At 48.1% G+C, this 282,111-nt stretch overlaps 13 protein-coding genes across 22 annotated transcripts in view; 8 read left to right on the forward strand and 5 right to left on the reverse strand.

Annotated features, from left to right (window-relative positions):
* Window positions 1–9,399: 9,399 nt before the first annotated feature.
* Window positions 9,400–26,437, reverse strand: LOC144152393 (toll-like receptor Tollo). Of its 2 annotated transcripts, none has more exons than XM_077683659.1 (3): window positions 26,285–26,437; window positions 23,122–23,209; window positions 9,400–15,813 (listed from the first exon to the last, which is right to left on the reverse strand). In XM_077683659.1, exon 3 carries the CDS (start codon window positions 15,748–15,750, stop codon window positions 12,193–12,195), a length of 3,558 nt encoding a protein of 1,185 aa, XP_077539785.1. In that variant the 5' UTR covers window positions 15,751–15,813; window positions 23,122–23,209; window positions 26,285–26,437; the 3' UTR covers window positions 9,400–12,192. The 2 variants fall into 2 exon arrangements, with proteins under 2 accessions (XP_077539785.1, XP_077539786.1); XM_077683660.1 differs by lacking the exon at window positions 26,285–26,437 and adding an exon at window positions 26,070–26,267.
* Window positions 26,438–46,665: 20,228 nt separating this feature from the next.
* Por (Protein-serine O-palmitoleoyltransferase por) lies at window positions 46,666–64,574 on the forward strand. Of its 2 annotated transcripts, XR_013319329.1 has the most exons (12): window positions 46,666–47,067; window positions 47,965–48,166; window positions 48,956–48,999; window positions 49,061–49,361; window positions 50,300–50,410; window positions 51,971–52,071; window positions 52,134–52,213; window positions 52,813–52,876; window positions 52,937–53,022; window positions 58,708–58,815; window positions 63,387–63,537; window positions 63,646–64,574. XR_013319329.1 is itself a non-coding variant. In XM_077685229.1 (11 exons), exons 1-11 carry the CDS (start codon window positions 46,884–46,886, stop codon window positions 63,483–63,485), a joined length of 1,380 nt encoding a protein of 459 aa, XP_077541355.1. In that variant the 5' UTR covers window positions 46,666–46,883; the 3' UTR covers window positions 63,486–64,574. The 2 variants fall into 2 exon arrangements, 1 of the variants encoding a protein (XP_077541355.1); XM_077685229.1 differs by having other exon boundaries at window positions 63,387–64,574.
* A 6,348-nt stretch (window positions 64,575–70,922) lies between these two features.
* LOC144151618 (uncharacterized) lies at window positions 70,923–98,485 on the forward strand. 2 transcript variants are annotated; one of them, XM_077682729.1, is made up of 9 exons: window positions 70,926–71,190; window positions 71,253–71,367; window positions 71,434–73,838; window positions 73,922–74,130; window positions 88,616–88,956; window positions 93,048–93,346; window positions 95,197–95,249; window positions 95,743–95,848; window positions 96,635–98,485. In XM_077682729.1, exons 1-9 carry the CDS (start codon window positions 71,012–71,014, stop codon window positions 96,729–96,731), a joined length of 3,804 nt encoding a protein of 1,267 aa, XP_077538855.1. In that variant the 5' UTR covers window positions 70,926–71,011; the 3' UTR covers window positions 96,732–98,485. The 2 variants fall into 2 exon arrangements, 1 of the variants encoding a protein (XP_077538855.1); XR_013318917.1 differs by lacking the exons at window positions 88,616–88,956; window positions 96,635–98,485 and having other exon boundaries at window positions 70,923–71,190; window positions 95,743–95,826.
* On the reverse strand, window positions 96,236–117,048 carry LOC144151620 (protein phosphatase 1H). Of its 2 annotated transcripts, XM_077682734.1 has the most exons (10): window positions 116,906–117,048; window positions 115,688–116,411; window positions 115,444–115,627; window positions 115,118–115,380; window positions 111,860–111,944; window positions 110,175–110,293; window positions 109,431–109,494; window positions 108,797–108,904; window positions 105,217–105,380; window positions 96,236–97,094 (listed from the first exon to the last, which is right to left on the reverse strand). In XM_077682734.1, the coding sequence occupies exons 2-10, from the start codon at window positions 115,930–115,932 to the stop codon at window positions 96,845–96,847; spliced, it is 1,482 nt and encodes a 493-aa protein (XP_077538860.1). In that variant the 5' UTR covers window positions 115,933–116,411; window positions 116,906–117,048; the 3' UTR covers window positions 96,236–96,844. The 2 variants fall into 2 exon arrangements, with proteins under 2 accessions (XP_077538860.1, XP_077538858.1); XM_077682732.1 differs by lacking the exon at window positions 116,906–117,048 and having other exon boundaries at window positions 115,688–116,733.
* LOC144151617 (uncharacterized) lies at window positions 100,358–104,272 on the forward strand. Its single transcript, XM_077682728.1, has one exon. It carries the CDS (start codon window positions 100,590–100,592, stop codon window positions 103,818–103,820), a length of 3,231 nt encoding a protein of 1,076 aa, XP_077538854.1. The 5' UTR covers window positions 100,358–100,589; the 3' UTR covers window positions 103,821–104,272.
* Window positions 117,049–117,705: 657 nt separating the features above from the next.
* Window positions 117,706–134,937, forward strand: LOC144151619 (importin subunit alpha-1-like). 2 transcript variants are annotated; one of them, XM_077682730.1, is made up of 9 exons: window positions 117,706–117,873; window positions 118,135–118,195; window positions 118,258–118,386; window positions 123,759–123,940; window positions 125,622–125,877; window positions 127,286–127,409; window positions 127,808–128,253; window positions 131,136–131,396; window positions 134,732–134,937. In XM_077682730.1, exons 2-9 carry the CDS (start codon window positions 118,142–118,144, stop codon window positions 134,816–134,818), a joined length of 1,539 nt encoding a protein of 512 aa, XP_077538856.1. In that variant the 5' UTR covers window positions 117,706–117,873; window positions 118,135–118,141; the 3' UTR covers window positions 134,819–134,937. The 2 variants fall into 2 exon arrangements, with proteins under 2 accessions (XP_077538856.1, XP_077538857.1); XM_077682731.1 differs by lacking the exon at window positions 117,706–117,873 and adding an exon at window positions 117,946–118,062.
* Window positions 134,938–139,874: 4,937 nt separating this feature from the next.
* Window positions 139,875–147,366, reverse strand: LOC144152578 (vesicle transport protein SFT2A). Its single transcript, XM_077683886.1, has 5 exons — window positions 147,112–147,366; window positions 146,775–147,026; window positions 146,510–146,545; window positions 144,736–144,824; window positions 139,875–140,682 (listed from the first exon to the last, which is right to left on the reverse strand). The coding sequence occupies exons 1-5, from the start codon at window positions 147,181–147,183 to the stop codon at window positions 140,643–140,645; spliced, it is 489 nt and encodes a 162-aa protein (XP_077540012.1). The 5' UTR covers window positions 147,184–147,366; the 3' UTR covers window positions 139,875–140,642.
* A 132-nt stretch (window positions 147,367–147,498) lies between these two features.
* On the forward strand, window positions 147,499–157,577 carry LOC144152577 (transmembrane protein 39A-B). The gene is made up of 5 exons (XM_077683885.1): window positions 147,499–147,936; window positions 150,097–150,525; window positions 152,039–152,201; window positions 153,568–153,803; window positions 155,446–157,577. The coding sequence occupies exons 1-5, from the start codon at window positions 147,860–147,862 to the stop codon at window positions 155,801–155,803; spliced, it is 1,263 nt and encodes a 420-aa protein (XP_077540011.1). The 5' UTR covers window positions 147,499–147,859; the 3' UTR covers window positions 155,804–157,577.
* A 7,538-nt stretch (window positions 157,578–165,115) lies between these two features.
* LOC144152784 (putative arginine--tRNA ligase, mitochondrial) lies at window positions 165,116–190,294 on the forward strand. The gene is made up of 17 exons (XM_077684246.1): window positions 165,116–165,362; window positions 165,414–165,505; window positions 165,578–165,683; window positions 166,603–166,671; window positions 169,589–169,799; window positions 170,513–170,589; window positions 171,251–171,335; window positions 171,407–171,480; window positions 171,885–171,991; window positions 173,680–173,757; window positions 174,806–174,866; window positions 178,350–178,557; window positions 180,247–180,430; window positions 182,061–182,156; window positions 186,379–186,453; window positions 188,447–188,510; window positions 190,166–190,294. The coding sequence occupies exons 1-17, from the start codon at window positions 165,198–165,200 to the stop codon at window positions 190,250–190,252; spliced, it is 1,839 nt and encodes a 612-aa protein (XP_077540372.1). The 5' UTR covers window positions 165,116–165,197; the 3' UTR covers window positions 190,253–190,294.
* Window positions 190,295–192,318: 2,024 nt separating this feature from the next.
* LOC144152782 (phosphatidylinositol-binding clathrin assembly protein LAP-like) lies at window positions 192,319–225,113 on the forward strand. Of its 3 annotated transcripts, XM_077684240.1 has the most exons (19): window positions 192,319–192,617; window positions 195,493–195,635; window positions 195,712–195,787; window positions 199,747–199,852; window positions 201,863–201,902; window positions 202,635–202,691; window positions 202,918–203,029; window positions 204,212–204,318; window positions 204,772–204,813; window positions 205,141–205,229; window positions 205,882–206,044; window positions 208,547–208,567; window positions 208,667–208,934; window positions 212,578–212,676; window positions 214,001–214,528; window positions 214,715–214,946; window positions 215,793–215,922; window positions 222,060–222,317; window positions 224,771–225,113. In XM_077684240.1, exons 1-18 carry the CDS (start codon window positions 192,476–192,478, stop codon window positions 222,303–222,305), a joined length of 2,601 nt encoding a protein of 866 aa, XP_077540366.1. In that variant the 5' UTR covers window positions 192,319–192,475; the 3' UTR covers window positions 222,306–222,317; window positions 224,771–225,113. The 3 variants fall into 3 exon arrangements, with proteins under 3 accessions (XP_077540366.1, XP_077540367.1, XP_077540368.1); XM_077684241.1 differs by lacking the exon at window positions 208,547–208,567 and having other exon boundaries at window positions 192,321–192,617; XM_077684242.1 differs by lacking the exon at window positions 214,001–214,528 and having other exon boundaries at window positions 192,328–192,617.
* A 9,509-nt stretch (window positions 225,114–234,622) lies between these two features.
* LOC144152783 (uncharacterized) lies at window positions 234,623–259,017 on the reverse strand. 3 transcript variants are annotated; one of them, XM_077684244.1, is made up of 19 exons: window positions 258,728–259,017; window positions 258,585–258,650; window positions 256,239–256,490; window positions 254,314–254,391; window positions 253,662–253,719; window positions 253,521–253,582; window positions 253,406–253,456; window positions 252,492–252,517; window positions 252,174–252,213; window positions 249,611–249,808; window positions 248,605–248,670; window positions 247,974–248,060; window positions 247,342–247,407; window positions 247,072–247,230; window positions 243,967–244,395; window positions 241,762–241,891; window positions 238,532–238,707; window positions 236,276–236,374; window positions 234,623–236,131 (listed from the first exon to the last, which is right to left on the reverse strand). In XM_077684244.1, the coding sequence occupies exons 1-19, from the start codon at window positions 258,770–258,772 to the stop codon at window positions 236,009–236,011; spliced, it is 2,211 nt and encodes a 736-aa protein (XP_077540370.1). In that variant the 5' UTR covers window positions 258,773–259,017; the 3' UTR covers window positions 234,623–236,008. The 3 variants fall into 3 exon arrangements, with proteins under 3 accessions (XP_077540370.1, XP_077540369.1, XP_077540371.1); XM_077684243.1 differs by having other exon boundaries at window positions 249,611–249,811; XM_077684245.1 differs by lacking the exon at window positions 248,605–248,670 and having other exon boundaries at window positions 249,611–249,811.
* A 469-nt stretch (window positions 259,018–259,486) lies between these two features.
* LOC144152785 (uncharacterized) lies at window positions 259,487–265,665 on the forward strand. The gene is made up of 5 exons (XM_077684248.1): window positions 259,487–259,626; window positions 261,881–262,012; window positions 262,100–262,271; window positions 264,448–264,611; window positions 265,388–265,665. The coding sequence occupies exons 2-5, from the start codon at window positions 261,944–261,946 to the stop codon at window positions 265,517–265,519; spliced, it is 537 nt and encodes a 178-aa protein (XP_077540374.1). The 5' UTR covers window positions 259,487–259,626; window positions 261,881–261,943; the 3' UTR covers window positions 265,520–265,665.
* A 6,468-nt stretch (window positions 265,666–272,133) lies between these two features.
* Window positions 272,134–282,111, reverse strand: part of LOC144152786 (endothelin-converting enzyme 1-like) — a 12,294-nt gene continuing 2,316 nt past the window's right edge. Inside the window, exons 2-4 of the mRNA XM_077684249.1 lie at window positions 275,536–275,648; window positions 274,133–274,454; window positions 272,134–272,556 (exon numbers count right to left, since the gene is read on the reverse strand). Of these exons, the coding sequence (XP_077540375.1) occupies window positions 272,212–272,556; window positions 274,133–274,454; window positions 275,536–275,648 (780 nt within the window). The 3' untranslated portion in view covers window positions 272,134–272,211. The remainder of the gene's footprint in view (window positions 272,557–274,132; window positions 274,455–275,535; window positions 275,649–282,111) is intronic.

Raw genomic sequence — 282,111 nt, forward strand, 5'->3', positions numbered from 1 at the left:
GCTACAATTCCTTTCATTCTGCTCCCCTCACCCCTCCTTTTTTTTTTTTTTTTAACAGTGGAACCAAGTTCTGACCAGAACTGCGTGCGTCGACAAAGCGTGCAGAAGAAAAAAAAAATCGCGTCGACAAAATTTAATATTGCGGAAAAGCCAACTTCCTGGTTAATGCCCCGTAGCTCTCAATCTAATACAAGTGTCCTGAAAAAAAAAAAAAAACATCATACTGAAATTGGCCGCTAGGGCGACTCTATTACTACTCCGAGTTACATTTACTTTTCACGATTATTTAGTTGACAGTGAAGCAGTAAACGTTACAGAATTCCCGCCTGCTGGCAATACATGACCGCCTACGGATGGAGTATGGTTACAGAAAATGGCTATAAATCTTGTTTTATTGAAACTATCCCGAAAAAAAAATTAAATTAGAACTAGCTGCTGAGACGACTATAACATTACGCGCGTTTCATCTGCTTTTTGTAATTAGTTAGTCCACAGTGCCCGTCTGCTGCCAATACGTGGGTTTCCACGAAAGGGAAACTTTCAGCGCCATCTTTGTTTGCTAGAATGAAAGTCTAGACCTTCCAAGTTTCATTCAGCTAATAAACTAGAAAGTGCGCTCAATCGCAAATTAAAAACAAGTGTATTTCGTTTCGTCCACTATTTGGACTTCGTCCAGCTTCGCCGGTCATCCCTCTTCACAGAGTAGAAGGACACTGATTTTTTTTTTTTCTCTAGCAGCGCGGCCCTCTATTGCTGTCTACTAGGGTGGTAAGTGTATTTATTATCCGCGTATTATGTTCCCTACGAAATAACCTCCCAATTATACTCTGCCTATACATTATACACAGGTGCCTTCGAAAGTAATGGGAACACAATCTCGTAAATATACAGGAAGTTCTACTTCCGGAAACTGCCTAGCTGAATTGGTGTGCGTTCAAAGGAGTCCTCCTTAATAGAAAAAAGCTTCCTATAAACCGGTAGAGCTGTCATAACGCAAGTAAGAGAAATATTTTGTTATATTCACAAATCCTTGTTCCAATTACTTATGACGGCACCTGTACATTTCGTACAACTATATTTCCTATTCCTCGCATTGCTTACGCTCTCTATTTCGAACTTTCTGAGAACCGGTCCATTCGTAGGCCGGTACCTCTTTAATGCGCGTAACTGAACTACGGGCATCCCGCCATCCAAGGGAAAAACTCTTTTCTACTTCGCAGCCAAAACTGGACCCTGGGAACTTACATCAGAGGTGCGACGTATGGCGCACACAATGCGGTCCAAACGGTAACTCAATTCAGCAGAGGTCGTTTATCCGGCGTGGGAATGGAGCCGCATGCTTCGGACTGAGCGTGCGTGCCTTGGCTTTCGTGCTCTGACATGAACTTCCTGGATAAGACAGGTTTGCGTTTGTCATCCCCGTCATGGCTGCAAAATCATACGCCCGTTTAGCGGCTCCAAAAAGAGTACGCAGCCGTCTCGGAAGGGGTGCAGTGAATCGTTCACGACAACGCAGGCAGGGGGCCCCGCGGTTATTCGACAGATTTTCGCTCATTTTGTCACAAATAAATGGCATTTTGCCCAGTCTAGGCTCATTACCGGCTCAACATATATACAGGCCATACAAGAGAATACCGTAGCCATTGTTATGCACGTTCGACGTTCCACGATACGATTGCGAACAGTGATCTAACAACATGGCTGCAGGCAATCGACGTATACATCGATATTCGATTGTCTCGAGCAATGTTGGCCGCGTGGTAACGATCGACCATTTGAAACTCGATTGATCGATTGATTGATTGATTGATTGATTGATTGATTGATTGATTGATTGATTGATTGATTGATTGATTGATTGATTGTAGGGTTTAACGCGCCGACGCAACGCAGGCGATGAGGCGCGCCGTAGTGGAGGGCTCCGGATTAATTTTGACCGCCTGGGGATCTTTAACGTGCGCCGAAATCTCGTACACACGGGCGTTTTTGCTTTTCGCTTCCATCAGAAAAGCGGCCGCCGCGGCTGGGAATCGAACCCGCGACCACCGCGGCGGGTGACCATTTGAAACTCACTGGCCATGTAGTTACGACTGGGACTTAAAAATAGGAAAATGTCATAAGAAGTCACAAAATGAGGACAACCGATATGAAGTACACAGCTGCTTGTCACTTCCGCAAGGGCAATAATTGCCTGGTAATTTGTTGGTGCTACGCTGTGCAAAAGCGTGAAGATGTATTGATAGGTACTCGAAATCGAGTGTATCATATTTTCTCGGTTTTAACCCCTTTCTCTCTCTCTCTTTATTTGGCCCCCATACAGCTTCGAGCCGGAAGCGATGTTAAACTGTGCTTTATCATGGTCATCGTCTTTGTGGGTGCGCGATTGACCAGAAACCTACATCATCATTGTCGTGTGACTAGAGGAGGAGAAAACGCCATGTTTAAGGGTAACGTGAAGAAAACAGGTGAGTGTGTGTACCAGCTGTGGCAAGCTATGTAATCGGTGTAATCAATTTTGTGAACGGCCTGTGTAATCGGATTAATCGGTCTGTGTAACCGGTTTTGTTTTGATACGAGACATTGTTACGAGATATTGACCTGATACGAGATATTGTTATTGTCTTCCAATGTTACAGTATAAACGTGTGCCCTAACGCAGTTCACCACCCAGGTTTAATGTATACCCCGCAATGTTGGTAGTCAACGATTTATGGCCACTCCACCCCATTTTCAATTTTCCCCGCTGTCATCTTTCAGCGGAAGGGGTCCCCATACCCTTTGTGGACACACACCGATTCCTGGGCGTAACACTTGACAGGTCGATGACGTGGTCCCCACACGTTCGTCTCCTGAAGGACAAGCTGGGATCCTTTGCTCAGGTGTTACGCATGCTGACCAGCCGCTCAGGAAGCTGTTCTATTGGGCCCCTCCCACTTCTCTGCTCAGCACTCTGCGAAGGACTGCTCCGATACAGCTTCCCAACACTCGGCCCCCTTTCCAAGACCCACACAAGGCTGCTAGAAAGTATGCAAGTCCGAGCTCCGCGGTTCTGTCTTGGTCTTCCGAAGACTACTTCTACGCTGGGGACCTTCCGAAAGTCTACATGCACTTCTAACCCAGTGTACTTGTTCAAGAGGATCAGCTCCGAACACATCTACGGCTGGCGACTAGGGCTCATGGAGGAGGAGGAGGAGGAGGAGGAGGAGGAGGAGGAGGAGGAGGAGGAAAACTTCACGAAGAGTGAAGTCGAGCTGGTTTGTGGGCGGGGTCCCAGGACTCTGTTGGTGCAGCCTGCCGTCTTGGCCCTTACAGCGAGCCAGAGCTGCTTACTCAGGTCTGAGGTGGCAATCTCGCTCTCCCACTGCTCGGGAGTAGGATTAGGGATCGGATCTAAGTCTGGGTCTGATTGGCATTCCCAAACCATACGGTAGAGTGTAGCTGGGCTGTCGCAGTGTCGGCACATGTGGTAAGTATATATTGTGGGGTGAATGGTGTATAGCCGCGTGGGGTGCGGAAATTTGTTCGTCTGAAGTTGTCTAAGGGTGACTTCTTGTTCTTTAGTTAGCTGGTCGCCCGGTGGCGGGAAGCTGCGTCGTGTGACCATGTAGTGTTGGGTGATGTCGTTGTATGTGATGAGTTGGTGCCTGGCCCTCTCATCCTCCTCTTGCGGGGCCCGGTGTGCGCCGCTTGACTGCCGCGAAGGGATGGGGCAGGCGTCCAGATGATCTTGATTACTCTTTGAGGAAGGGGGGGGGGGGTAGTTGGTTTATGGTTACACCTGTTGAGTTCAAGCTTCGCTTTAGAGGCACAAAACATTCTTCCACCCTTGTGCCAGAGGTACCCTGCACCGCTTCATCTCCCGCCCTGGATGTACTCCCCCTGGCGAATTGTCACCACAGTACCGGCAATCAGCAATATAATATGACAGTTGCGCTTCATTGCGTAAATCCAGGTTTCCGATTCCAGCCCTAAAGTAATTTACGCTGGAAAATATCTGGAACTGCTACCCAAACCACAAGGCTTAAGCATATTTACACCGATGCATCTGTGACGGATATATCATCTACGGTGGGTGTTTGGGTCCCTATCGACGCGGTCCACAATTGCGGCCAGGTTAAAGGAGCCATGCAAAGAAAATACAAGTTTGTTTTATTCTAAAGATTTGATGTCTTGTAGAGCTCCCAGCGCTTGTGCGGCAGCAAACGATACTTTGTTCACTGAGAATTAAGCAACTTAAGCCGAAATTTTTATTCTCCCACTAAATCGTGTGTTTCGTGACGTCTGCGATGACGTATCCAGAGCAGGTGTTCAAGCGAACTTGAGGCGAACTGCAAAAGCCTTGGTAATCGTCAGTCCTCCTAGATGGCACCAGCATACCGCTCAAGATTGCTGTCCACGCCAACGTAACTCGATTTGGTCCGCACTTGCCTTGCTTCTGACCTTATTTGCACCTGGCTTGTTTTTGTTACCGTAGGTAGTAATCGTTTTGTGAAACATGTGGTATGCTTGACAAACCGGGTGACGTAAGACAATGACGCTTGCGCCAATCAGCCAGTGTCGTGTGAGACAACCCCGAAGTGCCGCGGTGGCTCAGTGGCTAAGGCGTTGTGCTGCTGAGCACGAGGTCGCGGGTTCGATTCCCGGCCGCGGCGGCCGCTTTTCTATTGAAAGCGAAAAGCAAGAACGCCCGTATGTACGAGATTTCGGCGCACGTTACAGATCCCCAGGTAGTAAAAATTAATCCGGAGTCCTCCACTACGGCGCGCCTCATCGCCTGCGTTGCGTCGGCGCGCTAAACCGTATACAATCAATCAATCAGATAACGAGCATCGTGCGCGCAGTACCAACAGCAGTTACCCCACGATTCTTACTGCCATAAAATGAATATCATAGCTCGTTCTGCAAGAGGCCCTGCCGAACTTGCGTTTACTTTTGCCGGCCTCAGCCAATCGCACGGCTGTGCATACGACGTCGTATGTTCTGCGGGAAATGAGCTAGTGAGTCGCTGGCCGTTCCCTTTTTTCCTACTTATATAGCTTATTTGAGCGAAGTTCACGTTAAAAGTGGTGGCCGTATGATCCTAACGAGGCAATCTTTCGTTTGAACAAAACTTGTCTTTTGTCTGCATGGCCGCTCTAAACCCCAAAACAGCGTCGACGACCTCGTAACTTGCTGCTTTGCACTCTGCTTTGGGGCAAGAAGCTTGTGAATGCGTGATTTTCACAGATTTACGGGCGGCGCTTCATCATGTAGCCTCATTTCTGCGGGAACAACTGGCCCAGGAAACACACACTCTGCATGAACAGGTTACCAGCTTGATCAACGACGTAGTGTTACAGTGGCTACCTGGACATTGTGGGGTGATTGGAAATGTGGTGGCCGACCACTACCTGGACATTGTGGGGTGACTGTAAATATGGTGGCCGACCAAACAGCTTGCGCAGCCCACAGCCAGTCTATAACGTCATCATCCCCTTTCCAATTACTCGACATGATGCCGCGACGCGTGTATACTCTGTGGCGCGGCAGTTCAACAATAGATATGAACGGACAGATGAATAAATTACCAGCCACTGCATAGAATTGATTCCACCTGCTCTCTCTGAACGCCGTATGGCCTGGGAAAACGTGACGAAGGAATTGTTCGCCGAATTCGCCTCAACGTCGCTTTCACCAACCACTACAGTCAAAACTCGATCTAACGAACCCCAATTATACGAATTTCTCGATCTAACGAACAAATTCGTATTTCCCCGCAGGTGCTTCTACGGCTTAATGCTTTTACAAAATCGAACATACGAACTAGATTGAGCGCTATTCCCGATTTAACGAAGTATTTCAAGAAAACAGCACATTTAAAAATGAGCAATGTCGAATGTATTTCGTCAGAACTCTACAAACAATATTGGGCAACGTCAGAGAAAAAAATGAGGCGTATGATTTCGTTTTTACGGAGCTCTACGAGATAAACTCAGCAGTCCTGGTATTAAATCGGTGATAATAGGTAGCGCCAGCAGCGGTGGCGCCGCCTGATTCACGTCTCGTGTTACAGGTGGCATTGAAGGTCTCCACAGAGTCCTGCGTTGACAGCCTTTGCACAGCTAATAAATGGAGCCTTAAAAAAAAGGAAAGTCCTACATCGCGATGAAAACGCGGAAATAATCCACGCCGTCTCGAGCAGGCGTAAAAGGCGCGACGTTGCTGCAGACCAAGGCATCCCGGCCACCGCGCTTTCCAACAATATTTCAGGGGAATGACGTCATCCTTCATTCCACTTTGTCTGGAATCGTGTCATGGTAGGTGCTGGTGTACGCCTCTCTTTAGACATCAAATTAAGTGCATGTAAAATGACAGTCCCGATCTTACGAAGTTCTCGATTTAACGAAATAATTCGCGGTTCCCGGCGACTTCGTTAGATTGGGTTTTAACTATTTGCAAAAGACGCGCAGATCGACTTGCCTCCCCCGACTACAGTCACGCTTGCAGTGTTCGTGAGGACATTGAACATGTAGTGTGTGTGTCCCCGTTTTAATACTTCACGGCTAATCATGAAGAGAACTTTGGGACTGCGTGTGGATTCACCCCAGAAACTTAGCGACGTCGTCGGTCCACGGCACTCGACTGCCGTGGCGACACGGTCTACAAGGGCCTTGGGGTCATTTTTCCGTGACTCTGGCCTGAATAAAACTCTGCGAACGTTTGCCTTCATTTTATTCTTGTGCGTGTGCTGGGTGTGCGTTCATGAGTCTGACAGTTTCTGTTTGATTATCTTCGTTTTTAGTGTTTGTGTGCGGTTTTTGTGTCTTCGCTTCCTTCGCTCATTTTCGTCCCTCTCATGAACATATGGAGGACCAAGCCAGGCTCGTTGCCAGGCTGACTTCTGATCATTAAAGGCATCACTCCTCATAAAACACCCCAAGGAAACAGGTTTCTGGAGCTCCTTCACTTTCTCCCATGGAGGAAAGAAAAGGTTTCTTTCCTCCATGACTTTCTCCTAAACAGCACGGTATTGAACAAATAAAATAAGTTTCGGAGAAATTGTTCCTTTAATTTAAGGAAGCAGTGACGAAACCTCTTCTGCTTGATATATGATTAACTGCGAGTCGCATGTTGTTCTGGAGGGATTCTTAGCTTTCTTTGCTGGGAACATGGAGGAAGAAAAGAGTACAGACGTCTGTACTCTGTGAGCAAAGTAGCGGGGGTCACGGTACCGTGACCCCCGCTACTTTGCTTACGCTCAACACCTCATCTGCTTTTACTCTCCTGCCGCAAGCTCTTGTCAACCATTGCTTCAGTCAACCGGGGGCGGTCACCGAGCCACAATTCCGTCAGCGTAATGTCGCTTCACAAACACCATAAGTACTTACATTCGCTCCGGGGTTTAATATTTTTAAGCGGTCATTCAAATCTCTATATTTTAAACAGGATCCCTCGCGTATTATCTTGAGATGAGAACGTAAAATCGCATAAGCGATTTAACTTTGGACGATGAAGACTCCATCGCACCCCTCTATCATACGATGCGTTACCCTAGGTTCAAACTACGGGCCTTAGGGCAGATTGCGCCATCTAGTGAACTTCCCTTCAGGCAGCGTCCAATCTTTTTGGAACTCGAGGCGCCGGAGGACCAGCAACGCCTGATCAACCGGGCCACCCGGGCGACGGAAGGGTGCGCCTTCCTAACTGAGGACGGCGCCCATATAATTTTTATTTTTTGGTCAATAAAACGTTTCGACTCCTTCTCATTCGAGGCACGTGCTATGGAGCCACGAGCGGTCAGGTGCGCTCCTTTCAATTTCTCCTTATTGCGTCTTTTAGTTCATATTGTCACGCGGCGGCAAGAAAGATTAACCGACCCGTGGAAAATGATGAGCAACGTCTTTACAATATTTACAAGGCGGCCATGAGAGAGCCCGCGCACAGCGGCACAGCTTCTTCAACGCTGGTTTGGTCCACACCTCTCCTCCTTATGTTCCCGTGACAATATTTAAAGTTCTACAATGTGTTGCGCGTGGCGTTGGCGAGGTGTAGTGGAGAAGTCACTAGCCTGTCCCTCGGTCCGATTTCCGTCCTTGCCAAGTTTTTTTTTTTTTTTTTGTGTGTGCGTGTGCTCGCCATTTGCGGACGCCAACTAATCCTAGATGCAGCCTTTCCAGCGAAAAACATTCAACAAGGTTGCCAGGCACAATCGTAACAAGTCCTTACACTGGTTAATGTTCATGCACTTTTGGCGATTTTCGTCATAATTTAGCTTCTGCTGCCAGATACCGATGGGGGGAAATTTTTCAGCCAGCTCGACAACCGGAGACTCGCCACACAAAATGCCGCATTTGATGACTACAGGCATCCAAAGGGACCCTAAAAGGTGAACAATTTTGTTTTAACCAGAGGTGGACATGCTTCCTAGCTCCCTCAGATTCTGTTCAACAGCCAACTACACATTGTTCGCCAAGACATAATCAAAGCCGTGGCATTTCAATCTGTACTTCCTCTCCGTTCAAAGCACAAATGACCAAGCGGGCCTACCCAGACATTCCTTGACCATCGCCATCTTCCTGAAAGCCTGTTTTATCTGGATTTAATTCTAGTCGCAATGATTAGAAGCCGGTAGTGCCACCTGGAAGCAGGTGTTGGAAATAAACGTAGTTGACCTCAACATCTCAAGTTGATTGCACTCATACTATCTGCATTTGCCACTGGCCATTTCATATATGTACAAGTGGTAAGTAGGTACAAAAACGTCTTGCATGAACACATGCAGGCTATCTGCTATCTGCAAAGCATAACATTTTAATGAGCGACACTAACAATCCCCACCACCTGGGCCATGGAATCATACTTCATGCCTGGTAGCAGAGGCTTGTTGCTTTTAAAAGTGCATGAGCAATACTTCCCGCATACATATAGTTAACACTTCATGCTCCTGCCAGTGTGCGTCAGAAAAATGCTTGGGCAAGCTCCACCAATGCCTTTTCATCATGCATTCATGATTTCAAATGTCACGTCACAAACTGTAGTGCAGGAAAGTGTAAGGGGAGTCAACACTTATTTTCACACTTTGGGCATTTCCCGCTGCTTCAGTGCGTGGTATAATTGTATTCACGACACCCTAATCTACCAATATAGGTCAACTTGCTTTCAAACCTAGATGTACCTTGAACATGCATTTCACCACGGACCAAACCTTGCTCGATGCCCTGATGACAGAACACATCCACAGATATGTTGCCTGGAACCATGTACTGCCAGCAGCTATCAATATATCAGACCACTGTCAAGCTACAGCAACGCCGCATCTTGTGTCAACGACTTTTTCCGGGTGGTAGGTTTCGGACTTTAGGTACCCGTGCCACTTACAGATGTCCGGCATGCGTTGATGGTGGACAAAGAGCCAAGAGGTACACTGGCGACACATCTTTTATTAATATATCACAGACTCAATGCTAGCAGGACGTCCGGTGACCCACCAAAGCATACCTCCTAGACAGAAGGCGACTACTTTGTACTCTACACCACTACGGCATACTGACGTCGATCCACGCGGGGACCTGCTACCGACAAAAAAACAAGAAAAAGGCTTCTGTACAAAAGTAGATCCGCAGCGGCTCTATATACATTCGGTCTTAAGCCACTTTGGTGCGCGTTCGGTGGCTCAGCCACACCTCGCCCTCCCACCCCCCCAAAAAGGCCGCGGCACTGAACAGTGGTGGAGAAGATTAGGTACACGGAGGAAGGCAAACGGGCGGGCCGACTCGGCTCTCTGCGGCGCCGTTCCCTCATCGCTCGCTCGCAGAGCGCAGCATCCATGGCGCTTTAAATGGGCATTTTTAGCCACCATTACCCGTGTTTACGCCACTGGACAGGTTTGCAGTCCTGCACTTTTTTCTATCTGCTTCAGCAACTGTTCCTTTGGTGCACACAGCCTCAGAGACAATAAGCGCACCAGGACGCTAAACATCAAGGCCTAGTGTAATATAACAGCTGCGCTTTACATCATTTCTCACCTAGTAAAATGGCAAGCTTTGCCATCCCCACACTGCACAGCATTCATTTATGGCATTTAAATAAGCATGCAGAGCCTTTAGTATATCATTGTGGCATGCAGGCACAGAAAATAGGGCATCGAGTTTCATTCTGATACATAATGCAGAGAAAGCTGCCGCTCTAGCGCCGTGCTGCCATGCGGGCCACCACACATTCCACTATTACTTGGCCTGGCTTTCAACACGGCTTTTCACCTCTGATGCTACACCAACAAGGGCAACATTTTTCTTTTCTTGTCTGTCTTCCATGAAGTTTTCAAAAAATACTGGACAAATAAATATTTCAACAGCTATGCTTTTGTACTGATCAAAGAACTCTTTTTTAACAATACTGCGATTTTTGCTGCCACAGACAACTTTTGAGCTGGTTCCTGAGCCGTGTCAAGAAAACATGGAATGCGCCTCTTCAGTACATGATGAAGCACGGCTCGCACAGACAGTAACAGCAGGTTTCCTTCTGGTATACACTAGTATGAAACTCTATGCAATAGGGGGCCTTCATAAGCACTGCTCTGCCATTGTTAGCTGCCTTCGTACGACTGCACCCTCGAGCTGCACGGTTACGTCGATGGTTACTGAACACGCTCTGGCAGTGAATAGGCGAGCCAAGCGTACGTGGCGGCACACGAGGACTTGCGCAAGCATCGTGGTGCGGCGGCAATAACAGTGCATGAATTTCGTGCACAACTGTGCATCTCAAGATTGCACACACAGTTTGGCATACAGCTAAACCTGGATGCAGCGAACCTCTATGCAAAGAATTCCTGCATATAACGAAGTTTTTCAAATCCCCATTGCCAACCCCATTGAAGACTGTGTTTGCGACCTCTACGTAATAACGGCGTAACGGCGGTTAACCTTGGTGTAATGAAGCCGGTAAGCTTTTCAAATGCATCAAGGCACTGAAAAGTGTCAAAAGGCAAAAGATACACTTAAGTTGCGTTTGTGCTCTGCTTATTTGGAGCGCCGTGTAGTGCCTAACCTACGGCAAAAGCAGCAGGAGCAACTCACGCAATTTTTCACTATGAAATAAATCCTTTAACCCTTTGAGGGTCACGGCCGTACATGTACGGCATCGGCAAACACTTTCAAAATGGTCAATGATGTACATGTACCGCACTGCTTGTATCTTTAAAAAGCGCGCCTTTTTCGCCAACTTCTCTGGCTTCGCGTGTGCTGCCACACTTCGGAAATACGTAAAATTTTTTTTCTTGCACCGATGGCTGTTCTTTTTATTTTTTATGATTTACTTCAGTGGCGCGCCGGCTATCGCTTGCGCATCCGCTAACGATGGGGCGTGCTGGGTATCGCCCACAGGGCGCCCGGGTGCCTCTCGCTCCTTGCGCCTGCCACAGACCAAGGTCGCCTGCGAAACTGATGAGGCTCTTCTCCCCTTTTTTTGTATTTTATGGGCGGTGCGTAGTCTATCACTCCCGCATCTGGCCGCGCACGCGCAGTGGCTGGTTTCGGTATCGTCCTCCGGGTGCTTCCCGCTTTTTCCACCCGCGAAACTGATGTCTATCTGATTTTCATTCACTCAAAAGGTGCCGGCTTGTTACTCTCTCGTTTCTATTTAGAATTTTTCTTGTGCTACTCATGAATAAACCATATATATGTAACAGCACAAACGATTTTTTTGTAACTTTATGGTCACCCTAAAAAAATTACGATAATTTTTTCTCGAAATAAATTCATCCAAAGAATTTGAATCAGCAATAAAAATAATCGACCCTAAGGGGTCACATTTGGTGAAAAAATTCGACCCTCAAAGGGTTAAGGGCGGGTTCACCTTCCCTGATGTGGAGCCTTTCTGCTTCATTCCTGCGAAGCTTAACTCAAAACCTGCGTGTAACAAAAAATTGTGAACCTTTGTCAACTTCGTTGCATCCAGGTTTAACTGTATTTTAGGATAGATGTTGCAGCCAAAGAGAGTAAGCCACTATGAAGAGCACAGAAGAGAGAGCCACGTACGCAGGCACAATTACAAAAGAGGGTGCAGCCAACCGCAGCGCCATCGGGGCATTATCGTAATGCGCAAATGGTTTTGTGGGGGGCCACAGCCGGTGTTCCGGTTTACCTTCCTCCGTGTTTAGGAACGTAGAAATCGACCCTAAGGCAAGACTACAGTGCACACCCCCGCCGCCCCAGCTCAGACCAGCTTGACGGCGTTGGCGCGCGCCGCCGGCTCGGCGCCACGCTGGGGCGGTCGCCTGTGCGGGTCCGGCAGTGCGTAGCGCAGCTTCTGCCAGAACCTGCGCTCGCCCCAGCGCAGGATGAGCGCGGCACGAAGGCACTGGCGCGCCTCGAGGTCCCACTGCTCCTGGCCGCCGTCGTCCAGCAGGACGGCGATGAGCCTGCGCGCGCTGCTCGCCTGTGCCGCCTTCAGCTCAAAGCGGCACCACTCGTTGCGCAGGAACTGTTCCGAGACCACCACCACAGTCCGGTGGCTGCACTGCACCGCTTCCACCACGGCCGCCTCGGCCACGCAGCCCGGCACGGCCAGGTCCCGGTGGCGCAGGCAGAGGCGCAGCGGCAGCCGCCGCTTGCCGCCGCCGTTGCACGCCTCCAGCTCGGCGGCCAACACCTGAGCCACGAAGGGCTCGTCCTTGGGGCAGTAGGCGACGAAGGCGTCGAACAGCCGCTCGGGCGACTCCGCGGCCGCCCGGTCGAACGGCCGCAGGCCGCACCGGCTGTGCAGCCACAGCTTCACCTGGCGCCGGTAGCACGCGGCCAGCACGGCACCCAGCAGCAGCAGCACCAGCACCGAAGGGGCCGCAATCAGCAGCGGCACGAGCGCGAGCTGCGCCTGGGGCGGCACCGGGGCCGCCGGCGCCTCGGCCCAGCCCGTGCCATTGGCGCCGCATGACGAGGCGTCGAACTCGAGCAGGAAGGGCCCACGGCGGCCACAGCGGACCGCGGCTGCGTCCCTGAGCGGGCTGCCGCGCGCCCACGCCTGGAAGCGGCTCAGGAACTGGCAGCCGCAGGACCACGGGTTGTGGCCCAGCTGCACATGGCGCAGCAAGGCGTTGGACCGCAGCAGCCACACGGGGAACTCAAGCAGGTAGTTGTTGTCGAGCCGCAGCAGCTCGAGTGAGCGGAGCGCCCTGAACGTCCGGTTGCTCAGGCTGGAGAGCCGGTTGTGCGACAGGTGCAGCTCGCGCAGGCTCGTCAGGTTCTCGAACTCGAAGCCCTGCAGCGCGGTGATCTTGTTGTGGTCGAGGTGCAGCGTCTGCAGTCCCACGAGCCCATTGAAGGTGCGGTTGTGCAGGCTCTGGATGTTGCTGTTGTTGAGGTACAGGGCGCGCAGGTTCTTGCGGCCGATGAAGCTGTGACTCGACAGGTGGGTCATGTCGTTGCCGTCCAGGTACAGCTCGGTCACGTCCATGGGGATGCGCCCAGGGACGTTGCCGTGGCCGGTGAAGCTGCAGTCCACGATGTTGCTGTTCCACGTCTGGTCCGAGTAGCAGGTGCAGTTCTCGGGACAGACCATCTCACAGTCACAGGCGTCAAACTCACAACAGTGGCACAAAGCAAAGCAGTGGCTCTTGTACTTGCAGAGGAAGTCGGACGAATTGGCTTCGGCCAGCAGCAAGCGCGGCCGCCGTCGGCCAAACGGCATCTGGCACACCACTTTGGCGAGGTCCACCACCTGCGGATACTGGCCGTCAAGGCTGTTGATTCTCTGCAGCCACTCCATGGAGCAATCACAGAAGTATATGTTGTCGGCGATCCAGAACTCTGGCAGGGCCGACTTTGTGGGCTTAAGGCGGAATGCATTGATATCCAGGTTTTGTAGACGATTATGGGTAAGGTTCACCTTAGTCAGGTTGTGCTTTATCATGAAGGTGAAAGGGTGAATGATGCTGATACGATTGCTGCTCAGGTTGATCATCTCAACTTGGTTTGGAAAAGACCCCGCATTGATTTCGCGAATGTGATTATTGGAGGCGTCGATTATCTTGAGGTGCATCTTGTCCTCCAGCTCGTAGTAGTTACCCAGCACCTCAATGGCATTGTGGTGAATGTCCAGGTGCTTCAGTTGTCGAGGCACAAGAGCGTAGTCAAACCAAGTGATGCTGTTGCAAGAGACATTGAGCAGCCTCAAGTGTGCCAAGTTCATAAAGAGCCCGTTGATGTCTTCCAGCAGATTGTCATTAAGTAAGATCACATTCAGTGCAGCGGCATCGTCAAATATGCCGTGCTCCAGGCTTCCTATCTGGTTGTTGGATAGGTCGAGTCTTCTGAGAGAGTGAAGCGACTGAAAGGTGCCCTTCGTCATGTTGCCGATACGGTTCCCGGCCAAACGTAGGATGTGCAGGTTGGGCATTCCGGACAGGGTGGCGTTGGAGACGCTCGTAATGTGGTTGTCCGACAGGTCAAGGCTGATGAGGAAATGCAAGTACTGCAGTGCGTCGGGGATAGCTGCCAATTTGTTGGCCGACAACTGGAGGTCTTGCAAGCTGCTGCAATTACGAAAGCCGTCCAGGTGTATGTTCTCCAGATGGTTGTGGTCCAGAGCCAGGTTAATGAGCATAAACAGGCCGTTGAGGGTGAACACACTGAGGTGCTTCAGTCGGTTATCGCTCAGCATAAGCGTGTGCAGGTTGTACAGCGCGGAGAAAGCGTTGTCGTCCAGGCTCTCGATCAGGTTGTGCTCCAAGTGCAGGATCTGGAGGGTGTACTGGGACTGGAAGGTGCTGCCGTTGACCTGCCTCAGCTGATTGTGGCTCAGGTCCAGAATGACCAGCCGGATGAGGTCGGCAAACGTTTCATGCGTGATGCTGTCGCTCGAGAGGTGATTCCGGCTCAAGTTCAGGATGACGAGCTGCTGCAGGTCGGCGAACGTGTGCGGTGAGAGGAGGCTGAGTGTGTTGTTCTGGAGGTAGAGCTCGCGGAGGTCGGTGCCAGAGAGCAGACCGGGAGGCAGGCCTCCGGCGAGCCGATTGTGCGACAGGTCAAGCAACTGCAACTGAGCCAAGCCAGCCAGGGCGGCCGGCGCCACCCGGTCCAGCCGGTTGTGGCGCAAGTGGAGCCAGCGCAGGTTCCCCAGCGCGTCCAGAGCCCCATCGTCCAGCTGGCGCAGCCGGTTGTGCGACACATCTAGCTCGGCCAGGGCACTCAGGCAGCCCAGGCCGGCCACAGTTTCGAGCACGTTGTGTGTCAAGTTCAGCGAGCGCAGCTGCCGCAGGCTGCACAGTCCGTGGGGCGGCAGCGCCAGCATGTTGTTGTGGCCCAGGTCGAGCCGCTGGAGCAGGTCGAGCCCTTCGAGGGCATGCGGCGCGAGCGAGAGGGAGAGGGCGCCCCAGTCGCCATTGTAGGTGCGAACGGTGAGGTTCCGCAGCTCGGAGAGCCCGGCGAAGGCGCGCGGGGGCAGCAGGGCGAGCTTACACTGCTCGAGGTGCAGGGCGCGCAGGAAGCGCAGGTTGGCGAAGGTGGCGTTGCCCAGGTGGCTCTCGGTGAAGAGCGCACTGCAGAGCACCGCCAGGCTGGTCGTGTGGTCGGGCTGGATGAGGCTGAAGTTGGTGCCCTCGGGACCCGTGCGCAGGGCCTGCAGCCGGCACCGCAGGGCCACCTCTGACGAGGAGGGAGACGATGGCTGCCCCGCCGCCCCCGCCCCCGTGCGCCAGTCACAGTCATCGGCCGAAACAAAGTGCGCCGCCCAGGCCTGGCCCACCAGCACGCCCAGGAGCAGCACACCCCACACCATCGTCACAGCCGGCCGACACCCATCGGGCCCTCACCGCCTACGGCCATCGGGCTGCTGCTGTTGCTGCACGCACACAGGAGGGGGAAGCAAGGGGAGGGCTCAGCAAGTCTCACAATGGCATCAGTCGGCCGTGCTTTTCGAGGCACAAACACGCGAGTGGTTGCGCTTCTGCGTATTTTTGACCCATGAGAACGGCACCCAAAAACAAAATGAGACAGTACAACACAATGCTGTGGCACTACAACACAACTGTGCAACACAACTGTGCCATTTCTGGCAACAGACCTCGTTGTCTGCACTCAACCTTCAGATAACCCAATAAATATTACATCCAACTCCCAAGACACATGCCAAAATTTATGCGCAAAGACTTACCTCCCCGACCGCCCATCCCATCCTGCACCAAAACCAACACATTCCTTCAGTTCGTGTGACCTGGACACCTGGGCATGCGTCTCTCCCTGGCAATGAGTGCATTCATGTGATAGCCCGAGGCCTCACCATCTAGGCTGGAGCAGAAGACCAACCCAAGCCAGAAAGCATCCCACTCACATACTCTCCCTTTGCCACACACGCAACTTACTTGTGCCAGCTGGGCGTTGGCACAATGCACCCAGACAGATCACCCAAACCTTCACCACTCCACATGGGAATGCCCCAAACCCCCATACCTAAACCTTCCCCCTCCAGATGGGAAGCCGCTCTTTTCAGCCCAGCCCTGTATGACCAGACAAGACAGATTGCAGCAGCAAATGGGGCCTTCGACTAAGGTCACCACCCTCTGAGAACTGAATACCCAGACTCAATAAAGTTTGCTACTACTACCACCCCACTCACCACTTCCTAGGAGCTGTAGTAGTAGTTGTGGTTCAAGGAAAAGGAAAACGAAAGGAAGTGCACTGGGGATGTTGTTGAGCTCGACAAGGAGCTCACCTGCATACAACCCAGTGCGGGGAAAATGAGCAGTTCAGTTAAACCGCCCTCCTTACTTGAGGGGAAGTGGTGGACCAGCTGCTTGGAGTGAAACAAGATGACTGGGCATGTGCATTAGTATTTGTATCAGTACACCCGTCACCAGGGTTCTCCCCAGAAATTTATGAGCAATGGACATTCTAAGAACAGGTGGGATGGATTGATGTTAAATTAAAAAATTTCAAATTTTAATCACAAAGATTCAACAACTCTGGTCAAATACTGCTGGCCAAATACCGCACATAGCTGGCAATTTTTCCAGCTTAAAAACAACATGCAGGCAGCAAGCCATGCCGCCCGCTGCCACTGGGGTTGCTCTCGCACAGTGGCCGTTTTTAGTTCCTCAGGTGCACATTTCAAAGGGGTCAGTTGGAGCGGTGGGGCCTACCGAACTTAATTTAAGCGGTGGGCGGTGAACCAGAGAGATGGGCGGTGAAGAGCAGCAGTAGGCAGCATTTCCACCGCCGCCCACCGTGGGGGCGGCGGTGTCTCACCACTTATCATATTCTATACACTTGCAGATATTTCCAAAAGAGGGAAAAACCATTATTTTTTTATCCAAGATTTTTGCTACTAATAAAAGGAAGGTCATACGCTACAATCTAGAGCTTGGGGTACGTTGTCATCTGTTTGCACTTTTTTTCAGTTCAATAACTTTCATTTTTTCGCAGCCCCACTTAGTTGACTTCTTTTTTTTCTTTCTCTTGTAATATGTTTACGGTGAAAACTACCTAAACTGGCATCAGACATTACAGCTACCTGCAGATAATTAGGCCAAGCAAGATAGAACAAAAAACTTAAAAAGCAAGATTAATGGCAGCTATATGTTCACACCTAGACACGCAGAGTGGGAAAAGAAAAAAAAAAGCTCAAGCTACCCAACTCAAAACTAAACTGCCCCAGACTGGCAATAAAAATCCTGAGTCTGAATGCATAAATCTGCATCCACCCCACTTCACCCCAGGGAATGACCACTCAAGACTGTGCAGTGAGGCCCACGTCACAAACAATTCAAGCGTCAAGTGTAGTTCATCGCAATAAATGCTATCCTCAAAGGCACTGCTTCCTTGCCCAGGCTTTTTTATTTCTTACATGCAAACTGACTGACGGCAGCTTGTGAAGCGTTGTGTAGACAATGTGCCGGGTTAAACCTTGTCACATACCGAGTCTCTGCAGTAGCCAATGTGCCGGGTTAAACCTTGTCACATACCGAGTATCTGCAGCCAATTTGCATGCATTCTTTAAAGAGTACCATTTGCCTTTCCCTGTCTCCCTACCTGCTTTGGTGACATCAGCTGTGTCAACAAACTTCCAATACTGCAGACACAACACTTAAAGGGGCCTTGAAGACAAAATGCAAGTTTAGTTCATTCGAAAGGTTGTCTCAATAGAATCACCTTTTAAAGCAAGCTTCACTAAAATAAGCTGTATTATGAGAAAAACAAAGATTTAACACTCGACATCCTAGCTACTTTTTCTAACTGAACGTATGACAAATTATGGGCAGCTCGTTACAATTGGCTGAGGCTGACGAAATTCAGCGCCAATTAAACTAAACAGAGATTATAAGCTTGCAGAACAGGCTATTTGCGCTCAAATTTAGTGCACATTCTTTTTATAGCAGTATGAATGGAGGAGTAAACAATGCAAGTTACGAATGAACATGTGAGCATAGAAGCTGCACGCTGCTGGGCACGTTGGACTTGTCTGATACTCCACTGGCCAACTGGCATAAAGCTGCATCACAACTTTGTCACCCTGTTTGTCGAGCATATGCAATCTTTCACGAACGATTACTATCAACCATAACAAATGTAAGTCAGGTACAAAATTGGTCAGAAACAAAGCAAGTGCGGTAAATTGTTTAGTATCTTGAATAGTCTCTTCGTGTCACCTATGAAGGTGAACGGTAAACAAGGCAACAAAAGACAGTTTCACTACTCTCAGCAGCCACCACAGTCAACATACCATCTTTTGCGCTAGGTACTTTCCCCGAATACATCATCGCTGACGCCACGAAACGCAAAATTTGGCAGGAGAGTTAAGATTCTGGTTTAAAATGATTAATTTCTCAGTGAATAAAGCCCTGCGTGCTCCCGGACAAGCACTGGGAGCACTATGAAACACCAAATCTTTCAAATAAAACACAAACTTGCATTTTTTGTCTGGCACGTCACTTTCCTGTTCTCCAAGCTAAATAGTGAGATGAAACGTTATACGAGTTGAACCACCTACCCAGCGCAGTCACAGAAGAACCCAAAAGGTAGTGTTAAGATGAACTCCCCAACACTGCCACCGCCACACCCCTCTTCAGAAGACACAGATTCCGTTCTAGCAAGCAGCACCTTCTAGAGCCCTGCAACGACCCCCTAGCCAGCTGCTGCAGTGCCAGATCTGTGGGACGAGTTACGAGCCCCGTCTGTCGGGCCAGTAATGATTCGGTCATTTGGCCATCCATCTAGCCAGAGGGGGGAAACCCAGATTCAGGCAACCCAAATGGACTGCCAGCTAAGCCTTCCTAGTAGCAATATGCACTTTGCACTGCTTGTTTTTCATGCGCCTTAGCACTGCGTGTGTAACCACCAGTACATAGTCTGCACAAGGCACATAAGTAATACGTCTCTTGATCTCCCATCTTTCCTCTTGCTTTTTTTTTTCTCTCCACTGATTTTTCCTCCCTTTGCACATTCCTCTAGTACTCTCACTAATTTTTTTCTTTCATATTTTCCTTTAGTCTCTGCATCCCAGTTCAACTATTTTTTGAAGTAGACTTTTTCGTAACGCTATTCCTTGCTAGTGCCGTGCAAAAGAACAAATAGCAGCAGACCCAGAGATCGAACCTCGCTTCAGAACACACGGCACCACTGCTGAGCTAACCCGGCGCTGCCACCAAGTGCCCCTCCCAGCAAGCCATCGCTTGTCTCTACAAGAGCCAATAAAGATAAACGCCCCTTCCGATAAAGCTGCCCACACAAACTCGTGCACTTCTCCCATCCGGCTAAGTTTGACACAGCATGCCTTCCACTATGCCCGCGCCTCTGCAAAAGATTTATTGCATGCCTGGTGAACAGCGCACACTATATTACTTGGTCTTTGTCTAGTGAGTGACCAGCAAAATTACACTGCTAGCTAAGGAAAAGACAAATACAACCTAATCTCCTAATGCTGTTGTAGCCACAGATGCTTGCACCGCAAACCCGACCACACCCAGCTCAGTGAAGGATTTCCGGCTCACGGCAGCAAGCTGCAAGCTGGCGAGGTCGGTGCCCCGAACATTCCAAGTGACTCAGCTCGGAGGAGACGGCATTGTGAGCGAACAGCTGGTGATTCTTGTCTTGTTCTACCCACATTTTTACTTGTTTCTCATTTCCAACCAAGTTGAACAGCCTGGGTCCCAACGCAACAAGATGACGACATTTCTTGCTCCAATAAATGCTTTGTTCGGTGTTGCTTGGCATTGCAGCCTGTGCCTGGTGCTATGGATCATAGATGCGAGTTTCTCCAACACTGAAAGTCCCTAATGGTGCCCCGTGGAAAATCCACTGCCATCATGAGTTCTGAATTGTTACTTCTGGCACGAAAAAGGCACCAGTGCCGTTACTGGTTCAAGTTCCTCATAACCTGAAGCATTTTTTTTTTACAGTGAATTTTGCATGTACTTAACCAAAGCTTCAAATACGCCATAACTGCGCCCTAACGCCGGCTCATGCCCGAAGCTATATAAATAGCTTTCAGATGGCTATTTCTAATCACCCTTCACCAAAGCAAGCTGTGCTTTGAGCTAACATTGCTTCATATGTCAGCAAAGTGATAGGACTGCAGCAGTCTACCAACACAGAGCTTCAGTTCCTGTGCGCCTTGCAGTTTACACTGTTGACTTTCAGTTCAATTGCACCACTAAAAAAGTTTAGAGCCCCAGCCAGGCCAAAAAGCTACAGCAGATACTGACTTCAGTTCTCACTTTCTGCTCAATTTGAACAGGTCTAGCAGTTCCACCAGGTTTAAATTACTCAGTAACAACTGGACAACAAATATAGGGCACAGCCTAAAAGGGGAAAAAAAATTAAAATAATAAAACATGGCTATCAACATGTGCTGCACTAACATTATCACACTAACACTAAAAAAAAGATACTGGGGGAATGCCACAAATACCTTGGTATGATTTTTCACACTGTTTTCTTACTTGCAAAACATTTAATTTCAGCCTATCACTGTACACTGCCATAATTCCCAGTTCCTTGAGGAGCACAAATCACTTAAAATATGCTCTCCCTATTGCAATAAGCATTTCATGCTAAACAAGAATAATGCAACATGCAAAAGCAACTCTGGCATTTTCAAAAAAAAAAATTTAAGCTACCCCAAATCATCACACAGTACTACACAGTACTACACAGTTAGCCAAGCTAACGAATGCAAGTGACCTTTTATGAGTAGTCTACTCAACTTCCCATTCTTTGGATATTCCTTCAGTCTTTTTTAAATCTGTTGTGGCAGATGACAATGCCTCTAAAAATAAAAATTGACCCGCACAACCGAGCGAAAATTTAGGCACAACCTTTCGCAGTAAACTAAAGCAGCAACTTTTGCAACACTTGTAGCTGCAATTGTAGCCAACCTTTTCACATTCGCCAACAGCTGTGACACCTAGCAGTAATGCAGAATGCACTGTGCAGTGCCCAGAAGAAAAACCCTTAAAATAGATGCCATTAGTCTATGTCTACATATACATCTGTATACTCCCTAAGTACAAAAAGAAAAAGGGGAGGGGGGATAAAAGCACCTGGAATGAGACTGCGATCAGGGTGTGCGCCGCCTTGTAAACACTGCGCTGACAAACTTGCATACGCGTTCGAAATGTGCACCGCACCTGTTTTTCCCCCCACTTCTTTACCTGCTCGCATGTATTCGTTACCACTCAGCCTCTCTCTGCCAAGCCCACAGCAAAGCATGCGGCTTGTCAAAAAAACTTCTGATTTACTGTTTTCCCATCATTCTAGCTGAATTTACGCTTCAGGAAAATGCAAATTTATGGAAAGCTATTGCATGTCGCAAGTGCTTTGTAGTCGCCAGGATGGCGACACGCGAGTGTGCTGTCAGCGCTTTTGTATGAATATGAGATCCTTCCTGATGTTCTACTGCTTCAACAGATGCGCATTTAGGGCACTTCCAAGCAATAAAACGTACAGTTCTTAGTAAGCAATGCCAGCCATCATTCTAGGTCTCATCTTTAATGCTATTTTCTTTTCAGTTTTTTGAAATATCTTTAGTCTAGCTGTCTGAGATTGTGTGTTCATAAAATGTAAAGACTAAGGAAAATGAAGCATGGAGAGGGGGTTAGCAGGTGAGGAGGAAAACGTGGTGCAGATTAGCTGACAGTTGTGAGAGAGAGGAGATTCCCATGCAAATATGAGAAAGATGACAAGCGAAGAGGGAAAAAAAAAAACTTTTTCGTGCAAGAGAGCAGCTAAAATGGCTTCTAAAACCCAGTGACTACAAAGCGTTCCTTAATAAACAACAAAAAATTCCATGCTGCTAAGTAATGGCTGGGCATGTGCCAAGCAACGTGGGAAGTGTAGGGTGCATCAGTGGCTACGGCCGCCATACAGCAGCTGCGACTCGCCATCAAGCACATTCTGCACTGACCTAACCCAGTGACGCAGCAGTCACTTGCGAGCCAGGCCGCGATGTGTGGCTGTGCAATTCTCAGAAATATATTTCAAATGTTTCTGGTCTACAGCCAACATGCTGCTAACGTAAAAACTCTTAACAATAACCCATAGCAATTTATTGACAAAACTCTACACCATAGCCCACAGCAAAACCCCAAAACATTACTTGCAGTGCAAAACTTGAGGAAGCCGTCAGCAGCGTGCGTTCATATGGACATTAATGCTTTCGCATTCACAACAGAAAAGGAGTGGTTAGGTGTTCTCGATTTCTTGGAAGAACATGTTAGCTTGGGGAAGTAAGTAATTTTGAATAGTTAACCGGGGACACAAAAGGCTCCGGAAGGATGTCGGAGTTTATAAACCAATTACCAGTAGTATCGCCTCATATTAAAACTATTCTGTAAATGGTAGAAGTTAAGCTACCCATGGCATGAGCAACATTGGCAGCAACAACTGGCTGGCCAAATATTACGGACAAAAAGAGGTTTCTTCATGTATGCAACATCATTGCCAGTGGTTTGCAATACAGTTTGTCATAATGTACCAACCCTTTTTGTTTTGAGACATGATTTAAAGGGGCACGCATGCTGTGCTTAAGAGACACCCTTTTTTTTTCTTTAGCTTCAAACAATGGCCCCTTATGAATGATGAAAACAAGATTGTTGTAAGCTAGTGTTAGTCCTCACCACTGCCTAAAAAGAGCAGTTCTACATGACACACATACCGGGTAGCCGCCAACGTCAGCAGTCACACACATCCACGGATCCGTAGTGCGCCAGCTGCAGTCAGCTGCCCTAGCTGGGTCCTTCCTCCTGCGTTATCAGGACACATCCAAATGCACCACACTGCGTAGTACCATATCTTCTGCTCTATAAGTCGCACCCCCCTCAATACGTGGCCATGTGATGGTAAAAGCTAGCAGACGATTACACACGGAACATTGTCTTTTTAACCCCTTAGGTGTTTTCTTTTCTTGAAAATTTCCTTACTAAAAGTGCCTGTTTTTTTTTTATTGCTGATTTTGATTCACATTGTGCTGAAAAGAAACCACTCATAGTTCAGAAAGATTTTACTTTTTCTCTCCCCCACCAGATATGTCAACACAATACAGTTTGTACAATACATGGGAAAGTAGCTGCCTCTGCTAATAAAAATACAAACCAAGATAAAGAAAAGACTCATATATGCCTCATTATTCTTCACTGGATTAGGCTTAATCAACCTCTGGCTATTTCAATTTCAGAGCTTTCGGATTGTGTTGTAAAGCCCTCGCAATGCTTGCTTCAGAGATGCCTATCATCAGCAGAGCTGTTCAATTCAGCGTCATCACAGAATTCTTTGCTTCCAGACACAGAAAAACATCGGTATCCGAATCACTTTCATTTGAAGGCTATGACAAAGACGGAAAAAAGAAGTATTTCAGCTGACAGGCCAGCTATGTACGAGTCATCGTCGCCACCGGACACCCTGTTTTCAGTCCAAAACTGCACTCCTGCCAGAGAAGAAAATGAAATTGACCAGTATGTGCTTCCATCTGGTCGGCAACATCCGTAGATGAGTAGATGAGCAGAGTCTCTCACCCTGGACACTCAAGAGGAGCGCTGGGCAGCCATCCTGTTAGGACAAGCTGTGCTCGTCCAACACACGTACGGGGTTAATGGTTTGCACGATTAACTGTGCAGCACGGCATGCACTAGTTGAAATTTCATTAAGAGACCATGCCTGAAAAAGAAATACCGCAACTGGCATGCCCCATTTAGTGATGATTTGCGGCCGTGATTTTGAACCATAGGTATTTTTAAGAGAATTTTCTCGCTTTTGATGGGAACCTATCCTAATCATTACCCCATCGCAGCAAGTGTAACACATGCTCCTGGCAGCTAAGCCTCTTTGTGGGAGCTCAACATTACACTACAATGATGAGGACACCAGGCGCAAAATTCTGTGTTGCGTTAACTCGAAAACCGTTCGAATAGCATCCATTATGCATAGTGCCGTAGTTCCGGGTGGCAGGGCCCCTTGATGTGTGCGAGCCATATCTTTGTGTGCGAGCCATGATGTTTTGAGCCATATCTGTGTTGTCCACCGTCAGCCAATCAGGGCTTACTTGAAGTGGACACTCTTAAAACAGATGACTCAGAATTCCGCCCCTGGTTATCTAAACAGTGCAAACATGGCATAAAATAACGGCTGATGTTGCTACTCTGTTTTATTAAAAAAGAATTAAAGGTAAGAATATTTTTATCAAGAACAGAAGCTTCAGAGCGTGTGGTAAGGCCCTCAAAACAAAAGCAACACGGACTTCTGAACCTCTCCTCTCCTTCCAGAAGTGAAAGTATGTTAAACAAGTATTGTCTTTCTCGGACAGTGTATATGGCCCGAATGACGCAGTAGCAGTTACAATACAGAATTCTTTCGCATTTCGACCTCCACGATTACGTCTGTTTCATTCGGTGCCCGGGCACCGACTTTGCTCCTGGTTGTCCATTGTTGCGCAATCCAATAGTAGCGTTGCAAACACTTTAACGTGCATAGAAGAATGAAAGACAAATAAAATGCAATACAGTGGGACCCAAAAAATATGAAAGCCAACGGGGAACACAGAAGTCCGAAAGAATCAATATATCGACAAAACAAACGCAAAATCTAAACAACAAAATTTCTAGGGGATGCTCGAACCACTCGACATAAACAATAACTCGCTTCCGCGTGCGATGAATTCGGGTTCTATTGTAGCAGATAAAGCGACATACATTACGAACCCTCTCACGCACGATCTGTATTGCGAAAGCGACCGTTGTCCAGAGCGAGATCGCGAGCTATGCGTTACGAAACACGGAACCGGACCAGTAGCCCTGACCGTGCGCGCATTGCCATGTATACATTGGTTTCCAAACGGCACGGATCAACACATATTTCTCGCTAGAACGCAAACCGCTGGCCCACTAAACGACGGGGGAAGGGCGGTGTTGCGCAAGAGGAGCCATGTGCAGGCAGGCAGCTTAACAAGCACCTTAACGAGGTGTTGCCCCCGCGCGCGGTCGCGTGGCTTCAACGCGTGTTTCAACCGCACGAGGCGCCGGGTGATGGAACGGCCCCTTAGAGACTAATTGAGGCCCGCGTGGAGAGCGCTAACGACCGAGTCGGGAAGGGCCCGGAACCGCCGGGCTCGGCACGGACATGCCTTCCGAACTAGTCAGCTGTCTTTGTTAGGCGTTGCCGACCTTTGTTCGCTTCGAGAAACCGAAACACCGATCTCGAAGAGCGACGAGGGCTGTTTTTCTTCAACTTGGCAATTTTTTCTTTGGAATTAACATCTGCGTTAGTCAGTGCTCTGGTGATACACAAACAAAGGCGAAAACTCTCCGCGATCGGGGCAGGCTTTCGTTCCGCTGTATCGCAATCCCATGGGGAAACCCACCTCGCACTACCGAGCTCGCTTGTTTTTCGCTCTTTCAATTCATTACTCTATTTCGTGGCGACAAAACGTTCTGCAAGGCGCAACAGTGCTGGAGAAAAGCAACTTTTCGTTTGGATCTTCAAGACAGGGCAAGGAGTTTTCCTTTAGCGAGTCAGGCCAACGGAACCAACGCCTCGCATTGACAGATGCAATCGCCGCCGGACGCTTTCCTCGGCGTCGCTCATCACACGGCATGCGGTAAACGAACTCACGGTTAGGCACCGATCGGGTAGTTTGAGCCGCAGAAACACGCGACAAGCAACGCGCGCATGCTGCGTCCACCACTGTCTCTGGTCTGCACGCCTCGGCCAACAAGAAAGGCCGCCATTGTGACGGGGTCGCCGAAGAAGCGACCACCTTGGAGTCGCACTGCGGCCGCGTTTAGCCGGCGTCAGGCACGCCGAGTAGCGCTCGAAATTGTACTCACCATTGAGCTCTGCGTGTATCCGCTATCGCTGCACACTTACGACACAACGGCTGACGTTAACAGTCACACCCGACAACAACACACACAGACGCCGCCGGCGGAGATTGACCCGCGCGCAAGTCGCCCAACTGCGCATGCGCAGCAGCGCATTCCGCACAGCCGCGGGTCCGCTATGCCGCCGCCGCGGCGCGCGTTATGGCATGCAGCGGAAACCATACGCACGTTCGGCCGGCCAGCCGGAAATATGCTTCGGACATGGAGACCGTGCAGCTATTCCGGCGCACAATTGCGGCTGTGATAAAGCCCCGGGGCCTCCGCTTTTCCAGCCGTGGCCTGAAGTGGCCGGTCCCTCGGTTGGTCACCTTGGTGACCTCATGATAGGATTTGGGAGAGGCCACGGGGTCGGCGGGCTGGAATGCATAAGCCACGTCCGTTTATTCCGGCTCGCACAGACCAGTACGGGCGGCCGCAGACTGCGCCTTGGCCGTTCTTGGCCTTCTTTCGTGCGCGCTGTTCTGTTCGGCTTTTTGTTCGCGTCTTTTTTAAACGCGCCTATTATCGCCTGCCGATCATGTACGCCCTTCGAAGGTAACGACTCCGCGATGATGGAATGGAGGCGTTTGGTAGCTTCCAATGGTTCAGCGTGTGATGCGGGCAACCTTATTAAATAATAACTATTACAGGTGCCAGTAAAAAAATGAAAATGTGAAATAATTATTGCAGGATCAATAATAACAGGAGCAATTCATTACAAAGTAATTATAAAATGTTAACTAATAATTCCGGTGGACCAAATTTACACTCGGGAGAGCGAACAAAACATCCCGACGGAAGTATACAATTACTTGCTTAAATAATCAAGCTAACTTTTCTTTTCTTTTCCGCAGTTAATTTTGCTTAGAGAATCCCCATAAATGTATTTTGAAGCTGGTGCTGCGTTCAACTTTACAAAAATTGATATATGAAACCCGGGTACCTGGTCCAGAGCGTTATTCAAGCTTTTCCGTCTAGCCCAGAGGCTATTTTGAACCAGTAAATACACATGCATGCACAGTGGCCGGAAAAGGCACCTGACCAAATAACAGCCAAGCAGTATATAACGTTCACATTTTTTTCTTGCGAGTTTCAGAAGTGAAGAGAAGGCCCACGCTCGGTCGTAATCGATACTCGAAGCCCCGCGCGCGTTCCGGCGCGAGTCGTGTCACGTCGCATTCGCCGTTTATTGCTACGCTACGGGCTGTTTCATAATTCATAAAATCCACTTTTCCCGTTTATTTATTTTTTGAGCATGAATTCTCGATGTTTATCCGCGACAGTTATGCGCATAATTCTGGAAATTTAGCTACGCCTGTGTAACCTATTTGTTCGTTTGTTTTATTTGTTTATTTATTTGTACAAAAATGCAGGTAATGGATGGCCCAAGCAGAAGTGGTGTGTTCATACACCATTGTGAAAAAAAGCGAAAGCAAATAAAACTGAAGCAACGAGCGATCGAAGGAAATAAAAGAGAACACGCGTATATAGCCCACGCAGGGGTTTCCCCAGGCATCGAATCAAGGGGGGGTGTCTCAATGGCTCTGGGGGGGGGGGGGGGTCATAAACTAGAAAAGCTGCTTTTTTGTCCCACTAGTTAAGTAATTAAGTTAATTAATTAAGTTAAATGATTAGGTTACGATTAGTTAAATAATTAGGTTAGGTTAACTAGTTACATAATTAAGTTAAGTTAAATAACTAGTTAAGTAAACTTCCCTCGACTGTGGGACTGTCCTGCATACTCGCGTTTCCGCTGCCTCCATTGGACCATTTTTCCCCGGGCACCCGACGTCACTCCCAAAATCACTTCAAGCGAGTGGGGAATTGCTGCGTCCCCCGCGTGGTATTCCACTTCGGCGTATTAAAAATGGCAGCAAGGCACACCCCCGACAATATCTGGGTTTCAGAGAACTCGTGCACAAAATGTTCTCGTCCTGCAGTTGCTCCCGCACCCACCCATCACCCGTACCATTCGTATGAATGTCACGGTAGCAGGCGAAAGTTCCCCGCACGGGGCACCTTGAGCAATCTTGGTGACGGTACTGGCGATACCGCGGACCCCGAGCCCCCATACTCACGCTGTATCCTACCGTGGCTAGGAGTTTTAAGGTGAAGGGTAGAAACCACAAACGGTGGCTGTCGGAGCCGTGGTCAAGCTCCGGCGGATGGGCTCCCTGTCTGTTTACCAGGCAGGGAGCTCCGGGACCTCTCTCGGCATCAGGGTAAACCGAGCGAAGGAAGTACCCCCGTTCCCTGCTTTTTTTCCATGCTGCATGGTTCTTTCAAAATTTTCTAAACCCACTGATCGGCCCCCCAAAAGGGGCCGCACCGAAGCGAACTTTCCCCCATTGCCTGCCCTATCATTCCAAATACCTGACAACTTTCCCCGGTTCTTGATCATTGCATCCGAAGACAATACAAAGCCAGTGACATCTACATCGGTTTTCTTAATAGCTAAGTGCATTGAACGTGTTGTGGGAAAACACTACAAAGCCAAGAAACTGACCTCTGGAGAGATCCTTGTAGAAGTAAACAACCCGGCACAATCAAAAAAGCTTCTTGAACAAACCCTCATTGGCGACCTGAAAGTCAAAGTCACTCCCCACCGAACGCTAAATACATCCCAAGGTGTGATATCCGAATCTGATCTCTGCAATGAAACTGACTCTGACATCCTCGAGGGCCTGCGCGACCAGGGCGTCATTGCAGTAAGGAGGATCACTATGCGTCGAGAAAATCAGGAAATCAAAACCAAACATGTTGTCCTCACCTTTGACCGCAGTACCTTACCCGAATTTGTGAATGCAGGCTTTCTTCGATGTACCGTCCGACCATATATCCCCAACCCGCGTCGGTGCTTTAAGTGCCAACGTTATGGGCACAGTACTAACAACTGCCGTGGGCGTTTAACGTGTGCAAAGTGCTCAGAGCACGACCACGCCAAAGAGAATTGCAACAGCACTTTGATTAAGTGTCCGAACTGCAGTGGGCCGCACACAGCTTACTCAAGGACGTGTGAAACATTCAAACTTGAGAAGAAAATACTCAATCTTAAAGTCAGCGAGAACATCTCTTACTTAGAAGCGCGGAAAAGGCTCAGCGCCTTTGCTTCTGCGAAGTATGCCGACGCAGCTCGCCGGGGGGCGGAGCGGCGTCTTGTCACTGCGGCCACCCAGTACTGCGAAGCAGACTTGGTGCCGCCCCAGCCCCCCAAGGTGCTGCCTAAGGCAGCCCAACCAGCTGACGCAACACCTGTGGCACCCGCAAGTGTTGCGTCGGCCACGAACGCCAGGAGTGACGGCTCTGCCGTTGGTCCCCTTCTTCCGGCTACCAGACCTCAGGTGGCCATGGATGTAGATGTGGCGGGTCCTTCGACCGCCTCTGCGTCCAACACGCAACAAACGATGGTGGGAGGAAATCCTTCCACCACTTCGAACATATTCCGTGTCGGAGGCCGCAAGGACTCCATCTCGTCGCTGTCTCAGCACTCAGACGAGGACATGGACATGACACCGTCTCGGCCAGCACCAAAGGCGGTGAAAGAACAGCGCTCCATGGCGGGGCGGGGAAAAAAGCCAGCAGCCCCCCGTGTCACTGGCCCAGATCATACCTGAGTGTGGTAGGTGATACATCCATCCCTAGTCTTCACCAGCCAAAATCTTCTTTAAACATTTATGGTATCACAAATAGTTACGCAGTGGAACTGTAGAGGATTAATTAAAAACCTAGATGATATCTATGAAATCCTACACAAAACTCAAACAACTGTCCTGTGTTTACAAGAGACTCACTTGAACTCTAAGCATACCAACTTCCTAAACCAATACTCAGTATTTAGAAAAGACAGAGACAGCTGCTCGCACTGCTCTGGTGGTGTGGCAATAGTTATACAAAAAGCTGTCCCTTGTCAATCTATCCATTTGCGCACCGGCCTAGAAGCGGTTGCTGTTCGGGCAATTATATTCAATAAGTTAACAACAATTTGCTCACTGTACATTCCCCCTGAATATCGTCTGTCCAGTTACGAATTTGAGTCCCTTATAGATCAACTGCCAGAACCGTTTTTACTAGTTGGTGACCTTAATGCGCACAGCCCACTATGGGGATCGGAACGCACAGATTCCCGGGGCCGGTTGATAGAAAACTTTCTCTTGTCATCCGGAGCTTGTCTCTTTAACAAAAAGCAGCCGACATACTACAATATAGCACACCACACATATTCACACATTGATCTTGCTATAGGCTCCCCCGTTCTTTTTCCATCCATCGAATGGGAAGTGGGTACGAATCTCTACGGGAGCGACCACTTCCCAGTCACCCTCAGATATTTAGAAAAATGCCCCTACAGTTACACTTCACATGAAAAGTTCAAAGAAGCTGGTGCCGACTGGGCAACGTTTAAAGAGATGTCGAAACTTACTTATACCCCTGTCAAACGTGCCTATTTAAGTGCACTTACACGGAGTGCACTTGGATAAAATGTCATTCGGGAGCAGCTAAACGGCAAACGCGAATGACACTTTACAAGGAACGCACTTTAAGCTGAGTGTGGTCCCCAAACACACTTTACCGGGGCCAGCTCGCCGAGTGAGTAATCTCGTGAACAGAAGTCCGAAAATCGGAAAAATTAACGTAAAACCGCGAGCGTTTAGATGATAATAAGTAACGTTAAAAGTTAATTATAGATATATTGCTTATTTACCTTTACAAAAATTGAAGCAGCGACGAAAAATAAGAAAATAACCTCTCTCTCAACAACGTGCCAGCGCCGCCTGGTGGGTGTTTTGCTCCATGGCAGCCGTTCTCTGCGGCGTTCTCGTAGGTGGTTTCTTGTGGCCCTGTGATTGTGTTCGTGTTTCAGCCTATTTCCGTTGTATTCAACGCTTTCAGATAATTTCCCCCGAACAATAATGCAGCTGTACGTCATTCACTGCGCAGTGAATAACAGTGAAAATAAAAGCGCCGGTGTTCAGTCGCCGTCCCGACTCTGTTTTTGTGGTCTTGTGCGATGCGCCGATTGCGATTTTAAACAATTCAAACACAACGAATTGTTTACAATATTCCTCACGTGATAAAGAGGGGGGATTTCAAGTAATTTTGCGTAATATTTACGCCGGCTATCGTCACTGACATCACGGCCAAGGGCACTTTATTTCGTCGTTTAGCAGCGCGCAGCCTAAGTGTCACTTGGGAAGCCCGAGTGCACTCGGCGGAAGTGCACTTAAATAGGCACGTTTGACAGGGGTATGACACATCAATAACACACTTAGGTATTGATGAAGCGTGCTTCTTTATCACAGCACATATACTTGATGCTGCTAGCGTTTCTATTCCCCAGACCTCCGGTACCACACGTAATCTTCAGAGGCCCTGGTGGAATGACGATTGCAAGAAGGCCAGAAATGCTCAGAATAAGGCCTGGGGGGTCCTCCGCAGGTATCCTACTACAGAAAACCTAATTTCCTTCAAGCGCGCAAAAGCCATGGGATGGCGAATCCGACGTCAGGCAAAAACAGATAGTTGGAGGTCTTTTCTATCATCAAGAAATTCCTATACAGATGCGCGCAAAGTTTGGAACAGGATACGGAAACTGCAGGGGCAGAAAACATATGTCACACCTCTTGTCAGCACCACTGGCGATACACTTGAAGACCAAGCAAACACCCTGGGACAGCACTTTGAACATATTTCCAGCTCCTCCCACTACACTGAGACATTCCTGCGATACAAAGAATCTATTGAAAGAAAGCGTAATCGTGACCACAAGAAATCTAATGATGGGTATAACTCTCCTTTTTCGCTGCAGGAACTTATGGTAGCCCTCAACACATGCCGTGCTTCGGCGCCAGGAGCTGATAAAATAACATACACAATGATTCAGCACCTGCACATAGATACCCTCAATACTCTTCTCTTCTTGTACAACAAGATATGGTGTGCTGGGTACTTTCCTCATGCTTGGAAAGAGGCAATTGTGTTGGCTATATTGAAAGAGGGGAAAGATGCCTCTTCTGTGACAAGCTATCGCCCTATTGCTTTGACAAGCTGCTTGAGCAAGCTCTTTGAAAAGATGATCAATAGACGGCTTATCTATTTCTTGGAATATCATGGTGTCCTTGATAGCTGCCAGGCAGGCTTTCGCTTGGGCAGGTCAACAACTGACAATCTTATAGCTGTTGAATCTTATGTTAAAGAAGCTTTTGCCCATAAGCAGCACTGTATATCTGTATTTTTTGACATCGAAAAGGCCTATGACACCACTTGGCGGTATGGCATCCTGCATGACCTTAAATCTTTCGGCATTTGTGGAAACATGTTGAACACACTGGAAAGCTACTTATCAGATAGAACATTCCGGGTACGAGTTGGTGCAGCATTATCCAGGACGTATACACAAGAAAATGGCGTTCCCCAGGGTGGAGTACTTAGCTGCACACTTTTCATTGTAAAAATGAATACGTTAGGGAGAGCACTGCCACCCACCATTTTTTATTCAATCTATGTAGACGATGTTCACATCAGCTTCAGGTCATGCAACTCCTCTATCTGTGAACGGCAGATCCAAGTTGCTGTGAACAGACTAGCCAAGTGGGCAGACAAAAATGGTTTTATCCTAAATCCGCAGAAAAGCACTTGTGTTCTCTTTTCCAGGAAGCGTGGGATCCATCTGCAACCAACCATACAACTTAAGGGAGTTGACATACCCGTAAAAAGAGAACACAAGTTTCTTGGAGTAGTTTTAGATGATAAACTTACATTCATCCCACACATTAAACAACTTAAAATGAAATGCATGAAGACTATGAACATCTTAAAAGTCCTTTCCCGCCAGTCATACGGTGCAGATACAACATGCCTTTTACGTGTTTTTAACAGTCTTGTCAGGTCCCGTATAGACTATGGAAGTGTAGTGTATGGGTCTGCTTCAAAAACAGCTCTAAAAATGCTGGACGCAGTGCTGCACTTGGGGCTCCGCCTGGCGTCCGGGGCTTTCCGGACGAGTCCTATTGAAAGCCTCTATGCAGAAACGGATCAGTGGTGCTTAGAGCACCAGCGTACATACATGGCACTTTTGTACTGCGTAAGGGCAACATCCTTAAATAGTCATCCGCTAAATGCTATTCTTGAAAACAAAGCGTCCGAAAGGCTGTTTTTGAGCCGTCCGTCGCTTCCTCTGCCTTTCTCTATCCGAGTGAAGGTGGATGCGGAGGAATTTGGGGTTATTTTATCAGAATCTTACAAAGCTGACTTCGTTGAGTTCATGCCGCCTTGGCAACTGCGCCCTGTCACCTGTGACATGTCGTTCAAGGAAATTTACAAAAAACATTCACCCGCACAACTCATCCGACAACACTTCCTGCACTTGCAAAACAAATTCCCGTACACTGCCTTTTACACAGATGCCTCCAAAACTGCCACTGCTGTGGCATGTGCTGCACACGGTCCCAACTTTGCCAGCACAAGGACACTAAACAGAAACACAAGTATATTTACGGCTGAGGCACATGCTATATTAATTACGCTAGAACACATAATACAAACAAAGACACAACAATACATTATATACACAGACTCATTGAGTGTTGTGACAGCACTGCATTATGGAAAACCAAGTAGGAACATTGTGCTGAACAGGTTAGTTAAAGAGATAATGGCAGCCTACGCTTTAAAACAGGTCATAGTCGTGTGTTGGGTGCCTGGACACAGTGGCATTCCTGGTAATGAACTCGCAGACCAGAGCGCCGCTGCGGCAGCACTTCGCTGCAGCGTCGACGTTCAGCAGCTTCCCTATCTTGACTGGAAACCATTCATTCGAAAGGCAATCCGACAACGCTGGCAGCAACACTAAGACACTCAGACAGATAACAAACTCCACACTATAAAACCCCAATTAGGCAGCTACTACACAGAAAAACACAACAGAACAACGGAAGTATACATGTGCAGATTACGAATAGGTCATACATACGCTACTCACTCGCACCTTCTGCAGGGCAAACCACCGCCACAATGCGACAGGTGCGGACATCGCCTATCCGTCAGCCATGTCTTAGTTGAGTGTGGGTACTTCCACAAGGCAAGGAAAAAGCACTTCCGGGAACTCTACACTCACATGATTCCTCTTCATCCCTCGATGTTTTTAGCTGATCAACCCTTAATTCCAAGTAAACGCCTTTTTGCTTACCTGGGAGACATTGGCTTTTTAAACCGCATATCATACCATGTGTAACCTCGGGGCCCCTCAGAGTGGGAGGACGCTATGAGTGTCTATTTATTTTTTACATTCTTACCCTGCCATTCCCATTTCCCCAATTTTATTGCTGTTTTAAATGAGGGGCTGTATACACCCCCCACACTAACCTCTCTTAAAATCGTCACATTTACAGCACCATTTTATTAAAACATCATTCAAAATGATCAACCATTGCATTGGCGCTCTTTGGCCATCGTTGCCCTTGCGCCATAAAACAAACAGATACTACTAGCAGGCGAAAGTTTCCGTGACTAATCTGCGGCCGTTGAAGCTCCCCTTTTCCTTTACTTTTTTTTTTTCATTTTCGCTACTCCCTGGCTGGTAGCAATTAATGTGCTCGCAGCGTGGTCAGCCTTAAACCACTTTGCCCCTTTCCTTTGAAAGCCTTTTTTGTGTGCACACACGAACTTGCCACGAGCTGTCGAAAAAAAGGAAATAAATACGTGCAACGCTAACAGCAAGCTCGGGGGGCGCACTTTTGTTTATTTTGCCCGAGGCTACTGCCAAGAATAGCAGACGGGCAGCCCGCGCATGCGCAGATCGATACTGAAAAAGGTCCACACAAGGACTGACAAGAGTGAAATTTGGGGATTCAAGGGGGGGTGTCCAGAAAAACTAAGGGGGGTCTACACCCCCTAGGGAAATCACTGAGGTCTCGTTTCAGTAATTATTATTATTTTAATTCTTTATTCGGGTGGGAGACTCAAGGTCTAGTCAGGGATGGGGAAGGCGGTAAAAAAGTAGAGAGCGTCTACATTCCCTTGTGTATCCCCGTGGTACAAGCGAAAGTCCTCAGGGGACATAACAGTCTCTCTTGGGTGAGCCCGGCCCAGAGGAGGCGATGCCCACTCCTGGAGGGTCTTGATGTACGGCGGAAGATGGGCTCTACTCTCCGCCGCGAGCCCCGAGCACTTCCACATCATGTGCTGCATTGTTGGCCATGTTGGCGCGTGACACGAGGAGCAGGTCACGATGGTAGTCTCCCTGGAGTTCTCGGGGGGTTCTCTCAGCCAGGTGTCTTGAGCGTCGGGGAACGTATGCCCGCCACTTCGCGAGCACGTCCTCCGTAAGAGCAGCCCCTGCTCTTATTTTGTGTAGCAGGACTTGGGGCCCCCCCTGGGAAGACCTCCTGGCAGTGGTCGGGGGTCATGGGGTGTAGCGGCACGGAGCTTCGCCCTGCTCTCTTTCTTGGCAGAGGTTCTGTCGTCCGCAGGGTCTGGGTCGTGCCGTGCTGGGGGAACAGGGTGTAATGGGTCGGAGCGGATACTTGCTTCGTCGCTCGCCCACGCGTGGGCGGCCTCGTTCCCGACGCCACCCGCGTGTCCCGCACCCAGTCCGGGCCAGTGATTTCCCTACACCCCCCCTAGGGGGTGTGTAGACCCCCCCCTAGTTTTTCTGGACACCCCCCCCCCCCCTTGAATCCCCAAATTTCACTCTTGTCAGTCCTTGAATAGACCTTTTTCAGTATCGATCTGCGCATGCGCGGGCTGCCCGTCTGCTATTCTTGGCAGTAGCCTCGGGCAAAATAAACAAAAGTGCGCCCCCCGAGCTTGCTGTTAGCGTTGCACGTATTTATTTCCTTTTTTTCGACAGCTCGTGGCAAGTTCGTATGTGCACACAAAAAAGGCTTTCAAAGGAAAGCCTTTGTACAGTACACACTGTACAGTACAGTACACACGGACGTACAGTGCACACTGTCCGTAGTGCCGGCTTGCTCCGAGCTCTCTGCTCCCACATGCGAGTCTCAGCCGCGCACACCCGCTCACGCAGTGCCTTCGGTCCCAAGCTCGTTCCCTTGAGGTCGTTCAGGGTTGGCAGCGGCACTTCATACTTAGTGGCCAGGGCCCTCGTTCGCCGGTTCCACCGGGACGTCACCCCAGTGTACAGCATGCACATCTGCACCCGGTGTACCCATCGGTCCCCTCTGAGGGCCCAAGACCTGATCTCAAATCCCAGCCTCGCCACTGCCTCCTGAGCCTCGAACGATGACCACCCAAGGTCGCCCTGAACGGCCTGATTTGTCGTCGCTCTGTGTGCCCCCAGGGCCATCCGACCTACCCCCCGCTGTCTGCGCTCCATGTACTCCCGTGTTGCATTTGACAGGCAGATCACTGAGTTCGCGAATGTCAGCCCCGGAACCGTCACCGCCTTCCAGAGGCTACGTACCACTTCCATTCGGTTGAAGGCCCATAGTGCCCTGCATCTGAGCACACTCTGTCCCCGCAGTGCTTTCTTCTTCAGCTTTCGTTCGTGCTCCTCCATATAGCCAGCCGCCGTTCCGATGGTCACTCCCAGGTACTGGTACGATGTCGCGTACGGGATCACCTGTCGCTGAATGGTCAGTGGATCATTCTGGTTCGGCACACCCGTGACGCCCCACCGCAGCACCGCACATTTCCGCGCACTGAACCGGAGTCCGAGGCCATCCGCATGCCTGGAGCATACGTCCATTAAGCTCTGCAGCTCCGATTTGGTTCCGGCTGTCAACACGACGTCGTCCGCATACATCAGGCCGGGTAACGTCTGGCGCACCGATTTCCCTCCATCCATGTACGACACGTCAAAGCCGAGGCCGCAGGTTTCCAGGTCCGTCTCAAGGTCACACAGGAGCAACATGAACAGCAATGGGGACAGCGGGCAGCCCTGACGAAGGCCTCGCTCAAGGGGCACTGGACTCGACCGCCTGCCCTGCCATTCCACCATCACCTCCGCTCCAGAGTACAGCCCCTGGAGTCGCTCAACAACCTCTTTTGGCAGGCCCTTGTGTCGCAGCTAATTCCACAGCGTGGAGTGGCCGACGCAGTCGTACGCTTTTTCGATGTCCAGGAACGCCATCCATAGTTCTCTGCCCTGCGTGCGTGCCATCTCTATACACTGGGTGATGACAAACAGGTTGTCATCTAGGCGCCTTCCCCTACGGAACCCGTTCTGTAGCTCTCCCAGGATGCCACTCCTTTCCGCCCAGGCCTGTATACGACCGCGGAGCACCTGAGCGAAAACCCGATACAGCACCGGGGTCACCGTAATGGGCCTGTACGAAGTCCAGCTGCACCGGTCTCCCGCCCCCTTGTACAGGAACACCATCTTTCCTTGCCTCCACTTCTTGGGTACTGTCCCAGTCCTCAATATGGTACTCAATATTTCTTGCAGTGCCCGTCGTTGTTGAGAGCCTATTTTCTTCAGCAGCGCTGCTGGGAACTCGTCCAATCCTGTCGCAGTCCCTGCCTGGATGTGCCTTATGATGTTCTTAAGTTCCAATTCTCCGACAGGGCCCAGCCACTCTTCAAGCTCTGTACTCTCTTCTGCTTCTTCACTGGTACAGGGCAAATCAGCTGTGTCTCTGCGCCGGAAAGCTTTTCTGATCTGCTCTGCCATCAAATCACATCCCTCGTCCTCTGATAGCAGTTGATCGGACTCAGGGTGACGCAGGTCTTGTTTAGGTGGTGCATGTTGGTATGCCCGCTGCAGATGCCGCCAGAATTTTCTAGGCGCGTCCCGGCCACTCCTCTTTAGCTCATCCAGGAACTGGCGGTCAACTGCCCTGATCTTCTCCTGGATTACGGCTGCTGCCCGATGTTTCTTCGCCATGTACCCTTTCCAGCAGTGCTCCAGGACAGCCTCCGGCTGCCGCATCCTGACCGCCTGTCGATGCGCCCGGCAAGCCTCTTTTCTTTCACTCACCGCGCGTTGGACCTCCTTATCCCACCACCTTTTCAATCTGTACTTCTGCCGTCGGCCTTTCCGTCTTGGCTTTTTTTCCAGCTCTTCACGTACCATTTCGACGAGGCGTGTGCATTCATCTACCGGTGACGCTTCCAGGCGTTCCGCCATACGCTCAACTTCGCTGTCCGATAGGCGGCGGCCATTCTTTGCCCCCACGTCCTCCGCGGATCTCCCTCGGCGCCCACCGAATTCTAGTAAAAGCCTGTTGTGGTCGCTCCCTATGCTGTGATCCCCCTGCTCATCAATGATCATTCTGGTGAGCCTGTCCCGCAGTACAGGAGACATCACTGCGTAGTCGATGGTGGAGCTTCGTCCTGCTGTGGACCATGTGGTCTGTCCCACACATTTGGGCTCAAGGTTACCTAGAACGAGTCCCAGGTTCTCTCCCATGTCCATCAGCTTTTGGCCATTGAAATCCGTGGTACCGTCCAGGCAGTCCACGTGTGCATTAAAATCTCCCACGACGAGAATGCGATGATCCCTCCAGAACGATTTAATGTCCTCCTGTAAACACCTCCAGAGGTCTTCGTTCTTCTTTCTTGCCCCTTCTTTCTTACCCCGGCATTGGTGGTTGCTCGTCTCGTTGTGTGCCCTTTGTACCGCTCCTCTATGATGTGGCGTAGCGGAGGAAGCCTCGCAAACGGGTAGAGCTCCTCGGTTCTGGTGTGCTTGGGCAGACCCGTGATAGTTCGCAGGCACTCGCAGTGCAGCGTTTCTAGTTGCGCGTGTTGCGCTTGGGTGAGCTCGAAGCAAACCGCGCCGTAGCTATATAGCATGCCTTCGGTGTAAGCGCCGCCTGCGCCGCACCGCCGAAGCGGTTGCCCATCCGCAAGATGATATGAAGCTGTTGCCGTCACGTAACCTTCAGCTGTCGGAAATAGAACTGATAAGATAGGAACAAGAAAATAAAATATATCGTGGTGATTAAAAACAAATTTTGAACGAAAAAAGGAAATTTTACCCAACCGAGCAGTCTGAAAACTGATGCAGTAAACGAGCCGTGAAGTGCACAAGGCAATTTAGGTGGTTCTGGCTCCCTGGCTTTTGCTCGGCCTCTGCTGCACCCAGTGCCACCGATCTAAACTTGGTGGGGGAAGGGCAAGGGGTGGGGGAACTTAGATCTAATAGCTGAAAAAGGCGGGGGGCTCAAAGGGGACGAGACAGCTCGTTAGAAAGGCTAGAAAGGAGGGAGACCCACCCGAACGTCTGCCTCGCGACGCGCACTCCCCACAACCTGCTCGTCGGCTCCTTGCCTCCTCGCCACTTTTCCTCGCACTTCTTGGCCCAGAATTTTCCTCCTCTCCAATTATCGGTAGTCATTATCCGCCTGTATGCAGTTAACAACCTCGTCTGTGCCTCCTTCCCCACAGATGCAGTCGGTAAGAGGGTCGAGTTTATTCGAGGCGGAGTCGGATCTGAACCTCTCCGAGCTTTGGTTGGTTGGTAGAACGTTTATTGTGGTAACAGGGAAGTGGTAGAGGGGCGTGGACAGCCTCCTAATTCCAGGAGGCCCCTTGTCCGGGCTGCTTCCAGTGCGCGGCGCACCAGGGCGACCTGGCGCTCCGGTGCGTAGCTGGTCAGCTCGGACTCCCACTGCTCAGGGGAAGGGGAGGGGTGGGGGTGTTGGGGCCAGGAGAAGACGAGATGGTAGGTGTTGAGAGGGATTGGGACAATGATGTGGGCAGTCGTGTGGGAAGAGAGAAGGGGAAATGTGGGATAGGATGATGTGGTTGTAGTAGGATGTATTTTTTTTTGTGCATATCGGAATTATACGTCTGGGTGCCCGAATAAACGGATCGATTTTAAAAAAAAGAGATGACAGTTTAAAATTTATAGTCGACATCTGCATTACCGCGTCAGGGATCATATTTTAATTGCGATAGCAATTGACAGCGCACACCTCTTCAGATACAAGAAATGAGAGTGCCTTAAAGGGTAAGCAAACCAATGGTCACTATAACAGCTTGAAATGCTCAAAAATACTAAGAACAGAAGCATTCGTAAACAGAAACAAAAGCATCTTCATCAACTAGCACTGCGCATACATACCCTGGCCTGCTAAAAAAACGTGCAGAACAAGATTACTTGTCACCTAGGCGGTTCGAAGTAGTAGTTTCCAGCAAATTCTTGAAATGTCCACATGCCGTAACACCTGTAATAAATCACTACAAGTTCGTTTAAAGCACACGGATTACTAATTAAGATACTCATCAACGTCATCAACGCGCTTATAAGAAATTTATTCTATGATAGTAAGTTGCGACGATCCAAGCGAGTTCATCGCGAGGGCGACCTATAAGGCATTTTTAATCACCACGTATATACTCTAGTGTTTCCTGCATAAGGTACCTCCTGAAAACGGCGAACTTCATGTTCGTGCTGGCTGGAAACTTCAATGGTGATCCGATAGAGTCGCTTTTTGGGACGCTGCGAATAACTCACAAACATCTTGCGAAAAAAAAATATGCTGGGTGGTGAAATGCAGGCCCAGAATTGTTTACAAGATCCCGCTGTCATGTCAGGACGTTGCATTGACCATCGCCTGCGTGAACAACCCAATTTGCTCAAAGTGTCGGCAGGTCGTTAGCTTGCTGTGCATTGCTAAGCACGTGGCGGCTGCCCGACGTTAAAAAAACTGTGGTTGATTCCTCTGTCATAGGAATCGGTAAAACACTGAAGTGAAATGTGCAGCGAAATTCCTCTGCAGCTGAGTATGATTTCCGGGTTAAGGGTGTATATCCAATCTGGGGCATATCCAGAACAGGTGGTGCAAATCAGCCGTGACGGCTTGCTGACAGTATGGACATTCTGGGTTGATGTGGGGGTAGTACCATTTGCGAATTGTTTCCGGTGAAAATGATGCATTTGTATAGAATTTGTTAATAAATATTTCTTGGGTTCTTGTAAGGGAAGGTCTGTTGGAAACGTGATCCTTCGGCGTAAGTTGCTTGAGTCGGAGTTTCTTTTCGTGTTTGTGCCGGTGTATGTTCCAGTGAAATGGCGCGTACCCACTCATGGGGATTGGCCAGGAAATGGGCGCCTTACAGAAAGAAATTAGGTAATTTTTGTAGGGAAAGAAAAATATTTAAATATTAGGATGGATTAGCAGTAGATGAGTAGAGAAATAAAAGTAAGGAGATTAGAGAAAAAAAGAAAAAAAGAGGTAAAAACGAACACCATTTAATGAAAATTGGAAGTAAGAAACACGAAGAAAGTGGTACAGACGAAGCAGTGAGCTGGGCGCGCATATTCTTGACAAGGGAATCCAGTAGGGCTAAATGATGTCTAGCACGGCAGACGGCCTGATTCCAGGATGAATGAGTGCAACTCACTGCAAAGATCCCCGTGGCAGAATCCCAGTTCCTTCGCCCCGAATGACAAAATAACTGTAGTAGACAGCGGGAGGTTTATCCGGCTGCATGTACTTTATCTTCGTCTTATCGAGGAGAACCGTCGGCAGGAGAAGAAGAAATGGTCGATTGTTTCTGGTTCTTTGCAAAAGGCGCATAACGGCGACAAGGCCAGATTAGAGCTTTGCAAGTAATAATTTAAATTTGGCACGCGACAGCGAAAGCTAGTGAGGGTGACTTCACAAGCTCGCGACTGGCTTATGCTGCACTTCCATGAGTACCGGAGGTGCTCGAGCTCCGAGTCTTCGCGAGCAGAATCAGGCAGACTTTGAAGTAAGCACAGCCTACGGAAGCGAGCCGAAGTTATGAGGGAAATGGGCGGCAGAACCTCCCTGGACCGCCCAATGATGCATTCCCGCCAGAGCATCCGCCGATTCGTTAAGCCAGATACCTGCATGTCCAGGTACCCAGACCAAACGAAGTTCACGAATGGAGGAAGGTGATAAAAAAGCAAGGACTCGACGTAGGGGGGATGAAGTTGAAGAAGAAAGGGCAGAACAAACAGAAAATGAATCCGTGAGAATTATTGCCTGTCGTTTCGAGGAACCAAGCTTACGAAGGGCCAAGACTATTGCGAGAAATTCTGCGTGGAAAGATGTAGTAAAGTTAGGCAGCCGGAGGGAAAAGGCCCAATCTATACCGGGAGAAACAATATATCTACGCCTGCCTTCTCCTTCCGGACAGAAGCATCGGTTGCAACAATGGCGTGGAATGGGAAACCGTTCAGATGATCCTGTAGGAGGCCTGTTAAAAGGTTCAGAGGGAGTAATTTTGCGTTAGAGGGAAAGATTTCACCAAAAGAAATATCTAAGGGCGACACTCTGTCAAGTACTGGAGCCGACAAGAGGGCCACATTTAATAGGCCAAGCAGAGCTTGTACAAAGACCGCCTGCGGATGTTTGAACCGCAGCCATGAACTACCGAAGGCCATGTAACGAAGGCAGTTTGCGGCCTGGATATGGGCGATTCCATGACTCGTAAAAATGCATCTACGGTGAGGGCATGCATGCGTGAGACTAATTGAAGAATACGGGCTTCCATGTATAAAATTTTAATTGGTACATAACGGGGAAGACCCAGACATAAACGAAGAGCTTGTCTTTAGAGAATTATCAACGGGCGACGTTTGTAGTGGGGACTCCCGGAGAATAGCACACATTCAAATTCTATAGAATTGGCCGGACGTACATTTTGTAAATCATTAGTAGGGTGTTACGACGCATGCCCAATCTTTTGTGACTTAGCCCTCTCAAGAATGACACAGCCCGAGCCCCTTGTAAGTCATCGTCGTATCCATCTATATCGTCGTCTTCCTCCTCATGCATGACCGGCGGGCCCGGACCGTTTCGTCAGCAGGCTTTCACATTTCTCCCAAAGCGGAATGCAGGAGCATACGCTATCGAACCGGCGCCAACCGGCTTTGTGAACTTGGTGTCTGTACTGGCGTGCTGTTTGGTGCTCCATCCTTGAGGCGCGGACGCACGTGAAATGTTTTCTCTGTAATACTAGTCGCTTTCCTTTTGCGAGCGCCACGCGTAAGCCTGGAGGGCACCAGGCGTTCCTCGTAAAGTGCCTGCCTACGTGCGCGCTAAACTGCGGGAGTAAGCTGATGCCAAGCATCTTTTGTGGACGTGCGTGGGAACAAGGACAGCTCGAGACGACGCCCCCAGAAATGTAGGTCTCCGTTGGGATAAACCGGATGACTACAACCGCTGGGTGCAGGAAGATAGATAGATAAATGGACGGACGGATGGACGGACGGACGGATGGATGGATGGATGGATGGATGGATGGATGGATGGATGGATGGATGGATGGATGGATGGATGGATGGATGGATGGATGGATGGATGGATGGATGGATGGATGGATGGATGGATGGATGGATGGATGGATGGATGGATAGTACGCTGATGGACTTTCTGCACGTAACTGGACTTCATGCATAACTGGTAGACTCGACACCTTATCGGTTTCGTGACTATCTGTGCTTTTTGAGGCCTTTCTCTCTTGCTTTCCTAGTTTCCTCTCTTTCTCTTGCTCTCCTATATATACTTTCTTCTCTTTGTTTCTGTAAACCTCCTAAGCTTATATGCCGCGAGGCCAAAAACATGAAGCGAGAAAAAAAAAACTATAACTCGAAGTTTTCTGATGTCGCCACACACATTACGGCCAGCAACAACGGCTCCGCTGTTAAAAATCGTGCACCCCTCTGTCCAACGACTACGATGGTTGAACGTGAAAATATGAGGGCCCTTCCTTGGTTGTCATCTAAGTTAGGCTTTGACTCCCAGACGGATGGAACTTGTTTAACCGATGGCGGGTACTAGTGCAGCTTTGACTTTAACTCTCATGCAGTTCGGACTATCGATTGCAGCGGCTTTGATTTTGACCCTTGGCTATCGATCTGATCTGATTTCGCACGAAGAAGACTTCGCGTTCAGTCAGCGTCGTCGTTAGGCAGAAGGGTGCATGGGACGTTAAAGACGAACATAACATCTATACCAAACGAACTATCCCACGTATTTGTAGTAGGATTGCCACAAGGGAAAATTTGCATCTGAACGTACGGAAAGAGTGCGTTTTTGCAAAATTTAGAATTTATTTTTTTCAGAAACGGCTTCACTTGACTGCTCAGAAAATATTTTTAAACCAATGTACATCAATAGGTCTCACTTCGAAAAAATTGTCGGTTCGCTCCACGCTGCGGAAAATATTGTTGAAAAAGCACCATTTTAGCTTCATTCTGCCACCAAAAACGAAGGTGAAATACCGTACCTGCTAATGATATTCAATTTGAATTGACTGAAGAGACAAAGAAACACACCTGGTATAGCCACAGTTTCACCTTTCCGTCTTCTCCAGAATATTTTTTTTATTTAAAAATTGGCGCAGTTTTCAAAGGCACCGCATCTTTAAAGGGGCCATGCAGACAAAACGCAAGTTTAGTTCATTGGAAAGATTGCCTCGTTAGAATCATACTGACACCACTTTTAACCCACACCTCGTTCAAGTAAGCTATATGATTAGTCAAAAAGGGAATGGCCATGCGACCCACTCGCTCATTTCCAGCAAGAGAACCTATGATGTCATACCAGCTAGCTCTGCGATTGGCTGATGCCGGAAAAAGCAAACACAAATTAGGTAGGGCTTATCAGCTTGCCGAACGAGCTATTGGCGTTTAAATTTAGGGCACATTCTTTTTATAACACTGGTCGATTGGCGTAAGCGACGGTGTCTTACGTGACCATATTTGTCGAGCGAATGGCCATGTTTCCCGAAACGATTACTTCCTTCCGTAACAAAAACCAGCCAGCCATGTGCAAATACGGTCAAAAACAAAGCAACGACGCACAACGGTCCGCGGCTCAGCACTGGAAGTTCGTTTGACTACCCGCCCTTGTGACTTCATTGCGGATGTGACGGAAACACACGATTTGGCGGGAGAATCAAAATTTTAATCTTAATTGAATTAATTCTTAGTGAAGACGGCATCGTTTGCTGCCGGACGAGGGCTGGGGGCACTATAAAACACGAAATTTTTCGAATAAAAAAAACTTGTATTTTATCTGCATGGGCACTTTAAAGGAGTACTGACACGAAATTTCAAAGCTGAGATAACTATGTAAAACGCTTCCTTTTTATCAGGAGATATCTCCCAGCAAGTTTCAACAGCAGCCGTTCAGCGAAACATATTTAAAATCCATTTTAATCTTCGCCCGCACGAGAAAGCCCAGAGCGGGCCGTCGTGACATCATCTGCTACGTGCCCCAAACTGCCGACGTCGGGGCTCCCGTGACGAAGCCGACGCGCTGGCTGTGGTTGGCGCGCGCTGCTCGGGCGTGTGTACACGTCATGGTTTTGGGACTGACGTCATGCTGCCCGGGCCTGTGGGGACGGCGAAAACCTCGGCCGGTCTGGGCGAGCAGCGCGCACCGAGCAGCGCGCACCAACCACAGCCAGCGCGTCGGCTTCGTCACGAGAGCCCCGACGTCGGCAGTTTGTGGCACGTAGCAGATGATGTCACGTCGGCCCGCTCTGGGTGGCTCTGGGCTTTCTCGTGCGGGCGAAGATTAAAATTGATTTTAAATATGTTTCGCTGAACGGTTGCTGTTGAAACGTGCTGGGAGATATGTCCTGATAAAAAGGAAGCGTTTTACATAGTTATCTCAGCTTTGAAATTTCGTGTCAGTACTCTTTTAACAGAGCTGTTTAATTCGCAAAAAAAAAGCAAAGAAAAACTACCGAGCGCACGTGAGCGTACTCCTGGTGAGGACCGCCTGGCGTGACTCGCGCCACGTGAGGAGCTAGCAAAAAAATACTCGGAAAAAATACTTGGCGCACGTGAGCGCGCGCCTCGTGAGGAGTGCCCGGCGTCGTCCAGCTTGACCATCGAGAACACTCCTCCCAGCGTTCGTGAAGTGATATATCGCGTGCTCTTCTCCTCGCCGGTTCACGTGCACCTGAAGTGGGGAGCGCAGAACAGCTCGCTACAGCTGACGCCGAGTTCGCGCAGACGGATGCCGTGGGTCCTGGCGCGTGCTAACGCGGTCCACTTTGGGAGAGGTGTGAAAAGCTGCGGCCGAAACGATCCCAGGCTGCCAGTCATTGAGAACTTTCAGCGGCAAGTTCGGAAACCTATGTGAGGTGCAACAGCCGGGTCTCCGACGGAGGGAGAGGGACCGCCAGCTCTGCTGTTTTTCGAGCCTTGTACCACTAGTACAAGCTGCGCTATGTTTTGTTTGAATCCAAAATGTCTTGTGCTTGCTTTCTCTCGGTTTAAATAAACCGCCCTTAACGTGACCTTGAACTGGCGAAACAAAAAAAGATACAAAGTTCACCAAGTGGTTGAAAGTGTGAGTGCGAGGACAAGATTACCGCCCCCGCATTTTTAACTTCGTCAAAGATAACGAAAAAGCAAAATTCCTCCACACTTTGATGGCCCCGACTAAGCCAACTAAGCTCCTAACTTAGCAACCCTGGCGGGCGGGATGGCTCCCCTGCATTCGCATGACTCAAGACGAAAATTTTGCGCTGATGAGTGAGCCGGAGTCGGACCGCTGTCTTTCTGGTCGCGTACAGCGCCAGCAAGTCACAACCTGTCAGTACTTGCACTGCTGCAAGCAAAGGTTGTATATTTCCCCACGGCGATGACCGTTTGTCAACACGAAAGCGGCAGATGGATTTCGACTACGAAGACGACTACCTCCCCGACGAGGAGTACTTTCCGGACGACAACACCGGAGAACTCTCTCTAACCGACTTGTGCACATTCTGCGTGGTACCAACTCTACGCGACGGGCTGCACGCGGCAGCTGTTCTACTACCGGCATGCCTGTTTCTCAGGGCTGTCGTCTGCGCGAGTAAGTGGAAACAGTCGATTACTCGTGACGTTTCATAAACTGGAAGATGTCCAGGTTTGGAACCAATAGCTCGCGTCGTCAGAATGTCGCCTCGACAGCGAGTTGAATTTCCCTTTTAGTTCTGTAAAAGCACTGACTAAAAATGGCTCAGTGCTACCTCATCTCATAAAGGGATGCTAGCTTTTCACGGATACGTGCAACAAAGCGCAGTTTACTTTTATGTTGCTGCTGTAAAAATTCTTGTTGTAGGACATGCCCTTTTTAGAAAACAAATGTCCAGAAAACACTTGTACTCTTACTCTCACTCAAAAAGCTAAACTGTGTAAGGTCATTGTGGCACATTGCACAGGGCGCTTACCTAGGTTTGGCAGTTGAAACTACACTTAGCTGTGGACCGAAGCATTATGTTCATGCTGTAGGTATTGTAGGTATGTTTGTGCTGAAACTAAGAGGGCATGTAATGGAAGGAATTATCTAGAAGCGCATTGAATTAAACCCTAAACCCACGAAGCACCTCTTTGTTGAGGGGTGTTTCCTAATGCTGCAGGCCCCCTTTAAGCTGCTTTGGCATCTCTTAATGTACACCAATATGCCAAAAGTTTGGTTTGTTTCCTCTTAATCATTTCCCCGAGTTTCTTTTCGATAGTTTGAGCATTGCGGTACACTCGGAAACATACCACGATGCTTCAGCTTTAAAACGGCACAGCTTCCCCAAGGCATTTTCTATGCCAGAAAATGAAATAGTTACTCCATCACTGGAGAGAGCTAGGCACCCACAGATTAGAATTGCTGGTCTACTTACTGTTGCCATTTCTTGAGACAGTTGGACGTTACATTTTTCAGCAGCCTTTGGAAGTTTGCCTACACTACTGAGTTGCCTACACAATTGCTTTACAGGGCTGCTGCCATCAGCAACAGGAAACACATGGGCGCACCTGTTGTCCGCCCTCCTGGGCCTTTGCAGCCTCTATGGCCTGGTCGGCTCACTGGCAGCGTATGTGGCTGGTCTGGCACTCCTGGGGGCCGGCCTATTGATGGCTCTGGACCGGCATCGCGGCTTGGCATGTGCTGTGCTGGTCGCAAGCTTTGTGATTGCCTGGTGAGTGCCTGGAGCACATGCTATTTCCCACCACAAAGAAAGAATCAGCCTTGACCTGAGACCTTTTTTTTTTATACTTCAGGAAAGCTAGTTCAGGTGGCACTCATCTCTTCTGTTTATCACCACGTCACACAGTGGCTGCACCTCTTTTTGTTTACATGTCTTTTATGTATGCGTGAGACTAAGTGTAGACCATGTGCCAGTTGTGCTAATGAGAAAAAGAACTTCTGCACAATGGCAGCAATTTCAAAAGCGTTGCTTCTGTGCACTGGCATGGTTGCCAAGTGCCAGACTGAGAGTTCCACTTGCATTGCATGACAGCCAACCCTTGACTAACTGTAATGACATTGGGCCATTCTAATGAAGTCAGCAGGGGTAAAGTTGACAAAAGTTTGCAGCCGTTACACCAGAGTGTAGGGCCGGTGATGGCTTGTGGTGCAGGAACTTAGCACGTTATTATGCACTTTGAATGAAAGCTTAGGCCTACCCAACAAGTCATGGAAAGGATGATAGGAGTAGTGCTTAGGGACACGAAATGAGCGGCTTGGATCAGGGAACAAATTGGGAGGAAGACATCATAACTCAAAGGAAGAAAACTAAGTGGGCTTAGGCTGGGCATACAATGCGGAAAATTGACAACTGGTGGATTATCAGGGTGAAGGAGTGACTACCATGAGGCAGGATTACAAGTAGAGTGATACCGTTAACTTGATAAAGGGATGAAATAATAAAAATTTGTGGGGTGAGGAATAAACTCGGGCTGATGTGGCAGTGCCTGTCTCATTTCAGTGAGCTGTGGCTGGTTGAGCCTACATCTTGGCACCAGGTCAGAGGTAAGATGGCAAAACCATGGTCAGTTGTGGCAGTCAAGGCCGCAGCCGCTTGTGCCTGCAGGCTGCCAGCTGGTACTCTGCATGAAGCTGGTATCGCTGGCCGTCGACTTGGACAAGTCTCGGCTACTGCCACCAGGCGTAGTGGCTACACTTGGTTATTTGCTGCACGTCGGCTCGGCGCCCCTGGGGCCCTGGATTGGATTTGACTCGTACGCTCGGAGTCTCGACCCAGCTGCCATGGGGACCCTTGGGTTTGTGCCCTGGGTGCGGGCTCTCGCCCGGAGCATGGGATTGGCCTATGTCTGCCTGACGGTGTCCACTTGCTGGTCCAGCTGGCTCCTGTCCAATACTTTGGGCCTCAGGCAAGAACATTACACTATGCTTTTGCAATTTGATTGAAAATTGGTAACTTTACATCGTCTCAGAGTCATTGGCTGGTTTATAAAAAAATTTATAGAACGCAGACTAATTGGGGGGTGCTTTTCCTTTCAGGATTTGGTCAAGAAATTTGTAGGGCTTGGAGATGCTTTGTAGTTGCAAAAAAGGTTCTGGTGGGCATTGTTTTTTCGCAGGGTGAGCCCAGCAATAGCTTTATGGTAAGCACTCAGCAGTGTAGCAGTGGGGCATAAGAGGTTACTCAAGTGGTGCAATATGGCAGCTCGCTTTCGGTGAGTGAACAGTGATAGTGGGCCTGCTTTCCATAGACAGGCAAAGCCAGTGGTGGAAGAAATAGGTGAGAAGGAACAAGTTAGCAGTATTGACATGCTTGAGAATGCGTGAAGGGAGGTTGCCTGGGGAGGTTGCAGGCACCATGGAGAAAACATGCCAGGGAAACTGCGCCGTAAGATATAATGTGACTTGATCCTGGGATGTGCTAGTAATGGTGACTCTGTCACTTAGCAAGAATAAAGTTGCACGATATTGTGCAAGTAGTTTGTTACATGCCTGTTTGAGGTGGCTGTGCTTGAGCAGCCTGTATGTTGAGCTGAGCAAGTAACTTTGCTACTGATTAAATGACTTGAAGAGAGAAAACCCCACCTCACACCACTTCGCTTGGGTACCTTTTTCCACATTCCAAACTTTACTCTGGTAAAGAAACTGTCTTGTCAGATTTCCAACTCTCTAAGGTGCGCAGTTAACCTGCTTGTCCCTACTCTGGTGTGCACGTCGATAATGCATAGTTTGAAAGCCAAACTCTTTTTCATTCATCTGTGCCTGTTTTGTGGGTCGTGCCCCCTTCGTTTTCCTTGGTGTCCTCAGTCAGGAAATTCAGTCCACTTAATAATCGCTCGCTGTGCAGGTGGCTGGCTGCATACAGGGATGCCCTGTCATTCCGCTTCAGCCACTACTTTGTCACCTTCCTGTCGGAGGCCACTGCTGTTGCAGCAGGCATCAGTCACGATGGATCCTGGTAAGTTGCTGGAGTCTGCCAGCCCTTAGTCCACTTTGCGGGAAGTGGTAGTTATGAGCACAACACTTCTGCACATTTGGCATCTGTTTGTACTCGGTCCTGTCTGCATACTCTGAACAAACTTCTTTTTGCAACCAGCGGTGACTGTCGGCATTTGATTCTTTGTAATCCTTCGAGCACCGAGTGGTTGCGCGCTGTGCACCATTCTGACTTTGGTGTTGCTTGCGAAAGTGGCACAATCAGAGAAACACAGGGTGGTGCACCGGTAAGTGAACGTCTTTAAAAAATTTTCCTGAGCGAGCCACTGCTCCGTTCATGTTCAAACTTTACACGAAGGTCGCATTTTGTGGTTTGTTTTGTTTAACGAGCAGGTAAACGCCGTGCTTAGCTTACCCTCTCATTTAGAAAACAATCAAACATGACTTTCGTGGATTGAAAACCTGGGCACCATCTTGGCAATTTTGACCACATTTGTAGTGTGGTGCCACCCTGTGTATCCAGCACAAAACACCCGATGCTCTGCGAACCTGTCGTGAACCGGCATCGGGTGTTTTGTGCTGGATATGCGAGGTGGCGCCACACTACAAGTGTGGTCAAAATTGCCAACATGGTGCCCAGGTTTTCCATCGGCGAAAATCGTTTTTATTTGTTTTCTAAATAAGCAGGTAAGTGCCGCTCTTGTTCTTGGTGTTAAACAAAATAGACCACAAAATGTGGTCATTGTGTAAAGTTTGAACTCGAACGGAGTAGCGATTCGCCCAGGAAAATCTTTTATAAAGATGTCCATTTATTGATGCACCATTGTGCATCAATACCAAAACCTGCACCGTGCACTGTGCAGGTTTTTGGTGTTCCAATGTACCTAATTATTATCCTACCCTATATGCCCAAAAGAGGGGTGTGTCGTTCTACTGCTTGTGCTTCCCAATGGAGTCCGTTTTTCTGCAGTGCAGTATGTATAGACAGTATTGCATGATAGTATAGACCTACGTCCCATCACTATACAATGAATGACAAAATGGAACAGCATTGGTAGTGGGTGCACTGCGGGAAGCTTTCAAACATTTAGGAGAAGGCAATGGGAAAACATGTCTTTAGAAACAATGATGGAAAACAAATCTGTTTAGCCACAACATTGGCACAGAAGAAAACAGGCTCTCACGCCGACATAGGTACTGCACTAGTACTTCCGAGTTAGACATTCGTGAGGCGCCAAACAAAAACAAAAACAATGCAGGGCTCATTATTCTCTTGTTGAAAGGGGAAAAAAATCTAAGTTGATTGTTATCATTGTAGTGTGTAGATGCTGTACATTGTGACAAGGTTAAGACTGCTGGCGCCACAATTACCGGACACCCAAGTTTTCTTTTGCAAAATCCTCGGCTGTCGTTGTCCAGATTTGTACTAGTCTGGCCAGGTTGTTCACAGACATCTTCTATCTGCTTTGCTCCCAGTCACTCGCATGTAATGGTAGTGCCTGTACCACTGCACCTGCTTGCTTGAAGCAAAAGCCGAAATTGCCATTATAGTCGGTGTGCGATTCTCACTCCTCCTCCCCAGGGCACTGCAGCTGTGCTCACCGCTGGAAGTGGAGCTGCCCCGTTCCCTGGTGCAGGTGGTGGTGCACTGGAACCGCTCCATGCACACCTGGCTGAAGCACTGTGAGTCGGGGTAAAAAGTGGGGGTCGACATGATTGGGGTGGAGGAGACGAGCCCCATGCAGATGTCTTCCAGGGGACCCGGCAACACTTGGGCAATCTGGGGGCCTTGCTGCTCACCTATGCTGCTAGTGCGCTCCTGCATGTGAGTGGCCGGAACGATTTTTTCTTCATCCTATTGTCACGATACTATATATCACAGTTTTGTTGAGTGCAAGCCTAGAAAGTCATGTTCTGGGCTTCTTTTTTGTTTTTCTGGCCGATTTAGACGCATTTTCTTGAGAGAAAACATTCAAAAGTGCTGTTTTTCTTGCACAATATCCTTTCTTTTTGCTGTGCTTCACCCTATCAGTCCTCGTACTCCCTGTCCATCGTACAATCCTCGTCACACAGCACTCTTCTACATTTAAAAAAGATTTTATTCATTCATTCAGTCATCCATAATTCTCGTCAAATCGATTACATTGGCTGTACAAGAGGGATACACGCATCCTTGTGACCATTAAGAGGGAAGTATTTCAAAATGTTCTGTGCATAGGTAATCGAAATCGCACATCTGTTTGCTTTACCATACTGTGAAATGGTGCATGCTACTGTACAAGGTATGGGGCCATTCATAAGATTCAGCTTTTCAAAACAGGGCGGTGTTAGAGGTGGAAGTTTCATGCCCTTGAAGAGAGATGGAACCACAGCGATGCCTTGCGGCACGCCTGTGCCCACCCCTACTCTTACCCCTTTTGCCAGGGCCTCAACTTCCAGCTGGCTGCTGTGCTCCTGTCCTTGGCCCTTTACAGCTACTCTGAGCACGGTGGGTGTGCTTGTGTACAGTTTGACAGAACTGGCTAATAAAGTGCCTGTCGGTGTGCAGTGCTGCGGCAGAAGCTGAGCCAGGCGTATGACGCATGCCTTGGAGCCCGTCCCTGCCATCCCGGCTGTGAGAAGCACAAGCTGCGGGTAAGGCCCATACAGTTGCATGCAGGCAGTGCTCATATTACTAGATGTGCACCAGGGTCCTGGCAAAGGACAGCATTGCCTAACAGCATTTGTCTGGAATGGGAAAGTTTTCATGTTCTTTGCCGTTCAAAATGGAGTTGCTATGACACTTGATTGAAACTTGGCCTTGGTACTGGTTGCAATGGAATGCAGCCCTGGCCGTCATTTTCTGCAACTTTTCCTCATTTTATGGTGATTCATACGTTCACCAACCAACCACGTATGGGTAGCAACTACAGTTAAACCTCGATATAACGAAGTGGTACTTGGGGCCGCAAATTTCGTTAAATCGAGAATTTCGTAAAATCGAGGTTTCGATTTTACGGTTCATTTAACCAGTTATTGGGGTTTTAACACTTTGGCCCTCGCCAGGCAACAACTGCTATGTTGTTACCTCTCCAATTAAAGCGAAATTTGTACTAAAACTGGCCGCGAAAATTGTGTGAATTAAGAGTTTCAACACTTGGGCAATGGAATTCGGATAGCCGACGGTAGTTCATGTAAAACCGGTGCTTTTTCCGCAACGCCTCATTAAATATGATAGCAGACTAGGTTTCCACTTTTTGTTTTTTCATTTCGGTCACTACTAAATGCCGCTGTTATAGTCAATTGAACCCGCGCCCGCGTCCATGTCCCGTGAACCTCACCCCGCCGAGGTGCTCGTTCGAAGTTACGCCTCTTTTCGTCTATTCATTGGTAGGCTTAGGGGCCTAGGCGCGGCGGGCCAACAGCGGAAGGCTGCTATGAAACTTTCGAAAGACTTTTTTCATGTACAAAGGCTCTGCAGTATAGGCGCGTGATGCAACCACAACACTCGAGATAAAGCCATGATTGCGAGTTCAGCGGAGTACACGCGGACCGCTTCACTGTGTGGAGCAGCGCTTACGTGCTCCGGAAAGCGGAAAGCTTACATTAAATAAAATTCTTCCGGCCAAATTCGATTAAGCAATTACTTTTATGCCCACTGAGCCCTTACGAAACTGATTTCTCCGCACCGCAGCTGTCTAATGAACGCTGGTGAAACGAAGATGACCACGTTCAAAGAGAGCAATTTATTGCCACCAGCACTCGATGTTCAAGCCGTAGTGAAGAAGTCCGTAAGCAGTGCTTGGCGTTTCTTGACCAGGGCGGGCTTTACGTGACGGTCGTATGCTGACAGCGCTAACAAGGTCTTAACATTCGTGTGCACCTGCGTGCCTCCGCAGAACATCGATGGCATCCATCACACTTCGGTGGCTGTCAGTTTCACCGAACTTCCTCAGGCTCTTGTTCGGAACACTTTTCTTTCTCTTGGAGTGCTCATGCTGCTTACAAAACTCACCTAACGATGCACGAACAAAATATTAATTTGGTTATCAGCGAGCACAACCTAGCGCAGCAGCACCGTGAGCAATGACGCGTAGAAAAAAAAAAAAGCTTGAAGTAGGCTTCGGTAGCCTAAGCATAGAGGGCGCTGGCGTAGGCAACGATGGAGACGTCAAAATAGTGGCCGCACTATTAAACCGTCTATGACCGCTAGCGGTTTGTGCAGCTTCGTTCTTCGCTTCTAATTGTTGTTAACCGTAGATTTCACCGCTTTTCTTTCATTTGAGCCTTCAAGAGTCAATTTGAGCACTGAATTTTTTCAATGTAGGGCCTGAGAGGCAAAATAAAACGTGCCTCGACCGGAATTTCGTTCTTCCTTTCTTGCCGTGACTTCGTTAAATCGAAAGCGCCGCACAAAATTACTTCGTAAAATCGAGACAAAAATACATGCATTTAGCAAAATTTTGTTAGAAAACTTGAAAAAATTCGTTATATCGCGAATTTCGTTAAATCGAGGTTCGTTATATCGAGGTTCAACTGTATCTTATCTTACCCTGTGCTCTTCCTTCTCATGACTCACCTGCCTTTTTGTATTGTGTGGTCAGACTTGTAGCAAAAAAATACAAGAAAAAGGTAAAAACTGGAATGATCTTTGGCACACACAGGCCAATACTTACTTACCACCTGTAAGCATGCTAGTGTTGCTTATGCTTGCAAACAGGTGTGGGCAACAGGATTTATGCAGCATGTGTGCATTCGAAGGGTAAAAGCTAACTCTAGGTTGCAGGCTATTTCGGTGGTGAGGCCCAAATAGGGATTCTGGCGCACACCCGATTCTCCTGGTGAAAGGTCCTGTTCACGAGCCTTGTAGGTTCAAAGGGCATTTGAGAGCACCCTCATATTACTTTTACGTTCTGCCTTCTGCTGCTTTGTGAGTAACAACTGCATGCCATTGCGCCGTATTGGTAGTAATATGGGCTCAGTTGGCATTGGCACGTCTTTAACCATGGGATGGCAATAGACAATGTTGCCGCATAGACCATTTGTTCCTCGTCTTTTTCATCTTTTTGTGCCTTTTTTCGTCCATGAGCTGTGTACTTCTAATTCAGTCATTCGTGGCCTTTTCTCAGTGCCAGTGTTCTGCATCGACCCCACAGTGGTCCTACTGCAAACGTTGTCACTCTTGGACACCTGGCAAGGGATTAGAACTTGACCCACATGTGGGCTTAATTTGTGAGCCTGTGTCCTCTTCCCCCCTTGGTGCCATTCTACGTACTTTGAAGTGCAAGCAGTATCCACCTTTGTTGTGCTGCTCAGGACCAAGCTTTGTTCTGGCTGCCTTGGTTGCCTGTAATACTGTTACCTACATGATTGATTCCAGGGTTGTGTGCTCTCCTAGTGATATTATGTGCATACAACCTCGATGCAACCCATTTGTTTTTATGACTGGACACAATTTCTCAAAAGGGCAGAGTTCGTTCTTGTTTGCCCCTTACAACCATGGCACCTGGCAACTACTGGCTGACCACCCTGCAAATGCTTTCACCTGCTGGAGCTGTGATATGATTTCAGCAATGTTCAAAGTGGCAGTTCAGCAGCTATAATGATGCCATGAATATAGCTGTAAAGTGCAGCTGCCCATCATGTGATCACATACCTTGTACCAAACCTTTTTAAATACTTCAGTATTGAGAAGCCTTGAAAAAGGCTTCTTGGTAGACCTGTGTTAGACCTTTGTCAATGTTAAAAAAGACACTTTTAACAATGACCTGTTCAGAGCTGTCGGATGATGCCCTTCAACACATCATCCCACTGAACCGTTACCCCACAGTTCTCCCCCAATGCATTGCCCCACACTGGGTGCCCATTGCCCCCATTGCTATGATGGTTGTGTAGCAGTCTCGCCAACAGTTAGTCCCATTGCGTAGTAAGGGCATGGGGCAGTAAGGAAGCTGAGCTACATGGGCAGTAGATAACTTCATGAAAAAAGTGGCCACATGCATAAGAAGTGCTTGAAACATTTGCATTGGCCAGCAACATATCGTATTAACTCGTCTAAGGGCCGCTTTTTTCACAATTCCGGTAGTGATTTTTGGGGGTGCGGCCCATACACGAATAATTTTTCTCCTTTTTAAAAATGAGTCAGATTGTGGTTACATGCACGGCATTTAATTCAGTTGCACTTTACGTGTCGTCATCATCACTGTCGGTGTGTTTGTTCTGGAGGTCCGACTTCTCCATTCCTTTGGGAGCAGCCTCTTCAAGCACGAAGTCATCCTCAGTGCTGCCAAGGTTATTGGAAATCCCGGTCACCTGGAAGCTTTTTCAATGCCACATTAAAAGACACCGAGTCCCATGCACTTACATCCATTGGGCAACAGTTGCCAGGGATGCTCTCCTCAGCCTTCTGGTTGGAGTTTTTTCGTGGGTCGCACAAAGCCATGTACTGGTGACAGAATGCAACTTTGAATGACCGGTCAACACTTCTGCCCAGGGGCTGTAACGTACCAGTAAGCCTTTCCTGAATCACTGCCTCACACACTTGTCATCAACGTCGGAAGTGGTGGCCTGCTGCGCCCTTGCCATGTTCCATCCAGGGCATACATTCTGCGACTTTCAGCTTAAAGGTTGCCGTATAGCTGTTCATGAGAGCTTGTTTCTGGGCTAGTTGGTACATTACTAGTTATAAAACACTGCGCTAAGTTGACACTGACGAAGACAAAAAACGGGGAGACACGAGATGCACACATACGAAAGAGCTTTCGTAGGTGTGCACCTTGTGTCTTGCTCCCCTTCGTCTTTGTCAATGCCAACTTAGCGCAGTGTTTCATAAATCGGCAGAGCAAGTGGAAGAGCAGCAGCACTCAACACACACAGGAGAGGGAAGCTGCGCCAGAGGGAAGCTGCGCCAGAGTGCTGTTGGTACATTTGTGACTTGCTGCTACAAGATGCACCAAAACCACAAAATTGCCCAAAATCGCACCCGCGCTGCGCCAAAGCGAAAAATTCGACAACCTTTTTTGAGCTTACACTAGTTTCAGCGGAAAGTTACAGCTATGTAAACAACCTGTGATTTGGAAGTTTTGTGTTTAGCATGTCAGTAGGCGCGGTGGTCGTATAATGTCGCTCCCACCCATTCCCAATGAAATTACGCACCAAGGTTGCCCCTGGTGGCTTCTTTTTGCCAAATTGGCGAAGTTGAGAGGCCCGTGGCAACCTAGAATCATGAATGGTGATATGGCAAATTTCTGGAGATTTTTGTCTAAGGCCTCTCTCGATCGAGTTATGGGTTCCAGTCGCTGTTGTGATCCTCGTACGCTTCTCCCACCCGTTTCTCTTTCTCCGTTCATCCTGACAGCAGTGCAAAGCTCTGTGCGTGATGTGGTGGGAGGTTGTTTGTCTCATTTCGTTCGAGGCGCGCATGTGTCTAGGCGGGGGCGTGGGGGTAGGCATCGGGGGTGGAAGGTCAGACGCAACTGGCATGGCTCGTGTGAAATCGTCCGTCGCAGTGGCTTGGGAACAGCGCAGCTAGCTGACTTTTGGGTACTTATGCAGAACTGTCTTCTTTTTTTTTCTTTGCAAGATAATGAACGAAGACATGCTGCATCACCTGCAGCGAGAACAAATTTGCTGGTTTGCAGCCTAGCAGGCGCCCCAATTACCCAGAAATGCAGTTACAGGGAGGGCGGAAGGCATACAACTGAAAACTTCCTGCTTAAAGGCAAAGGGTCTGTTGTGCCCTTTCAGTCAACGATGAGCTGACACGGGGGAACACTTAGACAGGCGATTTACTCCGGCAAAAGAAACAAGCATTGCTTTTGTTGAGGCGGCGTTGGTGAGGGAAAGTGCATGCCCTCGTAGGAAACACTAATTGACAGAGGTCATGGGTCTTGAACGCCCCCTCGCAAGTTCCATGTTTTGCATTGCATCGACACAACATGCCCCCCACCCTCTTAGAAGATCGCCTTGTCAGGAGTACATGCGTCAGGACCCAGAATTTGCCGCCAGAGAAGCCGAGTGCGACAACCCCGCCGAGACAGCGAGAAACGTTTTATACCCTCCCCCATCAACATGTGTGGTGCTTTACAACAGCTGCGCTGGAAATCCACTTTCGCAGGGCGGGATGGCGTCCATTCTTTTTCCTTTTTCAAAATTATTGGTTCGAAAAGGGAGGTTGCGGCTCATACACGGGTGCGCGGCTCTTGCTCGAGATTATACAGTAACTGGTGAACTTCAAGAGTGTCAGGCTGCCTGGTGAAGCTTGTTGACTGTGACAGTGATAGCCCACTCTTCCAGCCTCTAGCTTCTTCTTGCCTGTAGCGTATTCTGCCCGTCTTGCAGGCTGACCACTGGGGTGTGCGAGCCGCAAACCTTGGCCTGGGGCTGCTGGCGGCTTTCCACCTGGCCTACCTGGGACTCATGTTTGACAGCGAACCCCTGCAGGAGCAGGTCAGTCTGTGCGGCTCTCGCTGACCTTAAAGGCCAACTGCGCTCAAATTTTTCTTTGTCCAAATTTGATCCAAATAAGCAGTCTAGGTTGTTAAAATCACTATGGCGAAATCCTAAGCTTCGTAAGCACACAGCACACTAGGTGCCGTCGTTCAAAGTAGCTCCGTGCAGACGACGTTTGCACCTGGCGGAGAGTCGCCGAAGCAAGTTGCGAGCGGCGTGTGACGGAGGTTGGGGAACCTGTCCCGTGGAGCTCGCGCTTCTCCGGGCGACTTGCACGGCACTCCGCCGGGCGCAGGGACGCGTTCGCTCGGGGTTTCTCTGCTACACCACCGCGCTGTACTGCCATCGCCATCACATCTTTCAAACTAACTGCATAGGTAGCAATATCCGCCTTTTTTTTTCAGTGCAATAAAATATGTTAGAAGCCTAAAAAATATACGCGCGCTTGCGAACGTTCTGGAGCTAGCAAAACTCTTCTTATAATACCTGGAAATAATATTTCTACTAAAAAAGAAATACCGCGACACGCACATTTGCCTTACATTTCGCATTCCTATTGCATCTATCACAGAAAAAAGGATCTTTTATAAAGTCTTGACCACTTGACCTTCCGTGTCCGATATTTGCAATATTTGGGCTGGGCCAACGCCACCTCCTTCCCTTAGACCTGTCCAAAGTTTTGCGACCGAACTAGGGTTGTTGTACACGCGGGTATAAACATTTATACGACTTTTGCCTCACTCTCTAAGTGAACCTTGCTCGTGGAAACAAATATATCCGCACAAATATCAGCCGTCGTTTTTGCGAAGTGCGAAAGCTAACGAAACTGCTCCTCTCATAAACAATAAACTTTTTTTTTTTTTTTTCAATTATCTAATGAAGTATTTACTTTTGTAGAGCACTAGAATTACTTGAAAGTCAAATGTTTACAACAGCACATATATGTCTCTGATGAAAGTAGAAGACAGCGGAAGATAGGTAATTTTTTTCGTGTTTTAGCGCATTAGCTGTCGAAGCTGGATTATAGTTTTAGATCCCTTTTATAATTTGATTCTCGATGTGCAGCAAGGCGAAAAATACTAGGCTGATATATATATGCACGAAGCTGTTTGCGCGTAATGTAGAGTAAAAATAGTGGTTTATCTGCGCCCGCGTGCGGTTTATTCCCTTCAAAGAGGAGCGATGTCACAGCGGAGGCGCCGGCTAACCAAAGCTGCTTTTCGATATCGTACAAGCACCTGGCTTTGTAAATCAGGGCCCGCTTTTTTACTCACGATTCCCACGATTGCTACAACGGCAATTATTCTGATGGAAAAATAACTGTTGTATGATTGATAGCAACGCTATGTCGGAATCGCGCCTAACTCCATTAGGCAGTTTTAGCATATCGTTACCGTGTTTGTGTTACCGTTTACCGTGTTACCGGAAGCCGCTTGGCGACGGTGAAGCCTGCGCCGGTAAGTTACCGTTCGCGGTAACTCTTGCACTGCGCAGTCGACTCCCGCAAACATGGTAAACGGCAACGTAAACACGGTAACGATATGCTAAAACTCTCTATTATCCTGGGCAAACGTTAGTGGGAGTTCTTCTGTGGAAATCACAGCGCGAAACGCGACGCTACCACGCGCATTTGAAGGCGAATCCGAGCGGCCGCCGGTTTTAGCGGGGCCGCTTCCATTCCGTCACGTACGTCACGTCCGGCCACCGGTAATGGCCGCCTTTTCTATTCAGTTTCGGTTCCGAAAACGCGAATGTCGCGAGCCGTTTGCGTCGCTCGGGTTCATATTTGAAACATAGTATTTTGCATTTCGCACTCTTTTTATGTGTACTATTAGGTGACATCATTTTTACGTTGTCGAAAATTTGAGTGCAGTTGGCCTTTAAAGAAAGCCACTAATGAAGAAGAACCGAGGGGAAGAACTGAGAAATTGTTAGGCCTCTACCTTTCTTTTAGCAATGTAGCAGTGCAATATTGAAAGGAAGGAATGATGGTCAAAGAATGATGGTGGAGGAATGATGGAAGGAAGGAATGATGGATGGAAGAAGGAATGATGGAAGGAAGGAATGATGGTCAAGGAAGGAATGATTTCATTTGATGAGTAAAGCTGTGACATTTGATCCTTAGGAACTCCTCGTGTCATAAGATGTGCAATCAACATTCTGGCACTTCTGGCTTGTGCAGAAGAAACCAGTTCCTATAGTGCATTATTTGCCTCCTCATGGTGGGTGCCAATGATGGAAGGCATGGACTTCGTGGGGAGACATTGTTGTTTTTGTGCATCTGCTTTGCCTGTAGGCTGATGCTGGCCATAACCTCTCCTGTGTTGTTCAGAGTTTGTGAAATGGGCTAAAGTACGGCTTCTAAAATTAAAAGAAAAAGGTGGGAATGAAATGAAGAAAACATCATAACATGCCAAGATGGTGCTCATCTTGAGAAACTGATGCATAAATATTGTGGACTCCGGTGCCAACAGAAAAGCTCATACCTTTTGTGTATGGCAACTTTGACTTTATTCCGGTTATGTTCCCGCCTGTATTAGTCCCTTAGTTTGAAGTGCTGCATTGTTGGGCGACTTCATTGGTGACTCTCTTAGTAGTTCATGATAAGCTAAACTGAGCTCACCAAACACAATTTCCGCTTCTGTTATTTGTTCAAATGGGGTCTGAGAAGCAGTGCCTTGGTGTGACTGCTGGCACAAAAAGGTGGTCATCAGTAGCAAGGTTATGTGAATCGCAACGCTTGACTTGCCTGGCAACTATGAGTGCAATCAAAAGCTGCCTAGTTCTTGTACCCATTCTGCGCACGTTTCTGTTTCATCGCCACGCCAATGGGTCTTTGCAGGAATATTTCGAAGAAATGAGTCCACCACTACCAAAAGGAATGTTAACTATACAGTGTGTTGCGACGATAACTGGAACACTTTAAAAAATTTTCCTGAGCGATCCGCTGCTCTGTTCACGCTCGAACTTCACACAAAGGTCGCATTTTGTGGTCTATTTTGTTTGACACCGGGAACAACAACGGTAGTTACCTGTTTATTCTGAAAATAAATAAAAACGATTTTCGCCTATGGGAAAATGGCGGCGATTTGGACGTGCGAGCCCGAAAACCGGGATTTCTGATCGTCTGTTAGCTCATTTCTAGGTGCATTTTCTGATCGTCTGCTGCACCATTTGGCTCCGTACGTGAATCCCAAACATGCGTTTCACTCTGCAGGTGGTTGCGCCGTTCCAACATCAACTTGCGCTGGCTCGCACGTCCAAATCAGCGGCCATTTTCCCATAGGCGAAAATCGTTTTTATTTATTTTCAGAATAAACAGGTAAGTACCGTTGTTGTTCCCGGTGTCAAACAAAATAGACCACAAAATGCGACCTTTGTGTGACGTTTGAGCGCGAAAAGAGCGGCGGATCACTCAGGAAAAAATTTTAAAGTGTTCCAGTTATCGTCGCAACACCCTGTATTTTACAGTGAACTGACTCATAATGAGGGGGAGATACACGGCGTCCAATGATTCTCGTCTTCCTTCCCTCATTTCTTTGGTCGACCCAAGGCCAAGGTCTGGCCTCTTCTTCATCTGGCCTGCTTCTGCGTATCCAACACAATAAAATGCGACGGCATGATGCAATGCTCATGCTATCACAACTGCTGTCAAGTGCAGAACACTTTAGGGGCTAGCATTGTCGTCGTAGCTTGCTGTAACGTGTAATGCATTACGCTCGACTGCCGGAATCAGGCAGCGCAGTGAGATAACGGACCCAAGTAGAGCTCCACAGTGTGCCATCGTTGCGGCGTAACCCAGAGTCTTCAAAAACCACGCGGTTTAAATAGTCATAACCGTTCAAGCCTCGTGAACCGCTAACCCTCGTCATACATCTCCCCGTTGTTTAGCGCAAAGAAAACTGCAGGTACATTTGAGGCAAAATATATATAATTAACAGGCAGCACCCGCATTCATTTAGTTAGGAACGCTTGTTGGGTTGGTTTTTACGATAGCAAGCGAAAAAAAAAAGTGGCAGTGCAACGCCAGCTTGTGCGGGAGGAAAAGCAAGCACTGCGAATGCGGGAAATTCGAATTGCATTGGACAAACCTCCGTTCCATTCATCAAGAGTGAAACAGGATGGCGAAGAGCGTGATGGGTGGCAGCAGTGAGTGGATAACGGCGCTGCAGCCTATTATAGCGAATCACTGCTCTGCACTTCCGACAGCTTCACACTGAGTGGAACGGCTTCAATTTTTTTGGAAACTTTTCTCACAAAGTAGCATACTCAAAAGCCACGAACCACAAGTATGCACATGAACTGGGTACTCAATGCCTTTTTAAACCCGAAAGCAGGCACTACCTTGGCCACAAGACAACTGTGAAAAGCTGTTCTCATCACAAGTTTGTGTTAACAGCCCCTCTTCTTTTTCTTCTTTGTTTCATTGCATTTAGGGCAAATCAACAAATCTCTTTGCTGAAGTTTCCCGTGAACGAAGTTTGATTCAACGTCTGACCGACATGGGCCGCCTTCAGCCCACCAGTAGCGCTGCACCAGCTGATGTGTCTGCGTATATTACCTTGCAGGGCTACAGCATGCAGCACACCCTGGCCAAATGGTCCGAGCTGCAGTTTGCCAGCCACTGGGTTGCCCTGGCCACCTTTGTCATCCAGCTGCTCATCTGACGACCGCCTGCCACCCCCACGACACCCGTGGTGCGTCCTGTGCCAACACCTGGTAACCATGTCTCCTGTTGACCGCCTTGCGACAAGTTTTTACCAACGCCCAACAATTCTCAGTTACCATTCTCTCTATCATGTACTCGATTTTTTTATTCTTTTTTAGATGGTCGTATTTACTGTGGAATTAAGAGCCCCCCCTTCCTTTGAGTGCATGGATCTGCCATCGACTCAAGCAAAGCTTTGTTGTGTTGAGAGAAAAAGAAGCCAGAGTGCCGTAGGGTGGCCATTATAAGGACGCAGTGGTTGTGAGAAGCTTGGTGTGCTGCACAACGCATACATCTCTGACTGCAGATGAAACTCGAGAAAGATAATAGCAGCAGTAATCAAGCCTTTGTTCTTTTGTGTATTTGTTTGTTTTGTGCCCCTGTTAACTGTCATGCCGAGTTCCTTTTATAAGAATGCAAGACAAAGAAAAATTGTTTACGGTTGCCAGATGGAGAGACATCTGTGTGGAAGACACTTCTGAACTTGGCCTTTACCCTTCATAAGGAGAGAAAGAAATATAATGGTAGCCACGGCTAGAACCACTAAATTAGAAAGCTCTTATATTGTTCTTGCTAAGGCTAAGTTGGGGATTCCTGCTACAAAAATGCTAAACTGCATTGAAAGAACGGCTGGTTGTGACACTTTATACATTTCGTCCGGGCAGGGTAATCTCTTAATTAAGAAACTACATTTCCTTAGGGCAAATTCCAGGCTGCTGAACTTCACGTGGTGTCAATGTAAACGAGCGATACTATAAAAAAAAAAGTGTAAAATTGGGTTAGGAATTGGGTAACGATGAATGCCTTTCAACCACTACTACCTCTCCTTAAAATTATTTTTCTGCCGTAAGTAATAAAAGCGAGCTTAGCAGCATCGACAGGGCAATAATTAAAGTTGAAATACTGAGAAGGTAAAAAATAAAGTAACGAGTGAGAAAATTTTTTCTACTGCATGAATGAGAGCCTCTGGCTATTTATTGAGATGTCTGTGCAAGTGTCTGTGTTTTTGTAAACACAAATTTGGCAATAAAGCTTTTTTTGCTATTGCTTTCACTTTATCTGTCCTTTAATTAAGTGACCTGTGGACCAACTAAAAAGGTTTCCTGCAGTGTTGCTTCACAATCTTGCTGTAAAAGGTATTTTGTGTGTGAGTGTGTGCATATGTGTGTAGGGGTTTTGGGGGAGGGGTATGCCAGGTGCTACATTTATGTGTTCTTGCTTTTAGATTTAATCTGAAAGCAGTATCATGCAATGGCTCTTGCTAGTGTCTTTGACCAAGCACACTTTGGTTTGCATTTCTTGTTGATTAAACAGGGAACTGAGCATTCCTTCACAGGCTGGACAGTGGATTCATAGCTGCAACCTATTTGCATATGTGCTGCCAAGAACAAGGATGCGGGTTCGATTCGCAGCCGCAGCGGCCGCTGTTCTGATGGAGGCGAAAGGCAAAAGTGCCCGTGTGTACGAGATTTCGGCGCAACGTTAAAGATCCCCAGGGGGTCAAAATTAATCCGGAGCCCTCCACAACGGCGCGCCTCATCGCCTGCGTTGCGTCGGGGCGTTAAACCTTACAATCATTCAATAAATCAAATCAATCAATCAATCAACCTAAATGCAAAAAAGTATAGTAACAAACAGAGTGAGTTGTGCCAAAAAATGCTCTAAGGTCGTGTGTAGCTACTCCCGTTATGGCTTAAGCTGCAGCCATAAGGGAGTCAAGTTAAAAGTATGAAACAACATGACACAACTTTGGCATAAGTTGAAGGGACAACATGGTTCATATTGCTGGTGGTTGAGCAAACACATCCAGGAGAGCATCCTTGATTTATTGATTGATTGTGGGGCTTAATGCACCGAAGGTACACCTCGGCCACGAGGCGGGCTGTAGGGGAGGACTCCGGATTAACTAGGCCACCTGGGGATCTTTAACGTGTGCTAAAATATTGACACGGACATTTTCGCTTTTTGCCTTTACCTGGAAAGCGGCCACCGCAAGGAAAACATGCTACCTGACCACAAATGGTAGGCACGACAGCATGGCAAGCGCTTCAGTATAGCCTTCCTTGTCGCCTCTGTGCATTTGCCCCATTTCTTCCTCTTTTCAGCAATATACTGCTGCCACAGGTCGGTTGTCTCAAATTCTGTTTTCTTGAAATCTACTGAGCATCTATGCCTTAGTAACATGCTCCTTCGAAAGTTGCTGTATTATGGCATTGTAAGTCTGTTATTTTTAAGATTGGCTCCATTTCGTTACCTATGACAGCCTCTGTGCCACAAAACGTCAACACAAGTAAAGACGAATTTTTAATTAATGCAAAATGAATGGCGAGGCTGAAGGGGAGGGGTGGGGGAGGTTGATGCTGCAGTGACAACGCAGGAAACATTCATGTCGCCTTTAGTCTAACCTTCTATTTACAGTGCGTGCTAATGACTGGATAAAAGGTAGTTTAAAAATTATTATAGTACGCATATTGTTCACGATGCTCGAAAACTCGAATAATCAATAAAGTGGCGAACATAAATATGAACGAAATGGCTACCAAGGGACAGGGTGCAGTGGGGGACAGAAAATGGGGCAGAGGGATGGGATAAAAACATTGGGGGCAAATAATGATTTCAGGTTGCACGAGATAACAGAGGTGGGGGATGGTGGGACAGGGCTTCGACCTGCAGTGTACAACAGTCTCGTGATGACGACGATGATGAGGTGAGTGGAACAATAACAGCTAAACTATGCTGCCGACTTGATGCCCATCCGCAATCTGCGTGGGCCTGCAACAAGGAGTGAGCCCAGTTGAATTCATTATCGCTGTAGAAGACTGCAATAGTCCAATAGGAACGTGAACTCGTAATGTCTTCTGATTGCACAGTACAATAGGTGATATATCCAAGGAGAACACATTTATCGGTCCTCATTTCTGCACTGTCGTCCGGCTCATAGGGCCAAGGGGATGAAGCGATTAGGGAGGGCTTTCCTGCTTCATCAGTTAGGACCCGGAGCTGGTGAAAGGCCGAGCTGACGATCGAGACTCCCGTAGCCTGGGTCGTGGAGGAATGCATGCAGGCACAGGCACTCAGTCTGCGCACAAAACCTTGCTTCTCTTGGGAGTTCCAGCCAAATCTCGTACTGCTCGCTATGCTCCCGTAGTGGTTCTGTGACGCAATCACAGCGTACCAAAAGAGGGAAGACCTCAGATGAAAATTTTGAATGTCAGCTAATCATCATCATCAACAGCCTACTAAAGTCCACTGCAGGACTAGGGCCTCCCCCATTGACGTCCACCAATTCCTGTCCTTCACTACTCGAGTCCACAGTTTACCCCCGAAGTTACGTAATTCATTCCTCCATCGTGTGATTGGTCTTTTCCTTCTTCTAGACCCATCTCTTGGTATCCACTCTGTTACCCTAATTGTCCACCGGTTGTCGGTTCGTCTCACTACATGGCCAGCCCAAGTTCATGTTTTTTTCTTTATTTGTATTATGATATCGTCAACTCTAGTTTGTTCTCTGATCCAGGCAGCTCATTTCCTGCCCCTAAGTGTTACTCCAACCATTATTCGTTCGGTGGTTCGTTAAGCTGACCTAAGTTTGCTTTCTAGTTGTTTAGTAAGGCGCCAAGTTTCAGCTCCACACGTCATAACTGGCAGTATGCACTGGTTCTAGATTTTTCTTTTGAGTGAGAGAGGTAGCTTACTTTTCATTATTTGGGAGAGCTTGCCGAGTGCTCCCCAGCTCATACCTATTCTGCGCCGGATTTCTCTCGTGGTTGGGGTCAGCACTAACCATTTTTTCGAGGTAGTTGTATTATTCTACTTGTTTACACGTTTTGTTACATATGCTGAACAGGGCGCTTTCGGCATGCTTATTCCTCATTACTTTAGATTTATTCATAATTATTTTTAGCCCCACAGCCGTGCTTTCTGATTGGGGTTCCTCAAGCATTTTTTACAGGTAATTTCACTCAGCGAGGCTATGTCGTCCACAAACCTCAAATGGCTCAAGTATTCTTAGTTTATCCTTAATCCCGTGTTTTCACAGTCAAGCTTTCTGAATACCCCCTCCAGACATGACAGCTAATGTTGAGTGACAAGTTTTTCAGCTAAATCCCTCAGCACAGAGGGAAAACAAAATGAGGCACATAGAAGCTGTATAAAATTATTTGTGAATTCGAATTTGTGCGCACTTGCTGAGCATATTAACATTTATTCAAAAGGCTACATCGTTCAGGTTAAATATCTGTTTCAGATTTTTACAGGAACCGAAGCAAAGCCCTTTTATTAAGAGAAAGATGGTTAATAAGCGAAGCTTTCTTCATGCAAACTAGGTTAAAATAAAGTCCACAATCCACCCTCCTAAAGTTCAAAATTCAAACTGCCAAAATCCGAAGCCAAAGTCCACTTCAACTCAGCCAAAGTCCAAAGCAAACGCCCGCGCTACGAACCCAAGGAAAATGCTGTGCGCCCCGAATGTGATGGTACCGCAATCGGGTCCGATTGCGGCTCCATGCTAGTTCCACTGCGAGGTACCCAGGTTCGATTCCTACCACGGGAAATGTTTTTTTTTTTTTCTTGAGGCGCGCACTTCCCACACGTGCTCGTCGGCTCCTTTCCTCCTCGCCACTTTCCTTCAAACTTCTTGGCCTAGCATTTTCCTCCTCTCCACTTTGCTAGGTACGGATGAAACTCGAGCTTAATGAACATCCCCGCTGTTAAAAGTACTGCTGATACTTTTTTCTCAGTAACTATAACTGTGAAGAGTTATTGAAATGTCTAGCTGCAGCTGTGCCTATGACTGGCACGTACTACTGAATGATAAGTGCAACCAGTCTTCACCCTGGTATTTTGAGTCCTTCTCCCACTCGATCCTCCAGTGAAGGAGGTCCTTGAAATCGGTGTCCCCATGCATAAGCATTGTGGACCCCCCCCCTCAGCCGAGTGGAGGGAGCAAATGGAGTGGAGCAGGGATCCAGAATACGGCCCAGTGTTGTGCTTCCTATTAGAGGGCGCACTGACTGCTATGAAGGCACAAATTGTTCCTATGTGAAGAAAACAAATGAAATGTTAACCTAAGTGAGGACGTTGTCGGTACTGCAATAGTCTAAAAATTTTCATCTGCACGAATACAAGAAAATGTGGTGACCCGCCCACCGCATGGCGGCAGTGCAGTCTAGGTGAATAACATGTGCATATCTGTGATGTGCCTCACTGTACAATGCAATGACTATTCAGCCAAAGAACACACATTATCCTCGCTCTTTACCCACCGCGGTGGCTCAGTAGCTATGTCGTTGTGCTCAGTGATTTCCCTACACCCCCCCTAGGGGGTGTGTAGACCCCCCCCCCTAGTTTTTCTGGACACCCCCCCTTGAATCCCCAAATTTCACTCTGGTCAGTCCTTGTATGGACCTTTTTCAGTATCGATCTGCGCATGCGCGGGCTGCCCGTCCGCTATTCTTGGCAGTAGCCTCGGGCAAAATAAACAAAAGTGCGGCCCCCGAGCTTGCTGTTAGCGTTGCACGTATTTATTTCCTTTTTTTCGACAGCTCGTGGCAAGTTCGTATGTGCACACAAAAAAGGCTTTCAAAGGAAAGGGGCAAAGTGGTTTGAGACTGACCACGCTGCGAGCACATTGCTACCAGCCAGGGAGTAGCGAAAAGCGCTACGGAAGCTAATCCTGGCGTTTTAATAAATCGGGAGCGTACAATCGGTGCCTGATTTATAAGTGCTGCATAATTCGTGTACTACCTAAACATTGTTTCAAGAACTCAAATTTCGTCACTGGCCCTGGTAACAAGTTCGAAAATGTCCTTATACGTTGAAAAATGGCGAGAAATAAAAAAAAACTGAATACAGACCTTTCATGGTAAAAAATAAATTTCTCTAAATTTGTTTTTTTCTTAGATTGAATAGAAAGCACCGCCTCTCAGGTGTATATATATAGAGAGAAAATGAAAAACGTACGTCACGGGGATGAGCGTTTGGTTAACAGACGTCTATTATTTAACTAGTGGGATAAAAAAACAGCTCTTCTAGTTTATGACCCCCCCAGAGCCATTGAGACACCCCCCCTTGATTCGATGCCTGGGGAAACCCTTGGTTGTGCTGCTGAGCACGAGGACGCGGGTTCGATTCCCGGCCGCTGCGGCCGCTTTTCTGATGGAGGCGAAAATCGAAAACGACCGTGGGTACGAGGTTTCGGCGCACGTTAAAGATCCTCAGGTGGTCAAAATTAATCCGGAGCCCTCCACTACGGCGCGCCTCATCGCCTGCGTTGCGTCGGTGCGTTAAAACCAACAACCAATCAATCCTCGGTCTTTACTGTCGTTGAATATCGACCATTTTTCCGGTATAATTATTAAAAACGGCTTCGGTGTGTTCTCCATTTTTCTTATTGTTTCAGCCGAAAGGTCCGAACCCTACCTCTTTAAAATTATGTATGTATGTATGTATTTATTGCACAAAAACAAGAAAGGAAGGTCCACCAACCCATTACTCCTTTCTCTACAGCTTGCCTAAAGTTGGCTTCGCCACTTACTACGCCTATTTGTTGAGAAGCCAGCTTTGACAAACGCCGCACTTACTCCAGCTTATGTAATTTTCGTTCCTCCATTTTAACTTTTTAAACTCAGAAAATTACACTTTGGTGGACTCTCAACATGCCTGAATGGTTTCCTAAAGACGGCTCTGCCGCTTTACGAACCTTTACGCTAAAAAAAGTCAAATTTAACAAACTCAACACGCCGGAGTTGTTGCCTAAAGTTGGCTTTGCCACCATAACACTCATTATGCGAAAAAGCCAGCTTTAACGAGCGCTTGCTGACGTGCGAGGTACGAACGTAAGTAACTTTTAACGAACCTAAAAAAACACTCATTTGTGCAGTTTCGGCTGCTAAAGGTAGAGCGGACAGTTCGTTAACGAATAGCATGAGCAGCGCACTGCGTTAAAACGAAATATGAACGTGATATCGATGCTAGCTCGAAACTGTCAAACGCCCATCACCACCCTCTACTTCTAGGGAAAAGGGCGACTCTAATGCCACTTCGCTTCCAAAAAAAGTTTATTTGCCCACGTTGTACTACAATTTACTCTTACGCGCATACCATGCTCTTATCCGCGCAGTTTTCTCCAACGCCCGTGCTTAAATTTGCCTCACGCTAGAAGCCCCCTAGCTGACGGAATCGTCATGGCGAAAATTGATAAATGAACCACTATTTCAAGCTTTCCCGAAAAACCGCATTTCATTACTCCTATTTATTCGCGCTCAACCTTTTCAACTGCACTCATCTCTGATACCCAACAAACTGTTCGGGGAAAAACCGGCCCGCTCCTGCCTTGTCACGGCGGCGGCACACCAGGCGGCCGCGCATCGCCGCGGCATCCGCACGAAACGAGCGCCGCGTCGCCGGACCAGCGCAGCGCCCTTTCGACCGGCGCCTGCGCTCTGCGTCCGCGGCGGCCGCAGGCCTCGCGGCGGCCATCTTTGCATGGGAAACGAGGCGAGCGCCGAGCTGCCGCCGGGCCGGGCGGCAGCGGCGGCGGGGCCGCGGGGCCCCGCGGCCCCGCCGGACCTCGACCTCAGCAGCCTGTCCGAGGCGGAGCGCGCCAAGATCCTGTCCGTCATGGCCCGCGCCCAGGACATGGACGAGGCCGCACCGCCGCCGCGGTAAGCACGCCCGTCCCGCGCCGTCCGCGGCTGCAACTGCAACCGCTGCCTATGCTCCGCAGGGAGCGATGCCCGCTCTGCGGGGCCTCCGACGTGGAGATGGCCGGCCGCTGCGTGGACTGCGGGCGCGCCGCCTGCGCACGCTGCGGCTCGGCGCTGACCCAGCCCGACGGCAAGGTAAGCGCGCGCTTGCGCTCCGCCGGCGGCCGCCGCTCAGCCGCGCTGCCCCTCCCCCCCGCGCAGAGGCCCTGGGTGTGTGCCGAGTGCCAGTCCAAGTTCCGCCAGTCGCACGAGGCCCGGCGTGCTGACGGCTTCCGCCAACCTGCGGCCGTCTCCATGCCGCCGGCCCCGCACGCGCCGGTCGCGCAGCCGGTCCAACGGGCCGCCCAACTCCAGCCCGCCGCCACGCAACCCGTGCAGCGTGCCGCGGCCGTGCAACGTGGCGGCGCCATGCAGTCCGCAGCGTCCGCGCAGTCCGCAGCTATGCAACCTTCCGCGATGCAACCTGTGGCTGCACAGTCTGCCGCACCGCAATTTGCGGCGCCCCAATACACTGCGTCGCAGTTCACCCCGCCGCAGTCTACCACGCCGCAGTTTGCCGCGACACAGTCGAACAGCACGCAGCGCACCATGGCGCAGCATGCGGAGGCACAACCTACGTCCGTGCTACAACGGGCCGCCGCGCAGACGGCTGCCGTACAGCAGCGCATGGCAGCGCAGTCTGCTGCAGCTCAACATCAGCAGCAGTACCAGCAACAGCAGCACCAGCAGCAACAACAACAGCACCTACAGCAACAGCAACAACACCTACAGCAACAGCAACACCTACAGCAGCAGCAACACCAACAGCACCTACAGCAGCAGCAACACCAACAGCAGCAACAGCAGCAGCAGCAGCGTGCTGCCTTGCAGCACGCCGATGTGCAGTCTGCGAGCGCTGCTCAGACAGCAGTTCCGGCAGCCGCCACAGCTCAGCCGCTAGCGGACGAGCAGCAGGCGGCCGCCGTGGTGGACGAGGAGGAGGCCGAGAGGAGGCGGCTGCAACGAGAAGAACTTGAGAGGCACCGGCGCGAGCAAGAAGAGCAGCGCCAGGCCGAGATAAGTCAGGCGGACCAAGAGCGCCGTCTCGAGCGCATGCAACAAGAGCAGCAGCGAAGACTGCAGGCCCTCGCCGCGAAGCCCCAGTCCCAACAAAAGCCCCAGTCCCCACAGTCTCAGGTCCCGTCGTTCCAGTTCCAACTCCAGCAGTTCCAGTCCCAGTCCCAGCAGTCGCAACCGCAGCAGCTCCAGTCCCAGCAGCTTCAATCCCAGCAGCTCCAGTCCCAGCAACTCCAATCCCACCAAGTCCCATCCCAACAGCTTCAGTCCCAGCAGCTCCAGTCCCAACAGCTTCAGTCCCAGCAGCTTCATTCTCAGCAGCTCCAGTCTCAACAGCTTCAGTCCCAGCAGCTTCATTCTCAGCAGCTCCAGTCCCAACAGCTTCATTCGCAGCAGTCCCAGCAGTTCCAGTCACAGCAGTACCAGCCTGTTCAGTTCCAGCCGCAACAGGCAGTAGAGTACGAAGAGAGCGACGACGACGAACTGCCCTCTGTCGCCAACAGTGACGCGTGTGTCGAGTCCGCAGAATCAGAGGCAGCGGAGGACAAGCTTGCCAGCGGGGGCAGTGGCGGCATTCCTCGCACGGTGCCGCTTCCAGGCCGCGCCGACTGGTCCCCCGTGAGCGACCTGTCGCCCATCCTGGACGTGTCGCCATCGCTGGAGGCCGCCGAGCAGGAGCTGATGGAACAGTTCCACGAGGAGCGACGCATGCCGCGGGCGACGAGCGGCACCATCTCGGGCATGCTGGCCGACTTCAACAAAGCGCTCAGCCTCGCCTCACCACCGCGCACGCCGCGTAGGCTGCCCGAGCCGTCACCGCCCGTGCCAGCGCCGAGGTGTTTGTCTGCTGCCGCCGCTCCGTGCAGTCCGTCTGTGACCCCCGAGCCGGTCGAATCTCCGGCCAGCGAGCCGGACGCCAAAGTACGGCGCCGGCTCCCGCCGCTCCCGCGTGATCAGGAGCCCGTGCCTGCGCGGAGGGCCAAGGACCGCGCTCGCGTGTTGTCTGCTCCGGAGAGGCCCTCGAGGCCCCAGCCTCCGCCCCGGGCCTGTTCAGTGGACGGAGGCTTGGCAGCCTCCTCCGGTACTCTCGGCACCTTGAACCCAATCGGCACGGTAGGGACGGTCGGCCTGGTCAGCACGGCCAGCACTGCAAGCACCATTGGCTCCGCTGGAAATTTGGGTTCCTCAGGGGCTGCAGTCTCGATAGGAAACGTCGGCTCAATGGGCAATATAGGCTCGATGGGCAATATGGGCTCAATGGGCAACGTGGTCAGCTCGATGGCCACTGTCGGCCCCATGGGCCCCGTGGGAACAGTAGGCACCGTGGGAAGCCGGCTTCCTTCGTACATGAACTCCCTGAAGCAGCAGCTGCGTGAGGAGCTTCGCAGCGTGACGGACGAGCGGAGGCGTCTGCTGGAGTTACGGGACCGCGACATGCGCTCGGAGGGCGACCTGGCCGCACTACTCGGGTGGTCGGGAGGGCGGCGGCGGCCCGCCGACCAGCCCTGGGCCGCCACCACCGAGCCGCTTCGACGCTCGGCTGCCTCTGGGTGAGTCGTCGCTACCGCACACGTGGCCTCCGTATGGAAGGCACTTGGAGTGCGCCCACGCTAAGCGCCCTTCTTGCACGCAGGCAAGACCCGTGGCGGACGAGGCGGCGTGGTGACAAGGCCCGCAAGCCCCGTTCGTGGCACCCTTCACCGTACGGCTCCGATGACGAAGACGACAGCTGTGAGCGGCGCAAGGCCTCCATCAAGGCCGAGATCGCCAAGCGCCGCCAGCAGATCGAGGAGAACGCGCGTCTGCACGCCGAACTCTTCAAGCTGGCACGGCTGCGCCAAGGTGAGCTCCTCTCCGCCGGCACGAATGATGGTGAGCTGCGGAGAATGGCAAAACGTGCTCTTCTACTCAGCTCTAAGTTGTGTATCCTTGAGGTTTACCCAAGCTTTCCAAGAGCCCGAGAAAGTTGCGAGTACGACTGTGCTCTTACACACTACGCAAAGGGAGTCTTATAATTTGAAGACACGGTGTATAACCTTCACAGAATGATGCACGTACATGCATGCTGCTGCCACGTCTATATTACGCGTAAAATTTTGTGGGCTGCGTTCAAATGATACTGAGTACCCGTGTTAGAGGGTATTTGGTATCATTTGAAGGTTTCTCTGTGTCCATGTGTGTGCTGCATTCTATGAATTCTACCAGTTCAGTATGAGAGGGAGAGGGAGAGAGAGTAATCATGTTTATTGCGAAAGGCAATGCGGAGGAGTTTTCAGTCCAAGACCCCTCGAGCTCTTCTAGCCTCAACAGTCCTCAACACCAGCAGGTGCTGATCAGAGCTCTCTCCCAAAGCTCGCAAGCTCGTATGCATAACAACAAAATATTCAGATCACACCGTTTAGCGACTCAAGCTTCACTTTTTTTAAGCTCAGTTCTCTGCGCAAAGCAACATGTGTTTTGTTGTTTCAGTGACCTGACCTTCTGTTCACCATCACGCGTGCATACTTCAAGGCTAATTCTGCTGTCATTGGGCAGTGGCTCAAATTCCTGACGAAATTCCAAAATGGGAATGCCTCTCTATGCATACTAAGATTTTTGTAGTATACATTTATTGACCTCAGCGGTTACGAGTTCATCAAGCTTTCAGCCAAATTAAACTTCCACTTAGATTAAGCGCTGTTGCGGGTTGTCGCCGAACGGCCGCGAGATGGTTCGCGATGGTCGACCTCCAACGGCTGGCAGCGGGGACTGGTGATCCTTGAAATACCTTAATTCTAGTGTCCGTCGAAGCACGACTGGTTGCTGTCCTCATTCAATGCCTCTTACGAATCAAGCTCTGGTCGCCGGACACTTGCATTCAGTTGCTGGCGAGAGGTGGCGAAAGAATGAAAAAAAAAAATCGTTTTGCCAGGTAATGGCGAATGGTAGCTTTCGAGAAGGGGAGCGCCGCTTGGTTATTCTTGGTCATCTTGTTTATTTTTATTTTTAGTTATTTTGCCACCACTTCAGTGTCAAAGGACGCATGCTGAGCTTGGCGTCGCTTACGTTGTTTTTCGGATAAAAGTACGTCTATTGTCCACTCTCTGACGCTAGCGTGAGGCAGTACTTGCGACAGAGACGACGCCTTGCAAAAACACGAAGCGAAAAAGCCACGTAAGCTGGAACCCGACTTCATACACCCTAACCTCTTCTCCAAATTTTCGTCCTCTGTGCATCCTGTACAGCTACTGCGCTGTCATTATCGCATGCAAAAGCCGCTGTCTAGCACGGTCGCTAATTCAGCCACTTTTTGCTCCGCTGATTTTTTTTATTGCCCCTGGGGAAGCGGTGGCAGTAGCGATAAAATCCCTTTGTGATTTCTGCGACCAGCATTTAACGCATACAACCACACGTTGAAAATCGAGGAGAACGGTAAGGTGGCTCTGCAATACTTCCGATAAACGCTTTCACTCTTTCCTTCGCGTCTGGAAGCACTGCGAAAGCTATAGTTATCGGCAGCCCGGAGCGACACCGTGATTTGCTCGTTGCAGCAGATGTGCCTCCCGTTCCTGCTTTGCTTTTGTGGCTTTCTTTCTAAAGTAGCTATCGAATGCATTCATTGATACAACTTAAGAAAAGCCAGTAAATAGCCGCTAAACCGCTGCAATGACTTAATTCCAGCGGTCGAAGAACGCCAAGACCGGGAAAAAGAACAAAATCTTTCGAGCAAGTTTCTAAGCTATCTGATGGGCATAGAGCAGTTATTCTTGGCTGAAGTACTGTGCGACACCCAAATCTAAGTACTTGATGCGTTAATTGACTACGTTCTGCAAGCATTTAAGATTTCGAAGAAAAGTTAAAAAAGGTGTTTCAGAGTCCCTTAAAGTTGAAGATTGAGGAAACAGGAAGTGCACAGTAAAGGATACGCTGAGCGCCACACGGAAATACACCGACTGCATGGCCCTCACGTGAGTTGGCCAAAGCCAAACAGATGGAGCTTATCTGAGTTCAGAGAAAAGCCAAAGTGGCGTAGTCGTCTAAAACTGAAGGCATTAAAAAATTATTCAGAATTATGGCAACCTGCTGCAGTAAATCGAGGATAGCGACGCTTGTGCGGCCGCCCCCTGGAAAGACTATCCGAGCCACCTGGATGTCTTGAAATAACCCGTTACGTCACCCCCCGAACACCTGTTGCAAGGCCTGTTGCGTTGGTTTCCCAAACCTATTTCGAGGGCCGTGCGAACAGTTTGTGACTGATTGCAGGGTTTAACGCGCTGACGCATCGCAGGCGATGAGGCGCGCCGTAGTGAAGGGCTTCGGATTAATTTTGATCACCTGGGGGATGTTTAACGTGCGCCTAAATCTCGTACACACGGGCGTTTTTGCTTTGCGCCTCCATCAGAAAAGCGGCCACCGCGGCAGGGAGTCGAACCCGCGTTCTCGTGCTCAGCAGCACAATGCCTTAGCCACTGAGCCACCGCGGCGGGTGCGAATCGTTTGTAGCTACTCTTTGCGTTACTTTCTGGGAACCGGTTGCGGAGCGTTTTAATGACCCGTTGAGCTGTCCTGCGAAAACCCGTCGCGAAATAGTCGCGCTGTGTGTAGCTACAGCGGCCGGAGCACTTTTTTTTAAAGCAAAGGTTCCTTTGCCTTACTGATGGCGGACGTACGCAAAAACGCACTGCAGGAAGGCCGCCTTTACACAATGAAAAGCCACATGATGATAATGGGTTTCCACAAAGGCACATCAAGCGCCTGAAAAAGAAAAAAAAAACACCCTTTCTTAACAGAAAGATGGTTAAAACGCGAAACGTTCTCCCATGCAACAACCCCAATCACGGTCCAAAATCTAAACTACTTGGACCGTGTCCCCTTGGAAAGACGACGTGGTCCAGAGGGCTGTGTTGGATGCTGTGCAGAGACGTGTCGCGCACTAAGCTTCCTTCAGGAGACGGAACTGGGAATCTCGTGGTGAAAGGACACTACCATTTACTAATTAGGAGGAGCTTGGGCGGAGCAATTGCCGGCATACCCAGCCAGACCAACCCCACCTGATCCCACACAACAACCACCACCACCACATCGGAATGGTGCAAGCGAATAGACGCCGGCGTTATAACGCGAGGGACCCCACGTTTTATACCGACCAAGGGAAGCGTTGTTCTGTCTCGAGGCGCTTGATGTGCCTTCGCTTGTCGATATCACCGTTTTGTGAAATCCAATTGTGTAATAAAGTTGGCTTTCCTGCAGTGCGCAATGACGCGACATCGAACGCCATCCGTGAGGCATTGAAAGCTTCGCTTAAAAAAAAACGCTTACCGTGGTTGGAATAGAACCTACGTCCCTCGCGTTATCAAGCAGACGTCTAACCGCTTGTTTTGATTTGGATTTTGGACTTTGACCTTGGCTCAGCTTGTACGGGAGAAAGCTTCGCGTTTTAACTATCTTTCCCTTGAGAAAGGGGCTTTGATTTTTTTTTTTTTTTTAGGCATCGAGAAGCGGGAAAAAAGCTTTCGTTAAGATGTGGCACTATATATACTAGAAGGAGTGTTCCGCACACAAAACACAATCAAACAATATATGGACGAACGAACACACGTTGATTAGAATGAAAAAGAGAGAAGCCCCCTTGACATGACCCGAGGTCTCGGTCATGAGTCGGAAATGGGATAGGAAGTAAGAAGTTGGGAGAGCAGTGAAAGAAAGGCAGCTAGAAGCAGTCCTCAATGCCGGCTTCTCTGATGAAAATCAGCAGTGTCCAGCAAGCGCTTCCTGTGAGATGAGGCTCCAAGTGGAGTGATCCAAAGTTTGTAGTCTGCCAGTCGCAGCGGGTCAAGTGCCTTCAGGCAGCGTTCTCCATAAACACTGAGTGCCAAACATTCCCACAGGAGGTGTCGCGCACTGCACAGGGCCCCGGTACCACATTTCTGGCAGTTAAGAGTGCTGTACGGGTTGTCGCGCCCGAAAATTTTCTAGCTCTCTGTAAAGGGTGCACCTTCGCAAGCACGAGGCTACTGCGGGAAAGCGTCAGTAAGAATGGCAGGGACACATCTCAATGCGTAAAAACGTCAATGGGATCTGCGTGCGCCAGTTCTCGCCTTCGGAGGCGCATGCGCCGTGATAGCGGCGACATACGCATGACGATGGACAGACGCTACCCGTGCCATGCCGAGGCAAAAATACCGCCTAAAATAGATTAACAACCCAGTTTTACATAACAGGTTTTGTTTCAACTCGTGAGTTAAAATACATTCTTGTTGGCTCTGGGCAGTGTCTCACGTCACTGTAATCAACGCGTGCTGCCTACCAGCGGCTCTCTACGGCATGCCGCTATCCGAATTCCGAGTCACATTAATCTATTTGTACTCCTGACAGGCAATTGAGGTTCCATACGATACACAGATTAACACAGTGACTCCTTCTTCAACTACCCAACCTGTTTCTTGCTTCCATCGACGACTCTCTCGATTCGGCCCAGAAAACTGAACTCTTTGGACTTCTCCGACGTTCCCGCTTCTTGCTTAACTTACCGGCACTCACTTGGCCTCACCTTTATGGTCGCACGCTCTGTCTACACTGGATCGCACGCACTATACTGCTATAGCAACGGTATCCCTAGCGAGCGTCACGACATTAATGAGCATATAAAGGACATGTTCCTGCGGGGTATTATTGGGTCCTCGAACAAGTCTATGGACTTTTCCCGTGTCCCTCAGAATGACCCCTAGCATTCGGCGTTCCATGGCCCGTTGTGCCGATCTAATTTGCTTTTCAAGTCGTTTGGTGAGACCCCAAGTTACCGCCCCGTAAGTCATTGCTGGAAGAACGCATTGATTAAATACAAAGTCCTTCCCGTTGTTCTCGTGAGGAAGAGAGGCGACTCTATCTGATTTTGTGCGGACTACTACCGGACAAAAAGTTCCCCTGTCACGCAAAAAGCTTGTATTTAATCAATGCGTTCTTCCAGCAATGACTTACGGGGCGGTAACTTGGGGTCTCACCAAACGACTTGAAAATCAAATTAGATCGGCACAACGGGCCATGGAACGCCGAATGCTAGGGGTCATTCTGAGGGACAGGAAAACAGCCGCATGGATGGATTAGGGAACAGACCAAGGTGGAGGACGTTCTAGTTCAAATTAAGCGAAGGAAATGGGCATGGGCTGGTCACGTAATGCGAAATGGGTACAACAGGTGGGCGATCCGTTTGACAGAGTGGCTCCCAAATTAGACCGCAAACGCAACAGGGCTCGACCGAGACCTCGATGGAGGGATGAGCTCCGAAAATTTGGCAGAAAACATGGACTCAGCTAGCACTCGATAGGCGTGGCTGGAGATCTTTGGGAGAAGTTTTCGTCCTGCAGTGGACACAAACAGGCTGGTGATGATGATGATGACTACCGGCAAATGAACACCATTACGCGCAAAGACTTGTGTCCTCTACCGTGCAATGATGATGCTCTGGGTTGCTTCCAGGGTGCTCAGTTCTTTTTATCACTTCATTTACGCTCTGGATATTAGCAGGTGCCCTTGGAGAAGACTGATCGCTCAAAGCCGCTTTCGTCACACTTGACGGCCTCTTTGAATTTGACGTAATGTCGACCGGTGTCCGCAATTCCCTGAAACTTTCGAGCGAATGACGGACAGCGTCTCACGCGGCTTGAGATAAAGGGCGGGCCTGTAATATTCCCGCGACATCGTAGTTTTTTAGGTGACTTTGATACACACATTACACATCTTGACCAAGTATACTGACCGGCGTAGCGTTGGCTCACTTGCAGCTACACCCCCCAAAAATGCCACTATGCGGTACGTCAGCTGACCATACCGGATCACGTCGTGTCTTCCGGATTAGACCAAACTGCATGCTTTTGCTGAACTCCCGAATCCGACCCATATGAAAGGATTTGCCGAGTTCCAGCCGCCTCTGCTCTTACTTGCACCGCTTTGCGCGCAACTTCGCGGCCGTGATATCAGCGCTAACGCGGCCCTCGGTGACGGCTCCACTGATAACTAGGTCCGGTCCCCTTGCGACACTGCGTTACCTCCAGCCGACACCGCATACCCAATTTGGGGACTCCATATGCCGAAATCCATACTGATGCCAGTGGAGTCAGGTTCGGTGCAGTGCTTGCATAACAGAAATCTGGCCTTAGCGAGTGCATATTACTGCTTATGCAAGTCGCACACTGTCCAGGGCGTAATCGAACTACGCTGTGACGGGAAAGTAGTGTCTGGCCGTTGTCTGGTCGCTCGGCAAGTTCCGATGTAAGGCCGATTTTTCGACGTCGTTACAGATCGCCATGAACTGCGCTGGCTGAATGAATGTATGGATTTATTGATAAGAAAATTGGAAGGTAAGTTCACCAGCAGGCGTAATTTGTCCCCCCTAGGGATGGACACCGGAACGCCTGCTGGTGGGGGGGAGGGAGGGGATGACAGACAAATAGAGAGGAGGGACAAAGGAGAGATCGGGTATTTAAAAAAATGTGCGCCAATACACCCTGTGAAGGTGGTTAGAAATCGAAGCTGTAAGCGACACCCACAATGATTACCCATGCGACGTCACTTGAATTCACACACGTGGCTCTGCAAAGAGTGAAACCAGAGACAAGTGAAATGCACTTAACCACACCCTTTATTACTTCAAAGAGATATTCTTCGTTGTGGTTAAATCAATGCATGGTTCATGAACGGTGGTTGGTTGAGTTGTATTGGTGAAGCACATGAGTGGAAACTTTTTTTTTTTATGAAATTAAAGGAAGCTCAAACCTGGTATTAGACGGTCTCACTTCTCCGTCTCTGCCGCTGCCGACTGAGACGACGAGATCGGCGGCAGATACCGAAAAGTGAGATGCCATGCGTTGGTGGGAGTTTCCTTAATTTTTATAACCCCTAGCGCATCCACAAGGCGGGCACACGGCCGCCACACGTGCCGTGGGCTAGCGCACAGCGGTGCGAGAGGTCATGTGACGCTATCACGTTGCATTCAGCGAGCAGGCTGAGGGTAAACCTTCAGATGTGTTCGGAAAGTCCACCGTTTGTCTGCCCCGTGTCAGCGTGGGCTCGTAGCTCAATCGGTAAGACAATGGGCTCTCGCTCCGTTTCTCTACTCGTTCCAGGTCCGATTCCTGGCGGTGCCAGCAACTTCTTTTATTTGTTCTCTGGAGTTTTCTGTTGACACCAACGGCCGCGACAGAACCCGTGGGAGGGGGGGGGGGGGGGGTGGTAGAGGCAAAAATCTTCGCCCTAAAAAAAGTGTCCAGTGAACCTGGATGTCTGTGTAGGCTCCTTGGTCGATGGCTTCTACATGACAGTTCTGCATAAGGGCCATTTATCGGTCGGGCCGTAAACATCAAGACGTTGACGCTCGATACCGCTCACGGGCTTCACAGCGAGCGTTCGCGCGCTTTGACTCACGATTTGATTCTGCCGTCCCTTTCCTTGCCCGATATCCGTTCTGAAAAACGCAAGGATTCCTAAATCTTTCCCATTTTTATTTCTGTCTGACGCTTCACCTAATGAAGGATCTCATTCCGTTTGCAGGTAAGCTTCTTGCTTCGCACTGCGTGACAGCCACCTTTACAGGGGCGGCTACCGGGCGTAAACGGCTGCATATCTCCCCACACCAGCGCCGCTCCGACATTTGCGCGTCTTCCGGACTGCCCGACTTGCGGTTACGCAAGAGTTTCAAAAATGTGATAAAGGACGTGTTTACGCTACAGCTGGCGCGGCGTGCACAATTTCGTACGCAAGTACGTCCAGTCGTACACCACGTGAAAGCGCCGCTAGTCTGGCCTGTCCGTTGCAACCGCTACCCTGCCCAGTGAAGCCCTTCTGCAGCGCTGGCATTGATCTCTACGAACCTCTTCCATGCACGGCCGCAAGAAACACGTAGATTCATGTCCCCATCGACCAACGTGACTCCGAGACCGGTGCGCTGCGCTGGCTGCTACAGCACGCGAGGTCACTTCATTTTTCCTTTGTATTTTTATTTTGCGTCATGGCGAACCTCGCGAGCTGCTCAGTGATCGAGACGCGTGTTCTCGTCGGACGTTGTTGCTGCATGCGCTCCTAAATAAATCCCGTGTTATGCGTCGTTACACTACAGCCTACCACCCACAGACTAACATCCTGACAGAATGTTGCAATCGCACACTCGGGGACGTGCTACATTGGCGGAAGGCGTCCAGAAATCGCCTCCGTCATGCCGAGGTAGCGTGGTGGGCGGGCGGCTTGCCGGGGAGTTGCCTCCGCTTTGACAAATTGAGGGCGACTCAGCGAACAATGGAACGGAAGATGATAGGTGTGACATTAAGGGACAAGAAGAGAGCGGAGTGGGTCAGGGAACAAACGCGTCTGAAGGCCATATTAGTAGAAATTAAGAAGAAGAAATGGACGTGGGCAGGGCATGTAATGCGAAGGCAAGATAACCGTTGGTCATTAAGGGTAACAGAGTGGATCCCTAGAGAAGACAAGCGTGGCAGGGGACGGCAGAAAGTTAGATGGGCAGATGGGATCAAGAAGTTTGCGGGGATAGATTGGTCGCAGTTAGCACAGGACCGGGATAATTGGAGATCTATGGGAGAGGCCTTTGCCCTGGAGTGGGCGTAGATAGTGTTGAGAAAGAAGAGGCCGCTTAGTAACGGCTTCCGATTAGTAGAGAATAAAGAGGAAGAAGTAGGTGTGGCGCTATTAGAGAACACCTGGCCCTTGTCTCCTTCTCGCGTTATTTCACATCTTGGTGCCGAAATCCCGGCTTGATTCGGACCACTCCGACCTTTAGATAGACCGAGAAGCGAGACCACAACGATGCCGGTTGAAGCGACCAAGTTGAAGCGGAAGATCCGCCGCGGCCAAACAACGAGGCTGGTCAACGAGGTTAAGTCCGCCATCCAGTCTGGTACATCTGATGTGGTGAGCCTTCAGTCAATGCTTGATCGTCTAACCACTTTCAACGCAGATCTCACCGCCCTGAACGCTGAGTTAGAGCCCCACCTTCCGCTAGAATCCGTGGATGCAGAAATTCAGCACTGCATGGATATAGAAGAGCAAATTCTTGATGCAATGTCGATTCTCCGGACTATGATAGAGCAAACAAGAGCTGTTGTCGTACAAACAGCTTCCGGAAATAGCGTAATGCCACATGCGCAGTTGGAATCTAGGCACATAGGACCTACGCTTCCGCCACTTGAAATAGCACCGTTTAGCGGTGACATTATGAAGTGGTTGCCCTTTTGGGAGCAGTTTGAAGCAACCATCGACCGCAACAACGCCTTGACAGAAATCGAGAAGTTTTACTATTTGCGAACCCTTCTCACTGGTAACGCAGCAGCCTCTGTAGCAAATTTGCCGACAACCGAGGCGTGTTATCCGACTGCCAAAGATATCTTGAAGCAAAGATTTGGCGACACCGAAAGAATTGAGCAGCATTATTTATACCGGCTACGATCCCTGCAAGGTGTTTTTTCCTCGTCCAACACTGTAGCTTTAAGAAGGCTTTATGATGAATTGATGAGCCACATCGGAGGTCTCACAGCACTGAACGTGCCGACTACGTCGTATGCTTCTATGCTCATTGATATTCTCCTGAGGACCTTCCCCCAAGATATAATAGTGGACTATCACCGAAAGAAGGCTCACGAAAGAACTCCCTCAGCCTCTTCAAGGACGGACTCATCCGAGGAGCGCTTGCAGAACCTCCTTAGTTTTCTGCGCATCGAGATTGAGAGCCGCGAGAAATGCGACGCAATTCCTGATAGTTCGACGAGGCGACATGATCCACAACCCGAGTCGAATACTCCTCCGAATAAACGCCGAGTTCCAACCATTTCCGTTTTCCACAATTCAGACAACAACGGCAAAGTCTCGTGCTGCTTCTGCAACGATACCGATCACCGAGCTGAAGACTGCACGTCTCCTGTTTCAGAGGATGACAAGAAGGCTATTCTTCGCCGTGAAGGACGATGCTTTCGTTGCTCGACGCGAGGACATAGAGCTTCAGACTGTCGCCGGAGAATTGTTTGTCGTCAGTGCAATGGACATCACGCTTCGTCCCTCTGCTTCCCGGTGTGTCCTAAGCAGCCTACTTCTCAGGAACACATTTCACGCGCTGCACGAGCGTACTACGCTGCAGACACATCGGAAAAGTCCACCACTGACGAGACCATCCTGCTGCAGACATTTCGAGTCTGGGCTGTATCAAAGGAAAAAAGGAGCTTCATACGAGGACTAATTGACGGGGGAAGTCAGCGAAGTTTTATACGAGAAGACGTGTCGAAGAAGTTGATGCTACCAGTCGTCGGAGAAGTCGCATTGTCCATCAACACTTTTGGGAAGACATGTGGAGCTAAAAAACAGAGTTACCGAATCGTCAGACTCACGCTCCAGAGCCAGTACAACGAAAATGAATGCACCTTGGATGCTGTGGAGGTACCAGATATATGCCAGGAAATTTTCGGAGATATTACCATTGTACCCTACGTGCACAGGTTAATGAACTCAGGAAGAGAGATCGCGGATCTGAACAAGTTCGGGCACAGCAGTGAGACACCTGGCATCAGTGTGTTGATAGGAGCTGACCAAATGTGGCTGGTCATGACGCCAGAAGTCTGCCGAAGCACCAGCTCGAGCCTGGCAGCCATCAAAACTATATTTGGATGGACCTTTCAAGGAGCCACAGCGAGAAAATCAGATAACATGAGTCCTAAATGTATGCTCTGTGTTTTGCCCTCTTTGATAGCCCCTCAAAGAGATTTCGACACTAAACAGAAGCAATGCAAGTACTCTGAAATTGAAAACATGGCAATAGAACAAACTCATCATGCCGAAGGAATTGGCCGTACAGTGTTTCATGACTTCGAAAATAACTTGCCCAAGCGCGACGAACAGTACCACGTTAGCTTTTCACGAAAGTGTGCGCTGGCTTGTTCACTGAAAGGAAACCGGAATGGATTTCCTCGTCAACCGGAAATATTGCATCTAAAGTTTGCTAACGAGTACAAGTTGTCTCAACCTGACGCCTTCATGCGGAATGTTTCCCGAGGCCGTCAAGTCACTTTTCTCCCGCACACATCAGCTCAACAGCGGCCGATTCCTGTCAGCACGAAGCGACCTGAAGGTATCGTTACTCGGACAGTTCACAAGCAAGAGTTAATTTATGGTCACGGGAGAAGAGACAGACAACACTTACATCAAACCAGGTGCAACCAGAGACAACCATCGACGAAAATGATAACTCTATGCACTGACCAGATACGCAATTACAGACCGTAGTGGTTAGTGCAACAAGCTTAGCCTAACAGATAAGCAAGTGAAAGAACTTTACGTGGACGACAAAAACGAACGCTCAACAATTCCTTGCTCGGAGCATTTAAAGTTCCCGGGGGAGGATGTTGAGAAAGAAGAGGCCGCTTAGTAACGGCTTCGGGACGTGCAGAGGGAACCATGAATTCTATTTACATAATAATGATGATAATGGCAGCATGCGCGGGGATTGGAGAACATCTTCTTTCACAACATCCTCCCCGCCCCAACAGAGTGAATAAACTAGTTGTCCCGTCCCTGTAGTCCGTTTCACTGGCATGGTCACTTTCTGTGTTCGTCCAGTTCCATCAGGGCAGCTTGATCTTCCAGCGGTGTTTGTAGCGTCGATTGCGCTTCCGACAAACATACTTGTGTGCAGTTCCGGACTTGTCGACAACAATCACAGTTTGTTGGACGAAAGTAAGTTCCTCATGAGTTTCGCCGATTTTCTTTGGGATCAGAAGCCGTCGATGATGATACTTGTGTCGATCCCACGTGCTGGTTTCACTGTATTCTTCTGCTGTGGGGTCCTTGCTTAACAGAGGAGTTTTCTGTCGCATCCGAGGGTTTGTCTGTTTGGTGCGCCTAATCAAGGACTTCAGTGGTCTCCTAAACTTTCCACGTTCGTACAGTGTCCAGTCATTGATGCGCTTCCTCAGTTGAACTGCCAAACGGGTCGAGCGCTTGGGAGAAGGTCTGATTGATGCGAATGACGTTTGGCAAGGAGAAAGGGCTTTGGCTCGGTTCTTCAGGCCTATCCTTGCTGCTGCCTTGCGTGCGCTATGTATCCGCTGAAGCATGTCATAATCCGGGCCCCGTGGGAGTTGCTCCTGGCCGAGTACTGTTGAAGGTGGCTCACGCTGGCATTGGTCTCTGTCGTTAGGTGTTTTCTCTGAGTGCTTTGGACGAATAAATTCACGGTTTTTAGTTGGGAAATCTTCTGCTGAAGCTTCACCCGGAACGGCTTCAATAGCGGGGTATTCGATTGTAATGGGCGGTGTCGGAATTGAATTATGCGGAGCACGATTACCTGAAGACTTTTTTACAAGCGAAGAGTCGGAGATGTCGGATAATACATCAGCAGTACGCTGATATTCTGTTGTGATCCCGTCTTGTAAGGCGCACCGTAATCTTGTTCTCGTGTCGATGATAATCTCCTCATATTCAAAGCATGTGTTAAATTCCTCTTCGAGACATTCGGGGGCTGCGTGTGGCTCAAGCTCTTTGTCAAGCTGTTTCAGCTTGGCTTCGTGTTCTTGGAGGCGATAAAGAAGGCTTTTGAGCGCTAGGCCACTGGGCTGCGGGCAGGTCACTGCGGCAAGGGCTTCTGCTCGAATATTCTGTATTAGTGCACGAAGTGCCTGTCGTTTTACGGTAATGATTCTGATAGCAGGAAGCTTCAATAAACAGTCCTCTTTTCCCGCGTCCGCCATCATATTCTTCCACAGTGAAATGCGGCTCTCGATTGACTCACCCAAATTCCACAACACGCGATGAGATTCCGCTGTAGTAAACAGTTCTCATGGGCCCTTCGGTATGTAGGCACGTCCGTCGGCATCGGTGCGGTCTCTGGCTTCCATCGTTGTTGAACCCAAGGTCGGATACTTCCGAGTCGTCGAGGGGGTTTCGTTCCCGGGTTTCTTGCACCAATGTTGTGGAAAACCAGGAGACAAAGGGCCGGGACGTGCAGAGGGAACCATGAATTCTATTTACATAATAATGATGATAATGGCAGCATGCGCGGGGATTGGAGAACATCTTCTTTCACAACAGATAGGCTGATGATGATGATGACAACTTGAGCCAGGAGCAAAACTTAAAACTTGTTTAATGCATGAAGAGAAGAGGAGAACGATGATACAGGTAGAAGCACACTGGCGCGCCTGCAACTCGAACGGGCAGAGCAACGTCCTCAGCGGTGGCCGGCATACATTCGCCGCTAGCAACGGGATCCTGTCGATTCTCGAAACCGCTGCGGGCGTGAGCCATCGCCCCTGGGCTCGTGCGCGATGGACAGGCTCCGACGTGCCGAAACTTGTTCAATGCGCGAAATTAGCTGGCTTCACCGCCACACACGGAACTTCCCGCGGTGCACCAAACTTGTGTCACGCGCGCACAGGGTAACGGCGAAGCCCTTTGCGTGGAATAGGTGACCGGTAAAAAGCGCAAAAGCGCCGAGGACCCGTTATGGGCTTGGAAAAGTAGTTATGAAGATGGCTATACGCGTCGTGAAAAGATTTGCCCTTGCAGAGGTCACCCACGCACCACCTACGCCAACATTTTGGATGTTTGGCTTTTTGCACAGCTGCAGTGTAACGCAAAAAGCCTACTTTAAAGCATAGCCTTGCGGCTAAGCCATTTTGGTGCGTTGCCAGCAAGGTTAGACAAAAAAGATAAAAACTAAAGGGGTGGGGGGACTTTCGTTGAGGGTTTCCCAGAGCTCCCAGAAGGCCCTAGCAGAACACCTCATTTGAGAGAGGAAGCCATTGTAGGGGCATTCACATAAAAGCCGAATGGAGAGAGAGAGAGAGAGAGAGAGAGAGAGAGAGAGAGAGAGAGAGAGAGAGAGAGAGAGAGAGAGAGAGAGAGAGAGAGAGAGAGAGAGAGAGAGAGAGAGAGAGAGAGAGAGCTTTAGCACATGATTCAAATTTGAATCGTGTCAGTACACTCGCAGCATCGTCGCAGAAAATGTGTTTGTCACAGCCGCTTATATCACCGAATTGATACTGCGTACTGCTTATATATTGGACGCTATCCGAGACGTGACTAAGAGAGTATGGCTTATTGGGTCGTGGCAGTGCAGTCCGACCTAGGACATAAAGGCGCGGCGCTGACAGAGCGGCGACGGAGGCAGCTGGCTGTCTGTCCAACGCACAAGACACGTGCTGCACGATTTGGGACCATAGCGCCGCACGGAGATTTGCCGCCGAAGTGACTCAGCTCTCTTAGGAGTGTGTCAGGGCCCTGACTCAATGAGCGGAGGAACCGTCCGTTGTGCAAGTCAATCAGAACGCTGCTTCACTTACACGCAACGTGTACGCAGCTGCCGACACCGGGGTCTCCCCCGACGGCGTCGGCGTGGGCGGTGTCGTGGGCGGCGGCGGCGGCAGCAGCGTGCTCGAGGCCATCGACCAGGTCCTGCGCCAGGAGCGGCGTCGGTGGCCCGCCGCGGCGGGCCCCCACGTGGCTAACGACGACTGCGGCATGGGCGGCGTCCTCCACGGCGGCCTCCTGCACGGAGGCAGCGCCGAGGACCGCAGCATGGCCCTCATCGCGTCCACCTTCCCGGACTCGCCCATCAGCTCGGAGGAGGACGAAGAGCCGCCGGCCATGCCGCTGCTGCCGGACATGCCGCGCCGCCGCCGCATACACATGATGCAGCAGGTACTATGACTATTGTGCACGGGGAGGGACGGCTCACTCTCCTGCGCATGCGCAGCGACATGTTTTCTGACCACCACAACCCCCCCCCCCCCCCCTCCGAGCCACACTTATTCGCTTGACAACGTTCCCAGTAAGCGTCAAGTAGTAGCGCCCATTTAAATTCGCCAACTTAATCGCACGTATGGGAAGAAATAAAGGCTGCAATCGCTGCGAGAGGCGCTTTAGCATACCGCGGTACGATGACTCCACAAACCACCTGCATTCAAAATCACGCTACATCCCACAGCGTTAAATGTTGATATTGCGGTATATTTTAATACTGGAACTGCTATTGCAGGGGTATTCTTCGATGACCCTGACGACGTTCGTCCCTTTGTGAAGAGCGTGATGATAACACCTAAAACGCCACTGTGACTAACGAGAAGCAATATCAAGACACCGTTCCATGAGAACAACGCCGCTGCCTTAAAAGCAAAGCTTTACTAACCCGATCGAGACGAGTTTCGCCGTCACCAGCAATTTGTCCTTCATTTGTCCGCAGATGTGCCGTAGCCTTGGCAACGCATCACGTGACTCGCAGCGCCGAGCTCTGCCGCCGCCGGCTTAGCGCATGCGCTTTACGCATCTGGGTCGCCGCCTAACCCCGGACTCGCTGTGCGCCTGGCTAAGAGGAGCGCCGCGCTCGCCTAGTCAGTGCGAGCTTGGCCATGGATGAGAGCGAAGCCGGGCCGTCTTCTCTGAGCGTTGCGCAGGAGAGGGAGGTTTTGAGCCGTCGTCGGCAAGCGGCGTCCAACCAGGACGCGGAGATCGCCCGGCGCACTGCTTACCAAGACTTACCCAGGCTAAACCAAGCTTCCGTTCTGCATATCCAGGGCTGAGCTAAGCCGCAGCCACTTTTACACCAAAAGACGCGTCACTTTATTTCTGTCAAACACACGTGGGATGCTTCCAGCATTCCGTAGCCATTTTAGGCAGAGGATTGCAAAAGGCGGCTCATTTTTAAATGAATAAAAAAGGGAGAAGGGGCTGAAAGGGTTGAGGCTACGAGCGCTCCCAAGTTGTTGCGCTCACAGTTAGAGCGGCTGCAAGGCCGTCGTGTAAAGCAAGCTCCTGTAATAAAACCCGCTTTGGCTTGTGTCGAATGAAATGTGTGGTGCCATAAGCATGCAAAGACGCAATATTTGTAAAGCAGCTGACCAGTTTCACGCGCCGAAGTCGTCGCAATGCGAAGTCCGATTGCAAAGTCATTTCACGAACATAACCATCCAGTACCTAAATTGCAGTTTTCAGAAAACCTTATTGACGTACAGATGTACCTAAATTCTTCGCCGCGTGTTTCTCTCTCTCTCTCTCACACACACACACACAAAATGGCTGCGACTTCGATCAGTTAGCCCTGGATATGCAAAGCGAAAGCTTGGCTTAGCGTAGTTAAGTATTGGCTTTACTTAACCTTTGATTTAGCTGTAAATATTAGATGCGAAGCATCTCATGCTCGGGGCTGTGTCCCTCCCTCTCTCGTTGTCGTTGTCCGCACTCTACTGCGCATGCGCGTCTCTTCAGCCCCGTCAGCGTTTGGGCTGACGTCAGCGCAGTCCACTATAAAAAGAAATAGGCGGCGCCCGGTTTCGACCCCACGACTCTCTAGCCGCAACGGCAAGTACTTGGCGCTCTTCCCACTGCGCTACAAACCGAGACGGGAGCATGTGCTACGAACGCGCCTTATGTCCTTCACTAATTCAAACTACGTCAAGAAGCTACTGATACAACGAAGGCACGCGAAGCTGAACGTCGACGGAAACGACGAACTGAAAACTAATGGGAACTTCAGTCGACCCCATGGCTGCTTCGCATACTACTCAGGGTTCCCCTACGGGAAGATGGTGTAATTTTTTTATACCATTCGTCCAAAGCCTGCCTTTGTCTACGGTTGTGGTCCCTCTTCCGACGTGTTCCGAGCCGGACGGCTCGCCGGGCGATATACGCGGAGTGGTCAGACGCCGCTGGCCGACGACGGCTCAAAGCCTCAGCTCCCGCGCAACGCTCAGAGAAGACGGCCCGGCATTCATGACCAAGCTCGCATGCATGTAGCCAGTTACGTGGCTATGGTGGCTAACGTGGTTAGGCGCGGGCCAACTGCGGAGAGCGCATGCGCCAAGCCGCCGCGGCAGCGCCGAACGCGGCCGTTGACGGAGCTCTACCAGGCAAGTCACGTGATGCGTTGTCAAGGCTACGGCGCAGCTGCGTTCAAATGAAGGCCAAATTTACCGCGACGGTGAAACCGCTCGACGAGATTAGTAAATCTTAGCTTTAGAAAGCAACCGCGTTTATAACTCCTTCTTTTACGGCGTTCAAAGATGTCGGGTGTTATACATGAACGCATCAGTGCCTTTAAAGGGTGCTCCACTGCAAGAGAACTTATGCTGAGGCGAAGTCAGTCAAGCAGAGTCAAACGCGGGGCCTGCTGCCGCTGAATCCTTCGTGCCGTGCGGGCAAGCCAACCCAGCAGGTCGTGCGTGCATTTCGAGAGTATGAGGTTTCTAGTTTCGTTAAAATTTTACTCCTGGGGACTGTCTCATACCAGCTTACGCGCCTTTGCCAAGAGGAGGAGGCAAATGCGCTGTGAGGATGCCGCAAAAGCCTCCGCGTACAAGCAGAGTGGTGCTCGTCCGGGGAGGTTAGTGTAAGTTACAACACTGCATCGAGCTGAAGAAAAAGCCACGCTTCGCCTTGCACATTCTGTCGTTCCTTGAACCCACGTGTGGCTGTTCCTTTTGTTGGACTGCCGCGAGTTCTAAACTCACCGCGGGAGTAGCAAATGACCGAAGATGTCCTGTCGTGAAGGCGCAGTTCGGGATGATTTCGACTTCGATTAAGTCGCTAAGGGCATCAAATGCGATGATGGTGCTTTGTAGACGTGCAAACATATTCCCCAATTCCGTCCTCGCTATTATGGAAATGGGCACAATCGTGTCTTTAGAGGAGGGACTGTTGCTCAGCACATTTCGCTCGAAGCCAGACACATATCACGCCGTGTGGCTAAAAAAAAATTGGCGCAGCTTGCAGTAGAGTGCAAGGCTGGAGAAACAGCAGAGCTGGCGGCCCCTCTCCATTTGTCGGAGACCCACCCGTTGCACCACACATGGATTTCCGAACCTGCCGCTGAAAGTTCTCCATGACTGGCAGGCCCGCATCGTTTTGTCCGCAGCATTTCGCATCTCTATCCCAAAGTGGACCGAGTTAGTACGTGCTAGAGCACGCGGCAACCTGCTTCGCGAACTCGGCGTCTGTACCGAGCTGCTCTGTGCTCCCCACTTCAGGTGCAAAAGCACGTGAAGTGGCGAGTAGAAGAGCATGCGAGAGACGCCATGAACGCTAGGCGGAGTGTTTCCGAAGCACGAGCTGGCCGACACCGGGCGCTCCTCACGAGGCACACGCTCACCTGCACCCGGTCTTTTTTATCTGCATTTTTCTCTGGTAACGCTATACGGCGGAACTAAAAGCTTAAACAGCTTTGCTGTTCAAACATTCGTGCACACGCTCTAGCTTAACTCTGCTTCGAATTGTTCCCAGCAGCGTTCGTTCGTCATGCTTGTTATAAAGCATTGAAGTGGGGCTGAAGTCTTCACCCGCAGCCCTTGTGATGAGTAAAAATCCTGCATAGCAGTCACATGGCTGCGATCACTCGGCATTTACGACTTCCCAATGTTCTGTGCCCCCATGCACCCCCATCTTTTCACAAGCACATTAGAGCAAACGTGAAAGAAAACCATAGAAGTCATCTCTAAGGCACGGCTTCAAGCTGTGGGCAGACTTTCTGGTAACCACTTAGTAGGTATAAATGAACTGTGATAGCTTTTACAACAAAGTTTTGTTTTGCGGACGGAGGTGGCAGCAGCGAGAGATGGATGTGCTTGTAAAAGAAGTTGCACGATGGCGAGACCAATTGGACAACAGAATTGAGGTGGATGGGATCTACGAAGGTCCTTTTCGCACCCAGCTTTGGCAGGCGCGGGCTCTTGCCCTCGTGGGACCAGTGTCGCGGCAGTGCATGACGCAAAGGTTGTTCGTTCGGACGCTGCTGCACGCAGGAGCCCGACCTTCTGCCGCCGGAGAACGAGCTGGACGGCGCGCGGCGCGTGCTGCTGACGCGGGACCCCCGGCGGGGCGGCCTGGGCGTGCGCGTGGTGGGCGGCAAGCGCATGAGCGGCGGCCAGCTGGGAGCCTACGTGGCCCGCGTGGGCCGCCCCGACACCCTGGGCCAGCTCAGCGAGGGCGACCGCGTGCTCGAGTGGAACGGCGTGCCGCTCACGGGCAAGACCTACGAGCAGGTGCAGCGCATCGTCGACTCGCACACCGCGGGGGACGAGGTCGAGCTGCTCGTACGCAGGTGGGTATATATACTGTGCGCACACCGCCGCTTCGGAAGGAACGCGCGGTTTCTCGCAAGAGGATGGTGGGTGGGCCGAGTTGGCACGAGTTTTTCATTTTATTTTGGTTCAACAGCGCAACTTCGGAAGCGCTCGTCTTCCTCGTTTGTCCTCGTTATATATGTTGAACCAAAACTGCGCTTTGTCATCATCGTCACTGCAGGACGAGAGCATAGGTCGCCGTCCTCAGGGTGCAAGGCTAGAACTTCTCCCAGAGACTTGCAATGTCTGCTTTTACAACGAAGCTGTATACGGCTAGGGTCCCAGGGTCTCGCACCGGCGGCAACGCTTTACTCATTGGCGCGCGTTCAGGGCATGAAAAAAATTATAAGGAATACAAAAAGGGCTCAGGGCCTCCATATTGCCTAAAGGAAAATGTCTTAGCAATGCATTTGTGTTCAGAGGTGAAGCCGACTGAAGGAGATCGGTGTAGGCTGGCTTTCCCACATTGTGTGTTGCGCAGTGAAGCGCGGTCATCTACGCCGGCGACCCTCGCGACGCGCGGCGCCCCCCCCCCCCCCCCCCTTCCCTCCCCCCCCACACTCTTTCCCCGACATTGCGCAATGCCACGCGCTACGGCGCACTAGAGCCTGCGCAGTGACTGGCGTAGCCGCGCTCTGATAAAACGTCGTCTCTGCATGCCTACCAACCAAGTGTGTCCTTTGTCTGTGACGTAGAGATCGAGCCACTGTCCTTAAGGTTCAAAAAAGCAAATCTTCAATGTAGATAAACCCCAATATCGCAAATCCAATCAAAGAGCCAGCTTTGCTGGACTTCCTGGGGACCTTTACAAGGAGGAAAGACATCTTACTTTTAAAGCGAAGCTTTCAGTCTCTCACTGGTGTCGTCTGCAGTCCAACCTGAATGCACTTCGGGAAAGCCATCTTTATCTGGCGATGATGATGATCGTGGGTGAAGATGAAGCTGACGGCTATCCAATTGTGCCATTCTGGCACGGCAGAACCAGTTTGGATTTGGAGAGAGGTGCACCGGCGTGCAAAATTAGACAGAAAACGCACACCTCCGTCTTAAGACGATGATAGTTGAATGCTGGGGAAAGCCATAGAATGCCGGCATCAATAAAGAACTAGAAACCACAATAGCAGTGCAGTAAACCGTCCTGATAAAAAACAGGTGCTCGCTCTTGGGTTGGTTCATTTGGAGTTAGACTTGATTTTGGAAAGCTTTGCAATCGCATTCCCCCATCGTTGTTTAAACAGAGGGGCGATTGATTTTTTTAAAATAGAACTCGCGCCTCTGTGCCGGCGGATCTTTACCGTCAAAACCGAGAGAGAGAGAGAGAGAGAGAGAGAGAGAGAGAGAGAGAGAGAGAGAGAGAGAGAGAGAGAGAGAGAGAGAGAGAGAGAGAGAGAGAGAGACTGTATTGGCTGAGGATATGAATGCACTTGAGTGTGTTACAATGCAGTATCTAGCCGTTGTTGGAGCCCATTCCCAGGGAGCACCTCGTGGTGCTCAAGTGACACTGCAGATGTAGAAACATCTTCGACGCACCTGAACACCAACCTCGGCGTAATACAGCCGATTTCTCATATCACTTGTGCATGACGTAACGGAGTATTTGGAGAGATTGTATCAGTGAGAAGTATATGCACGTCATGGTGGCCATTTCATGCATATTTGGAGATATATAGGTCACAAGCATAGCCTGAAAGAGTTGCTGCAACTATTATCATAAGTTTGTGGCAGGCAACCCTCTACTCTCTAGATTATGACTTGGGCAACTGCAGCCACAGTGTTTCGTATGGAGTGGCAAACTAACCCACAAACAAATGGTCTGTTTCACTTGCAGTGATTGGGACACACTTGGCAGCCCCGGACCCACGCAACGGCGCCGTCAACACGGTAAGCTTCTCATATGAGAGCCATCGCGCGTGCGCCGCAAGCATGCGTTCTCCACCTGCAGACAAGGGAGTGCACGGTCATGGAGTGAGGAATAAACTGGTTCCTCACTTCACTTTAGGGTGGTTCCTTCGAAGGGTATGGGCACGAACAAATTTTGTGGGGATAAAAAAAAAAGTTTTTTAGAACAGTATACAACCGTTCGAGCCTCCCGATTGAAGCAACTGTGCTTCATGTACCTCATGTGACAAATGGTAATGAATGTTCAACCATTCAATCAATCAACTGGGTTGCCATAAGGCATCCCTTCTCAAGAGTATACTCCCACATCAGCACGCAAGCGGCGTGGCAAGCAAAAAAGGGTGTCCCATGGCACCAATCCGCATCTGCGGGGGTGAAAACATTTAGTGCAGGTGACCGAGCCTCGAAAGTGCACCATGTCCCCAAGTCGTTTCCCACACAGCTGCTGTATCCGCAAACTTTACGTTCTCTCAAGGCAGGCGAACGCGGTTCGAGTGGAGCCCACCGAACGAGTGGCCACAGTCTACGGCTGAATTCCTGCAAGCGCCCCCGCCACAGCAGACATCGATGCGACCATTCCGGTCAGTACTCGCTTTAAGGTGGCCAGCCAACCCTTTTAAATGCGTACGCTACATCCCCGCGAAATTGGCTGCCCATCTGAGATGCAAAACACAATGCACTTGTTTGAATGCAATTGTTTAAAAGGCTGGTCACTTTGGTCAGAGAGACCATGTGTATGTGAAAGCACTTGTTCCACCAAACAAAAGTGTTTACGGTCAATTCCAAAAAAATTTTAGGGCAAAGGGAAATTAAAAGCGAGCAAGTCCGTCCCCTTTTGCCAGGAGTAAATTCCTCATAGTGTCAATCCTTGTAATGCAGATTTTCAGAGAAATCCAGAACAATACAAATAATTTGACACGTGCAACACCAGGCAGGCCCTCATGACGTACTTTATTTACATATGTGAACAGGGAGAGAGGAGCAGAGGAAAGAAAAAAAAAAAAAAAAAAAAAAAAGAAACAGAACAGGGTTGCCTCCTTGACGGTCAGCATTCCCGCTCCTCCTCAGGCCCACAACGCATGGGTTTTCACTCGGGTGCTTCCACTGCATCCATTCTGTCCTCACAACACAATTCAGGCCCACTAGGTCAGCGTAGAGACAACTCAGCTGCCAGTCACGTATAGTCAGTCATGTCACGCCTTGATGCCTCTTCACAGAGCAGAAAGAAAAAAGGAAAGGGGAAAACGAAATTGTCTTTTGTCCGGTCCTCACCGGCGGTGGTCCATGGAAGGCCTCTGGAAAGAAGGAAGTCGGCCACTGCTGCCTGGAATAGTGACTCGGCGACAGATGTGCTGCTTCTTCTGCAGGATGGCGTCGTCGTCGTCGTCGTCGGTGGCGCAGCAACAGCGGCGGAGGCGTGGCCCGGACCCCCTGGCGGGCCGGAGGAAAGTGCAAGTGCCTTGAGGCCGCAGGAGGCCGCTCTTCTTCTTCCAGAGGCGTACGGCACGCCGAGAAGCATCTTGCGCGTGCACGGGGGTAGGGGGAGACACCACGATCACAGGCAAACAAGGAGTAAACTAGGAGGTGGCAGCGGCCGGTGGCGGTGGCAGTGGCGTCTCCTGCTGCTGCTGCTGCTGCTGCTGCTCTAGCTGCTGCTGCCGCGTGGTGGCTAGCCAGGCCCGATGCTCCTCCTGGTAGCCTTGCAGCGGGATCACGAACACGCTGATGTCGTCGATGGTCGCCGCCCGGTTGTCCGCTGTCCTCCAGCTTCGCTCCTTGAGCTTGCCCCGGGAGTGCATCACCAGGTCCTGTGCAGCCGAGATGTACCTGCACCACCACAGGCAGCCGTGCTCAGACTTTCTCTCTCTCTCTCTCGCGCCCCTGCTCTTGGGCGTCAACCGCAACGACAGGCACACCCAGCTGGCTTCCCCCCTTTCCCCCACCTCCTCCTCCTCCTCCTAATTGGAGAGCTCCTTCCGCTCAAATCTCAGCCGCGTCTCTCCCGCCAGCAAAACGGTGTAAAAACTAGCTGTCGATTTCTCCCGCTGAAGGACAACGATTCCGACGAAACCTCACATCTAAGGGGACTGTACAGCTGGCACGGTTGTGATCATGTGCTAGAGCGTATACGGCAGAGACGCCTCGCATCTGCATTTCAAATTGAGCAACGACGTTGAACCGAGCGGTAGGAGTGGGATTCACCTGAGACCCTTTTCTGCAGCTATTCTTGGAATGCAAGGAAGAAAGAAAGAAAAAGAATACGGATATTTTAATTATATTTTACCTATACGTTCGAGCGTCACCCTATTAGAGGTTTTTTCATACTTTAGAGTTCTTTTTTTGCTAATGATTTCCGTCCATACACAATGTTTAAAAATTGAAGCGTTCACTGCTCGCTACTTCATTTTAACGAGGACATGCACGGCAATACGCAAGGTCTGCCCAATCTATAGTCAGGAACTAGCGACTCGTTCCTTCTGTGTACACAAGACTTCTCGAAGGTCCAACTCAAACAGCTTGAATGTCAAAAATCCAGTCTTTTCCGGTCGACTGCATGTACTTCGAGTTCAGTCGACGCACCGCATGCAGCATCGGCCTATTCTCCAGGCGAGAGGCATTTACGACGGCTCGCAACGCCTCCAACCCTTCCCCCCTCTCACACTTACTCACTATACCAGAGACCAGCTTGCCTAACTTGAACATAGTCAAAGGAAGAAATTCTCCAACAACACTATTTCTCAAGACAACGGTCTTTGGATGCATTCACTAATCTGAGGACCACGCACTGCTCACGGCACATAGCTAGACCTGAGCAAGCTCTTCGTTTTGTTTCGTCCGGATGTCAAGCTATGCTACTACCCGCCTCGAGCGGGCCGGGAACACATTTATGCATGTACAGAAGAAACAACCCGAGTTGAGTAAATAAATCCAAGCTGTATCATACGCGCGTCGGCTTGCTTTGGCAGCTTCTACGGCCGCTCATATCAACTACGGTACTGCCCTCAGTGCATCAGCGCGCCTTCGGTTGTTCTGCTGCGCAAGACACAAACAAACCAGACTGGCTACCTCATCCTGTAACCCGCAGTGACGATGGAAGCCAGCTAGAGTGTATAAACGACGAACACATTTCTCTGCCGTTTTGTTGCTCCCGTCTCGGGTGACTATGCTGTTGCGACGTTTTTCTTCGAGAGAATAAAAGCTCGGTAGTCTGTGCTCTTCCCGTTTGCCTCGTGTCCTCTGTTCCCTCTCTCCCTGCGGCTTCTTCCTCTGAGCGCTAAGGCAAAACCAAATGCGCGAAAACGAAGACAACATGGTGCTATTGTGCGGATGACGTGGAAATAAACATCAAATTAAGTGTATCCCCCTGTGAGTTGTGTGCACAAAGGCGACAGCTCTTTGCTTTCACTCCCACCTGTCGCGCAAGTGTTCCATCCAACCCGACAGCACAGCCTGGAAGAGGCACACGTGTTGCGTTGGTGAAGCAACAGTTTACGAAACAACATGCTGCCTTCAAAATTCAACGAGGTTGTGTGCAATGTCATGCAGCCATCTGTACAGTTAAACAAGCTCATCTATACTTATCGGCTTCCTCCCAGCAAATGCATTGGAGGTTGCTCCCGAAAATCAAATAATCAAGGGTACATGCGAGACATGCACCATGGACAATGAAATGCAATTAGCCACATACCTGCATCGCTAGCCAATCTACTGAATGTTCATAGAGAGCTTTCAAATGATTCAACACTAATTTTGATGTTCCTGATGATGGTTGTCCGAGCTAACCAGCTCCCAGATAACAAAATTGTTAAAAAAAGCTTTGCCTTCCCAGTGATTTTGCAGTAGCAGGATGCAATTCTTTGTTACCACTTCAACAGCAATGGTTTGCAACTCCAATGCAACTAATCCATACCACCACTCCATTTCAAAGTATTTTTCGCAACTCATCTCGCAGCAAAATGTTACACAAAGCACTCGCGTGACGAAGAACCCCTGCCCATAAGCGAGTTATTCACTCCTGATTACAGCTTGGACTGCTCCCGCAGTGTTACCACAACCTGCACTTCTCATGCACAACATTGGCTCGTGCTTGCATCAACTTCACGACAGACTTGGGACCTATATTTCTCACCTGACAGAAATACAATTTCTTTTTTAATGTGACTGATACAGAGCCAAGTAAGATAGAGGACAGAATTTCCTTGCTCACATTCAAACTTCAGATGTAGGCCATGTTTTCTGGTCCTCCCTTCTTTCTTAAAAATCGAGGTTACTGACTCAGTTTGTTCACAGTGAATTAAATGCTCCCTGCTACCTCCGCAGCCGCAACACTTCCCATTGTTTCTCAAGAGATGTACGACAGAACGTGGAGCTTAATTGAAATCAATCATACAATAACCTGTACAACACATCGAGTTTTCTCATTTTTTGCCCCTTAAAAAGAGAGCCTTTTAACTCTTTCGGGACCACTCCATAGGCCATCGATCACATATGATCGATGGTTTCGCGAGCCTGCAGAATACAAATTTTCGCTCGATGGCACACCTAGCGACATCTAGGAGATAGTTTGAAAACTGGAGTTTTCTCTTCTGTGAAGTTTCTTTTTTTATCGCCAGGTGGCAACGCATCAGATATTTTATTCTGACGGGCAGTGGTTTCGAATGTAAACAAACATGGCGTCATACTCGCGCGAGCGCGATAAGAAATCCGCCTCGTCTCGTCTCGCATATCTTCGCCTTCTACTGTTGATTTTAACGATGAGAGTGGCAGTGAAAAGTCGGAATGTGGCTTTAGAGAACAGATTTCAGCTCGAGTGAGGATTCGGGTGTCGATCAGCCTGGAACATCAAATCGCGCTCAAAGGTGGGTGTTGGTTTCGGTTTCAATTGGTTCTGGAGTAGCTTTGTGCGCTCGAAATATGTTCTGGCTGGTTTATATTTATTCGCTAGGGTGTTAACTACCTATGGTGGTGATCTCCTGCCACCAGCGCAGAAACGGATCAAGTTTTCGCCGAGACGAGAGCCAGGCGTGTACCTGGGCGACGCCGTTGCCATGGCCTTAGTGCACGGTGTAAGAGGTATTTTAGGTGAGCGAACGGCACGGGCGAGCCGCTCGCGGTCAAGGAGAGACGTTGTTCTCCTTCCGCGGCGCGCCAAGAGAGGGCGCTAGCAACTAGTGCCTCGCCCGCGCGCGGCCGGCTCCTCTTTGTCAGTTCTTTCCGTCCCCGTGTGCGCGGAATTTGTGCTGTTTGTGCGACGTTTTTGTGCCATTTTCACTTGCTGTGCTCAAGAACTGTAAGCTAAGAACTCATTCCCGAGCATGCGCGATGGGAAAGTGCTTTGTTCCGTTTTGCAAAACGGGGTATAAGTCGTGCAAGGAAAAGTATTCGCTTTTCACGCCGCCGCACGACCCATCGAGGCTCGAAGCATGGAGACGTGCAATACCTCGGAAGGACCGCGTGCTTCAAAGGACGGACAGAGTCTGCGAGAAGCATTTCGCCCCGCATTTCATCATGAAGACTTGGTCCGCGGAAATAGACGGCCATGTGCTGATGTCTGGAAAAAGAAGAGCCGGCCTAGCGAAAGACGCTGTACCGTCGATTTTCGAGGGAGCACCAAGATACCTCTCCAAGAAGATTAAAAGCCCTCGCAAGCAAGTAAAGCGACAAGCCCATCGTGTAGCCCCTTCGACAAGCACTTCTCACAGTGGAAGCAGCAGTGAGCCCATGCCGACGTCGCCTGGTGAGATCTCTAGCGCGGAAATGCCCTGTGACAGCAGTACTGTGATGGAGCCCTACGCAAATGCCTCGCGTGACTCATCTTTTGGAGAGCTTTTTAACACGGCGCCTGGCATTAGCCTACCACAATCTTCGTGGGCTGTGCATCGCACTGACGCAGAAGGCGTGAGGGACATCGTCTTTATAGACGCTGCGGTGACGCACAGGACAAGCGACGGCTCTTCGCTGGTGTTCAATCGGAAGGCGTTGCATGTGAAGAGTGACATGACCGTGCAGGCCTACGTCTTCGGCAAACAAGTAGGTACTGCTGCTTTGGGCTTAAATCCGTCAGTCTCAACTGTATCGGAACTGGATACTATGCTCAGCGTCATCGACAGCACTAGCGTTTGTTGCGGAGGGCCGAATTTAAAGGATTTTCCTGGTGTCGCTCCTGAGTGTGCTTTTGTGGACTGCCAGGGGAACTGGAGACACAACAGGTGCCTTTTAGTTCCACCCAGTGGAACCATCTGTCAGTTCTGCAGCGGCCTTGCTGATACATTGCGAATACATGCCGATCGTCGAGCTGCAAGAGCCAAACAGGATCGACCATTGAAGCGCATCAGGTTGGAAGTAGCACCTGCTCAAAAACAGAAGCTCCACGCTTTGAGGCGAGCAAACTATGCACTCCAAAGATCACGAGCACGACTCGCAAGAAGGAACAAGCTTCTGTTGGAGCAGTTGCAAGCTTCCAGGAAGGAACTTACAAAGCTGCAGGAAGAAGACATCACTGAAAAATTGAAGGGCCTCAACTTGCCACAAGCGCAGCTTCTTCTGCTAGAAGAATGCATATCGGCCGCAAAGTGCACTTCAAAAACAAACAGGCGGTATACGGATGACTGGCTCCTGTTGTGTCTTCTTCTGAACATCCGCAGCCCAGCTACATACGCTTTTTTGCGCAATAATGATGTACTGCCGTTGCCATGCATCACTACGATAAGAAAGTACATAAGCATGGTTGGCCTCAAGTGTGCCTTTGATGAAAACTTTTTCAAAGCTTTCAAGATTAAAATTTCCTCCAAGTCACAGTTTCAGCGCAGAGGAATGCTGATATTTGACGAAATTCAAGTAAGGAAGGAAATATCCGTCAATTCGAAAACGATGACGTACACTGGACTCGTTGATCATGGCGAAACAAAGGATCAGAGTAATGAGCTCGCAGATCACGGCCTGGTTTTTGCTTTTTCCCCGTTCGGCGAGAACTATTTGCAGCCCGTAGCAGTGTTTGCGTCCAAAGGACCGACTAAGGGGACTCTTTTAGCGCAGCTCTTGATTCAGTGCATCGTGAAACTTGAGCAGGCCGGAGTGTTCATTGACGGCGTTGTGTGGGATGGAGCATCCACCAACCGCTCCATGTGGAAGCAGCTTGGGATCAGTGGCGCACTGGGCAGCGTGGTAAATGCATTCGAGCACCCACTGGACACTTCAAGGAAGGTGTATGTCCTATCTGACACCCCTCACCTTTTTAAGTGCATTAGGAATCGACTACACGACAGGAAGGTATTGATGAAAGATGGCAAGCTCATTAGATGGTCATGCTATGATGCCCTGTTCGTTGCAGACAGCAAGCACTGTGGTGAACTTAGAGTATGTCCAAAAATAACGTATAATCACGTCAACCCATCTAAGATGCTGAAAATGAGAGTTAAGCTGGCGACACAGATTTTTAGTAACTCCGTGGCTAAAGGAATAATGTTCTACGCACAGAAAGGCGCACCACGTCTAACTAATGCCGAGCCGACAGCCCAGTTTACCCTTTTTTTAAACGACCTCTTTGATGCACTCAACCGGCGTTTTCCCTCCGAAGGCCTAAAACTGGGATGCAAAGATTTTTCTGTCCTAGAAGCTGCATCTGAGTGGCTAGACTCTTGGGAGACCGAGGTCGTGAAAGGAGAAATTTCCAAAGACGTTTTTTTGACGCAGTCAACAGCTGAAGGCTTACGCGTAACATTAAAGTCGGTGCGGGAGCTTTCAGTTTACCTACTGAAAGAGTGCGGTTTCAAGTATGTTCTGACAGCGAAGATGAATCAAGACCCCTTGGAATGTTTTTTTGGTATCGTCAGACAAGCTGGAGGGCAGAACGAACACCCTACATTTCCCACGTTCCTTCAGCTATACCGCATGCTGAGCTTGTATTCCTTGCTAAAGCCACCGCAATTCGGCAACTGCTCGACTACTGGAAACAAGCAAGCTTCTGTTGTCACCTTGGCGGATTTAAGAAATATTTACAATGATTCATCTTCGCAATGCCCTGCCAAATTAGATCAACTGAAAAAAAAACTTGACGGCCTAATTGAAGAAGGAAGCTGGGAGTGCGACGATCTCTTCGACTTCGATGACTCAGACGCAACAGTAGTTGACTGCATCGTCTACTACGTCACAGGATTCGTATCCCGGAAGGTTGGCAGCTGCACATCCTGCACCAGTTGCAAAGAGGCTCTTGCGGGGAAAAAGGGCATTGTAAATGTCCCTGAAGCCGACCTAGTGAACTGCAAAACAAAGGGCTGGCTGACACACCCAAATATGCATCTCTTCGATCTTTTCAAATGCACTGAAGAGCATTTTGCAAAACATGCTAGTGACCGAGATGTATACGACAAAACCATTGATGCTGTGCTGGAGAATCACAACTTCATGTTTCCATGCAGTGCTCACAAAGAAGAAATGCTGGCAAAGCTGTTGCATTATTACGTGTGCCTGCGCATGCGGCAGTACTGCAGGCAATTGAAAAAGAAGAACGAAACCAAAAGCCATGACTTGCGAAAAATGTCAAAGCTTGTTTGAGACCGAATGTCGGGAGGAGTGCAGTACCGCTTTACAACCCTCATCCACGTATAAGTTTAGGTGTCCTCAGTTTGTGTGTTTCGCCCTTGTTGTTTTGAGAACGTTGCTATCATTTAAATAAATGGTGAAGAAACAAGCAAACATGTGTTGTATCATTGTACAATGGCTAGTTTAGAGGATAGAAAAATGTTGGTGTTGTTTTTTCATTGTGGTTTCAGGTAGGGTTCTTCGTAAAAGCCGACAGGAGTGTCATGTTTGACAGCATTATGACTGCTTCGAACCTCAAAAATTCGATTATTATCTCATGTCTTGTTCGTGCTGTGCTGTCTATTAAATATTGTTGCGATTTCTCTTAATAAAATTAAAAAAAAAACTAGCAGCAGCTGTCTCCAAGATACGATGAAACTTGTGCAACCGCGCCGCACGCTGACGCCAATATGCCGTCTTCTCAAACGCAGTGCGTCAGAGCTGGGCGGGTACGTGCAGCGGATGTCAGGGAGTGCAAGACAAAACATCGCTTGATTCACAGATGAACTCCCAATGGTCGCTCACTCGAACGATATATTTTTATTCATCGCGCCGGGGCTGCTTTCGCGCCAGCGTGCACGCGCAACGTAGCCGGTTGAGCGGGCCGCAATCACTGTCGCCATCTGTCGGCCCGCCCCCGAAGGAGAACTTTACGTCGACGCGCTGGGCGGCGGCGCTCTCTCACCTAAAATACCTCTTACACCGTGCCTTAGTGCCAAAGAGATCACACACAAAACAAAAAACCAGTCACACCTAGCCGCATCAAACTTTTGCGATAAAGAAAAAAAGCATTGTGTTAGATTTCGTATATCCTGAAATAATTTTATTCTTTTTTAATGTTTTTATATTTACGCTTTTTTCCATTTTTTTTTGTTTTTTACGAAGTTCTTACTTTCACATTTTTTCATGGTTCTATCGTCAGTGTTGAAGTAAAACTTGGTATTGTATGTCAAAGAACATATAATTAGCTGCATTTTGGTATATGCTAAGGCAGGATGGTGCCTTTGCTTTGTGTAATAAAAAATTTGTACCGAGACCTTCATTTTTCATCACTTTTTCCGGCGGTCCCAAAAGAGTTAAACCTGCCATTTTCTGAAACTTCACATTCAAGCTGTCCGCAGTTCTGCTGCTCTCCAACACTTTCCACAATGCCTGTGGATGTCCTGGACCAGTACTGTTTTTTTTTGGTGAAAAAGATGTCCCCTCTTTTCCTGGACTATGGAGAACCGGCGAAAGTCATCAATGAAAAGTCTGCCCCAAGTCTGTGCTCCTTATTCCCTCCTCCCGCTCGATTTTTTTCGGGGGGCTACTTGTTTCGAACAATCTTGGCCCCACAATTTCCGCCGTACACAAGGCACACCGTACACACCTGAACTTGTGTCGCTGAGTATCGCTGGCAGGGAAGTGGTCCAAGGACTTGAGCACGATTTGGGCGGCCTTGTCGTTGGGCAGCACGTCCCAGAGGCCGTCGGTTCCCATGACCAGCACGTCGCCGTCCGTGAGCTCCTCACCGCAGACGTCAAAGATGCGGACCTATGAGCAAGGTGCTGGCACGTTAGGCAGGTACAGTACACGGTTCCAATTCACCCTTGCTCTAGCAATAAGCAGGCAATTTTGTTACACAGCTAGTCCGCAGTAGAACGGAAAGTTGAGCTAGTTGGGTCTAGTTCATGTTTAAAGCGCAGATCTGATTCATGTTTAAAATTCTGACAAAGCACTTGTGTTGTCCCCTTCTTGTGTATCGTCTGTCTGCACTTTAAACATGAAACAGCTAGTCCACAGCAGTTATATTTAAAGGAGCCATGAAAACAATACAAGTTTGTTTTATTCGAAAGATTTAGCGTTTTAGTGTCCCCCGCGCTTGTCCGGATGCAAACGGCGCTTTATTCACTGAGAAATTATTCAATTTACGTTAAAATTTTGATTTTTCCGCTAAATCATGTTTTCGTGGTCTGCAATGACTTCACTGGAACCGACCGCTCTGCAGCTGATTGGAAAGCCTTGTTAACGTTAGCGAACCTAGATGGCGCCACCATACTGTGGCAAGTCCTTTTCTGCCTCTGGTTTGTTTTTGACCGTATTTGAACCTGACTTGTTTTTGTTCAGGGAAAAAATAATTGTTTCATGAAACTGAGTGCTCGCTCGACAAATATGGTCATATAAAAACCGTTGCTTGCGTCAATCAGCCAGTGTCATCTAAAACTACCCCAAAGCCCCGCAGTCCTGTGCAGCTAAACCAAACATATTTAGCGCAGTACCAACAGCAGTACGCATCGGTACTACTTCTATGTTTACGTGTGCTTTCGTAACTACCACTGTCAGTTCCACCATTCTTACTGCTTTAAAAAGAATGTGGCCTAAATTTAAGCGCAAATAGCTCGTTCGACAAGCAAGCTCTCCCTAATTTGCTTTTGCCAGCCTCTGCCAATCGCAGAACTGGCTAGCATGACATCATAGGTCCTGTTGCGGGAAATGAGCGAGTGGGTCGCACGACCTTTCCCTATTTTCCTAATTATACAGCTTACTTGAGCGAAGCTTACGTTAAAAGTGGTGTCAGTATGATTCTAACGAGGCAATCTTTTCAATGAACCAAACTTGTGTTTTGTCTTCATGGACCTTAGAACGACTCGTTTAATTTTCGAGTAAACTCTGTGAAACTTGTCAGTCTTGTTGCCTTCCCCCCCCCTGATTCCAAACGTGCTGTTATTTTTTTTACTCAGTCAATTAGTTCCCAAGATAATTAGAATTACTTAGTCATTAAACAGTGCTAGTCATAGAACTGTAATCTATATTTTCCAATACTATAAACCCTGGTGATTGCTATAAGAGAAGCGGTTTTTTGATGCACCACTAGGAACTAATTTTACAGCTCATTAAACTTTGGTGTTTCAAATGGGAGTTCGAAAAATCCTTGCCACTGGTGCCACCAAAGTTTAATGAGCTGTGAAATTAGTTCCTAGTGGTGCATCAAAAAACCGCTTCTCTTATAGCAATCACGAGGGTTTATAATATTGGAAAATGTAGATTACAGATCTATGACTAGCACTGTTTTGTCTATTGTTCCTCCAAAAATGACTAAGTAATTCTAAGTAATTCTAATCACACGCAGCATATGCGTGCTCTTGTCCTCTCTGGTGCAAACTAAACACACACACCATCGCATCAGCAGCATTACAAAAATTACACTTGCACTCATATTCAATTCGTACTATTCCTAAACTGAGAGACAAGGTTACGCATCATTCATCATGTGCAAAGTCTACCATAGCAAAAGCTACATGCTAAGCTGTAAAGTTTACCAGTTTTAACCTTCAGCAGTTTATTTTCCCCAACAAAGCATGACTACACCAGCACCCTCTACCGAATGGTGCTCCAAGGCATATCGATAAGGACTAAGGCAGGCATTTTTTATTTCATTACTGCACAGCTTATTGTTTGCTTACCAAAGCTGAACGCACCTTGAACAGTCTCACTCTGGGGTCTGCAGAAGCCATAAAGTTAAAGGCTGACGGAAACTGAATTAAACCATACTTTAAAACAGTAGGAGGCATGATGTATGCCTTGGCCTAACGCAAAAATACGCTGTATATAACATGGATATAAAACGGACGATGGAGATAACACTCAAAGAAAGGAGCCACCCACGCTATTCTTTAGCACACACAAGCAGCAAACAGTCTGGCAGGAATTGATCATGTCAGAATGCCATGCTATACTAATATTGAAACACTTGTGCCACCAAACAAGATGGAAGTTGCTCCCACACAAAACATAATATTATCAATGAAGCTAGAAGTAGTGGGATAGCTTCTTAACGTTTATTTTTATCATTTATACCACAAAAAAAAAGTGAAATCTTCTAAGCGGGCCCCTTTTTCTTTCTTGTTCTTTTTATGAACTAGTTACTTCGGCATACTCGATACTCAATTTCAGTTCTCATATTTCAAACAGCATAATATTTACTTAGAAAGCAAGAAATTCCATTTGCACAGGCCTACTGGGGCTGATGCACCAGTAACACACATGCACCTGACTTCCAGGGTTGCCAGGTAAGTCCTCAGAAAGGAAAATCGCCACGAAATTGGCGAAAGTAGCCGAAAAAGTTGTCACCTTAGAGTGAATGTTTGAAAAGGAGCCATTTCCGCAAGGCAAGGCTAGTAAGTATTTTAGGATTACCTTTGCAGAAAAAAAATACAGAAATTCCGAGAAAGAGAATACAGTGCTTGCTGTGGCGCGGGAAAGCGACAGTGGTTGAATACTGGCAGGTTTGGGTAAAGCACTCAACACACATGAATGACTTGAAAGTGCCTTCACTACACACCATGTCTTACATGTTTCGCTGGCTCTTTACATTTTCATGCCTATTATATGTCGTCATACACACTTACCACCACTCTGAACAAAATCTGAAGCTCCCGTAAACTAATGAAGCATAACACTTGAAACTGACGGCATTGCTTGAAGACTTTGACGCTATTCATACGACACCAGGTGACGGATAGTATTAAGATCAAGGCCAATTTCAATTTGCGCCAGTAAGTAGCGCTGTTTGGTGGTGTGTCTGAGTGACTAATTCGTTGGGACCTATTCTAGACTTTGGCAGATCACCGGTATCTGCCTAAAAGTTTGTTCTGTTCTGTTAGTTCAGTTTGTCTCGACAGCTGAAATGTAGTGAAAGGTCATATTAGGCTCTTTTTGTAGAAAATGGGGCGTCTGAAGGTTTCAGAACCACATAAAACCACCAATGCCCAAAGGAGCCAGCATGTAGCTAAGTCGCCACACTGAAATTTCCGTTGCCACGTGTCTCGAAAATCGCCGGTTTGGCGACAAATCGCCAGACCTGGCAACCCTCCTGCCTTCTACTCTGTTTGTGTGTTCTGGCGATGTAATTTCCCCTCTAGATGTGAATGGCAGCAGTCATAGCCCCCCCCTGCATGTGCACTACTTGCCTCTGGCTCGGGTGTCAGGAAGGGCTTGATGTCCACGTTGCTGCTCTGTGCCTTGAGATCGTGGTCCCCAAAGCCACGCGTCACTCCAATGGTGGCCAGCACTCGGCTCTGCAAAGAAAAAGGGCCCGCCCCAAACTTGGCACCCCACTGCGATGCACACTCGATCCCCGAAGAATACTGCCGCCCCTTTTTGGCAGAGTCAAAGCACTTCATTTAAAACATGGCACAGTTCGCAGCTGTTGCAGAACTCAAAGGGAAAGTTGTGCCGTCGAGGGTGTAGGGGGCTCCTGCCACCCACCCACGGCTCCCACTGTTACACATGGACACCGTGCAAGCACACAAGCATGCTCTAATCGACCAGATTTACGGGAAATCCCCAAGGCGGAGTAAGTTTCTGCGAAGGAAAGTTTGACATCCACCTCAATGCAGCCATACAGCTACAAAGGAAAGCTACAAAGGAAATTCGTCCTGGACCAGGACGAATTTTTCAGCAAATTTTTCGGCATGGTTGGTTAAAAGAGTGGGGGAAGTGTAGCAAAAAAGCATCCACACTCCAATTGCTGCGCCAAATGAGTGTGCAAAACTGGCAACCAGGAGTGGCTGCATGGACGCACCCCTCAAGAAGCGCACTCACCCTCTTGCCCTCGCCGTAAATGAGTGGGAAGCGAAGGTCGTCGGGAGTCACTGTCCGATAGGCCCTGCACAGCCAAACGCATATTCTGTCAAACAAATGGCACTGGAGAGTTTAAATGCCAGAACACTCATAAAATTAACCACATCGCTGTCTTTAGCAAATTCCGACAACGCAACACAGTTTGCTGGAAGCAACCTCCGTTCTTATAACCACAAGGTCAATCAGCACTCGCACTGTGCAGCCCTAGTTTTAACGTGGCCACTGTATATTCATTTACTGCCCTAAAATAGAAAATCCCTACTTAGATGACCTCATACTCATGCCAGACAGCTCAGGTAGATTGCTGGCGGGCAGCCGTTCTTTCTACTGCTGCTGCATTGCAGTGGATACCAGTCACCACTCACTACTTCACCAGTTTTTCACTGCATGAAGGCTGGCCTTTAAAGCAGATTATTTTACGTGGCAATTAACTACATTTGCACTCATTACAAAGAGCGCCTCAAAGTTAGGAGATTCCGTAGTAGATCTTGGTAAACAAAACTCTTGGCAAGAAGCACCCATGTTACGTGGAGCAGGTCTAACCGGTCTTGTTGGGCTACATAAGAATCCTCAGCTGCAAAAAATAATTTGCAACAGGAACCTTTGTGCCCGCGGCAGACTGCTCGAAGCCAACTGACCGCATAGTCGCATCAGCAGCCGACACCTCTCGGTGCTCCTGGGCACCCACAGAGAGTGCGCACTCACCAGCCGGTCATGAAGGCGTCCCTGCAGAGGAGGCGCTTGCCCAAATCTGCGCGCACGGGGCGCCTCACAAACTCCAGGTGGGTGAACTCGCTGCCCAGGAGCTCGGGACACTGCATGCCCTGGGGAAAGGAGGCACAGCAGAGGAAACACAGCTAGCACTCTTGGCTCCGCACACAAAACGGGGGGGCACACTTCCCACTGGTGGCAACGGGTACCAAACACATCGCACACTGGCATTTCTGTTATCTTGGATGGCACCAGTGCAGACAATACGGGAGGCAGAGAAGAGCACAGAGGACAGGCGCTCGATTCCCGTGCCTATTATACGTCGTCATACACACTTTCCACCACTCTGCATGCAATCTCAAGCTCCCTTAAACTACTGAACAACCACACTTCAAACCGAAGGCGTTGCTTGAAGGCTTCGACACTATTCATACGACACATGGTGCCGGACAGTATTAAGACCAAGGCCAATTTCGATTTGTGTCAGTAAGTAGCGCTGTACAGTGGTGTGTCTCAGTGACCGATTTATTAAGACCTATTCTAGACTTTGCCTGATCACTGTCGTCTGCCCTAAGTTTGTTCTGTTCTGTTTGTTCAGTTTGTCTCAACGGCTGAAATACACTGAAAGGCCATGTAAGACCCTTTTTTTGTATAGTGGGGTGTTCTGTATAAGGTGTTTTGTACAGTGGGGCCAGCACCTGTCCTGTGTGCTCTTCTCTGCCTCCCGTGTTGTCTGCACTGGTTCCATCCAAGGTGCATTTTTGCCTAACTTGCAACACTTCTGCATTTTTGTTACCTTTGTAAGTCATAAATATGGGGCTCGGTATGCAAGATATGCACCCCAGGTATGTGGGGTTAAACAAACAAAGTTGTGAGAGGACAGTACTGTCTGTAGTTTCTTCGGTGTGTGGTGTGAACGGGGTAGATTTAGGTCAGCCAGCCCCCACGGGCCCTCTCGGACATAATGTGGTCGGCCAAAATCTGTCAACTGCAGACAACTGCAATATGCGAGCGATAAAATGGGTGCCCACTTCAAAGCAAGGAAGCTACGGGTCCTCTTCTGCTAGGGAGCAACGGTACTAATTGATAAATAGTGGCTTCATTTTGAATAGCAAGTCAAAATCAAGCCAAATTTTAAGGATATAACGTGATATTTCAACAACTAAGAGAATTGAAAACACCCCCTCCCATAACTAAATGGGGAAGAAAAAAGCAGGTAACATTATTTGCAACATACGCACATGCCAACAAGCTTGCTGCACAAGAACACCAATGCAAACTATATACCCCAACGAGGTTATTTGGTAAAAAAAAAAAAAAAAAAAAGTGCACTTCAAATAGGCACAGGTACTGGCAAACCTCCACATTACTTCCCGTTCCCCTCCCATACAGTTCATTCAAAGTAAAAAAAAAAAAAAAATCTGTCAGCAATAGGATCTTCCAAATACTTTCGAGTATCTGAATTTCTGTACTGATATACTACTGTGCCACATAAGCATATTGTTACATTTATTCCTGGCCATGAGTTGACATGTTCTCAGAAGATGGTATTTTTATGCTACCTGGATGACTAATAGAAGTCATCCACTTCCCTATCCAGTTTCTCCCACACAAGCACTCTCCTACACTCCAACAAGCCATGCCAAAGGCCCCCAAGGGCTGCTGGGATGCGAACTCACCAGATGCTTTATCCGCGATCGCTCCGTCTCGGGCGTGAAGTCACACGACATGGGGATCACCTTCTCCCCACGGCATATGATGGCTCTGCGTGCAAGCCCATGAAGCACATACGCCATGAGTGATGCGACTATTCACCACCACCCCCATCTGTTTTCTACAAATAAGCGGCATTCTCCAGCAAAAAGCTTTCAACAAGACCTCGTTACTGTTGCTGTCAATTAAAAACGTGTTACAGGAAGTTTAACGCTCAATTCAGGTGCAGCCACACAGCTGCACAAAGGGCCTTTTATTAATGAGTGGTTCCGAGCAGGCCCACTAAGAGACACTGCCATTCAAAAAATGAAAACAAAAAGAATGGAGTAATATGCCTATAGAGCAGCTCATGCCCTGGAAAGGAATACCATGCAGCTGAATGGTGAAATCAACCTCGCATACATGAGGCAAAGGGGGGTTTGCTTTTAATGAAAAACTTCTATCAAGGCAACATGTCTTCCGCACATGCGTTTTTCTTCTTCTATAAATGAAGTAACTAGCAGCAGACTTGCCTTTTTATGTACTTTACTTTTTAAGCAGGTTATAAAACATTTTTAGAACAATTTGTGTGCGTTTGTGAAGTTTATTGCCATATAAAATTCTCCCCAAGCACAGTACACTACACACAGAACACATACTTAAACTGCAACTGAAGAACACCAACAGTGTTTGTGTGTAACCCGCCGCAGTGGCTCAGTGGCTAAGGCGTTGTGCTGCTGAGCACGAGGTCGCGGGTTCAATTCCCGGCCGCGGTGGCCGCTTTTCTGATGGAGGCGAAAAGCAAAAACGCCCGTGTGTACGAGATTTCGGCGCACGTTAAAGATCCCCAGGTGGTCAAAATTAATCCGGAGCCCTCCACTACGGCGCGCCTCATCGCCTGCGTTGCGTCGGCGCGTTAAACCCTACAATCAAATCAGTGTTTGTGTGTATCTGCCTGTGTGCACATTTATTTATGGCAAATTTCACAGTGATAACTGCAAACCTCAGTACACTGAGGACGTGCTCCAGATGTTCTTGACGACACCACCTAGCACACCTGACAGCTGCCAATGCCGGAAACACCAAAAGGCATTTTTTTATACGATAAACGAACATGAAATAGTAAGAGGCCTAACAAAACCAGGGATAAGCGATCCCGCGATACAGAAGCACTGCAATTGGATCTTGCAAATACTTTCAAGTGTCTGAATTTCTCAAATGATATACTAGTATGTCACATAAACATATTGTTACATTGATTCCTCGTCATGAGTTGACATGTTCTCAGAAGATGGTATGTTTATGTTATCTAGACAACTAACAGAGGTCATCTACTTCACTATCCATTTTGCTAATGTAAGTGATCCACTTTGCTAAATGTGTATTTTTCATCAAAATTTGCTTTTGTTATTGTGACTCCCCATACGAACGAATGTGGAATTTGCAATGCATAGATGGGCCATTGCCTCACTGGTTGCAGAAACTACCCATCTCTGAAGTTAAAAAAGTATCTCAGTATTGGTGCTCATGGATTTTTTTTCCACGACAGCTCTTTGGCGCATTAGCAAAAGTATCCCTGAGCCAGTACTTAGGGTACCCCATTATGTTGAACAAAACAAGGGATAAAGACAATGCAGCGCACAAACCCAAATTAATTTTAATGATTATGATTACCTGAGAGAAACACAGCACTTTGACTACAACGACAACGAAAAATTGCTGAGCGAGAGATAAGGTATTTTCAATGGCTGATTTAGAGCAGCAACAAAATCTATCAGAGATCAACAACATCTGTTTTTACAGCGGGTTATACTGATATCAAAGAACAAAACCACCGATACTAGCTCAATTTGAAGTTTCTTATTGGAGCAAGATGCAGCGCTTTGCAGCACAACAGTTGATTCAGGATGATTACCAAATGTAGAGAACCCCCAAAACAGACCACGAGAAAGCTCCACCTTAAATCAAACCGAAGAATTTTGACTTCCCCTTGCCACACAACTGCCAACTGTGAGTGGCGGAAGAAGCCATAAAACGGCGTGCTCCCCGTTCTGAAGGCGATAGAGGGTTGTTCGAGCACAATTATCTGATAAGAACGCTTAAGGAATCACACGGGCGTTTCGCACAAGCGGGAGAGGACTAGATTGTGTCCGTCAGCCATCATCAGGCACGTCAAAAGAAATATAGCTCCTTGATAAGGGCAATCGAGGAGGGTTGGTCCATTCGTACAAAACAACAAAGTTAGCCAGTACAGCTTTTTCTTTTTTTTTTTTCAGTTTAGTATAAGGATGAACGTACAACATTTGTGAGTGTACGAATATTCTTGAATAAAGGAGCTAAAGTTTCCCTCTTCGGCTTTCACTTTTAAAGGCACGTTTGCATGTCAGAAATAACAAAAACCGACATTTGTAAGGACAGTTGCATAAGCTATTCAGATGTTCTGGCAAGTATGATATTAAAAAGTAAAAGGCACCATTAAAAAAATGTTTGCTCAGGAGGTTGCCGCATGCATAAAAAGCAATTATTTTGAACACTGTAAAATTGACAAGGAAACTGCTGTAATGTAAAAGGGCACCTTTATGGCAGAAGTATGAAAGACACAGTCCCCCTTTATGTAATGCCTTTGGGCTTTCAAGGCGACAATAAATGAAATGAAATGGAATGATTGTGCGACGTCAGAAGAATAGTCAGTGAAGCGGTGAAAACTTTACGCGGAACGTGGAAGTAGTTCATTTAGGCAGTCTGGAGCTGACACTGACAGCTGGCTGCGATTCTAGGAATTGAATCGAGCTCTGCAGCACAGTTTTATTACATATACATCGCAGTGGGTCTTAGCAACTTTGTAAACTGTTTACCGAGCGCAGATTCGTAACGTTTGGCTCAAGTGTTTCGTGGCCATGTATGCATGTGTATTTGCGAAAACACAAATAATTTCACATTAATAATGTGCCTTACAAATAACAGGTGCTCAAACCCTGTTTCACTGCAACACAAGTTTATACAGTTTAGAAAAATAAAAACTAAAGAAGCGCGAACGGAAGCATAGCGAAATAGCCGTAAAGCCAAATGATCTGTAGCCACGCCGACAGTTCAAACGTGATAAATGTTCGCTGCCAACTTACTGCTGAAACGACTGCACTGTACAGCGCGACACCAACGCACATGATCGCAACGCATGTCATGTCACAGCTGATGTGGAAATGAGAAAGCGGCAGTGTGAAGGGAAAAGTAACGCTGTTCGCTACCTGCTGTCGCCCGCGTTGGCCAGGTACAGCTTGCCGAGGATGAAGAGCGCCACGAGCACGGTGCATCCGCCGGTCATCTTGAAGTGCTTCTTGTCGCGCGCGATCTGCTGGTCCATGTCCCAGAAGGCCGTCTCCAGGGCGCCGATCACGAGGCTGTCGGCTGTGATCTTGCGGTCGCCGAAGGGCAGGAAGCCGCCGCCGTCTGGCACCGCCTGGACGCCTCCGTCGGGCACCAGCAGCTCCATCACGTTCATCAGCTTGTCCTGCGCGGCAAAACACCGTGCTGTGACCGCAGTCCGGATGAGCCCGCAGGCGGGACCGCTCACCTGTAGCACCTTCTGGAGCACGTTCGAGGCGGCCACGGCCACCCCAGAGCCCGCGTGGCCGTCGAAGAGCGCGAAGTAGACCCAGGGGAGCTCGGCGCCGTCGCCGTGCGCTCCGCGCCGCACGGCGCCCCGGTACACGGCCGCCTGGTCCTCGTTGCGCAGGCTCTTGCCCGCGTTGATGGCCCTGCACAGGCCACCGCCAGAATGAATGGCCGCACTCGACACCCCCGCGCGCGAAGCTCACTCTGCATAGCCGGCGTTCCACGGGATCCTGCTGATGTCTCGGGGCACGATGATGGGCCGGATGACATGGTCGGCCGACACCTGCACCTCGTCGTCCGTGGTCAGCTGCAGGAAGCTAGGCCTCGTGTATTTGAACTTCAGTGGCAGCTTGTCGCCGTCACCCGGCGCCTCGCCGTCCCGCACCGCCGGCAGGGCGTCAAGGCCGCCCACCACGTTGTAGATGGCATTCTTGAAGCGGTTGAACATGCTGGTCGGCCACCGAGCCTCCGACAGCGCTTACTGCACCGGAGGAGCCCGCCCGCGGCCGCTGTTCTAAAACATGCTGCCGACACAGATCACTGCCATGCTGCAAGCTGGCGTGTGCGGAAGTGACGCCGGCCGAATTTCCACGTGATGTAAACACAGGGGCCTTCGTTACCTCGCCGATTAGCGAGGCATAGAAGCGGCAGCCGGACACATCGCGAGCACAAGTTAAAGGGATGAATGGCGTAGCGAAGCCAGAGCAAGCCGCGGCTCGGTTAGTTCCGTAGTGACGCTTGATCCAGCTGGAGCTCGAACGCTGAAACAGCAAAATCGCTACCACACAGCTGGGGGCCGGGGCAAGATGGTTGCAGACGTTGACGTAAGTGTTGCGAGGCGAAACAGTTTCAAAGCGCAGCACATATCGCTTGTCAGTGAGGCCGGTGCGGCGACTTTTCTTGCAAGGCTGCCAGGGTGGCCAGGGCCTGTCAAACAGAATTCAAAGGCTAGTGTGCCGTTGCGTCAATGGCGCGGCTCTTGTGGTGCCCGCAGGGGGCGTCGTCATCAGCCGTCACTCAAAGCTCCCATCAAACCGGCCGTCAGCCGTCATATGAATGCTTTCAACTGTCGTTCTTTGAACCCTGCTGCACTGTGTAATCAATAACGACATTCACACCACGATTTGAGCGTTTAAGAGAACCGCCACTTGAAATTCCTTTGCGCTATCTGTTGGAGGCTGCGGTGGCTGCGGTACGCGTGTAAAGTCAGCCAGTGTGACACTGCCACAGGACCCATAATCGAAATCATTACGCACGAGTGATATACTGCTATAATAATTCGTACCAAGCAGAGTGACTGCGCATGCATTTGAAGGACGCCAGCAATGCGCTTGGCCGAAACGACACGTGCACCAACCGGGACGCACGGGCAAATAAGCGTAAACACGGAAACAGAGTTGTACAAACTCCTGCAGCCTCACCTGCCTGCTTAAATTCATAAACCACGGCTGTCAAAAAAAAAAAAACGTGTTCCAGGAAACGAATTAGTACAGTGAAACGTCAGCGCACGGAGTGCAAGGCCGGCTGGAAGCAGTACTGGCCGAACCACCAGCTTGATTTTTCCCGCTGACGTATCAGTATTTGTAAAGAATTACAATGGATGAAGCTGAAGCAGTCATGTCGTACCGTATTACGCCAGTTGTACTATTTGCACAGTACGCTTGCGCAAGGCGATGTGCCCCGGGGTTTGTTTTGCTAGAAGGTGCTAGCACAAAAAAAAAAAAAAAGGTGCGTAGATGTTGATGCAGAAACGAACAGCAAACAGTTACATGGTTCCTTTTATTCGCTGATCCTGCTCAGTTCTCGGGAAGCCCAAAGCAGCTCTCGCCATAAAAATTTAATGGGCAAATAAAATACAAAGCTGATCTGGAGCAGTTCTCCAAAATTATAAAAGAAGCCCAGTGATTTGCGGTGGGGAACAGTACCATAGTAATAGAAGTCCTAATTGCTCACGCTAGTTTTTTTTTTTTTTTTCTAGTACATTTTCCCGCCGCAAGACATGGGTACGATGCTTTGCGCTTTCCAGCATTGCACTTCACACAAGTATTACTGCGTGAAACTACGGCATTCACATGTGAGCCCACACGTGGCCGTTGCCTCCGCGCCGCCGGCAGCAGATCGCAGAGGCCACACGTTCCACTTGCACACGATCCACTTGTGCCGCTTGCGCGACACTAGGGAGCGCTCTGGTAGCTGCTTGACCCCGCCAATCAGGAGCCAGCTGAGGTCGCGCTGCGGCTCCTGGTGGCGTTTAAATTTTGTCCGTTCAGTACGTTTGGAGCCGTGGAGCTGGATCTTGAGCTGGACGCATCAACTTAAGCTGCCGAATACCTACTGCCAGGCTCTTTATTCGCTCTACGGCTTGGTTTCCACGGAAGAAGGCAAACACGTAAGAGCGCTATTGCGCGGCTTATTGAACTGCGTTGTTGTAAACAGCCTTTAGGGTTAGCGCGTGAAACGTGCGTCAACGGCTGCCGCGTCTTTTGTGACGGGTGCTGCACTCGGAGGAAGACCTCGTGCACCGTTTGAAAATCACGTTGATTTTAAATTAATTGTAACCGGTTGGTCATTGAATAGGGTACGTTTACGCGGAGGGAACGCTGAATTACTGTGTTAGTACAACCTGCCTAACCAACTGTCCGTTGTGCAGGTCAACCATGCCTACCCAAAACAGAATTGTCAACTTCAAAAACAAGGGTAAAGACCAGCAGGTAAGCCCGTGTTGTCGTGCTTCGCGGGAGAATGGTTGTGGTAACGAGTCGTCGTCATGCAGGAAATGCGCCGGCGGCGCAACGAAGTGAGTGTCGAACTGCGTAAGCAGCGAAAGGACGACCAAATCCTCAAGCGTAGGAATGTCAGCGTCTGCGAAGATGGGGTCAGCCCGCTGCACGAGCAAAACAAGGTACGTAGCGCTGGTTGTCTGCAGTGTTTTTTGCCTTTCAGAATAGTTTCCAGTGTGACTACGGTCGCTGCAACGGTCGTTTTATTTGCGGTTGAGACCTTTGTGTTGCCGCGTGGAAGTGACAAGTTCCTTACCTTTGGCGCATCGTCTGCTCATGCCGCATTACTGGAAATATACCGGTTGGCGTGAAAACAGGGCTGCAATAAACGGGTTGGGGAACTCGGACAAATGTACCTTTCATAAAATGCACTGAATCTGGAGGTTAGCTGAGTAAAAGGCGATGCTGTAATTTGAATCTTAACGTGAAGGCTTAGTAAAGCAATTCTATGATTCGATTTTTTTTTTTCTATTGACAGTATGGATGTTTGGTAGCAGTTGACTGGCAGATGACTGTCCAGTACAGAATACTCGCTTTGATAGCGCAACGTCCGCTGTGTAATGTGCTGACTTATTCAGCGTATTACGTACACAGCTGCAGGTATGAGAGTTTCGTGATGCGGAGGTCTCTAAATCTGTGAAACATGTTCGTCAGTTGCCTGCCTCTGGGAACTGAACTAATGCCGCACTGTTGGCGAGGCCGGAATCTTGCTGCTGTACCATGGTTCGTTCCTCCCTTGCTTTCTTGGCACATCTGTGGGGTTTTGTCAGCTTCACTTGTTGATTTACCGTCAGTCCAGTCATTGTACTTTGGTGTTTTCCTTGGTGCGTTTCTTTCTCTATCAAACCCTGGTGGCATGCACCTGTCGCTGAGTCTTGGACAATGCTGGGCAGCTGTGCTTCCTTAAAGGAGCCATGAAGAGAAAATGCAAGTTGGTTTTATTCGAAAGATTTCGTGTTTTATAGTGCCCCCAGCGCTTGTCCGGATACAAACGGTGCTTTATTCACTGAGAAATTAAACCATTTAGGTTAAAATTTTGATTTTCCCGCTCAGTCGTGCGTTTTTGTGGTCCCAAGTGACATCACGGGAACCGACCGCTCTGCAGCCTAGAGTACCTTCATTCACGCATCCGCCGTACAGGGTAGAGACACGTAACGCTGGCGCCGCCATGTTCGGTTGCTCGCTCGCCGCCGAAGCAAGTCATTGTGTCAAAACCGCGCTAAAATTATCGCCGCAACGCGGTTTACTGAAGAAGTTTGAATCGTATTGTCTGTTTCGCGTTGCTAGGTCTCGTGGGAAACGAAAAGAATAACGCGTTGAGCCCGTTGGCCCAATTGCGGCGGCACGGGACCGTTCAAAGGTTGTCTCCACCCTGTACAGCGGTGTTGGTTTGTTCCCGCGTTTCTTTACGTTCCGTAACCTAGATGGCGCCACCATACCGTGGCAAGCGTTTGGTTTGTTTTTGCCCGCATTTAAACCTGGCTTGTTTTTGTTCTGGGAGAAAATATTCGTTCCCTGAAACAGTGCTCGCTCGACAAATGGGGTCACGTAAGACACCGTTGCTTGCGTCAATCGGCCAGTGTCGTCTGAGACAACCCCAAGCCCCATAGTGCTGTGCAGCTAAACCAAAGCATGCTGTGCGCAGTACGAACAGCAGAATGCATCAGTACTTCTATGTTTACATGTGCTTTCGTAACTTCCACTGTTTGTCCCATCATTCCTATTGCTTTGTAAAGAATGTGCCCTAAATTTAAGCGCAAATCGCTCGTTCGTCTAGTTTGTAAGCTCTACCTAATTTGCGTCTGCTTCTGCCAGCCTCCGCCAATCGCAGAGCTTAGCCCATGTGACATCACAGGTTCTGTTGCGGGAAATGAGCTGGTGGGTCGCATGACCATTCCCGTTTTTCCTAATTATGTAGCTTATTTGAGCGAAGTTTACGTTAAAAGTGGTGTCATTATGATTCTAACGAGACAATCTCAGGGGTGAGACGGCTGCGCATATTGCGCCTTTGTGATACAATTCCATTTTCCTGCGCCAAGCTGCTCCAAAAGCACGGAAATGGCGAAAATTGCGCCGAACTGCTCCAGAAGAGCCTCAACGGCACGGATTTTGATGCTCATGTCAGTTTCGGCGGGGACGAAAGCCTCCCGCATCCCGGTCACCGCTTTTATCGTCGGTCAATCGCAAACACAGAAATGGCACAAATAGAAAGACTGAAACGAAGCAAGCGATAGCTTCTAAAACTCGATTCGCTTTCCGTCCGGGTTCGCGGAAACGGCCTTCTCGATTAGGCATCGCTGCGGCAACAAACATGGCCGCCGCCTGATCTGGCTGCTACCAACGCGCTCAGTGCGTATCGCCGATATTTTCCCTGGTTTATTTTACGCTATCAGCTGGGTTCCAGTCTATTCATTCTATCTGTTGTGGCTCTGGACAGTAACGTTAACGCGGGGATGTGGTTTGAGGTTGGTGCCAGATTACGGAAAGTTGGGCGGCTCGAAAAAAAGTTCATTGAAATGTGGGGCCTACGACGTCGGCGTGGTTTGTCCTTGAGTGTGAAACGCGGTGCGTGCGTCTATAATCGGGTTCGTGAAGTGAATTTTTTGGCTGGTTGTGCTGTTGTAAAATGCTGAGGTGTTGCTTTGCTTCGAAGCACGATTGCGAGCCTCGGGGATGGAACGGTCGACACGAAAGTTGCGGGCTTTGCTGCGGCGCTGCGACCTGTTCAGGCAGCGCCCAATAGCTGCAGGACTACACGGTTGCCATAGCACGCGACTATAACACTTTATGTATGCAGAGTGAAATTTTATGCCAAAATCTAGGTGGCTAAACAATAACGCTACTCAAATGACCATAGGGTTAACCTGTGCCCCGGGGACTGAAACGGGTAGGCTGGTTGGGCTATGCGACCGTTAGCTCGAAGCTGTTCAACTGTTGCCGTTACTACAGTCGTTTGTACAACGCAGCCTGGGATTACAAAAATAATAACTTTAGCATTAAAACTGCAAAAAAACGCCACAATTGCGCAGCCCTTAAATTTGATAAGAGTTTTAGCAGTCCGTCTGTTCCGTCGTGTACGTAGTTACCGTGCTCACCGGGACTCGTCTGGCCACTTGGGCATTCGTAGCCGTAGGGGGATTAGTCCCGCGGACCTGCCTTCGCCTTGTCCGCGCCTCCTCGCCCTTCCGCGCGCACAGGCGCATACCGGTCCGCCAACCCGGTAACAAAGTAACCAACAGAACAGACAGACTGCTAAAACTCTCTAATGTGAACGGCAGTTTTGTCACACCAGTTAGTACTTTGCGATACTCTTAAAAACTCTTTCAGGTAAGGCTGTTTGAGAATTTTGTGTATTCAAAACTGATTGAAATGTGCACATGACCCTGCAAATTTCTGAAATAATGATTTTTTAAGCTCACAAGACGATGTATTAAATGTCCCTAACTGCTCCAAATCAAGATTCTTCTGCTCCAAAATCGAAATTTTGCTGCTCCAAACACTGCTCCCAAATCTGTTTGGGCTGTCTCACCCCTGCAATCTTTTGAATGAACCAAACTTGTGTTTTCTCTTTATGGCTCCTTTAAACCGGACGCGGGATGTAGGCCTCGTATTGTCGAGGCTGAGTGTTTTAGCACGACCCTCACTTTTTTTGTTTCCCTTCCATAGCGCGAGTGCTTGAGTTCCAGACGAGTTTGTAGATGGCAGCTATGGTTTAGAGGTCCAGCTCATTAAAGTGACCATGAAGACAAAATACACCTTCGTTCGGTTTGAAAGAACTAGCCTTTGGTAACTCGCTCAACAGAATTCTTACCACGAAAGACGTTTTTCATTAACTGGAAAAAAAAATGAAAGTCGTAATGACTTTCAAATTTCGCCTTCAGGGACGGAATATCACCCAGCACTAAAGACAGTCGTAAGTGTGCAACTCGAGACCCCACCGCAATATTTCGGTCGTGTTTCTTGGTGTGGTGGCTTAGGTTGGCAGCTGCCGAACGCAGCATGTCGTAGAGAAATCACCGAAAACTGGCGGGGGAGTTGTCACTGCTTCGGGGTTTCTTTAACATTGACACGAGGCACCAACAGTCGACTAGCAAACCATGTGGTTATGGGGGGATTTGCCAGTTTCCACAAACAGGGATTGTGCAACTAGTCCCCGTAAAAGAGGACGATGAGGTATAATTGTTTCTTGCAATTTTTTATACTTCTGCCTATAATCTCCTTGCATTTATTTCTCTAATACTCTGCTGCTAATGCATTGTAATATTTAAATATTTTTTTCTCAAAACCTGTAGTTTCTTTCGGTAAAGCACCCATTTCCTGGCCAATCCTCCTGAGTGGGTAGGAGCCGTCTAATTGGTACCACCACTAATTTCTCTGTGTACTAGCGGCGGCCAGCCTTTTATCTTGTAAATACCGCAAATACATTTTTTTTACAGCATCCCCGCCTCTAAAAATACCTTGGTTATTTGTTTGAAGTTTGCGATAAAGTCGCTGTCATTGTTATTGGGAGAAGGCAGTCTTTTTAAAAAATGAACCAAACTAGTATTTTGTCTTCGTGGCTTTTTCGAGACTGCGTAGGAACCTGTATGCGATAGCCCCCTCTGAATGCAATGTTGTTCATTTTGGGCAGCCTAGCCTGGTCCTCTAACTGTAATGGACTGAGAAATATAAAGAGAGGGTTCCTTATTTATCGTCACATTATTTGGACAGCAGTGTTTCAATCGGGATAGTGCCTGAAACAGCTCTCGTTCATTTCCTCTTTTAGTGTGGCAGTCTGCTTGACTTATCTTCACGTGGTTCACAGATGTAGTCATTAACATATGAAACACGAAAATAGAAACCAGAACACACAAATAGCGTAATTTCTTTCCACGTAAATCAAAATTGGGAAATGTGGCTTTCCAAATATACCAATAGCGTGCCATTATTGGACCTCAACGAGCAGTGTTTTTCGATTTTGTGTGTATGGTTTACATTTTATTGTTGTTTCATTCGTCCATGACTGTACCAGTTGTTACTAGTCAGCGTAGTTTTGTGCTTTGCTTGCATTGGGAATGCTGCTACTCACTGTTTCAGCTTTCTATTGCGCTTGTTCTTTCTCCAAAACAATTTGCAAGGCTGCTAGCCTCTCATAGGTGTAGCAGGGGTGTCGACATCTTAGGTTGTGCTTCGTCTGGTTATGTAGTTGTTTTAGGTGAAAACTATCACACCTGGTGTGGCAAGCAGTGAAGTCTTATACCAGTGCTTAGCAGTGATGTCTTATACCAAGTGATCATTGAACTGTCAATTGAAGTTGCCGCATGCCATAGGCATTAGACAATTGCCAACCATCGTGCGGAATGCACATTAAATGCCGTGCCTAAACAAATCTCAAAAGCGCCTTTCACAACTGTTGACTGTTCTTGAACGGCTTTTCCGGGTAGTTTCTTCCGGCTGTTGGTGTACGGGCATGCCTGTAGCATTTCACCGCAAGTCCTGTGTGTCCGGCATGCAGGGCTCGTTTGGCAGTGTGGAGGAGATCGTGGCCGGCCTGATGAGCCCCGATCCCGAGGTGCAGCTGGGAGCGACGCAGGCTGTGCGCAAGGTGCTCTCCCGAGAGCGCCACCCGCCTATCGACGCCATGATTCAGGCCGGTGTGGTGCCAGTCCTCGTGAATTCCCTCGCCAAGGACCAGTGGTGCGTTGGGGGTCGCTTCCCACTGACAGCTGCACTTTGTTTAGCGGGCTTTCAGTAGGAGCTGACTGCTGAAGCCGCGTGGACTTGTGCCTCTCTCTTATCCCTTTGCGACACGCATTAGGGTGTTGCCATCAGGATAATTTGTAACTGCCGGTGTATGCTTTTGATAACCACAATTTCACTTAAAAACCATGAACAACTCGATCTTGTAAGTAGTACATAAATTAGGTTGTGTCCTAACCGTAAAATTTCCCTTATGGTAAAAGCTTCAGTTTTTCTTATGTTTTAACTAGACGGAAAAGGTATCACCAAGAACACCTACTTGATGCACCGTAGAGCGCCTTATCTTGCTCTCTTGTTTTAGCATGGCCTTGGAGATTCCACCGTGCGGGTTCTCGGAGGCCATGTAGCACGGTTCCGTAGAGCAAGAGATGAGTGTGCTGGCTGAGCGGTTCAAGTGGGGATGGCGACGATTGTAGCTCACAGAAATGCTCCTAGAAGTCACGTGTAGAATTGTACAAGCCGTGTCGCAAAGTGTTGTTTGTCGTTCAAGTATTTACACATACAGTCTAGATTCCTATCGCCTGAGAGATTTTCGGGCGGATGGACTATCAAAGCATGCCAATTTTGAGACCCCGCTTCTCAACTTGTTTGTCCTCCAATTTGGTGTTTGCTGCAGCCTTGTGTATTTTGTGGAGGGGACAAGTACCGTATAATGCGGAATATAGGTTGAGGCGGAATATAGGTCGACCCCCTTACCTTGTAGCAGAAAAATGCAAAACAAAAAATTAGGTGCCAACCATTGTTTTATTGAGACTATAACTTGTTCGTCTCAGATTACTCATTTAGAACTGTCTGAAGTATCGTCGGACGACTGCTTCTGGCTCGCTGTCGCCCATACAGCAGGTCGTCCTCGGTGCAGTCCAGGGAATTGCTTATGCAGCACTTCTTAATTAAACACTCGCAAGACCATGTCATCGTGAAGCGAGTGCAAAGCGTGGGACACTCGTGTGCAGACCGGAGCGACAGCCAGTCTGTGCAGGCGGTCAGCAAACATCTTGGAAGTATCCATTCGTAGAGACATCGCACGACGCTAGCGGACAAAATTTGCCCCTTTGTACGGCAGCACAGGTGCACAGAGCAGCGCCCATGAAACGAGGCCTTCCGAGCGTTGCATACCGAGAGCTGCCCCTTCAGCAACGCCGCTAGCAACACTTCTTTTGGTGATACCGAACTGGCGCAAGGCGGACACGTCATTGGCCTTCGAAAACCCCCAACTTTTCTTTTAAATGCTGCTGTGAACTGGCACCAAGTGCCTAAACTCGTTTTGAGCAAAATAGCACGCACACATTCGCCGACAGCGAGAGAAGCAACAAAACAAAGATGGCGTCGCGTCCGATTGATGGTGGTGGCGATGGTGCCTTTGGGGTTTGGATGGGCTCGATGGGCTGCCCGGTCGCCAGATGACAACTGCCAGTGACTGCATTATAGGTCGAGGGGTGACTTTTCGGCAAATTTTTCTGTAAAAAATCTCGACCTATATTCCGCATTATACGGTATGTCTTCACTGCTGAACTTTATTTCCAATGATAACTGAGCTTTATTTTCCTGATAACTCGCTCTGAAAAGGGTTGATGAGTGACCCAGCTTGGAGCCTAAGCCTCGCGATGGGTCTGTGCAGCCCCGCGCTGCAGTTTGAGGCGGCCTGGGCTCTGACCAACATTGCGTCCGGCACGGGCGAGCAGACGGACACGGTGGTGCGGGCGGGAGCGGTGCCTCTGTTTGTGCGCCTGCTGTGCTCGTCGCACACCAACGTGTGCGAGCAGGCCGTCTGGGCCCTGGGCAACATCGCAGGCGATGGGCCCGCCATGCGTGATCTTGTGCTGCAAGCGGGCGTCCTCAAGCCCCTGCTGGCCCTGGTGCGCCCCGACGCACCTGTGAGTTTTGTTTCTCTCTCCTTGCCACGCATAAGGTATCGCAGAAGAGCTTTGGTGATACTGAAGAGTTGTAGACCGATCTAGTGCGCTCAAACTACGTGAAGCCACGCTGTGAAGCTCCAGCTTTGCTAACCGAGGTGCAATTTCTGTGTGGCCGCAGTTTTTTTTAGAAGGCTGCCACTTCACTGTGAGCTCAAAATATCACTTCATTTAGTTGATTGATTGATTGTAGGGTTTAACGCGCCGATGCAACGCAGGCAATGAGGCACGCCACAGTGGAGGGCTCCAGAATTATTTTGACCACCTGGGGATCTTTAACGTGCGCCGAAATCTCACACACACACACAGGCGTTTCTGATTTTCGCCTAATGAAGTCTCACTCCTTTAGTTTGTTCCCAAAATAACTCCTTTTGCAGAATGCTATTTCGTGATCTTGCAATGAACCCAACAGTCCAGTTTGTCAAAGAGACATTTCTCACAATTTTGGCGGACGAAATTATTTTGGGGGGCACCAGGAAGTAAGAAAAAAAATGCGATTTCAGTGATCCAAAGGCTGCATCCCACCAAAATATCAGGTCACCATTTCCATCTTGCGCTTTGTGGGTCCAAATTTATTGTCGAACCTTGTTTAGAAAAATAGTTGTATCAGCTGAGGTGACAGAACAGTTGCGAAAATGAACTGAAGCGGAAATTTTCGTAGTGCTGTATCTCTGGGGCAACGCCACGGAGCGCAGCTTGCTGTCTTGGTATCGGTGGATACATCGAGGCACTGTCTTCCAGCATAATGTCTCACTTGCAGATGCATGAATGGCAGAAAAAAGCCGTTAAAATGAGGCAACCATTATATTATGAAACATCTCTGCGGTTAAGTTGTGCCAGAGGGCCCCACAGGTTGGCGTAGCTATGGCAACGGAAGTGTCATTATGATAGTGGCTGCTGCATGGTCACTTTTTGTACTAAACAAGTTTCAGAGGAAATGCTGCGAGATATTGCAGTCCTGTTACGAATATTTTGCATAGCTATTCAAAGTCCTCTAAATAACTGTTTCTGTTCTTTGAACTGTCCTTCCGTGCATTTTCTACAGGACCAACTGTTGCCAGTAGTGTCCTTTGTTGCAGTAATCAGATTTTCATTATCCTTGTTGCATTGTATAGTGCAACAGAACTGTTACTGGCATAAGCAAAAACTGTCCTGTACTTTATTTGACCGAAATATCAGTACTTTAGTATAGCACGAAATTCTTGGAGACATAGTGTTGTTGCACAGTCTAGTCCGTAAGAATAACCGATATAATTTAGTGCATGGTTAATAAAAAAAATTTGGGCAGACAGCTGTGGTGCAACAAAAATGGCTTGAGAACCATCCTTGGGAGAGACTAAAGTGCGTTGTGAAATGCCTTGCTGTGCAGGCCCAGTTTCTCCGGAATGTGACGTGGTCCCTGTCCAATCTGTGTCGGAACAAGAACCCACCTCCGCCATTCGAGGCCATCCGCGAGTGCCTCCCCACCCTGGCACAGCTCATTCATCACCATGGTGAGCTTTTCTTTGACACCCCAGCTTCTTTCTTCTTGGCCAGAGAACTCTCTTGTGTCGTTCCTGTGTTTTCGCTTGATGGCTGGACGCAGCTGTTTCACCTGCTGGAAGTTGTTGTCATAGTAGTTGGTTGGCTGGTTGGTAGCGTTAGATCATGATGCATACCCTTGTGGAAGATTGGCCAAGAAGCTAGCTACCAGATAAGACTAACCACAAGCTTTTTTTTTTTTGCTTTGGCTATGGGCACACCATCGGGAGTATACCATCAAACAGCAGGTGCTTCTTAGCGCCTGCTGTTTGATGGTGCACTCGACTGGCTGTGGTCGCACAAACAGCTCCAGAAGGAGGAGACGGTGCGTCGGCCTATTATTTCCCTCGCCGTCTGTGTGCCATCGCAGACCGGGAGGTGGTGTCGGACGCGTGCTGGGCGCTCTCCTACCTGACGGACGGCGCCAACGAGCAGATCGAGGAGGTGGTGCAGCAGCCGGGCGTGGTGGCGCGGCTGGTGGAGCTGCTGGGCATGCCCGTGGCGGTGGTGACGCCTGCGCTGCGCGCCCTGGGCAACGTGGTCACCGGCAGCGACGCCCAGACGCAGGCGGTGCTGGACGCGGGGGCCCTGGTGCCCCTGCGCTCGCTGCTGCGCCACCCCAAGTCCAACCTGCAGAAGGAGGCCGCCTGGGCCGTGTCCAACATCACCGCGGGCACCGAGCAGCAGATCCAGGCCGTGGTGGATGCGGGCCTCATTGAGCCCCTCATCGAGGTGCTGGCCACGGGCGACGCCCGCTCCCAGAAGGAGGCCGCCTGGGCCGTCACCAACCTCACCTCGGGAGGCTCCCTCGACCAGGTACCCCCTTCCCTTTCAACGGCGGAGCGGCTGGAGCTCGAGCTTGGTCCGGTGGCGTTGGCAAAAAAAAAAAAAGACCACGAAAAAAAAACTGCGCCACCTGTAAAGCGTGCACCACTTTAGACGGGGTATTGTAGCAGTGAAGCCGGCTTTAATGCATGCTCGGGTGTGAGCACAAGGGGCATATGCGTATGTGCACCCGTTACTATACTATTTTAAAGGTGATAGTCTTCCTTGGTCTACTAAAACCAAAAGAAATTGGCACAGCTTGCACTAAGTGACACAAGACGAGAAGCGGCGGAGCTGGGGGTCGACCTAGCTTTTTCCCCGCTGGGATCCACTGTCAGTGTGGGAGACCGACCACATTGGCCTTGTAAAATCCGGATAAACTTGGCCTCTCCTCTCAACACTTAGCCTAGCCTAGCAAGAACATCGCAAAATCTAGCAAAACAGCAAAGCCTAGGAAGACTTGGCAAAAGTGTAAGAAGCTAGTTTGACCTCCAGCTCTGCTGTTTTGTCCATCCTTGCACCACTAGGACAAGCTGCACCTTTTTTTTTTTTTTTTTTTTTTTTTTCTCATTAACTCTTGCTATCGCCGGAAAATTGACTAATTTTAGGTGTCCACGAAAACATTTTTTTTTCCTGCTAAAAAATTGGTTAGGCACTAATTGCAGGAATACAAAATGCAGATTATTTAACGGCCTTTCCAATAACAACACCAGTTTTTTAAAGGTTTTTATATATCATAGTTGTAAAAAAAATGTCAAAATCAAAATTTTTGTCAAGTTGCCGAAAAAAAATGATAAAAAAGGAATTGTGTTTATCAAACCACCGGTAGTAGAAAAAAATTAGAATATACATTTTGTAAGGAAACATTTCAAAAACACGCCCTAGAAAAAAATGTCGACTTGCGCGGAACAGTTAGTCAGATATAAAAAAAAAATGTTAGCGTGCACGGTGCTCGTGTCATGCGGTGAAGCCCAACCTCCAATTCAAAACGTGCAATTTCGGGTGGTTTCCTGGAATAAACCTGGCGGTTTGTCATTATCAGAGGCACCAATTTGCCCCCACATAACGTAAAAACATCATGTCAATGGCTCATTTTTCATTTACAGTGAGCAAAATATTTGGGACTAGCACGCGATGCGGAAAAAAACATGCATGAAGTTGAAAACGGAACGCCGTGTCTGATGCTTGTTGTCGTTCACGGTCAGTTATCTCTCAAAACATAAAGCTGAGCTTTATTATCTTCTTACTCGCAATTGTAGCCTTGCTCACAAAAATGAGGTACGATGAGCTAGAATCGTGCCCTGCGATCTTTGGCCGAATAGCAGTTGCGCGATGAAAAAGATCGGCACAACTAGCCTCCTCTATTGCAGCGCCACCTAACATTTTTCAAATGAAACAGTACAAAAACTTATCGGAGACTCCGTCCGAATAGACAGTTCAACTAAGCAGCAACATTAGACACCCGGATATACCCTCGCATGGAAATGAAACTGGAAGTCGAACAGCTGGCAGAGTAAGGCCGGTTTGAAGCGCTGTCCTCGGCGGAACAGATATCTGGCGACTGGGTGTGATCTTTTGACTTGCATCTGAAGTTCTTATCGCAGAAATTGGGTTAGGGTGGGGGAAATCAGGAGCGCCGTGCTTTGTTCGAGGATCAGTCGCGGACGCTTCAGGCACCATGGCAGGTAGCCTTGGAAGTTGGGTAACTGCGTAGTAGCGCTAAATATGAATTTCGCGATGCAGAAACGAAACCAAAACTGTTGTAAAGTGTTTGCGAATGGACCTGGGGTAAGTAGAACTACCACAGTACTTAGAACAATGTGCGCAAAGGCAATAAAACTGCCTAAAATCATGAAGTAGCTTTGCAACCAGGCACTGCTTGACATTTTCAGTCGATCTCTGGGATTATTACTGTCAGAGCGCGAACCTGACGATTGAAAATCGTTTGCTAGTTCCCCATTCACGCCCTGATAGCAAAAAACAAGCGCTGGTGCAGAGTAATTACGAGTTGCACGCATTCTTCGTTGGTAGCAGTGACGCGCGATGACCACGCCATTTTCCGCACACCCAGGTGATTCAAAAGCGTGTCAAAAATCCCGTTTCCGTAGCAAAACTGAAAGAAAAAAAAACTGATTTTGAAAGGCCATTTTCTGATCTAACTCCGAACAGCTTTACTTGTTCGAGAAACGCCTGGAACGCTATGAAAAGGCGCTCCCAAAAGTTTAGATCAAATTGATCGACTTTAATAGGCGCGGTAGCGAAAGAGTTAACTGGGGTGGTTGGGCTCCTTCTGCTGTGGCATATTATGGGGCAGTGCTCTTTCTTTCGGCAGCTTGGGGACCCTGTGTGTCTGCTGCATGAGGGAAGGGAACATATCAGTATGCAGCTGGACATTCTTATCTAGGGAGTGTTGGCCAGTGCAATCTGGATGGGAAGAGAGAACCAGGAGGCTGGAGTTGGTCTAATTCTAAGAAAGCCCCTTCCTCGTGCCATGTAGCTCCACGTCAATGGTGCATCGTGGGAAAGCCCATCGCCGCTAGCGGAGAAAGCCAGGGCATGAATGTAAGCACTCGCAGTGCAATACATCTGGTTCCCAACAAGTTATCACCCATTGCACAGAATATATTCTGAAAAAGGCACAATTTCCTTTCTCACAGTTCAGTGAAACAACTGCTTTATTTGTTTCTAAGCTTTGAATATTCTTAATTTTTTTAAGAATTAAGAATTTTTTCAATTCACAGCCACATTGAAGAACTTGATATTCAACAATAAACTATTCACACGTGCCAATTTTTTGGCCTTGATTGCTATGCACGTATTGGCGGGTAAGTGTGTTGGAGCTATTTGTTCATCCCCTGCTTTTCCCCACGCAGGTGGTGTATGCCCTGCAGGCGGGCGTGCTGCCGCCCGTGTGCGACCTCCTGTCCACCCCGGACCCCAAGACCCTGCTGGTGGCTCTGGACGCCATCCGAAACCTGCTGCTGGCTGGCGACCGGCTGAAGGAGCGTGAGCGCGTCTGCCTCATGATTGAGGAGGCCGGTGGCCTGGACAAGATCGAGGCTCTGCAGCGCCACGAGAACGCCGAGGTGTACCGGGTCTCCCTGAGCATCGTCGAGGAGTACTTCACCGACGAGGTACCAAGGGTCCGAGAAACGAGGGAAGGGAAATTAAGAAAGGGAAATGAACTAACGTGGCTGGGAGCACCTGGGATTGTTTTCTTGCTATCCCCCCCCCCTTTTTTTTTTTTGAAGTGGCTAGTACGGACAATCTTATTTGCAGAATATAACGAATGCCCATGTCGCACCTGGAAGAAAGACTATCTATACTCCTGGACAACTTTCCGTGGCAATGCAGCATGCAAAAAAATGAGCTGTATCAAGCTCGTAACTTACACAACAGCTGAGACCGAAACCAGATTATTGGGAACTACTTTGGCTCACTTACACGGAGGACAACTTTCCGTGGAAATGCAGCATGCGAAGAAATGAGCTGTATCAAGCACGTAACTTACACAACAGCAGAGACCGAAACCAGATTACCGGGAACTACTTTGGCTCAGTTACAGAGCAGTTCGCTCCCCCTCCCCCGATAGCTTTCTCTCTGTTGACACAGAAAGTTGTCCCCATGTATAGGTTGTATTAACTGGTGTAGCACGCGTGCAGTCAACCATGTAAGTGTGCCGTCACTGGTTAGGTCGGCCTTCACGAGGTGGCGGTACTTGTCTGTGCTAAGCACACAATGTGTCTTTTACGTTGCAAACTGTACCCCATTGACTGCAAAGTAATGCGTCGACTCTAATGTGAGTGTAACTATTTCGTGACCATGGAAAAATTGCCAATTTTGAGTGCATCTGACACAAATGCCAGGCTATCTCGAAGGTGATAATTCAATACGGCGTGGTGCATTTAGCAAAATATCCCCGCCGCACATTGTCCAGCCCCTACACATGAAAGTAAAATCGCAGTCGTCAGATAGGAAGCACTTGCTTATAAATACAGCGCGAATTCAAAAACGAACCTTGCCTGTCAGAACCTGTTTTAGTCTGAGGCTGTTCAATGGGGGCGTCTTCATCAGAACTAAAATCTGACGAATACACATCGTTCCTGGAGTTGTCACTGCTGTTGGGATAAAACAAAGCAGCAGCAGCGGCCAAATGAAAGAGCTGTCCGCCTTTGCAGAGAGCGCAGTGAAACAGGAGGCCATTTTCGCCCAACTCGCCGCTACCTTGGGTTTAAATTTCACTCCCGACGCCATCTACGTTCGCAAAATGGAAACACAATAATCAAATGGAAAAATAAGTTTTCAAGAAATAAGCCAGATGACGTTAGTTGTTCGCAAAGCGCAGATTTTTCGTGAGAGGTTCGAAAATCATCGTTCACCCATGAACAGTGGCCATGTCGTGGTCACGAAAGAGTTAACAGTACAGTGTAGACCGCTTATAACGTATGTTGCGGGAGCCGCAAAAATCCTCACTATAAGCGGTACTGCACTATAACCAAAACACGCGCGAATTCAACCACATCGCCACCTATCTCTCAAGTCAACCTATATTTATCATCACTAAAATGCACAGCACTTAAAAACGAAGGCACGGTCTATATTTCGTATTATTTTTAACATCAGCCGCTGCTACAGGGCAAAAGCGCAGTCTCACAACGGCGAGCACAGCTTTAACTTCCGTTGTGTTTGTTTTGAAAGACCATGGCTGCGTTTTTAGCGTCTATGAACAGATGCCGCAAGACGTGATAAGAACGCCAGCGGGATTTTTTTTTTTTTTTTTTTTTTACCCCACCTTGTGTTCACGATGCCGAAGGCGGCTGCTTATCAGCGCAACGTACTGGTGGTGGAAATCTTCGGCTTCGCGCGGCTCGAATGTTCGTAAAGGGAAAGAGCGGTGGCTTATCTGCACCAACGTTCTAAAGCGTGAACCGCGTGGTAGATTTGGTATCGCGAAAACGTGCAGTGCACGCCAGCGCGGATACAATTGGCGTGGTGTGGGCGGCGCGATAAGAGGCGGCAACATGGCGTCGGCACTGGCCGTGAAGCGGTGCAGGCAGTTCCAGTAAGTTCCAGCGACCGCTTCTAACCGCTCGCTGAAATGCCGCACGGGGCGCAAGCGAAGGTGCTCATGCAAGAAAAGAGCTAATAATGTGGGCGAAAAGTGGAATATAAACTGCCATCCACGCTGCTTGTGAAAGCGCCCATCAAAAAATACCGCGGTGGTAAGCCTTAACATCTCTGGCGCGGCTAGCCGGCTCGGAGCGCTTCGAATCTCCCGCCATTAGGTACGCGTCTCCCCATTGGTGCAAGTCGTCAGGCTCCTCCCACTGCCACGCGAAAAAGCCACCGCGAGCGCGGAATCATCGATAGGAGCACGAAAAAAAAAAAAAAAAAAGTGCAACGCTGATGTGCACGATTCGTGCGCGAAAACGGGCCATGCGGTTCACGATTAATAAAATCAACTTGCCGCGCGCGGATGGGGAGTCTGTCGCTATCTTCCGAGGTGCATCAAGCAAGGTCAGTTGTGGTTATCAGGTACGCACGAACTAAAGGGTGCCTATCTTTTTTTTTCTTTGGGTGTCTACGTTAGAGGAGGGCAAGGGGTGCACGCTGCGTCAGATGGCCGATTTCATCCTTTCTTTTTTCTTTTGCTACCCTAAAACGATGCCTCAGCTGCGCCGGTCGATCAGCAGACCCGCCGAAAAACCGTACTATAAACGGTATTGTGCTTCGGCCAACCGCATCTTAAGCGGTATGGTTATGCATTGAGTTCTATGGGAGGCAAACCGGTGGTCGCAAAAACCCGCGTTATATCCGGTCCCGCACTATAAGAGGTTACGTTATAAATGGTCTATACTGTACATCTGTTGACACCACCGTTCAAATCAGGTTGAAACAGGGCAAACGACGCACAATAGTGGGTGTTGTTGTTCTTCTACTCTCTCTCAAAATTGACAGCTAAACTGTTAGTGAATACCATCTATAGATGGAGGCGAAAAGCAAAAACGCCCGTGTGCGAGATTTCGGCGCACGTTAAAGATCCCCAGGTGGTCAAAATTAATCCGGAGCCCTCCACTACGGCGCGCCTCATCGCCTGCGTTGCGTCGGCGCGTTAAACCCTACAATCAATCAATCAAATACCATCTATAGAAACTGATTGGCTTTGTGCAGGAGCGCTGTGGGCAGACCAGAATTGAGTTCGTGGGGGGGCATTGCCAGCTTGTCTTTTGGGGCATCTGTGTGCTGATTGAGTTTTGATGTAGCCTACTTTTTGCTACTATTCCCTCAGTAACTTGGCAGTGGTCAGGAGTTGTTTGATTTACAGAATAATTAAATGTAAACATGTTCAATACAATGTGGTTCAACTGCAGGCCATTTTAGTATTGGATGTACATCAGTCTTATATCTTCCTTGTGTTTTAGTTGTTTGTGTGCTTCTTTTTGTGACGATTTTTCTTCTGCCATTGCAGACGGAGGACTACAGCCTGGCTCCTGAAAATGGCGCTGAAAGCTTCACCTTTTCGGCACCCACCTCAGATCAAGGCTTCTCTTTTTAAGTGTTGTACAGAATCCCCGACAACCCCATGTACAGAATGTTTTATAGCCTTGATTTTACGGCCGCCTGTTTGTTCACCTGTTTTTTTTACTCTTGTATTAAAGGTGTTCTGTGAGTGAAGCCTGTGGTGCATTTTTCCTGCGAGTTCCCAAGGACACAAGAGTGTAGTCTGAAATCTTCATGTGCTACAAGGTGTAATATGCCACGACCTTGCTTCATTGGCTACCCCTTCTGTCTGCCAAACAGCTTTCCAATAAAAGTGGGGGCTGAGCAGAATTCTGAAAACTTGCTGAAGCATCTTTTTTCTTCTTTCTCCTCCGGTTCCATCAAGGCTATGAGCAGCAATGAAAGTTGGCTTTTTGTTAGGTGTAATGCCGCAGGCACTACATTCCTTCTCCGTCCATTTTTTTGTGGCATTTGCACAGTTTTGGTTTCCGGTGCCGGAAGCTGCACGACAATCAATGAAAAATGACCCAAAGTGGGTGAATGTTTCCATCATTGCAAACAGATGAAAAACAAAAATATTCACACTAGAGGTTGTAGTTTATTGGAGGTGAACTTCAATTTAGTCGACCAATTTTGACGAGCGTAGCTGCATGTATAGTGCAAACAGGGTCTCGGACGCTTTTTCCTCTCTTGTTTACTCAGTCAGCTTTTGTTGTGAAGTAATTGCTCATTTTAGATGCGGAGCATCTCTTGCTCGGGGGGGGGATGTTACTTGTCCGTGCCCCGTCCACAGCGCCTCTGATGATGATTGTGGCAGGATGCCCCTAGGGATTGGCCAACCAAAGAATCCATCACGAGATAGCTTCGCGTTCCAACTACCGTCGTCATCTTCCTGTAGGGGAACCGCTGAAGAAGGAGGAGGAGAAGAAGGCAAAGCTGCGAAGAGGAGGGCGTGTACGTTGCTAATCCATCACGACATAGCTTCGCGTTCAACCACCGTCGTCATCTTCCCGTTGGGGAACCGCTGAAGAAGGAGAAGACAAAGCTGTGAAGAGGAGGGTGTGTACGTTGCTCTCAGCCGGTGCACCAACGTCACCAACGCTGACGGAGTCTACCGATTCTACACAGAGACGACAACATCGACAAGAACACGATGGACGAGTTTCGGCGCCTTGAGAACCACCGCCTACTTACCGTCGCACAACAGTACTTGCAAGCCTTTGCCACCGGTGTGGACCCGGACGCGGAATTCCCTCTGGCACTACTAAACACCAGATCACTCAACATAACGGCAACACAATGGAACCACACGGAACCCCCATGATGCTTCGCATCCTCATCAGGGTTCCCCACGGGAAGATGGTGCAAGTTTTTTCACTCGGGGGGCTAGCTTGGTCCAGCATTAATTATGCCTTCTATCATGCTCTCGTTACATAGTGTACAGCGCACAGTTCAACTATTGCAACCCCGTGATGAGCGAAGACCAAGCTACTTTCTCCATCGCATGCAGTGGAACAGCTGTTCGACAGAGCAAATTTGAGCAAATGTTACGGAATGCTGCCAAGAGTTCGCTTAGCACTGCTGATTGATTGATTGATTGCAGGGTTTAACACGCAGACGAGGCGCGCTGTAGTGGAGGGCTCCAGATTAATTTTGACCACCTGGGGATCTTTAACGTGCGCCGAAATCTCAAACACACGGGCGTTTTTGCTTTCCGCCTCCATCAGAAAAGCGGCCACGGCGGCCGGGAATCGAACCCGCGACCTCGTGCTCAGCAGCGCAATGCCTGCTTAGCACTGCTGTTTACCGGACACGGAGTTAGGCCTGCTATCTAATCCCCTTCGACTCTGCTCATGTGGTTTACCCTTTGAACAGTGATAACGCGGCGCAGTCACTAGGGCCGAAGTTTGATAACTGCAAATTGTACATTTTCAGACATACCACAAGAACTGCCTTCCTGGTTCAGAGTAGTTTCTACTGCACGGTAGAACTGCTGATATAGCAGATGCATAGATTAAACTTAATTGTCAGTGGGCTGGCACAGCAGCCCCTGCTGGCCCCCTGCCAAACGGACTTTCTGGCTGCTCCAAGACTGCTACAAAAGGCAATTTTGCCTGCTCCGAGGATTGCTCCCAAACCCATGTACCCTGTTCCACCCCTGCAGTCGTGTAACTCTCATTACAGAGTAAAGTATGTTTCCCTACGAAGGTTAGTGCAGTAACGAAGCTTGCAGAAGACGCCAGCTAGATCGAATACCACTTCACACTGCCTTTAATCTACACCTCACCACAGGCCTGAAGCTTGTGCTATCCGTAGTAAAGACTGTTTAATTTCATTTGTTTTGAACGGAATGTCTGTTGCTGCTACAGATCCTACCAGAATCTGATTCGCTTGAGCAGAAATGTGTTGAAGCGATACCTGCAATATGGCATAGAAATGTTTCTGACAGCAATAATGTCAATGCCCTATTTGCCCCCCCCCCCCCCCCCCCCACCCTTTTTTTTTTTTTGAGGTCTCGCAGCTTTTCAAACAAGTTCTTGGCTTGTGCCATGTGGTGGAAAGGATTTGGAAAAACGGTAGCGTTAACCAAGACAAATGTATGCAGCGTATTCTCTATTGATGCATGCAACCGGTGGGGTCAACCCATTTGCAGTACAATGGAGGCTTAAACGGCACCAGAGCAATTGGAATTTCATGCTGCTGGTGTACTGGCTTGACATTGTTTATTTCCCTACCTAATTCTGAAAAAAAAAAAAAAAAAAAAAAAACTCCATTTGAAAAAGGACTCCCTTTGAGTTTTACCGTATTCCAAAAACAACATACTAGTAGCAGTCGTAGTCGTGTTACTAGTAAAAAGTAAGCGCTGGATACTGAAACCAAAAAAGTAACTGTTACTGTTAGTTACATAGTCCAGTGTTTGATGGAATACCGTCTGGTCAGGTAAAAGCATTATTGCGACGATAAAATGTAGGTCACTGAGCAAGTCAAAAAAGCTGTTTGATGTTACGGCACCCCTTCGGATACCTTGTTCACAATGAGCATGTGCCGTGGAAAACGAAGCTATACATTGAGCATTAGGCGTCGCAATGAGTTCGCATAGATATGGTGCAGATTGCCGTCCGTTCTGTTGATAGTGTCGGGCGTCGTCTGAATGATGAGCGATTTGAGCAGCAATCGAGAAGACGGATTGCGCTCGGTTGTCAGAACTTTTGCCTTGTCCCAGTTAACCGCGTGTTCCGTTTTCTCACTGCTCCGCCAGTACGCTTGTTTTTGCTTGGCCCTTGTTTGCATCGTTCCGGTTCTGCGTTGTTATTCTTTGCAGATTGCCCGTTTCGCCAATGTACACTGATTTGCATTCGGCGCCCGGAATCTTGTAAACAACACCTGGAAACTTGGAGCGTGAGAGGGGGTCTTTCACGTTGACGAGGTCAGAACGCAGCTTGCTAGTGGGCACGTGCGCCATGTGCACACCGCGTTTCTTGAAAATGCGTGCTAGAGCTTCACTGATGTGTGGGACATAGGGAATCGCCGCACGTTTCGACGCAGTCCTTGTGGACGCTTCTGCCTGCTCATCTCGATGCGGATTCGTGTTCGTCGCCCTCTTTGCCTCTTTTCGAATAAAATGCTTTGGGTAGCCATTCCGTTGCAGGCCTCTTTCGATCATCTTCATTTCTTCTCTCGGGCTCTCCGGGTCAGTTACAGAGCTCCCACAAGCAACTTGTTACAGTTACTGTGAAAAAAGTAATGTCGCTACTTTTCTGTACAAAACTTAATAGAGTCAAAAACCAAATAGCATTTAATAGGAAGGTACGAAAGTATGCAGGTAGTCAAAATCTCGTGCGGTGAAACACTAGACGAAGGGAACCTATAAGGGTAGCACGCTCAAGCCCAATACCAAACCAACTTTTTTTTGTTGATACACCCTCGATTTGATTTAGGTGTCCTGTTCTCTGTGGGCTAGGTGGAGGCCTAATCACCACTTTTTTTTTTTCGTTTCCACTCCACTCACTACTAAGAAAAATTTTTAAGAAATCACCATTAAAACCCACCTCCGAAATTGGTCTTCTGCAGGGAATTCAATCTCTTGGCGACATCTTTAACGAGTTGCCGTAAGGTAATTTTTTTATAAAGAAGTAAGTAACGATATTTTAAGTTACTGCGGTAAATGCGTAAAAAAGTAAGTGTTACAGTTTCAAGTTCCTCCAACTTCGAAGTAACTAGGTACAGTTACAACTTACTGAAAAAAGTAATTAGTTACCACTAACGCGTTACCAGTAACTAGTTACTGCCCAAGGCTTAGTAGTAGCATTTTAGGCCTTGTAACATTACCTGTCTCGGTAAGTTGCGACATGACATAATTGCATTCAGAAATTGTCTACCTATGCTTCAAAGCTCAATGCAGACACTAGGGGTCTTATCAAGGTCAACTGGGCCCATAGTGACATTTGTATTTACACTGAACGCTGTACTTTTCATGCTCGAAAATATGTTATTGTGTCCACAGAAACCATTTTTATTTAAACAGAAATGTGACAAATATAGGCAAATATTTCTTCATGCTTGAAAATATGTCCTTGCGTGTACAAACAATCAACTTAATTTAAATATTTGCAAATATTGCCGCTTCGTGTAAAGCAACACTGAACACCTTGATTATAGGACAACAGTTGGAGACACGGGGGTAACGTGTTCTGGCCAGTGGAGATAACACTTGGCCACCAAGGTCTTACAGCGGTCTGCTGAATGGCACCCAATAAGCCACACACTGTGCGCAGAAGCAGGTCTATTAAACAATGCCATTATTACAGTCCGTCAGCCATGGAAAAGTGCATCCACAAGTCTGTTTCATAAAATACCGTATTATGGACACACTGGAAATGTTGCTAGATGCCACATTTCCACAGCTGGATTATTTTCATTTAAATGAGCTAGGACCAGTTTTATGATGCTTGAACCTGAAGCACACTGCTAAAGATGATAGATAATCAGAACACACATGGTAGTAGCTGAAAGTGGCAATTGGGTTCACTGCATACTGATTATACAAGCATTATTTTGGTGAAATCGGCTGCAATGTTCCACATAAACATCTATGGTTCCCTTTTTTTTAGAGAGCTTTAGACCTTGAAACTACACTGAACTGCTTTGAACAAAGGTCTTGCTTAACTTTTCTACTAAACTGTGGGTAGGTGTAAGTGGCCTAAGTGTTTGATTGTGTACTTCACAATATTTTCAGGCCCACTGTTTTGGCTGGTACGCCTACGAGGGCACTTGGGTCTTTGACAAGTGGCTGCGATAAAAATTCGCAGATGTATCGCGGCATGCTGATCACAAGCACAACATTAGTTGTACTAAGTTAAGAAACAAACTAAGAAGCGGTGCTTATAGTCTTTCCGCAGCCGTAATATAAACAAATCAAGGAGTACAGTAATGTGCTTTTACACTTCTAGCTTTTTTGCTTCAAAACTTGTGTGTCAAAAGCTTCCAGTAGAAAAAAATACAGCTCAATTTATTCTTGCCATTGTTTGTCTGCCACTTTTCACAACAGGCCAAAACCCTTTTTGCCAAAGACCCAGCTTGTTATTTTCACTCGTAATTGTCCCTCATTTGGCTGCGCCTTGTTCCCGAGAGCTCCTCCTTTTCAACAGCACAGACAGGCGAGGTTCAACACACACACACACAACAGTACAGTTTATTAATCTTGCCATGCAACACTGTATACCCCATCGAAATACAACAGTCATGTATCAAAAATATGTCTCTCCAACCATGATTGTGGCAAAGGGTGCACAAACAACAGCAACAACACTCTGGTAGTGATAAACCGTTACAACCCACAAACGTGACATCCGGAAAGGCACCACACAACACAAGCTCATTCAGCTGATGCACGACTGGAAGCACTTTGTGACGGCATCCCTGCAAGGAGCAAGACACGCAGTGATCAGCAAAGCTTCGCCTCAGCATCTCATCACAGTCGAACAACAACAAAAATTGATTTTGTAGAATTCAAATTTGGTGCCCTTGGAAGACCGCCTCATAGTCTCTACAATGGCAGAAAGAGGGCGCCAGGAGTCCGCTAGAAGTAGGAGTTCCTGTATAAACATCCCCCTCGCGAGGGGCACGATAAAATGCAGAGCATTTACGGGGGCGCACGACGTTAAGTAGTTTGCGTTACGTTAATGTTGTTGCACTTGTGGCAACTGCTGACGAGAGAGCGCTCGTCAGCAGTAATTTGAATGAGTCAACGATATAAGGCGCGTTAGTAGCGTCCCATGCTGTGTCGCCTTCGTGGCGCGGTGGTTAGAGCATCATGTACTTTGCGTTCCGCCCGCAGGGTCGAGGGATCGAAACCTGGCGCCGATAGTATTTTCTTTTTATATAGTAGGGAGGGGTGCGGTGCGGACTACGGACACCAACGCGGGTGACATCGTGAGTTACTGAAATGCTCTACATTTAAAATTACCTCAACTAAAGACGATGCATTGTACTAATACCTCTGTTAAACGGGCATTTTCAATCTGGACTGAACCGAAGCGCGACTGAATTTTCGAGTACGCTCGACGCACCGCTGCTGCTACACGGCACGTTTCAATCGCGATTCAGAAGTTGCACCAGTTGAACTCACGTACGCCAGATGGCGCTAAAAATGTCCTGCGTAACCAGCGCCTGGTGACTTTGCGCAGTCGTAGGTATACGTAACCATATAAATGTTACCGCACGCCTATTTGGGTCAAGCTATTTGATACAATTTTTGGCATTAGCTAAAGTCGTCAACCTCTGTGCCATTGGTCAGAGGGGACGAGAGTATCACCGCTTTCGCCCGATCGCGCTTGGGAAACCGGGATTGAGTTTAAGCGGGATCGGGCTCGATCGCGATTGAAACTTCCGTGTAGCAGCGCCCAATCCGGATTGAGCTCGATCCGGATCGACTCAATCGTGACTGAAAGTGCCCATGTGATAGGGGTATAAGGCACCTGTCAAACCACAGCATCAGTGTAATGAAAGCAGTTCGGAAAGCAGTTTTACCACTGCGTGATAATCTAGGAGGTCTGCTCATTGCCTCTACGTACCATGGTGCCCCAATGGCCTAGCTTGCCCACTCAAGCTTGTTGGTTAACGCAACTACTGACATTTGAATACATTTTTCCAGGAACAAACATTTTTGTGTGGTTATAAACTCCACATAACAGGATGTATCAGTTATGCTTAAAGGGGCCATGCAAGTCGAAAGATCGCCTCGTTAGGATCATACTGACACCACTTTTAGCGTAAACTTCGCTCAAATAAGCTACATAATTAGGAAAAAAGGAAATGGCCATGCGACCCACTAGCCCATTTCCCACAACACAACCTATGATGTCATATGCACGGTTGTGTGATTAGCTGCAGCGGCAAATGCAAGTTAGGCGGGGCTTATAAACTTGCCAAACGAGCTATATGCGCTTAAATTTAGGGCGAATTCTTTTTATAGCAGTAAGAATGGCGGGGTGAACAATTAAAGTTACGAACGAACACATAAACGCCAAAGCAGTTAGTGTGGCACTTTGCCGGCTGACACTGCCAAAGACAGCTGTCGAACGCATTGGACTTGTCTGACACAGCACTGACCAACTGACATAAAGCGGCATGGTCACTTACATGACCACGTTTGTCAAGTCATAACTTACGTTTTAGAAAACGATTAGTATGAACGCTAATAAAAATATGGCAGGTATAGAAGTCCACCCATAAACAAAGTACGAACACACTGGCACTTCATCGGTATTGCAATGCCATCTATGAAAGTTGGTGGTAAACAAGATAACCAAATGGCTGTCTGTGAGATGGTAGCAGCCCTGGTCAGCATGCTATCTTTAGTTTTAAGGCCCTGCTCTGGATGCATCATTGTCGACGTCACGAAAACAAACGATTTGGCGGGAGAATTGAAATTTTGGCTTAAAATGCTTAATTTCTCAGCGAAGAAAGCATCGCTTGCTGCCGGACAACTGCTGAGGGCACTATAAAACACTAAATCTTTTTAATAAAATGAACTTGTATTCTGTCTGCATGGCCCCTTTAATCCTTTCCTGTCCCAAGATTCATGGTGCAACACCAAAGTGGCTACGAGAACTCGGGGCGGCACGAAGTCCTGGAATCGTTCAAATGACTATGGCAACATTTCACTCTCCCACTAAAGCTAAACCATGCATGAAACTGCCTCATTAAAGCGAAAGTGGCACTTGAGTGTGCAGCGTTCTTCTTATGCTAAATCATCGCATTTTTTTTTACTGTGCAGCTCCACAAGAATAATTCCGTAATTTCGCTCCTGTGAATTTTGCAACTGCCATACTTGTGCAATTAACGTGACCACATAATGAACACATCTTCGTTCTCTAACACGTGCACGCCTGCACAGGCATGAAACTGAGTACTGCCTACATATACAGGGTGTTACATCAATAAATAAGTGTCTTCAAAAAAATATTTTGAGCAAACCGCTGCTTTGTTCACGCCCAAACTTTATTGAAAGGTCGCATCTTGTGGTCTATTTTGTTCTAACGCCAAGAACAACAACAGCACTTAACCTGTTTATTCAGAAAACAAATTAAAAAAAATTACCCCACCTTCCCGCGAGGGGAACCCTGTGGAGATGCGACGCATCTTGGGGGTTCACTTGGTGTTTGTCGCCTATGAGAAAATGGCGGCCAATCTGGATGTTCATGCCTAACTTGGAACAGCAGTGTCATCTAGGGTATGCAGACCGAAACACGCGATGCTGGAGCCAAGAGCGGCTAAAGATAAAAACCTCTCTTCGCCACTAGTTTTTGATGATCACAAATAGTTTCATGTTAGCTGATATTAATCATAATAAATTATTCCCCCAGTTCAACATTGGCAATACCTATAAACGTTCGATTTTTGTTTCACTTGCTTTCAAATCATCTGTCATCTGCCGTGCCAGATTTTCGAAATCAGGCGCCCCATTTTTCGTTCAGGTTGGTTGGTTTGTTCTTGTTTTGCTTTTATTACTGATCACATGCGTGTCAGAGCTCGTGACATGCCGTTATCAGATCATTTGACAAATGATCTCACACAAGCACAGACACAGAAATACACAATAAAAGTATAACGAGAACAAACTATGAAGAAGCAGTTGCGAGAGTGATTTTGAAAATCTGGGGAAAACTGCAGACAGCAGATGATTCGGAACCACATAAAACAAAGTTTATTGCTTTTGGAAATGATGAACCGTGGGAACATTTTATTATGCTTCGTATAAACACTTACGTAAGTATTTGGGACCAAAAAGGTTTTCTGATCTTTTGCCGCCTCGTTTGGCTCCTTTCTGACAAGAACCCTGTGTTTCGGTCTGCATAGCATACCCCACGTGGCACTCCCGTTCCACGTTGGGCATCAGCGTCCAAATTGGCCGCCATTTTTCCATAAGCAAAAATCATTTTCTTGTTCTTTTTTGGCTTTTAGAATAAACAGGTAAGTACCGTTGTTGTTCTTGGTGTTAAACAGAATAGACCACAAAATGCAACCTTCATATAAAGTTTGGGTGCAAGCAAAGCAGCGGTTTGCTCAGGAACAATTTTTAAAGAAGCTCATTCATCGATGTAACACTCTGTATAACCCCCTACTGCAGGCATCTGTTATGCAGTAGAAAGCTGCTCTCCCAATCCCAAGGGAACAGGCTTGCAATCTTCCAAGATTACCTCTTCTTCCTGTCACACTCCAGTGTGCCATTGTTCGACATTTTAAAGGCGATATCAAAATGAGCGAAGATTCACTGCCCATCGAATCTTACACTCACACTTCAAATGGCAACATCAATGCAGTTACAGTAAATGTGCCCGATAGTTATAGTAAATAATTTACTACTCGGCTGTGGCCAATACCCTGCTTTTACAAAGGTTCTGCATACAAAATGTGTACTACTTGTCAAGCAGATACAGCACACAAGCAGGCAGTTCGTGTCACACTTACCGGGCGAACGGGATGTACGACAGAGAGTACCAAGTCATGGCCAGAAATTGGATGATGCAGAAAATGATGGTCAGTAATGAATTCTTCCACTGAAAGGCAATGCGGAGTATTGAGAACATGAACAAGGGTCACCATGAACAGCTGGATGGACAGCCATAGGTGAACTGGCACCTCCCATGCAAAAACCAGTTGATACAATTAAGCATATTAATCAGCACACCTATTCCATCCCCTTCAATATTTTGTTTACACAAAACAGACTGTCCTGGGTTGCCAATTCCTACACTGCTGCCACTACTTCAAAAATATGTACAGGTCTGTGCAGAAGCAAACGACGCACAGGAGTGGTGGTGCCACTACTTCAAAAATATGTACAGGTCTGTGCAGAAGCAAACGACGCACAGGAGTGGTGGTCGATTTGCTTGAGGGCACCACCAAGGAAGGCCAACAAGGAGCAACAAGCGGCACTCTGGAGTGCTCCTTATCCGTTAAATTTAATCGTCACTCTGCAGAGGTGAGTCTCACCGAGTGTGACAGTTTTCAAAAGGCAGTGCTAGGCTGTACAATGGCAGTGGTAATATTGCTGCTCGTGCAGCTGTCAGCGGCGACCAAATTTGCCATTTTTTTGGTTTGTGCCTTTTGTGTGCTATAAAGCGCAACCATCCATGTCCTGCTCACGAGTGGCATAGTATTTAGCTAGAATGGAGGATCGGGTGAGTTGGTACATGATACCCGCCGCGGTGGCTCAGTGGCTAAGGCGTTGCGCTGCTGAGCACGAGGTCGCGGGTTCGATTCCCGGCCGCGGCGGCCGCTTTTCTGATGGAGGCGAAAAGCAAAAACGCCCGTGTGTACGAGATTTCGGCGCACGATAAAGATCCCCAGGCGGTCAAAATTAATCCGGAGCCCTCCACAACGGCGCGCCTCATCGCCTGCGTTGCGTCGGCGCGTTAAACCCCCACAATCAATCGAGTTGGTACATGATGCCTAGTAAAAGCACATTGTGTTGTGTTGTCTGCGCTGCTTCTAGGCATAGTATTACCTGCCTACTGTGCAAAAATTTTGTCGGGAAAATGTGTTTTGATTTTATTCTCCACTAGAACAGTCCCGAGTTAAGTGAAAGCCATTACTTGGGAGCAAACAAATTAAACCCGAACAAAAAAATTTCATATGCGGGATATTTTCGAAATGTGCATAAATTGCTCAGACGTTTATCCTCAGAATGTACTGTCTATATTCTGCTGTATATTCTCCACTTGAAGGAACTTTCGAGCGATTTCAAGAAGACCTCCATCAGCTGCTTACAACAAAAGTTGTATAAAGCAGCATGTGATTTTGATGTCTAAAGCAGCATGCAACACATGTACATGCATGAATTACAGCAGGGGCTTGTGGTGCAGAAAGCACGTAATGGGAGGGTACAATCTTCCTCTAGTTCAAAAAAATTCCTTCATACAGCTGGGGCACTGCTAAAGCCAACTAAAACTCTGCTCAATTTGTACAGATGTCACAATATTTCAGCTTATGCTTGACAAAAAGAAATGCATGTCACTCCGGTTACAAGGATTCGAGCCAGCTCTTGCCCCTGCAACATTTTGTCAGCCGTCTGATGACTGCGCTGGAGTACACTGGCTGTAGAATGGTGCCCCTTCAGTTGTGGTGAGCAGGCTAGGGCAACAACAGCCGTTACAAGCGCACAGATAGCTGTCAGTGTACAGCCTCGTCACAGTGCGACGCATGCATAATAACGGCATGAAATGATGAACATCGAACTTACCCAAAAGGCGGCCATGAGTGTCAGCACCAGGAATGCCTGCAAACAAGGAACACCGTGAGAACTGCCACTAACCACGATGACAATCGCGTAGCATATGCACATTGCCGCCAGTCATATCTTGTCATGCTGTCAAGCGACAAATATCGCTTCTAAGTACCGTCATACACATTCCCGGCACGCCTTGACAGTATTGCATTGTCCATGTACTGTAACAACAGCCCATCAATCTTGTAAACTACATCCTGGACGGAAACGTGTATCTCACCAACATGACGCAGGTGGCGATGGCCCGGGTTGGTGCGAACATCTTCTTGACTTGATTGAGGGGTCCCATGAGGAACAGCGTGCTCGCTATTGCTGTCAGATTACCCAACGTGTAGAACAGGCCGAACATCCTCAGTCCGCCGGGGAAGGCCATGAAAATGGAGCCTATCAGCGAGAAGACGAAACCCAGCACGAAACAGATGGCGAAGCCCTTCACTCTCGTGGACCAGCTCAGGGAAGAGCTGTCCACGATCTGGAACGGAGAAAGCACAGCGCTGCAGTACACATCGCGTACGACGCGGCGACGTTTCACGGTCACGCCGCAGAACACGTCTCACCTGGGTCATAATGCCTTGTTCTTCATCGCCGCGATCTTCGCCGCCGCTCAGCGCTCTCTTCAACTTGTCCATCGTTCGTTCGTTGCAGTTTCGAAGGGCCCTTTTAGCCCAGCTGCATGATTTCGCGGAACTTGAAACAGAAAGAGCTACACACGCGACCTGTTGAACACAAACAGCTCCTAGGGCAAAGCTGCTAAAGTAAGCCCCTAAAGCACCAAAAGAAAGCCGCCCATCCACCTGCTGCACCGCTCCACCGCACTACAGTAGTTATACTAGCGATAGAGAAGTTATGTCATGCGCTCTTTCGAATAAGCTTTGAATTTAGCGTTTGCCAGCGTCATCTAGTGCTGGTGTTTGCACTAGACAAATGAGTGACTACTTCTGCTTCTGCTACTGCTGGTATATGTGGCTACTTCGCTTGCTGGCGGACAGGAGCGGACTTCTCTGAAATTGCTGATACTTTTAGGGAAGCGGTAGTATCAAGGAAAAAAGAAAACAAGAAGCCAACATAACTTCCTGAAATGCTAAGGTTGCTGTAGTCATGTGGTCACTGCTGCAGGTAGTTCGGAAGTTCCCGCACTTGCCTTCACAGGTTCGACAGGTGGAACTGGTGGAACTTTTCGGTCGCTCGAACTGTCGATGTCGGGGACATAACATTCAGTGAAAGCCTGAAGTCAGATTTACCAAGAGTAACTTGCTGTCGCGGCCAGTTAAGGATTTACTCCGACCGTCCGCAATCGAGGACGACATGACTCGGGTGACGAACGCTCGAAGAAACTTCGGCAAGTCCGGCGCGAACAAGGCTGTGATACCGACAGATGAGAGGTAACTGATGCCTTGCATTAACGTGTGTGTGTGCCTGCTTGGCACCGTATCGTAGTGCTGTGGGACGTATTTGTGCATCCGAGGGTTTGGCGTACGTGTGGGTTTGGCGTTCGTGTTAGCGCGATCAAGTGACTGCATGCAAAAAAACGAGGCACATGGGTTTAATTACTGAAGAAAGTATGCGTTTTTAAGGCCGCCAGTAGTTGCAGTACTGTTCTATTGTCTACCTTCACTGCTGGTACAAATAGCCTAAAATGGACTGTGCATTCCACGCTCCCATCTGTCGATTGACATTTCGTTGCAAATATCCGAAGTCTTTTAAACACATTTTTATGCGCCTCCATGCCACGCAGATTGTTACTGTGCGTGTCATATACCTACATTCGTTGCAATTTTTATCAGTCATTCTGGGCAGGTTGCTGCTGGGCGCACAATTTAGTTTGAGTGAAATCCCTATTGAAAGTGAACCCTGTAGCATGCCATCAAAGCGGATGAATTCTCATCTTTTTCTTAGGTTAACACATGGGACAAGACCATTCTGCTTTAGCATACACTAGGGATTTATGTATAGACACCCCCTCAAGAAGATTTCACAACCACAGCACCCCCCCCCCCCCCCCAGGGATATTTATACACCCCCCAGCAGTCCCCCCAAAGCCAGGAGGATTTCGACGCCCCCCCAGAATCGAAATTCTGGATAAACCCCTGGCATACCCACAGTCCAAGCTTCACCTGATGATGCGTATCACCAGAAAAAGTGCATGCTGCCAAGAAAACAGCTCAACGGTTTCCTCTTGGGGCCATGAGCTCCAACTTCGTTTTCTTGTGCTGCATGGGAACCGGAAATGGGATGCGTTCTCTCTACAACCATAGCCCAGTGGGAAGCACTGAGGAGCCCGAGATGAACCCTCTCCCTTTGCAACCATTTGCAACCTGATAGGAGATGTCAAGAAACACGTGGCACGAAGGGTGTGCTTATTTCTTTTTTGCTTCATAATGCAGAGCGCCTTTGCCAATCCTCTCTCCTGACCACACTACTGCAATAATATTGAAGTTGAATTGCAGTATCTACCGATCTTGCCTCTGTTTTTGCCACGCCACCACTATTGCAAAGCCTGTCAGTTCTATTGAATTCCAGTGTGCGTCTTGTGGTTTAGAGCATCAGCACCGCAAGCACTTTCTAATGGCCAAGCTTACAGCACATGTACTTTCTAACAGTGTATGGACAGGATGAAAGAACAACAACACGACTTTAGCACTTCGTCCTGTTGTCCATTCTCCGTCCTGACCGTGCACTATTTTCGGCAAGTTTTTAATATACCAGCCAGCCCGAATTTCCACTTTGTCAATTAATCCAACTGCTGGGATGTGTTGTTATAGCAGCTTGCATGCAGAGTTCACCAGAAGATTACAAAAACCCTCTGGGAGCGGTGAAATCACCCACGTGTACAGTTGCCTAGTTGGACTTCAGATCGAAAGGGTCGAGGTTTGAACCTGCCGATGATGCATGAATGGTACTAAAAGCGCTTAACCAAAGACAAGAGCAGCAATGAGCGCGTGCACAGTATGAGTGTTACCGTGCCTTCTCTCGTTTTTGTTCTGGTCTTTTGTTGAAGGGACCAGGATGAGAAAATACAAGTTTGGTTCATTAAGAAGATTGCTTTGTCCCGGTAACAATGGTGTTAACTTTATTGCAAACTCTAGACAAATAATCAATATATTAAAAACAAACAAAAACAGCCACTTTGTGGCAACTTCTCTGACACCACAAAATCTCGTTTGTCCGATTGGCGTCTGCCGACCGAAGTTACCGCCAAACAACATTACTGGGAGATTGTATGGGGCCTCTAGTTCTGTCTGATTGTATCACTTGAATGCTAATGTGCTGCTAACACATTGACAACTATGTTTTTAGTGCAGGCCTCTGTTGCATCACACTCCTGCCCATGTTACATCAGTGAAGTGTGAAATTTATGTTAAAAAACATCCTTCAGGGCTGGAATGGGGCTCAGGGAGTTACTAAAGGCTAGTGCTTTCAAATTGAACAAGGTTGTATGTTGTCTTCATGGCCCCTTCAAGTGCGTCTAGCCCTGTTGCAAGTGCAGAGGAGGTTTTGGTTTGTTGACGAGACTCTCTCCCCCCCCTGCCCTCTTTGCGCAGGGCGGGTCTGAGCCAGGAGGGCCCCCTGAGCCAGGCGCGCCACATCCAGCTGCCCGAGCTTCCCGTAGACGGGGAGCTGGTGTTCGAGGTGCAGGCGGCGCTCTTCTCGGTGGTGCTGCTGGCCTGCCAGCTGGTGCACCTGTACAGGGCCGCCTGGTGGCTGCCGCACGCCCACCAGGAGCAGGCGCTGCACTACGAGCTGCTGGAGCCGCACGCGTCCGCCCTCAGCCTGGCCATCACGTGCCACCCACTGCCCGCGGCCCTCGGCCAGCGCCTCGTGGCCGCCCTGCTGCCGGCCGGATGGCAGCCGCGGGCCACGGCCGCCTGCCGTGCGGCCACACTGGCAGCCACCGCAGTGCTCGTGGCCTGGGCCGCCTTCCACCTGTGCTGCAAGCACAGCCTCTTCAGCGTCCTCTGCCTCGCCTACCCGTGGGTGCTGGCGCGCACTTTGCTGCAGCTGTTTGTTTGGTTTTATCCATTCATTCATTTGTTTGTTTGTTTATTTATTTACTCATTCATTTACTTTTTCATTTGTTTGTTCATATGTTCATTCATTAATCTATTCATTCATTCATTCATTTATTTGTTTATTTATTTGTTTGCTTGTTTGTTTGTTTAAGCATACTGCAGGCCAGTCCTTCGGCCCTATCAGGAGGGGCATATACGGAGTGTGAGTAAACAAACAAACAAAAAAAAGGAATGTCTACAATGAGCATAAAGGACAAAAAGGACAGCACTAACACAATAGAAAGACAATGTGGGAAATAAATAAATAAATGAAAACAGAAGAAAAAAAACTATTTACTTCCTGTTTATGGCCCAGAGTGGCAACCAAATTCATAAAATATGTAAAAATGGGCATTAAGTTGAGGGACCAAATCAAACCAACAAGAAAAGGCTTTCAAACTAACCAGCAAACTGTCGTTTCTTCTGACTGAATTCATGTGTTCTGGCTGGAGCAGAGCAGAAACAGTGCTGCTGTTGTTGATGTTGGCTGTAGATTATGCAAGGGCCATTTCAAAGCTTATTCATCAAGGGGAAGGAAAGCTGGCTTCTTGGCCATTTGTCCGCCTTGTTCAGATAACATTGCCCAAAACACTGTCCAATGCAAAACAAGAGTTGATCCCTAAAATGGGCCTCCGGGGTAAAGCCCGGGCTTGCAACTCATTTTCTGTATCTTTCGTTTCTGCTAGTTTATTTACTGGTATCCGTAACAACGTGGTCCTGTCCGGGCCCGTTTTGCTGCTGATAGCTGCACCTGCACAGAGGAGGACGTACATGCATCAGTCCTCGGTTGATTATGTTCACTTTACTTCCCACTATTTGTAAAATGATAGAGTATTACCATTTAGCAGTGCCTGATTGTTGAAGGGGCACTGAGGAGGTTTTGTCTTTATTTGTGGCTGCATTGTGTAACTAAAGTCATGTACTAACACATTACTTCTCTGCTAAGTGCAAGTAGAGAATCTTAATTCATCCATAAAGCCTGCAGTGACCTTGTGCCGATCTGATATCCGCTGTGACACCATCCCTAAAAGTTCAGTTTTAACCTGATATCAACATTTTGTTTGTTCACACACAGTTTATTTATGTTAAAAAAATGTTCTCATGAGCAGTTAAATCCCGCACTGGGGACTCTAGAGTCCGTCACATCAGCTAGATCGACAATGGACCTAGTGCAAGGAAACGGATTCGTTTGAATGCATATCTTGCATTCAAAGCCTTGTATCTTTGTCTACACATTCTATACTTTAAGCTAGTAAAAGGATGGAGAAGTTTTACGACTCCCTTCGGTGTCTCTTCAGTGCGGGACCAAAACCTGCTGCACGGTCTGTCCTAACCGTGCCCCAGTAGTGCGATGCTCTGTTCTGGCCAGGAGCCAGCATCGTCAGCCTGGCCATCTGTTGCTCGCTTCTCTCTTCTTCTCCTCTGCCTGGTGTAGGGGGGTGATCCACATAATGCTCTTTGGGCCCCGGCCAGGGCTGGTGCGGGAACTGCCGCCCCCCGTGCCACACGTGTGCTCCTCCGTGCCAGCTGATGTGCGGGCAGAGGTGGAGCGCCACAAGCGGGACTTCAATGAGCGGATCAAGCGCTGCCTCTTCCAGGTACGTCTCCCTCCCTCCCTCCTTCCATCTCTCCATCTGGTCTCCTCACCGACCCCCTTATGACAGCAGCTCTGAAAGTTGCGCCTCTGCTAACTGCGGCACGGTTGAGTGACCTGCTGTTGAAGTGCCAATGTATTGGAGACCACAGATGTACCTTTCAAGTGCTAGCGCAGAGTATCTGTGTTTAATCCCAAGTACTAGCGCAAAATCTCTGCACTCAATCCCCATCTCAAAGGCTTCATGTGTGATTGCATTGCATCCAATGTTTCTGGTGAGGGAACTAGCTTCAGTTTTTCAAAAATGCACGACTCCGTGTAGCGCAAAAAAAAAAAAAAAACGACAGAAGAAACAGGGAGGTGACGGGCACAAGTGCTTTGTCAATGTTACAACATTGTGCGAATAATTGTGTGCAAATTTCATCACGCCTTGCTTCTATTCTGTTCTTTTCTATCTTTGTAGCACTTGTGCTGCCCGTCGCCTCCCTGTGTCCTCTGTTGATTTTTTTTGCGCTACACGAAGTCATGGATTACCGGTACCAACTAGCCCAAACCAAAACTCTGCTAAGCTATACTATTTCAAAAATGATCATCGACAATTTGAGAGCCATCTTCTCTCTGACAGGTATGTTAGCACCTTCCTGCATAGCTACAGTGGCACGTGGGAAAGCCAGCACAAAGGTGGCTGCTGTGTAATGAAGCCAGGACAGGTGTTAGCACTACCAGCCAAGCCAACTTCTCATGTTCAAATAATTTGGACATCTCAAGCGCTAAAGGTGTTCTGAGGACCGAATCGAATAGCAAATGCAATTTATTCAAGGCTTAAAATGTGCGGCGCACTTCATATTTAAGCACTGTATTTGAACTCGAACTGTAGTGGGAGCAAAATTAGGGTGACTTCTAGGCATTGCTTTGCATAGTTGGAGGAGGTCTGAAATACCAGTACGTCGGAAAGCTGCCGTGTTTCATTGCAATGTGGCAAGCAGCACACTGTTTGGTGGGAAGAGGGGTGGGGAAATAGCTGAGTGTTCCTCAGGAAATCCAAACCTGATTTACATGCGCTCTTTGCAGTGATCACTCAAGCCCATTGAAACAAGCCACTTCTGGTGATGTATTCATTGTGAACAAGACTTCTGTGCTAGATGCCAAAAAGTCAAGAACGTTTTCTTTGGACTGGTCGACATCTCTTTTTTTATTTCAAACTGATGCTTCCTCACATTGAAAACGCACGTGTACAAGTGTGTGTGTGTGAACATGCGCTTAGGGTTCCATAAACGTTACGAGACATCACAAGCACTTCCTGTGTGCCGGGTGCACTCTTCACATTTGGCCTGCGCCGCCGCTCCTCCTCCTGCCCCTCCTCATTGCAGGCGCTGCTGGTGGCGTACTATGCGTCGGTGCAGCCGTGCTGCTTTGTGCCCAGCACACTGCACCTGGAGCCCTGGGCGCTGGCCCTGCACGGCCTGCTCTCCTGGCTGGCCGCCCTGACCCTGCACGCCTCGCACCTCTTCCCGCCCCGCTACCTGGACGCCCTGCACCGGGCCGCCCTGCACCTGGGCCGCTGGAGGCGCCTCGAGGCCCGCCATGTGCACGCCCCGCACCACCTGTGAGTTTTCTTTTAACCGGCTGCCGGGGAGAAATAGGCAGATTAGATCATTTTCAACACTCCTTTGGCAATCACTGAAGAGGGGCTAAATATGCAATCACATTTGGCTCTGCGACCTCCCATTCCTTCAGTGGCCATCTCCTCTTAAAGGGATCTATCACAAACCTTGAACATGGCGCCGATATTCATTGTTGCTGGGTTAAGTGCCAGCCTAGCCTTACGGATGCAGTCCTTGGTGACTGATACCACAGAAGCCATCAAGAGGAGTACTGTGTGGGGTGTAGTAGGTCGCATTTATGAGACAGTAGCGACATGGCCACAATGCAAACATTACATAGAATGCGTGTATTCTCAATTTTTGTATGTTGGTGCAATCTCGTGGGACAATTAGAAGCTTGGTTCAGTGCTTAAAGTCAGCTCTTCTAATGAGCGGCTAAATGGAAAATGGACAACTTGGCATTGTGTCTGGTCATGCAAGTGTATTATTTATTTCGTGCTAGTAGTTAATGGGTGAATCCACCCAAAAACGTTTGAGTACAAATTGTTAAGGTCCCCTGTCCCCTCCTATAAATCATGCTTGTGCAGTAGGTTTTTATAAATATTTTGTTGTAGAAGACAAGCGCTTGATGAGTGGCCACTGGAGAGCATCATTATAGCGCCATGTGCCTCACCATGCTTTTGCACTGAGCATCAGTGTGCCCAGCTGCAGTTGTGGTGATAACAGTCGTAATGCTGTGATTGTTGTCAGCATGTTGGCCACATTTCGCCGCTGTGCATAAAATTTTAAGCATTTCAGCACTGTAAATTTCGTCCTATTCCAAGGGGTTCTCACAGAAAATTTGGTATGTGGCATATTTTTGAATCCTCTACAAGTTTGTAATTGAATATTTCTAGGTACACTGGGTAAAGATACCTTTTTTTTTTTTATCATGAGCGATTTCCTTAGCCATTGCATAATTCGTGGGTACGATGGTTTGTGGTATATTGCAAATGGTTGTCAGTATCTTTTGTTGCTGAAAAATTCGGCATTTCTCATTGTAATTTTTGGTCCAAGTGATGTGAATCAGCTCACGCAAAGAGTGCTACAATGAGACACACAGAGGAAGAATGACGAACATATGCACTTCCTTTGTATCTTCCTCCTACTATGTGTCTGATTTCAGCACCCTTTTCATTAGCTGCTGTGCACCAACTTTCCCAGCAACATATTTTACGCAAAGCACCCTGTGTGAGTAAGGGCACGTGCATGTGTAATGCGCACTGTTGTTAAAATATACCTATACCTTGATTCCCTCAATCCCAACTGTGGTGCACCTTCTGATTTTATTGATTGTAGGGTTTAATGCACCGACGCAACGCAGGCGATGAGGAATCGCCGTAGTGGAGGGCTCCGGATTAATTTTGACCTCCCAGAGACCTTTAACGTGCGCCAAAATCTCGTACACATGGGCGCATGGGCGTTTTTGCTTTTTGCCTCCATTAGAAAAGCGGCCGCCGTGGCCAGGAATCCAACCCGCGTCCTTGGGCTCAGCAGCACAACGCCTTAGCCACTGAGCCACCGACCGCGGTGGGTGGTATGCACCTTCTGGTTGCTGTGAGCGTTGGCTGCCCACTGACCCGTGGACCACACTGCTGCGTGCAGGTGGTCGGAGTCGGTGCTGTGGCCGCAGAACAACCTGGTGAAGCACAGCCGGGAGTTCTTCCGGGCGGAGGGGGCGAGCAACGCGGCCGAGCCCGGCCACCCGTGGCACGGCCGCTTCTACGGCCTCTTCCGCAGCCCCGCCTTGGTGGTGGGCGGGGCACTGGTTCTGCAGGTGGTGCACACCCTCTTCCTGCTCTACCTGCTGGCCAGCTCGTCCGAGTGGCACCGCCTGCTCACGGCCTCCCTGCTGGTGCTGCTCAACGCGCTCACCCTTTTCCGCCTGGCCCGCCACTACCTGGTGCTCGACAAGGTCTATGACGCCGAGCGCCTGCTGCACGAGCGCATGGCCACCACCTGAGAAGGATGCCCGTGCGGCGCTTGTTGTGTCGGTGTCCCAAAACTGACTGTGACCAAGCGGTCTCCGCCGCTCCCTCCTTCCGAAGCCGAGCATACGGCTTGGACTTGGAACAACGGAGGAGGAGCTCACGCAGAGGGCACGTGTGCAAAGGAATGTGAACATGCTTCGACTCAGAACTGCGGCCTGTTGAAAGAACACAAGGACTTCATCATCAACCCACTCTTCTTTATTGTATTGTGCTCCGGAACGACTGACCAGAACCAGCTTCATCCCGGTGTACCGCTGTCTTCAGACTAACTCGTATCTGAAGAGAGTATGGAGGGGCAGCCTGCAATTAGTTTTGTGCGCTTTACACCAATTATGCGACTTTTATTTTTGGCTCTTTTCTGGCGACAAAGATGGCTATTTATCAATCACACTGTGGGTGAATTCTCTAAGGCATCACCGGGTAAGGGGGGGCATTATGTGGTGAATAATATGGGAAGCTGGTGGTCAAAATTCCTGGTTTGCAAACCACATGCACCTTATACAAAGCGATGCCTTAGAGGATTCGCCTCGTGGCCAGTAAGCCTCATTGGGGTTACCTGCTATGCATTTAGAGAGAGAGAGAGGGAGAGAGAGAGCTCTTTATTAGATGAAAGCAGAGAGGTTTGCCGGCATGTTCCTGCCTACATGCTACTCTGCTGGGATCGGGAGAAGGGAGTAAAGGCCCTAAAAGAAGTAGGGCAGAAGAAAGGGGGAAAAAGAAGAGGTTAAAAGAAAAAGTGAACACGAAGCTTTGTGTAGTGACGCAAAAGTCCACACGACCTCACAGGTAAAGTTCTAAATTGTCTCTGCAACACCGATTCCGTGTAAATAGTCAAATAAGGCAACCAACACTTAGAGTAGGTGATAAGTCATTGTGTTTGAAGATAAGTTGAGTGAGGCAATGAACAAGGAATCGTCTCGAAAAATTTGATAGTTTTTGCACTCTTTGTCATCATTGTGTCCTAGTGCAGCATGTCACATCTTGTCAAGCTTGCATGGGTAGTGCATGCACCACTTGTTTTGTCGAGAGCGTTTTCATTCAGCCCACCGTTGCAAGGTTGTCAATACTCTGTTCAAAGGGGCCGTGAAGACAAAGCACAACTTTGGGTCACTCACTCAACTCTGCTGCAGCACTAAAGAATGTATTTTTTTATTGAGGGAATAGCGAAAAACTGAAATTTTACTGTACACGACGTCAGGTGTGATGTAATAGGGTGATCACTAAAAACAGAGTTATCATTGTGGTAACTGTATGTTAGCATCCAAGTAATACGATTAAGAAACAAAGTGTGGAAACTCTTGCTCAGCTGCTGTCAGCCTTTCTTGCTGTGCTTCTTACAATTTCTACACCAGGACCTCTAGGCAGTGCTTTGCTGTGCAGTTTGGTGAATTGTGTTTGCCCTTATTGCCTGGCTATAATTGTCCATCTTCTTCAGAGAATTGGAAGAGAGAGGGATGCTCTGGGGAAAAGCGAAGCAGAAAAGCAGTAAGTGAGGGGAGAAAAGGGAAAAAAAAGCTTTTTGGTTTTGAAATAGGAATGCTTGGGCATCCTACCCATGTATTTCAACCCCACTGTATATACTGGCTTGTACATGACATCATCACAAACACTGTGGCACATTAGTCGCGACGTCTTTAAGCACACATTCAGTCTTTGCCGGTGTTAGTTTTGTGTCCACAAAAATTGTCGTCCGATCCCGGTGCCTGCGTCAAAGCCTTGGAAAGGAATAAATGAACCTTTTCATAATGGCTAGTGATTTCATGTTCTGACCTCATGTGGAGGACCCAGAGTGAGCCCTTGGGAGGCAGTATGGTCTGGCAGAAACTTTATTAGAGCAAGGTTAGGAGGCAGCGAGGGATTGCATGCTCTGTAAGCTTGGTAGTGCCACTTTTGGGGGTGCTTGGTCGGGTAGGGGAACTCACTTTCCCCTTTCAACCTTCTTCTGGATCCGCCACAAACCTCACTGGGGTTTATCTTGCAAGTGGTATGACGCGGCACACTCCGACACGTTTTGCTTTTTTTTAACACGAAAGTGTTTTATGCGGGTATCCACCAAGATCTTACTGACGTCGTATCTGTCACGGAAATGAAATCGCCAGGATTTGACTTGCATGCTACGTCGCCACAATGGGAGGTGCCAGGCGCTTTACTGACTCCACTACGAGCTGAAGCTCAGGCAGCCGTATGAACGTGCCATATGTCTTTCCTATAACCTCCTCTATTTTGATGGTACTGCCGTCTAAGAGAGGTGAAGCGAAGTGGTGCATCACGATGCTAATGAGCGCCAACAGTTGGCACCAGCTGAGCTCGTCGCAGTGCAACTGTCTGCTGTACACTCCGCGGAGCAGGAGCGCGGTGGTTGCACATTTGCGAAAGCGACGCGCCAGCAAGTTGTCGCTCGCCAAGCACACCTACAAGACAGCTCGCAAATCCTGCTCTGGACGGCAAGTCGCAGCCTGGGTATCCCAGAATAAGGATGCCCTTTACTGGGCGGGTGCCCTGCCATCAGCACTCACGCTCAATAAATGTTTATTCTCCTCCTCCTCCACCCAAAGGGTAGGAAATTATTTTGCTTGAATGCTGGCGTTTGCCTTGTTAAAGGCTGCATGCTGCGAGGAAGGTGGTGGGAAAATGAACAAAATGAAATCTAGCTCGTATCCATACCTTCATGCGCTGTATCGATGCTTCCCTTTTAATTTTCGTTTCGGAACACAAGCAGCAACTGAAGATGCATGCATCAACAGGAAGCTAAGTTATGTACAATGTACCTCTATGTTATGGTATGTTATGTGTAGCTCTAGCACAACGACCCAAAACTTTGTGAATGGTGGATGGGGAGCGAGTTTTCGCACTTGATCTCACCCCCACTGTTTTCTGTGCATGTGCCCTGTTGCTATAGCAACAGAGGCACCTCATCTGCTTCCAGGACGCCGTGGCACCAAATTCAAATGGGAAGGCGTGGTGCTGTAGCATGCCGCACCTTAAAACGTGCCATCGGCAGCGAGAACCGTCGTCGCCGCACATACGATCGCGATAAATAAATATGAACTTAAAGCGCGAGGAATTCGGCGCATTTACCTAAGCCTATAGCCGAATAGCTGATCTGACGATTCATGTCAAATTTCGATATGCGCTAGCTGTACTTAGGCTAATCGGCACTAGCATGAGAAGTTAATCTGATTAATCGACACACGTTAATCTATTAATTGATCGATTAATCGGTTGGTACCAAAAACTACATTTCCTTTAGTTTTAAGGCAATATATCGTCTGTGTAGGGTTGTCCATACGGCGTGGTGGACACTCTCGCATAGTAGATCTCGCTGGTATAAGGTGGTTGGAACGCATGTTTAGTGTCGCTATTTCTCAAAGAACCTATGTTCCCTCCAAATCGCCTTTTAACTTACATTCGAGAAATGACTTATTACCTACCGCACGTAATTCCAAGATGGTATACACCAGGACCTTCACATTTCTTAATAACACATGGGATGTGTGTAATTCTACTGAAACTTTTTACTACACCCTGTTGTTGACATCATTTCATCACGACCGTTTTCATGCTTTAGACTAGGGGCCTGTTACACCCCATACCAATTATTTTTTAGCTTCCTCACATCCATCCCAATTGTATTTTATTAACTGAAAGACCACTCACTTTGACCTGGCGCTCTTTGGCCTCAATGCCCTTGTGCCATAAACACATACATGGTTTTAACCTTTTGTAGCATTATTTTTCTGAAAACTTTCAATGTCTGAAACACCACACTATAATGTAGTGCAGTGTTTCACACTGCCCTACACTTTTAATAAAGCATGAAACACTACACTACTACACAATGAAACACAACACTGCACAATGAAACAATACACTACAATGTAGTGTAGTGTTTTGCACTACACTGCACTTTCAATAAAACACTACACAAACTTCGTGGACGCACTTCACCCCCCACTAGGGGCACTGAACACCAAGGCACCCCACACACAGTCTTACAAGTGGGACAAACAAAAAGGTCATACCAGCTCAAACACTACTCATTAACTGCATCTAGCAGCAATCACTTTCCCCACTGTGGGCACTCACACCAGGCACATCCAGTCCTACAAATGGGACCAACAAGAAAGTCCATGCGTGCCGAACACTACAGGTATTTCCAGTGTCGTCTAGCTTTCGTGCTTACGAAAGTACACGTAAGCATAGAAGTACCGATGCGCACTGCTGTTGGTACTGGGCGCACTATGGTTGTTTTAGCTGCACAGCAGTCCACCGCTTCGGAGTTTTCTTACACAACACTGGCTGATTAGCGTAAGTGACGTCTTATGTGACCCTGTTCGTCAAGGATACCCCGTCTTTCACAAAACAATTACGTTCTACAGTAACAAAAACAATCCAGGTGCAAATACGGTCAAAAACAAAGCAATGCGAACAATGGTCCATAAATGAGTGGTAGCGCCATCTGGGACGGCTGATGGCAAGCAAGGCTGCAGAGCTGAATGACACAGTTGAAGTTCATTTGAATACGCGCACCTATGACTTCATTGCTGACATCACGAAAACAAATGATTTGGCAGGAGAATCAAAATTTTAACATAAATTTATTAATTTCTCAGTGAATACGGCATCATTTGCTGCCAGACAAGCGCTGGGGGCACTACCAGACACGAAATCTTTTGAATAAAACAGACTTGTATTTTGTCTGTATGGCCCCTTGAAACCCAAACAACAACTCAGCCAACGAGTGGCCGTTTATTCACGGTGACACACGGCGACGTGTACACACAAGATTGGCTAGCTCCAATCGTGTGTCGCTCAACGACAACATCTATAATACGCTCTCAACACAGAGGTGCACCCAGTGCACGTGTGCTCTGAAGGATGGCACCACTGACACACCACAATGCTGGCTGCGGCGGCCGTCATCTGCTAGCAGGGAGTAGGCTCTTCTTTGAGCTACTGGAGCTGATCAGCACGTTCACCGGCCCGTTGTGCCAGTACTTTAAAAATTGCTAAAAAATGCACATTTCGAAATTCTCTCGTGGAATTCTAAGGCGGTGATAAGTGAAGGAAAAAGTCGGAGGCAGCTTTCTGCTCTTAGAACAGCCTAGCAGACGGCGGTTGTGCCAGTGCTCTCGCAGAGTTTGCCATGTCTCGACAGAACGGTAAACGCTCCCATGAAATTGATAAAAAAAATGGGCGGATGTACATTCCTGAGTTAATTCTCTAGCTATCCGCACTCATCGTCTTCTTTCACCATAGGTAACAATGCAAGACCTACCTCGAGGGCCTGTGACATGTGGACCGTGGTAGGATGAGTACGGCGCACGACGACGATATGAGCTCAAAGTGATGGTGGTGGTGGTTCATTGTCTTTCTAGTGGTGGTGAGGTAGCAGAAAGAGGCTCATACCCACTCAGGGGGATTGACCAGGAGATGGCTGCTTTACCGAAAGAAACTAGGTAGTTTTGGGGGGAAAAGAAAGATATTAGAATGTATTAGCGGTGGATGAATAGAGAAATAAAGGTTGGGAGATTATAGCCAGAAGATGAAAAAAACCCATGAAAATCAAGAAAAAGTACAACAAAGAGAGAATGTGGTACAGACGAAGCAGTGAGCAAGGCGCATGTAGGTTTGACAGGGGAACCCAACAGGGCCAAATGATAGCTAACACGGCAGGCGGCCTGATTCTAGAATGAATGAGTTTAACGCTCGGCAAAGATCCCCGTGGCAGAATCCCAGCACTTTCGCCCCAAATGATAAAATCAGTGCGGTAGACAGTGGGAGGTTTAGCCGATTACATGTGTCTTCTAAGTACCTTCGCCTTATAGAGGAGAACCGTTGGCAGGAGAAGAAATGGTCAATCGTTTCTGGTTCATTGCAGAATGCGCATATGTATTGGCAACGGAGCCAGATTACAGCGGTGTAAGTAAAAATTTAAATTTGGCACGCGGCCGAAAACGCAAGCTCGCGACTGGCTTATGCTACACTTCCATGAGTACCGGAGGTGCTCGAGCTCTGAGTCTTTGTAAATAGAATCAGGCATAGTTCTAAGTAAGCACAGCCTACGAAAGCGAGCCGAAGTGATGAAGTTAATGGGTGGCAGAACCTCCACTACTGGACCGCCCAATGCCATTTCCGCCAAGGCATCCGCCGCTTCATTAAGCCAGAGACCTGGCACCCAAACCAAATGAAGTTCTTGGAGGGAGGAAGGCGATAAAGAAGTAAGAGCTCAACGTAGGAGGGTGAGATTGTGGAAGTAATTAGTGCAGAGCAAACGGAAAATGAATCTGTGAGAATTATTGCCTGTTTTGTAGAAGAACCAAGCTTATTAATTAAGGGCCAAGACTATTGCGAGAAATTCTGCATGGAAAGAAGTGAGAAAGTTTGGCAACCGGAGGGAAAGGCCGGGAGAAAAAATACCCACGCCTGCCTTCTCCTTCCAGACAGAGGCATCAGTTGCAATAACGGCGTGGGAAGAGAAACCGTTCAGATGGTCCTGTAGAAGGCCTAGGATTCAGAGCGAGTAATTTAGCATTAGAGGGGAAAATTTCATGAAAAGAAATATTTAAAGGAGCCATGAAGAGAAAACACAAGTTTGGTTCATTCAAAAGATTGTCTCTTTAGAATCATACTGACACCACTTTTAATGTAAACTTCGCTCAAATAAGCTACATAATTAGGAAAAACGGGAATGGTCATGCGACCCACCAGCTCATTTCCCGCAACAGAACCTATGATGTCACATGAGCTAAGCTCTGCGACTGGCGAAGGCTGGCAGAAGCAGACGCAAATTAGGTAGAGCTTACAAACTAGACGAACGAGCGATTTGCGCTTAAATTTAGGGCACATTCTTTACAAAGCAATAAGAATGATGGGACAAACAGTGGAAGTTACGAAAGCACATGTAAACATAGAAGTACTGATGCGTTCTGCTGTACGTACTGCGCACAGCATGCTTGGTTTAGCTGCACAGCGACAGCACTACGGGGCTTGGGGTTGTCTCAGACGACACTGGCCGATTGACGCAAGCAACGGTGTCTTACGTGACCCCATTTGTCGAGCGAGCACTGTTTCAGGGAACGAATATTTTCTCCCAGAACAAAAACAAGCCAGGTTTAAATGCGGGCAAAAACAAACCAAACGCTTGCCACGGTATGGTGGCGCCATCTAGGTTACGGAACGTAAAGAAACGCGGGAACAAACCAACACCGCTGTACAGGGTGGAGACAACCTTTGAACGGTCCCGTGCCGCCGCAATTGGGCCAACGGGCTCAACGCATTATTCTTTTCGTTTCCCACGAGACCTAGCAACACGGAACAGACAATATGATTCAAACTTCTTCAGTAAATAGCGTTGCGGCGATAATTTTAGCGCGGTTTTGACACAATGACTTTCTTCGGCGGCGAGCGAGCAACCGAAAATGGCGGCGCCAGCGTATACGTGTCTCTACCCTGTACCGCGGATGCGTGAATGAAGGTACTCTATAGTTCATCTCACAACCTAGCTGCAGCACTGTGGAGGCTACATTGTTGTCCCCCTCAGGGCGCCTAACTCACCGCGAAGGAAGCGACAAAAGGCGCCGGGGCCGTGCGGTGCCACTTGCCGAGAGGGGAGAAGGGAGTGTCCTTTCAGGACCCCCTTCACAGCGGATTAGGCGCCCTCAGTGGGCACGCTATTGATAACAATGTAGCCTCCACAGTGCTGCAGCTAGCTTGTGAGATGAACTATAGGCTGCAGAGTGGTCGGTTCCTGTGATGTCATTTGGGACCACGAAAACGCACGATTGAGCGGGAAAATCAAAATTTTAACCTAAATTGTTTAATTTCTCAATGAATAAAGCACCGTTTGTATCCGGACAAGCGCTGGGGGCACTATAAAACACGAAATCTTTCGAATAAAACCAACTTGCATTTTCTCTTCATGGCTCCTTTAAGGACGAGACTCTATGAAGAACGTAAGCCGACAAGAGGGCCACTTTTAAAGGGTGGTCAAGTAGAGATTGTACAAAGGCCGCCTGTGGTTGTTTGAACCGCGGCCATGGACAACCGAAGAACGAATTCTGTTTGCGGCCTGGATATGGGCGATTCCATAACTCGAAAATATTCATCTATGGTGAGGGCATGCATTCGGGAGACTAATTGAGGAATTTGGGCATCCATGTGTCAAGTGGCACATAACGAAGAAGACCCAGACATAACCTTACAGCTTGTCTTTCGAGCATTATCAATGGACGACGTTTGTAGTGGAGACTTCCGGAGAATAGCACACAACCAAATTCTAGAATTGGCTGACATGCATTTTGTAAATAATTAGTGGTGTGTCACGACGCTCAATTTTCACCGTGGTCTCATGATTCGTCGGCACTTTCATTTATTATTCTTCTTCATTCTTGATAGTCTCTTTCTACAAAATTTAGCCCTGGCTGATTCCTCCTAGTGGGTAAGTTAAAAAAAACTTTGAGGGGATCATCATCATCATTGGTTTAATTTCAAAATTCGTATTGCGATCTTTTTATCCTTTTTATCATTTTTTATTAACCTTTTTGTTTTGTTGTGGGCATGGAGTTTCATAATTGGCCTTCTCGATTATCGATCGTCCTTCCAGTCCAAACACACTCCTTGGACTGCCCGCGGACCATCCAAGACATGTATACAGGAAATCTGGCGCAGAACGGAAAGTTGATCTAGTTGGATCTGATTCATGTTTGAAGCGAGAACAGACGAAACCCAAGAAGAGGACAACACGAGCGCTTTCTATCAACTGTTTATTCAATACAAAAACACACAGACACTACATTTATACTCGATAGTTCATTCACAACACATGCGCAAAGGGCATGATAACAAAAAGTTATCTTTATGCTCTTTGCGCATGTGTTGTGAATGAACTATGGAGTTAAATGTGTGTGTTTTTGTATTGAATAAACAGTTGATAGAAAGCGCACGTGTTGTCCTCTTCTTGGGTTTCGTCTGTCCGAGCTTCAAACATAAATCTGGTGCCACTTTTTAGGCGAACCGCTCTTCAGCGAGCGTTCCGTTGCAGTACACTGTAGTTTCCTTGCAGCCTCCGCCTCCCCTGACATAACTTACGATAAATTGTCAGATGACACGTGATATAAATAATTAAAGCCAATGATGCAATAGCCTTCCCGGTCAAAACTGTATTTGATTCTTCACCTCAACGCAAGTGTGCTTGCTGTAAAGTACGCTTTAAAGGCAAGCTTTAGTATGAAGATAGTGGTGCGGACACGATGAACCGCCAACACCACAGCTGGCGCTGTGATATAACACTGTACTAATTTGGTTCGTATTGAACTGTTTCTACAGGTGGAACACGTTTCTTGCAATGAAAAAGTTACCCTCTCCATGGGTTACCCGCTGATATTACACGTACCGGCAGCCGCATCGACATCATTACCTGTCCATGTGCTTTCCGACGATGTAAACAAGAGCAAGCTCTGGAGGAACTGCCTGCGCTGCTTCTCAAGTGCGGGCATGGTGTCAACACTTCGGCGTGCGATTGCAGAACAGGTATTTGCGGTCGCGATCGCTCAGAGAGTGTGAGCAAACCCAGCTTTTCAGATCTGCCAGACGGCGAAACGCGTTGTGAGGGGTCGCACTCCACCGACCGGCGACTCCGTGCTTTCCCTCGTCAAACTAAGGGTGAATAAGAGGTAAAAGATAAAAGTAGCGTACGTGCTCGTCTTGTTCACTAATGTGAGCGCTGCTTTTTTATATTTTACAAGCTGTGCAGCGCCGTCTCTTGCTGTATCCTTGTCGGAGCTCGCCGCTACAGTTGGTGTTGAAGCCGATGAGCTGAGAGGACCGCTGGAAGCTGACCTCAAAAAAGAAGTAAGTTGGTCGCTCCTACTGGGGCCCCCTCCCACGAATGCATGTGCAAAAGCCAAGAATTCGTCGCGGAAACTTAATTTTCAGGAAAGTGAAGAAATTATTTAGGGACAAAAAAAGAGCACAGACTTTGCACTGCGGCGCGCCATTTGAAAGTCTCTGTATGGGCGATTACCTAAAGTAACTAGCTTCTGCTCTACTGCTCCGCAGTTGCTGACAGAATCTCCGTGTTAGCAAGAGCTTTATAAATTTTCTCGCTGCGTGTTATATTTCTGTTTTCTGTTGCTTTTGAATCACGGTTTAAAACTTTGGCCCTCATCACTGTGGGACAAAATTGGATGGTGATTCAGTAGTCGGGTGCCCATGATGGTGCCCTCGTAAAGGCGGTGGCTGGAGGCACTTGGCCTCGGCACTAAATTTTCGCTGTGCGTAGTCACTCTTGTACCAACGCGTAGCTGGCTGTGCACCTTCGACTCGCAGGCATTTCGTTGGTAGACTTGCCGGCCCGTAAACCATGCAGTGTTTGCCAAATATTTTAATCCGAGTACTGTCACATTTCATGGCTTCAACTGCATATAAAGTTTTTAAGCTTTATATGCAGCTGAAGCCATGAAGTGTGGCATTACTCGAATTAAAATATTTCTAGAAAGTTTAACGTAAACTTTATTTGTTTCCTTTTTGACCTTTACGTTTGTGCAAAGCACAGTAACGACCTTTTTAAATTTCTAGCATGAACAGTTCTTGTTTTACTTAAGTTAGGCACGCTTGAATAGTTTGGTCAAAATGTCGTCAACGTGGTGGCCTCGCACCATAAAACACATTCATTATCAGAGTGCACCCCGCAGGAGAAAAATTTTCCACTTTCTGCCAGCCAAGTGCGCTTGGAAGAGCTCCTTTGGAAAGACTGGTACTTATTTTGCAGTTGTCTCACACTGTGTTGGTCGAGCCTGGTGAACTGACTGTACCCTTGGAGCGCACCGGCTTTCTCAAGGTGGGGTGGTTCCTGCCACACGGCAGATGGTAGACGGTTGGTCTTTTTTTTTAAATGCTGCGGCAGCCACGATAGCTTTTGTACACTGGAGACAGCCAAATTTGTACTTTTTGTTGCTGCATTGTTTTCAGAAAAAATTGCTGGACTGCTTAATTAATGTATCGAAGCTACCTTGCCCAATGACACGGTAGTGTGCAATGCAGTGTGCTTACCGTGTTTGTTGTATTTTTGCAGCATATACATTTAAGGGGCCATGCAGACAAAATAGAAGCTTGTTTTATTCGAAAGGTTTGGTGTTTCATAGTGCCCCCAGCACTTGTCCAGAAGCAAACGATTCTTTATTCGCTGAGATATTAAACAGTTTAAGCCAAATTTTAATTCTCCTGCTAAATCGTGTGTTTCATGACATGTACAATGACATATCCAGACAAGTCCTGAAGCAAACATAGGTATGCTGACTAGGGCTGCAGCAAACACGGAATGCCTTGTTTACCATCAGTCCTCCTAGGCGGCGCCACAATACTGCTTGGCACCGCTGTCCGCCCTCGCTTTGTTTATGGCTGGATTTTTTTGGTTAATTTTATGACTGGATTTTGACTGGCTAATTTTTGTTACGGTAGATGGCAATCATTTCATGAAATATTGGGTATGCTCGACAAACAGAGTCACAGAGGGCAATGTCGCTTTTGCCAGTTGGCCAGTGTAAGCTGAACACGCCGGACTGCTGTGCAGACATCACAAGCATAGTGTGCACATTACGCACTGGTGCTTCGATGTTTACGTGCACATTCGTAACTTCCATTGCTATACCTCGCCATTCTTATGGCTATAAAAGGAATATGCATTAAACTTAAAGGAGCCATGAAGAGAAAACACAAGTTTGGTTCATTCAAAAGATTGTCTCGTTAGAATCATACTGACACCACTTTTAACGTAAACTTCGCCCAAATAAGCTACATAATTAGGAAAAACGGGAATGGTCATGCGACCCACCAGCTCATTTCCCGCAACAGAACCTATGATGTCACATGAGCTAAGCTCTGCGATTGGCGGAGGCTGGCAGAAGCAGACGCAAATTAGGTAGAGCTTACAAACTAGACGAACGAGCGATTTGCGCTTAAATTTAGGGCACATTCTTTTCAAAGCAATAAGAATGATGGGACAAACAGTGGAAGTTACGAAAGCACATGTAAACATAGAAGTACTGATGCGTTCTGCTGTTCGTACTGCGCACAGCATGCTTGGTTTAGCTGCACAGCACTACGGGGCTTGGGGTTGTCTCAGACGACACTGGCCGATTGACGCAAGCAACGGTGTCTTACGTGACCCCATTTGTCGAGCGAGCACTGTTTCAGGGAACGAATATTTTCTCCCAGAACATAAACAAGCCAGGTTTAAATGCGGGCAAAAACAAACCAAACGCTTGCCACGGTACGGTGGCGCCATCTAGGTTACGGAACGTAAAGAAACGCGGGAACAAACCAACACCGCTGTACAAGGTGGAGACAACCTTTGAACGGTCCCGTGCCGCCGCAATTGGGCCAACGGGCTCAACGCGTTATTCTTTTCGTTTCCCACGATACCTAGCAACGCGAAACAGACAATATGATTCAAACGTCTTCAGTAAACCGCGTTGCGGCGACAATTTAAGCGCGGTTTTGACACAATGATTTGTTGCGGCGGCGAGTGAGCAACCCAAAATGGCGGCGCCAGTGTATACGTGTCTCTACCCTGTACGGCGGATGCGTGAATGAAGGTACTCTAGGCTGCAGAGCGGTCGGTTCCTGTGATGTCATTGCAGACCCTGAAGACAAACGATTTAGAGGGAAAATCAAAATTTTAACTTAAATTGTTTAATTTCTCAGTGAATAAAGCATCGTTTGTATCCGGACAAGCGCTGGGGGCACTATAAAACACGAAATATTTCGAATAAAACCAACTTGCATTTTCTCTTCATGGCTCCTTTAAGCACAAATAGATTGTTCTGCAAGCTTATAAGCCCTGCCTAACTTGCATTTGCTTTTGCCGGCCTCAGCCAATTGCACAGCTACCCATAATACATTATAGCTTCTAATGCAGAAAATGAGCTAGTGGATCGCATGGCCATTCACTTTTTTCCTAATTATATAGCTTATTTGAGTGAAGTTTGCATTAAAAGTGGTGTCAGTGTTATTCTAACGAGGCAGTTTTTCAAATGAACCAAACTTGCATTTGGTCTGCATGGCTCCTTTAAATACTTCTGATTGAGTGCAGTGTAACTTTTTAAAAAGCTTTTGTGCAGTCTTGATTGTGTATAGAAGCTAAAGAGTTTTCTGGGAGTTCCAAACGTAAAACCTTAGGCATGTGTCAAAGGTTCACGTTCCTTTCTTCCTCCATAGTACCTGGCGGGAAAAATGAGTTTTAGCCTCTAAACTCTAAAACTCTTTCACTTCTGCCCTGTGACAATTTTCCATTCTGTTTTTGAAGTGGTTTGATCATGCAACGACAGTTCTTGTGCCATTTCCATAGCTCAAAACGTTTTGGGGCGAAATCTTTCCCCACCCTTCTTGACTTGGTTCTTTGGTCCCTTGAAATTGTTCGCAAGCGGAGTTTTACTTTATGTGAATACCATGGTGGTGTGAGCATGATTGAGATGTAAGAAAGCCCTTCACTGAGTTTCCTCTTTTAAGCGGTGGAATTCTAAAACATCTCAACCTCCACTAGTGCTTCTGCTGCACAAAGCGTATAGTTCCAGTTCTCACAAACTCAGGCCGAGATCGGCCTCCACCTGGCTTAGGGTTGTTCATGGAAGGTGGCAGTGCACGCAGTGCATCTTGAGGGAGACAGAAGATGCGGCAGCTGTTCCCAGTGCTTCAAGGAACGCAGAGCACACGTCAAGATAAGGGTGTTCTCTCCCCTGTCCTCCGTTCTGCTGAAGGAAGCCCTGCGCTCGCCAGGATGCATGCCTCAGCTGGTGGCCTCCCCTCTGCGGCTGGTGGTGGACTTCAGCTCGCCCAACGTGGCCAAGCCCTTCCACGTGGGCCACCTGCGCTCCACCCTGCTGGGGCACAGCCTGTGCAACCTGCTCGCCTTCGCGGGCCACCGGGTCACCCGGCTCAACTACCTGGGCGACTGGGGCACACAGTGCGGTGCGTGCTAGTAGCGCCCTTCGTCTTGTGTGCAGGAGGAGTGCGGGGGGTAGTCCTCCTCGAGATAACCTTTGAGGTCCTTGGCCACTTTCTCGTCTTGATTCGTGGCACTGTACTTCGTTTAATGCTAGTGCGTAGTTCAACTGGCTGGGTGTCACTTTCCAGGGGGGATACAGAACATGAGGAACCAATATGTTCGTTGGAACGTTTGATGTTGTGTCCTGCTGTCCACTGCTAACTCGAAGTGGTACTAGATCCATCCCTTCCTTCTGTGCCTTTTGAACTAGCTCTGCTAAACCTACAGTTGCTGCCATTCTCCCACCCCCATTCATCTGCATATGACCCCACCAAATGAAGGAGTGTTCTCTACACTTCTATTTAAAGCATTGATTAAAACAGCGTCCTAGGGGGGAGAGAAAGTGCACCCCGGCAGACATGCTTAGTGGTGGCAACAAATTTCGCACAAATTTCGCATTAGGGAGTATCGCAATTGTTGGCCAATTTTTTATCTTTTATCAACTTTTAAAAATAAGCAACGGCCCCACAACCTTGCTATATAGTGAAATATATAGTTCATATAGTTCACATGTGAAATTCTGCTGTAATAATTGAAAATTGATAAATTCACTTCAGATGTCATTGTGAAAATTCTTTGCCATTCAGTGAGAGAAGAGCATGTTGACGCTAGCGATGCCTTTTTGTTTCTCTTACAGGTCTCCTGAGTGCTGGCTTCAAGAAGTATGGCAGCAGTGATGAGCTGGCAAGGGACCCTCTCAAGCACCTGCTCTCAGTACGTGTTCTTCTCAGAAAGTTTGCCCTGGTCGTTCTCACTTTAATGCCAAAGCTTTATATAAAGATTTAAATGTGGCTCTTGAAGCCATTATGCCTGTATTCGCTGTGGGAAAAGAGGTTGGCGTGCATGCAGTGACAAAGCAAGAAAGCTCAAATCTTGCTGCACTGCTACATGTGCATGTGCTTTTCACATGCTTACCAGGACAGTGGGGATGGGCTACTGCAAAGTGGTACAGTGAAACCTCATTACAAGAGACACTCAAGGGACCCAGGAAACATGTCTCTTGTAACAAAGGTATCTTGTACGCGATGTTGCTAACATGGTGAACTTAGGTAAGCGAACCAAACCATTTTCATTTAAATGTCACTTATAACCAAGTGTCTCTTGTAGCGAGGTTTTTTCTGTACTCTTGCGGAAGCCAGCCGCTTTAACACGACGCCACACTGTAATACAGGGTGCCTACCCTTTGCTATGTCATGTTGTATAAGTAATGGCATGTATGCCTTTTTGTTCCCTTTTTTTGTCTCTTTAATCTTATTTTTGCATCTTGTATTTGTTGCCAAGGCAAGTCGCTATGTCAAACCGCAGTGAATGATTGCTGTGGCTGGATTGGAGTGATCCCTGCAGGGCTTGTGAAAACATTTGTCCGTTTGACCAGGTGTATGTGGCAGCCAATGCGGATGCAGAGAAGGACCCCGTGTTTCGTGCCAAAGCCCTGCAGTGCTTCGCTGACCTTGAGGCTGGTGAGGGCTGCTGCCATTGGCTGGGCAGTGGCGGTGCTGAGCTGACCATGTTTCACGGACGTCTCTCCCAGGTCAGCCAGAGGCAGTGGCCCAGTGGGAACAGTGGCGGCAGCTGAGTCTGGATGGCTATAGCAAACTGTATCAGGTGAGCATGGCTTGCAGAACGATGATAATATACTTGGCATTGCTGTGGCACCTATAAAGAAAAACCACAGGCTCAGCTGCAGTTCCCACTCAACTAGCTCGGCATTCATTCGGTGCTGTTTCAGTTGAGTCCTTGCTCCTTGAGTTCCTTCCCCCAATTTTCTTTTGGTTGACTGATTTTCGCTAAATGACCTTGTCTTTCAGTACTATTTCACCTAATTTCTATCGGCCACACATAATGACAGTTCATGCCGTCATATTTGTGTGTGTTCCCTGCTGTTGCTTCTTCACTCTGTTGTGTCTCAGTGGACATGGTGCTAGGGCAGTAATGAGGTTCGAATAAATGTGTCCTACCCTTCACCTCTGGAACCAACAGCACAGTCTTTGCACTCCTCCCGCTCACAGCGCCTGGGCATCTCTTTCGACGTCCTGGATGCCGAATCCTGCCACAGCCAGGCAGCCCTGGACCTGTTGGAGCGGCTCCGTGCGGAGGCAAGGCTTGCTGCCCGGGGGTCCGTGTCACTTTGTTTGTTCTGCCACCAAAAGTGTTTATTTCCAGGGATAAAAAGGCCCGACTGATTCAGTACATGACACTGTGACAGAGTTGCTGGTGCCGAGAGTGCAGGGAGCTGGAACGGGAAGACAAACCTGAATTCTTCATACAAAAAACAGTGCTATGTGTGTGTAGCTTCCTTCTTTGTGTCCTGTCTTGAGCGCTGTTTTCTGTATGAAGTATGAACCAACAAGCCCAAACACTTACATTGCTTTGTTACAAACCTGAATGCAGGGGGTTGTCTTATCTCGCCTATCCTTTGTATTCTTGATGCTAGCAACTGTGTCGAAGGCTAGACAGGGCTCCTGAGTTATTGTAACCGCTGTGCACAGATATGACTTGCGCAACGAAAAAAAAAACAAAAAAAACAGCAGTTATGTACAGGCACTTTTTTTATACTCGCTTTGTTTTCTTAATTGAGCCACTTTCTTATATTGTGTTTTGACTGTCAGTTGAAGCAGCAGTCTTCAAAGTAGTGTATTGCACCTTGTGCGACTTAGCATGTTGTGTATTCCATATAACCTATGTGGTGTGAGGTTGACGTCGGCGAACCTTGGGAAGCCTAACCAATGATGCATATTGTGCAATCTTTGTGATGCGAGGTTGACACTGGCATCGCAGCTGTCATGAGCAAGATCCACTGCAAATTCTTTACAGCCACTCGATTCATTGTATTAACGAAAAAGTGTGTATTAGGAAGGAAATGCCATGTAAAAAGAAAACGCAGTGTTGTCTCTCCTGTGTAGTCTAATGACAGTAGATGCCACATGGAACAGCAAGGCAAAACTGGAATTACCTTTCACATCTTGACCACCGCACTTATTAAGTTCCGGGACTGGAAATAAGGTTTATCTGAAGTCTGCAAACAGAATTTAATAGCTGCTAATTAACCCTTTGTTGCCCAATGTTGCTCAGGAGGAACAACTCAAACAATATTTTTTTTTCTTTAGCACTTTGTGGTTTTTTTTTTTTGACATTTTACACCATCTGTTGGTAAACAAAGGTTCCCGGAGCTTCAAAAATTAGAAAAGAGAGGGCGGCACGTACTTCCGTGTGCTAAAAAATGTCTTGTTTATGCGTGTCAACTCGCATCAAGCCCGGGGGCTCAATGGGCTAGTGTCCAATAAGCGAAAGTGTGCAGTTTCTTTGTTAATACAAATGACAGCAATAAAAACTTTACGTTATTGTCTTCACTTGAACCATAAATCATGCTGACCAAGGTAGCTTTCTTTTGTTCAACTGATATATGGGCAGTTAGTGCCCGGTGTTTCCCAGTGCCCAGTGGGTCATTGTGTCCGTCCTAATGAACGAGATTTTTTTCTTACTTCATATTTGTGACATCGGAAGTTCTTTTAGATCGTAAAATGTTTTCACAATCTTAAGCAACAAATTAAAGTTTTGAGCATCGAAGGGTTGATAGTGTTGTTTGATAAGAACGTTACATTTACTCCCCGAGGCCCTCATAGATGTCCTGTTTCTTTTGCAATGAAGCATGCTAGTTCCCCCACATAGTTTGAATACCACAATGTTCCTCGGCGTTGCGGTATAGTGAACTAGAAGTTCAATGTAGTTGCAGTGTGTGGTAGCAGTGGCTTGGATTTCTCCCGAACTGCTCTCTTGTGATTTGAAGACTGGGATTGACCGCAGGGATGGTGTGCTGGGGATCGAGTGCTCAGAGTTTGTTCCTCTTGCTAAGAGCTCTGGGGCCAGCTTGTACCTGACGAGGTAAGTCCTTGCTTGCTTGTATGCTTCCCAGTGTCTTGGGCTCAGGTTTTATTTCTTGATTTCCTTTGTTTATTCCCAATTATTTTATTATTAGGCACATTATAGAGGTCAACTACTATGAATTGAAGTGCTTCAGTTCGTTGTCATGTTTGACCAACAGGCCCAAACCAGCACCCTCTTCAATTGCTTTTTAATGGGGGACAGTAAAGGCTTATTAAATCCTTATTTTAATTAGATTGGGCATTCTGTTGTGCTCACAGCATTTTTCCAACGATGAAAGGCACATTGTTTGTTTAGTTAAGAAGGGGAAGAAAAAATAACCAAGTAAGGCGGGCATTTGCCTCCTACTTTTTCTTTGTGGTGGAAATCATGCACTGAATTTTAGCAGAAATTGCACGGGCAACCTACCAAAAGCTGCCAAATATATTTTTCCCATACCTGCAAGCATATTTGTTGATGTTATTTGCCATGCTGCCCACCATTTACGACACCACAAACTGTGATGTGGGAAAATATTCCCCATCTTATGTTTTTGGCATTTTCTTGCTGGGCAGATTTGTTGACTGCTGGGTGGGGTACATTTGTCAGCTGGTCACACTAATCTGTCATAATGCAGACTTGTGTCTCTTGCCTTTACTGCCATTTGAAGGTTGCCATGCTAAGTGGTTGATAGTGTAGCCGTAGTTTATTGCAGATGGTGTCAAGCAAAGAGAAATTTAATCAGGCCTACGAAGTTTTCTCTGTGCAACTGATTTTACTGCATGTCTGGTATGGGAAATCTAACGTGTTTGACATTTTCAGGAGGCGTAGGGGTAGTTCAGTCCTCTCTGCCTTTTTAAAACTTGTTTCTGATGAGGACACAATGCAGGTTACCAGCCCACTTTAATTGAAAGCTCCAACTTTGTGATCAGAACAAAATGCCTCTCAGAAGTTCGTTGCTTTCCAAGCTTTCTCGGGTGTTGCGGGTGTTGTGCATGCTGCCTTCTAGCGTTGTGCCTCTTGCCCTCTTAGACAAGCACCTGGACATAGTGGCAGGGCTTTGGTGCAGGGATGTGGTGGCTGCCTTGGAACGCAAGGAGCGGTACAACTTTGACTGGGCCTACTACGTGGTGAGTAGTGGCTTGGATTCACGTTTGGCACGCCTTGCAGATTCATCGACAACCTTTCACAGTGTGTTTTTGTAGCACTGCCAAGTTGGGCATCAAATGCTTCCTCCCTTCTGGACCCTAGCCAGCTGTCCAGTATCTTTAGCTCTCCACAGCTTCTCTTGTGTCACGACGTGCACGTGCATCTTAAAAAGCTGCAGAGTTGTACTCCTTTCTTATCTTTCTTTTTCCGTGAAACATTGCTGCACAGAAGAGATTTGCGTGTGTAAACCGATGCTTGAGGTTCTCAAAGGAAACAAAGCAGGGGTCGTGTCGTCGTGGGCCCTGCTTCTATTATTTATGATCAGGTAGATGTCCTCAGGTAGATGACCTCCCGTGAATACGCCAATTAACCCACGGCCCTCAGTCTCCAGTGGCTCCGAAGCAACTGACCACGGTGGCGGTCAGACCTGTGACGCAGTAGGGGGTGCTAAGAATCCCTGGACCCGGACAGGCCGCCATTGGAATCTGAACCTGGCAACATTTAACACGAGAACCTTATCTAGTGAAGCGAGTCTAGAGGTGTTGTTCGAGGAATTAAAGGGCATCAAATGGGATGTCATAGGGCTTAGTGAGGTTAGGAGAACAGGTGACAACTTTACGGTGCTGAAAAATGGACACGTTCTATGTTACTGTGGTCTAGAGGACAGAAGAGAACTGGGCGTAGGATTTCTAGTCAATAAAAGCATAGCTGGCAACATAGAAGAATACTATAGCATTAACGAAAGGGCAGCAGGTCTTGTAATTAGACTCAATAAGATGTACAAGCTCAAGGTGGTACAGGGCTATGCCCCCACATCCAGCCATGACGACCAGGTAGTGGAACGCTTTTATGAAGATGTGGAATCGGCAATGGCTAAAGTAAAAACACAGTATACCGTAGTTATGGGAGATTTCAATACTAAAGTAGTTAAGCATCAGGCTGGAGACAAGGCAGTTGGGAACTATAGTCTGGGGTGTAGAAATAGCAGGGGGGACCTACTAGTTGAGTTTGCTGAACGGAATAACCTACGCATAATGAATACCTTCTTCTGTAAACGGGAGAGCCGGAAGTGGACGTGGAGGAGCCCTAATGGGGAGCACAAAAATGAAATAGACTTCATATTATGCAATAACCCTGGCGTCGTGCAGGATGTGGAAGTGCTCGGAAGGGTAAGGTGTAGTGACCACCGTATGGTAAGATCTCGAATTAAGCTAGATATGAGGAGGGACCGTAACAAGCTAGTACGAAAGAAGCCAATTAATGAGCTAACAGTAAGGCGTAAAATAGAAGAATTCAGGATCGCGCTGCAGAACCGATACTCAGCTCTTACCGAGGAAGCCGAGCTTACGACACAGGAAGTCAGCGACAATCTTACACGCATTATCACGGAGTGTGCAGTAGAAGTCGGGGGCACGATGGCTAGACAGGATACTGGTAAACTTTCCCAGGAGACGAAAGATCTAATCAGGAAACGGCAAACCATGACAATCTCCACCCCAGCTGACAGAATAGAACTAACGGAGCTTTCTAAGTTAGTCAATAAGTGTAAGACAGCTGACACACAAAAGTATAATATGGAGAGGATCGAATACGCTGTACAGATTGGAGGTAGCCTGAAAGCAGTAAAGAGGCGTCTTGGCATGGGGAAAAATCAGATGTATGCACTTAAAGACAAGCAAGGCAATGTCATCACAAATAGGGATAAAATAGTCACAGTGGCTGAGGAGTTCAATAGGGATCTGTACAGTAGCCAGGACATCCAGGATAATGCCGAACGAGTAAGTAGTTCAGAGGAGATAGACATCCCACCAGTAACGACCTAAGAAGTAAGGAAGGCTTTGAAAGAATTGAAAGGGGGCAAAGCACCTAGTGAGGATCAGATAACAGCAGACCTCTTGAAGGATGGAGGAGAAATTGTACTTGAAAAACTGGCAAACCTGTATACGCAATGCCTAATGACTGCAAGCGTACCGGAATCTTGGAAGAACGCGAACTTCATCCTAATCCATAAGAAAGGTGACATGAAGGACCTGAAAAATTACAGGCCGATCAGCTTACTGTCAGTCGTCTACAAGGTACTTACCAAGGTAATCGCTAACAGAATTTCTGCAACCTTAGATTTCAGTCAACCTAAAGAACAAGCAGGGTTCCATAAAGGTTATTCAACAATAGACCATATTCACACGATCAATCAGGTGATAGAGAAGTGCGCTGAGTATTCTGAACCCCTATATATGGCCTTCATAAATTTTGAGAAAACGTTCGACTCGGTCGAAACCCTAGCAGTTATTCAGGCATTACGGAACCAGGGAGTAGATGAGCATTATGTAAAAATACTAGAGAATATCTACAATGGGTCCACAGCTACCATCATCCTCCATAAGAAGAGCAGTAAAATACCTATAAGGAAGGGCGTCAGACAAGGAGACACAATCCCTCCAATGTTATTCACAGCATGTTTACAAGAAGTATTCAGAACGTTGGATTGGGAACAGGTGGGAGTAAGGGTTAATGGAGAATACCTCAGCAACCTCAGATTTGCTGTGGACGTTGCCTTGCTAAGTAACTCGGGGGACGAATTGCAAAGCATGCTTTCCGCACTAGACGAACGGAGTAGAACCGTGGTCCTGAAAATTAATATGCAGAAAACTAAAGTAATGATCAATAACCTCGGCATAGCACAACAGTTTGGGATAGGGGGCGAAGTAGTGGAAGTGGTAAAAGAGTATATCTACTTAGGCCAAGTTGTGACCCTGGATCCCAACCATGAGGCAGAGATAATTAGAAGGATCAGAATGAGGTGGAGTGCATACGGCAGACATTCTCAGATAATGAATAGCAGCCTACCATTGTCCCTGAAGAAGAAAGTATAACAGCTGCATCTTACCGGTACTCACCTACGGGGCAGAAACTTGGAGGCTCACTAAGAGGGTTCAACTTAAATTGAGAACGACTCAGAGGGCAATGGAGCGGAAAATGATAGGTGTAACATTAAGGGACAGGAAGAGAGTGGAGTGGGTCAGGGAACAAACGCGTGTTAAGGACATACTGGTGGAAATTAATAAGAAGAAATTTATGTGGGGAGGGCATGTAATGCGAAGGCAATAAGATAACCGTTGGTCATTAAGGGTAACAGAGTGGATCCCTAGAGAAGGCAAGCGTTGCAGGGGGCGGCAGAAAGTTAAATGGGCGGATGAGATCAAGAAGTTTGCAGGGACAAATTGGTCACAGTCGGCACAGGACCGGGGTAATTGGAGGATAATGGGAGAGGCCTTTGCCCTGCAGTGGGCGTAGATAGGCTGGTGATGATGATGGTGATGATGAGATGTCCAAAGATATGGCCACAAAATGAGAGGTGTTTGAAGTCTACACAAGCTCACTTATTGTGTTCCCTCAGTGCCACTTCTTCTTCCTCAAGCATGTGCCACTTGCCGGTTCTGCTGAAGATGCTCTCTTCCGTTCAGGTGGACCGATCGCAAGCGGATCACTTTCGGCGGCTGTCACTGGCGCTGGAGCAGCTGGGCGTGGAGTGGTCCGGCCGGCTGAGGCACGTGCCCTTCGGACGCATACGAGGCGTCAGCAGCCGCAAGGGAGTCTCCCAGGGCATGCTCCTTGAGGAGCTGCTGGACGAGGCCGTACGCCGCGCCCACCATGCCATGGATCAGGCACCCAGTAGGTGGTGACGCCACTCTATTGCTGTGTGCGTGCACTATTACTCCTGCTGATAAGCATAGAGTTTCGTGCTGACATATACTAGAGGGAAATTTGTCACTGTAATCGCTTGCCCTCGTGGGTGCCACCATAGGAGCTAGCAACGTTTGTCTCCTACTTGACTTGGCTAGCCATGTGGCTTCTTTTAGGGGCGAAGCACCTTAGGACCTTGCTTTGTCCGGGGCTTGGCGTCCGTGGATTGGATTGGATTGGAATTGCATATACTGTACACACGCATTGTCACTCATTTACATGCGTGAGTGGGCAATGCCATGGGTGATTTACGGTAAGAACAATCCCCAGTGCTTCGCCCACTCGTCATGATTTACTTCGTGAAGATGCGTGAATTTTTTTGTTCTTGAAACCAAGATCAACAACAAAAAAATGGGAAAATTTTTATTGTTTGTCTTTCATGACACTTCTAAATAAGCCCCAACTAATAAACCTGGTGGAACTGCATTTTTCTAATAAGTAAACAATTTAAGTACTCTTTTACAATAATCTTGTTGGGTGGCAGCAAGAAAAATTAGACGAGCGATGGGTGATGGTGAATCGTTGTATTTACATGATGCCACAGAGCTATGCAATTTATTTACAAGTGGTCTATAAAAAGCCTGCACCTGCACACAGCTTCGTCGTTGGTGGGTAGAACCACAGGGCCATGTACCACTGCTCACTCATTCGTCATCTTTACAGTGTACTAGAAAATAAGGTGTGTCGAGGGGGGTAAAACCAATAGAGAGCGCGGGTCCCTTTTGCGATGAAAAAAATTGTATGGAGCACAGGCGCTCCCCAGAGAACTTCTGTTGTAGCCAGCGCTACATATAAGTTTTTAAATAAAACTAAACAGTAATTTGACGGGTTTTATAAGAGTTTATACAATAAAACAAAGAAATAAGGTTATTTGGGGCACGAAATAAGAATTAATTTAACAGAGAAAACTTCTGAAACCAACTGGTAAGCAGCGGCCGCCAGGGGCGCTGCTTACAACAGAAATTTTCATCGCAAAAACGACCCCCTTAATCGCGCCCCGAACGACACACCTCTCTCTTCTAGTACACTGTATCATCTTGTAGCAATATTGTTTTTCACAGCCATAGGCAGCTTTTTGGCTTATTGGTAAGCCATGGGAAGTGACAATGGGACGTTTCGCCACGGTGCATGATCGAACGCTTGCTGAAGCACGGCTCACGTAGACACTGACGCCAGATTTCTTTTTAGTATATGCACATTAGTACGAAACCCTATGCTTACAGCCAGTGGCGCCTTCTTTGCTCAGCCCTGTGATGCCCGTTGGTGTTCACCTGTGTTACAAACTCAACAAACCTGGCACTGACAGTTAATGAGGTGAAAGTTCACGGTAGTTCCAAGGTAAAGGCATATGGGCACTTATGAATGAAGTCTAACCACTAAAGTATAGCCCACTTATAGTGAACCCGGTTTTAACGATATAGCGGCTATAACGAACAATTATTCGTTTCCCGTTACCATTGGTGTATACATAGATTTTCTGTCCAGATATAGCGAAAAGCGGATATAACGAAGTGATTTCGGTTTCCTGTTGTGTTCGTTATAAGCGGGCTCGCCTGTACTGCGTGCATCCCTGGAGAAAGAGAGGTTAGTGCAGTGGGTGTTGGATGGTGTGCGCAGCAACGCGGGTGGACGGTGAGGTGGCAGCTGCAGCAGTGGCCGAGCAGCTGGGTCTGGCGGCCGTCGTCGTGAACTGCCTGCGTGGTCGCCGCAACCGGGACGTCACCTTCGACTGGCACCAAGCACTGCACGCTGCCGGCGACTCGGGGGTGTCACTGCAGTACGCACATGCCAGGCTCTGCAGGTAGGCAGCGGCACTTGTCCACAACTGCTTGAGCCACCCTGGGAGTTGTGTGGCTTTGCTTGCATCCTGTTATTGTCCCTTTTTTTTTCTTTAACAGCGAAGCTCTTTAGCAAATTGTAATTCTTCGTGTCCGCAGTTAAAAACGCGAAAAATATTGCCGAGCGCATGCACGTGAGCGCAGGCCTCGCATCGACCGCCCGGCTGTTTACAAAACCAAGGAAATGCCTAGCGCTCGTGTGTGCGTGCCTCGCGACGACTGCCCAGCGTCCCCTGCGCATGTTCGTCAAACCAAGCATACCCACTTAGGGGGATCGGCCAAGATTGGTAAAAAAAAAAAAAAAGAGAAAACTCCAGCTTTCACCGTAATCGTGGTAACACTTGCTCAGAACGAGAAAGACACGTTGTAGTGTACACCCTTCCAAGGTGATGTTCAATGATTATCACTTCGAAAAAAAATGAACGAAGCTCACACTTATAGCAACAATGATGGAGTAAAGGTTGTTGCTGCGGTGAACAAGAAGCGAGTCGGCTGTAATCGTGGACTTAAACCTTCGTGATTATCGTGAAGGTTGCAATCAGCTTCGCTACCCTCAAGTCTTAAGCATTAGTGTGAGCTTCCTTCCTTCAATTTTTTTTTTTCGCATGTCTACAAGCTTAAGGAAGATTCATACTGACATCTTGAATAAAAATTGGAAGTGCGTAAAGCTGTGATAGTGGCATTTAAACAAACTTGACTGCCCAAGACGTTGATGTGCAGCCAGTGTATGACTTAGTACAGAGAGGTTCATGAAAGTTGGTGAAAATGGTGTGGTGTCAGCAATCACAAGTATTTACGGCACAGCTTTTTAAATGCCTGTTTCTGGCTTGTGCGATGTTGGTGTGATCAGCTCGCACAGGCGGGCCCAGAAGACAGTGGAAAATGAAAGAACAGTGGTAGCGAAGAGAGTACGGTAAGGAAAATGAAAAAAAAGGGAACGGTGCTAGGGTGAGGAGGACAGTAGAAAAGGAGTGTGTAGTTAGTGGTACGCTCGTTCCTGGTTGTACTTTCGTAGGGCTGGCCGCTCAATCAACTCAGTCCCTTTTGCATGGAGAGCACGTACCACTAGAGCGAGCGTAAAAAAGCTGCTAAAGCAAGTTTGAGAGAGGGTTGTTGTTACGGTTCCCAGTGTGACTTGCTTGTCAGAGTGGCCCTGGTTTGAGCACCACATTGGAAGTTAACACCGTAAAATCTGCTGTCCAGGGTGTGCAGGAATTCGTACGTTCAGTAGATCCAAAAGCGATTGCTGAACAACCCGTTTCTATTTTTGTCGCGATTGCTTTTGAGTCTGGGTTAATTGAAGCTTATGTCATCGCAACAAAAAGTAATGTGATTGCAGTAAAGAAAACACTTGAACAAATGTGCTGAAATTTCGCAATACGGAGCAGCCATTTGTTAGCCAATTTTTTGTTGAAGCAGTTGTCCAAAGGTAAGAATGCAGCATCTGTTAATGTGAATGCGCTATTTGTCAAACATCAACAGCCTGTCCTCATTTTTTTTTGCATTCCAAAACAATGCTCAGGTTCCAAAGTGTATTATGTAGAAGCCTTTGTAGCACAACTAGCTGAATTTACTATGGCAATCTTTTTTCAGCATTGAAGAGAAGGCTGGCTTCCCAGTGGATCCTGAGGTGGCCATAGACGCCCTACAAGAGCCCTGTGCACTCGCCCTGGCCGTCCAGATTGCCAGGTGAGGCCTGGTCATGATCTGCTCCTCGCCCTTTTCGTGTATATTCATTTGTGCAGTTTGTTTCTCCTTTGTGTGTAAGACCTTTTCAACCACCACTTGTTGTGGCACGTAGTTGCCAACACTGCTGGCATACCAAGGAGGTCATAACCAGTGTTTTGCTAAAAGCACGCATGCTATTTAGCCGTCGCTGTTAAAGGAGCCATGAAGAGAAAACACAAGTTTGGTTCATTCAAAAGATTGCCTCGTTAGAATCATACTGACACCACTTTTAAAGTAAACTTTGGTCGAATAAGCCACATAATTAGGAAAAAAGGGAATGGCCATGCGACCCACTAGCTCATTTCCCGCAACAGAACCTATGATGTCACACGAGACAGCCCTGCGATTGGCGGAGGCGACAAAAGCAAACGAAAATTAGGCAGAGTATAAGCCTGCCGAACGAGCTATTTGCCTTAAATTTAGGGCGCATTCTTTTTTAAGCCGTAAGAATGGTGGTAAGTGTAAGTTACGAAAGCACATGTAAAAATAGAAGTACCGCTGCGTACTGCTGCTGTTGGTACTGCGCACACTATTCTTGTTTAGCTGCACAGGACTGCGGGGCTTTGGGGTTGTCTCAGACGACACTGGCCGATTGATTGACGCGACGGTGTCTTACGTGAACATATTTGTCGAGCGAGTAGTATGTTTCACGAAACGATTTTCTCCCAGAACGAAAAAAAAGGCAGAAAACGACACACCATGGTATGGTGGCGCCACCTAGGCTGAGTAACGTAAACAAACGCGCGAATACCTCTATACCAACTCTGCCGTACAGGGTGGAGACACCCTTTGAACGGTCCCGTGCCGCTGCGATTGGGTCAACGTGCTCAGCGCGTTGTTCGTTTCGTTTCCCACGCGACCCAGCCACGCGAAACAGATAAGTTGATTCAAACTTTGCCAGTTAACCGCGTTGCGGCGATACTTTTAGCGTGATTTTGATACAATGACTTGCTTCGGCGGCGAGTGAGCGATCCAAAATGGCGGCCCCAGCGTGTACATGTCTCTACCCCGCACGGCGGACGCGCGAATCAAGGGATCCTAGGCTGCAGAGCGGTCTGTGATGTCATTGCAGCTACGAAAACACACGATTTAGCGGGAAAATCAAAATTTTAACATCAATTGATTAATTTCTCAGTGAATAAAGCAGCGTTTGCATTCGAACAAGCGCTGGGGGCACTACAAAACACGAAATCTTTTGAATAACACAAACTTGTATTTTATCTTCATGGCTCCTTTAATGATGAGAGAGACTGTGGCGATTGATGAGCAGCAAATGGCTGAGTATTTGCAAATGTGATGCCATTGTTGTGAATCGGGCCTTTGCAGACGACTTTGTTGGAAGCCCGACTGGCTAGCTCGCATGACTTGTGAGCGTGACTGGCCAGTTGCCTTTATTGAGACAATGAGGAGCCAGATATGAACTTAAAAATGTTTAATTTATGATGACATCCAACATCACTCCAGTATTACAGCTCTCGAGCACCGCGCAGCATGCACCGGCTCACTGCACTCACTCCCTTCATATTGATAGGCTCTACACCATCGTTCATAAATGGCCAAATATGGTTGAACATGCCACACGGTAGGTTGAGAAGTGAAGTAAAAACAAATATCTAGTTCCTAATGTGCCAATTGGCCTTCGAGTCACTCACCATTGTGTGGGACACACATGAGCAGAAGGATTTCGGTTGGTCTGCTGCTTTGGAAGCTCTCTGTGCATGTTTCAACCTGTGAGCGCCTGCTGGGACTGGCATCACTTTTTTTTTTTCATTGCACAATGGGAAATCTTTTTGCACTTTAATGAAAGATGGGCGGTGGTTAATTGAGGCGCGCAGCAGCTAATTCATAACTTCATCAAACCTTTGTTATTATCCCGAACAAGGTTTGATCTTAAACGCAGGGGTTGCGGAAACAAAGGATGAGCATGGAAGAAAGCTTAACTTGGCAGAACCAGCATTTTCAATACACTTGTTTAGTTTTGGTACTCTTTGGCCACAGGCGCCTTTGTGCCATGAACACCTGCATACTACTACAGTTAAACCTGGATGTAACAAATTCTTGGATTTAACGAAGTTCTTCTATTCCCCATTTCCACTCCCATTGAAGACCATGTGTTTGCGACCTCTGTGTAGCAAAGCCATTGTGGTGGTTAACCTTGATGCAACGAAGTCGCTAAGCTGATCACTCGTTTTTTGCACTTTAACTGAAATATTGGCCAGAGAAAAGCACTAATTTAGCGAATACTAGCACTACTGTATTCAGCCAGCAGCCACGAAAACATCTAGAATCGCCTAAACATGAAATTCATGATGATGATGATGATGATGAACGAAGCGGCTAGTGCCATTCTGTGGCTAACGTAGCGGCCACTTCTGATTTTGTTTGTGTAGCATGACGTCACACCCTGTGGCAAGAGTAACTACCGTATTTACTCGAATCTAGGCCGGCCTCGATTCTAGGCCGACCCCCGAAATTCAGAAGACCAGAAAAAAAAAAAAAACGTACCTCGAATGTAAACCAAATGAAAAAAAGGCACTGGACTGAGACTAGAACATGCACTTTGTTACGCTTGCGGCGCTTGTCGTAGAATGTTCAATGCTCACTCGTCATCGTCGACCTCGGTGCCCTCATTGTCGTCGTCCTCTTTGTCACTGTCCTCTTCCCACAGTGCACTGTCCTCACTTCTGTCCAACGCATTCGAAATGCGGCACTTACGGAAGGCCGCACAGTTACTTCGGCCGGATTTCGGCTCATGCCGCAGCGACCCAGTTCGCAAGTTGGCCCAGTCGATGTTAGTTGGTGATCTTGCAGCGTCAGCCAGTCGTTGTAATGCTTCCGCAGCCTGTCCTGGAATGGCTTGTTGATGGCCATGTCGAGCGGTTGTAGCTGGCTTGTCATACCGCCGGGTATTACCGCAATGTCCGTACCGCCCTCCAAAAGCACGGACTTGATGGCATCTATCAAGTGGCTGCGGTAGGAGTCCAGAACCAGGAGTGACTCCTTAAACAGCAGAGCACCAGCACGTTGCTGCCAAAGAGTCTTGACCCAATCTTTGACGAGGGCACCACTCATCCAACCATTCTCGTGGGCTCGCTCAACGACGTCCTTAAGGAAAACTTCTGCAGTTGGAAGAGTCTTCCTCTTAAAAATAATGTATAGCGGCAGCTTTTGCCCATCGGCCATGCAACACATCACGGTGGCGCGCTGCTTCTTGTTGCCTGCAGCACTTCTTTCGCGCCCTTGTCATTCACGGTGTAGGCCACAGGCATGTCGAAATACACCGGGGTCTGGTCAGCATAACCAATCTGGCCCAGTCGGTACTTATTTTCCACCCGCTTCTTGATGACAAAGCGCTGGAATGCGACCAGTTTCTCCTTGAAGTCAGGGGGCAGCTTTTGACACACAGACGTCTGCCGTTGGAGGCTGAACCTGAACTGCTTCATAAAGCGAGTGACCCAGCCCCTGCTGGCCTTGAACCGAGTCCGTGCGACACCTCGTACGTTTGCGATCTCCCTCGCCTTCACCTGTATCATCTTCGTCATCACAGGCATTCCACCGTCTCTTTGCAGCTAGAAAAAGTCAGCGACTTTCTTTTCCATTTTTATTTTATTTCTTGTACCCTTAAAGGTTCCTTGCGGGGTATTACATACGGGCCGACACCACCTCGTGGTGTCGACCTTTCGTGGGTTCTGTGAAGGCCATTCATTTGGCAGTGCAGCTGAAAAGTTCGTTCTGCTGCTTTCGCTATTGGCTTCTCATTGATGCCGAATTCACGCTGTGCTTGAAGGTTTGAAGTTTTCTTGGCCTCCAAGACTACCTTCCGCTTAAAAGCCGCGGTGTAGTGGCACCGCTTGGTGGGCGCCATCGTGCCGCGAACACGGGCGCTTTTCGAGGTCACGCAGTGGCAAACGCAAGCAAGCAGGGAATGCTCAGAGCCGAGTTCACAATGTTCAAACAAGCAAAATGGCGACTGCAAACCTGCAAGCTTATGGCCGCGAGATGGCGTTGAGTGGCTAGCGGTGACAGAAAAGCCTCATCCTCGAATCTAAGCCGACCCCCGACTTCCGTAAACGACTTTTAAAAAAAAAAGTATTGGCCTAGATTCGAGTAAATACGGTAAACTTCACTTTTTTTCGCCGTTTAAGCTAGCACCTCTGCCCTGCCCCTCCTCTTCCCTCTGCAGGTTCGAGGAGGCTGTGTGCAGTGCTGTGGACCAGCTAGAGCCCTGTGCAGTGGCACAGCACCTGTTCTCCCTCAGGTAGGCACAGTAACCAGTATGTATAGACTGCGGTAACCATTACTACAGTAGCCATTATATATATTGAGAAGCTCCGGCGAGAAGGTTTGGTTGAAGGCGAGAAGGCCCTTGATGCGGCAGGCAGCAGCCCGAACCCGAGAAGAGACCTTGAACCACGATGATGATCATGAAGCGTCGCGTGTCCAAACGATGATGTGCTGTTGATGAACGGGTGAGGTAAGAAGACGAAGAGGAATCCTCCCCAATGGCAAATAAATGGAGGGGAAGCAATGAAGGAAGCTCGGCGCCTAGAGTTAGTCATTAGCGCTTACAATATATAACCATGACTGCAGTAGTCATCATATATAGAGTGCAGCTTTTGCGCACATGTTTGTGTTCGTTGAGAGGCATCGCTGTCGCCCTAGGTACAGTGTACTAGAAGGTAAGGTGTGTCGTGTGAGAGAAAAAGCAACGGAGAGTGCGGGTCCCTTTTGCGATCAAAAAATTGTATGGAGCAGCAGGCGTTCCCGAGAGAGCTCCTCTTGCAGCCAGCGCCACCTATAAGTTTTTAAATCAAACTAAACAGTTATTTGACGGGTTTTATAAAACTTTATGTCATGAAATGAAGAAATAAGACTAGTTAGAGCAATAGATGAGAATTATTTTAACAAAAAAAGCTTCTGAAACCAACTGGTAAGCAGTGGCCTCCAGGGGCACTGCTAACAACACAAGTTACTCAGCAGAAATGTCCATCCCAAAAGGGGTCCCCCTAACCCTTTCAGATGCCGCTCGCTATTTTCCCCTAGAAATTTTTTTTTGTTGTTTCTATGCTCTGTATCTCACCAAATAGCATGATTTGGCAGGTTACTGACCCCAACACAATCGTAGTTTTTTTTTTTTTACGGTCATGCTCAGAATTGTGTACATAGCGTCACAGAAGTCAGGAGCGTCAAGTAACGCTGAATATTTCCACATACGTATATTTTTGTGTGCTATTCATTGTTTCTACATTTTGTAGGGTCACAAGTCTTGAGTAAACGAAGAGAAGGAGTTGAAAAATCTCTCCCGCTGAAGCCGTCACGTGTGTCACCATTTTGTTTGTCTACGCTCTTAGTATTCTTACTAGCCACCTGATGGCCCTAAGCTCTTCATTGTTAGGCGAAGGATACAAAATTATGCTGAACTAGCAAAAACTTTCAGCTTTGGTATTTCTTTTTGTAAAAAACCGCAGAATTGAAATGTACAGTTGTGTACATAGCGTCTGAAAGGGCTAATCTGCCCCAAATTACACGCCTCTCTCTTCTGGTACACTGTTAGTGTAGGCATAACAACTGAGCAAACAGTCTACTGGCACAGAGAAGGATGAGAGGGAGTGAACATGGAGAGCTGCAGAGTATCAGTGATGGTGGTGGCAAGGAGAGTGCGAGGAGAAAAGTGGGGGAAGGTGCAGCGGAAGCATGAGCAGGAAAACTGAAGAACGAGGAAGCACAGCACTGCATGAATGAATGTCTGTAGGTGGTGGCTACGGTGGCACCAGAGTAGCGTGCATTCGTCCATTTGCGAGTGGAGGTCTGTCTGGGAAGACTGCTGTGAAACACACTCGCACATCACCTACGCGCTCCCTCGTGTGATGTCCCGATTAGCAAGTCAGTTGTGCCACACTCCGCTCAATTTGCAACGTGCCACACATGTTCATGCCAGACATGTTACTCACAGCACTGTTCTAGTGATAAAAAAAAAAAGCTTTCATAACTGTATATGCCCACATCTCCCTCTCAAGTTCTTTGCCTCAATATATTGTAAAACCAAAAGACGTAGAGAGCTGTGCTAAAATTTTGCATTAAAAATACTATTGCAGTTGTCCGTGAATTTATTTTTTTTTTTGCTGTTTAGGTGGGGGGATTTGTCGCATTTTTTAAAGAACACAATTCTATGAAAGTGCACAAATGATGCCGAGAAGGCTTTTTTTTTTTTTTTTTCATTTCGTGTTTTGAATTTTGTACCGTGTGTGCAGTCATGCCATTGGACGAGCTGCCAAGGAGCTTCCTGTTAAGAACCAAGCCCTGCCTGTGGCACAGGTAGTGAACCAGACTGCGGTGTTTTTTCTAATTTATTTTTTTACTTTCATAAACCCTTTGTAGAAGTGTCAACACCTGGTTACAGAACCTCCTTTTTACATTGTCCTGGAGATGCAGAAGACACAAATTTTTTTTTAATGAGCCTGAGGAAAAGCCCTTAGTTCCTTCAGCTAAGCTGAAAAGCTGGAAGCTCATTCAGTTAGCTTGGAAGGCCTGCTTTGTGTAAAGGGTAGCATTCCTCACCAGACAAGCTTTCTTCGGTTCAGACTGTTTCATTATTATTTGGAAGCCAGCTTCTTCCTGTAGCATTGGTAGCTCAGTGAAGATGCGCCAAGGCAGCGTTGTTTATGCCCGTATTACTGGGCGCTGCTGCCTCAAACCAGTTTGCATTGAAGCGTGTGAAAACAAAGGTCAGGGAATAAGGATTCTGCAACAAGCACAACATAAGGACTGAACGGAAGGTGTAGATGTTTCCTGTTTTTGCTTTGTCTGATTTGTGCAGTGGAACTCTTACCAAGTCATGAAACATCAAGTACTAGAAATGGTCGTATTTTAGTAGATACTGTGAAGGTGGATAAGCTAGGTAATAGGAGAAGCAAATGAAATGACTGTGACACGGCAGCCACTTCCTTGCACTTCCCTTGCGACATCACAGGGACTGTATAACGTATTTTTGCGCTTGTAACCCGCACCAAAAATGCGAAAATTTCAGTGGCAATGTGGGGGTGCGGGTCATACACAGGGCTTTGGTGCGGCTTCATGGCAATACACGTTGTGCCGTGAAGCCCCTGCACAGTAACACTAAGCCTTGCATGGCAGCGATTGCGCAAAACATACAAGGACAAGGAAAAAAAAAAACAATGACGAAAGCAAAAAACAAACAAACACAAATAGCAGATAGAACCGAAGATGACCTTGTACATAACAGTGAGGACTGCTGCTGAAGTGATAGCTCTAGAGAGAGCAGTGACGCTGAGTGAATTGCGACTTTCGCCTTGCAGTTAGTGTATTCTACTTCCTAGATATACACTTTTTTTGTCTGCACAGTATGTGATATGTTGCTTGAGCAGTAGCTTTGGTGCAGCCTTTCCTGTATCTTTTCTTAGGATATTTTAAAAAATTTTTTAGCGGGCTGAAAGTGGGGGTGCGGATTATATGCAGGGGCGGGTTATACACGCGAAAATACGGTAGCTCAAGCGATTGATGGCTGCCCTCAAAGTTGCCGCTAATAAACGTGATTATGTGATTGCAGCAAGGCCTCCAGTTGTATTTGATTAGACCACTTTAATGCAGACGTGGAGTTAACACACTAAATTCTTTGTGTTTGGTATCTCCCGTATGGCGTTTGTTGCAAAGTGCAAAACCCAAAAGTTTTTCCATATTTTTGTTTTGGTGAAAGCCGTGTGCTTCAGAGTAGAGTAGAGCAAGTTAAAGCAAGGATGAATATTGTCTTTGTGATCTCTTTAATATAGCCAAACCAGGAGGGGAGCTTATGAACACAGCATGTAAGCTGTTTTTGCAGAAGAAGCACAATACTAGTGCATTTCAACGTAGTAGTTTGCCACGTGGTCAGACCTGTTGGCTCCCAGGTGCACCAAGTGATGTGGACGTAGTTCTCTGTGAGCGTTTCTTTGCAATGCCGGCTTGTTTTGCAGGCAAGGCTGCGCCTCTTCCATGCTGCAAGGGTGACACTAGGACAAGGGATGCGCCTCTTGGGGGTACAGCCACTCGCAGCAATGTAGACTCTCCATTTATTAAAGGCCGTACTGTCGTTTTTTCGTGAACTGCACGGCGCATGTGTGCCTTTCTTGCTCACGCGCGGTCTCTTCAACTTGTCGTTTTGGACTACTCAAAACTGTTCCAGCACAGCTCCGTATTCTTTTTAGCCCATAGCACATCTATTGCGAGAGCAGTTCTGGAGCTGCCCAGGAACTGCTCAGAGCTATTCTACACTGGCAAATAAAAGAGACCATCACTTCTTTCGTGGTAGCAGTTAAGTGCAACGCCTATGCAGCGTTGCGCAGTAGAGTGCATGTTGTACTAGTAGATTCACGGCTATAAATGTGCAAATGCAAGAGGGTTCACTGAGCGCAGACAGTTCATTTGGTCATCAAACCAGCCAGTATGGCAGACACTGGCAGACACGTGTGCGATTTTTTTCTTTCAGATCACAAGTGGGCGGCAATATGAGAGATGGGGAAGCTGGTGCCCACGTACCTACAAATTGAATTTGCTCTCTGTTATGTAATGTGTGCCAAAGCCAGCCGACTTAATTAGCTGAGTACCAGCTATACCCCCGGATGTCGCACAGCCATGAACTACTGCCACAAAGGCTACGAAGCTGTTGCACTGGGATGAGAAAGCTCTCATTGCTTGTTTCCCAAAATTTTGGCAGTTACTTTTCAGTGTTTATTGTGACAATGGTAAGCCAAGTGCCCTGGTCCAGTTGCCACCTGTACAGCTGCATGATGCTCTCTGAGCCTATCGTTTAGGGCCAGCTTGCGGAAACGTGTGGGTTCTGAACAAGCTCAATAATCAGTGTCAAAGAAAAATTTCCAAGGCCTTTTGTATTGCCGAAGAAGGCAATGCTTGAGTCACAAGTTATCTGCGGCCCTGTCAAGCAAATTTAAGAAATGTATTTTCTGAAAGGGGAGGATTACGAATGTGCACGTGTGGGGGTCATCAAGGGTTACCTCTTCTAATTCTGATACGCTGTTTCTGTTCCTCGTATTGCGTGTTTCGTAAAAATTCTGATGTATAGCTGTTGTCTCGCTTACCCCTCTGCTGTGTCCCGTCTTCTAGCACTGGAAGGATGACTTCAGCAGCACCTAGAAGTTCTGGCTAGTGATATGCTCATTCGTAGCAGCTTTTGTTTTGACTTCACACTTGCATAAAATGGCTTTTTCTCGCTACGCTCTACCTTGACGTTTCTGCTTAAGCATAATATCGAAGACAATGTTTCAAAAATGATACACAACACGTCCCCTGCGGTGCCGGCGTATTGTTTATCATATGACGCGACAGCCACTACTTCGGTTTGTCAACAGTTCTCTGCGTCGTGAAGTACCGAAGTCATATTTGTCCTCTATATTCCTGCTTGAGCAAAGTAGTGCACTGCGCATTATATCTGAATCGGCTACTGCTTATGACAAAAATTCGGGGACGACGGCCCTTGCATATATGACTTGTGCGTCTGCAAAAGTATACATTGTAAACAACCGCCCACGTTATTGGATTAACAAGGACAGTTTGTGCCTGTATAAAATGACGTCCGCATTAATTACGCAGGTTCCCTTCGGCAAACATAGCCGTGGGAAGCGCCCAGCTCCTGTGTCACCTTGTAGATCCTCGGCAAAGCAATATTGATCCAAGCTAAAAATTAATGCTGCTAGGATTGCGTGCGCGCTGTCGGCGGGCACGGCGGATTTCGTCATCGTCTCGCCTGGCTAACCCTTTTTGCAACATTCCACACGAGAAAGAATAAGCAAACGATCTTTCCGCACAAGTTTTACTGCGTTCTTCGGCAGCTCGCATCCGCGAAGCCGGCGATTGACGCTCTTGTTTTGGTTTTCAAATGGTGGCGCCCTTTTTCGCCGTAGCGTTGCGCTTGACTGGCGCTTCCAAGACGAGCTCACCTTGCATTCTTCTTGCAACGTGTACGCTGTGTAACGTGCCACCACGTCGCGGTGGGAAGCTCCCGAAAAAGTTTCACTTTCTCTTTAATTCTTTTCACTGCACTGGCCAGCGGCGGTGAAAGGGACGGTGGCAGCGAGCGTCACCATTGGTCAGCGCAGGCCATGAGGCCGCCGTGACGTCACGCGATGACGTGAACGGTTTTTCTCGTTGCCTGCCGCTTGGTGTGTGTGTTTGGGGCCGAGCCGGAGAGCTTTGCCAGCGGGGGCAACACTCTTGTGTCGCAGGGCTGTCTTGCGGGTCCGTCTTCGTAGCCCGGTTCGCGAGCGCCTATGTCGTCAAAAATGTCCGGCCAGAGCCTCAACGACCGGCTGATGGCAGCCCGGCACACCATAGCGGGTCAAGGCCTCGCCAGGGTGGTCTGCAAAGCGACCACCGAGGAAGTGATCGGCCCCAAGAAGAAGCACCTCGACTGTAAGTGGGCCGCCCGCTCGGGACCGGCCGCTGCTCGCGCTCGGGACCGGCTGCCGGTCGGCCTGGGACGGGCCCAGTGCTGTAAGCCTAACAGTGCGCACTGTGCTCGCCGCCGCGCTGTCACCGCCCCCGGCCCTCGGCTCCCCGTCCCAGCTGCGCACTGCTGCAGCATGACACCTTCCGCAGGCTCAAATGTCGTGCGCGCCTCGCCAATACCTCCCCCCGCCGCCGCCGCCGTGTCCGCGACGGCGGAGAAAGTTTCCAGCTGACCGCCGAAAAATTCGCCCCTAGCCGCCGCCGGCTGTTAGCGCGGAAACTTTGCACGCCAGGTATCCGAAAGCTGGGGTATCTCTTCGCCGAACGCCTGCGTGCTCGGAATATTTTATGCTGGGCGGCTCGCGGCAGCGCTGAGAAAAGCGAGTGACCTAATACTCGCGGCTGTTGAGCACGTACCGCCCTTCTACACTGCACAGACCCGCGTGTTACGCCTCCCGGGCAAACACGTCCGAACGGGCCTGCTCGCGACAGTATAGTTAAACGCCAGTATTTTGCAACGTTTGACAGGTTGCCTCGCTGGAATGTTCGGTAGCCTCAATCGTCTGTGTAGTGACCGGTGGGATGTGCATGAAACAGAGCACCATGCTCTAAGCTCGTTTTAGCGAAGTCCCCCAAAACCGAGGAATTCATTCTCTGCGGTACTTTACTACAATGCGCTATTTACCCCAAACAGTAATATATGGTGTGTTTGCAACATTGTAACTCTCCTAATACGAGTTTAGTCGAAAGCAAACTCTAGAGGTAGCATGCTAGCATGCAAGATGAGGCCGTGTTGAGTCCTTGCAGACATGCCTCTTGATGCTGTGCCAGATGCCAGTTTTGTTCGCCTAGTTTACTTTGGTTGCAGCTACAGCAGGCGTTCTGATTGTCTTAATTCTAGGCACTACATGCAATGCAAGTGTGGGTCAGAGAGCGTGTTGACAGCGAGCAACAGCGTTTGATGTAGCTGCTATTTGCACCATTCTGGAACAGTGAAAGTGAAATGTCGTAGGCACACCGTACAAAACATAAAAAGCAGCTGCAATTTACTTCACTCTTTCAAATCAAATGGTTGGTGCAATGTAATTAGCCAACATCCCTGCAGTGCAAGTATTTCAGCTAACTGGCCTGTCTGAAATTAGCTGTACTTCAGTACCGGCGACCAATGTCCTCAAAGCAGACAAGGGGAGCTTAGTCGACTTATGCTATCTTTTCGCACCTCCTAAGGTATTTTCTTATCAGCTTTGATAAAGCGGAATCGCGGTAAGGTTCTGCTGACCTTTTTTATTACCCTATCTTTGACTCCCGTTGCAAGGGCACCAGATCAGATCTTTTTTTTTACATTAAGACTAGCATCCATCAACGGCTGCATTTCAGAGCCTTGTGAAAGTGAATATGGTCACAGCAAGGGTTTACCTATTCATATCAACCTTTTTTTAAATGCCTCTGATAGAGCTGTCTTGTGCACCAGATTAGATTACACTCGCATCAAAGGCAAGATATATCCAAGAGACATTGGCGAATACTTCTGAAAAAGGTGCAAGAGAAACGTGGCTATCACATGTCTTTGCTGGCCGGGAAGCAACACTGTTATGGTGATTTGCTCAGGATGAATACTTTTAATTGATTTTGCGAATCACACCAGTGCAAGGACATGGCGTATTTTCTTGTTATCCGTATGCAGGAAAAGTGTGCTGTCCCAAGAATGTTTAGCATGCCGCCGTAATCAACATTGGGTACCATTTATGGTCTGCAAAATACAGTGAATGCTGTGAAGAAATGTATTGTAGTATATACGTGCTGTAGCTTCCATGCTGTGACATGCATCTTGGAGGCGGCAACAAGTGACTCCGTTTTAAAACAAAGCATGACAAGGATGGCTTTTTTTTTTGGTGCTGCCTTTTAACTTCTTTTCTGCACATTGAGTCTGCGGCGAAGCTGAGGGGGTGTGTTAGACTTAGAAGTAACTTGCAGACATGAATGTGTGCAAAGGTTCATATCTCATTTGTAATGCCCAGCATCGTCTTCCACTTTTGGGGACTATCATCTCTTGGTTTCCAGTATAAATAGCGTGATAGCTCTACAGCCAAGTAAAGCATTGCCCACAACTCCTAGCAACCCTGAGCCTGGTGTAGTGTTAACCTGATGCCTGATTTCCATTGTATTGGGTTCTGACAGCAAATAGGCAATGGAGGTTGTTGGAAGGGATGAGCACATTTCATGCGTTTTGTCATGGAGAAAACATTTGAATGTATTGAAAAAATGTTGAGTTGGTTGGTAGCTCTTGATTTTAATTCAGACACTCATTACCAAGTGCCGAATTTTCACTTTGGGGTCTCTTTAAAGGGGTTTGAGTGAAGACATCCCATGTCCCACAGTCTGTTCCTGTGCAGGGTAGAGAACTGTTGCTGGTATGACGTATTTGCACAGGGAGCTACCGGTGGAAGAAATGTAATTGTTACTGATAGAAGGGGTGTAATTCTGGGTGGGCAGGGCAAGTTTGGTGCACTGTCAAAGCATTTTATCGAAGAACATATCCATCCAGTGTTGGCTTGGCTTGAACGATATTGTGTGTAGTGCTCTAAGGAAAAGTTCAGTACTATGTGCATCATGTCATCCCCCCTGTCATACCATGACCCGCCTCGCTTAGAGCAGGATTGAGGGGGGTCACAGTAATGCAGAAGGCTGCCTGGCCCCGCCCCTGGATTTGGTGAGGAGCAGATTCAAGAGGGGTTGTGTGTGTGTATGAACAGTCCTGTCTGCTGCCCCATTCTGTTCCTGCGAGAGAGAGAGAGGAGAATTGACCCCTGTGCTTTCCCTCCTCCTCCTCCTTTTGCAGACCTGCTGCACTGCACCAACGAGCCCAACGTGTCCATCCCGCAATTGGCCAACCTGCTGATAGAGCGTGCCCAGAACACCAACTGGGTGGTTGTCTTCAAGTCCCTGGTCACCGTGCACCACCTCATGTGCTATGGCAACGAGGTGCGCCCTCTTCCTCCCCCTCCTCTTGCGTGCCCCCCTCATGGTGTGTGCCCGTCTCCCCCCTCCCCCCCTGCAGAGGTTCACCCAGTACTTGGCCTCCAGCAACTGCACCTTCCAGTTGGGCACATTCGTCGACAAGACGGGCGTCCAGGGTAAGTGTCGTGTTTGTTTGGAAGGGCACGAGCTTCTGCCACTTCTTTTACTTAGCCTGAAGGAACTGTAACTGCCAGAAGAGGGTCCACCAGTAAATTGGTGAACTTTTGCAGAGTGTAGCTTGTCTTTCTATGCTTGTATTTATGTGGTTTGCAGTAACGTTGAGCTCCTCGTGTAAAGGAGATTGTTGCGCACAAGTTTGTTTTTTTCTTCAATGATGAAGTCAATGACATTTGACTTTCCCCTGAGAAAGCAGTCAAATGCGGATGTGAAAATGAATCATTTGACGAATGAGTGAGCCGGCATTTCTGCTCGGCATGGCGTATAAAGCTTTTCTTAATTCTCGATAAACCCCACACATGGATGCGTATCATGCGCCAGTGCAGACCAGTTTCCTAAGAGCAGAGGACCTTTGAATTCCATCACATGGGTATTTGCCATGAATGACTATGGGCTTGTACTTTTGCCATTTCTGGCTCTAGTTTTAGAAAGCATACACCATGAGTTATTCTTTCGCCTCCTGGAGTGAAGTCTGTAGTCAGAACCGTGACAGCCTTGGTTTTGTTCACAGTACTCGTGAATGTTTCATTTTTCGAATGTACGCTAAGTGGCTGTGCATGTACGCCTAAGGGTTTGAGTGGATACTTGCTAACAACTATATTCCTCAATTTTACAAGGCTGTCCACCTTGCTCTGAACTGCATAACAATTGGGAACGGTACTGGTGACAAGCTACAGCTTTTGAAATTTTAAAGTACTGGTGGGCCCTCCTAGAAGCTATGATAGGAACACCTTAGTAGTTGCATGGCTTTTACAATTCCCTATGAAAACATTCAGGGATTTGGTGCTGGTGGTTTTGCTCTTCACTGCCCGTTTGTAATTGGGGTGGCTCTGTTCTTCTGCAGCAGGAGGCGAATTGTTTGTGGCCTACAGTAAGCTACGGCCCCTTGTGGCTTCTGCTAACCTTCTCTCTCGCTGTTCACCTGTTTTTCATCAAACTAGCACTAAAAGGGACACTGAAGTGATTTATAAGCATTTTGGGATTGCGAGGGCAAATTGTAGTCTGAAGTCTCTAGGCCATGTTTCATCCACCGTTTCGGCGTTTACGTGGCTTTATTTAGTGGAAAAATCAATTCGAAAATTCTGTTCTCCTCTCTGCATCCTCTTCGCTAATTTTCTGTGACATCAAAACAAGATGGCTTGGCTTGACTGCGCCATGGTTCGTTGACCCTCTGACAGAATCAGTCGGCCAGATGTTTAGGCGGCCTGCGGGCCGTCGCAATTCCTTCACTCAGTTAACCATGGAGGAAAGAAAAGTTCAAAAGGTAGTGTCACGTGGCAATCGTTAAGCCAAGTGAGAAATATAAGAAGGAAGAACTCGTGGGAATTTCATTCTCACGTGACCGGCATGTGGTAGGTCTTTGTGCCGACTGTGGCTGCCCGTGCTGCGTGCGTGCGTCTTTCCGTTCAGTTGCCAGGCCGTGCGGGTATTCAAATTTCGGCGAGAAGTCGCTTTTCGGGCGTTGTGCCTTCTGGGCGTTGTGCGCAGCCCTGCAACCCGAAACTTGCAGCAGGCTGATCGTGCGGGTACAGTGGTCGGACGGGAGGGACAGGAAACATTTTTATTTATTGAGATTTCGGATCAGTCTAAGTTAACGCCACAGTCGGAAGTGCTGTGTGCCACCACCGTGCAAAAGTGGAGATGAGAGTACGACATCCATGTCTTATATTTTATTTCACAAAGCACACTGCACTTCCTATCAACCGTTTATTGTCAAGGCTGCAGTCAGTCCACAACTCACCGCAGTCCCTCCCAGGCATAATCTAGCACTCGTTTTTCCCATACACCTATTGCATGGATTGAGCTGTCCTTAGACAACCAGCCCACGTATTGCCCTCAACATGAGGCGAAGAATGATCCGATCTCACGCCCGCCCCCAACATCAGTGGTTCTGCACCTTTTGTTTTCTAATGCACTGAAGTAGACAGCAATGTACCACAAACGTCATCATGACAATCGTGTGCCACCATGCCAGAGCACCGATAAGGCGAACGCATGCAATGCGCACGCAAGCTAAACCAAAGCTTTTCACACCACCTCTCAGCTGATCGGACACTTGTTACAGCACTATGGTGTAAAGAGGAGGTGGCGCGATAACTCCCAGCAGAATGCCAAATGCAATCGTCACAGCAAATCAGGCAATCGCCGCGCAGCTGTAGGCCGCTCCTTGCTTGTGAATACTTACGGCTGCACATTCAAGCGATCAGAAGTCAAATTTAGCTTGCAGCTTGAAGGGGTGCTTCCTGAGAATGCGATCGACGCCTTGCTTTGAACAGCGACAATGGCAGTATCACAATATGAGGCTTGGAGTGCAACGCTGGTGAAAAATCTTGTATGGACCTCCGGTGATGCTGCTCGGCTCCTGAGCTCCACCTCCACTAGCAGCAAGCCGGAGCCACTAAATGCTACCGCAGGCCTGAAAAGGGTGAAGATACCAGGATGCAGTGTGTGGGAGGAGCTGAAGGAGAGGAGAATGCGGGCATCAGAGAAGGTTGGCTTGCCAAAGCTGCACTGCCTGACGTCATGCTCCCTCCTGATTGATTGTAGGATAATGCGCCGACGCAACACAGGCGATGAGGCACACCGTACTGGAGGGCTCCGGATTAATTTTGACCACCCGGGGGGAGGGTCTTTATTGTGCACTGAAATCTCATACACACGGGTGTTTCTGCTTTTCGCCTCCATCAGAAAAGCAGCAGCCGCGGCAGGTAATTGAACCGGCGGCCTCGTGCTCAGCAGAACAACGCCTTAGCTGTGCTGTGTGTTTATGCCTAGATGCAAGGGAAACCTGAGCCGACGGCGCGCAGCCGGCGGCTCGGCCCGCCCGATGAAGGACTTACGAGGGCGCGACCCGGGGAGGGGAACCGAAAAATAAAGGCACTCTCAGACTGAACGTCAGACGTGTCGGTTGTACATTTCTCGCGCTCCGCGAACACTACATTAGCCACTGAGCCATTGTGGCGGGTCGTCATGCTCCCTCCTAAAATTTTTCTTCCTCCATGGTTGAAACTAAGCCACGACACATTTGTGCCCGGAAGAATGCGTCTTTAGTTTGTAGACTATCAAACTTCAAGTCCAAATCGCTCCACACAAGTGCATATGCTACGCTTGGCTGACTGGTACGCTACTAGACAAGTTTAGGGCAATTGAAGGCGGGCGAAGAGTCGTTAATATAACTGCTAAGTTAAGATCAACTGGAACTTTTATCATATAGTGTAAAACCAAGTTGCACGAAGCACTCATTGCACTGGGTGAACTAGGACAGTGGTCAGCAGCTTTATTAAATACTGCTTTATCGCCCGGATAAACAATGAAAAGTGTTTTTTGAGCCGGCCTATGCAGCGCAAGCAAAAACTGGAGCTTGACAAATTCACTTCAGTGTCCCTTTAAGCAGTAAATCTTAAAGCTTGCCATATGTAACATGGAGAGAGAAACACTGCAAATTAATGCAAGAACAGATGAGTCAGCCCAACTTCATCAGCCAGCCATTGCAACCTCTTGTACATCAGCCAGTCCGGTTCTCTGTCCTAAATCAACAAAATGTGTGTGTTACTAAGTAGTGCTACAATTCATTAATGCAGCTCACTAGTTCTGGTCTGGCAGTGCCTCGGTTAACGTGTGGCGCTGCTAATGCGACCAGTGGCTGTTGGGTTCACCTTGGGACCGCATGGCTAGTGGCGCCAGCTGGCGACACGAAAGTGATGATGATCATGATGGCGTGCCTTTCTTTCTTCTTTCCCCGCTCCCTGCAGCATCCTGTGACTTGGGTTTGTTGCTGGAAACACTTTTCTCCCCTTCGTTTGCACAGAGTTGTTTGTTTTATTGAGTGAACGTTTTGCATTGCTGTCTGGTTGACTGTGTGTACAACATGCATGTGTGCTACCCCCTCCCCCCCCAGCTGGCTTTGACATGTCAACATTCATTCGGCGCTATGCCAAGTACCTGACAGAGAAGGCTGTCTCCTACCGCACTGTGGCGTTTGACTTCTGCAAGGTGAAGAGGGGGTGAGTTAGCACTCGTATTGCTTGCAGGGAAGAAGTGCGCAGAGGACGTTGCGTTCGTTTTAATCCCCCAGGGACTCAAAGAAGCTTAAAGGGACACTAAAGTGTCAGTGGACTGTAGTGCCCTGCTGCAAACGTGCCGAGCCATTCAAGACGGCAGTGTTCGTTCAATGCATAAAATGCCTAAAGGCTTAAAGGCTGGTATCAGTGCCCCATTCTTCCACACTGCAGTTTGCTATGCCGGAAAATGTGAATGGTGAAAAGGCATTGGTGGAGCTTGGCTTTGCTCAAAAAGTAATGTGAGGACAAGCAAATGTAAAAAATGTATCTGGGAGCTTCTGCTAAGCAGGTGCCTTAGGTGGCAGTTGGCTTTGGTTTTGATTTCAGTCAGTTTTGAAAGTCCTTTACTGGCAACAACCGTGTGCAACAAAGGGCAGAAAGTCGGTGACTGTTCGCACAGTCAGCTTTGTGACCGGTCCAGTCATCAGCTTTACAGTTCCTTGGCTCGCTCGCTTTACATCATAAACTAAATGGAAGGGAAGTGAGAGATATAGATGACTGCTTACAGTTCAGTTCGACACAAAGCATCTTTCAGTCATCAAAAGCTAAAAGCTTTGAAAGGTACAATCTCGGAAAAAATAGTTATCTGGCCTTTAGTGTCCCTTTAAAGGCCAACTGCACTCAAATTTCACCCTGGTTAAATGCCTTCGAAATGTGTAGTAGGTACCATGAGAACTACTGCGACGCGACCGGTAGCTCTGTGCAATGCATGGTTATTCATTTTCAGGCACTCGTAATACCGCCCTTGCAGACGACAAAGCACCTGCCGTCGTGTCGCGCAAACAGCCATTTAGCGGAAGTGACATGCCAGCCGCCTAGGCCGATCGGCCTGCCCCGCAGCGGGAGAATCCAGGAAACTCGTAATTCGCGCCAGTACGCCTGGCTTTCATTGCAACGAAGAGGCTTCCGTACGGTTCTCTCCTTTTCGAGTGTCGTCGCGACATCATGCCAACGCGGTGTGCTGCTGTCGGAGCGCACGAATAGTGTCGTGCTTGCGGGACAAGCGCTCGCTTTTCCGCGCGCCTCCCACAACCCCGCACGCGTGCGCTCACACTCTCCTCCTGGCTGGCCTCCACACTGGCCGAGCCAGCCGCGTCGGCCGATCCGCACAGCCACGGCCGCTGGATGAAAAGCGCACTTGGTGCGCTCTCATCCAGCGGCCGTGGCACAGCTCGCGCCATGGCTCGCGCCGTCAGGCCAGGCCGTCTGGCCGCTCGCGCTGACGGCTGATACGTCACTTCCGCCTGCCCGTAATGGCCGCGTTTTGCCCAGTTTCGTTTTCAAAATCGTCGATTTTCGCTGCTCGCTTGCAGCATAATTACGCACATTTTAGGCGTCATAGTTCGTACATCGCGGTCTTTTTAGTCATACTATGAAAGAACAGTGATTTCGCGTGGTCGAAATTTTGAGTGCAGTTGGCCTTTAATGCCTGTGCACCGCATTGCTTTTTTTTCTGAAACATGAGCCAGTATGAACAGAATTTTGTACAGATTGTGACAATGCCTCACTGTATCAAGAACTGAGGAGTCAAAGCTAATTATGGAAAAGCCAGGCTTCTTCTGATCAATGCAGTTATTTGCTGCCATAACATTTTTGAACACTTCTGCACAAAGGCTATAGGCATTTTCAGTTTTGTGCAAGCATATGATAGGTCATAAATCGGAAGCCTAAATACACTCGTGGGGCTTGGATCTCAGCCTCTTGTCTGTGCATGTGATTCACTGTGCGGTTTCCAGTGAAAAAGGGTTGTGGAGGTGCCTCTATGCATGCTGCTCCTTGCAGAGATGAACAGAAAAGTAGCCTCGTGTAGTTCTCGATTATTCGCGATACACAAGCAGGGGACTTGTCCTTTTGATTTGCGGCACAGCCTTTAGCAGAGTGCATGTGGTCGTGTTTTGAGAGTGCCTGTTGATAGTCCCCACCCCCTGCATGATTGGGTCGTGTATGTTGCAGGAAGGAAGACGGCACCCTACGCACCATGCCGACTGACAAGGTGAGCACCTGTGGCACGCTAGCGCTGCGTTCTGTATAAGTTCTGGCCGCACGGGGTGGAAGCTTTCATTTGAGGCCACTTGGGGGTGCTCACCGCTCAGCGTTTGTTCAGTCTACCCTTCAGGCGACGTGGGTAATGCTTGCACTCGGCACCTTTGCCATTACCAAAATGCAGTGGCAAATGGTCATTCTATCCAAGCGCTTCACAGCTGCCATGAAACTGGTTTAAAATTAAGAAACTCTGTTATGTTGTATTGTCTTCAGTACAACTATTGGTAAGGTAAACCTGAGTGCTGTGATGCAGTGAACAGTAGCAGCAAGCATGATTTTGTGTTTCGCTAATGAAGTGGGAATTTGATATGTTGGTCATCTAAGTCGAAGACATCACTTGCTGCTCCAAACTGTCTCTACAACTGTCTGCACCCTGAACGATGGCAGGTTGCTTTTGTCACTCAAATGGACATACCAAACGGAAAAACCATTTGTCATAGTTAGGAATTGGCCACGTGCGCGATATTGCTACATATTGTCTCTCCATGCCATAGAATGACTTTGTTCCGCTAAACCACTGTTCTATCACTGCTGTGTCCTGGGAGAGGGTTGTGTAGAAGATTGAAATTGCTTGGGAAAGGCCAGAGTACCATAGTGAATGTGTGAAAATTATCCTGAATGCGAGTATATTCTTACCCGGCTGCTGCCCTGTCCTCCTCCCCGCTCTTTTGTGCATGTGCAGCTGCTCAAGACAGTGCCAGCTCTTCAGAGTCAACTGGACGCCCTGCTAGAGTTTGATGTGAGTACAGCTGCGGAGGGGGAAGACTTGAGTAGATGGGGTGCCATTATGTGTGACTTTGTAGCTTAAATATCACAACTTCCAACTTTCCTCCAACTCGGGCTCTTTTTCCCCCACTCCCCTTTTCCCCCCCCTGCGGCTGCTTTTTCTGCGGGCCACATTTTCCAAACATTTTCTTTTGCCTGCAAAGTGGCAGAGGGGCTAACAAGTGTCTCTGCACCCGCAGTGCACAGCCAACGACCTGTCCAACGGGGTGATCAGCTCCTGCTTCATGCTGCTCTTCCGGGACCTTATCCGGCTCTTTGCTTGCTACAATGACGGAATAATTAACCTCCTGGGTAGGTGTTTGCATTCCTGGACTGTAGCTGGGCAGACCAGCTGGTTTGTTGCAGGGTACTGAAACCATGTTTGTGAAAGTTCCAAGCAAAATTCTACAGAAGTCAAAAGAAGCGTGCCGTTTACTGAAATGCTGCATATCCTCCTTAGGCTAAACGCGACAGGGTTGCCTTTATTTAATCTTTAGTTTTAGGAATTATGTTCTTTTATCTTTTTGTTGTACCCCTGTGCCTATTTAAATGCAGTTCTGCTGAGTCCACTCGGGCTCCCCGAATGGCACTTAGGTTGTGTGCTGCTGAATGATAAAATGAAGTGCCCTTGGCCGTGATGTCAGTGACGATAGCTGGGGTGAATACTCCGAAAACTACGTGAAATTCCCCCTCTTTGTCAAGCGAGAAACAAAGTAAACGCATGATGACAAAATGTTACTTTTCCAAATTTTTGGACCCTTGGTGACGAGATTACTCACTCGGCGAGCTGGCCTGGGTAAAGTGGGTTTCAGGAACACACTCGGCATAAAGTGCGTTCCTTGGAAAGTGTTATTCATGTTTGCCATTTAGCTGCGCCCGAATGACATTTTAGCTGAGTGCACTCTTTGGAAGTGCACTTAATTAAATTAGCATGTTTGAGAGTGGTATTACATTGCCTATCGACAAGTGAGTCAGTCAATGAGTGTTCCAAATAACTTGACCTAAGTGGATTTGATTCGATTACTGTGGCTTGCCTGTTCATTACATTTGAAACTACAACCTGTGGCTAGTACTCCTTGCATGCTGTTGCGTTTATTTTATTGTTGGCCTGGAGTCATTACTATTTCATAATTATCTCTGGGATTTTTCTGTGTTGCTTGTGCTACTGTTTTTTTTTTTTTGTAGTAGCATGAGCTGATTACATGCCAGTTGAATTGGTTTGGGAAAAATTGCATGCATTTTTGCTAACACAAATTTGCTTTGGTGGCCTGTGTTGAATGGCAATTTTTATCAGCTTTTCTTTTTTCATTGCCTACTTGGTCAGTGGTAACAAGGGCAAACATTTCTGTATCATTTTGGTGGAAATAATTGGGAAGTGCTACTTAGCATCAAAGCATTGGCTTATTAGCAGTGGCTGGAAAGCTCGAGATGTCCTGGGTACTTGCATGTTTCTTTTTAAGTAACATCTATCGCATGCTTTCTCCAATGCTGCAGAGAAGTACTTTGACATGAACAAGAAGAACTGCCGCGAGGCCCTGGACATCTACAAGAAGTTCCTCATCCGCATGGACCGGGTAGCTGAGTTCCTCAAAGTTGCTGAGGTGAGTTTTAAAACTAACATTTCTGGCTCGGAGGAGGGTTGGTGACTGATGCCAGTCTAGTTAACTGTGAGGGCCTCTCTTCCCGCTGTCCTGGCAGCTGTGAATGGCATAGCCAACTGCTCTCGCCATTGTGCGCATTTGAGCGGCAACAGTGAGGCACAAAAAGATTGTTCAAGAGGTTGGCAAAGTGGCTGTAGGTACTGCTCCGAAAATTTGGTTGCCCGATGTCCATGACCACACAAAACGAAAGAGACATCTGTAGCATAGGGTGAAGCTTTGGGGGTGGGGGTCTTGAATTCAACAAGGAGCTTACCTCATTCTACTCCTCTTAAAGAGAAAGTTGTTTCTCATTCTTGTGGGTGTTGTTGGCTCCCCTAGGCTGTCAAGTGTTGTCCTTTTCTTCCCCCAAGGAGTTGCTCCACTAACGCCAGCCCCTTTTCTTTCCCTTTGCAGACGGTGGGCATCGACAAAGGCGACATCCCCGACCTGACCAAGGTGGGTGCTGCCCTGTGCACTTCAGGATCGGTGCATGGCATTGTGCGTGGATAGCGGTTGCCTGCCTGCATGAAGCGGATGGGTGGCTTCTTTCTCGGGGGTTCGGGGTCATGGTGGGCGTCCGTCTTCCTCTCTTCCAGTACTTTGATCTGTTCCTAATAAGCTTTGCCCGTAGGACGTCAGAGGTAAGGGGCAAAAGTAAGGAAGCTGTTTTCTTGCGGGCCGTCGCAGCCTTTTGCTTGCCGCCGTGTCTGGGGCTGCTTGCCAGGGGGGTGCAGTGGGCGTGTGTCGCGGCTGACTCTTCTCCCCCCGCCCTTGCTGCTGCAGGCCCCCAGCAGCCTGCTGGATGCCCTGGAGCAGCACCTTGCTGCGCTGGAGGGGCGCAAAGGAGCCACCTCAGCCGCGTCGGCGACCAGGTCAGTTACCCTTGGCCCGCTTGTCGTGAAGGGGGGGAGTCACTCCTGGCTGCTGCTTGGCCGCCGCCGCCCCTTTAGTTGCAGCTGTTGATTGCTGGCCACTTAGGCGATGTTTCACATGTTCTTTCTTCTGTTTTTATTTTTCATGTGCTAAATTTCACCACAGATTACCTGCACCTCTTTTTAAAGAAATGCAGCTTTCGACTGCACTAGTGTTGCCTGCTGATGTGATTTAGGTAGTAGCTGGCACTCCCAGCACTTCTGTACAGAGAATCGCTCCTAGCACATACCTGTGCTTATGGGATCCTTGTCCAGAGACGATTCCCCAACACGTCACCCGTTCTTTTCTGCCCCCCCACCCAGCTTTTTTCACTCTTAAGTTCTTCCTTGGTGTTCCGTTGGACCCTTTGTTGCAGTGTTGTTCATTGAGTGCCTCTGGTTTTGTTGTTTTGCACATGCTGGTTCGCGTGTCTCGGAGGCGGCGGCCCCCGCACCGGTGTGGCATGCACTGACCGAGGCACCTGCTGGCCATGCCTGGGGCTGCTGTGTTGCCAAGTAGCCGCATGCTTGTTGTTGTTCTCTCTCCTCCCCCCTCCCCTCCCCCCTCCTCCTCCCCCACTGGTCGGTGTGGTGGTGGTGGCGGGGTAAGCAGGGTGAGCAGCAACGTGCAGAGTGCGGTGTCGGCGCTGTCTTGCACGAGCAGTGCCTTTGGCTCGGCCGGCGGCACGGGCTCGGAACTCAACGGTGTGCGGTTGGACGAGGCCAGCGTGCGCAGGGCCCTTGAGGAAGAGGCGGCCGCCCTGAACCAGCTCAAGGTTGGTGGGGGGGACACCCCGTTGCATTGCCGCAGCTCTTTTAGCAGTGTTAGTTGTGGGCAAGGTGCAGGTCTGTGTGTGCCTCTTTTTCTAGCTGTAATGCATTGAAAACGTGCATGCATATAAGTGGAGCATGGCTCCATTCTCAAACCTGTCCTGCAAAGCTGGCACACGGGTGCTGTCTTAATTCCAGTGGATGTGTGTGCATATGGGTTAAGGGTAGCTTCGTTTGTAAAATTTTTTTTAGTATGGTGTGAGCACTAGTTCAAAACCAGGCTACAGGAGCGGTTGTTCTGGTGTAGGCGGAAAATTCTGATCTTGGATATTTCAAATTGGGCTTGTTGAGCAGACTGAATGTACCCATGAAAATGCTTTGTACTCGCATGGTGTTTTGTAAATGGAGTTGATTATGGGAGACTGGTTTTGGTCTCTTTGAACTCTTTATTTGAATGCAAACTACTTTAATTAAGAAACACTTTTATACGCTTTTTAGAAAACTAAACTTGTCTTTCCAGTAATATAGCTGAAGGTTGCATTTGGCAAAAAGTTTATGTAGACCCCTTCGCATCCATGCATCATACATTTGGTGGCTGCTTTATTCCAATGCTCAGCTTTGGCAGATTGCTTCTCACTTGGGGGTGTGTAGTTTTCAATCTTGCTGCAGTATTCCATCTACGGCAGCTTTCCCTAGCTGTTCTTTGGCTGTATATGGCAAAAGAGGATGGAGCAAGGAATGCTTCCTCATTGTTCTGCTCAATCTGCCAGTAAAGGGCTATTCTCATTTGCTGCGTTTGCTCTTTGCTATCTGCTTGGCTTATCAAGGCTAGATATCTGGGTCGTACTGATGGGCCATTGTGTTGCAGTGATATCGGGCTGTCAGATGTGAATGGGGTTATGTTGTTCCAATTACTGCAGGCTCTGAACAATGTGCAGCGTTGCAATAGAGCTGAGTTGTGAAAATTCTTGCAATGACAGGTAGCTGCAATGAAAATGCAGGCAGTGTGCAGGGACTGATTAGCGAATGTTGCAATTGGGCGAAATTTACCAGTGAAGCTCCTGATGGGTGCCTCACGCATGTGATTATAGCTTACGTCTAATGCGTTAACAAAAGCCACCAGTCGGCATTAGAGCAACTGCGAATGCAGTAGTGTGATCCAGAACAGTACAAAGTTACAAATATTAAATAAGGAAGGGTAAATCAAACTTAAATGGGAGAATGTTTCGTTTTACTTAGAAATGGTGGGAGGCACTTTGTGGTTATGAATGAGCAGTGTCATTATTTGGCACTGACAAATTCTGAAACCTTAGGACTGAGGTTCATATTTTTGTGTCGGTGTTTGTGTTGCCGACTGTGCTTGAGGCGGTATAAGCTATAAACATTTTTGGAACACGTTGTCAAAATGTATTCCTGTTCCTAGGTTCACAAGTGCTCACATTAGTTCACGAGGATGGCTTGGTGGGCTAGTTGGTGTAGCATCATAAAGGGTTAACAGCGCACAAAGACGGCAGCGCACAAAGACGACGGCACACAAGAAAGAGATGTCAGCATCAGCACTTCAGCGCTTGTCCTGTCTCTTCCTTGTGTTTCGACGTCTTTGTGCGCTGTCGTCTTTGTACACTGTTAACCCTTTATGATGCTCACATTATTTGTGGGGATGCCGAGCCAACTTTAGGGGGCATTTCTTGTACTGTGCTTCAGTCCAGCATGAGCATTCATTTCACGAGTTATTGAGCATATGATGCAAGGTTTATCACTGTAAGAATTACAAAACAGATTTAAACCACTCGCACATATTTGTGTAAATGCTACACGCAAGGTTTCTTTGAGTTTCTCGCAATTAGTTGCATTGTGGAAACTGCCGTGAACTTCCATCTGCGAAGCTATTTCTTTGCATGGTTCTGGCCTCCATTTGATAGAGAAGCCTGTCAGTAATGTAAGCTTTGCATTGTGCTTACTAAGCACAAATGCAAATCTTGAAGGGCTTCATGTCCAGTGGCATTAGTTCTTCCGTTAGCAAATTTTTTCTGCCTGGATGTAACTTGTTTTGAACTCTTGCTACGGTGTATCCGCTGTGATGAACTCTGTGACATAGCCATTGTGCTGCAGTGTACAGCATGGCTGGTTTGATTTCCAGCTGCATCTGCTGCTGTTCTGATGGAGGTGCAAAATTAGGGCACAGAATTGAGAACCCCAGGAGGTCTAAATCAATCCATAGCTCTCCACTATTGCTCCTTGTAGACCATTGTCTTGCGGACCCTCAATTTGAGCTGCGGACTTGTGTGCTACCTTCCTAAGCTTTCATGTGTCCTTAGTGAGAGATTTGCATGGTTCAGATCTGTGATGAAAGTGCCTGGTTACAAACGAATTCTCTTCTCTCCCTGTGGCTGAGAGCAGTGTTCTTGCGAGTGTACCCCTGGCGATTCCCCCCTCCCCCCCTCCCTCCCGCGTTGAGTGTCGTGCGTCGGTGTGTGAGTGCTGACGTGTGTGCCCTCTCGTTGCAGCCAGCTTTGGGCAGTGCAGAGGTGAGAGAGCATGGCAGTGTAGTCGGAGTGGTGCATGCTGCCGCCCCGGTGGGCGTCGGGGTGCAGTCTGGGCTGCAGCGTGCTGCATGGCCGCCGCAGGAGCGGCACCTCAAGGAGGCCGAGGCCAGCACCAACCCGTTCCTGTCGGTGTCCCCCGAGCCGCCCGCGGGCACTGCTGCTCCGGGCGGGGGCGACTCGGTGCTGGACCTGTTCTCGGCCGCTCCGGCCAGCGACGACCTGCTCTGCCTCGGGGGAAACCCGTTTGCCGAGCCGAGCCCAGCAGTGGCAGCGCACCCGTCGCCCGTGCCCCCAGCACAGCCCAGCGTGCAGAGCCCCCAGCTCGCCTTTGCCCAGTTCACAGCCAACGGTGAGAAGAGCAGGGGGGCTCCTCGGAAAGACATGGCTGGGTTAGGGCACAAATTAGTCGTGCCTGCCACATTGTGCAATTTGAAGACTACCGCAGCAGTTGTGCATTCTTGTACTGAAGGAAGTTTTGGGCGCCTCGACAACAAATGCGCTTTATTGCCTTACAAGGGGCAGGTAATGTGCAAGTTTCAAGACTGTCGCTTGTGGCAGAGACATTGCTAAGCCACGTGCTTTTAGCTCGTTGTCATAACCAGTAAAGTGGTTGGCTAACTACAACAACCCATCAACACTACTTTCTGTGCACTCCTTGTGTAATTTTTCATAGAACTAGGAAAGTGTAGCCACTCACGCATTCGTTTAAAAAATGGCTCAGTACGGAACAATTTCTGCATTAGGAGTGTTGTTTATTTAAAGGCACAGTTACTGTGACTACAGCTTCATCGGTGTGCTTGGTGCACATGTAAATATCCTATTGTTAGGTCGTTGGTTGGGTCGGGAATTCGTCACTCCTTCTAGGCTGCCTACTGTTATGACGCAACAGCCTTCTTAACCACTGAGGGGCAGCTTCTTTAAAGGAGCCATGAAGACAAAATACAAGTTGGGTTTCTTAGAAAGACTGCTTAGTCCCGAGACCAACGACACCAATATCATCGCAATCTTCGAACAAATAACGGAGATATGAAAGAAAACGTGTGAAGCAGTCGCGACCCCCTAGCCAATTTCCCGCAACTTTTCTATGACGTCACGGAACCTTGTTTGTGCGATTGGCGGCCGCCTAACTGACCTGTCGCGACGACACGACTGGACGTCTGCGATGGGGCCTCAAGTTCCATTTGACCGCATCACTTGAATACTAACGTGCAATTAACACACTGAACATTACGTTTTATTGTTGGCCCGTATGACGTCATTCTTGCTCATAACACGTCACTGTGGCGCAAAATTTGAAAGTTTGTAAATAGTTCTTGCTTTTTTTTCGTTAAGAACATCTCTTGTGGCTGTAATGGGGCTGAGCGGGATAGTGAATCCTAGTTCTTTCAAATTAAACGTCTTCATGGCTCCTTTAAAGAATAGCATTGTGAAAACTTGTACGTGTTTACCTATTTTTTGGTATAGGTTCAAATTTTGAGGAATGCATTGGAACTATAGACCGTTCCATCGGGCAAGGGGGAAACGTACTCTCGTACTCAGCGGTCGCGGCGCGCGGCCGCCTTTCCTCCTCTCTGGAGTGGGCGCGCGATCACGGCGGGCCCGGCGCGGTTGCTCCTTCGCCTTGACTACGCTTCGTAGGCATCGCGCGTGCGGGTTTACCAATAATTTACGCATTATTTTAATTACATGTTGCTAATAAATGAGCCAGACTAGCACCTTGAGTTGCACACTTTAAAGCACACACAAGTTTTAGCAATTTTGTTCTTCTGAGCTCTTACTGTCCTACCTTGGATTAGTGGCACAAAATTCTTCTACCTTCTTTGCAAACTAAAATGGGTCACTGAAACTTGTATGTGCCGCAGATGGTATTAGTTCCATCCACCGTTGCTCCGGTCACATTGCGGCATACCCGGCTCCAAGTATTACGTGGGCTGGAGTTGGCGATTTTTACATTGACTACTACCTCCCTAGGTGGTCCCTTTCCCCAGCCAATCTGAGCGGAAGGGGGGAGGGGGCTACTGAAGGGGATTGCACCTCCCTTCTTCCCCCATCCCGAACTCGGCCAAAATAAAATTGTTCACTCACTCACTCCAGCCAAGAGTTCAGTGTATTACCCAAATGTGATGTCTCGTTGTCGGCAACAACAAACCTAGATAAAAGCAACGCAAAAGCGAGCGCTTGTCTCGTTGCCCAACGGCGGACGCCTAATAATAAGTTGGCCAACGGCGGACGCTCTCCAGGAGCTGTGCTGTTCATTTTATTTATGTTGTACATTAGTTGCACGGCTAAATTGTGCTGCAGAGCAGCTTGAAATTCTAAAGAGAGGAAGTTTTGTTTATAGTTGGCGGCAGTCTTGATATATCGATAATATTTAATACAAACTATGTAATAGGATAAATATTTACTAAGTCCACCCAAAACTACTTGTATTAAACCCTGAAGGGATGTGAAACCAGAAGTCTGTTACACTGACGTCGACAGGCGCTTTTGTTTGTTGCCCATGGGCGCCGAGCGTATCACGGTTAGATCGTTTTAATAAACATCAGTCTTTGCAGTAAAGCGATCAAAATACCCGCTTTACGTGATCCCGGGCACACACACGCAAACAAACAAAATTGTGATGAAGTACTGCAAACGTGTTCGACACGGCATCGTTTATCCACCGTGGACCACGCTACCTCGAAGTGAATTTCAGCTCCACCGCGGCCTTAAAATCCGTCAATTTAAGCCAGATTGCTTAAACTGGTCCTATGCAACAACTTTCCCATTGATAGTATATTACGAAAAGAACGTACAACGCGCTACAACGAAAAATTCACCGAGCCGCCGTAGGCGCCCATGCGCTGCGGAGCAAACGCCCAAGCCAGCAAACCGGCCAGCTACGAGAGGGCGCTGCGCACGCAAGGTGGCGGCGCCCTCGTTGGAACGGTCTATATCTGAGGGACCAGTGAAGCGTGGTTGCTGTTATTGTACAGCGCTATTTATTGTGCTGTACCTGCTTGAAAGTCATTAGCATAAGGAAACATTCCGAGGTTGCCACTTACAGCGCTTCCATTTTATAAAATAGTTTTGTGCAGCATCTATCACCACTTTTACTTAACATTCTGCATGCTGATACGTGTTCGATTAAAAAGTTGCCTTGTAGCTGATATGAAATGAACAGGAATTTTGGTTGAGTGGCGGCTACGCTGTGTGCTCCTATTTTGTCAAGAGCACGGGGTAGTGACACCTTATGCCATCTATTATGAGCTGTTTTTTCGGAAACTGCTAAAGCAGCTTGGCTGATTGACCCCATTATGTGGCAGCACATACGAGCTAGTGACCCAGCTTTTGAGTGTGTGATATTTTTTTTAATAGCAAAGCTGTTTAGAAGTTATTTTTTGTGTCTGCAGTTAAAAATGCGAAGAAAGTGCCAAGCATACCCACTTGAGGAGATTGTACCCACTAAGGGAGATTGAACAAGATCGGCCAAAAAACCAATCCAGCCTTTGCTGTAATCGTGGCAACACTTGCTCGAAAAGAGAGACTCGTTTGAGCATATGCCCCTCCAAGATGATGCGCAGTAATTATTACTTCAAAAAAAAAATGAAGGAAGCATACACTTCTAGCAGCAATGGAGTAAAGGTCATTGTGGCAGCGAAGAAGCAAATCGACTGCAATCGTGGACTCAAACTGTCGTTGTGGTCGTGATGGTTGCGTACAGCTTCGCAACTTTCAAGTCTTACATGTTAGTGTGAGCCTCCTTTATTTTTTTAATGCATAATGTATTGCACTTTACCGTATTTTTTGATCTTGTGTAGTTTTGAAAGTTTTAGGGAAGTTTTGGCAAAGGGTGCAGTGAATGGCCATCTTTATTTGCGCTCAACATGTGCTGTGCATTTGAGCTTGAGTTAGGATTTGAGAACAAGTGGGGTTTTAGCTATGCCTTGTGACATTTGTTGGCGGAGGACTCCATGTAATTCTGGCCCCACTTTTCTTTTTTTGCACTGCAGGCTTTATGTCACAACCGGTGTCCACACCCTCGGGCACATTCGCGTCTGATGCTTCGTTTGCCGCAGCCTTTGGTGCAGCACCTCCTGCGGCTGCCTCAGGTAGGCCCTTTCTGTTGGCCCTGCTTTCGAGGGGCAAAACAGTGGAAACTTAAGGGCCAGATATTTGTCACTGAGCGACAAATATTGCTCCATCTGGGGAATTTGCCCCACCTGGGGAAAATTGCCCCCACCTGGGGAATCCGCCGCTGACGGATTCCCCAGATGGGGCAAGCGGAGAGACGTGTCCGAATCGTTGTGTGACTTTGCCCTAACCAGGGGAATTTTGAGTAACCACTCCTGAATGTTTTCTACCAAAAGACTCGAAATTTTTGTAGTTCAAATGGAAAAAGTGCTGCCTAATTACATTTTAGTTGCATGTCTCCCAGTTGTGACTAATACGCTTGATAATGTTATGCTGTGAATGTCAGTTCTCAAAATGGCACTTTGAAGCACGGTACTGCATGAATAGTAGAGTTACTTTCCTGACAGCAGTAAACAATTTGTTTGCATGATGTCGAACTTTTGGTGAGTGTCGGACTGAAAATTTACTTGTATCTGTGCTGTGGCTGCGAAGTTTTGCACCAAACTCTGAGCCAAAAATGGCTGGAAACTGCGGGAACTTAGCTGGTGTTGGAAAAACCACAAACATGGTTTCCTTAATTCCTGGTAGACTGCAGCATAACTAATTCTAGCCATGGAAATAAGTGATGTCTGAAAGAGCCCACTACAGCACTGCACGCATTTTGGCATCATTAACAGATGCACTACTCTTTTATAAAGTTAGCCTGAATGGGGTAATGTCTCTTCCGAGATGCAGTGTAATTACTGGTAAAGTGGACGACGGCCTGAGCTGGCGATTGCATGTTCAGCATTTATTTGTGGTAAGAAAATGACACGGACAAACATGAGCAGCTATACTGTGACAAAATCAAATGTATAGCACAGTGCTACCTTTCTCAGCTGTTCTGTTTGGCGTGCTGTTCTACTTGAAGTGAGCTGAGCAGGTGGAACAAGGCTCCTCTTCCTGTTTATGCTCCGCGCGAACACGATTGAGCAGCTTATGCCGTAATGCTTGTGAATGGTTTGGTACCTGTGATTTGGGTAATTGTGCACAAAAGTGGGATTAGCTTTGCAATGGCAGTTGGTGTGCACCTCAGTAGCGATGAATTGCTGGTCTGAAGGGCCCCGTGTCAGAATTATGGGAGAGCTATTGGCTGCATCTTGCGTATTTAGGCGACTACTCAGGGTAGCGCTTGAAAGGAAATGAGAAGTTAAGGGCACCAGGAGGGAGGTGTGCTGGATCAGAGGCAGACACCAGAGCAGGAGTGCGTTGTGGGAGTGTGCTGTCTGGTGGCGGCATTGCTGGAGTTGTGCGTGCCCCCAGACGAAGAGGAGGAGGTGGCACGCCCCATGGCGGCAGGTGGCCTCACGCTGCCCACCCTCGAGCCCCCGCCACCCCGATCTTCGTCCCCGTCGCCCACGGCTGAGCTGATGCGTGGTGCGGGCACCACTCCCATCCTGGCGCACATGCCCGAGCCGGGCTTTGGCGACCTCGAGCCCTCCGAGGACACCTGGCGGTCAGAGCCCTTCCCTCCCCCGCCACCTGCCGCCGCCCCCAGCAGTGCCCCTCGCGCCACCACTGCTGCCCCCGCCGGCTGGCTGGGCTTCGACCAGGGCCGGCCCCAGGAGCTTGCGTCGGTGCCACGGCCAACGATGGTGCAGCCGGCGATGGGGCAGCAGCCCGCGATGGCCCAGCCCTCGGCGATGGTGCAGATGCCCCAGCTAGCGATGGCCAAGCCGCCGCCTCCTCCCCCGGCCAAGCCTGCCTCGGCCCTCGACGACCTCAACTTTGCCATCCAGCAGGCCATGGGGGGAGCCCCGTCCCCCGCCCACAGCAGTGCAGTTCCATCAGGTGGCGCACGCATTGCGCTCCGTTCTCCCCTTGGTTGGCATGGCAGCCTTGGTTCAGTTCTCCCCCTTGGTTGGCGCCTTCTCTGTTGAGTTTGCACGTGGTTAGTGGTGAAGCGTGTGGTGCGTGTGCAGCAGCAGCATCAGCAGCAGAGCGAGGACAGCATCCCCTCGACCACCCCTGCTGCAGGTCTGGACGCGTTTGGGGACGTGCTGCAGCCCCGACCGCTGATGGGCGGTGGAGGAGGCATGGCCGGCCTCCCCGCTGCTGTGTCCCCCGCGGTGTCCGAGCCCCTGTCGGCCGCGTCCAAGACGCCCACGTCGACGGGAGGCGGCCTGCTCAAGGGCGACCTGGATGCCACGCTGGCCAGCCTCGCACAAAACCTCGACATCAACGGCCCCAAGCAGGCAGCAGCGCGCAAGTGGGTCTGCCCTCGTTACGATTGCACGTTGCAGTTCTGGGGAACTCTCGGGGGGGCTTCCATCAACATTGAAAAAGTTTTTCAGTTCATTTGTAATGTCTTTCACAATTGTGAATTGTCCTTTTGTCTCAAGTGCTTTCATGTTTGGTAATGCTCTGAGGCCTAGTGCTGTTCAGCATTTGTGCATTGCTGTCCTATCTGGCACTTTTTTTTTTCCCTGTTATCAGCACCGGGGACATTACTGGTTCACTTATCAAGGATTTGTTTTGCTGTGGGTCTCAGTGCACCAAAGATCTGTGTGCGTACTTTGAAGCCTTTGGAAAGCAGACGAATAGTCCAGCATAAGAAAGTGATTTGCATAGCTGTATGGAAAAGGAACGGCAATGCACCCAGCAGTCTGGAATGTTGTCTTTGCACTGAGTTAGCACTGTGCCAGCAAGGCCTGCGGGCAGGTCAATCATGCTTTCTGGTGTTCATGGTAGTGGGTGCACTTGTGTTCTGTGAGCTACACAGTTAAAAGCAACTACGTACTCCTTTCACCTGTGGCGCAAGTGATCATGTACAAGGACGTCAAGACTGAGAAAGATGTGCAGCTTAAATGGACGAGCAAAGGCAACACCCTTTATCCGTGTCAGTCTGATAATTTTGCTCAAAGTAGGAATACACCATCATGTGAAGTCCGTTGACCACCCTTCCGATCTAGCTACGGTGGAATCTCTTCAATCTCCATCGTCCAGAAAAGCGAAGCATTCCGTTTGGTACCAGTGTGGCTTTCTATGTGATACAGCTGGTAATGGTGCCGTGTGGCCACTCATGCCGGTGCACCAACGCCCCTCTGCTTTGCAGGGCCTCGGGAGGGGGCCACCAGTGGGGGTCGCCCAAGCCGGCCGGCAAGACAGGCGGCACCAACTGGGCCCCAGCCGGTGGGGCCTGGGCCGGCGGCGGCTCCCCGCAGCACCTCTTCCAGCCACAGCCGGTGAGGGATGCTGCTCTAGGGATGATGATGATTATGGGGCCAGGGTGCTGCAAGATACTCGAGAGGGAACGCATGGTAGTTGCCCAGCCTTTATTGGTGCTGTGGGCCATTTCGGCATGTGCGTGCGAGTAATGTTTCGAATTAAAGCAAATACTTTGGGATCACAAGTGCTAAAACGGCAAGTGCTAAAACTACTTCTCTAATAAGCTTCAATAGCTGTTGTAAAAGAAATTTCAGCTAAGAGCTCTGTAAAAACTTATCTAGACTATTCTTTTAGCTTGTCTGATGGTTTGGTGGAAACTTCCATTTCTGAGCTAAAAGGATTAAGTTTTGTCATGGTATACAGTCAAACCCTGTAATAATGAAACCGCCGGGGGAAGCCAAAAAATTCGCATTTACGGGAATTCCGTTGCCAGGAGAATGAAACATAAACCACAAGAAAATCTCCCTCAAACCAAAAGTTTATTTCTGAATGTCTCTCATCTTACTTTGCAACTCTTACCTTGCAGTAACTTCACAGCTCAGCCCTCGCACTACAAGTGGTTCATTGCTAGTAGTTGTGCCTGCCTAAGAACGACCAAATCGTGTCAAATGCATCCAAAACATCCTGCGGGTTTGCCTTCTCTGCACGCTTTTCTCCGTAATCCTTGGCACCAAACATGTCCGAGCTTGCAAGCGGAGTCCAACGTCTTCTGTTGAACTTTGCCAGACAGGCACCTCGTTCCAATGCTTTTCACAAAACTAAGGTAGCACCGCTTGTTGACCTCCAGAAAGGCCACAGCCATCGCTGTTGTTTTGTGCACGTGTGCCATTTAAAGAGTGGCGTCCTTGCTTTTCAAAATGGTAGAGCAAGCTGCAGGCGGTTCCAAACTCGTCGGCACTATCCTCCCTCCCTCCATTTGGGCCACTTACTTGGGCTACGATGGCTGCCTTATCACGTCACGATAGAAACTTCCACTTTCCAGCTATCTTATTAGGAGCAAGCGTGCAAATCACCGCATGCACAACGCACGCATATTGCTCAGCGGTATCCGGCTAGCATACGGGTCATTCCACGCAGAACGTCCCAGGTGTAGCACTTGACCCTCTGATTTAAAAAAAAAAAAATGTTCATTACCACATCTCGTAAAAGCACTGGTTGTAATTTGGCCTGCGAAAAAAATTTTTTCCACGCAACAACCTTTTAAATATGTGGTGCCTGTGAAAACTGTGCCAATGTTGTAAATTTAAAATACTCTGGAGAAGATGGAAAGGTGACTCTGCTTGTGGCGTGTTCTTGTGGCGGTTGTGGTCAGTTCAAATTGAATATCATTAAAAGGTATTTTGCCCTCATTATTGATGCAAGAATGAAGCTAAAATGGTGATTTTTCAACAATTATAAAATATCTTCTGCGATGTGATGCAAACCGAAAATTTTTCGAAGTGAGACCTGTTGATGTGCATTCACTCAAATATTTTTGGAGAATTCACGTGACGCCATTTTTGGAAAATATTCTAAAATCAGCGAAATCTCACTTTTTTTGTACATTCAGACGCAAATTTTGCCTTGTGGGAATCCTAGTCAAAATACGGCAGATAGTTCGTTTGGTATGCATTATGTTTGAGTTTGTGAGAAAATATCAGAATTGTAGATTTTGTTCTAAGCAATTTTTTTTAATTAGTTTTTTAGTTTGCGTTTGTTGTACGTTGCCCCTATGGCTGCTTCCCTACCAACTACATTGACACTGCTAATCATTATGGGCATGTTCCAAGCCCTCCAGCTCAAGGAGGAATCCTGCCCTTTGCCAAGTGCTGTTGTAGCAATACAATATCGAAAAATGAAACTTCTGCCACTTCTGCAGGTATCACTTTTATTGCCGTATCAAAGCGCAATATCAGTCCGAACGGACATCATGGGATTTTTCACCTAAGGGAGCAAAGGACATATCCCTGCCTCAGTGAATTTCCATGCGTGACAGCGAACTTTTATGCCAAATAATTTTGACGGGAACGAAGCCCCATTTTTCACTTTACCGCATCACGTGGACATCAGATGGCACTGACACAATAATTGGTAGGGTAGGAGCCATAGGAGCAATGCACGACAAACGTGTGATAACTAATCTTCAAAAAAATTTTCTCGCTTAGAACAATATCTACAATTGATCTTTTCTGACGTTAAGTCGAACATAACATATACCAAACTATCCCACGTATTTTAACTAGGATTCCTACAAGGCAAAATTTGCATCTAAATCCATGGCAAAAGTGCGTTTTTGCAGATTCTAAAATTTATTTTCCAAAAACGGCTTCACTTAAAGGAGCCATGAAGAGAAAATACAACTTCATTTAATTTGAAAGAACTAGGACTCAGTATCTCACTCAGCTCCATTACAGCCACAAAAGATGTTTTTTAACGAAAAAAAAAAAAGCAAAAAGTATTTAAAGACTTTCAAATTTTGCACCACAGTGACGTGTTATGAGCAAGAATGACGTCATACGGGCCAACAATAAAGCATAATTTTCAGAGCGTTAATTGCACGTTAGCATTCAAGTGATGCGGTCAAATGGAACTAGAGGCCCCATTACAGACGTCCAGTCATGTGTCGTCGCAACAGGTCAATTAGGCGGCCGCCAATCGCACAAACAAGGTTCCGTGACGTCATAGAAAAGTTGCAGGAAATTGGCTAGGGGGTCGCGACTGCTTCACACGTTTTCTTTAATATCTTCATTATTTGTTCGAATATTGCGATGATATAGGTATCATTGTTATTGGGACTAAGCAGTCTTTCTAATAAACCCAACTTGTATTTTGTCTTCATGGCTCCTTTAAAGGAGCCATGAAGAGAAAATACAACTTCGCTTAATTTGAAAGAACTGGGATTCAGTATCTCACTCAGCTCCATTAGAGCTACAAAAGATGTTTTTTAACGGAAAAAAAGCAAGAAGTATTTAAAAAATTTCAAATTATGCGCCACAGTGACGTGTTATGAGCAAGAATGACGTCATACGGGCCGACAATAAAAAATAATTTTCCGTGCGATAACGGCACGTTAGCATTCAAGTGATGCGGTCAAATGGAACTACAGGCCCCATTACAGACGTCCAGTCATGTGTCGTCGCGACAGGTCAGTTAGGCGGCCGCCAGTCGCACAAACAAGGTTCCGTGACGTCATAGAAAAGTTGCAGGAAATTGGCTAGGGGGTCGCCACGGCTTAACACGTTTTATTTAATATCTCCGTTATTTGTTCGAAGATTGCGATGATATTGGTATCATTGTTATCGGGACTAAGCAGTCTTTCTAATAAAACCAACTTGTATTTTGTCTTCATGGCTCCTTTAAGGAGGATGTGGGTCTTAAAATTATATTTTTTATTGATGGGTCTATTTTGATTAAAATTGGTGTGGAAGTAAATTGTAATCTGGTGATCACAAATCTGCAAACAGGTTTGAGATACCTTGTCTAGAAAAAAAATGTCCTATAATGAAAATTTCTAAATATGCATATTTTTTAGGGAGTGTATGAACATTTTTTTTATTGAAAAGTTAATTTTTTAAGGTGTGCTATGTTTCCTAAAGGTTCTCTGCACAAGCTAAAGCTCAGCAAATCGTTATATACAGATTTTATTGATTAGAAATAATTATTAAAGTTGGGAAGCGATAGAACTGACAGCAATTAGACTACATCTCGCATAATTAATCAAATGTGTTTATCAAAAAAAGAGCTTTAGCCTGTAATTCAGTTCTTTCTGAAAAGAACCACACCAAGTTTGTCAAGATCCATTCACAAGGACATCCTCAACTTCGAAGGCTATGGAACTGTATGAAAAACAAAGCTGAGAAATTGGAATTTAAAGTTTAGACAGCAGTGCCACGTTTATTTATGAAGCTTACAGGTAACGAAAAGCTTTAGCATGAAGCTCGCTTTTCCCTCAATACGTTGACACCAAGTTCACCGAAATCGGCTTATCTGAACATGACAAACTATTGTATGCCAATTGCCTGTGGAAAAAAAAAATCGCTCTACGACGATGCATCACTTCCAACGTTCACAGAATAAGCCTCAGCACAAGACCATACTGCTTGTCTTCGCACTTCAAAAGTGTTGAAATCGCCGTCCCGCACTTGCTGCACCTTGCAGATGCGAAAGCTTGCGGAGAACTTCCATGCCCATGATTGCAAACTCTACCTTGATCACTGTCATCGCTTGCAAGACTTTCGCTAAGGAGCAGACTTCTCCGCCAAGGAAGCGTTCACGTTATCGACAACAGCTTCATGCTCCACCAACCCTTCTTCAATGTAAAACACTTGTCAATGCGGTTTCAAGGCGGGGTATACGTTCAAGGCGGGGTATATGCACGCGAAATGTAAAACTAAAATACACTGAAGTTAGTAAAAAGTAGAATTATATACAAGAACGGTGCGAAGTATAAGTAAGGGGGACGAGAAACACTAGAAATATGAAGAGAAAAAAAATTCCACCGCAGAGGCAGAATGGCTGACCAAGCATAGCAGATGCCGCGGACAAAGCTGCACCGGGAGGCCAGGGGAGCAGGCGCATGCCACAGCCAATCGGAAGGCTGCAAAATGGAGAAGCGCATGCCTTATCCAATCAGCGCCCTTGTCGCGACGTTTGTGACCCTCAAAACAATGCTGTTTTCCACACCGCTGTTATCTGCACGTCCTTTTGAAATGTGCCAAATTGAAGTGAGAAGAAGCAGCTTTCCTAAGAGTCCAAGATGGTGCCGATCACTTGTTGTCGGGCGGCGCTACCGCAACTTGAGGTTGGGTCAAAGTTGGATGCTCTGACGCACACTGATTATTTTTTCAGTACTTAGAGGTGTAATTAGACGCTGAAATTTTGTCAGGTGGTACTTTAGACTACAGGGACTTTGAAATGGATTTGTGAAAATTGACTTCTTGGGTCATTTTTCGCGGTTTCAAGACCCACATCCACCCTTAAATGCCCCCAAAATATTTTTAAGCGAATGTGCATCAACAGGTCTCCCTTAAAAAAATTTTTCGATTCGCACCATGTTGTGGAAGATATTTTTATAAACTGCTCAAAAGGCACCATTTTAGCTTCATTCTGCCTTCAATAATGATGGTAAAATACCTTGTAACACGTTAAACATCCCCAGGTGGTCAAAATTAATCCAGAGCCCTCCACTACGGCGTGCCTCATCGCCTGCGTTGCGTCGGCGCGTTAAACCCCTTCAATCAATCAATCAAAATACCTTTTAATGACATTCCGTTTTAATCGCCCGAAGAGACCAGGAAACGTGCCATAAGCAGTTTCACCCGTCCATCTATATTTTAAATAAATTTACAAAGTTGGTGCAGTTTTCACAAGCACGACATAAAGGACTGTTGCGTGCAAGATATTTTTTAGCGCGCCCAAGTTACAACCAGGGCATTTTGGTGACACAATGAACAAATTTTTTTCAAAAAGATTTGAGAGGGTCAAGTACCACACCTGGGACGTTTGCCGTGGAATGGCCCATAGACTAAGCCAGAGCCGTGCCGCGAATCACCGTATGTCGCCTGGTGGTGTCACTCCAAGGCTGCCTCTACGACCGCCTGCTTCACTCTTTTCTTTTTTTTTAAATATATATGGCGACGGCCATGCAAGCATGCTGTTACAGAAGTTTACGCATTTTGAGTCCGGAAAAAAGCATTTGAGCACTTTCTGTACTCTGTTAGCCTCAATAGGTAGATAAATTGCCAACCAGAATTGAGGAGAGTTTCGTTTACACGTGATCGCTTTCCAAAAACATTTTGTTGCCGCGACATATGAAATACATGGGCTTCTATGGACGTTCACTGGGGATCCAAAAACATTTCATTGCCGCAAAAATTTCGTACTCGTGGGATTTTGTTATTTGACTGTATTGCTATTATTCTGTAAATATTTCATATTTCAGTTGAGGCAAACTGTAATTCTCACACTTTTCTTGAGCAACAAAAGACACAAGCATCAGTATCATGAACTTAAATTGAATGTCTAGAAGGAAACTGCACGTGGACATGCCCTGTTTGTAATGTAAAGTGACCAGGTTCTCTGCTGTACAAAACCAAAAGTCCAGAAGCTGCTGCTCTCCCTGTGTTCCCTGCAAACCGGGTGCCGCTGAAAGTAGTGTGCGTGTGTTGCAATGCAGGCGGTAGGAACAGCGGCGGTGGTGGCCCCGATGCCCGTGACGGGGGGTGCCCCTTGGGGTGCAGCGCCGGGTGGGGCGATGGTGGGCGGTGCCTTTGGGCCGACGCCCCTGGTGCCCTTCCGGCCGCCTGCCCAGATGGGCGTGCAGCCGCCCCTAATGGCTGCAGCGCCCGGCGGCCTCTTTGGCGCACCGGCCCCCGCGGCGAGCAGCCAGCCGGCGGTTAACGACCCCTTTGGCGCCCTCTGAGGAAAGCACCAAGTGAGTAGTGCCGCTCCCGCTCTGCGCACACCTGGCCGTCTAATAACATGGGCAAGGTCCAAAGCTTTGCTTAATTGAGAATGGTAGACTTGGTCGCACTCTTCTTGCATTTCTTGTAATAGCGACGTTTTTACAGTATAGAGAAGGTTGCCATGCTTGAAGGGCCGGTTAACAGCACAACTGCTCTGCCAATTCATCTTCTAAGTGCAGTAGCGCTCGCTTCTTTACTGTTTTGCTGGCATCTAGTGAAACAACGAGCATGACACTGAGGGAGTGTTGTACTGCCATCAGGGGGATGCAGCTTTCAACTTCGTAAAAATGACCAAGACATTGTTTTTTTGAAAGCCACATAGATTTTATCTTTGTTCATTCGCAAACGCACGAATGGCAGACAAAGGGCGGCACACAAACGAAGCTAGAAATAAATTCTAAAGCATGATTGGACCTCCAATCGGAGCGGAGTGGCCCTTCTGATTGGGCGTCCCTGCAGCAACGGAAGATGGCGGCCTCCTGAACTGCGTAGTGCGTGTTTGACTTCATTTTCACTGCTTTGCTCGGCCAAGTTTCTGTTCAGTCATTTTATCTGCTGTGGTATTCAACACGGATGTAATCGCGATGGGAATGCCTGAGATCATGAGCCAGATTACGGAAAGCTACGTAGCTCGAAAGACGGAGGTCATTGAACGCTTCGTGGTGCGCGCGATTTTACCCTGGCGGGTGAAACGCGGTGTGCGTGCTTGTGATAGCAGTTTGCGAGGTGAATTTCTTGTCTGATTTGCGATGTTTACACACTTAGTTATTGCTATGTTTGGCAGCTCGCTAGCCTTCGGAAAGAAGCGGTCGACGCGTCAAAAGCTACGGTGTGCACGGCATAGCTGCTGCGCGTTAAAGCATCGCCCGACTACGCAAAACAGGCCCGAGTTAGGAATAAGAACCTGTTCACGTTGTTAAAAATCTACCTTACTGTCGTAGCATTTAACAAATTGAATTTTTAGGGAAATTATTAATACCAATGCATACATCTGTAGTTTAGTGCATATGGCTGTGCTGCGAGGAATATTGGATGCCCTGAATGTGCGTGCATTGAAGTTGGAGCTATGCAGAATATATCAAGCTTCAAAGTAGTTTATTTGTATTGGGATATGTAAATTTTTGGCAATGAACACCTGTAGAAACGTGTACTAAGCTGCTGCTCCAGGCAAGGTTATGAAACATAAACGAAAGTCAAAGGTCAGTTTTCAAATTTAAGTAAACAGTTTTTCACTTGTTGCCATGGTGACAACACTGCATAGGGAAGTTGTCCAGTGCAACACAGGCAACCAGCTAACCTATTTTGCATTGAAAGCAATTTACCCTCCATTTGGTCCGCAAACTGGGTTATGTACTCTTCACAGAGGATATGAAAAGGATGTTTTGTGGAAAGAAACGTTGCAAAAGCCACTCCAATTTCAAGGCAAGGCATTACAGAAGCTCCATATTCAAAAGGACAGGAAAGGCTACAACCCTAGCGACTTTTGATGAGTGAAGTCTGTTGCAACTTCAGAAGCAGTTTTCTCGAGTTTTTATTGCCACCTGTGTTGCTTGTTTCAGCGATTTCTTCATGACTGCTAGGTCTATTTTGATCCCATGTTTTACATTGCATTCTTGATGAATAGTTGAGAGGTCAGGACACTTCTGGTTTCCCAGATTTACCTTTTGTAAATTTTTTGTTACGTAGTTGTTCAGTCTACATGCCTGTTGTACATTCACCCCTAAAAAACGAAAACTAAAAATTGTGTTCTAAATAAAGAAATCTAAGAGTTTCACGACCTTAGCCATTTATTTGCGAATGCAAAGCACTTCAAACAAGATTTCTATCATGTTTTATAAGCCGCTGAAGCTCGGTACAAGGTGAACAGACAGACTTATAAACAAGTTTTCAAAATATTACTTCGGAATTTTTATGGTGTTATCACACAAGCATTTCCAGTTGCTGTGCCAATTTTCACAAATCCTCAAAGAAATAAAAAAAGTTGATTTTGAAAGCCACGTCCCCCCTTAAATTGGTTTCTCCTGATCGAGTCGGCTTATTTGCAGAAAAGGTGAGCGAATGTTAGGCTTGTTCAGCCCAGTGCATTTTTGTGCCCGTGTGAACACAGCCAGCTTGCTGCAACGAATCTAGCCATTTTCATCAAGCTAGTGATGCGGTTGCTCTTTCCCACTTTATAGAACAACCAAGCTTGGCAGGTGATCTCTCATTCCAGGGGGGGGTTAGCTGACATTATGTTGTTTAATTGAATGTCAAAGGTGCCCCGCTGCTATTGACCTGGAATGAGCTTCATGATCCTGGAGGCATTATACTAGGGCACTTATCGCACATTTCAGTCTCGTCGCAGTCCTCCTCTGTGTCCATCGTTACATGACCGTGTGTGGTGCCTGATAGGTTGCCCCCCTCTTTTTGTTCTTTCCCGCAGGTGCAGAGATCCCGAGCGGCAGGCGGCTAGTCCCCGCAGTATTCTTCTTCTCCTCCTCCCCCCTCCCCTCCCCCAGAGGTTATTTATGTGTGCGAGAGGGCAGGCCGAGGCTGCAACGCGTGTTGTTGTGTGCATGCTGTACATTTTTGTTTTCCGCACACCCCCGCGCTGCTGCTGCTGGCCATCCAGAGATGCCGACACATTCCACAGTGTCCCCCCCAACCCTCCCCGTGAGAGGCCCGGCTTTAGGAGTCCTCCCCTCCGGCTGTTTAGCGAGCTAGGCACCACCCAGCTGTGATGTACTTGTGGAGCATGCCAAAATAAATTTGTTGCCTTATTACCACAGCAGGCTGCCGCTTCTTCCTCCCTCCCTCCCCACCCCTCGAGCAGAGCACTCCTCATGATGTGTGTGGCGAAGGGGCACTCTCTCAAAACGGTAGCGTCCCAAGAGCATTGGCTGGCACTGATGCACCAAACTCGAGTTTTGAAGCCTCAGGCGTCGGCTCCACCCCCATTTTGGAATGTGTTGAGGTACACAAGTGGTCACTCTGCTGTACAGAGCCAAGACCAAGTGTGAGGTTCACAAAAGGCAAATTTCTTCGGAGCTGCTTCCCGTTGCAAGGCTGCTTGCGAGATGCATGCAATAGCAAGCACACCCTGACCTTCTCCTTTTTTTCCCCCGCAGTGGCAAGCCCTTGAGATCAAAAGAATTTACGAAAAATCTCTCGCTAGCTCAGCTTGATGTTTTGGTTGCTGCCGATACAGGTTAAATGTTGCAGTTTTTCTCCGTGCCGCCAAATGCGTGCCAGCGCATGGTGTTGGACTGCCTTCAGTCGTGGCTTACTGGAGTCAACTGGATATCGCGGCATGTTGTAAACAGTCTGGTTTGTTGTATCATAAGACGTTGTACATTGTTGCAATAAAGGCATGCATATACTAGTCTGAAACATTTGGGCTGCAGCTGTGTACATGGAAGAAGAACGGTTGCTAAAGGGGGAGGCCAAGAAGACAAAATAAAAGTTTAGTTCACTAAATATACTGAAGTTTGCAATAACATTGGTATTATCACGACAAAGAAAACATAATCGAGAATAGCGGCAACTCCCCAGCCACTTTCTGGCAATTTTTCTAAGACTTAACAGAATTTTGTTTGCGTAATTGGTGGCTGCTTGCCGAAGCCATGGCCAAGAAATGTGGCTGGTAATTATAGTGCGGCCTCCGGTTCCGTCATATCTTAGAATGCTAATGTGCGGTTAACATACTGATAGCTGTTTCCAAGTGAAGCGTTACCCCCTAAGGGTTCTGTCGTGACCGTTGGCATCAGCAGAAAACTCCCACGAACAAGTAAATTGCTGGCACTGCCAGGAATCGAACCTGGATCGAATACAAAAATGGAGCAAGAGCCCATTGTCTTGCTGATTGAGCCACTAGCCCATGCGGAGACGGGGGAGAAGACCGAGCATATCTGCAGGTTTACCACCGGCATTCTTGCTGCAGATGTGATAGCGTCGTGCGACCTCTCACACCGCTGTGCGCTCCACCCTTGGCACGTGTAGCGGCCGTGTGCGCGTGCCGCCGATATCGTCGCCTCCGTTGGTGGCGGCAAAGATAGAGGAGAAGTGAGATCGTCCAACACCGGGTTTGAGCTTCCTTTTATTTCATAAAAAAGTTTCCACTCGTGCTTCACCAATACAACTCAACCAACCACCGGTCATGAATCGTGCATTGATCTACCCTTGGGAAAGAATCTTTTTGAATCTCTTAAGTAATTTACCCTTAGCTAAGAATAGCTCTTTGAAGTTGTAAAAGGTGTGGTGAAGTGCATTTCCTCGTCTCTGGTTTCGCTCTTTGTAGAGCCATGTGTGCCAATCCAAGTGATGTCCCATGGGTAATCGTTGTGGGTGTCATTTACAGCTTCGACAGGGTGAATTGGCGCGCATTTTTTTAGTGCTGGCCTCTATTCCACCACCCCTATCTACATTCGTCTTTCTTTCTTTTTTTTTTTTTTAAATCTTTCGTGGATGGAATGGAGCCCAGTCAGGTATGGAAGGCTACCACTTTCAAAAATCGAACAAGGTTGTGTTTTGTCTTCATGGCCCCTTTAATGTGTGTTCTGAAAATGCTGTTGTAACGGCTTTTTTTGTGCAGGCAAAGCAGTGTGGTACGTCCTTTGTGCCAAGGGTTTCAACAGCAAAGCTGTTCCAGGGCTGGCTCTAATGACAGTCTTTGCTGGTATCATGCCAATGGTCTCTAGAGCAGGTTCTCTGCCTCTCAAAAAACGGTTCCCAGTACAGCGAAAATTCACAAAAATAAAGATCCTAGGGCCTTCATATTTTGAAATAAAATGGCTTCTACTGCCTCAAAAAAATTCGCGCATCTCCACGAAGTGAATCATGACGAGTGGGCGAAGCACCGGGGGATCGTTCTTGCCATAAATCACCCGTGGCATTGCCCACTCGCGCATGTAAATGAGTGACAACGCGTGTGTACAGTTTACACAATTCCAATCCGATACAATCTAATCCAATCTAATCCAATGCTCCTCGTGCACGCGCAACACTGTACACAGACGCCAAGGGACAAGCCACCGACAGTGAGGTCCTAAGGTGCTTTTCTCCTAAAAGTGTCTTCCCAGCAATGCAGGTGTGTTTAAAGGTGAAGCCAGCCTTACGACAATTAGTGTAAGCTGGCTTTCCCACATCACATGTTGCACAGTAAAGCATGGCCATCGATGGAGGGAGTACGATTACAGAAAACGGTTCTAACTCTAGTGTTGAAAGCATCCCAAATTATTAGCCGCTAAGACAACTCTACCATTATGCTGTTAAATTTACTGTCATAATTAGTTGCAGTGAATTTGTAAATGTTGCAGAATTACTGTCTGCTGTCACTGCAGTGAATTTGTAAATGTTGCAGAATTACTGTCTGCTGTCACTACATGACCATCAATGGAGGGAGTATGGTTTGAACTAGTGTCACTAGATAAGATACACAGTACCATCACTGAGGCACGCAAGTGAGCAATGGCGGCCATTTTGGTGTTTATGTGTGTTTCCAGATTGCCGCTTCTATGGCTTCACCGCTAAATTGGACGAGGACACTTGTAAACAACACTGCCAAAGACGCAGCAGCCTGGCATCTTCGGACATACTTCTGCAACTGAAATGCTGCGAAGCGCGTTATCTGATTTGTGTTCAGAACGACTGTAATGCGCAGCCGCAGAGCAGGGATGACAAGCTGAGACTACCACAGATGACCGACAGAAAACGCATAAGCAACAAAATGGCGGAGCCCATGAACCACCGCAACAAATGTCGCGTTATGCGAACTGACCAATGATCGCGGTGGTGGCACGGAACAATAGGAGAAAAGAGTGCCAGTACTCTGTACCCTTATCTAGTGACACTAGTTTGAATGTACTCCCAGGGATTTATACACATCCCCCCCATCCACTGAAATCGAAATTCTGGATAAGCTCCTGTGTACTACAAAGTGGTAAGGGAGGAGTATTTCACATTAGGAAGTCTACGGCAACAGCTACGGGGAGAGGGGGATGCAAGAATATGTAGGCATCATTTCCTGCTAAGGTATGTAGACAAGTTCTGTCGCTGAGAGAGAGAGAGAGAGAGAGATGACTTTATTTGATGCCCGAGATGGGTTCTGAAGGGTAGACGACTTGGGCGGTCTCCCTCCCTCATCCGTCAGCCAGGATTCCTTGGACCCTCGCGGCGGCTTCGGCCATCCGGACTGCTGTCAGTTGTGCCTCCAGTGTGGAGCTGAGCAGAGCTGTCTCCCATTGTTCTGCAGTCTTAATTTTGTAGCTTCTAAGTGTATCTACATCGGATTTGCTATTATAGCCATTCATATTTTTTTGGAGCTTATGGCAGGACCATATCATGTGGTGAAGGTCGGCTCTGCTGTTGCACAAAGTGCAGAGGTTTGAGTAAAGGTCTGGGTAGCAGCGGTTGAGGGAAACAGGGCTCGGAAAAGTGTTCGTCTGCAACCGTCGCCACGTGACTGCCTCTTTCCTGGAAAGAGTGTGGTGGGCCGGTGGATATTTGCATCTGGATAACCTGTAGTGATTTATTATATCCCTGCATGTGACTAGCCTGTCTTTGTGAGATCTCGTAACGTGTGCTTGTTCTTGGCTTTCCTGCGACGTCTTGTGTGGGGATGATGGTGGTTGTGGTGGCGTCGTAGGCAACACAGCCTGGTTGACCAGAGCTCGAGCGGTTGCGTGGGCCAGTTCATTCCCCTGTAGGCCGCAGTGGGCCGGAGTCCATATCAAAAGAATTTTTCTTTGGTTAGGGGACTTCTCTAACAACGAGGCTGCTGCAGGGGAGATCCTGCCTTTCGAGAAGTTAAGAATGGCGGACTTCGAGTTGCTTATGATTGTGGTTGCGTGGGTAGAATTTATAGCAAGGGCTATGGCCGTTTCCTCTCCCTGAGTGGGATGTTTGGCCGGCGAGGATGCTGACGTCACCGTGACGCCGTCATTGCTGACGACTGCAATTGCCATGGCGTTGAGACAAGAGCCGCCGTTGTAGTAGTTGGCTGCGTCAACGTAGACAATCTCCCGTGGCTCACAATGGGTTCGGAAACGTTTGTCAAGGGCTCGTACTCTAGCTTGTCTTCTTTCCACATTTAGCTCTGGATGCACATTCCTTGGTAGTGGCGGGATGCGAATGTATTTTCGCCATTCGTGTTCCCGGAGGTCAACTTCATTTGGGAGGGAACTTCCACTTCGGATTCCTAGTGACTGCAGAATGTGTCTTCCTGTTTTGCTTTTAGATAGCCGTTCTAATTGGGCTGTTTGTTGCGCTTCAATTAGGTAGTTCTTCAATCGAGTTACTGATGCCTAGTGCTGCGAAGCGTTCGTTGGGTGTGGTAACAGGTAATCCCATTGCTTGTTTATAAACTTTCTTAATTAAGCCATTAATTTTTACTTTCTCGTCATTTTTGAGCTGTAGGAAAGGAATGCTGTAGGTGATTTTACTAATTACGAAGGTTTGTACGAGCCATATGAGCGTGTCTTCCTTCATACCTCTATTCTTGTTTGCCACTCTGGAGATGAGTCGCATGGTGAGCTGAGTGCTCTTCTCGAGATGAAGGATTGTCTCTTTGTTGTGACCATTCGATTGCAGTCGTAGGCCGAGGATTCTAATGGTGTTGACAACAGGGATCTTCTGGTTGTTGGCGTAGACGCAGATGTCGGGATTTTATGGGTCTCTCTTCCGTCCCCTACTGGTAGGCCGGTAGATGAGCAACTCGGATTTTTGAGGAGAACAGTCCAGTCCTCGTTCTTGAACATAATTTTGCACCATGTATACTGCCTTTTGTAGGGTGTCTTGAATGTGGCCATCGCTGCCGCCGCCGATCCACAGAGTAATGTCGTCGGCGTACAGACTGTGGTGAAGGCCTTTGATGTTGCTTAATCTCTCAGGCAGGCCTAAGAGTGAGACGTTGAAAAGAAATGGGGAGAGCGCAGACCCTTGAGGTGTACCCCTACCACCCAGGGCAAAGTCACCCGACTCAAGGTTGCCGACGGAAAGGGAAGCAGTCCTGTTTGTAAGGAACTCTCGGATGTAATTGTATACTCGCTTCCCCGGGGCTATCTTGGCTAGCCCGTCTAGTATCGCTTCGTGTCTGACGCTATCGAAAGCCTTGGTGAGGTCAAGACATAAGATTGCCCTTGTGTCCAAAAGAGAAAGTCTGTCACCGTCGATTATTTGATGTTTGATTTGTAGCATAATATCCTGGGTCGAAAGCTTCACTCTGAACCCTATCATAGTGTGCGGATATAGGTCACTGTGGTCCATGTAGTTGCTGATACGGTTAAGAACGATGTGTTCGAGGAGCTTGCCAATACAAGATGTTAAAGAGATTGGTCTTAAGTTGTCAATGTGAAGCTTTTTCCCAGGTTTAGGTATCATGACTATTTTTGCAGAGTCCTTCCTTTTTCTTTGCACCAAAATGTCAAACTCATGCTATGTCAAGCTGTGGGTACCGATTGACGAGGTGTAATATTGCATGGCATGTTTTTGACGAGTCTGACATTACTTGTAGCGTAGTTAGGCCCAATGTTCAAATAAAGGCCTAACATACTCGCTCAGGTGAATTGGCCAGTGACGTGTACAGCAGCTGCTTAAAGCTCACGGTCTGTTCACCAATTTCCATTTGGCTTCATTGTCAACATAGCCACCCACAGTTCACACGCCTACTCGGGGATTAGCCAGTGACAACAGCAGCCATGAGAGGCTTTTTGCCAATTCGCCTATTCCCATTAGCAGTGGCGTCAAAGTAGCCACCCACAGTTCACACACACCCACACAGGGGGATTGGCCAGTGATAACAGCAGCCATGAGAGGCTAATGGCCGATTTGCCTATTCCCATTAGCAGTGACATCAAATACCAACCCACAGTTCACACACCCACTCAAAGAGAGAGAGAGAGAGAAACATTAATTCCCAGTCATTGACTTAGGTCTAGGGGATTGACCAGTGACGACAGCAGCCACGAGAGGCTAATAGCCCATTCACCTATTCCTATTAGCAGCAACGTCAACGTAGCCACCCCCACATATGCTTTCACAAGGCCGGGTATTTCTTTTTTTTCTTTAGCGTCGCTGTTTCAAAGACAAGGTTAGGGCAGTGCTTGAAGACAGTCCGACTTCGCGCGATGAATGCAACCATGCAACGATTTGACAGGTGTGAACAGCGGCGGGCAGAACGCGGTCTATTTCACACTATCTTGGCGTCATCCCTGAAAATATCTCCACCCAAGGCCGCGACGATATTTGATGTGGTAGTGGCGTGTGAGATGAGGCTCCGGTTTTACTGTGCCACCCAGGCATGCTGTGCACTTCCATGAGGAGTATAAGAGACGATGAGGTGCTCTGGTGACAGTATTCTGATCTGTTGAACACATGAACGTCGTCCACAGTATTCTGATCTGTTGAACGCATGAACGTCGTCCATTTGAGCTCCCAATGAAGCTGAACAATTATGCACAGGGTCTGGGTATAAACAATTGCGGGGTAAGTATGTGATAAAATTAGGTGCTGAAAAAGGTGATGAAAAAGATTCCACCTGGGGCGACAAAGATTTCGCTGATGATTTTCATGTGTTTTCCTTTCGGTGTAGACGAAGCGGAAATTACAAGCAGAACAAGATCACGGAACACGCATTGGCTACTCAAAAACAGCACAGAAACACGTGACAAACAAGAGTGCTCCAGTTTGTCACTGCATACGTCTTTGTCTCTGCGTTGTTTTTGAAGTAGTTAAAACTGTGTACCCAGCGTCAAGGTTTGGTGTGCATCTCGGAACTTGCTTGGTCATTAGAGAAGAGTCAAATGCGACAAAAGAGTTGGGTGCCCACAATTACCTGAGAAGCGGCATTGCATGCATGCATGCTCACCTCAAAGCACTCAAAATAGCCCGTGTTGAGGCTGGGTGCCCAGTCTGGTTCGTCTCATCCAAAAAGTATGCTGGTTGAACATATTAAAGGAGCCATGAAGAGAAAACAAAAGTTTTTTTTATTCGAAAGATTAGGTGTTGCATAGTACCCTAAGCGCTTTCCCGGAAGCAAATGATGCTTTATTCACTGAAAAATAAGGCAATTTAAGCCAAAATTTTAAATCTCCCGCTAAATTGCACATTTCGTGACGTGAACAATGGCGTCATACAAGCCGGTCCATGAAACAGATACTGAGTATGTCGACTCCATATAGCACCCCCACGCGGGAATCAAACAGGAACCGGAACTTGTGCCGAAACCGAGACGGCGGCCATTTTAAAAATACTAGTAAAACCTAGTGCACCCGCAGCCATGGAATCGCCTGATCCGGAGAACAAAACTCTTGCCGAGAAGCTCGGGCTTGCATTTAACAACCTCAGACCACTTGAACGCTCAATGCTTCTAAGTGCACGAGCGGCAGGAGTTGTGGGATACGCGGATGGACCGGAAAGCGACCATTCCGCGATAGCCACAACAGACAAACGCCCAGCCGTCGGCACCGCTGCCTCGTCAGCCCCGTCGCGACGGACGAATACAGACTGGTACGTATGTGCCGTATTTTTATTACGGTTAATAATAGTTCAATTTCAGTAGCAGTATCGCTTATGCCAGTTGGTTGGTGTCGTGTATGGAAAGCCGCTCGTGCGAGCTCTCTGCTCCGACCAGAAAGACACAAGCTTCAATGCGCGGTGTGTACGGCATTTTTTTCCCCAAGGTCAGAGCGCTTTGACGGCGATTTGACGAAGTCGGCGACGAGCGCCAGCATGTCGCAGGAGTGAGCTAACGTAAGGGTCCCTGCCGTAATCACTTCCTCGGAAATGAAGCGAGCACACTCGTACTTCCTTTAGCTCTCTTTCTCCTCCGTTTGCAAAGTTCACAAAATGTAGCCACTTGCTTCGCCAAGGTTCGTCGTTGGGCAGCACATGAAAGGAGATCTCCTCACCGGCGGGGATGTCGCACTCCCTCGACGATTTGCCCGTACTACATGGGCATTTCAAAACGCAGCAACGAAATTTCATTGTAAAGTACTCGAACAAACTGAAGTTTTCAGTGGTTGTAAACTGGAAACGAGCTCCTAACAACAGCAGCAAGCCAACAACATTCCGAAACTTCTGCGACGACTGTCACTATCTCGTCGCTGCTTGCTGTTCCTTACTCCCCTCGTTTCTATTTTTACCTTTGCTGGTTGGCAATATGACTGCCAACCTCTTATGAAGGGATTACGATACCAGGCAAGGTCGCAGCTGTGCGTGCTGGGACGGTTCGTTGGCCCCGAAGAGCATATAGCTCACTATGCAAACTGGTAAGCCCTGCCTAACTTGCGTTTGCTTTTGCCGGCCTCCGCCAATCGCAGAGCATTCTCGTGTGACATCATAAGTTCTGTTGCGGGAAATGAGCTGGTGGGTCACATGGTCATTCCGTTTTTTCCTAATTAGGTAGCTTATTTGAGCGAAGTTTGTGTTAAAAGTGGTGTCAGTATGGTTCTAACGAGGCAATCTTTCGAATGAACCAAACTTGTGTTTTCTCTTCATGGCTCCTCATAATTTCATGGCACTACATAATGTTTCAAGCATGTGATGAGGTGCGAGGTGAAAGCTTCGAAGCACATCGTCCCAGGGCCCACCTGAAATGCAACGGGCGCAACAAATTCGGTACTGATTAGCCATGTAATCGAAAACTTATTTGCGAATTCGTCGCGCAAAGTCAGACCATCTTCAAACATTGAGCTAGCATTCGCTTCGAAACAGCAACAGAATAAAAAAAAGAGAGAACCTGGCTCGCTTGCTTTTGTTGTGTGGCCTGCTTCGGCTCTGTGGTTGTAGGAATTTCGAAGCGAAAGCAAAGCTGGCTACTCCCTACGACAAGGCACTGGCAAACCCACGAATCATGCAGAAAAAACAGTGTCCACATGAATGTTCTTGCGAACACCACGTCGCAAACCACATTTTGCGTCAGAAAACGTGCTGTCCACGTGGTGGAGTGCAACCGCACCTATGGCATCAGCGCTGCTGCGCGATCGAAAGTCCAGTGCATACAACCTATAAGATGCTGGTCATACCACCCATCGGCAACGATGCGATAACAAGAAACATAAGCATCATGCTTATGGCCAGGCTGATAGTTATAAACAGCGAAAAACTATAATAGACAATGACCAGAGAGAAGCGTGAAATTTGAGCATTAGCGTGAAGATCATTCATACCAGCCTTGCTATTGCATCAGTGTTATCTGCTCACGAATGACACATGACTGCAACACTAACTCAGGCCCTACAAATGTGCACACATTCAACGGTGTACTGAGTGCTCAAATAACGAGGAACAGGTTGTAAAATCGTAGTGTTGAAAATGTTATTCATGTTTATTACCAATCAATGCGTGCAGTGAACATTGCCTCAGAACCATCTAACATAATGTGGCTGTACAATTGGGTCAGTAACTTATTCGACATCGGAATTTTTTACATTTTGTTTCACGCAAGTCTGAAATGTCAATAGATATCATGCAGGATTTGCCCAGGACAATGGCCTGATCCCTAAAGGGACCATGAAGACAAAATACAAGTTTGGTTCATTCAAAAGATTCCCACGTCACAGAAACAATCATGCCAATTTTAACGCAAGCTTCAAAAAATTAAGCAAGATAATTAGAAAAACCGGTGAAAGGGTGGCAACATAGCAGCAGGCATTTCCCCTATAACGCCACAGGAATTAGTTTGAGTAATTGGCAGTTGCTGACAAACGTCACCACTAAGAAACATAACTGCAATTTTAGTGGTGCCCCATGTTCAGTTTGGCTGCAACACTTTGATGCTAACATGGAGTTTACACAAAGATATTTCTAATTCGGGCACTACGCATTTTTGTGCGGTAAAATTTGGAAGCTGTTTGACATTTCTTATCATTTTCTTTGGTGAAAACAACGCCTTTCAGGGCTGGAATAGAGTAGAGTGAATTACCAGAGCCAATTCTTTTTAATGATACAAGGTTGTATTTTGTCTTTCCTTTCAAGGTTCCTTTCACAAACTATTAGTGGTGGTACAAAACATAAATTCGGCCAACTTAGAAAAGCATAATAAATTTGGCCAACTTAGAAAAGCATAAATTATCAATTTTTTTGGCACTGAAGTCCCCATTTTTGAAAAAGTTTTTACTAGGTTCATGTCAAGAGTCACTGCAGCCTACACTTGCTGTGGCGCCATTACCTCCAGGACTATATGTTTGCACATTGACCAATGCAGCCTAGCCACATATCTCTGCAACAAGTCAAAATGATAATCTACGTGCGTTTTAAATGTGTAGCTTGAAATTGCACAATAGTTATTGCGACGAATCTGCCCAGAACACGAGGCACTAGGAACGATGCTCACAAAAGCGAATGCACTGTACATCAGCTATCTACACTTCAGCTCTCCGCAAATTGAGGCTTGGAGTTTAGTAATGCGGCATTCATTTTCATATCATGACAAGAGGGCACTCGCTACGAAGCATACTCGAAACAAGTACCTCTCGCTCTACAAGCAGTCGCTGTTCATTTCGGAAGTTAAATAAAAATTACGATGTTCAGATGTTTCGCGAACTGCGTTTGCACGCAAACGAGCCAGTGACAAGTTGCCCATTGCACGTCAACAAGGGCCCAATCCTGCCTACTGCGGTGGAAGTTTTGTTCAGCTCGCACACAGGTCCCAACGACTCCCGCTACGGGAAACTGCCAGGTCCGTTCACTTGGTGAGTTCGCCGTAACAGTTATCACACACCCTGACGGGCTTCTTGGATGACGGTGTGGCTGCACTTTTTGCCGAGCACTCGTTGCAGAAGATGTTCCCGCAGTTCCGGCAGTGGTGCTACGAAACAACAAACAGTGTTGCTCAATCCACTGTAATTCTAGTGCACAACGAGTGGTTTTTGTACATAGGATCACCAAAAGGACCACAAAAGTATGAATAGTGTTGAGTGCAAGTGCCCTTCAGGGATGAAGAACCACCAACCTTGCGGATGGTGACGGTGAAGAGCTTCTCGCAGCCTGTGCAGTGTGTCACCTGGGAGTCGTCGGCCCACTTGCGGCCGTGGTGCTTGGCATTGTCCATCTGCGATAATGGGCAGCATGACTTTAGCAGTGCCACCCTACACACCCATTTTGGGCTCAATTTAACTCTTTCGGGACCGCCGGAAAAAGTGATGAAAAAGGGAGGTCTCGGTACAAATTTTTTTTTTTTACATAAAGCAAAGGCACCATCCTGCCTTAGCATATACCAAAATGCAGCTAATTATGTGTTCTTTTACATACAATACCAAGTTTTACTTCAACACTGACGATAGAACCATGAAAAAATCTGAAACTAAGAACTTCGTAAAAAAACTACAGAAAAAGATAGAAAAAAGCGTAAATATAAAAATATTAAAAAAGAATAAAATTATTTCAGGATATACAAAATCTAACACAATGCTTTGTTTCTTCATTGAAAAAGTTTGATGCGGCTAGGTGTAACTGGTTTTTTGTTTTGTGTGTGATCTCTTTGGCACTAGGGCCATGGCTACGTCGTCGCCCAGGTACACGCCGGGCTCTTGTCTTGGCGAAAACTTGATCCGTTTCTGCGCTGGTGTCAGGAGATCACCACCATAGGTAGTTAACACCCTAGCAAATAAATATAAACCAGCCAGAACATAGTTCGAGCACACATACCTACTCCAGAGCCAATTGAAACCGAAACCAACACCCACCTTTGAGCGCGATTTGATGTTCCAGGCTGATCGACACCCGAATCCTCACTCGAGCTGAAATCCGATCTCTAAAGCCGCATTTCGACTCTTCACTGCCACTATCACCGTTCAAATCCACAGTAGAAGGCGAAGATATGCGAGCCGAGACGAGGCGGATTTCTTATCGCGCTCGCACGAGTATGACGCCATGTTTGTTTACATTCGAAACCACTGCCCGTCAGAATAAAATATCTGACGCGTTGCCGCCTGGCGATAAAAAAAGAAACTTCACAAAAGAGAAAACTCCAGTTTTCAAACTATCTCCTAGATGTCGCTAGGTGTTCCATCGAGCGAAAATTTGTATTCTGCAGGCTCGCAAAACCATCGATCATATGTGATCGATGGCCTATGGAGCGGTCCCGAAAGAGTTAATGACAATCTGACGCAGCCACCTCTTCAGCCTAATTCCCACATGGGTTCCATGAGACGTGAAGAACACCAACAGCCTGAAATTTATTGCGCACACTCAAGAAACGAAAAGCATGATGACGATCAGTGATTCGTGATTTTCTGACTGCATCCTGGAGTTACGCAAAACTCAAAATTTTCAAATTTTTTTCAAATTTCAGGTGTTTTGCGTGCCGAAGCTACACCTGGGCAATGAGGTACACCACAGTGGAGGACTCTGGATTAATTTTGGCCGTATTTAACGTGCGCTGAAATCTTGATGCGCGGGTCTTTTAAATTTTTTGCCTACGTCAGAAATACCGCCACCGTGGCCAGAATCAAACCCCTGTCCTTGGGCTCAGCAGCAAATGCCTCAGCCACTGAGCCACCGCGGCAGGTTTACTTGAAAACTATTCCATTTTATTACTTTGCCAAGACAGGTATGTGAAAGCAACACCAAGGACTCTATAATTTGCATTTCCCATAACATTTATTACCACGTAAACAACCAGAAATAAACTACTGTGTACGTTCTTTTGATATCCCGGAAAGAGAAATAAAACGAGGCTGGAGCTGCATCAGCCCCCTGGAAAAACTCCGTTAAAGGGGAACGCAAACCAGAGGTGTGTTTGAGCTTCCTCTTCCCCACTTTTTGGAAAATCCCCAGCTTAAAAATTCATTACTGGGCCAAACAATGTGCCTACTGTAAAGTTCCGAGCGAATGCCCTCCCCCAAAACATGGCCCACCCGCTTTAGGGGTGTAAGCTGCAATTTACTAAAAGACGCCAAAGATCACCCACCCACCATATTCGATGACTTTAGTGCCGATGAGTGAACAAAATAAGCACGAATGATCTATTCATGGGCTGATGCGGTCACTTAATTGTGCTTTCCACACCTGACCTGAAAATTCGCCCATCCCGTATTTTTCACTTGACACCTCTGTACTTTGGATGGGCGTTCTTTCGGAACTTTGCGGTAATTAATATGTTGGCTAAGTATGGATAATCTGGCAAGTCGGTACTGCAGTGCATTGGTGGCACAACTATCTCGAGCTTTTTCGATGCCCTCGTGCGAGGTTCTTTTCCCCGGCTCACCTGGAGCAGCTGGTTCTCCCTGCCCAGCTCGTGCAGCGCAGCCAGGGAGTCGTCCAGGCGGCGCCGCAAATCGGCCGCATTGGTGCGCAGCGTCTCGGCCTCTGCCTCGCTGCGTAGGCACCGGTCCAGCAGCGCACGCCGCTCGTCCAGTGCATTCTCCAGCTTGGCCTCCAGCTCTGGGAGACCGGTACAGAGAATGAAACAGGGGCCACGACACAGATCTCCACGCTGGGTACACGAAATGAATGCGCTGCACTGAAGTGAAAGCTTCACTGGGCATAAGCATGTCGCACCTCTCCTAAAAGTGCACGAGAAGTGCAGACTTTCGGCAAGGAGAGAATGCTTACCGTATTTGCGCGGTTCTAATGCACCCCCAATTGTAAAGCACGAGTAAGTTCGCGAAGGAAAATTAAAAAGGAAATAATCTGACACTGACTGCACCGTGCAGATGAAAAAGACATCATGGCACCACGTACCAAGAAGAAGGAGATTTAAGCCAAAAATGATTGTGCTTCATAAGATTGCTTATCCAGCTGCTGCTGGAAATAAAGTTATGTGCCTTGACCTTCATAATTCTAGACGTGACGGGCTAATTGCAGCAGCACAAAAAATGTGCTACAGCTGACCAAAATATGCGGCATGCCATTGAGGAATTAGTGAATTAGTGTGCTGGAATTCACTCACGCGGTGTTGACAGATTTTTTTTATTGAATTAAGTTGGATTTTGGGGGCACCTTGTGTCCGTTCCATTTGGCAATGCTGCTGGCCGCTTTAAAGCCTATTTCAGTTTTGGGCCCAATTGTAAGGCGCACACAAATATTAAACGTTTAGCAAAGAAGGGTGCGCATAGAATCATGAAAATACGGTACTGTCCGCGGGATAACGGCACCAAGAAATTCAACTTGGCGTACAGTGCTGCCACTCCTGCGCCAAATGCGCCAATTTGCGCCAAATGAGGTATCCTGCGCCATCCTGATAAAAAACCACGATTTTGCAAGCAAGTGCGCCAAAAGTGCGCCAAAATCTGTGTCGCGCCAATCGCCTGCAGCCTGTTACAAGCACTACTTCGCAGTGGTCTCTAGACATGTATAACTAAATCGGGTTGATAACTTGAACTCCCTCGCACCCGTAATCGTGTTTTCCGCGGTGAGTTTGGTTGGCGCCGTCACTGTACCGCTGATACAGTGTTTTCGTCTAGCAAGTCATTGCACCGCTGGCGTACCACGGTTAAAAACTTTCCTTCTTGCTGTAGTTTCCAATAATTCCTGCTATAAACAATAGGTAGTTTTAGGTGGCGTTTATTGCCGGCCCTCTCCGCTCCGAGAGCCAGCGGGAGCGCCGTTTCGCGGCATGCGTGACACGGTCGGCTGCAAGCTCTCGCTTCGCTTGTTGGGCTCGCGGAGGGGACCGCCGCAAGTGAAGCGGGTCGTCAAAAACAGCCAGTCTCTCTAAAGCATGAACCTCATGGAGCGTTTTCTGCTTGCGAAAACGCGCCGCGTAAGCACCCGCTCGCTGCGCGCGGCGCGGCAACATGGCGGCGGCTTCGGCCGCGAAGTGGTGTGGGGAGCTCGAGCGACCACTTTTAAGCGCTCTCTAAAACACCGCTCAAGGCGCGCACGAAGTTGCTTGTGTGGTAAAGGAGCTTATAATGTGGGCGAAATCGGTACTATTTTAAAACATCATCCGCATCGCTAGTGAAAACGTCCATGCAATATCTGCCGGGGTGGTAATGTCTCGAGCGCTTCAAAACCGCCGCCATCAGGCACGCGCGCCTCCCCATTGGCGCAAGTCGCCAGGTTCCTCCCACTGCCGCGCGCGACGAGCGTCATTTTCTGAGCGTGGTAGAAACTGCCGCGTGCGGGCGTGAAAAAATCGCACGCGCAACGCCGACGCGCGCGAATCGCATGCGAAAGTGCTTCATGCGCATTTCTCGTGCACATTTCCAGCTAGCTTGGAAATGCGCACGAGGACTGATAGCAAGCGCCTGCATCTAATAAAATGAAAAAAGTAAAACACGAGGGCTTGCTTTCACAATTAATAAACTAGAAAAGAGGCGCGAAAGGCGCGTTGTTTTTTTTTTTGCTAGGCAGGTTTGTCGAAGCCTTTCAATATTCATTATCGTGTTGCATGTTGTCTATTATCCACACCAGAAAGGAACTAAATACCTTGCAAATTATGTTTTGTTGCATTTTTGCTATTGCGTGGATACTTAGGGGATTTAATTGCATCAAACTTCTGGCAACTTCTAGCGACTGTATTGAAATAAGTGGGAAAAAAATCCCATTGCCCCAGGAATGACAGGTTGGGCTATAAAGAGCCAAATATGGCTACTTTTTTTTGTGGTTGTAGAACTTTTCTTTATTGGCTATTTCGCTATTCTTGGGCTATTGGGAGAGCTGACTGTGAAAGCTATTTTTAGTGCATGTTCGAGCCTGGCAACTATGAAGCGTTTTCAGTGACTCCTTGAAAAAGACTTCCCCTAGTAAGGACAAGAAGGCCATAATTATTCAGCTGTGCCGTCCATTTGTGATCACATGTGTGAAAAGCACCTTGAAGCCCATTCCATGACGACCTCCACATCAATTACTAGATGATACTGGTCAATTTTTAGTGTTGAGAGATGCTTTGGACACATCTAGCAGTTGATGTTTAGCTGCTCCAAGGTGCTCCAAAACTGGCATTTAGGTGCTCCAAATTGCTCCAAAATTAATAATTTGCTGATACAAAAATTGCTCCAAATCACCGTTCATCAGTGGCCCCACTGGGCGTATGACGTGTTTGTCTCCTGGTAGAATCAGCTTGTGCTGGGCAGCAGGTGACGTACCCTTGACCGGGTCTCAGCACAATGCACGGTCTCTCTCATTTGGCTGGCTACAGCAATTTTGAGTAGTTCCTGGACAGCCCAGCTCTCGTGAAAAACATTCGACAGGCAAATAAAATACAAAGCTGCTTTGGAGCACTTCTAAGCAGTCCAAAAGGACAAATAAAAGAGGCCTGCAGACAGCATGATGTGCGAGCTGAACTAACACACAAGATGAATGCCACAACCCAACAATCTCCTACATATCGTGACTTAATGAACAAAAGGCCCAGTTCTGTGCCCCTTTCACAAAGGCAGTGGCGAACTGTTTGGCTTACTGTTGCTAAGCATAGTGGCACCCATGCATCAAGGCAGCAGTTCATGCAGCCTGCTGCGGGTGCAACCAAAAAGAGACGTGGCTGTCACAAACCGAGCTTGTCTCCCTGGGCAGCGTCTAGCTGTGTCTGGGCAGCTTGTCGGCCTGTCTGTTCGCTTGCCAGCTGCTCCCGCAGGGCCTCGAGACCGGCCTCTTGTCTTGCACTCCGTTGCTGCTCCGCTTCCTGCAACCAGTGGTGCCTGCTCAGTCGCAGCTGGGGTGTGAAGGAATGCCTCAACACCGATCAACAGCAATGGGAAAAAGGAATACAGGTGCTGTGTACCTATGCTTAGGGATAACAAGTGGTCCCAGCATGGGCTAGAGAGCGAGCACAGGTAGGACATACGCAAACTTAGTAAGGGAAAGGACATCTGGCGTGTTGGTTTGGCAACAGGTGTACAACACAACGGGTGTTGATGGATGAGGCCAAAAAGCACTGACGATTACAATACTCCCTAATGCGAAATTTGTGTGCAGCGCAAACTGCAGTCTTCTTGGTCACGGCGCATATCTGCTGCGTCTCGGGAAGTTATCGCATGATCACCGAACGCACGGCGGCGCACGCTACTCTGCTGTTATCTCGCAGCGCATCGCCGTCTCCAGCCAGCATATTGTTGCAAATCGTTTTTGAACCTCCCGCGCAAATGTCATGTGGTTTGGATTAGTGGTGAATGGAACAGCGGCTGGGGCTAGTCTCAGGGGGAGGGCGCTCCTGGGCGGCAACGCATGGCACAAGTGTGAGGGGGAGGCAGTGAGAGAGATGATGCCATAGCCGTGCGTGCTGCCCTCCCCCTCACCCTTCGCCAGACGCTCCTTTCCGTTTTCTTTCTGCCTTCGCTGCTTTGTTCGCTGACTCGGTCACAAGGACAGCGATGGATGCCGCCACCGCAGCCGCGAAACCCAGGTACTGGGCGAAAAAGAGCTGCACCCTAAAAAGCACAACGAGGATGGAAACGCTTGTGGAAAAGGATAAGAGGGGGGTTGCCGCAGGACAAGAGCAGTCTTGGGAGCATATGCAGAGGACAAGCAGTGTGCAATGGTCGCGATAATGATAATGATGGTGATGGTGGTAACTGCTGCGAATAAAGCTACAAGAGTTCGACTAGTATTTTGGGTCACCTGCAGGCTCTGCAGTGCTGTCTTATTGACAAGCTGGGCACCACTGTAAAATATGTCGATGTTCTTTCGATTGAATCCATCAAAATGCATTTTCCAATTCACAATACCTGCTGGCGTGTTTTGAAGTTATTGTTTCCGCAGATCTTTGAGTGCTCAAGCATATCAGCAACAAACTACTGCTCTCAAATCACTAACACAATGTTCATGTGGCTAGCTACCAGAGTATGTAATTCCCTGAAGGCTCAAAGGGTCCTCTTTGCCTGCAGAGTCCAGACACACAGTGATTAAGGGGGGACACTGGTCTTGAGGACATTTTTGTAATTTTTTAACCTATGTGCTTGAGATTTACACATTGGGTGTATTTCAACATCCTGAGCACAAATATGCAGTCAGTTTTCATCTACGGGGTGTAAGTTTAGAGATGTGCAACATGTTATGTCACTCCGTTTCGGGCAATTTTTTCATTATGTACCTAGGAAATATTCAAATAGTTTTTATTCCCTTCTGCTCTAGAAAGACCAGGGAGTGCAACTATACCACTGCAGTAATTTTAGCATGGTTTCTGCAAATGCTGTAAAATTCGTAAATGTCAGGTCATCAATTTACAATGTTTTTGTAAAACTAATTGCGTAAAATCTTGTGCCAGCAAAACGAAATTCTGTACTTTTGTGGCTTTATTGCACTGTTCAGTTCATAAGCTTTCGAATGCAGCAAAAATGATGTAAATCGAACCAGTACACTCCAAGATATTGTACCCGACAGATGACCATGTGGGAAAAAAATTGTTTCTGAGAAAACAGGGCATAAAGTTTGCAAACATAGGCAAAAATGGTCATTTAGGCGACTTCAAAGGGCGACAGCTTTGTGAATACTTATGATACAGCTATGATATTTTGCAGGTAGATTCTTTGGGACCTGTAGACTGCAAATAAAATTGTTACAGAAAATTGATTTTTTTGGCAAATTTTCGGTCCTCAAGACCAGTGTCCCCCCCTTAATAAGATGGAACATGCCTGCATGTTTTATCTCAAGCTGGAAGTCCGCTTCCTTCTCTCAACTCTACCTACTGTGTCCTATACTCCAGAACTTCTTCCCTAGCTCATCTCGTTTTTGTTGATGAACCTGGCCCTGCATGCTCACCAGGTCGGAGGATGTCTGGAGCACCTTGTTCTGCGCCCGCGCCAGCTCCACCTGCACGCCCTGTAGCGCCTTCTGGTGCTCGCCGGCCTGGCGCTCCAGCTTGCGCTGTAGCTCGGTCAGCTGTGCCTCGAACTCGGCCCGCTTTTCCTCGAGGGCGGCGAGGCTCCCCCGGGCCGCCTGTGCCTCGGCCTCAAAGGCGGCCCGGTCGGCCTCCAGGGCCACCTGGCTGTTGCGCAGGTTGCCCACTTCCAGCTCCAGGCTGGACACCTGGTCGGAGAGGCGGCTCTTGGCCTGGTGCAGGGCTTGCACCGCCTGGGCCAGCTCCACCTTCTCCGCGCGGCCCGCCACCAGCTCCTCACGCGCCACCTGGGCCTCCCGCTGGCACGCCGACAGCTGCTCCCGACACGCCGACAGCTCCCGTTCGCGCTCCTGCACACACCGACATCGCAGTCAGCGTTGTTGGTGACGACAGCTGCCGAGTCAGTGGCACAAGAACGGGCAAAGACTGGCAAACAAAAAAATTAAAGCCGTTCCACTGAATGCGAAAGCTGTCGGAAGTGCAGAGCAGTGATTCGCCATAATGGGCTGTAGCGCGGTTATCCGCTCACTGCTACCACCCAATGCAATTCAAATTTCCTGCCTTCGCAGTGCTCGCGCACCCCCACCCCCCTGCCTGAAACTGTGCCGGCGGGAATTCCGTTCTTTTTGTGCTTGCTTTTCCTCCCACGTGTGCCGGCGTTGTACTGCCACTTTTTTTCGCTTGCTATCGTAAAAACCAAACCAACCAGTGTTCCTAACTAAATGAATGTGGGCGCTGCCGATTATATACACAGATTTTGCCTCAAATGTACCTACAGTTTTCTTTGCGCTAAACAACAGGGAGATGTATGACAAGCGCCAGCGGTTCACGAGTTTCGAACGCTTATGACTTCATAAACCGCTCCGCTTTCGAAGCCTCTGGGTTACGCTGCGACGACAGTCGCTACGACGGAGCGCCGTTTAAAAGACAAGTGAGATGGCCGTCACATTGGTGTTGCTCAAGCATGCTTTACAGGGCACTGAGAGGAAAGGCAAGAAGCAAGCTTGTCCATGTACAGTTGACAACACACTGGTCAATACCAGAGATGCTTTTTTGTGCTTTTGGACAGGTGAACAGCTTGCAGTCAGTTTCACAATCCCATTACTGGGAGAGGGGGTGGTGTTTGCACATAAGGTACACCGACACATCCTTCTGATGCGCCAATAGCTCACGATCGTTCCTGCACCTGGCACATGAGTAAGTACTACTAAAGGTCAACAGCCGCTTACAATCATGCTGCTGTACAAGACAAAATCCTCACTGGCGAAGATGAGACCGTTGTCATTGCTCAAAAGTATTTGGCAGGGTCTTCAGAGGGTGATCAGAATGCCTACTAGCTCATACATAGCAGCCAACATACCCATCTACAATGCGACTTTTAGATGCGACTGCACTTCATTCACCCGCCTTGTCCCTACATCCGGCGTTGGCGTCGTCGTTGTTGGCGTCCGCCCCTCCCCCATTCTCCTCGCCGCACGAGCTGCGCTCTCCGCTGCTCACCCCCTCTCCTCTCCGATAGCGAACACTCTCTCGCGAGGGGCATTGGATTGGATTCGAATGGATTGGCTTGGATTGGATTAAAGTGGATTGTGTTGGATTGTGTTGCGTCATAGCTGCGGCAGACGCACTAGCGCCGGCGCGTCCCCTCACCGTTATGCGCGCTATAAAACGCGGTGCCTACGCCGCTCCGCTCCATCGTTCCAGTGCCATTCCTCCGCTGTCCAACGCTGCAACGTGAACCCCCAATGCGTTGCATCTACACAGGGGTTCCCGCGAGGGGAGGTGGGAGATTTTTCTGTTTTCAGCCTTTTGCTTCAATGATGTGTCCTAGTAATTAAGAGCTACAGAACTATAAGACTACTCCAAAGTTTAGGTCTTTCAACATTTTTCTGGTATAGCCAGCTGACGTATGAAAATGAGTGACAGACAAGTGTGTATGTGTGTACTCATTCGCAACAGTTCTTCAATTAGAAAATAACAAACAGTCGAAGAGGAGCATTATCACCCTTTCCAACTGCCTGCACTTCGACTCCTGAAGTTGCAACCTTGCAAAAGCTGATCGGCAGACGTTCTTAAAGGGGCCATGCAGACAAAACACAAGTTTGGTTCATTCGAAAAGTTGCCTCGTTAGAATTATACTGACACCACTTTTAACGCACACTTCGCTCAAATAAGTTATATAATACGGAAAAAAAGGGAATGGCCATGCAACCCACTAGCTCATTTCCCGCAACAGAACCTATAATGTCATACGCGCCAGCTCCGTGATTGGCCGAGGCCGGCAAAAGCAAATGCAAATAACGGAGGGCTTATAAGATTGTCGAATGAGCTATTTGCACCTAAATGTAAGGCATATCCATTTTACAGCAGTAAGAATGGTGCGGTAAACAATGAAAGTTATGAAAATACACATAAACATAGAAGTACCGATGTGCTATGCTTGTTTTAGCTGCACAGCAGTCCGCCACTTTGAAGTTGTCTTGGACACTGGCCGACTGGTGTAAGCGACGTTGCCTAATGTGACCTTGTTTGTCAAGCATATCCCATGTTTCACGAAACGATTACTTTCTACCGTAACAAAAACAAGCCAGGTGTAAATACGGTCAAGAATAAAGCAACGGCGGACAATGGACCGTAGCTGAGTATGCTAGCGCCATCTGGCAGGTTTGACGGAAAGCAAGGCTGTGGCGCCGAATGACGCAGTGGAAGGTCGCTTGAATACGCGCCGTTACGACTTCATTGCAGACGTCACGAAAACACAAAATTCGGGAGAACCGAAATTTTAACATAAATTAATTATTTCTCAGTGAAGACGGCATCGTTTGCCACCGGGCAAGGGCTGGGGGCAGTATAAAACACGAAATCTTTCGAATAAAATAAACGTGTATTTTGTCTGCATGGTCCCTTTAAACAACGCAAACAACATTAATGCTTCACAGCAGCTTGAAACAAGCTTGCAACATCCAACCTCGGAGAAAGAGGCCGTGAGTTTGCAAGCTCAAGCATTTGCGGTGACGTATCCTTACCCTGAGCTGAATTTCCAGCTGTGCTGCCTCTTCTGCATGACCTTCGGCATGGGCCCGGTACTCTGCGAGCTGCGCTTGCGCTGCCTGTGCAGTGTCCCGCAGCGCTGACTCGACCGCCGTCAGCTGTGCTAGCTGCGCCTGGAGACTGTCCACTTCGGCCTGGAAAGGCAAATCCCCCAGTTACTTAGAGGACACGCAGTCAGCCAGGCTACCCTATCAGGCACTCACGTACGTTCGCCTTGCCCAAGAGGGCAATCAGTGCAGGCTCACCTGACGGGCCTTGATCTCGCAGATGCCGTACTGCCGCTCTGATGCCAGTGCCGACTCCAGCTCCTCCTGAAGTGGCCATCGCACGGATGAAAATAACATAATCAATCCACTGAGCTAACTATCAGTTGCAAGTGAGGCTGAGAATGACTCAACTGCAAATGGAAAATAAAACCATGCAGGCAGAAAACAGTGAAATGGGGTGGCCACAACCAGAGTTATTCAACATCGAGAGTTATGAAAAGCAGCTCGCAGTTGACCCCCTGCCTTGTGGGCAAACAGGGGAAACTACATAAGCCTGCCATCTGTAGACAAAAGGGTGAGGTAGGTAATACAAAGACATTTGCAGCTCATGCTGCTAGCCTTAGGCTAAAAGAACTGCCATGAAAACTTTCAGAAACATTTCCTGATTTGATGTTTCCTAATTTGAAAATGAAATTTTAATGAATAAATTGCTTTATTAAAGGTAGACATTGAGCTAAGTTCAGTTTTCATCCCCCTAGATGCTGTACCACTACATTTGCTGTTTGCTTACTATCGAAGCAGAGCATCACAACTGGTACATATTGAAGAACTCTGGCTTTCACACTACGCTTTCACACCGCACACAAAGGATTGCTTCCGTGGCCGCTTACGGTGCGCTTCTTAGCTGCAGAAAAATCCTGTTGGGCAGCCTGTAGGGATGACGCCAGGGATGTCCGCTCAGCCCGGCCAGCCTCCACCTGCACAGGGAACAACGTTGGGGGCTCCAGGAGGAAAGAGACTTATTGAAGCAATGTCATAGTACTCCGGAAGTGTGTCTACAACTGCACAGTAGGAAAACATTTGTAACTTTGCCTCAAAAAAAGTAAGTGTGAAGCCGCCTGAATAGCCCGACTGTAAAACAGCCACACAGCACAAACACAGCAACAAAACCTGAATAAGCTTTCCGCTCGTTCATGGTTTTTCCATCTCAAGTCAAAAATTTCAATGCAGAAACTGAAAATAATCAGTCTAAGCACACGGGAATAACAATATGCATTCATTTTTAGGAATAGTACCAGTACAGCCAGTAACATAACTAAACGTGCTGTGAAAAGAAAAAGGAACACACACACAAGACATTTTCACAAATCAAGGCTTGGGCTGTTGGAAAGAGTGCAAGCGTATCAACTCAAAACCGAGCTCGACGCATGCTAAATACAATCGGGTGCATCAAATTGAAGCAGCCCCTGACGCAGTGTGGTGCAAGGGACCTTGCGGGTGGCCGACTCATCCGTGACTGACCTCCTCCAGCAGCCGCCGCCTCTCAGCTTCGCTCCTCTCCAGGGCCTCTCGGTGTTGAGCCTCCCTCTGCACAGACCCACACCACACGCCCTCTGACCCACTGCCGGTGGGGGTGGGTAGGAGGAGTCTGCACTGGCAAGGTCACGGGGGCACTAGCACATTAACCAGTGTTTGGGGGAACTTCACAGTGTTCGGGGAAACTTGGGGAACTTAAGACTCGCACTGTGCGTGCTTTGGCCTATGCCAACTAGCCCAAGAGAAAATGGTAGCTGGTCCCACCTGGTTTATGGCTATATTCTCAGCTGGATCTAGCTGGGCTCAACTGGGAATTTAACCATAGACCAGCTGGGACTAGCTACCGTTTTCTCTAGGAGAGACATTGCAGGCAATAACGATTGAGGTGAAACTTGCGACGACAAAGGTGCTTTTCTGGACAGCAAGCCTTTGTAGCACTATGTTACCAAAAGCTGCACTGCCACTCCTTCTCAGGCCCCTCACCTCTGCTTTCAATTCGTTCCTTCAGAATGCATTAGGTAAATGACCAAATCAGAATGACACGGAATGACATGAAAACGCTTACTGACAACGTGCAGTATCGTACGCTTGAGCACATCAGAAATTGCTTTTGTGGGAACTCTTTACAATGGCCGAACATGAGTGAGTACATAGCCAGGCACTCGCTGGACTGTACACTAGCTCTTGATCTGCTGAGGGCAATTCGAGCACTATGACTCAACTTGCATGTATTTGGCAACTATGTGGCTTCAGTTTTGTGTTCCTCAACCTCAAAACTGCTCTTAATCCCTGCCACTCTGCAGTCAACCACGTAGCCTGATGGCAACCTCTGTAGATAAAGATATGAGGAGGTTCTATCACCTCCAAACAACTGCAAGAGGATTGGGAGAAGGTGGAAGGGAGATGAAAAGTGGGCACCTAATCTTGTCAAAGCCCTTCACTCACAGGGCGTCCCCTGCAACACTTATCACAATAGGAGGCCATGCCTTGCCTTGTCTGCTCGTGTGCGAGCTTCGGCCAGCCGTCGGTCAGCCTCCTCAAGCTTGAGTTGCAGCGTCTGCTTCTCGGCAGTCAGGGCAGCCAGGGCTGCCGCTCGGCTCTCGTCGTCTTTGGTGGTGGCCACCATGGGTGCCGAGATGCTGGCTTCGACAGCCACCTGCACTTGTGCGTCCCTCCTGGCCACCTCCTCCTTCTGCACCATGGGTGTTCCTCAGTCCAAGGTGCTCGTCCTTCCCACACTCACATTACTGTCTATCACACTGATTAAGTTTATGAGCTAACAAAGACACAAAATCACCATAAAGGGATCCGATACGAAGGATCTGAGAAATAAAAGATCGTTGACTATTGCTATACAGTTGAACCTCGATATAACGAACCTCGATTTAACGAAATTCGCGATATAACGAATTTTTTCAAGTTTTCTAACAAAATTTTGCTAAATGCATGTATTTTTGTCTCGATTTTACGAAGTAATTTTGTGCGGCGCTTTCGATTTAACGAAGTCACGGCAAGAAAGCAAGAACGAAATTCCGGTCGAGGCACGTTTTATTTTGCCTCTCAGGCCCTACATTGAAAAAATTCAGTGCTCAAATTGACTCTTGAAGGCTCAAATGAAAGAAAAGCGGTGAAATCTACGGTTAACAACAATTAAAAGCGAAGAACGAAGCTGCACAAACCGCTAGCGGTCATAGACGGTTTAATAGTGCGGCCACTATTTTGACGTCTCCATCGTTGCCTACGCCAGCGTTCTCTATGCTTAGGCTACCGAAGCCTATTTCAAGCTTTTTTTTTCAACGCGTCATTGCTCACGGTGCTGCTGCTCTAGGTTGTGCTCGCTGATAACCAAATTAATATTTTGTTCGTGCATCGTTAGGTGAGTTTTGTAAGCAGCATGAGCACTCCAAGAGAAAAAAAAGTGTTCCGAACAAGAGCCTGAGGAAGTTCGGTGAAACTGACAGCCACCGAAGTGTGATGGATGCCATCGATGTTCTGCGGAGGCACGCAGGTGCACACGAATGTTACGACCTTGTTAGCGCTGTCAGTATACGACCGTCACGTAAAGCCCGCCCTGGTCAAGAAACGCCAAGCACTGCTTACGGACTTCTTCACTACGGCTTGAACATCGAGTGCTGGTGGCAATAAATTGCTCTCTTTGAACGTGGTCATGTTCTGTGTCTTCGTTTCACCAGCCTTCATTAGACAGCTGCGGTGCGGAGAAATCAGTTTCGTAAGGGCTCAGTGGGCATAAAAGTAATTGCTTAATCGAATTTGGCCGGAAGAATTTTATTTAATGTAAGCTTTCCGCTTTCCGGAGCACGTAAGCGCTGCTCCACACAGTGAAGCGGTCCGCGTGTACTCCGCTGAACTCGCTATCATGGCTTTATCTCGAGTGTTGTGGTTGCATCACGCGCCTATACTGCAGAGCCTTTGTACATGAAAAAAGTATTTCGAAAGTTTCATAGCAGCCTTCCGCTGTTGGCCCGCCGCGCCTAGGCCCCTAAGCCTACCACTGAATAGACGAAAAGAGGCGTAACTTCGAACGAGCACCTCGGCGGGGTGAAGTGCACGGGACATGGACGCGGGCGCGGGTTCAATTGACTATAACAGCGGCATTTAGTAGTGACCGAAATGAAAAAACAAAAAGTGGAAACCTAGTCTGCTATCATATTTAATGAGGCGTTGCGGAAAAAGCACCGGTTTTACGATGACACATGAACTACCGTCGGCTATCCGAATTCCATTGCCCAAGTGTTGAAACTCATAATTCACACAATTTTCGCGGCCAGTTTTAGTACAAATTTCGCTTTAATTGGAGAGGTAACTACATAGCAGTTGTTGCCTGGCGAGGGCCAAAGTGTTAAAACCCCAATAACTGGTTAAATGAACTGTAAAATCGAAACCTCGATTTTACGAAATTCTCGATTTAACGAAATTTGCGGCCCCAAGTACGACTTCGTTATATCGAGGTTTAACTGTACTCCCTAATGGAAATTTTGTGCGCAGCACGAACTACAGTCTTCTCGGTAACGGCGCATACATGCTGCGTCTCAGGAAGTGATCATGTGAATAGCGAACACATGGCGGCACGTGCTACTCTGCTGTTATCTCGCGGCGCGTCGCCGCTGCCGAGCATGTTGTTGTAAATCGTGTTTGAACCTCGCGCACAAATGTCACGTGGTTCGGATGAGTCGCAAACGGTGGAGGAGAGAGAGAGTTGCTTTACTGAAAGAGAAAGGAGCAACTAGGAAAACGCTGAAGGATTTATGCACGTGCATTATGCTGCTTGTGGTGGGCTTTTGTGGCGCCGCCTCGGCATACTACCCTCCCCCTCACACTTTCCTCTTCCGTTTTTCTTCTGTCTTCGGTGTTTCCTTCATTCAGTTGGTGAACTAAGCCGCCAAACCACAGTAGCGGACGCTTAAGTGCCGCACACAAAAAAATTGCTGGAATGCAATTAGCAAAGCTGATTCCATGAGGTTTTGTCATACCACCAAAGGAAGCTTTTGGAAAAGCAGGACACAGAAATCGGAGCACATTGGGTACGGGCTCACCTGTTCTGGCGCTGGGCAGCTCTCGGCTTCAGTCTGCACACTGCGACAGAATAGATGAGCAACAATAACTAACATGCTCACTTGCCTAGCACATAGCTCCAGCATGCACATAACCCTGCCTGACATTCTGTACACCAGGCGCAAGGGTGCTTAAATTTGGGCACAATTAAGATGTACACAGAGCTTTGGCACTTAGCACAGAGCATTAGGATCTGTCTAAGCCCCAAAACCTTGCTTTGCAAAGAAGAGCGATAGACACTGTTGTGGTGTTGCACTTTCTCGTGACGCATGCGACAGAAACATAATAAACAGACAAACCTTTGCGACAACCTTTCCACTGGTTCCTGCAACAAGAACACGGAGGACAATTTGTAAAGACACAGCAAATGTGTTCCTGCAACAAGAACACGGAGGAGAATTTGTAGAGGCACAGCAGATGTGTGAAGACACTGAAGTAACGGGCACTGTGAACTTCAATTACAGTAAAAAATTGCTCGAAGAAGAAATGGGCAATTAAAACTCCATCTGTGCACAAAATCTATTCCATCAAAGTACAGCGTTTTCAGAAACTGTTTTGTTCTTAAGATGTAGCCAGACGTGTTTCGATATCGCAGGCAGTGAGATTTGTGCAGTGGTTGTATGCTTCACTGCTACCATTCGATAGTAGGGTTTAATCTCACCATGTTCGCTGTGTGCTGCCCGACGACTTTAACACATGACTAACCTGTCTTCTTCTTTCTATCTTGTATATTTGTACAATAAAGAATAACCAGTCAGCCGTCAGCAGTCCTGCGTATACATTCGACTGCACTGTACATGTTGTGGTGCTACTCACCTTGTGACGTGGCCGTTATTGCATTTTCGTATTGTTATCTCGTATTGTTATCTAGGACAGCACAGCTATATGTTCAAGTGAGACCAAGCATGCATTTCTTGACATCTGGTGAGTTAACTTTCATAACACCTGTACCAAACTTTTCCAAACCATTACCAGTCTGAGTGGCAGGATTTTTAGGCGAGTCATACTCATTTTCAAGAGCACGATGGCCGGCCAAGAAACTTCAGAGCTCACTCCAGTCTTCACAAAAAGCTGTCCACTTTTCTCATTTCTACCATTGATAAACAAATGCACACTCATAATATCTGCGTACTTTATTATCTTGCAGGAGAAAACTGAGATTTGCATAAGCTTAAAGATGGCCAGTGCCTGCACGGTATATAGTAGTACTTACCGGCTGTGCCAGCACCATCTGTTCCAGCTGTGTTCGTAGCTGGGAGGCCTCCTGCAAAACAGGCAAACAGCAGTCACCGGGGGTGCTGTTATTCCCGTTGAGACCGCACACCCACCGTGCGGGCTTGCTGCAAGTCGCTTCCCAACTGCTGACGTGCCAACACCAGCTCAGAAGTCACTGAAACCCACAAGTGCTGCGTTTTGCACCCAACCACCACACCCACTAACAAATACACGGGTGTACTATATGCACTTACACAGTGCCTTGCCCTCCTCCAACGCTCGCACTTGCGACCTCAGCATCTCTGCCTCCACCTGGAACGAACAAAGAGAGAAAAAAAAAACTCATCACCAGCTGGATGGAACACTGATAATTGTGCGCGCAAATAAGCATTACCGCAACAAACCACTCGCGATGGTTTAGCAAAAGGCAGTGGCGGGAGCCGCTGCTCCTGAAATTAGGCTGCTGCTCTGGCCTTAATCTTGTAGTTTCTACAAAGCTCGCGTCAGCTAGCTGCAGTGGAAAATAAAGACTCTTTTTAACTATGAAGCAACAACTATGCAGGCTGTTATAGACACCAAACAAAGCTCTGGTCTGGTTTTGGGCATTCTGGGCAACCTGTATTCCTCTCATTTAAAACCTTAGTACGCTGACGCTTCAGTGCTCTTAATTGCTTGGGATGATAGGGGATGAGTAAAATAGTCAGGAAAAAGTATGCTTTCAGTCTGCTTCACTTTGTTGCCCACTGCTCTCTTTCGGGGACAACGAATAGAAGAAAGTAAATGGCGATTTCCACGTGCGTCCACAAGCAGATGCATAGGAAGGTGTGAGCAACATAGCCACACGCATTTAAGTGTAATTAAAAAAGTGCAAAAAAAGTGTAAGAAAAAAAAAGAGGAAAGACTTGCCGAGTCGCCTTTGCTGACAATGGCGCCATGCAGCCGCGAAACCTCAGTGCGCAGCTCTTGCGAACACGACCGCTCCTCCTGCAAGGCAACGGCAGCATCTGTACAGTGTTCTGGAACCATCCCAGTAGACAGAGCGGGACCACTCCAACAGACACACGCCTAGAGCTCTCAGGAAGCTGAGACCGTGTGGTTATTTCTTATGTGTGTATAGGTGGTAATCGTTGAAAAGTTTAGCTGTCAATTTCTTCGTTTGGCAACACTGAAATGGCCTAGGACATGGCGCTGCTTGTGCCACTGCAGCCGCACGCCGAAGAAAAATATAACACCGGCGTGCGTCGTCGGCTCCGTTTCAGCCCGATTCTCAAAGGTGGTGTCAACAGAGTTGTTATTGATCACACTCACATTGGAGTCTAGGCATTACTTTGCGTTCGGCGGGCTAGAGCTTGGAATGTCCAACCCATATCATGCGCTTAGCACAGACAAGTACCGCCATACCGCGGAGCCCGACGTAACCAGTGACGGCGCACTCACATGGTTGCCTGCATGCGTGCCTCGCTATTGAATACAGGCTATAGGCCCCTGAGGCACTAGACGATGGCACGAGCACGTTGTCCATCCATTAGTGGTGCCACAAAAGTTGCTCTTTCACTTTTCAGAATCCCGATAGCAGTTATTCTTTGAACATTACTGACACCTAATTTTATGCCCCTAGATTCATCAGCTAGGGGCCTATTGTTCTTTAAACAAACATGCTTTTTTTTTCTGTTGTATATTTGCCAGATGTCTGGAAGACTTCAGGAGACACTTACAGATGCTTTGATTTATCCCCGTTCCAGAGCATAGCATGATGCACATCAACACTCTAAACAGAGAAAAACCTTGCACAATGCCAGCAGTGCACATTCCTTTTTAAGCTCCAAGAATTCTGTAACACCACGAAGTCACAACAAAAACAGATTTGCCTGCACCCATCCTTGGGACGCCATAGTGACGTACAACATGTCTAGATTTAAACATTTTTTCACTCACTTGAACAAACACCAATACATTATTGTGAACGTTTTCTTCTTCTTCTTTTTTTTTTCCATTCAGAGATAAGCTGTTTGAACACATTACATCAGCACTGAAGTGATAACTTCAGTAGTGAAGCAAAACAGAAAAGTCATTCGGCTTCATAAACTGTTAACCCTTCAGAATGACAGCGTGACTGCATAAGCAGCAATTGCCCACAATGGCTATTGCGTGTGGCAATCACCCACCCAACTATCACCAAGTATTATGCATTATGACCATTGTAACGTAGTACAACCAATGTATCAATATGCCTCTACAAATAACCAACACTGGAACGAACTGCTTTAACCCTTTCAGGGTCAATGACATACACGTACGTCCCCTGCAAATACCATCAAAGTGGTCAATGACGTACATGTACGTCATTGCTTATATGTTTGAAAAGCGCACATTTTTCGATCATTTCTCTCGTGGAAATGCATGAAATTTTTTTCTTGCACTGATGGCTCTTCCTTTCTTTTTTTATGCTTTTTATTTCAGCGGTGTGCCAGCTATCGCTCGCGCATCCAGTCACATGTGGGCAGGCAGTGGCTAGTTTCGCTTTCGTCCCCCAGACGCTTCCCGCTTCTTGCGCCCGCAAAATACATGAATTCTTCCGGTGTTTTTTTTTTAGCATATTTGGAACTAGAATTTTCATTGCACTACTAATGAAAAAAACCACGTGTATTGTAACAACACACACGATTTTTTTGTCACTTTATGGTCACCCTAAAAAATTACAATTTTCTTTCGAAATAGATTCGTCCGAAAATTTAAATAAGCAATAAAGGAATCGACCCTGGGGGGTCGCATTTTGAGAGAAAATTTGACCCTCAAAGGGTTAATGCGGCCAGCAGTATGCCTAGCCTCACCCGCAGGGAGGCGTGCAGTGCCTCCAGTTCCCGCTGCAGCTGCTCGACTGGCACCGTTTCGGCGGGCTCAGGCGCCGCAGCGGCAGCGGTGTGGTGTCGGGCGCAGTGGCTCTGCAGTTCCACCTCTGAGCCAAGCCGCATGCGGCAGGTGGGGCACACCACCTCCAGGCCACTGCCATGGCTCGTCTCGTAGTGGTCCTGCAGGGCATCTGCCGACGGGAACGCCCGCAGGCACGCGGGGCACAGGAAGCCCTGCAGAGATTGGGGGAGGTGAAGGGGGCAAACACGTGTGCACTCGTACCCTCTCCACACAGCGGCAGAAATGGCAAAAGCTGGCGAAGTTACGACAGGATCTCTGTCGTAAACAACAGGGTTCCTACCTTGAAAGGTCGCAAAACAACACAAGGTATCTTTAATTTGTTGTTTCAAGCCGTCCAAAGCAGCACCGTATTTTTTTGTGCTTACAGAATATTATTGCGAGAGCAGTTTTGGACTGCCTGCAAACTGCTAAGAATTATTCTGGACACACCGGCAAATAAGAAAGACCAACGGACATAGTTGAGAAAGGAGCAAATAAGCACCGACTACGTCTAGGTGTGTTTGTTGTTTGTGCCTTTTCGAGATCAGAGTAAGCCAACTCCCCAGCTCTGTGTTTTTAAACAGGATTTTTGTCGTGAATTGGTTACATTTGTCATTTCTAATTTTTTATACAAAATGGGCAAAGTGAAATGTAGGCCACACAACATCCACCTGCTTACTTTTTCTTCCCGCTTCAAAAAGCACAAAAACCTTAATTGCTAATCAAGCTGTGTGCGAGATATAAAATTACAATAAATAAATAATAATTTGAAATCATTTTTGGTGATGCCAAAGGAGTTTTAAAAGTGAATGCACACTTGGAAAGCGAGTGTGCCTTGCTTTGAATTGCCCATAAAGCCGGAATTAGGATCTCTTCATTAGTAACTTGATCCGAAGCAGGATTGATACAAGGCTACTTAAGGACGTACAGATGAGGAAAGAAGGACGGAAGCAGCAGGACAAGCACTGAATAACAACTAAAACTTTTATCGAAGAGTGCACTCTATATGAATTAACACAGACCAATTTGTGGATGGCACAAGAGAGTTTACGGGTGAGCAACACAATATGTTTTTACTGAGCATGACTGAAAACCAGCAACAACAACTAACTGGACACTATAAGCTAAGAGCAGATCTCATGTTTTATGTAAAGTGTCAATTTCATTTTCGCTCTGTGTAGGCTTACAGACATTTTCCTAACTTCGAAATGTGATATGCCTTCACCACCTCACACATTGTCGTATCTCCACGTGTAAACAGCACTTTTGTTCAGATCTGACAACGTGCGAAGTGCGTAGAGGCATTTTATACAGCGAACTTAGAAAAACGTGTGCAAACCAGCCACTGATTACAAAGTTTCAAATAAAACATAAGATCCTGCTTTTAGCTTACAGTGTAAAGTTGGTTGTTGCTGGTTTTCAGTCATGAGCAGTAAAACTGCATTGTCTTGTCATGCCATGCACAGCTCGGTCTGTTTGTTTATGTTCATGTTCAATGTGTTCATTAATAAAAATTTTAGTTGTGAGTCAACGCTTGTCCACTCTTGGCGGCCTTCGGGTTAGCAACAGTGAAGCGGATCACCATTTCTTGGGCAGCCCTGTTGAATGTGCTTGCAATATTGGTGTGTGACAAAAAGGGGAGGGAACTATTAAGTGCAACAAAGGCAGAGGCATACCAATCGTGCCTTAAAGAATGTCTAAAGGAATGCACTCATTGCAACTGAATCTAGCTGGTAACTGTAGTTTGAACAGGGGCAATACGTAGATGTCATAGACATAAATGTTGCCTACACACTGGCTGAGGGCCACACAGCTTTTTTGATAACCACTGCGGTATTATATAAGCTGGCAGCTAGCAACCGAAGCACACTCTGTTTCGGCTCTTTAGAATTTCGGTGAAGAAACATTTGCTCGGCACCAGAACAAGCCTAAACTTTATGACTTTATATCGTAATCTTTGCCCGGTCAACAGATTGCACATGACGCACACTAGTGAGCACACCAGTGAGATCCCTAGGCTCACATTTGATGTTGCAACGCACAGGAGAACTTGGACTAAAATAGCAACCCGGATACACCGTAGCTTGGCACCACAAACAAGCTGGACTGCACATGTCCGGCCGTGGGCGACCACAAGCTGTTGACGCGTGCACATGCCGAGATTTCACAATCACGTCACAGAACACGGCGGTCGCTCCACCGGGAACTGCAGCTGGATCATGGCCGACTAGACTGTATTGGTGAAGAGATGAAGAACCCATTATCACCTCTGCGCTCGCTTCGTTAGCTTCAGATCCGTCCGATGGACTGGGCGGCTTCGTTGGGCTCTGGCTCTGAAAAACACACGCGCGGTGCTGCGACGCTCACGGGCACACAGAAGCAGCTTCGTTGAAGTAATTCCTGCCATTACCTTTGCATCGGCGATCTTAGTTAGTAGTTTATTAATGTTAAACATTACTTAAGATTCGCCTAGTGCCCAAAGCACCAGCAGAAGACGAAAACGGGAACCTGGGCGGTGCAGCTGTTGCTTACACAATCATTGACTTCTAGCGATACGAGTTTCCGCAAATTATTTTAATTTAGCTTTGCGTTTTCTGACTTTCCCTTTCAACATTTGTAGTCAGTTGAGCGGAAAAAATACAGCAGTGCCTGTAAACCAGTAACTTTCAAAATTTTCTTGTTTTAGCACGATACACCCAATGATTTTATTTCCCTGGGTGTCGCCATCTTTTGAAGTTGTGGTTTCTGATTGGCTCTCACTTAACGTCACGTGGATTAAAAACATAACAGAACTTTTTGGCGCCTCGTTTATGTGGCCGCTTAGCAAGATGTGCTTCTCATTGTAATGTTTGTCAATTTAGAACAGGTGTAGATTTTGAATTGGGTTCTTTATTCTGTTACAAGGTCCCTAAGTAACCAAGCCACGCGTCAGCAGACAGATGCAACAAACAAGCAAAAGCCGGACAGAACTGGCGCGCTCAGAAGGCTCAGAGGCGCTTGTGAAGAAAAGTTACAAGGCGGCTTATTGAAATTGTGTACCCCGATACTCCGCTGCCGTGTTACGGCTACGCTGATGTGCGATGGCTGACCATCTTGGATTAGACGAATGGTTTGACTCTAAGCAAGCCTACGAAGTTTCAAGCGAGAAAGAGTCCAGCAGCCGGCCAAGCGGTACCCTCGGAGCGCTAGTGCAACGTCTGAACAGGCTTGTGTGCCGCTCGGAGGTGTGTGCCCCTGAACCGGAAGATGGGCACCTTGAGGCTGCGAGGGAGGTGCACGAATACCAAGCTCTGATGGAGTTACTAACAGGTATACGCAAGCTGTGCGCTAAGCATGCCACCCTGAAAGGACCGGGCTCGCACTGCTCGTCTTGTGATGAGCGTTGGTGAACCGAGATAGTATGCTCACAGTGAGACGTTCACATCCCCAATGCTGTGTTCTTGTCGGACGCGCGAACTTCATCGTTTCAAATTACTTTATCATGCGTTTAGGCGAAAGTTGACACAACTTCGACTAACCGGGATTTTTTGGCTGTCACGAGTTTTGCACTTCCTGAGTTCATCGTTATCACCTGGAACTACCTGCTTTCTGAGCCCTTCTGTGATATGTGTTTTTGCCCTGAGTGCGAACTATTCTGCGCCAGATATCCACAGTCAACCAGCTTTGACGAAGCAGACCAGGATTGCACGAAAAGTGCAATCCCCCCTTTTTTTTTCTCATAAAAAAAAGGAAGGTATCAAGGTAGAAATATCCACAGTGATTCCTTCTGCGTCCATAAACCTAAAGTCATTGTCATCACACAAATGGTACTGCAGCAGCAGCAGTCTGTGATGCCAGTGTCGTGCATACGCAATAATGTAAAAAAAAACCATTAGGGAAAGACTGCACTGATGGTGAACCAAACAACAGAGTTCAGTTTCCACAAGCTGCACTGCTTAAATAAATGGTGGAGGGCTGCACTGCATGTGCTAGACCACATAGTGCAGGTGAATCGAACCAACCGGAAGTGAGCCATCAGGTCATGTTCAGTTGCGACAGCGATATCCGAGTGTATAATGAATCATGTTTTGTGCACAGCACTGACCACTTTTATTTGTCTTTAGATTATGCCTTGTTACAGCATTTCCGCAGAGGCCTTACCCCAGAGGCCTTACCCCAGAGGCCTTACCCCAGAGGCCTTACCCCTTGCATGAATCATACCAGTTCAATTAAACAAAACATTTACCATGTACTCCAGGAAGTTGCACTTACATCCCTCCTTATCAGATCCCCAAAGATGCACGTTCCTTTGTGGGGTAGAAGCTAGCTTGTGAAGGACTGCAGTCAGAACCCAGCGTATAGGTTGTATTAACTTGTGAGGCATACATGCAGGCAACCATCTGAGTGCACCGTCAAGCTCCACAGGACGGTGGTACATGACCGTGCTAAGCACATGATGTGGGTTGGACGTTCCAAACTCAGCCCCACCGAACCTAAAGTAATGCCTCAACTCTAACGTGAGTGTGATTGATAACACCTCTGTTGACACCACCATTGAGAATCGGGTTGAAACGGATATGACGATGCAAGACGGTGTTTTTTTTTCTTCTGTGGTGTGTGGGTGCAGTGGCACAAGCGGCGCCATGTCCATGGCCGTTTCCAGTGTTGCCAAGTGAAGAAATTGGAGCTAAACTTTTCAGTGAATACCATCTATAGTTGGTCAGTGCTTCCTGAGGATGTAGGCACAGCAACATCCAAAGGAGTTTGGGAAGCAGTGTGACAGGCTTAATATTAGGCATGGGCTATTGATTGATTAACCTTCCGTATAATCGATTAAGGCTTTAGTCGCGATTAATTTTTTAGGCAGGTAATTGGCTAAAGTTATGTGAGCAAACAGAAACAAGAATGCCATGTTGAAATTGTGTGCAAGCGTGTCGAGGGTCACATTCGTGTTCTGAGAACCCACCTTACGTCACAACAGGAAACGATGCCAGTATGCTAAGAGATGATAGTGATTAGTACCAAAAGATTATAGCCAAGACAGATGGGAAGATGGCTACTCTATAATACCATTTCATCGACAACTCTTGGACTTTATATACACTAAACCAACCTACTCGTGTACCTCTGAATTCATGTATCCTCGTACCACATGGCAAACTTTCGAATAAAAAAATACAAATATACGGGGTACAAAAACTGATGAGCGAGCAATTATACCATTTGGCCGTTGTGTAAACTATTTCTGTAGTAAGTGATTTGTAGGGTTTAACACGCCGACGCAACGCAGGCGATGAGGCGCGCCGTAGTGGGGGGCTCCGGATTAATTTTGACCACCTGGAAATCTTTAACATGCGCCGAAATCTGAACGCACGGGCATTTTTGCTTTTCGGCTCCATCAGAAAAGTGGCTGCCGCGGCCAGGAATCAAACCCGCCACCCCGTGCTCAGCAGCGCAACGCCTTAGCCACTGAGCCACCGCGGCGCGTTTTCTGTAGTAAGTAAACAGTGATTAATGGGTGCAGCAGTTTTACCGCAGTTCTTTATGTTGTCCTTACAACAAAACTGTGCACCACTGTGCCCAGGGGATTGTGCGAGCTCATCTGCGGACAGCCACTTGCTTTCCCTGGCCTGTGCTGTGCTGCACAATGCTTCCAAGTGTGACCGGCTTGGACTGCCCCTTCTCTTGGAGCACCACAAAGCACTCGTGGAGAGAGGCAAGCCTGGTCTATTCTCCGCATATACAAATTCAATGCACTGCTGGGGAGCATTCAGTAAGCACTGACCTCCCCCCTCTCTCTCAGCACGGCATGTGCGGTCTGGGCCGGCCTGGCTGGCAGCTGACCTGGGCCGAGTGCGCTGCTCGCTGGCCCAGCGATTGCTGGCCGAGGGAGATGCGCGCGGCTGCCAGCGCATGCTGGCGCCCCTGCTGCGCTGCCTGCACCGTCCGACACACACTGGCTTTGACTCTGCTGGGTGAGTGCGAGCTGTTCTGTGCACTTGCACCTACGGAGAAAGTGAGTTCGAGTGGGTGTTTGCCTCTTTCACAGTTTGGACAATGACTGTGCTGATGCACGAGGGGGGGCATCAGCTAATTAGGGATTTTTTTATTGTGAGATGCTTGATCAACCATCTCATGTGGCATCCCCCATCATCCCCATTACGATGTTTGTTAATCCCTCAGCACTGTTCTCTCAGCCAGTTGTGTTCCTTTTCCTTATCTGACCAAGGTGCCTTTTTTCACACAGCAGGGGTATGATTCTGTCTAGCTTGAACTTTGTTGTCTGACGTGCCGTGCTTTCCCCAGCAGTGAGAGCTTTTGCCCAAACCTCCAGGAAGGCCCATTTTCCCATGTAATATATCTGATGATATGCAGCGTGATTGTGCCGGACCATCTTTTTTCCAGCCTCTGGATCCATGTAGGGATTCTTGCCACCCGATGGTTTGGTTGAGACATCTGTAGCTTCTTGCGGCTATCTCAGACTTGCTGAACTAGCATGCTTGTCATCTGATTGCATGTGGTCTGTCTGATGCTCTGTGTGCCATGCACGTTGTTGCAGACACAAAATGAGCAGAACCAGATACAGTAGAACCCCGATTATACGACTTTCTCGGGACCTTGAAAAAGCGTCGAAAAATACGGGCATCGTAAAATCTGAACAACAACAACAGAACAGCCTATAAATAGTTTCGTGCGACGGATTTTCAAGAAACTTCAATTTAAACTACAAACTAGTGCATTGCAGAGCTCGGAAACCGAAATCACTAAAAAAAGTAAATTTGAAACGAATAATGCAGTGCAGGTGCCATCATGCTGTAATTAAAAAAAAACCTTGTACAGTGAGACCATTTATTACGTATGTCACAAAAGCCGCGAAAATCTGCACTATAAGCTGTACCACACTATCAACAAAACATGCACGAATTCAACCATATCACAACCTACCTTTCAATCATTTTTTGTTTATCATCACTCTACCGGACACCAGTTAAAAACAGAGGCACGCTCTTTATTTCGTCTATTTTTCTCCACATCAGACGCTGCTGCACGGTCTTACAAACCACGAACACGGCTTTAACTTATACTTTGTGTTTGTGTGTTGAGGGATCTGCACTTATTAGTGTCAAAAACAACAAATGCACAGGGAGGGAAAAAGCCTGGCTTATGCCGGCGAGACAATATGATAAGAATGCAAGCCATTTTGTTTTGTTTTCCATCCCGCCTTACGTTCGTGATGCGGAAGGCGGTTGCTTATCAGCACAATGTACAGGTAGTGGCAACCTAAGGCGGCGTGGCTCGGCTCGCTATCTCCAGATGTTCGAAAAGGAAAAGGGTGGTTGCTTATCTGCACAAGGTTCTATTCGCTATGTTCTACTTGCAAGGTTTTAATCATCTATGCTGTGAACTACGGCATGCTCTGTGCCAGTGCCAGGACTTCCTAGAGTGATGACATGCCGTGCGATACCGTCGAGGCAATGTGTTCTCATACATTCTACACTATTTTGTTGTACACTTGGCTTTATCCGGGCAGCTTTAGTGTTGTGCAGAGAAGCCAAAGTGTGTGCACGCACAGAAGCGTCACAGTGTTACTCCGCCACCTGGTTTTAACAGACAGAAAAAAGGGGGTGGGAAAGGGATCTGATATCCACTGCTCATTGTGGGCTTTGCGGATCCTGGAAACGAAAACGCTTTCAGAGTCTACAGACCACGGTGCTGGCCTGTAGAGTACATTTGGGTACAACACTCTTATTGTTGCACTAAGTATGGAGTAGCCGACCGATTTTTCGGACCTGAAGGGGAACGAAAAATAGTCCAAATAAAAGAGAAGTCCGAAAAATCCCTGAGCCATTACTCCTATGGGACAACTGGCGATTCCGCGGGAAGATCCGGAATATCCATCAAGTCTAAATTTTTGTTAGCATGTGATGCTTTTAGAGTTGAGAGGAGCAGCTTCATGTGTAACTTGAGATTATATTTGAGGCTGCTGCACAATGCAGCCAACAGCCTCATGATCCTCCTCTGCTCTCGGCGCCAGCCCAGTCTAATTTTCCCGCAAATGAGAGCCACAGTATGCATATCCTACTCGTATTTGCTGCCAGCATGCTTGATGTTGACCGATGGCCTTTTTGTGCGTCCTGGTGGTGCTTGCAGCGGTCGGCTGCGGTGGGTCCGCCCAGGAGACCATGCCTCTGTGCGCTCTCTGGCTTGCCTGCTGGCCGCACAGGTGGACTACGCTGTGCGGGGCACCTGCTGTCCCGGCCTGCTCGAGCAAGTCCGCTGCCCAGCACTTGGCCCTAAGCTGGCCTATTTCCGGGGTAAGCTGAACCTCCCCGGTGTTGAGGCTGCTGACAGAACTGCTGATGATACGGTCGTGCAGATGTTGTAACTGGCAGAACCTTTCTATTATCGTCAGGCTGCACAATTGGGTGACTATAGGTGGTATTCACTGAAAAGTTTAGTTGTCAATTTCTTCGTTTAGCAATACTGGGAACGGCCACGGACATGGCATGGCTTGTGCCACTTGCCCGCACGCTGAAGAAAAAAAAAACACTGGTGTGTATCGTCTGCTCCATTTCAACCTGATTCTCAACGGTGGTGTCAACAGAGGTGTTTAATGGCACTCACATTGAAGTTGAGTTATTACTTTGTGTTCGGTGGAGTAGAGCTTAAAACGTCCAACCCATATCATGTGCTTAGCACGGATGAGTACCACCATCCTGCGGAGCCTAACGTAGCCAGTGACGTCGCACTCACATGGTTGCCTGCATGCGTGTCTCGCTTGTGAATACAGGCTATACGTACCCCTTGTTGCACTGATATTCCTTGTTGCTCTCATTGTTGCACTGCCTGCCACATTTCTGCTCCCACTCTCTTCAGTTTCCTCATCATTCCCCAAGTAGATTGTCTCAACCTCCTTCTTGATCATCCCTATTGCTGTGCTGCACTGAGCTCCTTTTCAGTAAGCATGCCACATGTACTTGCAGCACTATGACTGCGAACGTTCTGCATCTGTACCTGCTTTGCAGTTGATAAATGGTGTGGCCAATATTTCGTATAAGCATTCTCTTCTATGTGCCAACACTGTGTGCAGTGCTGGTTGGACCGGACGAGAAGAAGCTGTGTGCAGCTCTCTGCCGCTGGCCGCAAGAAGCATCACTGTGGACCCTGGCCGGTTGCCGGCTGGCATCCAAAGGGCGTTGGCGGTCCGCTCTGCAGCTTCTGATGCACGCGCTGCGGCTCGACGAGCAGGACCCAGCAGCTAAGAAGCCGAGAGAAGGGCTTGGCTCAGCTTTGTGGAACGTGGCAACCTGCCTGGGGGTGCTGGGGCTCCACGAGGTTCAGGGGCGCGTGCTCAGCTGTCTTTCCACCCTGGGAGACGACATCAGCTCCGAGCTGGCTTTCGCCGCTGCAAGGGCCCTGGAACAGCTGGGGCTGCATGCAGATGCAGCGCAGGCCTACAGCACTCTGCTGCAGAGGGTATGTTTCAGTTGCCGAAACAGGTAGTTAACCAGATGGCCATGTGAACAAAAGCTATCACAAATCCCATTCTTGTTTTCGTGAAGACGTTTGAAAGTGACAATTCTTGGTTCGAACTAGTTGGTACTCGGTGATCAACACCTTTAAGCGCAAAAAAATTCAGATGCAGGACGTGAAGGACAAGGACAGGCAGTAATTTTCAACTAATCCTTATTTTAAAGATGAGATGCACACTGTGCCGTTAATTGTTTAATATTCTGTTAGTGTTATTGTTATAACCTATACAAGTCTCATCTTGAGAATCATGAGTTGGAAGTTCGCGTCTGTCCCTGCCCTCGACATCCTACATCTGAATTTTTTCGCACTTATATAAAGGCGTTGGTCATTCGAAAGGCTGCATCGGCGCAGGCTGGCTACTTTACTGTGTACCTCGTGAAAGTGGCGCTGGCACCACCTTTATTCGAAACATTGTTCAGTCAAGAGAGCTCATCTAAATTAGCACCATCTTTCACACCACCTCATAGCTTTCTAAGTGCTGTTTTTATCTCTCTTTTTTAACACCAAACAATTATTTTGTTTAGATTCAAAGACACAAGTGTTTGGTGTTCAACAGCATCAACTATTGGTGCGACGTCTGAGGTTGTGAGAAATGATCGCCAGGGGAGTTTCCAGGAGGGGATGTGGGTCAACCAGGCATCATGCCTTCCACAATGGCGATAGCACTATGGTATGGCGTATATTCCCCCCTCCCCCCCATAGCTTTTTTTTTTAATGCGATAGATTGCCCTACGGCATAACAGGATGGTTTATAGGTACAACATTGCACCAGTTGCACACAGAAAGCCAAGAAAAGACGGGTACTGGAGTCCCCATATCCAACGCTTAACATCGGGGGGTCTCCCAGGATGGAGCCCTGTGCCTCGGAGGTGTTGGATTCTGGCGTTTCTAAGACCTGAACAAGTCCACAACAGGTGTTCAACGTCAGCTTCTGGCGCAGGAGTCACACAGAAGGGGCAGGTGTCCGCAAACGGGGCGTGGTATCGGGCAGGCCAAGCGCGAGTAACTGCTGGGGATCACACTACCCCAACTCGAAGCCCCCGCAGCAAGACCTCCTCCCAGCGAGCGAGCCCACTGGGGAGGTCAGTTTCACGCGGTGGAAGTAAAGCACGCGTGGCGCGGCGGAGGTTCTCTTTTTTTCCACCAGCAGTTCTTCCAGGGTAGATACTTGAAGTAGTGGTAGTGGCCGTGGGAAGTCTTTCCGGTGGCAGGCGCGATCTGCCACAGTGTGGGCAGGAAGTGTGTCCCGGCGAATCCATGAAACGCGGACAGGGCATGGATCGATGTTGCGTACAATGCTGCACATGTCCTCGCAGGCGGTCGCTCAAGAACCTAGAAATAGTTCATGTACATTGGAAGTGACGTATCCTCATGGGGGGATTGGCAAAGAAGCTACTAATGGTTTTTTGATATCACAAGCGACAATGCACCTCAATATCAGGACTGGCAACGAGAAGGCACACTGTCTGCTTTGGCTATGAGGTGCTTTCGGCAATGGAAAAAAAAAAAGAAAAACATGCACATTTGCTTAGTGTCCAGTGGACGAACGTACCCTGTAAGTCATAATTGCTACTGCCGCCTTCTCGTCCAACAATGCACGCATGAAAGTTTCATGTGGACATCAAAAATATGCGAAATCGTTTTGTTCATCCTGAGATTCACTGCACTCATGCAAGATATCTCAATTATTTCAGTCGGGGTGGCTTTGTACCGGTTCTCGCTGCATGGGCATCTACGTCTGGCATCTAACTATAACATGTCCCATGCTCTGTATGAATGGAAACACACGCAGGGGGACAGTGGTGGCGACCAGGCGTTGCTGCGTGCACAGTGGTCGACGTGCCTGCTGCGTGCGGGTCGGCCACAGGCCGCATTGCAGGCTTGCGGCAAAACCAGCAGCGATGCCCGCCTTGCCTTTTGTAGGGGCTCGGCCCTCGGTGCACTCGGAGATACTGAGGCTGCTCTCCGGGAACTTCGCAGGTGAGGGGCAACTTTTTCGCAAGCCGGGCTTACTTTTCTCTTCTCAGGCTTGACTTGGAGTGAGGCAACTGTCCCGGATATTCTCATGCTTGCTTAGCATGAGAACGTCTAAGCCAGCAGCCGTCTTGCTTTCTTAGTCATCAGAGCCCCGTGTCAACTGAATTGCAATTTCTGGGCGCTGCACCTCTATTTGTAGGTGTTCTCCCTGCATGTACAGTGGCCAGGCAGGTGTTCACTGTCTCATGGCTGGGCTGTGAGGTAGCTTACGCAAGAGTGACAAGTTGCAGAACATTTATTTACACTGATTATGAATGGAAGTAATCAGTGCTGCAAGCGTGCATGCATTCGTGATGCCGTGACTCAACAAACATTGCTTGGACCTTGCAGATTAACTCTAAGTGGTGCGCTGTTGGGTCCAGCGCCAATGCTACGTCAGTTGTGCTCAATGCAGGCATTTCTTCGGTGGCGTTAGAGTTATCTTTGCTCAAGGCTATCGACGAGTTACTAATTGATTGATTAATGGTGTGCCCACTCGTTGGTGAATTACTTGCTAAAAAAAGGTTCTCGGGACATGTAGACTGGATGATCTGAGCATCAATTAATATGCAGCAGGTCACTGCACTGGTGTCCACCTCTAAATAGGTTACTCTCGAAGACTAAGTTATGCCATACAGGAGACCTAAAGTCAGTTCAAATAAACCGGAAGTTAAAATTGTGTTTGAACCAAAGGGTATTGAACTCTATATGCCTGAACACATGATCCCTGGGCCTGCATCTTGGGTTTGCAGTGCAGAGTAGGCTGCTTTTTTGTGGAGCTGTGCAGTAGGTGGAGCGAATGGGCTGGAAGAGTTTAGTACAAACAGTTATAGAGACTCATTTTCTTGACCACAATGCGATGACTTCCGGCGTAGAACATTTTGTGCGAAAAGGTTCAACAAATATGTGCTTGCACTCTTTTGGTTTTGGGCTACCAGCTGACAGCTGACTGAAATGATTTAGCATAATGAGCTGTGAAGGCATTTCTGATTACAGTGATGAAGGATTTGAAGGCATATCAACCTTACAGTCACAGTCCGCCCAAACATAAGGCGATAAAATCTTGAAATGCTGTTCACAAGTTCATGGAGATTAAAACTACTGTCTTTAAGAAGTGTTTGTTAAGGCATCGCCTCCTGTATTTTTACAATGCCAAACGCATCGCGCGCTTCCCAATGGGAGTGACTGGTACGCCTGCAGTGCCTAGATTTCGCAAGGTGGGGCCCCGAGCTGAACCGGGATCACGCAACCGTAACTAATTTCGAGAGTGGCTTGTGCCTGGTTGCCAAGGCAACCTATGTTTGAGATGACCGAAGGAGGGGGCACCCCCGCCAGAGTCAGAAAACTCAGGCTCACGGCGGAGCACGTTTTGCCAACGTTGCCGCTTTCCACTACGCGTCGCGGCGGGATGAAGCGGTCACTAACTAAAGCGCTGGGAAGGCTACAGATTGGGGGAGAGTGGCCGGAGTAGGAGGAGAGGGCTTGGTTGGCCAGTCCAGGCTGATGCGTTTGGCATTGTAAAAATACAGGAGGTGATGGTTAAGGCTGTTGAAGTAACTGGCTTATACCGCCTGTTTTTAAGAAATTCAAAAGTGTTATTTAAAGGCTGCATTATAATAAAACCATGGGTTGTAATGGTATACAAAAGCTGTGTACAGGTGCTTCAAAGAATGGGTAACTTGCTATCACGTAAAATGCAAACAGGGGTGGGGGTTTAATAATGACACACACAATTTATTGCAACCAGCACACGGTCTCTTGCAGGGGTCTTTCGCTGGCTGCGGCAGCTGATGAAACGAGTGAGTGCAGAATTTTCAGCATTAACACATCTTTCTGACTCATTTATTGCACATTGTGTTGCATTACTGCAACAGCGTGATTTTGGTATGCTTTTCATTGTATGCAGTTTTCGTGTGCCAATGAAAATACCTCAAAAGCTACTAACTTCTTTCTGCCCGCCTGATTTCTTTGGTCGAAACTGCTAGCTCTGAAATTACGTAAACTAATCTGTGTGTGCTTGGGTGGGCGCGGGTTCATCTCGTTTCCACCGATTCCTTTTATTCGTCACTTACCTGGCGTACTGAAGTGTATCACAGCACAAAGCAAATTAATAAAGCATGTTTTCGACTGGACTGGGAAGTGTTTTGCTTTAGAATGCACTACGCAACTGGCCTAAGGGCTTGCATTTGGCGACACATGACGCAACAGGCACGTGGAGCAAGCTGAATGGCACCTTCTCACGATGGGTGAATCCCCACTTGTCCTTTCCTCTTTTTTTAATAATATTGCGGGCCACTGTTGCACTTGGCCCTCACCCCGTCGGCATCGAGTGTGCACTGTTCATACAAGGGGAAGCACAGGCCAAATGGTGGAGCATGAGACGAGTGGCAAAGCCTATGGCGCACTCTCAAGGATGAAGACACAAGCGCCTTATCTTCCCCCCATCACCTCTTGCAGGCGGTGGTGGCGACTGGCTTCACTCGCAGCTGCTGGTGAACATGGCCGTTCTGCAGGCACCCCGAGCGGAGGAGGCCTCACGAAGGCAACTAGCGCGCGCTCTGGCCCTCTGTCCTGGTGAGCAGCGGCCCAACTGAGGTCCCGATCCGGATTTCAGCCGTGCGCTGCCTTCACCGCAGGCAACGTGGATGCGGCGTACAACCTCAGCCTCCTGCTGCTGGCCTCGGGCAAGGCAGGGGCTGCGTGGAAGGTCTGGTGCCAGCATGGCATCCGGGAAGCATCTGAGGACGTTGGTGGGAGGAGCGGCAGCGTGGGTGCTGAGCAGGTTGCCTGGCTCAAGTCCCGGTTCTCCCAGGTACGTCCTTTCTTTTGCCTGCCTGGCACGAGAGGTTTTGCACAGTCTGTGCTTTTCCTTTGACCATTCTGGTAAGGGCTCTCGGTTTACCTGCGTTTTTATTTTGAGGCATTGTGTTCACGCATACAGATACGTAATTCAGGCACGGACAGTGTGATATGTTCAAAACAGCAGTGGACGGCAGTTACCATACTATAGAAGTACTATAGTAAGCTGATCACGAGACCTTTCATCAATTTCGCAGCATAACCCACCATCGTGGCTTAGTTGCTAAGGCGCTATGCTGCTAAGGAAAAAGACCTGGTTCAATTCTGGTCGTGGCGACAGTTTTTTTTATGGGATGAAGGCAAGAAACAAAAACACCCATGCGTCAATTTTTTGGCTCACTTTAAGGATCTCCAGGTGGCCTGAATTAATCCATAGCCCTCCATTATGGTGCGCCTTATAGCCCAAGCATAGCTTTGGTGCATCAACACCCCATTTCCAATTTTTCAAATTTAATTTCACATTTTGTAGCAGTTGGCATTGATGTAAGAACACAGTTATCAATGTCCTAGAAAAACTCAACCATCATCCTTGCTTCTGCCTCTTACGTTTTGTCCACACGTGTCTCAGAGTGGGATGGCAGGTGGAATTTGAAAAGTGCATTGTTGTGCAGATATGGTTGCTTACCTACACAGTTCAGGAGAATCAAAGCTGACAAACAAAGCTGACCAACTATGGTTTCTTTTCCGGAAATAAGTAGGAGTACGACCTTGCTTACATGCGAATAAAATGTTTTGAGTTGTTTTTCGTCTTTTCTTTTCTCGACCTGCTTATATCAATTATCGGTTATAACGATGGGATTTCCTTGGCACTTGGACATTGTTATAAGTAGACTAGACTGTACTGCCATGCAGTGTGCTGCAATTACGCCCACTACTTGTTTTTGGCAAGTGCACCGTCCTATATTTGCATAAATGCCCGCTATGGCTATAACAAAATATTGGGTATAACAAGCAAATTGCGGTGCCCTTTCAATGTCTTTATAATGACGTTTAACTGTATTGTATTGTGTAGGTCAGTTATTGATTGTTTTAAGCTTTCCTTTTTTTTCGTCAGTGTATTTGCGGAATTAAATTGATGAGTTTTTGAACAGTTTGAAAAAGACATGTAATCAATTGCATTGTTGAATTTATTTGTGTTGTTTGCGTTGAACTTTCATATTCACAAACAGCGGTATTTGTAAATAAATGAATAAAATTTAATGAACAAATCTCGCTTTTCAACGTTTAACCCAGTTAGGGCTAGTAAATTCACATGCGGTATTCATATTCACAACAGCAACCGAAAAAGCCAGAGTTTACAGTCACACCCAGGCAAGAAAATGCGATGCACGTTAATAAACCACGCTAAACAGACTGCTAGAGTGTGCTTCCACTGAAGCAGCGTACAGTAAAAGCAGTGCACTGCCAGTTAATCACCACCACTTGTGACGCAAGGCATCCAGTGGTGAGCAGTGATGTGCTAGTACAAGCCAGCTTGTGTGTGAGTACCCAGGCCGGAGAGGAGAATCAGGCAGCAGCAGTGGGCGGCAGGCACCGCTGCCTCGGCGACATGGCGCTCCGCGGTCGGCAGTCCCAGGCCTCTGCAAACTGTGGGCTCTCTCGCAGTGTGGCATTGATGTGGGCGTTCCCCCGCCCCCCTCCGGCCGGGGAGCGGCCGCAGCTGCCCAGGGCGAACAGGACGTAGAAGAGGCGCTCCGAGGTGAGGTTCCCGGGCGACAGGAAGGCGGCGTCCTGCATGCCCTGGGCTTGCACCGAGGTGACGTAGCGGCCAAACAAGTTTCGGGCGGGCTCCAAGGACACCTGCATCACGAGGCCCCCCGTGGGCTCCAGGCACCGCTCGAGCTGGCTGGCCTGCAGCAGCGGCATCGGGCACGCCGGACATCAGAGCAGCCGGGCAACTTTGAGGCAAGAACGCGCTCCGTGCCTTTGTCTATTTGCCTTTTTGAAGAACACCGGAAGCTCTTTTTAACACCTGTATATACACGCACATGCAACACGCCGCTCACTTGTGCCTGGACTGCATGTCCTTACCATTCCTTCTGGAAGGAGGATTGTCCTGTCAGGGGCACTGTTAGGAAACCCAATGGTTGAACCATGTGGAGGAAGTACCCACCTCACTAAAAATGTTGGGGGTTTCAATTGTGTGTAGACACCAGGGGCGTAGCCAGGGAGGCATTTTGATGTCAGAACACCCCCCGAAATTTTCTGAGTGCGGCATCCCTCCCTCCCCCTTAACAGTATACACCCTCCCTCCCTCCCTGGCAGTTAAAGGAGCCATGAAGAGAAAATGCAAGTTGGTTTTATTCGAAAGATTTCGTGTTTTATAGTGCCCCCAGCGCTTATCCGGATACAAACGGTGCTTTATTCACTGAGAAATTAAAGAATTTCGGTTAAAATTTTGATTTTCCCGCTCAATCGTGCGTTTTCGTGGCCCCAAGTGACATCACGGGAACCGACCGCTCTGCAGCCTAGAGTACCTTCATTCACGCATCCGCCGTACAGGGTAGAGACACGTAACGCTGGCGCCGCCATGTTCGGTTGCTCGCTCGCCGCCGAAGCAAGTCATTGTGTCAAAACCGCGCTAAAATTATCGCCGCAACGCGGTTTACTGAAGAAGTTTGAATCATATTGTCTGTTTCGCGTTGCTAGGTCTCGTGGGAAACGAAAAGAATAACGCGTTGAGCCCGTTGGCCCAATTGCGGCGGCACGGGACCGTTCAAAGGTTGTCTCCACCCTGTAGCGGTGTTGGTTTGTTCCCGCGTTTCTTTACGTTCCGTAACCTAGATGGCGCCACCATACCGTGGCAAGCGTTTGGTTTGTTTTTGCCTGCATTTAAACCTGGCTTGTTTTTGTTCTGGGAGAAAATATTTGTTCCCTGAAACAGTGCTCGCTCGACAAATGGGGTCACGTAAGACACCGTTGCTTGCGTCAATCGGCCAGTGTCGTCTGAGACAACCCCAAGCCCCATAGTGCTGTGCAGCTAAACCAAAGCATGCTGTGCGCAGTACGAACAGCAGAACGCATCAGTACTTCTATGTTTACATGTGCTTTCGTAACTTCCACTGTTTGTCCCATCATTCCTATTGCTTTGTAAAGAATGTGCCCTAAATTTAAGCGCAAATCGCTCGTTCGTCTAGTTTGTAAGCTCTACCTAATTTGCGTCTGCTTCTGCCAGCCTCCGCCAATCGCAGAGCTTAGCCCATGTGACATCACAGGTTCTGTTGCGGGAAATGAGCTGGTGGGTCGCATGACCATTCCAGTTTTTCCTTTGAGCGAAGTTTACGTTAAAAGTGGTGTCAGTATGATTCTAACGAGACAATCTTTTGAATGAACCAAACTTGTGTTTTCTCTTCATGGCTCCTTTAACAGTATAGACCCTTCCCCCCCCCCCATCCTTCCCGTCCCTGTGGGGCCCCGTGAGACGTGCCTGCACGCTGGAGTTGAGGGACCAGTGGTAGCGGGCGGGCGGGTGTGCGCGCTCGTGCAGCGCCTCGATCAGAGCCTGTGCCAGGCGGGGCCCCTGGGCGGGCAGCTGGGCGGCCAGCCAAGCGTCCCCTCCGCGTGTGCTGCCATTCACCAGGGCGGGGGGCACGTAGATGCGCAGCGCGTCTGCGTCCAGCCCCGCGTGCACGTCCAGCGCCGACCAGGGCCAGGGGGCCCCCAGCGGAGCGTCCAGGGGACCCAGGGGCCCCGCCCCGCCGGCGCTGCTGCTCAACCCGAGCTGCGCGGCCAGCCGGTGCTCCGTCAGCCTGCGCAAAAAATTTACCATCCCATCCTACAGAAAGTTGATAGCGCTGTGAAAGCTAAAAGCGTGTCCAATGTTCACTACAATTGCTTTCAATTGATCGATGAACCTTCAAAGACCTAAATCGCAAACGAAGAACGAACCCATGTGACGATTTTTTGTGCACTAAGTAAATGCATCTACGAATGATCTAAATGTACACCAATACGTGGTTAATGGTATAAAAGCTTTTTGCTATTGTACTTACTCTGCATTATTGATGCATGTATTGTCTAATCTAGAACCGTCCCTTTTTTGCAATTTTCCAGTAACTGTTTTGACACAATGGAAGCCCGGTTTCACGCACGTGCCGTGTGGCCAGAGCTTTTTGGCCGACCAACCAGTCCATGGGAAAATGCTTTAGTTTTTTGACAGGACGCCATCGGTCCCACTAAAAAAGCCCTTGCTTTGAAATGGGCCACCACTCTCTCTCCCTCCTAAAACTGTTTACAGACTCTTCTTACAGGATGTCTCCACAGGTTTGCGCGTTTTGCTTTGTCTCGCACTGGGTTGAGCACCTAATGGGTGTGGGCTCATTGATTCTTTCCTGCTTGAATTTGGGATAGCTGTGTAGTTCAACTGTCGTCTGATTGCTATTCCTGGACTCGGTGGATATTTATGGCATAAAATGTAAGTTCTTCTGCGTACATAACCATGAAATGTACCCATATGTGTATTGCCTCTTGCCAGTGAGGCGATGCAACTTCTAAAAAAATTTTGTTGTCACTACAGCGTACATCACATTTTATTATTAAAAAAAAAAAACATGGGTGGTCTGAATTAATCCTGAGCAGTGATGTACCGGATGTGCTAAAAGCCTAATTATACTAGCATTAAGCTCCTTACGGTGACTATCGGCCTATAGGCTGATAAACAGTATTGAGGAGAAGGGTAAAAGAACCCTTCACTTCCCCTGCTTCTCTTGCTCTTGAATAGGCCCTTTACATCAACTGCAGATGCTACACCGCGTCCACAAATGCTGTTTGTCACATTCACGGATTACCCCCAAACATCTGCTGTGGGCATCAAATGAAACACGTACCCACCTACGCGTGAAGTCGCGGTACGTCTGAAGTACATTTCCTCGCGTAACTTCTGGGAAGAGCCCGTCGTACGCCTCGCGGAGTGTCGAGTTGCCGATCCAGGAAGGGTAGAATACCTGTGCAAGGATATGAGGTATGACCCTGTGCACTCCATTGGTCTGCAAGGCTGATATATCTGCAGCCTGCAGCTGCTTCTGTTTGATATATAGTATATGTACAGCTGCTTGTTTGTAGTTGACTGCCAGAAACGCTGACTGCCAACGCACAGATTGGGCACTCTTCCAGCCCTGATTTGAGTGACACTGCATTGATGCCTATACCTTTCCATTCTGGACGCGGCCAGATTGCTTACATAAAGCCCAGAAAAGCGTGGACACATTTCATTGGCACAGGTCCAGAAAGAAGCCTTGTGTGTACAGTTGTGTAGCTATGTTTTCTTCATTACTCAACCCAGGCACGTGCTGAAAAAATGGAGGATCTTTATGAAAACTAAAGAAGTTGCCACTGAGATGCTCTTCAATCTGCAAAATCTACCAGAAGGCTTTGTGGTGTGCTATAAGCACTTCTCAGCTTTGACACGAAACAGTGGGTGAACAGGAAAAAGAAAAAAAGAAGTGTGGGGAGGGGGCAGGGCAACAAGCGAGAAAAGGAACTGCATGAAAGGTGGAATAGATGAGAAAGAAAGAGGCGGAGACAACATTGAAATCAATTCATCTTTTGCCCAGTTTGTTGGCGGGGTAAAACTTGCTAAGGAATACACATTGATTTTATAAACTGCTAGCTTGCAAGGGTTGTGTATGACTGACTGGCTGGTGTCCTGTCTGGTGTCGCGTTTTTCGGTTGCAATCAACTCGCTCAGCACCAGACAAGGTGAGAAGTCAACAGCGACATGCTCCTTCACAGAAATGACTCTGAATGTGGCTCTGGATATCTGTTGAGGTGCCGTGTGAAAGACCTGAGTGAAAATCTCTCTTTATGCGTGCAAACAGCATATACTTTGGAGCTTTTGCTAAATAACTTGTGTGCTTATTGCTGCCTGTAGCTCCATCACTGCAAGCTGCATTTATTAATCAGAGATTTGTTTGGAACCGGTTCGATTCACAGGGGCATGGGTGGGTGCTGACACTGGATGTGGTTTTAAATACAATTTTCTAACACTACTCAAGTGTCACACTTGCCTTATGCATGTTCGGCTTTTTTGCACAGCTTCATCATTGTGTGGAAATGCAAACTTAATTGTGAATGCTTCCGTATTCCGTCCAAGCCCACTGCTGAAGGAAGTGGGCCCGGACGGAATACCAATGCAACTGATAAACCTGCTTGGACCTAAAAGTAAGGCATTGTTTATGAGGGCAATAGATAAGGTAATAAAAACCAAACAAATACCGGAGGAGTGGCTAGAAAGTAGGATGAATTTAATATATAAAGGCAGAGGCAACAAAGCCAGTATTGATTTATACAGACCACTCACAGTAACGTCAGTGGTGTATAGATTCGTGATACAGGCAATAAAATCAAATTCAAGCATGGATGGAAGAAAATGCAATCCTTGGGGAACTGCAGAATAAATTTAGACAAAACGGGCAATTGAATAATAATTTGTTGGTGATAACACAATGCATTGAAATCACAAAAGTGCAGAATAGACCATTATGAATTACGTTCTTGGACACTAAAGGGGCATATGACAACGTAAACAGAGAACTGCTGTGGAGAATGCTGAAACTCCAGGGATTAGATGACGAGTTAATACAGTTCCTTATAGCGATCTGTAAAGACAATAGAGTGCACCTTACATGGGAAGGACAGAAATGCGCCCAGCAGGTCAACATCCATCGGGGACTGAAACAGGGATGCCCTTTGAGCCAAATACTGTTTATGCTTTACATTGCAGGGTTAGAAAAGAAACTGGAAGAAAGTCAAGTAGGGTTCAACCTAACGCGTATGCTGCAAGGCGAAGTGGTACAACAGCGTATTCTTGGAATGTTATACGCAGAGGACATTGTTCTTTTAGCTGATAATCAGACCGATATGCAATGGTCTGATTATCACCGACCATTGCATATCGGTCTGATTATCAGCTAAAAGAACAATGACGTCGGGTTAAATTTTAGTGCAGAAAAATCAGGAATAATGGTTTTCAATGACGGTACCACTGACACAGTGTCTATCCAGCAAGGCGAATTACCCAGTGAAGGAATATAAATATTTGGGAGTGTGGATAAACGAAGGGGATAACTATTTAAATTAAGAACTCAGGAGGAGCAACTTTAGGGTAAGGCAAAGCGAAAATCATAGAGCTCTGTGGGGTATAACAAATATGAAGTAGTGAGAGGAATGTGGAAAGAAGTAATGGTTCCGGGTCTCACATTTGCGAATGCTGTACTATCTATCAGGCGTTGAAATGAACCAGAGAATGGTAGGTCATTTGGCCTTAGTCACGCACGGAAAAACAACTAACAAAGCAGTGCAGGGATATATGGGCTGGGTGTCGTTTGAAGTTCGAGAAGCGCAGAATAAAATATGTTTTGAGAGGAGGTTGAGAGCAATGGATCAACGTAGGTGGGCATCTAAGGTTTTTGGGTACTTATACTTGAAAAGCGTGGACACGCAGTGGTTAAGGAAGGCTAGAAGGCTAACAATGAAATATGGAAAGAACCGAATCGAGAACAGAATCCAGAACAAATCCAAAACAGCCAAGGTAACAAAAAAAAAAAAACAGAGAAAAAACAGAAGATGAAAGTTCATTAGAGGTGTACAGGGCTGAAAAATTGGACATCAGAAAGGAAAATTTCGCCGATAATTCCCAGGGCAGTGCTTTGCTTTTTGAGGCTAGAGCAGGTTGCTTGCAAACTAAGAGCTTTGTGGGGAAGTATTAACAAAATGATGGGGTATGCGTGGTCTGCGGAAAAGAAACAGAAACTATGCGGCACATAGTGTTAGAATGCGAGGGTATCCATTAAAATCTACATGAGGGAAATATTCAGCTTCCAAAAGCCCTAGAATATAAGGGTAGTGCAGAGGAAGTTAACTTCAAGGCTGTCGAGGCAACGAAAAGAAGATTAGAATGCTAGTGGACGAAAAGCAGAGAGGGGAATATTGCCTAGGGCAGTTACCACCTGTGACAGGAAAAACAAAAGTATTTTGTGCCTAATAAGCTTTTTATGCCCTAAGCAGCACTAGTATTAAACCAAGAGTATAAAACATAGGTATTTTAGTCCTTTTTGGTAAGATGACACGTCATCACCCCGCTACAAAGGGGAAGCCAATAGCAATCATCATCAGCTTTAATATAAGAAAAATTCAGCCATTTTGTGAGTTGAACACAAAGGTGGAGAAGCAAAAACGCGGCGACGAGTGGGTCTCGCTGAATATTGAGGGCTTCACAATTCATAAAAACGCCTCCATGGATCTCCACCTGAAGTGCCTGAAGGCCACAACATTAAAGGAGCCATGAAGAGAAAACACAAGTTTGGTTCATTCGAAAGATTGCCTCGTTAGAACCATAACGACACCACTTATAATGCAAACATCGCACAAATAAGCTACATAATTAGGAAAAAAGGAAATGACCATGCGACCCACCAGCTCATTTTCCGCAACAGAACCTATGATGTCACTTGAGAATGCTCTGCGATTGGCGGAGGCCGGCAAAAGCAAACGCATGTTAGGCAGGGCTTATGGTTTGCATAGCGAGCTAAATGCCCGTGAAACATACTGCACATTCTTTTTATGACAAAGAACGGTGGAGTAAACGGTTGAAGTTCCGAACGAACACGCAAGCGTGTATGCCAATGCGTACGAAACTACCGTTGGCCGAGCTCGACATTTCACCGTTGCCACTGTCGCGCAGACGAATTTTCAGGTTCAAAGCTCTTCGGGGCCAACGAACCGTCCCAGCACGCACAGCCGCGACCTTGCTTGGTATCGTAATCCCTTCACAGGAGGTTGGCCGTCATATCGCCGACCAGCAAAGGTAAAAATAGAAACAAGGGGAGTAAGGAACACAGAGCAGCAACGAGATAGTGCCACTCATCGCACAGGTTTCGGTATGGAGGTCGTGTTGGCTTGCTGCTATCGTTACGAGCTCATTTACAGTTTACAACCACTGAAAACTTCAGTTTGTTCGAGTACTTTACAATGAAATTTCGTTGCTGTGTTTTGAAATGCCCATGTAGTACGGGCCAATCGTCGAGGGAGTGCGACATCCCCGCCGGTGAGATCTCCTTTCATGTGCTGCCCAACGACAAACCTCTGCGAAGCAAGTGGCTACGTTTTGTGAACTTTGCAAACGGAGGAGAAAGAGAGCTAAAGGAAGTACGAGTGTGCTCGCTTCATTTCCGAGGAAGTGATTACGGCAGGGACCCGGACATGCTGGCGCTCATCGCCGACTTCGTCAAAGCGCTCTGACCTTGGGGAAAAAAATTGCCGTACACACCGCGCATTGACGGAGCAGAGAGCTCGAGCGAACGGCTTTCCATACACGACACCGGCCAACTGGCATAAGCGATACTTCTACTGAAATTGAAAATACGGCACATACGTACCAGTCTGTATTCATCCGTCGCGACGGGGCTGACGAGGCAGCGTGCCTGGCCCACGCGGGAGTCAAAGCACACTTCACTTGCAGGTGTCTTAGGAGCACCGTCTCCGCTCGAGAGAGGTCTCGATGCGGGTTCGGGTACTCCCTCCTTTTCGTGAGTGCTGTGTGCAGTGTATGTGACAGTGAACTCGCGACTCTGTGCCACATCACTAGGTGTGGAAGAACTGCTAACACGGGCGATCCCGCACGGGGCGAGGAAGCCGAAGACTGCGTGGCGGGAGCCGGGGTGCCAGGAGACCGGCTCCCGGAGGGACTAGAGCGGTGCATTCGCTCGGACAATTACCACCAGCAAAAGTGGGCGATCCAGCAACTCGAGGAGGCTCTGGCAAGACAGAGAAGAACGGGAGACCACACGCCGGACTCACCGGCAGCGGGACCCAAATACCCCTGTCAAGGCACCCCCCTCCCTCGAGTCCAAGGCCCGGTGTGACAAGAGACTTTATTCGAATCACACTAGAGTCGTAGTGCGAGCCCTGCGTGGCCGCTGACTACATCTTGCCGGATCTATAAATAAAGTTCTTCTCTCTCTCTCTCTCACGAGGCAGCGGTGCCGACGGCTGGGCGTTCGTCTGTTGTGGCTATCGCGGAATGGTCGCTTTCCCGTCCACCGCGTATCCCACAACTCTTGCCGCTCGTGCACTTGGAAGCATTGAGCGTTCAAGTGGTGTGAGGTTGTTAAATGCAAGCCCGAGCTCTCGGCGAGAGTTTTGTTCTCCGGATCAGGCGATTCCATGACTAGGGCTGCGGGTGCGCTAGGTTTTACTGGTTTTACTAGTATTTTTAAAATGGCCGCCGTCTCGGTCGACTCCCGCGTGTGGGTGCTATATGGAGTCGACATACTAAGAATCTGTTTCATGGACCGGCTCATGTGACGCCATTGTTCACGTGACGAAATGTGCAATTTTAGCGGGAGATTTAAAATTTTGGCTTAAATTGCCTTATTTCTCAGTGAATAAAGCATCATTTGCTTCCGGGAAAGCGCTTGGGGTACTATGAAACACCTAATCTTTCGACTAAAACAAACTTTTGTTTTCTCTTCATGGCTCCTTATGTTGTAAAACCTATTAGTATAAAATGTGACCGTGGTGTCTATAGTCCAGGTGGTACTGAACTGAAACAAATCACCTGCAGAGACCTTTCATCATCATCATCAACAACAGCCTAGTAGGTCCACTGCAGGTGGAAGGCCTCTTCCATCTTGCGCTGTTTTCTTTGCCTCCGAATTTCCTTATTTCATCTCTCTATTAAATAACACAATGAGGTAATTTTAGATTGTTGCTAGCAGATGTGTCGTCTTTACATTGGCACTTTTTATTAGAGTTTATGTTGCCACTTAAATTATATTCCAGCAAGCAGGGCTAATTATTTCTCGCCCTATTGTGTGACTAAACTGGATTTCTCCTTCTTTGTTGCAGATATTCCTTGGCAGTGCCTCAATTTCCGAAGTTCCGCGCAGACCATCGAGGGCCGTTTCTCCATCTGCAATTATCAAGATTTCGTTGCGCTGATGTTGGCTGCTGTACCCATTCCTATAATACTTTTTTCTGTTGTTGATTTTGCTGTCGGGAGTGACAAGGAGCCATGTTGCAACCCAGGCCTAGTGAAAATGAAATGCTGTTAGTTGGTACGGTAGAAGTGACATCTCTTCTTTTATAACTTTATAATTGCAGACCCTGCTACCATGGGCGGGGAAAAGGCAGAGAAGGCCCGAACTTGGCGCAAAAATTTAATTAAGTGGTAGTGACCGACACCTTTTGTTGCACTCTTGATGCACTCAGCAACATTATGTGGTCCTATAAAACTCATTTTGTTCACATTGCGCCCTTTCATGTCTTGTTCCTTTATAAAGCTGGCTTCCCCTCACTGTGAACATTCTTGCAGTGAAGCATCCTTTACAGGCGTTTACGTGATTGCTTTAACTCACGTCGGTGCGAAAACCTGGGGTGTCCGCAATTAACAGCTGTCGGTGTAATTAG

Source organism: Haemaphysalis longicornis, unplaced genomic scaffold (assembly GCF_048455015.1).
Source record: "Haemaphysalis longicornis isolate Haplotype H1 unplaced genomic scaffold, Haemaphysalis longicornis Haplotype H1 scaffold_9, whole genome shotgun sequence".
NCBI classification, from domain to species: domain Eukaryota; kingdom Metazoa; phylum Arthropoda; class Arachnida; order Ixodida; family Ixodidae; genus Haemaphysalis; species Haemaphysalis longicornis.

What these genes read in the sequence shown, in the direction of transcription:
- LOC144151620 (XM_077682734.1), bottom strand. Translation starts at nt 115,932, where the DNA reads ATGTTCAACCGCTTCAAGAATGCCATCTACAACGTGGTGGGCGGCCTT. An exon ending in TGGAACGCCGGCTATGCAGA is followed by an intron (nt 115,628 to 115,687) that starts GTGAGCTTCGCG and finishes TGGCCTGTGCAG; the next exon opens with GGCCATCAACGCGGGCAAGA. An exon ending in GCCAACGCGGGCGACAGCAG is followed by an intron (nt 111,945 to 115,117) that starts GTAGCGAACAGC and finishes GCTTGCACGCAG; the next exon opens with AGCCATCATATGCCGTGGGG.
- LOC144152577 (XM_077683885.1), top strand. Translation starts at nt 147,860, where the DNA reads ATGACTCGGGTGACGAACGCTCGAAGAAACTTCGGCAAGTCCGGCGCG. An exon ending in GTCCTCTGCCTCGCCTACCC is followed by an intron (nt 150,526 to 152,038) that starts GTGGGTGCTGGC and finishes TGCCTGGTGTAG; the next exon opens with GGGGGTGATCCACATAATGC. An exon ending in TCAAGCGCTGCCTCTTCCAG is followed by an intron (nt 152,202 to 153,567) that starts GTACGTCTCCCT and finishes TCCTCATTGCAG; the next exon opens with GCGCTGCTGGTGGCGTACTA.
- LOC144152393 (XM_077683659.1), bottom strand. Translation starts at nt 15,750, where the DNA reads ATGGTGTGGGGTGTGCTGCTCCTGGGCGTGCTGGTGGGCCAGGCCTGG.
- Por (XM_077685229.1), top strand. Translation starts at nt 46,884, where the DNA reads ATGGATTTCGACTACGAAGACGACTACCTCCCCGACGAGGAGTACTTT. An exon ending in GCAAGCTTTGTGATTGCCTG is followed by an intron (nt 48,167 to 48,955) that starts GTGAGTGCCTGG and finishes GTCTCATTTCAG; the next exon opens with TGAGCTGTGGCTGGTTGAGC. An exon ending in GCACACCTGGCTGAAGCACT is followed by an intron (nt 52,072 to 52,133) that starts GTGAGTCGGGGT and finishes AGCCCCATGCAG; the next exon opens with ATGTCTTCCAGGGGACCCGG.
- LOC144152783 (XM_077684243.1), bottom strand. Translation starts at nt 258,772, where the DNA reads ATGTTTAACATTAATAAACTACTAACTAAGATCGCCGATGCAAAG. An exon ending in GGCGGCGGCTGCTGGAGGAG is followed by an intron (nt 248,061 to 248,604) that starts GTCAGTCACGGA and finishes TTCCCTGTGCAG; the next exon opens with GTGGAGGCTGGCCGGGCTGA. An exon ending in TGCCCAGGGAGACAAGCTCG is followed by an intron (nt 238,708 to 241,761) that starts GTTTGTGACAGC and finishes CCGGTCTCCCAG; the next exon opens with AGCTGGAGGCCAAGCTGGAG.
- LOC144151619 (XM_077682730.1), top strand. Translation starts at nt 118,142, where the DNA reads ATGCCTACCCAAAACAGAATTGTCAACTTCAAAAACAAGGGTAAAGAC. An exon ending in TGGTGCGCCCCGACGCACCT is followed by an intron (nt 125,878 to 127,285) that starts GTGAGTTTTGTT and finishes CTTGCTGTGCAG; the next exon opens with GCCCAGTTTCTCCGGAATGT. An exon ending in CGGGAGGCTCCCTCGACCAG is followed by an intron (nt 128,254 to 131,135) that starts GTACCCCCTTCC and finishes TTCCCCACGCAG; the next exon opens with GTGGTGTATGCCCTGCAGGC.
- LOC144152578 (XM_077683886.1), bottom strand. Translation starts at nt 147,183, where the DNA reads ATGGACAAGTTGAAGAGAGCGCTGAGCGGCGGCGAAGATCGCGGCGAT. An exon ending in TCGCCACCTGCGTCATGTTG is followed by an intron (nt 146,546 to 146,774) that starts GTGAGATACACG and finishes CCTTGTTTGCAG; the next exon opens with GCATTCCTGGTGCTGACACT. An exon ending in CACTCATGGCCGCCTTTTGG is followed by an intron (nt 144,825 to 146,509) that starts GTAAGTTCGATG and finishes ATTGCCTTTCAG; the next exon opens with TGGAAGAATTCATTACTGAC.
- LOC144151618 (XM_077682729.1), top strand. Translation starts at nt 71,012, where the DNA reads ATGGGAAACGAGGCGAGCGCCGAGCTGCCGCCGGGCCGGGCGGCAGCG. An exon ending in GAGGCCGCACCGCCGCCGCG is followed by an intron (nt 71,191 to 71,252) that starts GTAAGCACGCCC and finishes TATGCTCCGCAG; the next exon opens with GGAGCGATGCCCGCTCTGCG. An exon ending in ACATCGATGCGACCATTCCG is followed by an intron (nt 95,849 to 96,634) that starts GTCAGTACTCGC and finishes CTTCTTCTGCAG; the next exon opens with GATGGCGTCGTCGTCGTCGT.
- LOC144152782 (XM_077684240.1), top strand. Translation starts at nt 192,476, where the DNA reads ATGTCGTCAAAAATGTCCGGCCAGAGCCTCAACGACCGGCTGATGGCA. An exon ending in TCATGTGCTATGGCAACGAG is followed by an intron (nt 195,636 to 195,711) that starts GTGCGCCCTCTT and finishes CCCCCCCTGCAG; the next exon opens with AGGTTCACCCAGTACTTGGC. An exon ending in ACGCCCTGCTAGAGTTTGAT is followed by an intron (nt 202,692 to 202,917) that starts GTGAGTACAGCT and finishes CTGCACCCGCAG; the next exon opens with TGCACAGCCAACGACCTGTC.
- LOC144152784 (XM_077684246.1), top strand. Translation starts at nt 165,198, where the DNA reads ATGGGTTACCCGCTGATATTACACGTACCGGCAGCCGCATCGACATCA. An exon ending in AAACTAAGGGTGAATAAGAG is followed by an intron (nt 165,506 to 165,577) that starts GTAAAAGATAAA and finishes ATATTTTACAAG; the next exon opens with CTGTGCAGCGCCGTCTCTTG. An exon ending in CTTCGCTGACCTTGAGGCTG is followed by an intron (nt 171,336 to 171,406) that starts GTGAGGGCTGCT and finishes CGTCTCTCCCAG; the next exon opens with GTCAGCCAGAGGCAGTGGCC.
- LOC144151617 (XM_077682728.1), top strand. Translation starts at nt 100,590, where the DNA reads ATGGGAAAGTGCTTTGTTCCGTTTTGCAAAACGGGGTATAAGTCGTGC.
- LOC144152785 (XM_077684248.1), top strand. Translation starts at nt 261,944, where the DNA reads ATGCTTCCAAGTGTGACCGGCTTGGACTGCCCCTTCTCTTGGAGCACC. An exon ending in CAAAGCACTCGTGGAGAGAG is followed by an intron (nt 262,013 to 262,099) that starts GCAAGCCTGGTC and finishes CCTCTCTCTCAG; the next exon opens with CACGGCATGTGCGGTCTGGG. An exon ending in ACTGGCTTTGACTCTGCTGG is followed by an intron (nt 262,272 to 264,447) that starts GTGAGTGCGAGC and finishes TGGTGCTTGCAG; the next exon opens with CGGTCGGCTGCGGTGGGTCC.